General features: G+C 45.6%; 1 protein-coding gene across 1 annotated transcript; it reads right to left on the bottom strand.

The window, feature by feature from the left end:
• Window positions 1–96,986: 96,986 nt before the first annotated feature.
• Window positions 96,987–259,193, bottom strand: PTH1R (parathyroid hormone 1 receptor). Its single transcript, XM_061586051.1, has 13 exons — window positions 256,265–259,193; window positions 164,401–164,506; window positions 138,720–138,830; window positions 134,794–134,912; window positions 129,328–129,422; window positions 127,675–127,861; window positions 123,422–123,575; window positions 116,301–116,361; window positions 114,402–114,468; window positions 105,897–105,991; window positions 102,566–102,707; window positions 99,588–99,629; window positions 96,987–97,541 (listed from the first exon to the last, which is right to left on the bottom strand). Exons 1-13 carry the CDS (start codon window positions 256,340–256,342, stop codon window positions 97,179–97,181), a joined length of 1,620 nt encoding a protein of 539 aa, XP_061442035.1. The 5' UTR covers window positions 256,343–259,193; the 3' UTR covers window positions 96,987–97,178.
• Between the last annotated feature and the right edge of the window lie 29,165 nt (window positions 259,194–288,358).

Below are 288,358 nucleotides of genomic sequence, written 5' to 3'. Positions count from 1 at the left end.
CTGCACTATCTTTCTACTACACCATACTCCTACTACACCATTCCTTGCCCACTAAGTCCCCAGCTTGCTTGTATCCCAGCTATGAGGAATCAATGTTGGACAAGTTGTCACCCTACTCACCTGAGAAGTCAAGGTCACTGGAATAAGACCTTGGAAAGATAATCTATGCATTCAGGGAGGTTTGTGTGGCAAATATTCTGCCCTCCCTTTGACTCTGCCCTGTTCTGTGGAATAGCATCCCTATTGGGATATGACAGGTGCCCGCTATCGGTGCTTTGCAGAAACAACTGAAGGCAGTTTTGTTCCCACAAGTTTTTTCCAGCTGGATGACAAGGCCTTTTAATCTGTGACTTTTGTAAAAAAAATATTGCATGAAAAAAATTATTTTAATAATAATAATAATAATAATTTAATTTATGTGTCGCCTATCTGGCCAGTGGCCACTCTAGGCGACGTACATCAATGTTACAATAAAATACATCATAATAATACAAAACAATAAAACTATAAAACTATAAACAATGACAGTTCAGAGTAAAAGGCAATTTGTCATAGAGATTAACCCTTCCCGGAAGTCCCAAAGGCCTGTCTGAAAAGCCAGGTCTTCAAGGCCTGGCGGAATACATTCAGGGAAGGGGCATGCTGAAGATCATACGGGAGGGAGTTCCAGAGAGTGGGGGCCACCACTGAGAATGCCCTCTCTCTAGTCCCCACCAACCTAGCTGTTTTAGTTGGCGGGACTGAGAGAAGGCCCTGCGTGGCTGATCTTGTCAGGCGGCATAATTTTACCTCAATGTAAACATTTCTAAATGTATTTTACCCTAAATGCATATTTTTAATGCATTTTGGTACTTTTTTGAGCTGGTCTGTATTGCAAAATTAGAGGAAGCCTGAAATCTGAAGGATAATTACATTCTGATTAGGGGAAGAAATTTGATTCAGTTCACATTTGAAGGCAAATCTCTCTAATTCACACTTTCCCAAACACTATGAATCCTGAAACACAGCCATCCTTCAAAATTTGCACTTCTCTGAATTTTGTAACACACTTCTCTAGCCCAGTAACATGTACAAAAATGCATATAATGAAAATGACGTAGAAAAATAAGTAGTATCAGGGATAATATAAATATTAAGGGAAATGTGCTTTGCAAAAAATGTGTATATAGGCAAAAATGCAAATTGTGTAGATTGGGAGAAATCCACCCAAAAATGCTGATGAATTTTCATGAGGACTTTAAAAAAGTATCTCTCACAAACTGATGTGGAAATGTGGAGATCTGAACTTAAGATTGGGAATGTGAGAAAGTGAGAGAAACCAAAACTGATAATTTGCCCATTCCTAGTCCTGACCCAGGTATTAGCCCAGGAGATGCAAATGAAGTCGGTTTGCTTAAACATGTGGACTGCACAAATTTTTCCTCTGTCCCTAACTATGGACTGTCCACAGCCAGATCTGTTTGTGGGCAGCAAAGACAGCAACAAAGAATCTCTGTAGCGTTGGTTCCCATCCCACGTAGGCCTTCAGGCCGTATATATTTACAGTCCTTGTGTACGCTTGGCACTCCTTGCATCAAGCCATCTTTACTTTAGCACAGTTGGAGGTTGCAGCGTTGGGCCTCGGCACATGAACAGAGCTTGCTTCGTCTTCTTCCAGCTCGGCGGACAATTACACAGATGCTTTGCACAGCCTCGCTTGAGATTCTTGGCAGACTTGGGTTGAGTGCCTTTGGCAGAGAGTCCGCATTCTGTTCCCCTATCATCCCAGGCGAAAGGGTTCCAAGGTAAAGTCGAAACCAGCAGGAAGTATGGTGGTTTGCAGCCAAAGAGTAGCCAGTCAGTTTGGAGGGAAACAAGGGCCTTGTATAGCGAACGGACTTCGGTCCTGGCACAAATTCCTACAAACACTTGATAGTCTCTCGCCCTTGGACATCCAGTAAACATTTCTGTGAAATTAGCAAAAGGTAGCAGCAGGGAGGAAGCACCTTCCAAGAGCCCTGCGATCGAGATTTTACTGCAGTTCTGGGACAAGCAGTAGTGTTAGTTGTTGCAAATCTTGGCCATGCCTTTGTGGAATCTTTTTCCTCCACTCTTTGCTCAACACAGAACATCTCAAACTTCCTTGCTCGCCAGTATGTCATCGTGTCCCCTTTCATAAGAACATAAGAAGAGCCTGCTGGATCAGGCCAGTGGCCCATCTAGTCCAGCATCCCGTTCTCACAGTGGCCAACCAGGTGCCTGGGGGAAGCCCGCAAGCAGGACCCGAGTGCAAGAACACTCTCCCCTCCTGAGGCTTCCGGCAACTGGTTTTCAGAAACATGCTGCCTCTGACTAGGGTGGCAGAGCACAGCCATCATGGCTAGTAGCCATTGATAGCCCTGTCCTCCATGAATTTGTCTAATCTTCTTTTAAAGCCATCCAAGCTGGTGGCCATTACTGCGTCTTCTGGGAGCAAATTCCATAGTTTAACCATGCGCTGAGTAAAGAAGTACTTCCTTTTGTCTGTCCTGAATCTTCCAACGTTCAGCTTCTTTGAATGTCCACGAGTTCTTGTATTATGAGAGAGGGAGAAGAACTTTTCTCTATCCACTTTCTCAATGCCATGCATAATTTTATACACTTCTATCATGTCTCCTCTGACCCGCCTTTTCTCTAAACTAAAAAGCCCCAAATGCTGCAACCTTTCCTCGTAAGGGAGTCGCTCCATCCCCTTGATCATTCTGGTTGCCCTCTTCTGAACCTTTTCCAACTCTATAATATCCTTTTTGAGATGAGGCGACCAGAACTGTACACAGTATTCCAAATGCGGCCACACCATAGATGTATACAACGGCATTATGATATCGGCTGTTTTATTTTAAATGCCTTTCCTAATTATCCTAATTTCTTGTGACTCAAGCTACTACAGCCCTCATTTTTCGATATCTTCCAGCATTTCATGGATAAACATAGGAATATGTTTGGGATGTTCTTACTCTGATACCTAGGATGAGCCTCATCTGGCCTGCTTCATCCCCTGGAGCAATCCTATACTCCCCAGGGCCGACATATTTATTTCAACCATTTTTATTTTGCTTAACATCCTAGTCTCCAAGCGTAGTACAATAAGGTTGCAAAGAAGACAAAAGTTAAAATTAACCATAAAATAAAAAGCAACAAAACTGAAAGTTATAAAATCAGAATTCATTTAGAAGTTCTTCTGCTGAAATAAAAAGGCCTTTACTAAGAATGAGAAGCTCAACAGAGAGGGGGCTTGTTTGATCTCAGCAGGGAGGAAGTTCCACAGAGCTGGGCCCACATTACTGAATGCACAGCTCATGGTGAATGCAAACTGTGCATTGGAGCCATAGGGAAGCGTTAATAATGACTCCCCTGAAGACCTCAGTGATCGGGCAGGGATCGAAAGAATCAGGCTGCTCTTAAGTTATCCTTGATCAGGTTTGTAAAGGACCTTGTAAATGAATCAAAGAACTTTGAACTTGACTTGGCAACATATGGGCAGCCAGTGCAAGCTTTTCAGCATCAGAGTTATGGGCTGGCGGTATCAATAGTCTAGCTGCAGCATTTTGCATCAGCTGGAGCTTCCAGACCAGGCCCAAAGACAGCCCCACGTAGAGCATGTTGCAATGATTGCTTCTTGAGGTTACCAATGCATGAATAACCATGGCCAACCTATCCAAGAATGTACTCGCCACTGAAGCTACGTGAGCCCTCAGCAACAAATCCTCAAGTGACAGAGATGGATCCAGGAGCAACTCCAGACTATTAACCTGTTCATTCAGAGAGTGCAATGCCATCTAGCGCAAGCCCAGTTCCAATGGAGAGGGTGCTTGAGAGCGACTGGGTCAATGGCACTTCTCGTCTCACGATTCCACAGTGAGGTCAGAGCCTCGAAAAGGGCACCAGCTTTGCCAGGCAGAAAATCCCCCAGAGCATTCAGGAATCCTTTGGATTCCATACCACTCTGAGGATAGAGCACCCTAATGGATCCTCCACCCTTGCAGGCAATCCAAACCTTACCAGGAAGTGATTGGTCCATGATATTGGGGTAGTTTCATCCTGGTCCCCTTGAACCATCAACCAAATGCCTACTGGAGAGGAAAAAAAACGAGGCTGAGGCTATGGTGCGCCTCATGAGCTTGGCCAGCAATGTGCTGAGATACCCCTGAGCAGTGGGGAGATGATTAGAAAGATGATGCCCTCTTCTGCAGATTGACCATCATGCAGACTTGTGGGGTACTTTTCAACCCCAGATGCATTTTTCATTGTGTAATTTACAAATAAGTATAGCTTGGGACCAGGATACCTGAAAGACCCCTTATATACCGAGTTGATCACGCGCTTTGCAGGCGACGGCCTCCTGCAGATACCATTTTATCAGGAGGTCCATTCTGCACCATGTAGGAAGCTGACCTTTAGCATTGTTGCACTGACCCTTTGGAATTCTCTCCCCTTAAATATTAGGAAGGCGCCATCTGTGTTATCGTTTCGGCACCTACTGAAGATCTTCCTCTTTCAACAAGCCTCTTAAGTACAGACCTCATCCCAGTTGCCGTCTTGTGTTGGAACTGCTTTTTAAGTTGTTTTAAAAAATCTTTTTTTAAAATCTTTTTAAAAGATGTTTTGTTTTAACAAATTTTAAAGTCTGTTTTTAAGATGTTTTAGAGTGTTTTTAGTGCTTTTGTTTGCTGCTCTGAGCTCCTGCCAGGGGAAGGGTGGGATAGGAATTTAATATAAATAAATAAGTAAGTAGACCTACAGGGATGTCCTTCTAGGACATTGTCGCAAATTTAAATCTGTACAATGTACCCAAATTTCGGCCAGTTACCACTTAGTGTTTTCTGTCTGGAAACAAAAAACATTGGAGGCCACAAATACCCTAGAAACCCTGAGGGGGGATTTCTGCCTTTTATTGTGTAACCTACACATGAGTAGACCTACAGGGTTGTTCTTCTAGGACGTTGTCACAAACTATCACCTGTACAATGTCCCCAAATTTCAGCCAGATACCATTTACCATTTTCCCTCTGGAAACAAAAAACAACCAACTTCCCACTGGGGTCCAAAAACACTCCAGTTAACTCAGTACGCATGGAGAGGAGGCCAATGTAAACTGCTCAGAACAAACACCTCCTTTGCATAAGTGTTTTTTGGTAGTGTCGAGCATCCTTGTGGTGACCCCCCCAAAGGTCTCTAAGGTACAAAGTGACTCCATCCTTTCATTGGAAATCTCATTGGGGTCCAAATATATCTCCTAGTCAGTCAGTGTGATTTTTTTTTTTGGCCAGGTCTGCAAGTGGGTTAAAGAGGGACGCTCCACAATCCTGCTGTTTACATCTGATTAATGCAAGACTAGGCAACACGGTACCCTCCGTATGTTGCTGGACTTCCACTAGCCCCAGCCAGGGTAGCCAATGGCCAGGGATGATGGGAATTGTAGTCAGTAGTGTAGTGGCAAATTCAGAAGTACAGCGGCCCTTCATGATAGTCACAGCCACGTTCCCTTCCCCCTTTTCCCTGCAGGGTTGAGAATTAGATCCTTGTTAATACCTTCTCTCATAACAACAGATGTTCCTAGGAGCCAAAAAGCATGAAAGGGGAGTGTTGGCTACTGAGAAGAGTCTTCTCACCTCCTGACTCACCTCCTTTCACTCCGATTGGAGGGAAAAGACAAGGAAGCATGTTAGAAAACTCCTCTCAGTGGCTTGTAGGATGCTGGAGACAGGGACCCTGCTGGGACCCTGTTCCCCAAAAAGTAAGGGGACTTACACCCCTTGAGACCCCAGACGACTACACCCGATTGTAGTCTAACAGCATCTGTAGGGACCACCATGGTTACCCCTACGACGGCTCTTTTGCACTGAAATTAACATGGACCTTGTGAGGCCATTCTGGAGCAGGCACACGTTTTCTCACCCAACAGAACTGGCTGAATTGCTGCACATTGTATTTCATTCATAGATAGTGTGTGTGTTCTTAGCTGAACTGGTGGCAATCAGAAAGCTGCGGCTAAAGAAATTAATTATTTTTGAGGGGCGGAAAAGGGGATCTAACGAGAGGCAGCAAAATGTGAAACGGCAAGATGCAATTGTTGAGTCTGAAAATTAGCTTTTCCTAGCCGCTGTGCCTGCTGTGACAAGGGTTCTTGGCAAAGGGATGATGAGGTTTTCCTCCTGAAGAGAGTGACAATGGGGAGCCAAGTTCTTTTGGCATCTATGCCCTTCCAATGCTTCCTCTGGAGCGTCCACACCTTCCCCCCAGAAACTGCTTGCTATTAGTTGTCAATAGTTTCAACAAGCCCTTTAAGTTGAGACCTATCCCAGTCTGCGTCTGTGTTAGAATTGCTTTTAATACATTTTCTTTAATAATGTTTTTTCTTAAAAAAAGATGTTTTTAAAGCTTTTTAAAAATGTTTTTGACGTTGTTTTGTTTTAATGTAGTTTAAGGTCTTTTTATGATGTTTTAGAGTGTTTTTGGCGTTTCTGTTTGCTGCCCTGGGCTCCTGCTGGGAGGAAGGGTGGGATATAAATCAAATAATTAAATAAATAGTTCCTGCCAAAGGAAAAATGGATTTATGAGCTGGTGTGTGTGTGTGTATGTGTGTGTGTGTTGCTAATGGGTGGTGGAAGGGGTCAGCACCTACATTTCTCAATCATGCATCATGTCACCCCCTCCTCTCTTTGCTTTACAGTGAATTGGCATTACTTGAGTTTCACTGCACCCTAATTGTGCCCACCCTTGGAAATAAAGGCCTTTGAAACAGATAGGATTGACTTCTGATTAATTTTTTTAAAAAAATATATACCCCGCCCTTTCTCCCAAAGGGAGCCCAGGGCAGCAAACAACAGTCATAAAACACGTAAGCATCTTTTAAAAAAGCAAAACATCTGAAAAGCAATTACAACTGGGATAAGTTATCTACAGATGAATCCGGGAAGCTGCCTTTTACCGAGTTGATGCATCTAGCTCAGTATTGTCTACACTGATTGGCAGCAGCTCTCCAAGGTTTCAGATAGGACTCTCTCCTAGTCCTATCTGGAGATGAGAGATCAAGGAAAACGAACAGGGTCGCATTGCCCCTGTCTTTCTCCCAATAGAGGTCATCAATCGGGGTCACTAAGGCTCTTTCTGTGCTGAAACCGGACTGGATCTAGATAATCTGATTCCTCCAGGCACACCTGCAGCTGGCTGGCCACCACCCTCCCAAATATTTTGTCCAGAAAGGAAATATTAGAGACTGGATGGTCATTTTCTAAAACCTCTGAATCCAAGGTAGACCTCTTCAAGAGGGGTCACACCATCATCTCTTGGAAGGCAGTGGGCATACCTCCCGCTCGTAGTGAGGCATTGACCACTCCCTGGACCCACCCAGTCAATCCTCTCCTATTTGATTTTACCAATCATGAGGGGCAGTGATCAAGAGGGCATGTAGTCAGCCTCACTGCCGCTAGTGTCCTGTCCGTGTCTTCGGGTTGCAACAACTGAATATGCACGTTGGTGTGTAATTTTGTATAATATGTACATTTTTGCAAAGCAATATTCCCAGGTATGATGCATTTTTTGTTATTTTCATTTATATACACTTTATACGGTTTGGGCCCAGTATATCTGACGGAGCGCCTCCACCGTCATAAATTGTGCCACCCTACGAGATCTGCCACACAGGACCTGCTGTCAGTCCCGCCAACTAAAGCGGCTAGGTTGGTGAAGACTCGGGAGAGAGCTTTCTCTGTGGCGGCCCCCTCGATCTGGAACTCCCTCCCAATAGATCTTCGACATGCCCCTTCCCTAGAAATATTTTGCCGGGGCCTGAAGACTTGGCTCTTTAACCAGGCCTTTACAACCTCTGAGACTTCTAGGGTAAATTAGCCTGGTATTGAAATGCTGATAATTTGTTATACTGAACTGTATGTAATGTATTGACTATATCTTACTTATTGTATTTTATCATATTTTACTGTAAGCCGCCTAGAGTGGCCATTGGCCAGATAGGCGGCCTATAAATTAAAGTTTATTATTATTATTATTATTATTATTATATGCATTTTTGTACACATCACTTTGCTGGACATCTGCATTACAAAATTTGGAGATGTGTGAATTGCGAAGGATGGCTGTGTTTCAGTTCACGTATTGTTTTGGAAAGTGCGAATTTGGTAGGTTTGCCTTCGAATGCAAACAGGATCCAATTCCTTCCCTAATCCTAAGTGCCGCTGAGCTCAAGAGCACAAGCCTCCTTTTCTATGCACTACTTTGAAAGCCATGTTGAGATGTTTTGAAACCGTGCATCACCAAGCAAATAATCCCAGAAGGAAAATTCTGCCTCCGAAATACTCATGTATTGTCCTGTACAAAACACATGCGAGTGGGACTGAAGATAAACAGCCGATATCATAATGCCGTTGTATAAATCTATGGTGCGGCCGCATTTGGAATACTGTGTACAGTTCTGGTCGCCTCATCTCAAAAAGGATATTGTAGAGTTGGAAAAGGTTCAGAAGAGGGCAACCAGAATGATCAAGGGGATGGAGCGACTCCCTTACGAGGAAAGGTTGCAGCATTTGGGGCTTTTTACTTTAGAGAAAAGGCGGGTCAGAGGAGACATGATAGAAGTGTATAAAATTATGCATGGCATTGAGAAAGTGGATAGAGAAAAGTTCTTCTCCCTCTCTCATAATACTAGAACTCGTGGACATTCAAAGAAGCTGAATGTTGGAAGATTCAGGACAGACAAAAGGAAGTACTTCTTTACTCAGCGCATGGTTAAACTATGCAATTTGCTCCCACAAGATGCAGTAATGGCCACCAGCTTGGACGGCTTTAAAAGAAGATTAGACAAATTCATGGAGGACAGGGCTATCAATGGCTACTAGCCATGATGGCTGTGCTCTGCCACCCTAGTCAGAGGCAGCATGCTTCTGAAAACCAGTTGCCGGAAGCCTCAGGAGGGGAGAGTGTTCTTGCACTCGGGTCCTGCTTGCGGGCTTCCCCCAGGCACCTGGTTGGCCACTGTGAGAACAGGATGCTGGACTAGATGGGCCACTGGCCTGATCCAGCAGGCTCTTCTTATGTTCTTATAAAGTCTCAACCAAATTTTGCACTACTGTTAGTGCCTCTCTTGAGCTAGACTTGCCTCCTCTGGAGGTTGCCTGAAGGCATTGGATTGGACTGCAAGACTGGCCATTTCACTGGCTTTTGCAGACAGGGCTGCAAAAGGCAGACAGCACTTGAAAATCCAAGATGAAAGATTTGGAAAGGGAATATCTGAAATACAAATCAAAGAATATTGGATGCAAGAACTTAAAGGGCATGGTAAAACTCGAAAATCCAAGATAAAAGCAGAAGCCTAAGAAAAAACAGCATCTAAAATGAAATCGATAAGAACATAACAAGAGCCATGCTGGATCAGGCCAAAAGCCAAGCTAGTGCCTGCTTAAAATGTATTTATCCACCCAGGCTTTCCTTGAGGGGTGAGCCAGTTAAGTTGAGTTATGAATCTGATCAATATTGGTTATTTGCTTTTTGTAACTGATGTTATTTCACTGATGATTTTATGTCGTTCACCACCTTGATGTTCTTTAAATGTTTGGCACTATAGAAATATTTACAATCGAACATATCTGGGGTGCCACCACTGAGGAGGCTCTCTCAGTAGGCCTCAGATAAAGATAGTAAAGCCAAGAAGAGCCTCCCCAGTAGATCTTAACATATGGGTAGGTCTACATGGGGGGAAGGCGTTTTTCGGGTATCCTGTCCCCATGTCGTATAGGGCTTTGTAAGTCAGCACAAGTACCTTGAAGTGGGCATGGTAATTGGTGTCATATGTTTGTGGTTGGCCACTGTGATGTTCCTGTATTAATGTATATATGGTAAGTGTTGGTTGTTTAGAAGATACATGGTAAGTGGAGTGAAAGAGGGGGAGTGAATGGGCAGTAGAATGCGAGATGATTGGCTGAGTGTTTAAAATGGCTGAATGTATAAAAGGAAGAGTGAGAGTGGAATCGGGGGGGGGGGGAGAAGAGAACTGAGTGGGTTGCTTGGTGGGGTTTAGAGAGTTGTTTGCCAGGAGGGAGGTGGAGTTCGGATTAATATTGAGTAAAACCATATGCTTATGTGCCTTAAGAAGAAATCTTGTTAATCTTGTTAGCTTTGTTATCTGTAATAAATACTTAATTTGGTTTACCAAAGGCCTGATCCTTGGCTGGGGTTTCACAGACCAGAAGGGAGGGTAAGGTAATGACCAAGGCTGAAGGGGAACTGTAACAAATGGTGGCAGCGGTGAAGAGAATAACAATACCAGTATTCAGAGTCTGTGGGAATACTAGTATTGGGACGTTACTGGTGGTTGCCTAGCAGGGGGATCTGTTGAGATCTGTGCTAGAGCGGGGAGAGAAACCATAAGAGAGAGCGGTCTGGACTGGTGGAGTCCCTGGTGGTGCCTAGTGACAGGCAGTAGCCACGCGCAGGTAGGAACCTGACAGGGAGAGCCAGGGAAGGACGCCTCACAGCCACTCCAGAGGAAAGCCTAGCTGCCACATTCTGCACTAGCTGCAGCTTCCAAACCAATGTCAAGGGCATCCCCGCACAGAGCATATTACACTTGTCCAGTCTTGAGGCAAGCCTATCCCTGTCCAAGAATGGCCGTAACAGGTGAACCAGCCAGATCTGGTAAAAGGTACACCTTGCTGTAGAGGGGATTGCATTTCATTTTTTCATTTCATTTTTAATTCATATACCGCCTTTCTACATCAAGGCGGTTTACACTCCAGGCAGTTTACAACCATAAAAATGTCAAAAATATACAGAAATAATCATCCTACCATCCTATAATGCTGCAAAATACAAAATAATAATAATAAAAACTTAAATAACAAATGTTACAAAAATACATAATGTTACATATACAAATGTTGCACCAATACAAATGACTAATAAATAGAACCCATATCAGTTCCTTCTACTTCTAACATACACACCCTGTCAAGCTCCTGGCTCTTACCCAGGCTTGAGCCTTCAGAGACAATGCCAGATCTAGGAGCCCTGCAAGACTAGGCACCTGCTTCTTCAGAGGGCGTGCAGCCCCATCCAGAACGGGTAGCCTAACCAATTCCTGGACCTGGGAACTATCTACCCACAGGATCTCCACCTTGTCAGGATTCAGCACCAACTTTCATCAGGCTGCCCCAGCGGGGGAGATGGGAAGCAGGGCTCATGGGATCAGCGTTGGACCGGCTCCACCAGGCACCTCCTCCCCTTGAAACTGTTTCTATGACCGTTGGTCATTATAAGAAGGACTACTTCAGAATTTGGCGCCTGAGTTTGTTGTTCTGCTCTTCTCTCCCGGTTCTTTTCCCCTTGTGTGTTGTGTTTATCCAAAAATTGTAAGCCCGCAGGCAGGGATTGCCGTTGTTTTAATTTATTGCATTTAAGCCACTGTGGGAGCATTTTTGGCTAAAGAGCAGGGTACAAATACTCATCACAACGTAATAAACAAACAACAACAACTTAGGTTTCTAATAAATCCTTTTATTTATTTATTACATTCATATCCAACCTCTGCTCCAAGGAGCTGGAGGTGGCACACATGGTTCTCCCCCTCTCCTTCATATCTTCACAACAACCCTTTGAGGTAGGTTACACTGAGAGGCAATGACAGGCCTATGAGATTCGTGGCCGAATGGGGATTGGAACCATGGTCTCCCATATCCTAGTCCAACACTCTGCCCATTATACCAAACTGGTTCTTATTGGCACTCATCCAAATTATTGGCCCTCATCTAGCCCACCACTGCGTCCAAGCACCAGCCCGACCCCAACTCGGTTGATACACAGTACTTTCTGTTTCTGGCCTATGGGCGACCCAAGACAGACTGTGGATTTATGATCTCCCAATGTCATTGTTTTTAATCACACAGTAGAGCTGAACGTTTATAGCATGATGTATTTTGCTGCAGCAGTTTGTGAGATGGGCCTTCTCTATCCACTTGGCCGAGAGCGAAAGCTCTTGTCTGAGCCCCCGAGGTGCAACGCCTCATTTCCATTTTGTCGCCAGCTGATTGTGGGCCAAGGAGGATGGCGTGTAGACACCACCCTGGAGGCAGCAGAGGATTCCTGCGCAATGATGCAATAGCACCTCTCTGCCTCAGGGAGGAGGGTGTCGACATCTTGCTGGGTGAGGTCATATCCAGAGAGAGATTTTTAAAAAATAAACTTGGCCCTCAGATTTGTTTTGACTTCTAGGCTCAGTGTGTTCCAGCACTCTTGTAACACACAAGTAAACTTGTGAATGGAATGACGCGAACGGGGAGAATCCACGGGCATCCTGGGAATTAACTACGTAAATTAAATATAGAGAATCTCTGTTGGGTGTGTACCTTGGGGCCCCAATCTGTAAACACCACAGACTCCAGAATGGAGCTGAAAAGATCTACAAAGCCCTTTACAGGGCGTAGAGCCAGGAGCGGGTAGTGGGCAGCGGCATCAGCAGGGCAGCGTTGCACACCTGGCTTCCCAATGCCAAATGTCATTGCCACTTACCTAGATGGGGGGGGCGAGGCACAGATGTCAGCACGGTGCGGGTAGGCAGAGGAGCCAATCTAATGCTCTTGCTGTGTTGGGGAAGCCAGGGCCTGCCAGCCCTGCCCCGCCCCACTGAGGGCTGCACATGCCCTTCCTGGTGTGGATTTGGCCTTCCTCTTGCCTTTGCCTTCTTGGCTAATGCTGTAGGGGTCCTGGGGCAGCAAGAAGGGCCTGTCTGTGCCAAATGTTTTAGTGTTTTATCACTGTTGTTTGCAGCCCTGGGCTCCCTTTGGGAGGAAGGGTGGGATATAACAACAACAACAGTAATGTTTATTTATTTATTAAATTTATTTCACACTTTCAAACACCTTAAAAGAAACAAAACATCTTAAAAACATCTTTTTAAAAAATGTTTAAAACATCTTAAAAAGCAATTCCAACACATACACTGATAATAGTACAAACTAAAAACTGCTGGGTAGTCTCAACGCCAACATGAGCTTTCCCCTCCAGGGAAGGGCCATAGCTCAGTGGTAGAGCATCTGCTTTACATGAAAAGGGTGTCAGGTTCAATCCCCATCATCTCCGGCTGGGACTTAGAGAGTGCAATCTGAAATCTTGGACGGTGTTACACAACACTGAACTAGATAGACCAATGGTATACGTCAGCTTGTAGTATTCCTAAATTGTCTTATCATCAGGTGGGTATAGGTTCCTCGAGACCTTTGCGAGAGGTGGCACGAGTAGATTCTACCTGGGCCCAAGCTGAAATAATCTGATTTGGTCCTAAATTAACTCGGTTGAGCTGGCTCTTTTCTGAATCAACCCATTGAGAGTTGGTCCATCACAAGTGTTGCTTCCTTCTCCTGCCCTCACTCTGATGGTGTCATTTTGAAATCAAAATAGAGTGATGACAGAGCTGGGAAGCAATACTTCATGTCAAGGTAAGAGGAGGAACAGAGGGATTGTTAAGAAAAGAAATGACAGCAGCAATGGGGAGAATGACTGCTGCTACCAGTAAGTGGAGTGAACAGGGATGCAAGAAGGAATCATTTTCAGTTCCTCCCTGTATTCATCACATGCTGCACTGTTTCTGTTGTGCTGCAGTTCATCTTCCACCAAAACCTATGTTTTCATTGTGGCAAAATTATGTAACTATTATGTGATTAATTACATAAATTAAGGAAATTGCCGCCCTAGGCTCTTACTGGGAGGAAGGGCGGGATATATATATATATATATATAAATGTAAGTTATGTTTTCATTACATTATTCCACCCCAAAGGAAATGCAATGCAAATAGGGATAAAAACGGACTTCCGGGAAGGGTGACTTAGCCTGTGCCTGCTTTTGAGACGGGCTCCTGCCTCAAAAGAAGCTTATTCAGATATATCAGTCAGTTTTTTCTTTTTTTTTTGACTGATTAAACTTCTCCCGGGTAGGGAGAAACGAAGAGATTAACCTCAAAGCCTATTTTTGTTGGGACGACCAGATCTCATTAATTTATGGGACGAGGTCCAGCCGACGAAGGTGGGACGGATTTTCAACAGCAAGCTCTATCTGATAAAGCGAACGTTCACCTTATCTTCTAAGAGAGAACGCACTAACAGGCAAGCACCCTTCTTTCTATATTTTTCTTTTACTTGACTTAAATTGTTGCTGTTTAAAAGAGATTTGCCAGATTGATCGGTTTTTGACATCTCACTGGGGAGCCGTAACTTCTCTCTGCTACGCACTAATTAATAGCTTATCTCTGTTTTTGTTGCAAAAAGCTGTCCTGGATTTGCATTCTAAAGATACACACAGAAGAGGGATTTCTATTCCAGATTTTTATTTTGAAAAATATTATACTGTTTTGAGACTACTCTCTTTTTGGTCTATTTTATTTTGACGAATCTGTTTCTTGACGATTGCCATTAATTGCTTCGATCCTGGGAACTGCATTTTGTTTACTTAACTATTGGAGAGATAAGGCTGTCTGCTCTGTTTATACTGTGATGTCACCAAGTTTGGAGTATTAACCCAATTGTTGCTGAAATAAGAAGTGGTTTTCCTATATTTTTCTTTTAAAATGGCAATTAAGAAAGTGGCTGAGAATCTGGAAATAACTATGTTTCAGAGAATAATGAATGAGATTGAGATAACGAAAATTGAATTGAGTAAAATGAAGCAGGAGATTAAAGATATAAGGGTCCCTGTGAGAGAGGTGACCCTGGAAGGGGTCCCTGTGAGAGAGGAGACCCCGGAGATTGGAATAGGGGTCCCTGTGAGAGAGGAGACCCTGGAGACTGGAATAGGGGTCCCTGTGAGAGAGGAGATCCCGGAGATTGGAACAAACGTGGAACAGGAACAAGATTTGGAGTCTATGGACTTTAGAAATAAAATCTATTGTTTGGAACTCAATGTTATCTCTGAAGAAATTAATGAAGATTCTAGAGATAAAGTTATCAATGGCATGGATTATCTTCTGGACTGGAATGATGTGATGGAGCCCAATATAGAGAAAATCTATGGAATTAACTGCAGCCATGTGACAATGGAAAAACTTTTAAGAGATGACCCAGTGTATTTTGAAAAAAAGAACAGAGATATGATTTTACAGCAGTATTTCAGCAACTTATTCAGAATGGATGGCAAGAAAATATTTGGGATAGAGGTAATTCCCATCAGACTCTTATTATATGACTATGGCTTTGACAGCAAGATTATTATGGAATACTGATAATGGAAGATTGGATATTGAAATTACTGGACTTAACAAGACTACTCAAGATGGAAGATGGAAAATGGAACTAATAGAGATAATAGAACAATGGCTACTGAAATTACTGAACCTAACAGATTCTGATGTGATGGATTAATTGAAATGTTTATTTTGACTATGGTTATGACAATAAGATTATCATAATTAGTAATGAGATGGATTAATCGATATGCTTATCTGGAAAAAAAAAATTGATAGATATATTTCTTAAAGAATTGAAACCTCTCTTTGACTTTTTGTGGAAAGAATAAAGTAATGTTTATGAGATTTGATGATTAAGTAAGATAACTACTGGAGGAAAGTGATTTTATAATATGACTTAAGAGACAGGATTGCTATATATTATAGACTTATAACTGATTTGATCTTTGACAAATGGGAAGTCAATATTTTACTCTTTATTTTTTTTTTTTTTCTTCTTTTCTTTTTTTCTTTTTGTTTAACTATTTTTGATTTTGTTTTTTGTCTTTGAATGTTTTATGATTTTGTCTTGTATGTTTTATGAAAATCTGAATAAAAATTATTGAAAAAAAAAAGCAAATAGGGATAAAAACATGATCAATTTCATAGTGTTTGCAGACTGAAAGCAACAGCAGCAGCAAATACCGATCACATTCACTGGGTTGATTTCCATTCCAGACATGGGATGAAGAAGCAAATGCCAGCAATTTCTGCCTCCGTTTCTCCTTTTGTCTGAATTCTCCGACATCCGACAATAAAAAGGAAAGGAAGGAGTAATTTTTAAAAAGCTCTTCTCCACCACCACTGTAAGCCTCCAAAATCATTTGGGGGCTTGAACGGTAGCCTGTGAAACAGCACCAAAAAAACTGCCCTAGTTTGCCACCTGCATGCAGTTCTTGTTCTTGTTCATTGCATTTCTAATCCACCCTTCACCAGAAAGTCCCAGGTCAGATGCCTGCATATCAAAGCACAGTTAGAAAATTAAAACCAACCCCGTCCATAACCCCTAAATCATGATCCATACAAGACATTGCAGGGAGGACACTAAAACCAGTTCTTCCATTTTCAAAGGCCAGGATGAAGAGCTGCATCTTCAGCAACTGACCAATGCTGCAAACAGAGGGTGCCAGAGGGAATTCCATATTCTTGGGGCCATCACTGAAAAGGCTCTCTCATGAGCCGCTGTCTCTGAACCTCGAACAGCAGCAAAAGTACCATGAGGGCCTGATCTTAATCCCTGGTCTGGTCTGTAGGGAAGGAGGCACTCTTTCAGATATATGGGGAGGCATATTGGGGGCGCCTGTTTCAGTGCATCCCAAGTTTTGGACTTTCCCCTCTCAGCATTCCCAGGCCTCTTGCTTGACCAATATTCTTGGGTTTGCATAGTTCAGGGTTAGAGCATCTGTTTTGCATGAAGAGGGTCCCAGGTTCAATTCTCCCTGGCATCTCCGGGTAGGACTGGGAAAGGAAGACACCCGCCTAAAACCCTCAAGAGAGGCTGGTAAGTCTAAGGCAGCTTCCAGTGTAACGTCCTATGCATCACTTCATTCCTCCGGTATGCAGAGTAGTAACAATCCAAGGGCTAATTAAGTCAAATTGGACAGATGATAAATTCCAGTCTGGGTTTTAGCTTGGTTTTATTGCCTGCTTTTGTAGAGAAGCCATTAGAACCAAGAATAAGTGCTTGATTCTAGGGATAATTATTCCCACTTAGCATTTGGCATGAGGAATGCGGATAGTGTCCTTGCATCATCACCTTGAGCTGCAGAGAGCTACCTTGAAAAGACAAATGAACCACATTCAGGCTAGGATGTATACAGTGGAGACTGGCCCATGAGGGCTACTAGGGCACTGCTCCATCAACCTCAGTTTGTCCCCCGGCCAGTCCCCACCTGCCTGCCTTCTTACTTACATCCTCCAGGCTTGTAGCATCGGCTGTCAGCCTCCATCGCCTCCGTGTTGCCCTTTGTAGAACTCAGCAGGGAGGAAGATGGGGGAAAACCTAGAATGAGTTGGCTCTGCCTGTTATTCGCTCTGGCGCCACCTACTGTTGGCCTCCCTGCCTTCTGCCCCACCCATCGCAAATGGGCACCAGCCACCACTGGATATATCTGATGCTCTCTAAACACATACTCTGTGCATCTCTCCACCCTCCTTCCAGATAGGCGAGAGGCACAATTGCAGTTCGAGGGCACATTCCAGCCTGGAAAGAGCACTCAAGGGAAGAATGGCGGCAGGAGGTGTGACTTGGGGAAGAGTCCTGAGGGCCACACAGAGAGCTCTGGATGGCTGCATTTGGCTCTGGGATTGAGGTTCCCCACCCCTGGGCTAGCCTAGCAACACCCTTAAGCCTGGGGTGGGGTGGGGAGAAGAGAAACTGTGCAGCCCCTGAGCTTGTCTGATCAGGCTTTGAGGAGGTTCTCAGCCCCAAAAGCCGAGAGCATCTGGTGTTTTGTTACAGGTTACAAAGCTATCCCCTGGCTTGCGGTATGTTTTCATGACCTCTTCAGAATAAAAACAAGCTCACGCCTTGCAGATGCCTTGGGGATCAATGCAGCATGCTGTCCACTGGAGCTGTAGTCTTTGAGCCCCGGGAGCAGAGCTTGGAAAAGTTACTTTTTTGAACTACAACTCCCATCAGCCCAATCCAGTGGCCATGCTGGCTGGGGCTGATGGGAGTTGTAGTTCAAAAAAGTAACTTTTCCAAGCTCTGCCCGGGAGCAATAATTGGCATTGGGGACGTGGCCTAGCAATCGCATCACTACATCTTGTAGGAGTGAGTGTTTTGTGCAAATATGATATGGCAGTGGGATTGCACTGTCATCTATATTCATTCCTTGTCTTCCAGACTATCCACTTGAGGAGAGAGTCTCAAGAATAGTGCACCCACAGTCGCAATAGTTCAGTGCTAAGGGGCCACCAGAAGCTAAAATTAAAAGCAAATTGTATGCTTTAATTTGGATTCCTGCATTGAGCAGGGGGTTGGATTTGATGGCCTTATAGGACCCAACTCTATGATCCTAAGCTTTATGAATGCTTTGTCGAGGCTGCTAAAGCTTCTGCCAGATTTTTCAAAATGATCCATTGCTAATTCCCTCCCTCAACCCCTCCTCTTGCTTGCAAGCAAGAAAATAAAAAGCTTCATGAAAGCTTTCAGTGTCAAACAAGATGGTTTTGTAAGAAAAGAAGCCCAGCTTAATAGGAGTTTACAATGGCAGGAGGGGGGAACCTTGCCCACCTGCTGTTTAGCAATTGCCTGGCAGGAGGGATGGGGGAAGTGTGAAATTTAGATCAAATCTGGGTGGGGGTAACTCCGGCTGAGAACACACCAGTCGCCTGCAGCAAAGCATTTGCATTAGCCACACCTGGAGGGAGAATGGGTTGATCTGCCGATCCGTTGCAAAATCTGTCTGGAGTTGGGGTGGGGTCCGCTATCTGATTCCATTCCGGAATGGGCTGCCAGTTCCTATTAGCTATAAATTGTGTTCACTAATTATCGCGATTCCCAGCTTTTTCCCCTCATTATTTTTTCTGAAAAATTACTCAATTTTCTCAGTTATTCCTTATGCTGATGTATATTTATATAATGTATAGAGCAGCAGCAGATTACAAAAATAATTAAATAATCACGTAAATTTTGCTGTGGATTAAAAAAAAAAATTATGGTGACTCTAACACCCATGAATGCACGCAAAGAGTGGGAGGAGCCTGTTCGATGATGAGACGAAATTGCAGATTGCCCCAGAATTCAATACCAAATACATAAGAACATAAGAAGAGCCTGCTGGATCAGGCCAGTGGCCCATCTAGTCCAGCATCCTGTTCTCACAGTGGCCAACCAGGTGCCTGGGGGAAGCCCGCAAGCAGGACCCGAGTGCAAGAACACTCTCCCCTCCTGAGGCTTCCGGCAACTGGTTTTCAGAAGCATGCTGCCTCTGACTAGGGTGGCAGAGCACAGCCATCATGGCTAGTAGCCATTGATAGCCCTGTCCTCCATGAATTTGTCTAATCTTCTTTTAAAGCCATCCAAGCTGGTGGCCATTACTGCATCTTGTGGGAGCAAATTCCATAGTTTAACTATGCGCTGAGTAAAGAAGTACTTCCTTTTGTCTGTCCTGAATCTTCCAACATTCAGCTTCTTTGAATGTCCACGAGTTCTAGTATTATGAGAGAGGGAGAAGAACTTTTCTCTATCCACTTTCTCAATGCCATGCATAATTTTATACACTTCTATCATGTCTCCTCTGACCCGCCTTTTCTCTAAAGTAAAAAGCCCCAAATGCTGCAACCTTTCCTCATAAGGGAGTCGCTCCATCCCCTTGATCATTCTGGTTGCCCTCTTCTGAACCTTTTCCAACTCTATAATATCCTTTTTGAGATGAGGCGACCACATACAATACAATTTTGCGAATATTGTACGCAATCCCTAGTCTGAAGGATTTTTTTTTAAAAAAAGATGCACACAAGCTGCTCCCACCAGATTTTACAGTAACAAGGAGCCGAGTTTGACAAGCATCGTATGCCCCCGTTTTCACAAAACAGAGGTGGAGACACACTGGAACCGGCAGAACAGGGAGTGTGTCTCTGCCCTCCTCCATCTCAGAGTTTGACCTGAAATTTCAGGGTTTTTCCTTAGGATTTCCAAGAGTAGCTCAATGGCAGGCGCAAGAGCCAGAAGTAAAGGGGAAGAAGCTGTTTTACTGAGAAAGGTCATAGCTAAGGGGTTCAACCCCTGGCATCTTTGGGTAGGGCAGAATGTCCCATGCCTGAAACCCTGAAGAACCGCTGCCAGCCAGTGTAGACATTACTGAGCTAGATGGACTGGTGGGTAAGGCAGCCTCCTATGTTTAACAGGGCCCAGCCTAAAGTCTGAAGTCTAAAGTTTAAGCTACCCCTTTTTACCAAGAATATTGGTAGAATCTGAGTGTCTTTCTTGAGTCACTTCCAAAGCAGAGTCACAGGCACTTGCATAACCCATTTTTTTGCGGGGGGGGGAGGAAAGGGGAATCTTGGGAGGTGTACCTAAAACAAGATCCTGAAAAACCTTGTTTTCCTTTAAAAATTGCACAACCTCTTTGTCATTTGTTTTTGTTCCCATCATGAGGCCCATCATTTCAAACCACAACAATTTAATAACTGCTATTTAACGAATGTCTCAGTATTGGCGTTTTTTCCAGCTGCAACCAAAAACCACCCATGTAGGCCGTACATATTTCTCGTAAACCCCACAAAGTATTGATCGGTGGAGCCCATATAAACATTGCTCTCCATCACAGAAGGGAGTGATGTTATTTCATTTAGAGCTTTGCTGAAAGGCAGAGAGCTTTCACGGTTTTGTTTGGCAGGACCGAAAAGTGCCCTTCTAGTTCTTTTGCAAGGGTTGCTCCATAAGGGAGGGAAAGTATATGCCAGTTCAGAGGGAGGTCAATGCTAACTGAGGATGTACCACCCTCACTCTCACTTGGCTTTGTGATACTGTCATATAGACAGTTCTGATTGGCTACCTAGTGTTGTAATGTCATTCACTACAGGATCCCTGATTGGATGAGATCACCCATGTGATTATTTGAAAGAAATCTATGCAGAAACAAATGGTGGTGAAGTAGCAGCAGAGAGGGGACGTTATTGGGGGAACACACTGGCGAAACAGCACCAGCAGGACTGAATGCTGGATCTGCTGCTTCCCCCAACCCCATCCTGACTGCATATTTAAACACGCGGTCAGGTGGGGAAATGCAGACACAGCACCTCTTCCTGCATGCATGTTTAATTAGGGTTTAGAACTCTGATTAAACTTTAGGGCTGCTCCCCCCAAATCCATTCGCAGCCCAGGTCTGGGTCGAGTAAGACCCAGATTGTCTCGGGTCAGATTGGGCTGATCCAAAGTGTTGGATGGGGCCTGGATTGGATTGGGATGTGTGCACAGCCCTACACAAAACCCCTTGTGGGGGCCTCCCTAGATGACTATACATCCTGCTCAGCTATAAAGTTTTTATTTACTTTATTATTACATTTATATCCCACCTTTCCTCCAAAGAACTCAAGGTGGCGTACAGGGTTCTCCCCCTCCTCATTTTAGCCCTTACAACAACCCTGTGAGGAAGGTTAGGCTGTGAGACCACTACTGGCCCAAGGTTGTCCAGTGAGCTTCAGGGCTGAGTGGGGATTTGAACCCCTGGCCTCCCAGGCCCTAGTCTGACACTCTAACCACTGCACCACACCAGTGTCCCTCCCCTGCCACGAGAGGCAGGTGGCCTAGCTGACCGGGTTGCTGAAATGGTCACAAAGTTTATCCAGCCAAGGAGTCCTGCAAGGAGCTGAGGAGAAGGGAATGTTGCACCAGCAAGTGACGAGCGGAGGAGGCTGGTCCTTTAGAGTGAATGGGGCACTGCCCCTCCAACCTGTCTGCCCTCAATCAGCTGCCACCTGCCTGCCCTCTCACAACCAGTCAGGGGGTGGCTCCGCCTACCATTGGCTCTGCCTCCACCTATGGTGGGTGTCCCTGACTTCTACCACCCAGCACTCCCTGCTACACCTTCCTGGAAGTGCAGTGACGCCCCGATTCAGAGCCACGCGTGGCTTCATGGTGCTTCCTTTCAAGGAAGGCTACCCAGGCTATCAACGGCTACTAGCCACGATGGCTGTGCTCTGCCTCCATAGTCAGAGGCAGGATGCTTCCAAATGCCAGTTGCTGGTAACCGCAGGAGGGGAGAGTGCTCTTTGCACTCAGGTCCTGCTTGCGGGTTTCCCATAATGGGCACCTGGTTGGCCACTGTAAACTAGACGGACCACTGACCTGATCCTGTAACCAGGCTCTTCTGATGTTATTATGTTCTTATGCTACGGACTCTTCTGACTTTGACACATCACTGTCTGTACTCTTGGGGCCCAAGAGGTGGTTGTGAAGGGTCAGGAGCACAGATGTGTGACCAGTCAGGATACATCAGGTCCTTTTGAGCCTGCAGATTCCTTGAGTGGGGCTTCTTCTATGGTGGTAGCCCTTTGGTATTCTCAGTGCCTCCCCTTGATCCCTGCATGAGCTGGAACGGGTGCTAGCACCCTAATCCAGGGAGAAAGTCCCATGGAGTTCTGATTCCAGGGTGGTTATGAGAAAGAAGTGGGAGATGTTGTCTTGGGCCCTACAATATTCAGTAGATGTAAATGTACTGCCTTCAAGTCGATTCCGACTTATGGCGACCCTATGAATAGGGCTTTCGTGAGGCTGAGAGGCAGTAACTGGCCCAAGGTCACCCAGTGAGCTTCATGGCTATGTGGGGATTCGAACCCTGGTCTCCCAGGTCGTAGTCCGACACTCTAACCACTACACCACACTGGCTCTCACAATATTCAGTATCTATCCTCAAAAGGGATACTGAAGAATTGAAAAGGGCAACCAAACTGATCAAAGGGATGGAACAACTCCCAAAGGTTGCAACCTTTGAGGCTTTTTACTTTGAGGCAAGGAGAATAAGACGAGGCATGACGGAAGTGTATAAGATGATGCACAGTGTGGAGGAAGTGGACAGAGAAAAGTTTCTCTCCCTCTCTCATAACCCTAGAAATTGGGGGCATCCACGGAAGATGAATGGTGGAGGGTTCAGGACAGACAAAAGAACGCACTTCATGCTGCACATAGTTAAACTAAGGTATTTGCTCCCACAAGAAGCTGTGATGGCCACAAACTCAGGTGGATTCAAGAGGATTAGACAAATTTGGAGGCAGTCTGCTTCCAAATGCCTGTGGCTTCCAGGGAGAACTGCTCTTGTGCTCAGGTCCTGCTTGTAGATATCCCACAGGCAACTGGTTGGCCAGTGTGAGAACAGGATGCTGGACTAGATGGGTCCAGCAGGCTTTTCTTATGCACAAACATCTCTGCAGTGTCTTGCAGAGACATCAAAATAAAGCCGAGATCTCCCAGGCTGGAGACAGATGTAGCATCTTTCATTTGTTAATCAAATTAAGTAATTTTTACAAAAGGGCCTTTAGTCTTTCATTGGTTTCATCGCGGGCTGCTGTTTTTACCCTGCTGTTCTTACAGTGCAGTCTGACACGTGTCTCCTCAAAAGTAAGCCCCACTGAGTTCACTGGGAATTACTCTCTGCTAAGCGTGCATAGGGTTGCAGCCTTAATTTATTTGCACCTGCTGGTTTTATCTGCTGCTCGTTGTTTGATGGTGGCTGTTTTAGTGCATTTATATTTTCCTTGAAAGGTGGGATGTGAAAGGAAATGGGCTGCCTTCCCGTCGATCCTGATTTATGGCGACCCTCTGAATAGGGTTTTCATGGTAAGCGGTATTCAGAGGGGGTTTACCATTGCCTCCCTCTGAGGCTGAGAGGCATTGACTGGCCCAGGGTCACCCAGGGAGCTTCATGGCTGTGTGGGGATTCTGCCACTGGTTATTTTCATCAAGCCTGAAAGCCTGGAACAAGGATGGGCAGTAGCAGGAGTTAAGTTTCCTGAAGGTCCTTGGAGAGCCTTGGCAAGAGGCCTGGCACGGCCTCAAGGCTAAGCACCTGCTACCAAGGCAACCGATCAGATAAAGGCTGAAGAAGCTTTTGCCAGCTTGGTGTGGGGGTTTTGGTTTTGGAGAGAGAAGTTCTATCTAGGAGGAGTCGTGGAGGAAAGCGAAACTGCTTTGTAAGCGTGCTTGCCTTAATGTCCAAGTAAAGGACTCTTAAACTATCTCTTGCCTCTGGAGTTTCTTGACCATCTCAATCTCAAGTGTAAGCTGTGCTGATCATGCAAACATCCGCAAACATCAACACCCTGGTCTCCCAGGTTGGAGTCCAACACCTTAACCACTACGCCACACTGGCTCTCATGTTTTAAAATAAAAGTTATATGTCCAGCCATTTAAGCCTTCCATCCATCTATTAATTAAATGTGTATGGCACAGAGCTTGGAAAAGTTACTTTTTTGAACTACAGCTCCCATCAGACCCAGCCAACATGGCCACTGGATTGGGCTGATGGGAGTTGTAGTTCAAAAAAGTAACATTTCCAAGCTCTGGTATGGCACCACAGAGCCCTTAAGACAGTTTACAAGCTGAAGCAACTAACAAATGTGTTAAGAAAATAACAGCAACTCTGGTGGATTGGGCCAAAGGTTCATCTAGAACAGCCTCCTGCTCTCACAGTGGCCAACCAGATGCCCCAATAGGAAGCCCACAAGCAGGACCTGAGCGTAACAGCACTCTCCCCTCCTGTGGTTTCCAGTAACTGGTGTTCAGAAGCATACAGCCTCCAATAGCCTTCATGGCTAATAGTAGCCACTGATATCCTTTTCCTCCATGAATTTGCCTAATCCTCTTTTAAAGCCATCCAGGTTGGTGGCCATCACTGCCTCTTGTGGGAGTAAATTCCATAGCTTAACTATGCGCTGTGTGAAGAACTTTCATTTGTCTGTCCCGAGTCTTCCAACCTTCATGAGAACATAAGAAGAGGCTGCTGGATCAGGCCAATGGCCCATCTGGTCTAGCATCCTGTTCTCACAGTGGCCAACCAGATGCCTATGGAAAGCCCACAAGCAGGACCTCAGGGCAACCCCTGGCATCTCCAGGTAAGACCTACGGCCAGCCAATGCTGACAGATGAACAGATGCCATTTGTGAGATCGAGAAAAAGCTGCCTCTCTGGTTTCTTCAGATGTCAGCTACATGGTGGTGGGCCACCATTAGAGCGTTTTTCAAAAATGAAAGACAATGGAAGCGAGGGGAGGAGATCTGTCAACACTCTTCTAGGGAGGAAAACACACACACACAGATCTTGTCCGAAGAGAGATTTATTTTGGCAAATAATCGTTCTGAAAATTAAAGGAATAAAAATAAACAGAAAAGGGAGGAGGACGGTGGCAAGTCTACAGAGAATTGTTCTCCGTAAGTGACTTGCCACTTGACTGCCTTGGGGATGCCAACTTTTCAAATGACCCATGACAGCTGTGCTTTTAAGTGTAGCTCGATTGGTGGAGATTAGTAGGTGATAATTTGTGGGACCTGCATGAAATTGTTGTAGAGTGGAGTGTCCCTGTTCAGGGTTCCAGCCAGCCACATCCTTACCCAAGATACTCCATTCCATTGCCATCTCTCACAGTTTTGTTCCCCTGCAAACTGTCACTCAACATTCCATCGGTTGCTCAGCCTACTTAATCTTCACTGGGCTCTTTTGAACTTCCTGTCTTTCAGTTTTTATCCATGACTTTTTTTAAAAAAATGTATATATTCTTGCAAACTTTGGGCTTCCTCCTGTTGGTTTCTACATAGGGATGGGCCAATCAGTGAATTCTGATTTCTCTCAGTGTCTAATTTTTCCAGTCTTAAATTTAGTTCTGTACATTTCTGCATCAGTTTATTTTATTTTTTTACGTCATGAAAATTCATCTGCATTTTTAGGGCAAATTTCTCCAACATTTTTAGTGAATTTTTGCCTAATATACACATTTTTGCATGCAATTTCCCTGAATATAACACATTTTTCTATGTTTTTTTCCACTGGTATATGCATTGTATCCTCTTTCCACTCATGTACTTTCCTCTAATACACACATTCTTTTTTTGGGGGGGGGGGTGGAGAATGGCACCCCAAAATTCAGCAAAGTGTAAATTTCAAAGATTAGCTCTGTCTCTGTGTAGACTAGAGATGGAAGAATCTGTCAATTTTGGGTCACTCAGTTTCTCATTTTTCCCAGTCTTAAATTCGGTTCTCCATATTTCTGCAACAATTTGTGGTTTGTTTTTTTTAAAAAATCCTCATGAAAATTCTTCATCATTTTGGTGCAAATGTTTCCTACTAAACACATTCTTGTGTATGGTTTTGACTAATGTGCACATTTTTGCAAGCAATTTCTCCTAATGTGATGTTATTTTCATTAACATTCATTTTTATGTACACTTTCCCCTAATATAAGCATTGCTTAGTTGGAGAACTGCATTAACAATTTGGATAACTGCAAACTTTGAAGTGTTTTGGCTCTCATGTTGTTTTGGAAAGTGCGGATTTGATAAATGTCAGCCTTAAATGCACACTGAATCGGATTTCTCATCCACCCCTGGGCAGAGCTTGGAAAAGTTACTTTTTTGAACTACAACTCCCATCAGGCTGGGGCTGATGGGAGTTGTAGTTCAAAAAAGTAACTTTTCCAAGCTCTGCCCCTGGGGCAGACATTGTTTCTGGCATTGTGAACTAGATAGGCTTGAAGTGAGTTTGCATTAGTACACGCAATGTTGGAACTACATGGCGTGAGAACTGTCACCTGCCCATTTCTGACATTTGAACAGAGGGTGTGATATTTCTGCAGCTTTACTTTAGCTTACTTTGTTTTGGACAGCTCAAAGCCTCTGCCTAATTGCCATACAAATTAGAACTGTAAATCTCTCTCCCCCTTGTTGATGCCAAGCCAGTTGGTTTTGATGGGCTAAACTATTTGCTGATTGTTTTCTCAGACACTCTAGACAGAAAAGAATATTTAGCTTGGCAAAACCACATATAATTTTCTGGGTTCTGTTTGGTGTCAGATGTCAAGAATGATTATGTTTACGTAATTTATCTATAAAAACAGATTTTTACAGCATTCCCACTTCCAGAACCTGCTGAATTTGGAATTAATACGCAGCCTTGTTATGAGAATACATATTTTAAGTGCCCTTTAAAAATCTAATTAAAATATGGATCCTGTCTATTGGAATTGAAACTCTGGAATTCAGTTGAGAGCATTTGATCAAGTTTTGAATCTGTTTGAAATTTCAGTTTTGTTTTCACTGAAACTTGAGCCACAGTTGGGACATTACATATCTCTCTAGATGTGCTTCAAAATGTCAAGCATCCAAAACAAGAAACCATTGCATGGAAACTCCTGATTTTGAGAATTTGCATCCCTCCTCTCGTTATCTCAAAATGTGGCCCTGCACTTTACACTCAAGTGCATCTTAGACCAGGTTTTTCATGGGATAAAAGAACATAAGAACAGCCCTGCTCTTGGATCAGGCCAGCGGCCCATCTAGTCCAGCATCCTGTTCTCACAGTGGCCAACCAGATGCCCATGGTAAACTCACAGGCAGGATCTGAGCACAACAGCACTCTCCCCATCTGCAATTTCCAGCAACTGGTCTTCAGAGGCATGCTGTCCCCTACAGTGGAGATAGAACTCAGACAATGAAAGCCTTATCCTCCTATTAACTTGTCTTAACCTCTTTTAAAGGTACCCAAGGGCTCACCTACACAGTGGTTTAGCGTGCGTTTGGTGCTACTCACACCTCCTTTTAATTTGCATGGTTCACATGACGTTACTGGCAAAGAGAAGCTATCACGCAGTTTCCCCCTTGCAAATCTGTACTAACCCAATCTGGTGATAATACGAAAAGGGAAGGAAAAAAGTCTTCATTCCATATCTCTAGCGCTTGCAGATGCTGTGTCTGAAGCTTTTAGCTGGGTGTGTCAATCGTTCTCCATGCCCATTCCCTCCTCCTCCCTTCGTCCATTCCATTTCCTGAGGGCTGAAGAGCAACTTCCAGATGTTCTCTCCTGTTCTGCAAGCCTTTTTTATGTTGCTGCAAATGGTGCCTTATTTTTCTTTCCCCTCTAACTTGTGTGCAAAAGCACAACGCTGCTCAAACAAAGATTTGTATTTCAGCTGTATTGCACCAATGAAAATACAAATAATCACACTTCCGAGTTGTTCCTTTTTTTTAAATGAAACTAACTAGTTGAACAAACTGAGCATGCTCAATTGCCAAGGGAGTGGAAATGTTAAATTAGAGGGTGTGGCCACTGGGAAACTGTGTGATTGATCCTTCCCCTCAGTGTGAATAGAAAACACCGTGTTTGGAGCTGGCATTGAGCCCTTACTGTGGACGGTGCAAATAGAAAACAGAGGTAAAAACAGCAGCTTTACTACGAAGTAATGCTCCCATGTGGATAAGCCCCAAGTTGGTGGTCATCACTATTTCTTGTGAGAGTGAACTTCATAGTTTAACTATGCATAGTGTGAAGCAGTATTTCCTTTTGTCTGTCCTGAATCTTCCAACATTCCAACATTTGGGTGACCCCAAATAAAAACGGCTCCGTATCCATTTTCTCCACAACATGCATAATTTTATACACCTCCAGTTTTCTATACTAAAGAGGCAAACACTGCTCCTTCCATTTCCAAAACCTTCAGCAGACATTGCGTGTTATAAGATCAGTGTGTTTACCAAACCAGGACTGCCAGTGCCGATGGACCACAATCTTCCCTTCTCTGCCACTGTTTCTGTGGAAAGAGTTGCAGGGTGAGAACAAGGTGACCTGGAGGCTCCACTAAGGCACCCCATCATCTGACCTGCTGAGGTTACCCAGGAAACCAATCCAAGTCCATCTGGCTGCACATATTTCTAAGGGTTCTGAAAGAACACCTTCTCCCATTCAGGTAATTCACTATGATCTTGGGAGGAGGCCCTTCTGGTTATGCCACGGTCTGCAGAGGTTCATCTAATAGCAACTAGGAAGAAGGCCTTCTGTGTAGTGGCCCCCAACCTGTGAAACAGTCTCTCTGCTGAGAAATGGCAAGTATCAGCTGTGATGAGTTTCCACTAGTTATTGAAAACATATTTATTTGACCAGGCCTTGATATTAGTTTTAACAATCCTTTGTTACTGCATTTGAAGAATCTGTTGTTTTTATGTATTGTTTCTCTTATTTACTGTAAACTGCTTGTTGCTTGTACTTATTGATGGTGTGTGTGTGTGTGTGTGTGTAATTATGTTTTGATCTTGAAGATCCTCCACTGGGATTAGACCACCATTGCACCCTGTTGTCCCCAGGCAAGATGTTCTATTGGGCAAACACATATAATTACTAAGGATCGGGGGACATACAGTTTACCGCTAAATTTTGTTTTTAGCTCCAAGCTAAAAACATTATACATACACACAGACACCATCAAAACCATACAATTTTGGGATTAAAACTCACCGGCTCTGCTCTGTGATTGTGTCCGAAGATCCCAAACTAACCTTTAGCCTCCTCAATGCAGTGAGCGGAACTGGGAGAGAGGGGAGTGGAACCAGAGTGGATGTATCTGCCAAGAGTCTGGAGAAGACATGGGGAAGGTGCCCCCTTCTGTTGGCCTTCTAGCCATTAACTCCTTTGGCAACCAGACACCTGTACTTGACCAACTCTTTGCAATTGTTTGAAATGGTGGTGGTAGTGCAGTTCGCATCAAATTGAGATAAAGGAGAGAGATTGGAATTAGAAGAAAACCCATGCAGATTAGCCCAACATCGAGATGGTTAGAATGTTCCAGTCCTAAATCTAATTCATTACCATCACATGAATGATTGCTTCCCTGGACTCCATTGGAGGAAAGTGTGGGATATAAACTCAATCATCATCACACTGCAGATTTTCTGATGCCTTAAAGGTGGGATGTTTGTACAATCTCAGTTTTTTATGATAAGCATCCATGATCCTCAAATCAGCATTTTCCCCTGAATTTATAGAAGGATGGGGAACCTTTTTCAGTCTAAGGGCCACATTCCCTCATGATTAACCCTTCGGGGACCACATACCAACAGTGGACAAGACAAAACTGGACATGGCCAAGTGGATGTACCTATCTCCACACAAATCACCCCCCCAACCAGACCAATGCACATGCACACACTGCACACACATGCATAAAGACTCATTCTCCACTTCTTATCATTATCAGCTTAACCCTTCCTTCTTTCTCCTGGGAAGATTGCTCTGCCTCCTTTTCAAACAGTTAGGCTTAAAAAAATTTTTCCCCCCAAGCCAAATTTTTAGGGGGTGGTGGTGGTGGTGCAGAGTGAGTATGTACGCATTGGAGCCTGCATGCATATGTGCATGATGTATGTCTGTGTGTGTATGAAGCCTGTAGAAGGCTTTTTCAAGGACAATTGCAGCACTGGGGGCATTTTCAGGGGACAGACGCTGTGCTCAGCAAGGAGAGGGTGAACTCTTCCACCCCTCACTGTAACCTCCCTGAAAATGCCCCCTTGGTGCAATGAGGCTTATAAAAGCCTTCTGTTGGCTCCAAAATAAGCCTTTCCCCCCCAAGCAGTAGGGGAGGTGTGGGGAGAAGAGTGGGCAGGACCAATGGGGAGACACCAGGGGTCAAATCCAGACCATTATCCAGCAGTTTCCTACCCTTGCTATAGAGCCTGTTATATCATTTTAAAAACCCAGTTCAGCCGATAAATCTTATCTTTTCTCCCAAACCCTCTTGAATTACTTTCTGTGCTACCTGCCAAAACACTTAATTCTACTAATGTTCCACTAGACACGCATAAAGCCTGCCATCTTTGACCTACATCTCTAACATTGTTTCTGCTTTAAACCATCATTTTCTGGATCTGAGTTGTAGAATGCCATTGCTATATAATTTTTTTTAAAAAGCATACTCCTTAATAGCACTATTCAGGGAAAGAAAAGAACCTACAGTACACAAATATTCCCAGATATTTTCAGATGCATCCATTCTGTAAATTGCTCTCTTTCGTTTAACCTATACTTGTCTGAAGATGCCTCTTCATTTGTTAGTCTTGTTTAAAAGTTTGGGCATGGAACTGTAGGCCTTTTTTTTTCCTTTTTGGCCTTATTATATGAACAAATGAACTAAAATATTACATGCATGGAGGCTCAGGATCCAAAGGGCCTTGTAATTAGTTCCAGTGGAGCTGTTGATGCTTTACTCCCTCTACAGTGTAATGACCAATCCTGCCCAAGTCCAGCAAGATCTTCCCTAGGGGCCTTTTAATTTGGAGAAAGGTCTTGTTAAAACCTTCCCAAATACCTGCATTGATGCCTTGTTGGCCACGGCCCACGGCACTCGCTTACAGTTAGGAGTATGTCTGGTGGTGACTACACCTCTCTCTCTCTCTCTCCCTTCCAGTTCCTCCGTTGAAGTCAAGTCAGAATGTAGCATGTGGACCATCTCTGGGAGCAGAAGATGGTGGCCGGGAAGCTGAGCAAACTTCCCAAAGCGAGTTCCCTTTCAACAGGCCTAAGGAATCTGGGCAGGCAGAAGGGAATTGGGTCTCTCAGAAAAATGATGACTGAGTAAGAGGTGATATGTTTCAGGTTTATAAAATTATGGCTGGAGCGTTGAAAGCGGAGAGAACGAAATGCTTCTCTCATCAGAGTGGGACCAACCCTTTAGCCATCTTTCTCCCACTGGCCATGCTGACTGGGGGCTGATGGGAATTGTTGATCCTCATTAGGAAGGTGTTCCAACTCCATGGTCATCTTGATCTTTTCTGCACCTTTTTCCAGCTCTAACGTATTTTTTTTTTGAGTGAACAGACATATTGCGCACCATTCCAAATCCAACCATGCTATCAATATGTAAAAGGACATAAAGATACTGGAAGTGTCCATTTTAGTCCCTTTCCTAATAATGTTTCCCAATAGTGAGTTTCCTTTTTTTCACTGTCCCTGTACAGTGGTCCAACGTTTTCAATCAGAAAAATCCCCACTTCATATTTCGAAGAAAATCTCCAGGCGGTTTACAATTACAGCATCCTAAAAGTATCACATATAGAAAAATGCAGTAACACAAATAAACCAATCCATGTTCCAAAGCAGCACAGATAACAGATAAGATATCCTCTTAAAACATTGACACAAGTTGAAAGAACTAATGCACAATGACTACTAGCACAGTGGTTCCTAAACTTTCCTCCCCACGGCCCGCTTGAAAATTGCTGAGGATCTTGATAGACCTCTTAATTATTTTTACGCCTGGTGTAGCAACTGCAATGTGCTGTGCCAGATGTTGTATGATCTTTAATTGCATTTTTGCAGCTTTTATTGTGGAGAACTCAAATTGTAATAAAAAGCAGGACTACAGCTGAGTGCCAAGAAGACTAAAGAAATGACAACAGAAGATTTATGTAACTTCAAAGTTGACAATGAGGACATTGAATTTGTCAAGGATGATCAATACCTCGGCACAGTCATTAACCAAAACGGAGACAATAGTCAAGGAATCAGAAGAAGGCTAGGACTGGGGAGGGCAGCTGTGAGAGAACTAGAAAAGGTCCTCAAATGCAAAGATGTATCACTGAACACTAAAGTCAGGATCATTCAGACCATGGTATTCCCGGTCTCTATGTATGGATGTGAAAGTTGGAGAGTGAAAAAAGCTGATAAGAGAAAAATCAACTCCTTTGAAATGTGGTGTTGGTGGAGGGCTTTGCGCATATCATGGACTGCAAAAAAGACCAATAATTAGGTGTCAGAACAAATTACAAATTAAACCAGAACTGTCACTAGAAGCTAAAATGATGAAACTCAGGTTCTCATACTTTGGACACATCATGAGAAGACATGATTCACTCAAGAAGACAATAATGCTTGGAAAAACAGAAGGGAGTAGACAAAGAGGAAGGCCAAACAAGAGATGAATTGATTCCATAAAGGAAGCCACAGACCTGAATTTACAAGATCTGAACAGGGTGGTTCATGACAGATGCTCTTGGAGGTCGCTGATTCATAGGGTCGCCATAAGTCGTAATCGATTTGAAGGCACATAACAACATAAACAAAATTCAGTGTAAGAAATAAAAGAAGCAATTAAAATACAATTAACAATCAGTATGAATATTTAATGCAGACCTGCCATGGACCACTTGAATGGAGCTCTTGGACCATCGGTGGTTCGCTGACCACAGTTTGGAGACCCTTGTTCTAGCAGATCCAACATCCAGAAATACAGCAACCAGTCCCACCCACCAAATATGCAAGCATGTGTTTTCTAGGTAAGAGAAGCAGCTCCTCCCTTTTGATGCTCTCTTCCCAACTTAAGCTCACCCCAAAAGTTGGGGCAGAATGACACTTTCTCCATCCCTGGAGCTCCTTCCTCTCATCAGGGAGCACCCACAATAATTCATAGAAACATAGAACAGAACAGTAGAGTTGGAAAGGGCCTGTTTTTTTTAAATTGTTTTTATATTGTTTTAAATTTTAAAATTGTGTTTAAAATTGTGTTTAAAATATGTGTTTTAAATTGTATATATGTTGTAATGTTTTTGATTGCTGTAAACCACCCAGAGAGCTTCGGCTATGAGGTGGTATACAAGTGCAATAAATAAATAAATAAATAAATAAGGCCATTGAGTCCAACCCCCTGCTCAATGCAGGAATCCCAGGCTGTGGGCACACTAGTCACTTGAAAAGCAGCCAGGATGGTTTTTCTGGCTGTGTTTTGAAGTGACTCTGCCCTCAGCTGGCCACACCTCCCTTCCCCACTGCTGACTTCAGACCTTTCAGGACCGCCCACAGCAAAGAGTTAGGCCAATCGCTGTTTCTGCCCGAGCCTACAGCAAAGCTCAGCATTGCGCAGGGGGTTGAACTTGATGGCCTTATAGGCCCCTTCCAACTCTACTATTCTATGATTCTATGAAAGCGTTTGCATTGGCCACACCTGGAAGGCAAAGGGGTTGATCTACCAATCAGTTGCAAAACCTCCCTGAAGCTGAATTTAAAAGAAATACCCCACTGAAGCTGATCTGATGAGGTTTTAAGAGTAAGAAGGAGCAGAGTTTGACTAGTGCCATGTGTCCCCCATTTTGAGATAAGAGAGGTAGAGATGAACTGGAACTGGCACAACAGTAAGTGTGTCTCTACCCCTCCTTAAAACATACCCAACAGGTGACTGTCCAGCTGCCTCTTGAATGCCTTCATTCCATCACCTCCCTAGGTCATTCCTGCCCCCCATACTCATAAAGACAAAAGCAAAAGGGGTGGCACCTGGGTCCTTGGTATAACCCAATATGGTGACCCATAGCAGCTCTGGTTATGAAGTCCATGGGCTGGGAATGTCTGCAAAAAGCCCCCATCTCTCCAACCACCTCTCCCATCATGCTGCTCATACAGACCTTGCTTGGGAGAGCCTAAGAATGAATTGTTATTGTTTTAGGAGTGACCTTGGAAGGAAAATGTGATTTTATTTTTTTTAAAGATTAATATCATTAGGCAATCAAGGCACGATGGAACCCAGACACTGACCTATAGCCAAAGCTCCCGGAATCGGCCAGCTCTTGCATTTCCTTCCAGTGGTTATATCTGATAAAGTCTAAACTGTCTAAACCTGTATTGATTTTATGTTTTCTGCAGGACATTATTGATTCTGTTTCAGAACATGTGCGTGGTGACGCTGATTAGCTTAAGCTACTGGTAAGAAAACATCATCACAGGAAGTGAGAGTTAATTTATAAGGCTATTCTACCACGGGGTAGGGCCAAGGTTTAGAAAGGGAGGGGAAGGCAATTTGAGTCTTTGAAATGGCATACGCGCTCCCTCTAATGTACTGGCTGTGGTTTCTTCCAGTTCTTTTTCATCTGGCAGTGGTGGTGGTGTCTTACTGTTTCCCATAAGGTTGTCATATTTCTGTAGTGAAAGCGGGGAACTCTTCACCGTCTGCTCTCACCATCCCAGGAGTCAATCCCCAGGCTTGGGCAATTTTTCCCATAACAAAGCAAGGAGTTTTATGGCCTTGATGAAACCAGGCCCCTTCTACTGATAAGAAGGTGCAAAACTACTGTAAGCTGATGCAGCTGTGTTGTAAACATCACCAAGTCACAGTGATGAAAGAGAATCAAATGTTTAACTGCTTGCTAGCAAGTTAACAAAACGATGTCAAGGGGAAAAATCCCCCACAATGCTTTGGCGTTTAGCCATCTTACAGACAGGCCAGGGCAAGGCTGGCAAGCTGGCATGACAATTTCCTTTTGCCTTCACTTGCCCTCACTTATACAGACCTCATTGCCATCATTGCAAAATCAGTAGCCTCTAAATTCTGCTTTGGGATAAAGCAATTGAATAAGCTTGTGAAAACTGTAGCACCTTCTCTCCCTTTCGTGCTCCCCCCATTTTCTAATTCTGTCTTCCCTACATCTTTACTTGATTCAGCATCACTTTCCCCCTGAGAGCCAAATGAGGTATTATGGCTGCATACCATCCATTGAAAGCACATGGCTTCCCCGAGAGAATCCTAGGGACTGTAGTTTGTTATGGGTGGTGGGAATCCCAGTTCTTTGTTGCTTTATTGCAGGGATGGGGCTTACAGTCTAACAGACAGGATGCAGAAGGGAATTGGGAAGTGAGTATCTTCACATCCTCATTTGTCAGAGCGACAAAAACATGCCCATTTGCTACCGGGCCAAGTTCTTGAATGCTGCCCATTGGCTACCGGGCCAAGTTCAAGGTTCTAGTTTTGGTGTACAAAGCCCTATACAGCTCGGGACCAGGATACCTGAAAGACCGTCTTACCCCTTATATACCCAGTCGATCACTGTGCTCTGCAGGTGAGGGCCTCCTGCAGATACCATCTTATCAGGAGGTCCGATCTGCACAACATAGGAAACGGACCTTTAGTGTGGCGGCACCCACCTTGTGGAATTCCCTCCCCTTGAATATTAGGCAGGCACCGTCTTTGCTATCTTTTCGGTGCCTTTTGAAGACTTCCCTCTTTCAACAAGCCTTTTAAGTTGAGACCTATCCCAGCCTGCGTCTGTGTTAGAATTGCTTTTAATATGTTTTTTAATAATGTTTTTAACCCTTTTTTACAAGATGTTTTTAAAGCTTTTTAAAAATGTTTTTAACATTGTTTTGTTTTAATGTATTTTAAAGTCTGTTTTTATGATGTTTTAAAGTGTTTTTAGCGCTTCTGTTTGCCGCCCTGGGCTCCTGCTGGGAGGAAGGGCAGGATATAAATCAAATGATAAAATAAATAAATAAATAAAAACATGTCATGACCTGCTGGAGGGGCTGTGGATGGAGGCAGGGCTAGGAAGGGAAGAGTCCAAGGGCCGCTGGTCTCTGCTAAGCCAATGGAGTGGCCCTCACCACTTCACCTCTCCCTCCAATGAAGAGGTGGGGGACCCCGGGCACAGGGCCTGCATGCCACCCTCAGGCCTCTGCATATGGCCCTTGGAACTCCCTCCAGGCCACGAATCTACTTTCCCAAATGACACCCTTCACCCACCCTATTTTGCACCCCTGGTAAGTGCTTTTGCCTGGTTGGAAAGTGTTCTTGCACCCTGAGCTTGCCTCTTGCTCGCCTTGAAGGAGGACAGAGAGGTGTGTGTGAGAGTGTGTAGAAACGAGCCTACTGTTGGGAGGTGGCATTTATGTTCCTTGCTCTGCCCACCTCTGGCCCTCAGAAGGTTGCCCAGAAGGGGAATGTGGCCCTCGGCTTCAATAAAAGAAAAGGTTCCTGAGCCCTGCTCCACTGCAGCCAGGTGGAATGGCTATGAGAGGAGGAGTCAACGGCCAGGCGGTCCCAGCCCAGCTGATGGAGGAAGAGCTGTGCCGTTCCGCCTCTCCTGCTGGGACAACCAGGTGCAAGGGGTGCTCACTGACGAAGGCATTTAACGGCAGCATGGGCAGCTCTGAACCGAGCGTGCTCTGGCAGACTTCAAAATGCAGGATGCTGCCAGAGGGTGGCCATGTGCTTTCAATGGATGGTATGCAGCCATAATACCTCATTTGGCTCTCAGGGGGAAAGTGATGCTGAATCAAGTAAAGATGTAGGGAAGACAGAATTAGAAAATGGGGGGAGCACGAAAGGGAGAGAAGGTGCTACAGTTTTCACAAGCTTATTCAATTGCTTTATCCCAAAGCAGAATTTAGAGGCTACTGATTTTGCAATGATGGCAATGAGGTCTGTATAAGTGAGGGCAAGTGAAGGCAAAAGGAAATTGTCATGCCAGCTTGCCAGCCTTGCCCTGGCCTGTCTGTAAGATGGCTAAACGCCAAAGCATTGTGGGGGATTTTTCCCCTTGACATCGTTTTGTTAACTTGCTAGCAAGCAGTTAAACATTTGATTCTCTTTCATCACTGTGACTTGGTGATGTTTACAACACAGCTGCATCAGCTTACAGTAGTTTTGCACCTTCTTATCAGTAGAAGGGGCCTGGTTTCATCAAGGCCATAAAACTCCTTGCTTTGTTATGGGAAAAATTGCCCAAGCCTGGGGATTGACTCCTGGGATGGTGAGAGCAGACGGTGAAGAGTTCCCCGCTTTCACTACAGAAATATGACAACCTTATGGGAAACAGTAAGACACCACCACCACTGCCAGATGAAAAAGAACTGGAAGGAACCACAGCCAGTACATTAGAGGGAGCGCGTATGCCATTTCAAAGACTCAAATTGCCTTCCCCTCCCTTTCTAAACCTTGGCCCTACCCCGTGGTAGAATAGCCTTATAAATTAACTCTCACTTCCTGTGATGATAATAATAATAATAATAAATAATAAATTTAATTTCTTCGTCGCCTATCTGGCCAATGGCCACTCTAGGCGACTTACAAAATTGTTAAAATACAATTGATAAAATACAGTAATACAATATAAAAACAACACATCTGCAGCAACAATATTAAAACTGGGCAGGAGGCATTTCAGTTATAACAATTAACCCTCCCCAGATACCCCGAAGGCATGATATTTTCTTACCAGTAGCTTAAGCTAATCAGCGTCACCACGCACATGTTCTGAAACAGAATCAATAATGTCCTGCAGAAAACATAAAATCAATACAGGTTTAGACAGTTTAGACTTTATCAGATATAACCACTGGAAGGAAATGCAAGAGCTGGCCGATTCCGGGAGCTTTGGCTATAGGTCAGTGTCTGGGTTCCATCGTGCCTTGATTGCCTAATGATATTAATCTTTAAAAAAAATAAAATCACATTTTCCTTCCAAGGTCACTCCTAAAACAATAACAATTCATTCTTAGGCTCTCCCAAGCAAGGTTTGTATGAGCAGCATGATGGGAGAGGTGGTTGGAGAGATGGGGGCTTTTTGCAGACATTCCCAGCCCATGGACTTCATAACCAGAGCTGCTATGGGTCACCATATTGGGTTATGCCAAGGACCCAGGTGCCACCCCTTTTGCTTTTGTCTTTATGAGTATGGGGGGCAGGAATGACCTAGGGAGGTGATGGAATGGAGGCATTCAGGAGGCAGCTGGACAGTCACCTGTTGGGTATGTTTTAAGGAGGGGTAGAGACACACTTACTGTTGTGCCAGTTCCAGTTCATCTCTACCTCTCTTATCTCAAAATGAGGGACACATGGCACTAGTCAAACTCTGCTCCTTCTTACTCTTAAAACCTCATCAGATCAGCTTCAGTGGGGTATTTCTTTTAAATTCAGCTTCAGGGAGGTTTTGCAACTGATTGGTAGATCAACCCCTTTGCCTTCCAGGTGTGGCCAATGGAAACGCTTTCATAGAATCATAGAATAGTAGAGTTGGAAGGGGCCTATAAGGCCATCAAGTTCAACCTCCTGCGCAATGCTGAGCTTTGCTGTAGGCTCGGGCAGAAACAGCGATTGGCCTAACTCTTTGCTGTGGGCGGTCCTGAAAGGTCTGAAGTCAGCAGTGGGGAAGGGAGGTGTGGCCAGCTGAGGGCAGAGTCACTTCAAAACACAGCCAGAAAAACCATCCTGGCTGCTTTTCAAGTGACTAGTGTGCCCACAGCCTGGGATTCCTGCATTGAGCAGGGGGTTGGACTCAATGGCCTTATTTATTTATTTATTTATTTATTTATTGCACTTGTATACCACCTCATAGCCGAAGCTCTCTGGGTGGTTTACAGCAATCAAAAACATTACAACATATATACAATTTAAAACACATATTTTAAACACAATTTTAAACACAATTTTAAAATTTAAAACAATATAAAAACAATTTTAAAAAAACAGGCCCTTTCCAACTCTACTGTTCTGTTCTATGTTTCTATGAATTATTGTGGGTGCTCCCTGATGAGAGGAAGGAGCTCCAGGGATGGAGAAAGTGTCATTCTGCCCCAACTTTTGGGGTGAGCTTAAGTTGGGAAGAGAGCATCAAAAGGGAGGAGCTGCTTCTCTTACCTAGAAAACACATGCTTGCATATTTGGTGGGTGGGACTGGTTGCTGTATTTCTGGATGTTGGATCTGCTAGAACAAGGGTCTCCAAACTGTGGTCCGCAAACCACCAATGATCCATGAGCTCCATTCAAGTGGTCCATGGCATGTCTGCATTAAATATTCATACTGATTGTTAATTGTATTTTAATTGCTTCTTTTATTTCTTACACTGAATTTTGTTTATGTTGTTATGTGCCTTCAAATCGATTACGACTTATGGCGACCCTATGAATCAGCGACGTCCAAGAGCATCTGTCATGAACCACCCTGTTCAGATCTTGTAAATTCAGGTCTGTGGCTTCCTTTATGGAATCAATCCATCTCTTGTTTGGCCTTCCTCTTTGTCTACTCCCTTCTGTTTTTCCAAGCATTATTGTCTTCTTGAGTGAATCATGTCTTCTCATGATGCGTCCAAAGTATGAGAACCTGAGTTTCATCATTTTAGCTTCTAGTGACAGTTCTGGTTTAATTTGTTCTAACACCCAATAATTTGTCTTTTTTGCAGTCCATGGTATCCGCAAAACTCTTCTGTTGGCTAGGCCAGCCAATAATTGCTGTAAATAACTCAGATATTAAGCGAACAGTGGAACCATGCCAGAATAAATGGCTACTGGCTTGCACTGGTCCAGAAATCCATAATGTTTGCATGGCAAGATTTCTGTTAAGGCACAAAACTGAAGCCAACGGTTTGGTTGAATTTTGCCTTCCACAAGCCATAGGGGTCAAACTGTCCTTGCATCTCACACTATGCTCAAAAACCTCCCTATTTTTGCTGGAGCAAACTGCAGATGTTTCTTTGATCTCAGCAGGATTTGGATGGTGATCTGCATTTTAAACCTTGCCTTCCCAAGCCAAAGATGTCTTTTTTTGGATTCTGGGCCCCTATCATGCTTGGCTCCTTTGAGAAATTCATCTGGTCTGGGTCTCTTCCCTGCCCTTTCCTTCCCGTCCTCCTTCACAAACATTTATTTTTCTCACATACACGCATACATCAAAGGCCTCAGGTGACATTACGACAGCCACAAGAGGAAAACAGCTGCAACGTCCTCCCATCATTCTGAATCAAGCACTTCTATACGTTAATATGTTCAAAATGGGACGGATCCCACAGGTGATTTGTTGACTGCGATTCATTCTCTATTTTTCTTTTTGCTATGTTTATTTGTTTATGTACTGGTTTCACTTGGAACTAGTTCCTCCTCCAAGGATATCAGAACAAATGCGTGTGCCTTCTGTTTCTCCTCCTCCAGGCAAAACACCTGCTCAGGTTCAACTGGGTTATAACCACCTCCTGAATTTGCACGTGCTGATGAGAGTTGAAGTCCAACGTATCTGGAGAGTACCAGGTTGGAGACGTCTGCTCTAGAGGATATACAATGGGGCCAGGCTACTACCACAGATGGTGCTGTTGACGCTTGCTGCAAAAAACAACCAGCCGTAGGAAAGTAAAAAAAGTTGTGCAACTGCCACTGCTAATGGTCTTGAGAAACTGGTGGAGAATTTCTTCTCCTTCTGGAGAGACTTGTTGCAACGGTTCCCCAAATTTCTCTGTCCCCAAATAGGATGGAGAATTTCAAGGGGCCATTGACACACAATTCTGCTAGAAATCAAAAATCCTGGTAGGTGGGCATGGCCTTTATAGAACGGGCTAGGGTGGTAATCTTGGTGGTCTTGAGCCAGCCCTCCCAGCAGATGTGCTCCAACAAATCACCTCCTGAATCCCCAGTACTCTGTTTCTACTGCAAGCTTGGTAGACTGGGCTCTGGGCCTCAGGGGCATCATCTAGGCTGCAGTACCAGTAGCTTGCCTGAACATTTTATCAGCTGACCTCAAGTGCCAATCCCTGCCCACGAGGTTCTATAAATCTTCAGCCTTAGGGCCTGCTTCTCAGCTGAACAATGTGCCTCAAGTGTGAGAACACTGCCCCCCCCGTCATGACTGCTGCTTTGGAACAGGACCTCTACCTAGTTTTGATTATATATTTGTCTCTGGTTCATTTTGGACTCTCAGCCACTTTTTCCCTCCCCAGGTCAGAAAGGGACCCACTTCTCACTGAAATGGTAAACCTATGTCTGGACTATACAGCTTCAAGACTGGCAAAATGTGGGCAGGGCTGGCACCAACCGTGACTAGATCCTTGGGTGCCAGCCTGCCCCGGGCCCCCTGCTCCCAGCTCTCCCACCGCTCCACTTACCTCTTTCTGTGAATGTCCTGCACGCGTGCAGGTTGCTGCCATCAAGCAAGATGGCAATGGAGGGTTCTCTAAGGGGCTGATTTCCCTGCTGCCATCTTCGTTGATGGCACACATGTACGCTACGCTGCATGTGCGATGGTGGTAGGGGCATGAGCCCCTTAGAGAAGCCTCTGTTGCCATCTTGGTTGATGGCAGCTGCATGCAGAGCATGCAGGGCATTCACAAAAAGGGAGGAGCAGTAGGTGGAGCGGGCAGGCGCCATGGGCCCGCACAGTCTGAGGGGGGCCTGGGAGCTCCATCTCTGTGAGTTGACCTTGCCAAGGATTGTGGAAGGGAAGTGCTACACCCACACCCTAAGGAGGGGCCCTTCAGGGGCCCTCGGCCGGGGCCTGACCTGGCCATCCTTTGGCGCTGGCCCTGAATGTGGGTTTGTCCCAGCTGACTGGGAAGAATTTGGGCTAGTCTTCTTTCTTCTTCATTGCTCAGTTGACATAGACCATTTTCTGCCCATCACCTGACCATAGCCCAGAATTTCTACCTTCCTGCCTTCAACCTTAGAACCAGTCCTGGGGGTATCACTGCCCTATCAGCTTCCTCCTCCTCCTCCTCAGTAGTCCTTGTAGAACTCAGCAGAGAAGAGGATGGGGAGAAAACTAATTGGCTGTTCTTGGCATTGGCTGTAGCTCCTCCTACCGTTTGATCTCTCTGCCTTCCGCCCCACCAATCCCAATGTGCGCTGGCTGCCCGTAGGTATAAGGCAGGTTCCTATGTTCCTGTGTTCCAACGATCCTTTCCCCAGAATTACATGTATAGATCCAAAGATCTGGAAAGAATCTACAGCTCCCATCATCCCTGGCGTCTGGGGATGATGGGATTTGTAGTCCAACATCTGGGGACCCAAGGTTGAAGAACAGTGCCTGAGGTGCTGCACATGGTCATAAATCCTATATATGCAAGGTTCCTGCTTTTCAGACCTTTGGCCCTGCTGGATCAGAGCAAGGTTTCACCTACTTCAGTATCATGTTTCTAACCAGGGCCAACCAGATGCATCTTGGGAAGGCTGCAAGCAGGACATGAGGACAATTGCCTTTTCACTCTGTTGTTCCTCAGCAACTGTCATATAGAGGGTGCCAGGTTGGGCAAGGCTGCTGTATCATACCTTTGCCAAACCTGCCTTCTTTCTAAGCTAAATATCTCTGAACGTTTTACTAGAAGGGTTCAAAGGAGTATGTGTAGGAAGATTGAAAATTGCCTTACATTGAGTCAGATTGCTCTGTCCAGTTCAGTATTGTCTACACTAACTGGAAGTGGCTCTCCAGGGCTGCAGACAGGAAGTTTTTTAAAGCCCTACGTGGAGATCTTCTGCACGCAAAGCAGATCATGCACCACTGAGCTATGGACCTTCCCCAGATGCTTGGTCAGGTTGGATATGCTTGACAAAAAACAGGTGTTAGGAGCTTTGGATTAAACAAGCTGGTCCTTCCTACGTGGAGCTTGTGGGCATGGTGTGGATCCCGCAAAACCATGGCTCTGATCTAGATCTGATAATATGGTGTCTTGGTATGGTGTAGTGGTAGTTAGAGTGTTGGACTAGGACATGGGAGACCAGAGTTTGAATCCTCACTCAGCCATGAAGCTCACTGGGTGACCTTGGGCCAGTTACTGCCTCTCAGCCTAACCTACCTCACAGGGTGTTGTGGGGATTACAGGAGGGGGAGAACCATGTTTGTATGGAGAAAAGGTGGGATATAAATGCAACTAATGATGATGATGATGATGATAATAATAATGTAAACCATGTAGCCAGCGTTTTCCTCAAAGGGAGAGTAAAGGCTTTGATGCCAGCTCCGCTTGGTATTTCCAAAGCTTTCCATCAAAGAACCTCAGAGCGCTCCATAAACATCGAGTTGTTTTCAGCAGTTTGCAAGTTATGCTGTTGCTACTGCCTCTGAGACACCAGGGGTGGGGGGGATGGAGGAAGCCAAAGATGGTGACTGATGGAAAGTGTGAGGAAAACACTGTAGGAACAGAGGTTAAAAGCCTTCAGCAACCAGCTGGAGCAAAGCAAATATTGTGCACCTGCCTATGAACAACTCAAAAGTATCCTGATGCCACATCAGCTCAGGAGCTTGTTTGCAGAGTTAAATATCCTTGGTTAACACCTTCTGAACATTCTGATTAGCTAGCTAGCTGAATGTGGGCTGGATGGAACAACTATCAGGTGGATCCACAGTTGGCTACAGAATCGTACTCAAAGGGTGCTTATCAATGGTTCCTTCTGAAACTGGGGGGAGGTAACAAGCGGGGTACCGCAGGGCTCAGTCCTGGGTCCAGGGCTCTTCAACATTTTCATTAATGACTTGGATGAGGAGGTGCAGGGAATGCTTATCAAATTTGCGGATGATACAAAATTGGGAGGAGTAGCTAATATCCTGGAAGACAGAAACAAAATTCAAAGGGATCTTGATAGGCTGGAGCATCGGGCTGACAACAACAGAATTACATTTAACAGGGATAAGTGCAAAGTTCTACAACCCAGGAAAAAGAAACCAAATGCACAGTTATAAGATGGAGGATACCTGGCTCAGCAATACTACATGCGAGAATGATCTTGGGATTGTTGTTTATCACAAGCTGAATAGGAGCCAACAATGTGATGTGGCTGCAAAAAAGGCAAATGCTATTTTAGGCTGCATTAACAGAAGTATAGTTTCCAAATCACGTGAAGTATTGGTTCCCCTCTATTTGGTACTGGTTAGGCTTCATCTTGAGTACTGCATCCAGTTCTGGACACCACACTTTTAAGAAGGATGCGGACAAATTGGAACAGGTTCAGAGGAGGGCAATAAGGATGATCAAGGCATTGGAAACAAAGGCCTGTGAGGAGAGACTGAAAGAACTGGGCATGTTTCACCTTGAGAAGACTGAAGGGAGATAGGATAGCACTCTTCAAGCACTTGAAAGGTTGCCACACAGAGGTGGGCCAGGATCTCTTCTTGATCATCCCAGAGTGCAGAACATGAAATAATGGGCTCAAGTTGCAGGAAGCCAGATTTCAGCTGAACACCAGGAAAAGCTCTCTAACTGTTAGAGCAGTATGACCATGGAACCAATGACCTCAGGAGGTGGTGGGCTCTCCAACACTGGAGGCATTCAAGAGGCAACTGAACCACCACCTTTCAGGGATGCTTTAAGTTGGATTACTGTACTGAGCAGGGGGTTGGAGTTGATGGCCTTAAAGGCCCCTTCCAATTCTATGACTCTATGATTCACCTGCCTGAGCTGAACATTCCCAACTCTACCTGCAGACACCAGGGATTAGAGATGGAAAGATCTGTCAATTTTGGTTCTCTCCATTTCTCATTTTTCCAATCTTTAATTCAGTTCTCCACATTTCTGCAGTAATTTGTGGTGGTTTTTTAAAGAAAAAATTATGAAATATTCTTCAGCATTTTAGTACAAATTCTCTTAATAAACACATTTTGTATGCAGTTTTGACTAATGTACACATTATTGCAAGGAATGTAGCCTACTATAATGCATTTTTGTATGCTACTTTGGCTAATATATTCATTTTTATGCACACCTCCCCCTATTATATGCCTGTTTGTAAACATGCTTTGGTTGGAGAACTGCACTGCAAAATTCAGATAAGTGCAAATTCTGAAGGATGGCTGTGTTTTGGTTCTCACATCACTTTGGACAGTGCAAATCTGATAGATTTGGCTTGAAATGCAAACTGAATTGAATTTCTCCCCCATCCCTATTTAACTCCTTCTGAACTTCCTTCAAACCCTGATATGATTACAATAGAACCCAGTGATAGCCTTGGGGTCAAATACAGTCCCTAAGTGATGCCATCTGACTTCCACCAGTTGCCAACCTCAGAGGCAGAAGATGGATATAGATGCTGCTGTAATGGTACATTAGGTATCACACGGTGTTAGTCTTCCACTTCCCATGCTGCTATCAATTTGGTCCTCCAGGAAATCCAGCTGTTGGTCAGGGTTTATATCTTTAAGGGTTAAATCAGGTGTCAAGAAGGGGCACATTTGTGATGGTAAACCCAAAGCTGAGTTATATAACATCATATTGCTCTTCTAGACCAGAACTCCCCTCAATGTAGAGAACTAATTTTAGGGAGTAGAATTCTGGCCTAGCTTTTCTCCCCAAGATGATAGTATTATATCTATATCTTCCGATATACATAAAATTCTAAGGTTGTTGTCATGCAGCTGCAGTTTCCACGACTGCTGACAGGTGGTGCTGCAAACTACAGCACGATGACAGGCTTCTGAGACCTGTTGAGCCAGTGAAGGAGGGAGACAAAGATGGAGGCAAGCAGGAGTAAACAGAGGTGGCGAGGAGCTTTGGTGATATGCAAAGTGACCTGGGACCTTCTTCATGCAAGGCAGGTGCCCTGCCAACGAACTATGGTAGAGAATGGATACCATCTTCTAGCGCATTTGTGACCTTCTCTACGGCACCTGATTGGCTTGCCTTGGAAATGGGATACTATGCCAAACAACCACTGGTATCTCATGTCCATCTTGCTTACATCTCCAAAGAGCACTGGGTTGTTTAATTTGACAGCCGTTTAATTTTGCCCTGAGAAGAACAAAATGTCTTCCTAAATGTGCCTGGAGAAATGTAAAGGGATCTTATGACCTCTTTGATGCCTGCTTCAGTGTTTAAATGGTGAGATGTGATTCAGCTGCATGGTGTTCCCAAAAAGCCTAGAGATTTTGAATTGTTACATTGGCCCTGTAATAAGCAGATTCTTTTGCTTTAGCTGTTAGTGAAATGTCATTCATAATTAAATTAATGGCTCAAGCAGTGGGGCTTTCTTTAAAAGGAACCTATTTCCTCTTGGAAGGGTGTTAAGCACTCACAGATGATTGTAATGTCAAGTATCCTGTGGGCACGAGGCACTTTCTTCCGCTTTATCAATCCCTTTGGGAATCTCAATAACCGCAAGATTTTCAAACACCACATGGGGAAAAAAAAGTAAAATGTATCCCCTTCCTCTTGCTTTTATATTGCTCAAGGACCAAGAGCAGCCTACAAAAAAAAATGCAATGCAATAAAAGAAACAAAGGAAGGCTATGGCCAAAATTATAGGTTTAAAACTAAACTATTAAAAGGAAACAGTTATTTATAAACAGCAGCATAACCATGAAAAGCCTGCTTGAAAAACATTTCCCCCTTTCATCTAGAAGACAGCAAAGAGGGATCCAGGTGAATCTCTATGGGGACATCATTCAATATCCGGATTTGCCAGAATCCAAATGCTGTGCCACAAAAAGTCAATCTCATATTATATTTACAGTACTTTTATTGCATTTTTCTTTGTATTAATCTACTATTCACCACTTTGGGGACTTTTGAGCCAAAGAGCAGTGTATCAATAACAACATAATATTTTCGCAGATTTACCCTCCTCCTGCATCTCCCCCACTTCCAGTCTGCTCACACTGTTGTGCAATTCTTTAGGACAATGTGGAAAGTGGTGCAGGACAGATGGAGATGCAGGAGGAGAGCAAACAGGCGAAAAAAATAGCCTCCTTCCCCCTTCTGCTGACAAGTGCCTCTGCTAGATTAAAGAGGCTTCCATCAATGGATGGACACCACTGGATAGAGCCTAGTGCTTTCAGGAGGCAGAAATATTTTTTAAATAATCCTAAATTGTGAAAATACCTTTAATTTTTTAAAATAAATAAATAAACAAATACAAATAATATTTGTCACCATTGTTTACCCTATCTGCTGCTTCTTTGGGCTGCAACCATGTACCCATGCACCTGGAAGTAATGAAACTTACACCCAATGTAAGACATCTTTGGGCTTCCACTCTTAGCATCTTTTCCTGTTCTAATTTATGACAGCAATTACTACTGCTACCACTTTTGTTTCCCTGCAGCAGATTAGCCACATGGTGATCCTAGCCAATCAGAGATCCCATAATTAAACAGGATTATGTCACCATGCTATGCAGCCAGTCTAGTTTGGGTTCCTGATGACATCACTGAGGGCAAACAGAAGTCCAGTGAAAGGGCAAAGACAAGCAGAGAAATGTTTCCGAAACAGACGACTTTCAAGCCATTCACTGAAAAAGGCAACGGGTGTGGGAGAAATGCAACAGTACTCTCCCTGCTTGTGATTTCCAGTAATTGATATCCAGGAGCATACTGCCTCCAACAGTGGAGGTAGAACATAGTCATTGAGGCTAGTAGCCATTGATAGCCTTATCCTCTATGAAATCAGTATGCAATAAAAGCAAAGAAATAATTTGCCACCTTCTAATTTACAGTGCATATAAAACAGACAAACTAGGGATCCACAGGTAGTACCTGTACCCTTTTGGATTTGACTCACTGAAATATTTAGCCTATTTGAACTGACAACATTTTTCACTGGGTGTCCGAGTTAAAACGTTCAAGCTAAACACTCTAGCATCTGGGAGATTTAGTTTTATCACACTTTATCACTTACTAGTGATTTACTGATAGTCTTGAAAATAGTGATAAAATATGTAGGCTTTCTTTTTCTTATACGGTATCTTCAGCACGCTGTGACATTACCTGGAATAATTTTATTTTTCAAAAGTCACAAAACCAGTACAAAACCTTGGCATAGGTTTGGAAGGGCTCGAGCAATGTTGGGTTTGGCACCCGCACTAGGAGTTCCTAGGAAAGGGAGACAAATTCAATTCAGTTTGCTATCTAACTCACTTTCCAAAAGAATATGTGAACCGAAACACAGCCATCCTTTGAAATTTGTGCTTCTCTGAATTTTGCAATGCAGTTGTCCAGCCAGGTAATGTGTACTAAATGCATATATTAAGGTAAAGTGTACATAAAAAGGGACATATTAGCAAAGATAACATACATTAGGGAAAACTGCATTGCAAAAGTGGAGAAAGTGGATAGAGAAAAGTTCTTCTCCCTCTCTCATAATACTAGAACTTGTGGACATTCAAAGAAGCTGAATGTTGGAAGATTCAGGACAGACAAAAGGAAGCACTTCTTTACTCAGCGCATAGTTAAACTATGGAATTTGCTCCCACAAGATGCAGTAATGGCCACCAGCTTGGATGGCTTTAAAAGAAGATTAGACAAATTCATGGAGGACAGGGCTATCAATGGCTACTAGCCATGATGGCTGTGCTCTGCCACCCTAGTCAGAGGCAGCATGCTTCTGAAAACCAGTTGCCGGAAGCCTCAGGAGGGGAGAGTGTTCTTGCACTCAGGTCCTGCTTGCGGGCTTCCCCCAGGCACCTGGTTGGCCACTATGAGAACGGGATGCTGGACTACATGGGCCACTGGCCTGATCCAGCAGGCTCTTCTTATGTTCTTAAAAATGTATATATTAGGCCAGCGTTTCCCAACTAGTGGCCCACTGGATGTTGTTGGACCACAACTACCTTCTTTCCTAACCATTGACAATGCTGGCTGACGCTGATGGGAGTTGTGGTCCAACAACATCTGGTGGCCCACTAGTTGGGAAAGGCTGTATTAGGCAAAATTACATATAAAAATGTGTATATTTGGAGAAATCCACACTAGAATGCCGATTAATTTTCATGGGGACTTAAAAGAAATTGCAGCCTGATGTGGAAATGTAGAGAACTAGGATGGGAAAATGAGAAAAGGTGAGAAACTGGACAGATTTGCCTGTTCCTAGGAGCTCCACTGGGCATGTCAATTATATACTTGGAGGGCAGCATAAAACACAGAGGTTGTGGCACAAAACATTGGCATAGATTGGAGGAGTGTGGGAAGTTTTTATTTTGGATATCCTCTATTACTCCCTTCTGGGTGTGTCAGTTTCACACTTGGGGGGTGGCATAAAACATGGGGTCTGTGGCACAAAAAATTGGGGTAGGTTTGGAAAGGATATCACAATATTGGGTGAGTTTTTTGGTGTTTACTAGGACCTCTGATTGGCTATGTCAGTACTAGGGATGGAAGAGGTTTTTGTGGTGTTTTCTGGGACCTCTGATTGGGTATACCAGCGCTAAGAATGGATTTTTAAAGGAATTGAACTAATTTACACTTCTTTCTCTCTCTCTGGGATGGGGGTCATCCCAAGGGGGTTTATGTGGACCTCCAGACCTCTCTGTCTGGCCCTCAGGATATTCCATACCTCTCTCTGGCCTTGCTCTTGCACCCCCTCGACTGCTTTTGCTTGGCTAGAATGCATTATTGAACTGTGATAATAGCCCTTGTTCAATAAATTTCCTTCAAATGTTAAACCAATATCAGCCCAACGACTGGCATCTTCTCCTTCTGAACAGGCACGAGGCTCTAGCCACAAAACCCAAACTCCCTTATTGGTGGTTTGGCTGATGCCACAAAGAAGCCCAGAAATATGAGCTCACAAGTTTTGTTGTTGTTATGTGCCTTCAGGTTGATTATGACTTATGGCGACCCTATGAATCAGTGACCTCCAATAGCATCTGTTGTAAACCACGCTGTTCAGATCTTGTAAGTTCAGGTCTGTGGCTTCCTTTATGGAATCAATCCATCTTTTGTTTGGTCTTCCTCTTTTTCTACTCCCTTCTGTTTTTCCCAGCATTATGGTATTTTCTAGTGAATCATGTCTTCTCATTATGTGTCCAAAGTAGGATAACCTCTGTTACATCATTTTAGCTTCTACTGATAGTTCTGGTTTAATTTGTTCTGACACCCAGTTATTTGTCTTTTTCACAGTCCATGGTATCCTCAAAGCTCTCGTCCAGCACCACATTTCAAATGAATTGATTTTTCTCTTATCTGCCTTTTTCACTGTCCAACCTTCACATCCAAACATAGAGATCGGGAATACCATGGTCTGAATGATCTTGACTTTGGTGTTCAGTGATACATCTTTGCATTTGAGGACCTTTTCTAGTTCTCTCATAGCTGCCCTCCCCAGTCCTAGCCATCTTCTGATTTCTTGACTAGAGCTCACAGGTAAATGGCTACTATTTTTAAGCCCTTTCCAGAATGGCAACCCAAGGCAGTCTTTTTGGGGGGGCATGGGACAGGACGAGAATACTAACCATGCAAATCCATAAAGGGTGTAATCTTAGAAGACTGGATAAACTTAGAAGGGGTGCGGCTGTGACTATCGTGAAGGGATCCTGCACTTCTGAATTTGCCACTACACTACCCAGAGGAAGGTCCCTTTGAGTTCAATAGGGCTTACTCTGAGGTAAGTGGTGATAGGATTGTAGCCTAAATATCTTCTCTAATATCTCCACCAAAGGGGGAAAAAAAAGGATCTTAATTTTTCAGGAACAAAGGGCATTGTCCTTGGTGAATAAGGACTGTTGGAACACACACGGACATAGCTCAGTTTGTTCACACTGTTTAACGTGTGGGTAGACCTCAGTGCTGACTGAGGAAGCCCTCGTTGTGCAAGCCATTTATGCTCTCCTCTTCCTTGACAGATCAGGCTGCAGCGTTTGACATATTGCAGGGGTTTGTGTCAACAGCAATTCTGAGTAACGAGGGCATCTTCTGGGAACGATTCGCTGCCCTCCACATGGAGGAGACATCCTTGAAGTGATAAAAAGGTGGAAAACAAGTGCCCAAAGGTTAATCGCTTTTCCACGGCCCAGGGAGCATTAGGGAATACAAAATGGGTGGGTGGCTGAGCGGTGCCAGGAGTGATTTCGCCAGGCTGGAAACAAGAGTTGTGCTGAGTCAGGTAACACAGGAATGGCAAATAAACAGCCCGGCTAATTGACTGTGGACAGTTTAAATGTATCCGGCTCAGTCCAGAAAGCTAATAGAGTGGCCAGGGCAGTGACCAGCAAATCTGACTGCTTGCTGAGAAGATAGGAGTGGATGTGCTGGGGGTGTATCTGCCAACTTTTGGAAATCCAGCATTTGTAAAGGGTGGGGAATGCTTTTTCCTGTCAAAGATCACATTCCATCAAGGTGTATTCTGTTAGAGGCCATGTGGTGGCACTGGGTGGGGCTGGAAGTGATGTGTGGGTGGGGTGCACCCTTTTCTCACACACTTTCTGCCATCCCCTTTCTCTCTCGCTTTCTGCTACCCCCTTCTCTCTCTGACACCCCTTCCCCACTTTTATTGTCCTTTTTGGCACCTGTGTGAAATTAGGCTGAATGCTCCATTCAGCCCATGGAACACTAGGTTGCCACCCACCCCTAATTTAAGGGGTGGTTCCAAAACTCTCCTTGAGTTCTATGGCCCACGTGACATGGGACATCAACTGCATGAATGCCCAAGCAGCCTCAGGAGCTCAGGAAATAGAAAAGGGAGTTTAAGTCTTTCGCTGCCACGGCGCTCACAAAGATCTCCTCTCCGAAGCTGCTGTTTGCATTTCAAGGGAAGCACCCACTGACATCCATGGAGGCTTTGGAGAGGGGATTCTTGCCAGGACTGTGGCAGGGAGAGAATGACTTAAACTCCCCCTCCCCAAAGATCCTGAGGCTGCTCAGGTGTTCCTTGGCCTGTGATTTTCACACACACACAAAATGTGCTCGTAATTTATTTATAAACATTTGGATGCCGCCTTCCATATCAGTCCCAGGGCAGTTTATAAGCTTAAAAGACAATCCAATAAACAAAATGTAAAACCCAATAAAAACGTGTTTATTTCTGGCCTGGCACTGGTTGGAAGGAAGGAAATGAGGAAAAACACTTGGGAAGAAGTGCATCCCTCCTTCTCGCCTGGTGATTCTTCCTTGTCCATGCCCTTCACCCCTGAATCAGTGCTATGAGGCCATCACGGCATCAGGTACTTCACCTTTGCTTCTTATTCATTCCCAGTGCAGCAGTGCTAGCAGTGGGAGTGTCCAGACTGGGTACACAATTTTGCAGTCAGATCCTACTCAGGGTTCAAGGCTGCAGGAAGGTGGACCCAGCAGGGCACACACATAGAGGTAGCCCCCAATCCACCCTGTGGTCCTGCTCTGTGGCCCCGAGATTGGGCTGATCTGCCCTGTGCCGACCCAGCGACCACCCAGGGAGCTACAATTCCCAGAGTTGTACAACAATCAATCCCTTTTCCCAATCAATCCTTTTATGTCTTTTATTTATTGGATATATTCTGTAGTTGAACAGCTGGTATAGCACAGTGGGGAGGAGAGCCTAGCTGGGAGTCCAGAGTCTGTGAGTTCAAATCCCCACTCATGTGTCTCCTGGGTGTCAAGGGCCAGCTAAAGATCACCCCACAGTGAGTGGCTCAGGGATTATGTGCCCTGCCACCTGTGCAGCCGTGGGCAAGCGGCAGAGTCCCAAGGAGCCCAGTTGCCCCCCAGCTGGCAGTTGCGAACAAGGCAGGGGCTGTGCAGCTGTGGCAAGCTGAGCAGGCCCTGGCCAGCTGGGGAGGACTAGCCTCAGAGGGAGGCAATGGGAAACCCCTCTGAATGCCACTTACCATGAAAGTGGTTTTCTTTGCTTTTAAGGGCCACATTCCCTTGGAGGGGATAACCTGTCAGGGGCCACATGAGCAAAGCCAGACTTGTGGAACTTATTTCAAGGAACGGTTCATTGTTTAGTACTTATTTAATTCTGTTTCTTGAAATAAGCCGTATTGGAAAGACCTCTTGCCAGGATGAAGAAATCGCTTCGTTTCTTTTGCCTTTAGTGGATGGAAACAAGAACAGGGATGCAAGAATAGAGAAGACCAGGAATGGGAGAGTCACTTGTTTGTGAGGGCCACATAAAAGCATTCACATGTTTCTGAGGGCCAGTCATAGCCCCTGGGCCTCAGGTTGTCCTCCACGCCTTCCTTTTATTGTGATGTGCCTTCAAATCAATTACGACTTATGGCGACCCTATGAGTAAGTGACCTCCATAAGCATCTGTCATGAACCACCCTGTTCAGATCTTGTAAGTTCAGGTCTGTGGCTTCCTTTATGGAATCAATCCATCTCTTGCTTGGCCTTCCTCTTTTTCTACTCCCTTCTGTTTTTCCCAGCATTATTGTCTTTTCTAGTGAATCATGTCTTCTCATTATGTGTCCAAAGTAGGATAACCTCAGTTTCATCATTTTAATGCCTTCCTTAGAGGATGCTAATTTTGTAATCCTGCTAGTGCTGCTAAAACAATAGATTCTAAAAAAAGAAGTAATATTTCTGAGTAGTAGGATGGACCTACTTCCAGTCAAAATATAGTCATGTGACCATGTGCTTAATCATGTGACCAAAGCTAACATCACATGATCAGATATGACACCACCAGCTATCAAAACAAATGCTGTGTGCTTGGTCATGTGACCAAAACAAAGACACCCCCCTGGTAACGGAAAGTGATGTTTTGCACATGGCACATAGTTTTGTTGCAATGTGGCTGGAAGTGATGGAGTGCACCACATGACTGGACATGGCCCCATTAGGGGACTGTTTTTAGTTCTCCCCCCCCCCCGTGATTGCATGAAGAATATCATGTGCCCCCTTCTGTGAACACATCAGGCCAATGTGGACCAACAGGAAGAGGTTTTAGTCCTCTAATTCAAAACAGGGTGACGGAAATGGACTCCAAAGATTGTTGGGAGAACCCATATTTCCCTCAGAGAACTTCCTTGGGAAGAGGGATTGATTGTTAAACCACTCTGTGAGTGGAATAAGGGTCTCCTAACACCTCTCAGCACAAACTTCCCAGGGTTCTTTGGGGGGGGAGCCATGACCCTTTAAAGTGGTACAACACTGCTTTCAATATAAGGTGCAGATGAAGCCCTGGTGACAAGGAATGTTGGTTTGAATCTGGCCTACTCAGAAAGGACACTGAAATGATGAGCCCGTGATATAGTGCTTTAAATGTATAGTGCAGGTGGGGCCTTAATATGGGTCAAAATTCCCAGTGAGTATGTCAGAATACAAACTGTGTTGGTCGCTTTTATCTTATTTTTAGCTATCAGTTTGATCTTTAGTATTTTTTTTATACGTCTCTCCTTGTACAGTTTTTTTTTTGCAATGACTTTGAGGTAATGTAGACATGACTATTCTGCTCAGGCCTTTAAATACTTGTATGTTGCATTCTTAGGTAAAATAGAGAATACTATACATTAGGGGTGAGAACCTAAGGCTCTCCAAATGTTTTTGGACTCCCTTCCACCCCAGCCGGCACAGCCATTGGTCAGGGATGATGGACGTTGTAGTCTGAACAACGTCTTGAGGGCTACAGGTCTCCCACTTCTGTCATACAGGCTGACAACAACTTCTCCACTTCCTCCTTTTAATTTTCATACAACACATAATAAATGTTCCACACTTGTAAGACGCCGTTCTTTTAGTGCGGCAGAACCTACACTTTGGAACTCCCTGCCTATTGACATCCGGCAGGCCCCTTTGCTATATTCTTTTCAACACCTACTTAAAACATTTATTTTTAGGCAAGCAACCCTATCCAGACGCATACAGGGTGATGTGTTTCAATCCCTTTTTCGTTTACTGCTGTTTTAATAGTCTTTTAAATGGTTTTAATTACTTATCCTTTCTATTGATGATTCTAATGTTTCTTGTAAACCACTTAGAGGGTTTCTTACAATCAAGTGTCATATTAATTTTGTTAAACAAATCAAATACAACATCAGATGAAATAGGGTCTAGTGTATGGAACTTTAAGGTATAATAATTCTATCAAGATGCCACTAGACTGTACTCTTTTGTCAACATATGTGCCACTTTAGAATAAGGGAGGAGTGGGAAACAGGCTCAGGGGCTGAATGCAATCCTCTCTCTGGCCTATGGGACTGTCCAGGCCACGCCCCCTGTCCCCAGGCCACACCTCTTACTGGATTGCTCTGCACCCTCGAGCGCTGTTGCCTGGCTGAAATGTGTCGGTAAACTGTGACAATACCTGTCTGGATGGAGAGGTGGGTGCAAAGAGAAACCTCTGGCTTTTGCATGGCTGGAATGTACAAAGGCAGGAGTCGTATCTGTTGCTCGGCCCACTTTTTGTCTCTGACTTTGATCTCACCCACTTTTTGGCCAATTGGCACCCAGAAGATTCCTCACAAGCCTTTAGGCTGAAGGTGGTTCCTGGTCCTTGGAGTAAAGGGAAGGAAAATGCTAGACCTCTTCTTGCAGTCTAACTTAAGAACTTAAGTGGCCCATCTAATCCACCATCCTGTTCTCAGGAACCAGAGGCCCCAGTAGAAAGCAGGACCTGAAAGCAGGACCTGAGTACAATAGCACTCCCCCTACTTGTGCTTCTCAGTAGCTGTCACTCAGACCTGTTTTTCAAGTTTCCCCCCCTCTTGAAATACCCTTAGAATTCAAGGGCTTTCAACATCTTCCACACAATCAGATTGCAACCCCTTGGAGTGCCCAATTTGCAATTCAGGATAATCTTGTTTCACTCTTCCCCTCCCTCCTGTAGCCCTCTAGAATGGAACCCTAGGTGGCAAAGGAAAGCATGCCTATTTGAAATACTGAAATATCCCATGATGAAAAACTAAATAAAATGTGCATCACTTCAACAATTAGACCCATTACATTTTCCAGTAAGACCTCGAAAGGTTAGATGAGTCATTAGTAGGCTTTGTTGGATAATGCAAGATAATTAGCACCTCATCAGGACCTCATTTAAGCAGGCTCCTTGAAACCCCACTTTCCCACATGCTCACAACATGCAATTACTCATTATTATAATAATAATATTAATTAGTCAAACAGACATCAGGTGGCAATGTATTAAAAAAACTCTGTGGAAAAATCCCAGAGTCAAAAAGTTGGATGGTCGAAAGCAGATTCCAACAATTATCACTGGGTGATTCTTTCTTAGCCTGTCGTGCTTGGAAGCCTCTGTGCGGATGGTCAAACCTCTTGGAGAAATAAAGGAATTTTGCTGGAGCGGGGGGGGGGCAATGTCTTTAAGCGTATTCACCAGTGCTTTCATGGACACTCTTGAAAGAAGCCTTTGCCAACCTGGTGCCGTCCAGATGTTTTTGACTACGATTCCCATCAGCCCCATTCAATTGTAGTCCAAAACATCTGCAGGGCACCAGGTTGGCAAAGCCTGCTTTTAGATGTAGCATTATTTATTTATTTGATTTATATCCTGCCCTTTCTCCCAATAGGAGCCCAGGGCATCGTTAGGAGATTATTTCTGCAATCCTTGTAATCAAAGTAATGCTGAGTTACTTTTGCTGAGCTAAGAAAGAAAAAAAAAAGGAAAAGAGGCCATACTTCAAAATGGCACTGGAAAGAATATATATGAAATGTAATAAAATAATAAAATGCCCATTGTGTCTCAGGGAAGACCTTTGTCAGGGTCACTGAATGACCAACAACCGTATAAATAAACCACAATAGAGATGAAATATACTTTTCCACTCATTATACTTAAGCACCTCATTAAGAAACTTGTACCTTAATATAACAAACCATAAACTTCTACTAATCAAAATACAGAGGGCTACCAAGGATAGTCTGGGTCCCCAGGGATGGTTTGATTGCTCAGACAGGACTTGTTCCAAGTGGCCATTTTTGAAGAATGTGCAGGCTGACTCTCTCCAGCCATGATTGAGAGAGAGAGAGAGAGAGAGAGAGAGAGAGAGAGAGAGAGAGAACTCAGAAGATGTTTTGGCTTGAAGAATTGCAGTAGAAATCAGCAGGGAGCCCAGGATTCATGGCGCTCACTGATTCCTCATGCAGAAGAAATGTGTGCCAACAGCACCCATCTTTTCTTGTCCTCCTCTCTGGCTCAGCTTCGATGCAACCAGCCAGTCACTAAGAACAACCTCCTTGGCCTGGCTGCCTCTAGCTCTTAAGTGCTGCTTACTCACTTCCTGTTTCCTCCATTTGACACTCACTTCCTGTTTCCTCCCCAGCGGACTCTCGCTTCCTGCCTCTTCACCAGGAGACATTCTCTTTCTGTTTCCTTACCAGTGGACCCTTACCTCTTGTTTCCTTCCCAGGAGACTCCCTACTTCTTCAGTAGCCGGCATCCACTTCCTGTTTCCCTTCTAGCAAACACTTTCTGTTTCCTCCCCAGTGGACTCTCGCTTCCTGCCTCTTCACCAGCAGACATTCTCTTTCTGTTTCCTTACCAGTGGACCCTTACCTTTTGTTTCCTTGCCAGTGGACTCCCTCCTTCTTCAGTAGCCGATATCCACTTCCTGTTTCCCTTCTAGCAGACACTCACTTCCTGTTTCCTCCATTTGACACTCACTTCCTGTTTCCTTCCCAATGGACTCTCCCTTCCTCTTCACCAGTAGATATTTCCTTTCTGTTTCCTTACCTGTGGACCCTTACCTTTTGTTTCCTTGCCAGTGGACTCCCTACTTCTTCAGTAACTGGCATCCACTTCCTGTTTCCCTTCTAGCAGACACTCACTTCCTGTTTCCTCCATTTGACACTCACTTTCTGTTTCCTCTCCAGCGGACTTTCGCTTCCTGCCTCTTCACCAGCAGACATTCCCTTTCTGTTTCCTTACCAGTGGACCCTTACCTCTTGTTTCCTTGCCAGTGGACTCCCTCCTTCCTCAGTAGACGGCATCCACTTCCTGTTTCCCTTCTAGCAGACAGTCACTTTCTGTTTCCTCCCCAGCGGACTCTTGCTTCCTGCCTCTTCACCAGCAGACATTCTCTTTCTGTTTCCTTACCAGTGAACCCTTACTTCTTGTTTCCTTGCCAGTGGACTCCCTATTTCTTCAGTAGCCGGTATCCTCTTCCTGTTTCCTTTCTAAAAGATATTCACTTCCTGTTTCCTCCATTTGACACTCACTTCCTGTTTTCTTCCCAGCGGACTCTCACTTCCTTCCTCTTCACCAGCAGACATATCCTTTCTGTTTCCTTGCCAGTGGACTTCTTGCTTCTTCAGTAGCTGGCATCCACTTCCTGTTTCCCTTCTAGCAGACACTCACTTTCTGTTTCCTCCCCAGCGGACTTTCGCTTCCTGCCTCTTCACCAGCAGACATTCCCTTTCTGTTTCCTTACCAGTGGACCCTTGCTTCTTGTTTCCTTGCCAGTGGACTCCCTACTTCTTCAGTAGCCGATATCCACTTCCTGTTTCCTTTCTAAAATATATTCACTTCCTGTTTCCTCCATTTGACACTCACTTCCTGTTTCCTTCCCAGCAGACTCTCACTTCCTTCCTCTTCACCAGCAGACATATCCTTTCTGTTTCCTTACCAGTGGACCCTTACCTCTTGTTTCCTTGCCAGTGGACTTCTTGCTTCTTCAGTAGCTGGCATCCACTTCCTGTTTCCCTTCTAGCAGACACTCACTTCCTGTTTCCTCAGTTGCCTGCACCCACTTCTTATTTTCTTGCCAGCTGACACTCACTTCCTGTTCCTTCCCCAGCTGCCTGATGACTGCCATCTCCGGTGAGATGACAGAATGTGGCTCTGTGTGCATGAAGTTAGTTTTCCTCTGTCAGACTCAGCTTAGGCGCCACCCCAGCACTTCGGTGTTAGTATTACGACAATGAGACAAACAATGAGTTTGCGTTTCACACTGGGGGATTTGTTTAGGCAGCTGGAAAATCAGAAAATAAAAAAGCTAATGATATTGATGGGGAGATAAGCAGGGAAAGAACAGTAACGTGAACACGTTTGTTACCAGCGCCTTGGAGGAAGGAGGCCTTTTGATGAGGAAATGGATAATTCCAGAGGATGCAACTTAATCGGATCTGTCTGTGAAAGGAAGATGAGCACACAGTAATTGCCTTTGATCCGAAGATTAATCCAATCAAAACCCAGAGGAGACCAGCCTGGAACTTGCTGCCTGCTCTAAATAAGTCCCCTGTGCAGATCAAAAGCATATTTTTGTTTACCCACTTGGTAAATGGAGCTTTCTGCTGGTTCAGTTTCCCAGATGACAAAGGGCCATGTTTGTGTCCAATGTGCAGTGCAAATGAATGGGCTCCTGCTGGGAGGAAGGGCGGGATCTAAATGAAATAATAAAAAAATAAAAAAATAAAATGAAGAAAAGGACCCAAATTTGCACACATCCGCATAAGCAGCATATCTGCTTCCTCTTAACAATGAAGAGTGATAAAGAGTTATGCAAGGCCCAGAAGCCCTGTCCCTGACCTCTGCAGGGGGAGCCCATAGCTGAGCAAGAAAGCGCATGCTTTGCACATATAAAGACAACCCCCCAGTTCCATCTTTGTTATCTCCTCTGCAAAATGACATTCGGTAGCAGGGCTGAGGATGCATCTGCTGGAGATTGGCTACAAGCCAGAGCAGAGAAGAGGAAACTAGATGGGCCAGCACGCCATCCTCCAGGACTGTTTGCACATGTTAAGCACCATCTTCACAATCTTAAGGACCAGGAACTTGCTTTTGCACAATGAAAGCTGAGAGGCTAAGGCTGCTGAATTAGGAACAGAGGAGGCTGCCTTATTGGGAGTCAGATCACTGGTCCTTCTAGTATTGTCTACACTGACTGGCAGTGACTCTCTGGGGCTTTAGGCAGGGAACATTCCTAGCTCTACCTGGAGATTGAACCGGGGACCTTCTGCATGCAAGGCTGATGCTCTACCACTGAGCAGTAGCCCCACATAATAACCTGAGTTTTCTGCATACAAAGCAGACGTTATGCCCATGAACCGCAGCCCTTCCAAATCCTCCAAATCCTCAGCTCAGCATGTAAACCACTGCACAAAAATTAAAAAATTAAAAAGTGAGTTCATGGAACTCGCACAGCTTCCCTTGTTGCCAAGACCTTTTGTTTCTTTCTCCCACAGCTGCCTCAGAGACTTCCCATGCTCAGCTGAGCATCCCCCAGCCTGGCCATCAGCACGTTCCGGTCCTTCCTCGAGACCCATCTCTTTAGCGATGCCTTTTCTGAACGATCATAGCATCACGTTAGGGTGCGTTTCGGGCCACCGTCTTTTCTTGTTTGAAACAGCAAGGCTGGTTGCTGAGTACGGCAACAGGCAGAACCGAAAGGAGCAGACTCAAGCGGCAAGCACATTGTGGAGCGGCCAAGAGAGAACAGTAGCTGGCTCTGTTGGTTAGATGGGAGGAAGAGATTGTTTCCTTCTGTCCTCCTGGCTAGTGTGCTGCTGCACTGCAGTTTCTGCATTGTAGGGCAGAAGGTCACAGAACAGAATCATAGAATAGTAGAGTTGGAAGGGGCCTATAAGGCCATCAAGTCCAACCCCCTGCTCAATGCAGGAATCCAAATCAAAGCATTCCCCGTAGATGGCTGTCCAGCTGCCTCTTGAAGGCCTCCAGTGTCGGAGAGCCCACTACCTCTCCAGGTCATTGGTTCCATTGTCGTATGGCTCTGACAGTTAGGAAGTTTTTCCTGATGTCCAGTCGAAATCTGGCTTCCTGCAACTTAAGCACATTATTCCGTGTCCTGCACTCTGGGACGATCGAGAAAAGATCCCAGCCTTCATCTGTGTGGCAGAGGTCCCAGGCTCAGACCCAGACAACTCCAATTAAAAGATCCTGGGCAGCAGCACTGGGCGAACACGCTGGCTATGCTGTGCCTCCTTAGTCAGGGGCAGTATGCTTCTGAATACCAGCTGCTAGAAGCTGCAGAAAGGGAAAGTGCTCTTCTGCTTAGGCCTTGCTTATGGGCTTCCCATAATGGGCACCTGGTTGGCCACTGGACTAGGAGTGTAGTCATCCAGGGTCTCAGGGGGTCTTAGACCCTTGACTTTTTTTAGGAGTAGGGTCCCAGCAGGGTCCCTATGTCTCCAGCATCCTGTGAGCCAATCAGCATGAAAGGGGAGTGTGTTAGCCACTGAGAAGAATCTTCTAACATGCTTCCTTGTCCTTTTCTGCTGATTGGAGCTAACCAGAGTGAAAGGAGACGATTCAGTCACTGAGAAGAGTCTTCTCAGTAGCTAACATTCTCCCCTTTCATGCTGATTGGCTCCTAGGGAGGTCTGTTGTGAGAGAAGGCATTAACAAGGATCTCATTCTCAACCCTGCAGCAAAAAAAGGGGGAGAGGTGTGGCTATGGTATGACTAACGTGAAGGAACCCTGCACTTCTGAATTTGCCCCTCTACTACTGGACTAGATAGGCCATTGGCCTGATCCAGCAAGGCTGTTCTTATGTTCTCTGCCTTAGATTTGTGGAGAGCCACTGGCAGTTACAATATAGGCCATGTTAGAGCATCAGGTTCAATCCCCAGCATCTCCAGGTAGGCCTGGGGGGGATTCCTGCCTGAAACCTTGCATGGCCCCCGCCAGCCACTGCAGATAATACAGAGCTATGCAGCGATGGTCTGGTATAAGGCAGCCCCTTATGTCTCATGAGGGACAAGCTTCGGATCTGCTTGGCTTGGATTGAGCAGAGTTATGCCCCCCACAAAGCATATTCCCCCTCACCTATTCTGCAAACTAAAAAGCCCCCAACGCTGAAACCTTTCCACACAGGGGAGTTGTTCCAGCCCCTTGATCATTCTGGTTGCCCTTTGCTGAACCTTTTCTAGATGTGCAATATCGTTCTTTGGGGTGCAGCAACCAGAGCTATGCATAGGACTCCAAGTCTGGCTGCACCCTAGATTTGTAAGAAGAATCAAAGGATCCTAAATACATTTGAGCCCAGAAATCAGAGCTTGGAAAAGTTACTTTTTTGAACTACAACTCCCATCAGCCCAATCCAGTGGCCATGATGGCTGGGGCTGATGGGAGTTGTAGTTCAAAAAAGTAACTTTTCCAAGCTCTGCCAGAAATATTTATCTCATTGATGTCCATAGACTATTGGTGGGGAACCTCAGGCCTGGGATTTAAATGTGTCCTTCACTTTTCAGCCCTTGGGACTCTCCGGAAGAGGTGCCTTCTCTCCCTAGGCCACACACTCACACTGGCCCTGCCTCGCTCCCTCCTCGAGTACTGTTGACCAGTTGGAATGCCTCCTTATACTGTGATAGTGCCTCTATTTGCCTTGATGGAGGATGGAGAGATGGGGGTGGCAGGAGCAAGTAGAACTCTGAGTTTTGCATGGCTGGGAAGTTGCCTATTGGACAAATGGCAGAGCCGCATCTGTTTGCTCCACCCACTTTTGCCACTGGCTCCACCCACTATTTCCTCTGGCCCCACCCAACATTGGTGCCTGGCCCCCCAAAGAGTTGCCCATTGGGGGAATACAGCCCTCAGGCTGTGCAAGTCTCTCAACTTGGAGAACTAGATCACTGGTCAGACTCTGTAGCTTCATAAATCCATCACCTTGGCCTCTGCCCAGTCTGATGAGGATTACACTGTATGGACAATGATGGATGACTCTCAAGCCTGCCAAGTCAGAAATGAAAAGCATTTAATCCCAGAGAGGAACAGTCCCTTTTGTTTACTCAGCCAGGTTGCTTAAAGTGTATACGCAAAGGAGTAACTGCAAGGTGCAAGTGTGAAATTGTCCCGAAGCTGTGTTTTTAATCAACATCAACAATTCCATATGTCTCTGGGTGTTCTGTTGAATTGAAACAGAGCTCTCCCTCCCTCCCACTTTCTCATGGTTTGAAACTTGCAGTTATTCATGGAGGCCATAAAACGAGAATAATAAGAATAAATTGCAAAAGGTAAAGCTTCTGGCAAGGAGGATCAATATGGAAGAGGAGGAAGGGTGTTGAGGATATTATTGTGCTGCTGTCTGCCAGGACGTTCCAAGGTTTGGGAAGTGTTTGCTTATGGCCCCTCAGGGTGCTCTAAGGAGCTAGTAAAATTGGCAGGGTAGGAACAATTTGCAACGGAGGAACAAAGTATCCCTCCTGCACCAGCCCCAGTCATTATGGGGATCTGTGTGTGAAGCAGGGATGGAAGGATCTGTGCCTTTCGGTTCTTTCTGTTTATGATTTTTTCAATTTTAAATGCAGTTCTCCACATTTCTGAAGCAATTTGTGATTAAAAAAAAAAATCCGCAAGAAAATTCTTCAGCATTTAAGTCCAAATGTCTCCCAATGAACTCATTTTTGTATGCAGTTTTGTTCAACGTACACCTTTTTGCAAGCTGTTTCCCCTAATATAATGCATTTCTGTATATTACTGTCACAAATATATACATTTTTATGCACACTTTCCTTGAATATATGCATGTTTGTAAACATGGTTCAGTTGGAGAATGGCACCACAAAATCCAGATAAGTGCAACTTTTGAAGGATGGCTGTTTTAGTTCTCGTGTTGTTTCAGAAAGAGCACATTGGATAGATTCAGTTTTAAATGCAAACTGAACTGAATTTCAATCCCTAGTTAAAATCGTCTGAACATCCTTCAAACTCTGATTTGTTTGGTTGGAGGACTACATCACAAAATTCGGATAAGGGTGAATTTTGAAGGATGGCTGTGGTTTTCCCCTCACCTTATTTCAGAAAATGAAAGTTTGCTAAATTCACCTTTAAAGGTGATCTGAATTGAATTCCTCCCTCATCCCTAAGGTGAAGCTTCTGGATCCCAGCGTTGGCTATGCTCCAGAACACTCTCAATGGACTACTTGTTGAAACCATGTCTCAAACACAATAGATTCACCCTAGAAAGCCCATGCTCTGGGAAATGAGGTACAAGGTTCAACTGAGATGGATATGCATGAATATTCAAAATCTAGTAGCATTTTTCACTTGTGTTTATATATCTATTTATTTCCAATATTTTATTGTCAGTTTCTCACCATAGATGGCCACAAAGCAGCTTCAGCAACAGTCAGCAAAAACAATACATTTCTCAAATAACGCGATATTTAAAACAAACCAAAACCACAGGTAAAAACCTACATTCTGAAAAGAGGCATGTCTGCTGGAATAGAAAGGTCTTCGCCAAGTGGCTGAAGTTCCACAGGGAGGGAGCCTGTCTGATCTCAACTGCAAGGGGGTTCCACAGAATTGGAGCCACAATCTTGAACACATGGTTCCCAGTGGATATGAGCCATGTGTCTGAACCATGGGGGACCACGAACACAGACTCCACTAAAGGTCTTGGTGATCGCACAGGGATATAAGGAAGCAAGCTGTCCTTAAGATATTGTAGTCCCAAGTTGTTAAGGGCCTTGTAAATTAATAGAAGAACCTTGAACTTGGCTTGATAACATATAGGCAGCCAGTGCAAGCTTTTAAGCACCAGAGTTATGTGCCGGTGGAAATCTGCCTCCATCAACAGTCTAGCTAAAGCATTTTGCACCAGATGAAGCTTCTGGACCGAGTCCAAGGGTAGCCCCACACACAGCACATTGCAATAAAAGTCTTGAGGTTACCAGTGCATGAATCACTGGGGCCAGTCTATCCTTGTCCAAGAATGGCACGGCAAGCTGTTAAAGTTACCTGAGCCTCAAGTGGCAGAGATGGATCCAGGAGCATTGCCCAAACTATAACCCTGTTCTTTCAGAGGGAGTGCAAGCCCATCCAGAACAGGAAACTAGGCAAACTCCTGGACACAGGAACTGTCTCCACACAATGCCTCCATCTTCTGAGGGATCAAGTTCAGTTTATTGGCCTTTATCCAGTCCACCACTGCACCCAGACAGCAGCCATGAAAATCCTGAATCTCATGTTTCGATTTTGATTGTGAGATTTTATTTCAGTGTTTCAAAAGTTTCAGGCGAGGAAGACTAACTTTAGCCTTTTAGACTGGTTGACATCTTGGCCCCTTGGATCATTTGTGGGCAATGATGAAATTCTGTCAAGTGGGTACCATCGCAAGCAAATCACCACTACACATGAGCTGTCAAGTGCTGACATCAAATTGAGTGTGCTGGTGACAGTAAGGCTCATGTGCTTGTTCCATGAGATGTGGAAATGGATTCCATGCTGGATGAGTTTCTTTAATTGGCTTCTTTGAACTAACGACTCCCACTGTCCAGCTACCCTTGGATTCAGTGGGCAAAGTGTTTCTTCAGCCGGGTGCAGCTGTTGAATTGTAAATACTTGCCAGATTGGTAGCTCAACAAACAGAAGAGCCCTGTATGGCTGGGAGGGCACTGGCAACAGTCTCTCCAAGATTCCCCCTCCCCAAACATCATGCTGCAGTGATGTGAGAAGCAGCATCTCCCAAAATTCTCCTCATTTCAAAATGCAATAGGGCTCTGCCCCAAATGCAACACGGGAGAAACGTTTGCTTCCTCCAGAGTAGGGATGGGGGAGGAATTCAATTCAATTCACAATTACGCCAAATCTAACAAATTCACACTTTCTGAAACAATAAGAGAACTGAAAAAAGCCATCCCGTGAAATTTGTACATATCTGAATTTTGTGATGCAGTTCTCTGACCAAGCAACGTTTCCAAAAATGCATATTGTAGGGGAAAGCGTGCATTAAAATGAAGATATAGTGAAGATAACATATGAGAATTTATTATATTAGGAGAAACTGCTTGCAAAAATGTGTGCTTCAGTCAAAACTGCTTGTGGGCTTCCTCCAGGCACCTGGTTGGCCACTGTGAGAACAGGATGATGGACTAGATGGGCCGCTGGCCTGATCCAGCAGGCTCTTCTTTCGTTCTTAATAATGTGTGTGTTAGGAGAAATTTACACTAAAATGCTGAAGAATTTTCATGAGGATTGTTGGGCATCCATGGGTAGGGGAACGTCAAAAGGCCCAATGTCCATGGCGGGGGTCTCCCTCTTACTGTGGGAAAAGACTCACAACTCCCAGAGCAACCTTGCTGCATGCACCTTATTGGGGACAGGCAGTTACATCACTCCCCACTTCCCCCATGAGGGTCCCTTCCCAGTCCCAGGGGGGGGGCTAGGCTGAGGCCTCACTCCTCATCCTGTAGCCTTCCAGCCCCTCAAGGTCTCTGACAGCCCCTCTCCCTCTCAGGCTGAAGACTCCCTCCCCACCTGCTCCGTTCCAGCTTTCACTTCTATAGGCTTCCAAAGGCTCCCCACCAACAGCTGAGCTTCCTCCCAGCTGTTCCTCCTTTGGCTCGTCTCCCGGTCCTTCCTCAGCCAGTTCAGCTGACTGGGGACCTGATTCTGAATCCACATGGAGCTGAAGCCAAGGGGGCAGTGGGGCAGTCCCTGGTGGTCCTTCACAGGAAGGTTTTATTTTTATTTTTTCAAATTGCTGCTGAAATGTGGAGAGCTGAATTTAAGAGTGGAAAAATGAGAAACTGGGAGAACTGACACTGACAGATCCCTCCATCCTTATTTCAGATGTATTGCTTATGTGCTGTTGTGCCTGGTGCCCGTTGGGACGGGTGGGGTGGAATGCTGGGAGACCAACAGTAGGTGGCGCCAGAGCCAATGACAGGCAGAGCCGAAAAATTCTGGCTTTGTCCCCATCTTCCTCCCTGCTGAGTTTGAATGAAGGATCAACTTTTTTTAAGTGAGTCGAAGCCAAAGCTAAAGCTCTAATCATGAAGAGTTCAGCCCTTGTTCGATTTGAACCCAAGCCCTAGCTGGATACGCTGCCAGGCAGATGTGAGCTTTGGCAACTCTCGGTTTGAAATAACATTTATTACCCACCCTTCACCAGGAGGTCTCAGGACAGGTTACAACAGTTATAAAGTTCAGTATTAAAAAAACAAACTGCAGTCACAGGAATAGGGTGGTTCCTGAAAACACACATCTCAAGTGTCAAAGGCCAGGGTAATGCTATGAAGTGCTTACTTTATGACAGCCCAGATGAGCCGGATTAGGGGATCGGTGCAGGGACATCTCTAGAAAGAAAAATGCCACCAGTTTCTGAAACACGACAGCGGAGGTGGGAAGTATTACGAAGCATGGGAGAACTGCTGAATGTCAGACGCAGTGCAGATGGCTCTGTGAGAGGCTGCCTGCCTCCTGGCCTAGGAAGACGGGCTGTCAGTCATCCCAGCAGAAACAATATAATTAGTTTGCGTGCGCTTGAGCTACAGTGTTGGGTTTGTAGAGCGGCTTCCTGATCTGCACTGCAGAGTCCACAGTAGGATGTGCGATATCCCACACAGGCACTGGCAAGATTTTGTTCATGCACAGGGGCAATCTAGTCCAGCACAGAAGTTGGGAAAAGGATGAGTGTAATGGGAGATGCACTGGATCATCACAGCTAAATGAACATGTGCCTTGCCCACTTGTGTTTGCAACCTCTGGGTTCGAGAGAGCAGAATTGTCTTTTCTGCCTTCTGCAGCTCACTGAAAAAGAATGTGTGTTCTCAGCTATGAGCTTCAATTTATATAAGGGTTTTTTTTTGCCTACACGGGAAGTTGAGTTGACACAGGAGACATGCAGTGATGCTGCAGATTCTATTGGATTTCAGGCGTTCAGGGGCCAGTTTCATCTTACCAGGATGTCTCTGCTAATTGCACAGAAGGGCATAGTTAGTTAATTCCCAATTTCTTCCTGTGAGTGAGTCAGCTAAAAAACAAGTGATGAGATCTAAACTTGAAAACGTTGTGCTGTGTGAATCTTGCCATTGGTTGGCGAAAGCAAAGAATCCTCTTTCACTCTGTCCCCGAAAAGTTACTTTTTGGAACTACAAGTCCCATCAGCCCAATCCAGTGGCCATGCTGGCTGGGGCTGATGGCAGTCATAGTTCAAAAAAGCAACTTTTCCAAGCTCTGCCCCCTCCCCCTCTTGGCTTGGAAGAATCTGGCGGCTGATGGAGGCCGTTGAAGAACAAGGGCAGCCCTACCATTAGGCAGAGTGGGGCAGATTTTCCAACTGCACAAATTGCCTGTCAGATACCCCATGCTAAAACAACCCAGCAAGTCAAATTAACACAAAGTGTGCTTTGCTCCTTCCTTACACCCTGCGTCAGTGGCGGTTTCTCCATAGGTGCCAGGAGTTCTTATCTACTATCCAAGAGGATTCATCTATGATTCTGCCTTAGCTCAGTGACTAAACCAGGAGGACTTTAAGGAGGACTTGCAAGGATGTGATGAAGTGTTAGGCACATAAGAACATAAGAAGAGCTTGCTGGATCAGGCCAGTGGCCCATCTAGTCCAGCATCCTGTTCTCACAGTGGCCAACAAGAGGCTCCAATGGGAAGCCTGAGTGCAAGAGCACTCTTCTCTCCTGAGCTTTCCGGCAACTGATTTTCACCAGCACACTACCTCTAACTGTGGAGGCTGAGCACAGCCATTGTGGCTGGTAGCCACTGATAGCCTTATGTTCCATGAATTTGTCTAATAATATTTTAAAGCCATCCAAGCTGATGGCTATCACTGTTTCTTGTGGGAGCAAATTCCATAGTTTAACTACCCGAGTGTGGGTACAATTCCTTTCTTGTGTCTGTCCTGAATCTTCCAATATTCAGCTTCATTGGATGTTCATGAGTTCTAGTGTTAGGAGAGAGGGAGACAAACTTTATCTGCTTTCTCCATGTCATGCATAATTTCATACACTTCTGTTATCCACTTACCTGCCCAAAGATGGTGTAGAAAAAGACAGGTTCCGGCCCCAAAGAAGAAAGTGTTTTAATATGGTTCAGGCAGCTTGTTGCAAGCATGGAAAGTGGGAGCATTCTACCCTTATATCATTTCTGTACATGCTTTCCCTGACGTTGCCTGTAATTTAAGTGCTTAATAAATGCATAGTACCAAACATGACTAATCCCCCTACTTTTTCCAACTGAATGTTATCAGCTTTCCAACTGCACCAAATTTTTTCCAGCTCCACAGTCTGTGTCCAACTGCACACTGAAAAACAAGTTGGCGGGCGACTGCCTCAGAGAGCAAGATGTTGAGGACAGGGTGTGGCAATGAATATTGGAGGGCAGATCTCTCTCTCTCTCTTTCTTAAGCCTCTTACTGGCCTCAGGCGCACTTGAGGAATAAGTTTAAATTGCCGGCCCCGGCCAGCTTCTGTGCATAGTATGGGAGAGGATTGCACTATGTCCTTTGCACCAGACAGCAATATATCATATTCTGCCTCTGTCAAAGGGCATTTGGCAGTCCCGTGTGTCTGGCCTGTGAGTCACAGTTACCTTTCAGGATGAGATCTGAAACCAGAGTTCCCTGCTGCTGCAAAATTAAGAAGTTCTTAACGAGAAGATCCCGACAGGACACTGATGTTGCTTTGAGACCACCCCTGCCTACATCCATATGCTTGCTCCTCTGAACCCTTTGTGGACGCTCAGCCTGTGCAGAATGTTTCAAAGACCCCATAAGCCTTCTCAGAGCCAAAGGAAAGGGAGTCTGCTTTGTATTGCTCACTAACAACTCCTGGCACCCTTCACAAACTACACTTCCCAGGATTCTTTGGGGAAAGCCATGGCCATTTAAAGTGGAATGACAGTGGAAGAAATGTATGGTGCGAATGTGCCTTTAGTCTTCTCACCAGTGTGTAAATCAGTCTTTGCCAACTTGGTGCCATCTAGATAGGGTTGCCAGGTTCAAGGTCTGAGGCTGATCCTGTATCTTTAGGAGAAGAGAAAGTCAGCCAAGTGCAGGTGTTCTTGCAACTCTGTAATGGGAAAAACCACAAGGTGGAATTCTCTCTCCCCCCGGCACAACTTTTAAAGACACAGAAGGCCAGGCCCAGCCTCCAAGAGGTCTTTTGTGTCTTTAAAAGTTGTGTAGGGGGAAGGGAGAATTCCACCTTGTGGTTTTTCCCATTACAGGGTTGCAAGAACACCTGCACTTGGCTGACTTTCTCTTCTCCTAAAGATACAGGATCAGTCTCAGGCCTTGAACCTGGCAACCCTACATCCAGATGTTTTGGACTACAGCTCCCATCAACCCCAAAATATCTGGAAGGCACCAGGTTGGCGAGGGCTGGTAGAAAGTATGCATGTGTCAGTATCAGCTAAACAGCATTGCTAGGCTTGACTCCATACATAGCATTTGACTCCCAAGGGGCTGACTCTCTGCCACACTCCTTTTCCTGGCCCTGGTGTGGGATATATTCCTCCAGTACTGTCCTAAGTCATAATAGATGCACGTTCTTTCTCATTCCTGTAAAAGCATTTTACAGAGCAGAGGCTATAAAAAGTCCTCATTGTTGGGGACTGGCGTGCCACGCATTCCTCATAATAATGGCCTGCTTGAAATAAATTCAGGGGTGGATTTATTCCACAGCCCTGTTCTGCACATGCAGCAGAATGAGACGGTAGAGTCCTGAAGAGGCAGAGTGGATTGTACCACTTCCTACTGTACTACAGGTGGTGGGGCTGGGGATGCCATTTTTTAACTTCCTCCCCAATGCAAGTAAAAAATCTTTTACATCAGGGAGAAAGGTTCTGTTGCAATCCATGCTCTGAGTTTGGATTGGGGAGAAATTTGAGTCAGTCCACGTTTAAAGGCAAACAATATGCAAATCAGAACAGCCATCTTTTGAAACTCCCACTTCTCTGAATTTTGCAATTCGGTTCTTCAGCCAAGTAATGTGCACTAAAATCCATATATTAAGGTAAAGTGTGTTTATAAATGCATATATTAGTGAAAATAACATACAAAACTGCATTACATTAGGGGAAATTGCTTTGCAAAAATGTGTACATTAAGCAAAATTGCATACAAAAATGTGTCTATTAGGAGAAATGTGCCTAAAATGCTGAGGACTTTAAAACAAATCACAAACTGATGTGGAAATGTAGAGAACTGAACTTAAAATTGGAAAAATGAAAAACTGAGAAAAGTCAAAACCGATAGATTCACCTATCTCTACCCATAAGCTAAGATCCACATCTGAGGTCTTGGTTGTGCTGAAATCAGGGAAGTCTTCTTGGTGGTGGCCCCACAGTTGTTCAAGGAACTTTTTTTGGATGTTAACTGAGATGCAACTTTCTAATTGGAGAACATTTTTTATTTGCTTGGTTGTTTTGTATACATTGGAACATTCAAAAATATGACTCCCCCCACCCGCTTTACTGGTAGTCTGAAATGATGTGGTCCATTCAAACCATCTCAGGGCTCTTCCACTTAATTCTGCCATAAGTGTAGGCCAGGCCTGTGTAGTCTCTATTTAAGGGGAGGAAGTTGCTATGGGAGTAGGCCCTCCAAGAGGAGGGTACAGGAGGGCACTGTTGTACTAGGCCCAGAGCCAGCAGAACTGCCCAAGAACCACCCCTAGGGTTGCCAGGTCTCCGGTTTTCTGCCGGAGTCTCCGGCAAAAGGGGGCCATCTCCGGCCTCCGGCAATACTTTGTTTAAAAAGGTGGATCTCCGGCTTTTCATTGGCCCCCTCAGCCACGCATGCGTGATTGACACACGCATACGTTGGCTGTGGCTGGCCGCCTTCCCGCCCTTTTTCAGTCCTGTGCTTGAGGCCCATCATAGAGCACGTCTAGCCACCGCCCCTGCAGGGACCCCCCCCAGCAGCAGCCCCTGCCCGCTAGCGAGTGGCACGCAGCTACAGCACCAGCCAGCACCCACACACAACTGCAGGTGAGGTGCTGGCTGGACGTGGAGCCCGCAGCCGCCTGGGTGCGCGAGGGCAGCCTCCTGGCCCGCGTCTGCCACGACGTGGGCTCCGTCCAGCTGCCGCCCCTTCAGGGACCCCCCCAAGCAGCAGTCCCCGCAGGAGCGGTTGCTAGGTCCGAGCGGCCTGGCAGCCCCTGAGCCGTGAAGAGGCGGTGGCAGCGAGGCTGGGCCAGCTCCTTCTTAGGTGCCCGGAGCCAGTTCCCCTACTCCGGAAGGGCAGCTGGCGTCTTCTTCACGGTTCACCCCTCCTGCTGTGGGCGCCGCGGCTGGGCGGCAGCGGCCGCGATGGGGCTCAGCAGTCTCTGGCTGGGGGGGCCCATCGCGGCCGCTGCCGCCCAGCCGCTGCTGCCCAGCCGCGGCGCCCACAGCAGGAGGAGTGAAGAAGATGCCGGCCGCCCTTTCTGGAGCAGGGGAACCGGCTCCGGGGCTAACGTTCCTAGCTGACGGTTACAGAGGGAGGCAGAGTACCTAAGAATGGGGGGAGGGGGTTGGCAGAGCTGTAGTTCGGCAACATCAGGAGGGCCACAGGCTCCCCCCGCCCGCTCTGATGGTTAGACCGAGGCTGAGAGGGGAGGGAGAGGGGGTAGACTGAATCCTCCACCTGCCGCCCAGGATGGCAGCTGGGGCTGCATGCCTGCCAGCCTAAGCCCGCTGGCTGCAGGGCGCCTTGGCAACGCCCTCCCTCCTGCAGCTCTTCCCAGGGGACCCCTCCGGCTCTGGCCTGCACGCCTCCCACAACCTCCTGCCGGATCCCCCCCACACGCACACCTGCCTGCCCTTACCTGACTGATGCGCGCCCGCGCAGCTCTCCCGGCTGAGCCTCCGCGCAAGCCTTGCAAACAGCAGCAAAGGCGTGTCGAGCCAGCACGAGCTCCTCCCGGGGGAGCAGGAGCCTCGCCCTTTCCCCTCTGCCCGGGAGTCTCGGCACGTACGGGGCACTGAGGCGGCTCCTTCGCTTCGGGCGGCTCCGTCCGCCCTTCTGCCGCCTCCACCCACCCGGGCAGAGAGGGAGCCTGAAGCGTTGGGGAGGCGCTTCAAGCCTGGACACGCGAAGGCTCCTTTCAGACATTTGCGCTTGACACGCAGGCGGAAGCAGCCTTATCCCGAGTGAGACCGTTGGGCCATCCAGCCTTTGCCAACTTGGGGGCCCTCCGGGTGGTTTGGGCTACATCAGTGCAGCCAGCATGGCTGCATGTAGCTGGGGTAGATGGGAGTTGTAGTGCAAAACACCTAGAGGGCCCCAGGTTGGCCTACACACCAAGCAGCAGTGGCTCTGTGCAGCTTCAGACTGGCGATGCTCCTAGGCCTGCCTGGAGATGCTAGCAATTGATTTCCTGCCCTCTTCCTATCACTCAAGAATGTTGACTCCCAACACAAACAACACCCTTAAGCACACTTTACACCCATTTCCCAGGTCGAGAGGTGGATACAGAACCACAGACTTGCTCCTGTTCAAGACCTCCCTCCCCAGACTAGATTATCAATAGCTGTTGTGTGTCATTAGTTCCTGTAACATAATACAGGCCAAATTTTTCTCTTTTGAGCAGAGCTCAGAAATCCTGACTCCGAGCCTCTGATTCTGGAGATATCCTAACTGTTGTTCTGACTGCAAGGCGCTACTTCCATGAACTGAAAATAGGAGCCTGGCATCCATTTCCCCCTTCCTGTACACATTTTTTTCCTTTAGTGGTGGTTAGTGTGTGTTGGAATTAAGGGAGCTGCCTCATGGGGTACAGGAGAGGCAGAAATGTCTGAAGCTGCAGCATGTTTAAGCTCAGAAAAGGATTAGTTTGTTCTTTAATATGATTGGTGATGCTGTCAGAGTAGGATTTGGGGGTAGATGTCCAGGGCCTAGGGTTGCCAGGTCGGAACCATTCAAAACCTGAGAAAATGGGGGCGGGCCCTGTCTCCTAGCAACCGCCCATGTGAATTCTTCCCACCATATTTCATGAATTGCTCCCAAATGCTGATTCTCCCAGTGCCATTTGCATTAATGCACTACTGAACCTTGCATTTGCCAATGTATGATTGTGAGAGACACACTGATGCCATATAAACAAGGTAACGCTAATGTATCCTTTGCTAATTAACCAGAATTAAGCCCCTCCAGTTATGTCTTCACAATCACTATGGTGGCTTAGAATCCTACTTCCCCCTTAAGCATTAATTGAAAGGATGGAATAAATTTGACCGTTGTTTTCAACTCTTTAACCACCCCAATTCTGTGTACAATAAGATAGCTAATGGATGTTACGGAATAATTCTCTCATCTCCCTCTTTAGCAGTTGTGAGTATTTATCCGCTCTGGAATAACTGAAAGCTTATTTGAAGGGTGGTTCAAAAAAAGGCTCTGTAGATTCAGGGACTTTAGATTTAGCCTAAAGCATGCACTGTAGTTATTCTGAGGGCGTGTATACATGCAGCCTTTGAAATGCACATAGGTTGTTTTTCCCTGGAGCACTTTTGTACATAGTGCTTTGTAATTGTACACACCTTCCCACCACAACATTTTTGAAAGAGGCAGCAGCTTTCCATGCCATCTGGACACACTGGTGGGCTGGTTTACCAGCTAAAGTGCATTGGTCTTCTCTACTCTCCCCAGTGTGGTATAGTGGATAAGGCGTTGAACTGTGACCTGGCAGACCAGGGTTCGAATCCCCACACAGCCATAAAGCTCACTGGGTGACCTTGGGCCAGTCACTGCCTCTCAGACTCAGAGGAAGGCAATAGTAAACCACCTCTGTCTGAATACTGCTTACCATGAAGACCCTATCTGGGATCAACTTGAAGGCAGTCCATTTCCATTTTGCATCACCCTAAGCTTGTGAGAAAGAATGACCTTGTCACTTCAGATGGACCTAGGAACACCCTATTTTAGGTAAGATTTCTATTTTAATCTCCAGAGAATTTTTTTTGAATGGTATGCTCCAAGCAACTGTGGTTGATACAATGTATCATGTTTAATGATGTCACTAGGGCCCGCCCCTTGACATCACTAGGGCCCGCCCCCATTTTCTCAGGTTTTTGAATGGTTCCGACCTGGCAACCCTAACCACCCCTCCTCTTCCATTTGTCCCCCAAACAGTTTTTTGTCCTTCACCCGCTCCCCAATACACATGCCTGTCCCTTTCTTTAGCTGGAGGGTGTGTGCTTTATTTCCTTCCTCAAACTCTGATGCTTTTTCCCATTCCAAAGAGTCCAGAGATGTTTCTGTATCAAAGAAGCCTTCTTCTAACAATGAACTCACATAAAAAGGTCTCCACGGTCCATCCTGCGCCATGGAAAAAACATGAATATTCTTTTGCCATGCACGGGTTTCCTGCATGCAGAATGCTCTTCCTAGGGTGGCAGGCCTGGTGCCGTCATTGTCTGTTTTTAGTCGCTAGGCAATTTTAAAAAATTTGCCCAGGCTTTTGGCTCTCAGTTTGGGGGTATTTATTTATTTATACCCCGCCTTTCTTTTCATGCTAGAAACCCAAGGCGGCTTATATATGGTTCCCAGGAGATCTCCCATCCAAGCATTGACCAGACCTGACCCTGCTTAGCTTCCACAGGGTGCTGGCCTCATCTGCCTTCAGACCATAGTCTGGGACCAATTCAGTTCTCCACCTTTCTGCAGCAGTTCACAAAACATAGACCACAGCTTTAAATATTTGCAGTTTTTTCTTCTCTTTTTTAACGGCTTAAATAAATAAAGGAAAGGCTTCGGAGCCAATATCTTTGCTGGTGGAGGCCTCTCCAGTTTGTCCCATTCACCCACCCCTCTCCCATCTGCTTCACATGCATAACCTGAATTCATCTCTGCTGTCCAAAGCCTCAAGCGTATCCTTAGCTGCTACCTTTAACCAGATGACGGAGGTGAGGAGAAAGAGACTATTTAGGAATGGACCCTGTCACCAGGCTGAATTTGTTTAACTGTGGTGGGCGTCCTGTAAATCCCTGGAAGGCTTGCTATGTCCACCAAAAACTGCCTTGGCTTGTCCCAAAGGCCTCCTCTGTGCTTGTGACCACAGGCTGGTTGGCTTGAAATCTATTGTGGGAACAGATGACTTGCCATTTTGGATCCCGCCAATGGCGCATCTTACCCAGAGGTTGGCTGTCTTCTGACAGTGACCAGCCAGATACCACAGAGGGGTTCATAGACTCAGAGTTATGAAGGCAATGTGCACCAGGAAAGGGATGTCACTCAGTGGTAGAACACTTGTCCAATCTCCATCCTGGGTGGGACAAGGTCTCTAGTCTCTTCCAGTCAAAGCTAGGGATGGAAACACCTGTCAATTTCAGGTCTCTCACTTTGTCGTTTTTGCAATCTTAAATTCAGTTCTGCCGCGATTTGTGTCTATATGTTTTTAAATCCTCATGAAACTTCTTCAGCATTTTAAGGTGAATTTCTCATAATAAACACAGGTTAGCATGTAGTTTTGACTAACGCACAAACTTTCACAAGCATTTTCTCCTAATATAATGAATTTTGTATATGTTATTTTCACAAAAATATTCATTTTTATGCACACTTTTACCTAAATGTGCATTTTTGTAAACATTGTTTGGTTGGAGAACTGCATCTCAATATTCAGATAACTGCAAATTTTGAAGGATGGCTGTGGTTTGGTACTCATATTGTTTTGGAAAGTGTAAATTTGATAGATCTGGCTTTAAATGTGCACTAAATTTCTCCCACATCCCTAGTCAAAGATAGATACTGTTAGTTTCTTAAGTCTGGTAGAAAGAGGTAAAGTTATACTTGCTGAAGCAACTATGTGGCTTCCAGTCAGGGAGCCATTACTGAGAACAAAGGCAGGAAGAGAAGGGAGGAAGGGGAGGAGCAAAGCCTCTGAAAAGCAACAAACACTTTAGAGGAGGAATCAGCAGAGGGAAGAATAGATTACCTTTCTGTTTATCACCACCCCCACTGGTTCAGGTCCCTTGTAACATGTGCTGGTGCTTTACTCCCAACAGACACGACCCTATCCTAGAGGACGACATACAGGAGAAATGCCTCTTTTGTCCAATGGCAGTGCTGGCCTTGAGAAAGACTGATGCCGCAAAGCTGGTTAGAAGAAAGTGGGTGTTGATGTTTGTTGTCTAATCAGTCCAGCTATGTAAAGGCTGCACTCCTACAACCACTTACCTGGAAGTAAGCTAGCTTTATAAATAAGCTTACTCCAGTCAGTAGCCAGCAAATGTTTTACTAGCCTGCTGGGGGATGGCAGAGGGGGAATGGAGAACTTTTCTGACTGTGGGTACGCAGGAGGGGGCTTTCCTCCCCTCCTAGCCCACTTAGCTTCTATGCTGGGTGCAGAGAAGAGATGGAGCACTCCATCCCTCCTTCATCAGCCCACTCAACTCACCTGCACACAGTTTGTAGTCTCCTAAGGCTACTATTTAAATAGAAGGCTGAAGGAAGCCCCATCAAATTATATGCGAGTCACTTACTTCTTTGTGTGGCGTAGTGGTTAGAGTGCTGCACTACGACCTGGGAGACCAGGGTTCGAATCCCCACTCATCCATGAAGCTCATTGGGTGCCCTTGGGCCAGTCACTGCATCTCAGCCTCAGAGGAAGCCAATGGTAAACCCCCTCTGAATACCGCTTACCATGAAAACCCTATTCATAGTCGGGATCGACTTGAAGGCAGTCCATTTCCATTTTCACTTACTTCTGTCTAGGGTTGCATGCACAGAATTGCACTGTATGCTCCTATCTTTCAAGAGGAAAACTGAATTTGTAATCCATAGAGTGAGGAAGAATGTGTCTTCAGTGTCAAGCCATTTTTCCAGGCTGACAGAGAGGGGGAGAGAGGGGTCCGTTTTCTGCAAAAGCTCTCCTTTGCATCTGTGGTGTGTTTAGTGTGGGCCCGATGGAATGAAAACCTACTCTGCGCATGTCTCTGTCCCCGTAAGAAGAAATAAGAACATAAGCCTACTGGATCAGGCCAGTAACCCACCAAGTCCAACATCCTGTTCTTGCAGTGGCCAACCAGATGCCTATGGGAAGCCAGCAAGCAGGACCTGAGGGCAAGAGCAACACTCTCCCCTCCTGCGGTTTCCAGCAGCTCGTATTTGGAAGCATCCTGTCTCCGACTGCGGAGACAGAGCCTAGCCATCATGGCTAGTAGTCATTGATAGCCTAATCCTCCATGAATTTGTCTAGGTTTGTAGCCAGCCTATAGGTTGGGATCAAAAATATGGAGGGGGGGAGATTTTTTTTCTGTAATAAATTTAAAAGGGGGGACTTTTTAGTGGGGGCAGACCCTCGTAGACCCCTTGGCTATGGGCCTGAATTTGTCTAAGAGCTGTTGCAGAGCTCTGTCTGCCCCCTTTCTCTCCTTGCACTTGGGTTGAACTGTGGAAATGGCCAAATGGCGGGCTGGGTGGGCGCAGCCAGCATATGTGGATTGCCCCACAACACCCCTCCAGTGGTGGCTGATGGCTCCATGTCAGTGGGGGAGTGGAATCCACTCCGGGTTTTAGTCAGCACCTTGGAGAGCTCCTTGAAAGTTCAGACTAAAACCTGGAGTGGATTCCACTCCCCCACTGACAGGGAGCCACCAGCAGCCACTGGTGGTATCTCCTGATAGGGCTGGGAAAGGCTCCTGCTGGAACCTTGGAGAGCCTCTGCTGCCAGTCAGTGTAGACAATACTGAGCCAGATGGACTAATGGCCTGACTCAGGATGAGGCTGTCAGTGGTTACGAGCTTTTCTTTCCCATTTTTTCCTTTTCCTTAATTTTTTCCCCTTTGTTAAAGTTGACAATAAATGAATAAGTAAGTGAGTAAGTAAGCAGGCATACTGGAAACAGAGGGACTTCAAAGGGAGACTGCAATGTGAAACCCTTGAATTACAGTTCATGGAATCATAGAATAGTAGAGTTGGAAGGGGCCTATAAGGCCATCAAGTCCAACCCCCTTCATCAGAAGGTTCAAAGGCATCATGTGTGGACAAAGGATTTTTATCACACTTCATGTGCTGATGGGTTAAGCAACTCCAGGACGCCTCTGTTATTGAGTGCTTTTGAGAATGGCCTCTGATAACAATGTAATTCGCATCTTCTGGACTTTTCTGCATTTAATTTCCTTCTGACCTGACTGTTTATAGTCGCCCCCCACTGACCATGCGTGTACGTGTATAGACGCGCGCACGCGCGCACGCACGCACGCACGCGCACACGCACGCGCACACGCACCCCCCTGCAACTCAGAATGACCATCGTTTGATGAAGTGCAGTCCATGAAAGTTTATGCAATAAAAAATGTGTTTGTCTTTTAAGGTGCTTCAGGCCTGGCCCAAGACTCTTTGCCATCTGAGTCAAAGGAATTGATGGCAGCTTCCCCATTCCATGCACCAAAGCCAACCAGACTGGCTGTTGAATCTTACTTGGACTCTGGGAACAGGACATTCTCCTCCTCCTCTGCTCATGAAGGCAGCTGACTAGTGTAGCAGGTGCTGGGCAGACCACATGGCCTGCACTGCTCTGTCCGCTTGCCACCACTTAGCGTCTGCCACCTGAGGCCACTGCCTCCAAAGCCTCATGGTAGGGCTCAGGGCCAGCGCCAGGCATGCCGGGGTCCTTGGGCACCAGCCTCCTGCACGCACGCAGCCAACCTGCCCCGGGTGCATGGCTCCTGCTCCACCAACCTCTCTTCTGCTTCTTGCTGTTGCGTGTGCTGTGCGCACAGGGTGCCATTAACTAAGATGGTGGCAGAGGCTTCTCTAAGGGGCTGATACCCCCTCCCACCATCTTGGTTGATGGCATGCATGCACGGTACGCTCTGCGTGCGTGCAGGGCTGCCATCAACCAAGATGGCGGGAGGCGCAACAGCCCCTTAAAAAAGCCTCCGTCGCCATCTTGGGTGATGGCAGCCCTGCACTCACAGTGTGTCCAGCAGAAGAAGTTGCAGTTGAACCTAATGAGGTGTCCGGAGCACAGTCTTGTCCTGTTTTATTAGATGAATTTCAGTTGGTACAGTTCGAGGATGTGGACAAGGTGCTTGGACAGGTGCGGGCGACCACTTCTGCTCTGGACCCTTGCCCCTCATGGCTAATAAAAGCTAGCAGGAACGGAACAGCCAGATGGGCCAAGGAGGTGATTAACGCCTCTTTACGAGAGGGAGTGGTCCCACTCTGCCTAAAGCAGGCAGTGGTGAGACCGCTCCTAAAGAAACCCTCCTTAGACCCTGAAAATTTTAACAACTATAGACCGGTAGCAAATGTTCCATTTCTGGGCAAGGTTCTAGAGCGCGTGGTCGCTCGCCAGCTCCAGGCTCTCTTGGATGAAACTGATTATCTGGATCCATTTCAATCAGGCTTTCATCCGGGGTTTGGTACAGAAACGGCCTTGGTCGCCCTGTATGATGACCTCTGTCGGGAGAAGGACAGAGGGAGTGTAACTCTGTTGGTTCTCCTTGATCTCTCAGCGGCTTTTCATACCATCGACCATGGTATCCTTCTGGGGCGACTTGCGGATTTAGGAGTTGGAGGAACTGCTTGGCAGTGGCTGTGCTCCTACCTCAAGAATCGTCTCCAGAAGGTGGTGCTTGGGGAGCATTACTCGAGTCCCTGGGTACTCCAATATGGGGTCCCGCAGGGTTCAGTTCTGTCCCCCATGCTCTTTAATATCTATATGAAGCCACTGGGCGAGGTCATTAGGAGTTTTGGAGTGCGTTTCCAGCAATATGCTGATGATACGCAGCTCTACTTCTCCTTTTCATCCTCTTCAGGTGAGGCTGTCAGTGTACTAAACTGCTGCCTGGTCGCGATAATGGACTGGATGAGAGCTAATAAATTGAGACTCAATCCTGACAAGACTGAGATGCTGTTGCCCTCTGCCCAGATGGTTGATGTCCAACCTACCCTAGATGGGGTTACACTCCCCCTAAAGGAGCAGGTCCGTAGTTTGGGGGTCTTATTAGATCCGCTCCTGTCACTGGAGGCTCAGGTAGCCTCGGTAGCACGGAATGCGTTCTACCAGCTTCAGCTGGTAGCCCAACTACGACCCTATCTGGACAGGGAGAACCTTGCCTCAGTTATCCATGCTCTGGTAACCTCTAGATTGGACTACTGTAATGCACTCTACGTAGGGTTACGTTTGAAGATGGTTCGGAAACTTCAGCTGGTGCAGAATGCTGCGGCCAGAGTTCTTACTCGGACTAGAAGATCTGACCATATAACACCTATCCTGGCCCAACTGCACTGGCTACCAATACGTTTCCGGGCCAGATTCAAAGTGTTGGTTCTTACCTATAAAGCCCTTAACGGCATCGGACCGCAATACCTGATGGAACGCCTCTCCCGCTATGAACCTACCCGTTCGCTGCGCTCGACGTCGAAGGCCCTTCTCCGGGTCCCAACTCATAAGGAGGCCCGGAGAACAATAACGAGATCTAGGGCCTTCTCAGTGGTGGCCCCCGAATTATGGAATGCCCTTCCTGATGAGATACGCCTGGCGCCTTCTTTGATATCTTTTCAGTGCCAGGTAAAGACCTACCTCTTTGCCCAGGCATTTTAATCTTAATCTTAGTTTTAATTCTAATTCTATATTTAATTATAATTGTAATTTATATTAATTTTGTCTTAATCTTGTTTTTAAGTGTTTTGATAGTTATATATTGTAACCCCCACTCGCTCATATTTTAAATGTGGTTTTATTCTGTTGTACACCGCCCTGAGACCCTGTTGCTAAAGGGCGGTCTAAAAGTGCAATAAATAAATAAATAAATAAAAGAGACATAGGTTCCAGTGAGCGACTTATGGTGACCCTATGCAGAGGGTTTTCATGGTAAGTGGTATTCAGAGGGGGTTTCCCATTGCCTTCCTCTGAGGCTGAGAGGCGGTGAGTGGCCCAAGGTTACCCAGTGAGCTTCATGGCTGTGTGGGGATTCGAACCCTGGTCTCCCAAGTCATAGACCAACACCGTAACCACTACACCACACTGGATCTCTTTGTTAAACCTTAGGCTGCTCTATGTTCCTCCTGCCCTGGACATACTCTTTTCTATCTAGGAGGCACAGCTATATTCATTTTGGTTGTGGCTGACCAGTACAGTTCTACGCTTCTTCCCCATGCGACTTACAAACAGATATAAAAACAATCTAAAACACTCACAATACTATGCATAAAAGAACAGTCTTTACCGGGCATCAAATTTCAGTCAAATTATTTTTTGGTCTGGGGTGGAAACAGTGAACTCCTTTGCTTCCTGTGAGAGTCTTCCAGTGTTACATAGCACTGCTGGTGAAGACTAAGCAATCATATTCCATAAGCAGTCAGAATTTAATGTTTGCTGTGTGGGCCTTACCTGATGTATCCGACTCCATGAAGGATCATAGCTATGGGGAAAGGCCATAGATCATTGGCAGAGCATTTGCCGAAGCTTTAATTCCAGGCATCTTTAGGTCAGGCTGGGGATGTCCCTTTGTTTGAAACCCTGGATAACCAGCCAATCAATCAATCAATGTTTATTTGCATGTGGCCATAGGCCGTTGCATCATAAAATATACATATAACAATTTTAAAAACTGACAAACATGATTTGGTTCTATAAAAATACAGAGAATAATTTTTAAAACCAGGAAACTTAAAATTAAGAAACATTTCCAGTTTGGAGACGTAGCGAATTTACATAGATTGCTCTAAGCTTTTTGGCAGCAAGGGCGAAGTTAGCCACGGCGGTTGTAGTCTGTATGTTATTATCCATTAATAACTCGATTGCTAGTTTTTTGTGGGAGAGTTCCCTGGCAGAATGCAACATCTCTGGGATGTTGGTATAAGGGACATAGAAACATATAATGTACTAGGTCTTCAGGCATTTTACAACCAAAAATGCAGAGACGTTCTGCAAACGGGATTCCCTTGTATCTGCCCTCTAAATTGGCTGTGGGCATGGATTGAAACCGCAATTCTGTAAAAGCTCTGCGCAACGGGGCACAGGTCAAACTAGTAAAATATGCAGCCGGGGCATGGTTAAGTTTAAATTTTGGGAACCATGGGAAAAAGGAGGCTGCAACAATTGATGCTCTGTCTTGGTATGCATCATGATTGAAAATCCATTTTCGTAAATCAGAGGGATTAAGATTCAGTAGTTTGCTTAGGGAGAGATCATAGGTTGTTAATAGCTCTGTACATTTTGAGGCCCAATCATCCACCCTGTCAGCTCTACACTGCATCAGCAGTGTCAGGGGGGGCTGGAAATTCCTGGGTCTTTGGCAGGGAAGAAAAGTCCTTAGCCAGCAGTCGGGTTGTAAATCTGCCAGGCCTATCCGAAGCGTGCTTGCCAAGTCAGAAGTCCAGAAGTGAGGTCAGTGGAGGTCCGGGATCAATTGCCAAGGAGGTCAGTCAAAGAGATGCTGCGGGGAAACTAGGTCTACACAAAGCCACGCCTGACATTGCAGTCAGCAACAAGCTGCAGCCAAGGTGTGCCTTATAAAGAGCAGGATGGACAGCAGGTGTGAGCCCTCAGCGTTTGGGCCTTAAGGAGACAGGCCTGCCTCTCTTTTGCCTGACCTTCTGCTGTCTACATTCTGCAGGTGAGGGGGGAGTATCCTGTTCACTGTCTGTGTCTGGCTGCAGGGCCTCTGCTGTCCCTGGGGTGCTCTGCAGCTGAGGGGCAGAAGGAGCTGGATTTTCAGGAGGCTCCTCCGTGTCTCCTGCTGCTCCTGGGTCTGCTGCTGTTACTCCCGAGTCGTCCTCATCTGAGGAGTCCTCTGACGGGGCCATGACACTCCCTCAGATGATCTTGCCAGCAACATTTTACGAGGGAGGGTCCCTCTGTAAGAGATACCCTTTTCCAATAACACAGGAAGGCTAAATCAGTCCTGGCTGCCAGAGGGTAAACCAAGTTCCGCTCTTAGATGGGCTGAAGGAGTACCTTTGGGGAGACCAGTTATCTGTTTCATAAATAAATTTTGGAGGACTTCAATTCTGACTTTTTCTGAAAGTCCCCAAAGCTCTGAACCATATAAAATTTTGGGAAGAAGTTTGGCCACATAGATTTTTAACATTGGATTAATGAGTTGGCCTCCGCGGGAATAAAAAAATTTCCTTAATTGGCCGCTGGATCTTGCGGCCATCAGCTTAGTCATCTCTAAATGTGGACTCCAACGAAGCTGATTGTCAAAACATATACCCAGATACTTAAAGGTGTTGACCTGTGCAATTGGTTGACCATTTAAGGACCAAGTAGATTTTGATCTACAATATTTCCCGCATATCATTATTTTAGTTTTTGAATAATTGACATGTAGATGTTGGGCCTCACAATATTCTTCTAACCGTACTAACATTCTTTTCAACCCGATTTTGTTTAAGGACAGCAGAACCAGGTCGTCTGCATAAAGTAGGGAGACTATCTTCCTGGTACCCACTGTAGGGGGAAAGAAATTAGGGGAGGCCATTGAGGGGATAAGGTCATTAATAAAAAAATTAAACAAGAAAGGAGCCAATAGGCATCCTTGTTTCACACCTCTTCTAACTGGGATTTCACAGGAGAGAGCTCCATTCAAACCAAGGCGGACCCTTAGCCGGTTGTCTTGGTGGAGAGACTGGATCAGCCACAACAGTCTCTTGTCAATTCCTGCCTGGTGTAATTTGTGCCACAGTAAGTCCCTATCAATTAGATCGAAAGCTGAGGAGAAGTCAATGAATGCTAAATAAAGGGATTTATACACCCCGGATTTAGTCTTCTTTATGAGATGGTGTAAGACAAAGGCATGGTCTAGAGTGCTTCTGGCTTTTCTAAATCCTGCTTGCTCCACATGAATAAGGGAATGTTTAAGGTCCCAGTCTAACAATTTGTTTAGAAGAAAGCGTCCATAGAGTTTAGATACTACATCTAACAGGCTAATAGGCCTGTAGTTGGATGGATCACAAGGATCGCCTTTCTTATAAATGGGCACCACTATACTTGTGCGCCAGCCCGGGGGAATTTTACCAGTGGCATTTATATTGGAAAAGAGTATCGCTAGAATTGGACACCACCAGGAAAGATCAGAAAGAAACAATTCAGGGGGCAACATATCTTCCCCAGGAGCTTTACTGGGGCGGAGAGTGGATATTAATTCCCCTATGTCTGAACTATTAACTGGTGGCCAAGGAGGGAGGGAAGAGGGAGAATCACTAATGAATGGGGGTGTGGAACTTGAGGTCTCAAAAATAGAACGAAAATGCGAGACCCAAGATTCCGGTAAAACGGGGGGAACTTGGACGGAGAAATTCTGTGTAAGACCACCTTGAATCAAACTCCAAAACTTTGAGTCGTTACCTTGAAGTACAGCCAGCCCCAAGGAATGCCAACTATTTGCAAAGAAAGCGTGTTTTTTCTCGTTTAAGAGCTTCTTATATGACTTTTTGGATGAGAGCAGGCGAAGCATAGCTGCTTCTGAGTGTTCATATCTAGTAGCTCTGATCTGGTCACGTAGCTCTCTTTTCTTAATTTCACAATCCTTATCGTACCATAGTTTACTACCTTTACGGGGTCTATTTATGACTCTAGATGTCATTTGAGGTTTGAGAGCGGTAATAGTGTCCTCGTAGGTCCTGTGTATAGTCTCTGCGGATGCTAGGGCCGTGTTACGAAGATCGACCAGCACTGGCGAAGACAGCAATTGCCTTACATCAGATGCCATGATTTCGGACCATTTAAGTCGTCTACACCCTTGAAGGTCACTGTGCAGAGATGTTGTTGTACATGAATTTGCATGGTGAAAAGGATCCTGGAAAGATAGCCTCAGCGGAAGGTGGTCACTATCTGCTCTGTCTTCCACAGAAAACTCCTTGACGAGAGTAGCTAGGGAGGCGACCCCAGGATATAGTCCACCACGCTGGCTCCCCTATCTGAAATGAAAGTAAAATATCCCTTGGAGGAGTCTAAATAAGTGCCATTAAGGCAAAAAAGGTGAAATTTAATCAACAGTTGAAACAGGGCGTGGCCACTTTTGTTTATAGTTTTATCCCTCGATTGCTGAGATGGTATGGCTGGCTCACACAGCAGGCAGGCGAGACTGGGATAACCAGTCACTGCCAGCCAGTGTATTTAATACTGAGCTTGATGACAAATGATCTGACTCAATATAAGGCAACTTTTTATGTCCCTAGATTACATAGTGAATAGTCCCTTATCCAGTACATCCAAGGCTTGTCTGACAAAGAATGTATATGTCAGCAGACACTGAAAAGTCAAGCCACCGGCACATTTTCAACAGGTAAACCAAACCAGCTTGCCAAAGGTGATGTCATTTTGGGCAGTGGAGCTTTGCCTCTTTGATTGCTGTTGCTCTGGATTTTCCGTGGGTGTGAGAATATGCTCAGAGGGCTAGAGTTACTTGTTTGCCATTGCAGCATTTGGGCAAACCTAACAACCAGAAATGGAAAACTCCACATCAGTGGTGGCTGGTGCCCTTTGAGACTGGTGGGGTGGAAGGCAAGGAGGCCAACAGTAGGTGGCACCAGAGCCAATGGCAGGCAGAGTCAACTCATTCTTGTTTTGTCCACAAGTCTCCTCCAAGCCGGGGAGGGGGCAATACAAGGGGACAATACTGAGAGGAAGGAGGTAGAAGCTGACAGGCAGTCCCATAACCTGGACTTGTTGTTAGTAAGAAAGCAGGCAGGTGCGGGCTGGCTAAGGGCAGACTGAAGTTGGTGGGGCAGTGTCCCATTTGCCCAAATGGAGAAGCCTCCACTGCTCCCCATTTATTTATTTATTACATTTGTATACCGCCCCATAGCCAAAGTTCTCTGGGCAGTTTACAATTAAATCCATATCAAGAGATTCTTTGCACACACAAGCGATCTGATTTTCAGTCCTCAGCAATCTGCAATCGCTTTTCATTACTCAAAATCTGTTCCATTTTGCCAGTTTGGAGGGACCCTAGACATCTTCAGTGGGGTGTCTTGGTGGCCCTTAACTTGCAACAGCGGTTGCTCTCTTGCCTCCCTACCCAGCCCCTACTGAGGCCCGTGATTCTGTTTAAAACGAAGACGCTGCCTGACCAGCTTTTAGCTTTATCCATCCATGAGCAAAATAGTTTGTCAGAAGCTCTTCCAAGGCTCAGCTCTAATGCATTGGGATGCTTATGAATTTGATTTTTATGAATGAGATTTATGAACCAGTATAACTCCCAGGCACACCAATGAAGGGCTGGCTTTTCATCGGAGACTACAAATGCAAGTCTTTGACAATTTAATAGCTGGCTCGTTTTAGAAGAGGGTCAAGGAAGATCAGTTGGCTCTTGTTGGAAAAATGTGTTGGCCGCAGACCACTCGCAGATTCGAAAGGACCAGAATTTGCAAATGGGCACACTTCGTTCCACGGAACACAGCAGCTGCTCCACACTAAATGGAAGTGGTTCCAGGCCAAACCACGCACGCCAGTTTTCCGATTTTCTGGGACCTGTTTCTGATACATCAAAGTTCCTGTTTTGCCTTTGGGGAAGGACTTTTAAGAAATAGTTTGTGTGCGCACAATTGATATTCTTGGGTCTGCAACTCCATAACTGAAGTCAGAAGTTCAATTTCTGGTCAGGGATGGATGCATTTTGATTATAGCACACATGTATGCCAATGGACAGCAACTACAATTTCGCCAGCGGAGGCTCGTCTGTTGGGGCAAACAGGGAACTGCCCTCTGAACCTTAGTCTGCCCTCAGCCAGCCTCCACCTGCTGCCTTCCTCCTTACGTCCAGTCCAGGCAGTTGCGCTGCCTGTCCTCTTCCTCCTCCTCTGTCTAAGTGTTCCCCTTGCAGGGAGGAAGAAGGGGACACAAGTAGGAGGAGTTCTCGCTGCTTATCATTGGCTCTGGGCCTCTCTACTTTCTGCACCACGTGTCTCAAAGGGTGTCTCCAATGACTGCATTTTACAGGCTGCATTTGGAACTGTTACGTATGACAGCACGTGATTAAAAGCCAGAATTGGCCTACTCTTTATGCCTTTTGCAACAGTTTGATGAGCACAATTTACCTGGTGAAGCTTTCCATAGTGTGGAGATAAGCCCAAGCAGCTGCTAATGCCTACAGATCAGTGATATACTCCTCCAGGGTCCCAGGGGGTCATAGCCCCCTTACTTTTTTCAGAGCTTGGAAAAGTTACTTTTTTGAACTACAACTCCCATCAGCCCAATCCAGTGGCCATGCTGGCTGGGGCTGATGGGAGTTGTAGTTCAAAAAAAGTAACTTTTCCAAGCTCTGACTTTTTTGGGAGCAGGGTCCCAGCAGGGTCCCTATGTCTCCAGCATCCTATGAGCCAATCAGCATGAAAGGGGACTGTGTTAGCCACTGAGAAGAGTAACATGTTTCCTTGTCCTTTCCTGCTGATTTGAGCCAATCAGAGTGAAAGGAGTCAGCCACCGAGAAGACTCTTTTCAGTAGCTAACACTCTCCTCTTTTGTGCTTATTGGCTCCTAGGGATGTCTGTGGTTGTGGGAGAAGGCATTAACAAGAATGTCATTCTCAGCAAAAAAAGGAGTGGTGTGGCTGTGACTATCGTGGAGGGCCTTGCACTTCTGAATTTGCCACTGCGCTACTGCTGCAGATCAAACTGCTTTTAAAGGCACAGGAGCAGGGACTGCACAACATACTACAGGCCATTCCCTAATACTCTTTTAACCAAAGGAGCAAACAAACAGTTCACTTTTCAACCATGTCACCAGGACCCGGCTGTGGCAATGATGATTCTTTCTTGACTGTCATTCTGTGACTGCCTTATCCAGATAGTAAATGTTCCTGAATAGCTGTAGTTATTTTGTGAAAAGTACACCCAGATCCATTGTGAGACACTTAAACGTTCTATGCATTGTCCCCTGCGTCACAGAGGTCTGAGTGACCTCAGCTAGAAGTCGGGCATTTAGTGTCGCCGATCCCATGCTGTGGAACAGATCTCTAGCAGAGATGCAGCACGCATCCTTGGTACTAATTTTCAGGCATCTCATGAAGACCCTTTTATGCTGACAGGCCTGTGCAGCTGTTTACATGTTCTTGATTAGCCAATCATTTCTTGGATCGGCCAGTCATCTTAATGATTGTTTTTGCATTGTGGTTTGTGTTTCATTGTATATATCGTTGTGCACTGCCTTGATATTTTATATGAGTTGGCAGTATATATATATATACTGTAGTGCAATGTATGAAGGGCTGCCCTTGAAGACTGTTCAGAACTAACAATTAGGGCACAACAGTGGCTACACTTAGCACCAAATGGTATAAAATGCTGGCTACTAACTGGGGCCTGTCTTGCTGGTCTTAAAACAGCTGCACTGGGCTCAGTTCAGCATGTTGTTCTTGACCCATGCCAGTGTGTGTGTGGTGGAGTGGAGCCACATCAGCACTGATGTAACTGCTGGTTGTCTGGATGAGGTCAGGGATGAGTGTGGCTGCACTTGAAAAAAGTGTATAAAATCATGCATGGCAGCTTTAAAAGAGGATTAGACACATTAAAGCTATCAATGGCTACTGGCTCCAACAGCTGTGTTCTACCTCCACTGTTGAAGGCAGTATGCTTCTGAACAGGGCCAGTTCTAAAGGGTGGACAGGTGGGGCACTGGCCCGAGGGTCCCTGGGGCTACAGGGGCCTGAGGGCCCCCTCTGCTCCTCTGCCCCAGATCGCACAGTGAGAGCTTCGGAGTGCCCGCCATTCCCTTGCTTAACCTACCTTGTTCTGCGGTTGCACACGCAGCGCTGCCCTTAACAAAGATGGCGGCTGAGGTTTCCCTAAGGGCAAGCATGTGTGCTGTGCGCGTGCATCCCTGCCACGAACCCAGATGGCAGCAGAGGCTTCAGCCCCTTAGGGAAACCTCGGCTTCCATCTTTGTTAAGGGCAGCGCTGCATGTGCAACTGCAGAACAAGGTAGGTGAAGCAAGGGAACGGCGGGGCATGCAATGCACGGCAGTGATCCTGCCATGAATCACGGATGGGGAGTGTCGGGGCAGGCTCGTGTCCAAGGGCCCCATCATGTCTGGGGCCGGCCCTGCTTCTGAATACCAGTTGCTGGAAAGCACAGGAGAGTGCTCTTTGCATGCAGGCCCTGTTTGTGGGCTTCCCATGGACCTCTAGTTGCCCAGTGTGAGAACAGGATGCTGAACTAGATGGGCCACTGGCCTGATCCAGCAGGCTGTTCTGATGTTCTTATGCCAATCTGAGAAATCATGGACAGATCTCAGCACAGCACTCCTGGATGTCTCCTTCCCTCAATCCTTATGTCAAGACTCCTAATTTCAAGTGACAGCAGTTTCCCATTACAAAACCAGCAGACAAGACATCAGACTATTTCTCTTGTTTATTACGGATGGATGTCTTTAGTTTGTAAACAATTCTTGTGCATTTTGCTCAATCATCTCCAGCCATATGTTATAAATCACAAATCATCTGTGGTGAAAAAAAACAAAAAACAAACATGAAATCATTCTGTTTCTTTGGGAGGGGGGAGTGAGGGGAGAGGGTCTATGTGTTTGTAATGAAACATTAAGGGAATAATTCCTTTTGTTGAGGGATACTTCTGATTACTTCAACTTGCACCCCCTGCTTGTTCCTGTGACAAAAATGGAAAGCAGGAAAAGACAGCAGCACTCTCAATGGCAGGTCTCTAAAGTGTTGCTGCAGACAGTGGATTGAGAGGAGTCATGCTTTCAGGGCACATGTACTTAAGCACAGAGGAGTCATTACTAGAATTAACACCAATAAAGTAAAATTCAAAGGGCTCCTAGTTGTTATTGTTATGTGCCTTCAGATCGACTACGACTTATGGCGACCCTATGAGTCAGTGACCTCCAACAGCATCTGTCATGAACCACCCTGTTCAGATCTGGTAAGTTCAGGTCTGTGGCTTCCTTTATGGAATCAACCCATCTCTTGTTTGGCCTTCCTCTTTTTCTACTCCCTTCTGTTTTTCCCAGCATTATGGTCTTTCCTAGTGAATCCTGTCTTCCCATTATGTGTCCAAAGTATGATAACCTCAGTTTCATCATTTTTGCTTCTAATGATAGTTCTGGTTTAATTTGTTCCAACACCTAATTATTTGTCTTTTTCGCAGTCCATGGTATCTGCAAAGCTCTCCTCCAGCACCACTAACTCCTCCTAGTTAGGACCTCTTAAAGACCCGGAATTGTACTTGGAAACAAGCAGGAAGCCAGCGAGTATCTTTTGCCAATGTGATCAGAGCAATGATCACATTCTGTTCTGTTCTGGGGTTCCTTCTCAGGCGATTACATCCAAGGAATTTTGGGAGCGGAGTCTTACTACTTTGTCTTACTACTTTGGCAAGCAATTTTCTGGTCCTTTTGTGGGTAGTTTTTAAAAGCCACGTCTTTATTAAAGCTTATTAGGGCTGCCAGAGCACAGGGGGAGGGCAGTAGCGCAGTGGCAGAGCATCTTTTGTGCATGCAGAAGGTCCCAGTTCCAATCTCCAGCATTTCCAGACTGGGCTGGGAAAGGCCTCTCTCTGAAATGCCAGAGAATTGCTTCTAGTCAGTGTAGACCAGGCGCAGCCAATGTGATGCTCCCAGGATGTTGTTGGACTCCCATCAGCCCCAACCAGCATGACCAATGGCCAGAGATGATGGGAGTTGCAGCTCAACAGCATCTGGAGGGCACCATGTTGGCTGTCCCTGATGTAAGCAATACTGAGCTAGATGGACCAGATGGTCTGACTCAGTGCCATGCAGATTCCTATGTCTGTATGTCCTGAGGGACACAGGTTGGCCATCCTTGCCCTAAAGCCTGGTTCACATAATACCTGTAGCTGCTAGCAACCCCCATCCTGCATTGGGAGAAATGCTTATATTGAGAAATGTAATGTGTGAGCTGGGCAATAATGCTTCCAGTGCACAGCCATGGTGTGTGACCACACTAGTAGCTGTGGCAGTCACAGGAATTGCTGAAGATGCTGACCAACCAATTCATAGTTCATAATCAAACATTAGTATGTTTCTGTGCAGGACTACAGGTTTGAAGATGCTCAGGTATGCTTCAGTTTCCAGAGTTTGTAGGAGCCAACACTGCAAGTGTAATTTGCACCTGATTGCTGCCTACCCACCCCCACTTCTAGTGGTGGCTGGTGGCTCCATGTCAGTGGAACGCTGGAATCCGCTCTGGATTTTAGTCCAAACTTTCAAGGAGCTGTCCAAAGCAGGGCTTGGAAAAGTTACTTTTTTGAACTACAACTCCCATCAGCCCCAGCCAGCATGGCCACTGGATTGGGCTGATGGGAGGTGTAGTTCAAAAAAGTAACTTTTCCAAGCTCTGATTTAAGTACACCTTAGACAGCTCCTTGAAAGCTCGGACTAAACCCTGGAGTGGATTCCACTGCCTCCACTGACATGGAGCCATCATCTACCACTGCCTAGTTTTCTAAAGAGTTATTTTTATTTATTATTTGATTTATATCCCGCCCTTCCTCCCAGCAGGAGCCCATATAGTATGAACTAACGTCATGCAATGCCCCTTGATTTGATGCAAGCAAGGGCCTTTCAGACAACTGTTTCCCCATGGTTCATTCTCTCCTTCTCATTTTTGAGAACTCCTACCCTCCTTTAAAACATCAAATTATGCATCAATAATGCTTTGAACGCTGTATGAAATGAAACACATTACAAATGCTTGGACCGCACTTCCTTTTTCCTTTTCAGTTTTGATTGTGTCACACTGGCCCCTCTCCCACTACTTTGCAGTTCCACATTACGTCCAACGCTCTCTTCTTCACTACTAGAGATAGATGACACTATTAAGTTTGGCCTTTCTCACTTTTGCAATCTTCCGTTCAGTTCACCGCATTTCCAGACAAGCGTGCAGATTTTGATAAAGCAATTTCTTGCAGAAGTTTGCCAGCATTTTAGCGCTCCCTTCTCGTAATATATTCACATTTTTTGCAAACAATTTCCCCTAATATAATGTTTTCAGGATGTTATAGGTATTTTCACGCACATTATCTCGATATACACATTTTTGCACTCTTTTGTTGCAGTTGGAGAACTCTGTTGCAAAATTCAGAGATGTGCAGATTCCAAAGGTTAGTTGCATTTTGGTTTGTGTATTGTTTCAGAAGGGTGGGGGGGTTAGTCTGATTCTCCTTGAAATGTGAACTGAATCAAATTTCTTCCCCCATCCCTAGCTTGGACCTCATCTGAATTTGTCTTGTGGACATTAGAGACTTTGCAACAGTAAGGAGGGAGATTACGGAGGAGCTTAAAAATGAAGCCCATGGCTGAGGGCGTCGGACAACCAGATAGCAGAGAATAAGCTTACATTCATATCTGCAGCCATGGGCATTGCCATTTTCCTGTAAGCAACACAGGGCACCTACATTTGGCTCAAAGCTCATTCCAAATCCAAGTCTTTCTGCACTCTAAATTTTGCTACAGGAATAAGTCGAAGGTGCATTTCTATTCGGGAGGGGGGGAATGATAATACACTGAGTCATCAGAAGTGCCCTTCAGAGGTAGCACATTATCACGGTCGGGCTGAAGTCAAATGCCTGCCTGCCACACTTTGAAGCAAAAGTCAGTTGGGAATGCAATCTCTTGGATGTCTTGCTGCCTGCTCACACAGTTGTCTGAAGGGGATTCCTGGGCAAAGGGCCATGGCTCTCTAGGACTGGGCTCTTCCATTTGGGTTGCAATGGGCCTCCATGCCCCCATTTTGCTGGAGAACTGCCTAGGACCCCCTGATCTCCTTTGCCAGTGAGAGGCAAACACAGAGCGGAACTAGATTTCAATCTCTTTGCTCACTTCACATCAGGACGTTGCTACCGGATGCCCCTCCTCGTGAGGTTACACAGTTTCCCCACATGTGGTTAGCTGAGACGTGAGACATATCCTTTTCTAAAATGGGGCTTGGAGTGGGGAGGGCATATGTCATCTCCAAGCAAAGGAGGCTGAACAATATGTATGTCCCTTGGGATTCCTTCCAATCACCATTATAAGCTGCCTTGGTATAAACTCCCATGCTACTTGTGTATTGCATTTCTGTGGATATGCAGGGGTGGGTGGGAATCACAGGATGTGATACTAGATGGAGATTCAGTTTTTAAGATCAAGCTTCTAGCCCTTATGATTGTGACAATATGTTTGAGGCTGTGTGGGTTTCCAGCACTGTGCAGTTTCGTGTATGCGTGTGTGTGGGGGCTTCAGTGCCCTTCATAGCTCTGCCCCCTCCTCATGACTCGCACAGCCAACATAAATTTTGCAAAACAGAAAAAGTGTGGGATACATTTTGCAAAATAAGGTCAGCTGTACAAATCTGTGCAACTGACAGCGGTCACAAGATGCTGCTTCTCTTGGAGGACAGGATTAATATCTATATTTTAAACTGCAGAATGCCCACTAGCTCTGCTGGGTCTTCTGGCCCAGGAGAGGTTAAAGGAGAGAAACAGAGAGGAGATAAAAGCAAGGCACTTTTCAACCACTCATACTAGACCCTGAAATGGCTTCCCCTTTATAGAAGGCAATGCAATGCCTCTTAGTTCCAGGCATTCCAAATGTCTCCTCTTGGGGACGATTTCAACTAGTTGATTAGGGCATATTTACATGATGTATATAAGCCAGTTTTAAATGTACTTATTAACTGTTCCCCAAAGAACTGAGAACTGCAGATTGCTGGCAGGGTGGAGGAAGAATATAAACTGAACTAATTTTAATGGTTGTATTTGCAGATATGAGATTTCCTAATTGTTTATGCAAGATTACTATTACTATTATTATTGGAAAATTACTAAAATTTCACACCAATCACAGTTCAGCAAAAGGTTCTTGTGCTTCTGGGGTTTGGATTTATTGCAAAAGGGAAGACTGAATAGGCCAACTCTGGCAGAGAACTCTGAATAGGCCAACTCTGGAAACTGGTTTACTGACTCATCCCTCTGCCCAGAGAATTGTAGTTTCTGGAGAGGGCCTGGGGATCCCAAACAAACTATTTTCAGGCTCCTCAATAAACCACAGTTCCCTGGATTCCTTGCGGCAACTGATGACCATTTAAATATAAAATTAAGAGATATTTGCAGTGCAGATATGCCCACAGGAATCTAAAGCAGGGCCACGATCCTAAGCATATGTATTTGGAAGTAAATCCCATTGAAATCAGTGGGATTATCTCCTAGGACAGGTCTGTGGAACCTTTGGCCCTCTAGATGTTGTTGGACTCCAATTCCCATCAGTCCTTGCCAGCACAGCCAATTGTTGGGGATGATGGGAGCTGTAGTCCAGTAGCCTCTGGAGGGCCAAAGGTTCACCAGCTCTGTCCTAGGTAAATGTGATTGGAAATGGGCTGCAGGAGCAAGTCATCTGTGGAACTTAAAGAAGAGCTCAAGACACAATTCACACAACCACTTTTCACATGGTGGTTAGACAGCCAAGCAAGATCAGGTGGCTGCTGTGGCAAAGGCTATGGAGGCTGAGAACATTCTGTCTTCTGCCATCCACCCTTCTGCCACTCAGCAGGATCTGATAGGTTGCAAAGTGGAGATGCATCAGAGTATCATCCCCTGGTGTTGACTGGGGCCGGCCCTACCATTAGGAAGAGTGAGGCAGCTGGTTCAAGTGGCAGAAGATGGGAGGCAGGCAGCACCCCCCACCTTTGTTTGTTCCCTAAGCTATCCTGCCCCATGCCCCCTAAGATAGCCTGCTGCCCCCACGTGTGGTAGAGGACGCTGTCCCGTTGCCAATGTTTAAAAAAGATTCCAGTTGGATTCTGTATGTGGAAGGGGAGGGTACCACCTTGTCTTTTGCCTCAGACACCAAATGTCTTGGGCCGGCTCTGATGCTGACTGACCACAAAGCATCACATTCAAAATAGTCTTGTGAATCAGCTCTAAAAGGTGCTGTGACAGGAGAAATAGGCAGAGCTTGGAAAAGTAACTTTTTTGAACTACAACTCCCATCAGCCCAATCCAGTGGCCATGCTGGCTGGGGCTGATGGGAGTTGTAGTTTAAAAAAGTAACTTTTCCAAGCTCTGGAGATAGGATATTCAGGCTGCTGGCTTTTGAGTAGGTGGGAGTGGCCAACAGAACCTTTGGGCAACCTAGAGGGAGACTTTAGTCCTCCACCCCTTCTTTGCACCATAACCCATCCACTCCTTCCTGCAAGCCTTAGCAACTTCTCTTTTCCATTGGGCCTTGCATCACCCACTGGAGAGTATGGAGATCCCAGTGACTTGGCAGCAGTGGTGGCTGGTGGCTGACATAGTGGGGCAGAAGCCATGGGTTTCAGCACCTTGGACAGCTCCTTGAAAGTTCTGACCAAACCTGGAGTGGATTCCACTGCCCCACTGACATAGGGGCTACCAGCCGCCACTGCTAGGCAGTAGGGATTCTTGCTATAGCAGTGCTTAAAAATTCGATGGTCCAAAAGGTGTCACAGTATCTACTTACAGTGTGTGGGGAACCTGCAGATCTTCATATGTTGTCGAGCTACATCTCCCATCAGCCCTAGCCAGCTTGGCCAATGGTATGGAGAGATGATGGGAGCTGTAGTCCAGGAATACCTGGAAGGCCATAGGTGCCCTATCCCATATCTACTAGATGGGCTGGCCCAGCAGTAGTGCAAACAGCTGCAACTCCTTTATAGCATTTATGTAACACATATATAGCCACTATCAAACCCTGGCCCACTTCACCTCTCCCATTTATTCTCAGGGTGCATCTACACTACGGACTTAGACTGGCATCAAAGCCCTGGAAATTATCATTCTGTGAGAGGACATGAACGATCAGTGTATTTCCCAGACTACAATTCCCATGATTCTTTGGTGCTGGGGAAAAAAAAGATAGTTAAACGGACAAAAAAACCACCAATATAATTTTGTAGTGCAGATTATAACCCCCCCCCCTCCCCAAAGTAGGACAAATGAGGCTGATCTGAAATCTGGACAACCAGCTATCTGTTGCTTTGGATTTAGCTTCTTTCTTGCTGCATTTTGGCTCCACTCAAACAAAGGATCCTTTCCAAGTTTCCATTTGGTCATTGTGAAAGTGAGTTACCAGAAATGCTGTTTCGATGGGAGGTTTTCCATTCCTTGTAGGAATATGCAGCCAAGTCTTTAGAGAACTGGATCTTAATCAAAGAATGAACAAAGATTCAAGGCCTTCACAGAAGCCTACACCAATTATCTTCACCCAGCAAGGAGGTTTCCCTGGTCTGAGCCCACCCTGGGTGGATCTACCACATGGCGAAGCCCATTCCTTTGCGATAAAAAGGGAACCCATCATTGCCAGGAAGGCCTCTGAATACCTCAGGATAGCTTGCACCACCAAAGGACAATGATACCAAAGTGACAATGGTACCAAAGCATGACAACCAACAAATTCTCTTCCATTTCTCTGTGTGCGGCAGGTCAAGTCTAGGGTGCTGTTGATATATTTTGTAAACTCTTAAGTATCTCCTTCATTTTGAAACAGGTGTGATGAGCTCTGCTGGGTCTAGAGAACCCCTGCCTTCATTAACACCTTGAGAGCGAGCAAGCCATGGAACAAAAGTGTGTGTTGTATGGGATCAGACAACTGGCTTGCATTTCCCCATAGATCTTGATTTCTTGTTCCAAAGAATGGGGGGGGGAGAACTGTCTGAAGACCCTTGGCACTCAGTGATCCTCCAGGCATTCCTAATAGCACTCAGCACTTTCTGGGAACCTCTTGTTTGGATATTGAACCATTCCTTTCCCCCACGCAATTTACATCACTGTCTCCTTTTCTTCTTCAACAAGTACTGTTGGCCTGTCTCCATTGTAGAGTCCCGACCCGTTGAGATACTCCTCGTCTTTGTTATACTGTTCTGGTCCAGAAGAAGGCATGGAGTTCTCAGAAATGGAGCCATTTTTGACATATCCTGGCAAATTCCGGTGTCCGTTGAGGGCACCTGGAAGGAGCTTTGTGTTGAGGTGTAGGGCGATGCCCCCTCTTGTGGTGACGTTAGTGACGCTGGTGTGAGACACCATTGGCCCGTAGCTGTAGGTTGTGCTCCCACTGCGGGCTTTCCTTTTAAAGTCAAGTGCTAATGTCCATCTGCTCCACGATTTCTTTATTTCTGCTTGAACCTGATGACATTGAGAAAGAGAAGGTGCCTTAGTAGGGATGATATCAGTGGAAGGATTTGAGAGTGCTGCCATTTTGAAAGTCATGGTAGTCTGGAGAAACGGTTATATGTGAAGTGGGATGTCCAGTACAAAGTAGCAAACAGAAGCAAAATGTAGGACCAGGTAGAGGGAATCTTTGGCCCTCCCATTGCTGCTGAACTGCAGCTCCCATCAGCCCCAGTAAGTATGGCCAATGCCCAGGGATGATGGGAGTTGTAGTGCAGCAACATCTGGAGGGTCAAAGGTTCCTGATATAGAAGATAAGTTGGTCACCCGATCAATGGAACATATCACAAAATAGTGATGGCCACCAAGTTGGATGGCTTTAAAAGAGGATTAGACACACACGTGGAGGATAAGGCTATCAATGGCTACTTGTCACAATGGCTGTGTTCTCCCTCCACTCTCGGAGGCAGGATGCCTCTGAATATCAGTTGCTGGAAACCACAGGAGGGGAGAGTGCTCTGGCACTCAGATCCTGCTTTCAGTTATTCCGTAGTCATCTGGTGGCTACTCTGAGAACAGGATGCTGGACTAGATGGACTTTTGGCCTTAGTGCAGCCTTCCCCAACTTGGTGCCCTCCAGAGCTTTTGGATTGCAACTCCCATCTTCACCAGCCAGAATGGCTGTACTGGCTACGGCTGATGGGAACTGCAGTCCACAAGCTCTGGAAGGAATCAGTTTGGGAAAAGTTGAACTAGCGCCTAGCCATGATGGCTGTTTGTCTCCCTTTGGTATTGGAGGCAATATATATTTACTTAATTTAAAAATCTTTATGCTCACCTATATTAATAGATCTCTAAGCGATTTGCAGCAAAATATAATATGGAAATGTTTCTTAATGCCAGTTGCTGGGAATCACAATTGAAGAAAGGGCTATTGCTCTCAGGTCATGCTTGTGGGTTTCCCAAAAGAGGCATCTGGTTGGCTACTGGGAGAACAGGATACTGGACTAGATGGACCACTGGCCTGATCCAGCAGGCTCTTCTGATGTGCTATGTTCTTCCGAAATCTTAGTCAAGCAAGTGAGTTTTAATCACTTCATCAGTGAATGGATCAAGGAAATCTGCATACATTTGCATATGTAAAAGGATAGACTCATTCTTTTCATATGGGAAAACACTTTAAATGCTTTAGCTATGTATTTTAAGGCATTTATATACCATTTAACCATTAGCATTTCTAAGTGGCGTTTTAGGTGGAAAAGGCCTTTTCTCTGCAATAAATGGGACAAGCCCAAGTTCAGAAAGGCGCCATCTTGGAGAGCCATTCTTGCCTGCATGAGAGTGAAGGGATGGAACCTGCCATCTGCAGTATATTTACATTGAAAACAATAAACATTTTTGAGAAATGTGTTTCCCAATTAATTAAGGGTGATTTTTTTTAGTAGTCAATTTAAAAATTAATTAATTAATTAATTAATTAAGATTTATATATCACTTGATTGTAATAAAACCACAGTGGTTGACAAAAAAAATTAAAATTATCAATAAAAGTCAGTTAAAGATAGATATTTACAAACATTCAAAAACTAATTAAAATAAAGAAGCTGAAAACAGATTAAAAAGCATGTAGTTCTACATGTCTGGATAGACAAAAATCTAAGCAGGTGCCAGGAAGAATATATCAAAGGCCTGATGTCTGAAGTCATCAGACATGCCTGATGTCAAGAGGCAAGGAGTTCCAAAGTATAAGTACTGCCACACTAAAAGATCAATTTCTTGCTATTACAGAATGAGTATCATGTGGCACCCATAACAGTGTCAGTTCCATAAATGGAAGCAGTTGATCTAGGCTACAGTCTGTGGAACTGCCAGCCTAGGGTAGAACTTTCTCCTTAATATGGTGGTTTTATATATGCATGGAGATTTAAAAAAATAATAATAATGCGGGAACATTTGAAACATTCAACCTGCCCCTCCATTGGCAGTCTGAAGTGGAACAGTCCAGGGCCATGGGCATCATACAAGGCAGCTTATCATGCAGCTTGGCTCTAAGGTACTTACCTCCCCATTGCAAAAACAATAGATAATGGCGACAAAAAATCCCTAGGAAGAAGAAAAAGCAAAATGACAGATTAACATTGAGACAGAACTGATCCAAAGCTATTTGACAGCATCAGGCCTGGAACTACCATGCAAGATCTTTGAGCGACTGCTGAGGGCTCCAGAACCCCCGCCGGACTTGCCACTGACTCCTACTCTGGGCCCCACTTTTTAATTGTCTCCTGGCAACTGGTGCTCCTGCAAGCACTAGGCACTGCCATTTTCATTTCCCCCAATGTAGCATTGCGCAGGGGCATTGTGGGATATGGAAATGGCATTGCCTGGTGTCCAGTGCTAATTCAAGGCACTCCGCTTGCCCGCTGCTGGAATAGCCAGAATTAGAGATGGACAAATGTGTCAGTTTTGGTTTCCCTCGGTTTCTTATTTTTCCAACCTGAAATGCAGTTCACCCCATTTCCGCATCAGTTTGCTTTTTTCTTTCTTTCAAAAGGCTGCATGAAAATCTGCACGCATTTGGGGGTTATATTTCTCCTAATGTATGAATTTCTGTATACAATTTTGCCTATGAGGCACATTTTTACACACTGTTTTCCCTAATGTAAGGTAGTTTTATATGTTATTGTCACTAATATATGCTTTTTGGTGCACACGTTTTGGTGTAGTACTGCATTGCACAAGTCAGAGGTGCGGATTTTGAAGAACAGCTGTCTTTCAATTTTCTTATTGCTCCAGGAAATGCGAATTAGGAAAGGTTTGCATTAAATTGTGAATTGAATGAATTTTTCACTGATCCGAAGCCAGGGCCTCTTGAGGTAGGAGGGAGCCCTCAAGAGGACCCTCAGAAACCTGGAGCTGGCCCTTGAGAGAAAACAGCCGTGAGATAAAATATTGGAATCCCAGAAGGACAGACTTCCCTCCCTGCTGCGGTCATGAGATGCAAACGGGGACCCCCCCGTGCTGTTAATAGGTATGCAAAAGGGGTATTTATTTATTTATGTTTATTTATTATTTGATTTATATCCCACCCTTCCTCCAAGCAGGAGTCCAGGGCGGCAAACAAAAATGCTAAAAACACTTTAAAACATCATAAAACAGACCTTAAAATACATTAAAACAAAACAAATTAAAGAAAGCTTTAAAAACATCTTTAAAAAAGGGTTAAAACATATTGTTAATATATATATATATACACACACACACACATATATACATACACATATATATTAAAAAGCATTTCTAACACAGACGCAGACTGGGATAGGTCTCAAAAGGCTTGTTGAAAGGGGAAAGTCTTCAAAAGGCACCTGCAAGGTTGGGAAAAGCCTACCTGGATTCTCTTACATTCTGCTGCAATCCATTCATTCTGCTTAGGGTGCAAATTAAACAACACTGACAGGCTCTGACCTGGGAGACCAGGGTTTGAATCCCTACTCAGCCACGAAGCTCACTGGGTGACCTTTTGCAAGTCACAGCCTCTCTGCCTAACCTACCTCACTGGGTTGTTGTGAGGATAAAATAGGGAGGGGAGAACCATGTATACCACCTTGAGCTCCTTGGAGGAAAGGTGGGATATAAATGTAATAGACAGACAGACAAACAGAAGCTGAATGTCAGGCAACAAATGGGGTGATAGTAGAGTGAGAGGATGAGGAGGAACTGTTTTAGGGTTATTATAGCTTAGAGCAGGGTAGCCTTCCAGATATTGATGGACTACAGCTCCCTTTGTCCCTGAGCATTGACCAGACTTGCTGGGTCGGATGGGAGTTGGAGTCCAGAAATATCAGTATATTGGGCCCAAGCCTGTGGAACTCCCTCCCTAATGACATTAGACAGGCACCCTACTTGTTGAACTTCAGCCGCGTGACTATGACTTTCTCGTTCCAGCAGGCATGTTAAGGTAGTGTTTGGTTTTACGGCAATCTTATTGTTTCATGGTTTCATTTGATGCGTTGCTTGTTTTTTATGTACGCTGCAGAGAAATGCGGATGATTAAGCGGCACATAAATGTTGCAAATAAATAAATAAATAATTTAGAGGCACAATTTTATGGATAGATAATCTATATTATCTATACATAAGTGGGCTCTCCAACACTGGAGGCATTCAAGAGGCAGCTGGACAGCCATCTGTCGGGAATGCTTTGATTTGGATTCCTGCACTGTGCAGGGGGTTGGACTTGATGGCCTTATAGTCCCCTTCCAACTCTACTATTCTATGATTCTATATTTACCATGAATTTAATGAATGAATGAATGAATGACATTGATATCCCAACTTTCCTTCCAAGCAACAAGTGACAAAAAGTCTTCAAAATGATTCCAGTACAGATGCAGATTGATTTGATAAGGGGAGGAAGAAGGAGGCAGTTTGTGTGTGGGGGGGGGGAAATGGGGAAAGGGAAGGAAAGCCTTAAGAGGTCCCTGCAGCTCAGTGGACCATGTAATGTAGACAGCTGAAATTTATCACTTTTATCAGACGATGGGTAGAGAAAGAGAAAGGATTTATAGTCTATTTGCGTGTATTTGTATTCCAAATCAGGTCATTACAGGTTTCAGCAAAGTCATCCCACGTTATAATTTTATGAGGAAGGAGGAGGATGGCAAAACCACAAAAGCTGAAATTACTTTTACCAACAAAAGGTGATTAATCTAAGCCATCACCTCATTTTCTCTCTCCCATCCCTCCGAAGCTTTAGCTTCAAAGCCGAAAAGTGAAGAGTCGGGTTTGGGGGCAGATACTGCAGGACAACACAAACACCTACGTTAGGTTTGGGGGACTTTTGGCCATCCAGGTGTTGCTGAGCTACAACTCCCACCATCCCTGGCCATTGGCCATGCTTGCTGGGGCTGATGGGAGTTGTAGTTCAACAACATCCCCACAACTGACATATGCGAATGGCAGAGAAGGATGCCTTGCATTCGCTGCGTTTGGAACAGGGAAGTTGCCCTCCAAACAGAACCTCAGAGGACATACCGTACCTGGAAAGAGTTGAAGAGCATTTCATAGTGCATTTGAATTTGCCAGATGATCCCTGACACTTCGGTGTATGGCATAGCCATAAAAACGATATAATGAACTCCGAACAGAGGCATAAGGACCAGAGTAGACTTCAGCAGCTTCCTAAAGAAAATAGCAAATGAGGGAGAAATTAGGATGCTCAATTGCTTTCAACCCTGCAAACCACACTTCAAAGTTCTCATTTGAATATTTGCTACCACCACCAAGATCTGGGCCTGCATCCTAGGCTTCAAGGCCCACTGCAGCAGCCCTCCTACTTGTTGTGGGGTAGCCCCCAGGCCATGCATTGTCGGTGATGGCCAGGTATGGGTCCAATGCTCCAGCACTATCCATATTGACATCCAACCAGACCACTTTGCTATTCAGCTGTGCTCTTTTGCGTTTTTAGTGTGCAAAGGAGCTGAGCGGTGTTGCAAAGTGCTTTCCTTAGATCCGGAGGTCTAGGGATCTCAGAGAATTCTGATGAAAACAGAAATGGGAGTGGAAACTGCCAATGTTCCCTTTTTTGTTCCATTTCTGGAAGCGAAATAAATCCAGCGAATATGATTGGTATTTTACTGTTTTCAGTCTGCAAACAATATGCAACAATACATAATTGTCATGCCTGGCGCCAGTAGATGGCCAGGTTGGGCATGGGCCCAAGGGCCCCTGAGGTTCAAGAGGGCCCTTGCCAATATCTATAGGCTGGGGCTGGGAGGGTGGAGCTCCACAAGCCCCACCAGCATTGTGTTGCAGGTTGTGATTTGTGGCCTGGAGTAAGAGGTTGATGTGTGCTGCAAATCATGCCCCACAACCCGACGCTGGTGCGAATTGTGGAGTGGGAGCTTCACCCTCCCATATAACACCTCCTGATGCGGCCAGCATGGGCTTAAATAGGTCCAGCTGCCCCTACATTGCCACATCAGCGTGTGTGCACACAGCGTGCTAGTGCACTGATGTGACAGTGTGGGAGGTGGGGCATCTGAGCCTGTTTTAGCCCACACCAGTTGCATGGGGGGAAGTTGGTCCCCAAGGGCCTACTCATTCCTGACGTTGCCCTGATAACTGATGACCCCACTGCTTCCAATTTGCACTGCACTTCTTTTGAACTGAAATAAATGGTGGGGAATAACATAATGACAATATGATATAATATGTAATTAATTACATAACATTTCACCATAGCAGACAATGAGATGAATAACACAGTTTTGTCAGAAGCTGAACTGCAGTGGAATGGAAACAGTGCTGCATGCGCTGTATATCAGGTGGAACAGAAATCGATGCTTTCTTAAAACCCTATAGAGGCCTCAGTTCTGAGACAGGGTCATTGCTAATCATCACTTCATATGAAACTTAGAGAGCTGCCGTTGCAAAATAAAAATACATGCAAATAGCCCAACCTTTAAAGAAAGGTTTTCACGATATATAAAGTGAAAATGCCAATTACCAATCACGAACACACCACAAAATAACTGTTTATATCAAACCTATAGTTGTCTATATATTTTAGAAATCTTAATCTTTGGAGATCATAGTCTTTGCTTAAATGACAGAAAGGGATGTCGTTTGGTGCCTTTGCAGGTTCAGTCCCCAGCATCTCCAGGTAGGGTTGGAAGAAACCCCTGCCTGAAAATCTGAAAAACTACAGTTCCCAGTGTCCTCTGTTAAACCACTGTGGGAATTGTAGCTCTGTGAGGGGAAGAGGGGTCTCCTAACGACTCTCGGCACCCTTCACAAACTACACTTCCCAGGATTCTCAGGGGGAAGCCATGGCTCTTTAAAGTGGCATAACAGTAGAATAAATGTATGGTGTGAATGTGGCCTGTGAGTACGAAGGCAGGCAAGTGAGGGCTGGCTGAGGGCAGCCTGAGGCTGGTGGGGCACTGTCCCCCTAATGGGCCAGCCTTCACTGTAGCTGGGAGACAAACATAACAATGGCCTGTAAGCCCCGCAGACCGACAGAAAGTACCTCAGGAAATACGACTCGATGGGAACATCTGGTACCATTCAAGAGTGGTGCTCCCTGAGGGAACAGTCTCTGACTGGAAATGAAGCTGATGGGGGAGGCGGGAGAGGGAGGGAAGGCGATGCCCTGCCAACAGTTGCGGTGCTGCTGCACGGAGGCATTCACCAAGGGGCATCTACCGCCTTCTCTGGCGAATCATGACAGTTGCTGGGGTCAGGGATTGGAAAAACATCATAAAAATAAAATAGCCGAACACGTCCAAACCATAATTAATAACAAGCCTCAAAGAGCGTGAAATAAACCAATAGGTAAATGATAGGCCTTGAAGAGGCTGGAAAACAAACCCTGGCTTTTTTCAAGGCCAATTTCAGCCTCTACCCTCCCTCCTCCTGCTTTGAATTAAAAGCTTTCCTTCCAAATTCTCAAGGTTTTTCTTCCTCTCTTTTTCTTTTCTTCTAAGCAAACCAGGCCAATTTGTGAAAAATGTGAACTTTTACTTGCCAGCATTACTCAGATGTGGCTGAACAGTTAAGGCCGAACAGAGCGCTTGTATGTTGAATTCTGAAAAATGCCACATTCCTCACCCTTTTTAGACCAAGTGGTACTGCAACCTCAGCAGGGGAGGGTAGAAAGCTGGAAAGCTGAGAACGGGTGTCGTTAGACATTTTTGCAGCATTGCATGGAGCCCGTTTTTAAACTTGAAACTGCTCCTGACAAAATTAGCTTTCTATATGGATGAGGAAGGAGCTGTGAAGGATCGACATTTAGAATTTAGAAATTTAGAGGAGGGCAACAAGGATGGTCAGAGGACTGGAGACACAGCCCTATGAGGAGAGACTGAAAGAACTGGGCATGTTTAGCCTGGAGAAGAGAAGACTGAGGGGAGATAGGATAGCACTCTTCAAGTACATGAAAGGTTGTCACATAGAGGAGGGCCGGGATCTCTTCTCCATCGTCCCAGAGTGCAGGACACGGAATAATGGGCTCAAGTTGCAGGAAGCCAGATTTCGACTGGACATCAGGAAAAACTTCCTAACTGTTAGAGCCGTATGACAATGGAACCAATGACCTAGAGAGGTGGTGGGCTCTCCGACACTGGAGGCCTTCAAGAGGCAGCTGGACAGCCATCTGTTGGGAATGCTTTGATTTGGATTCCTGCATTGAGCAGGGGGCTGGACTTGATGGCCTTATAGGCCCCTTCCAACTCAACTATTCTATGATTCTATGATTCTATAAGTGCATCTTTCACTGCTAATTTGTGAAAAGCGGGCATTCCAGTTTTTCCTCCACAGGCGTCCTTCTCCCAAAACCCCTTGCAGAGCAGGAAGACCCCAACAACTTACCTATACTGTTGTCTTGTATCACATCTCCCTGCATTCGTCTCCCGGAGTTTGGTTGCAAGGACTCTGATAATTTTGATAAAAAGAATAAAATTTGCCTAGAAGACAAAGAGAGAGAGAGAGAGAGAAAGAGAAGTAAAAAGGATGTCGCGGGAAGAGACCTCTTGAAACCCCTTTTCCGTTTCTACTAAGATGAAGGCTTGGCTGTTCATCATTGGGTCCGTGGGGGAACGTTCTGATGGAAACCTCCGTCAACAGGTTGGAAAACAAAGGGTAGAGGGCGCTGTATGGTAGAGCCCACCGTAGCTCAGTGGGAGAGCATCTGATTTGCCTGCTGAAGGCTCCAGGTTCAATCTCCAATGGCACCTCTGTGTAGGGCTGGGAATGCATCCTGGAGATCTACTGTCAGTCAGTGTAGACAGATACTCAGCTGGATGGACCAATGGTCTGACTCAGTTTAAGGCAGTTTCCTGTGATCCCGAGACAGGAATTATGCAGTGGGCCATCTTCACCTTCTTAAATTCTCTACCCTGTTTTTATGGCTGTTAGTTCTGTTCTCTGTTTCCAGTATTAAGCTAAAACTAGTAAACAAGGGGTTGGGGCAACTCCTCTATGAGGAAAGGTTACAACACCGGGGGCTTTTTAGTTAGTAAAAAATAAAGTGAGCAAGGAGAGGACACGATTGAGTGCTATAAAACGATGCACGGTACAGAGAAAGTGGATGCTGCAAGGATGGGGGAGGATTTTGGTTCCGTCCACATTTATAACCAAATGCATTCATTTTTATGCGCACGTTCCAATATGCATTCTTGTAAACATTGTTTGTTTGGCGGACAGCATTGCAAAATCCGAATAAGTGCGAATTTCGAAGGATGGCTGCGTTTTCATTCTCATGTTGTCACGTGCGGTGGGAGTTTGATAGATTTGGCTTGAAATGCAAACTGTATTGAATTTCTCACCCATCTCTACACTAATTGAGGAGTGGAATCAGAAACCCACCCTCCGTGGTCAGCAGAATCAGGCACAAACCAAGGCCCACAGAGACTAGCACATGGCTCACCATGGACAGGGATGCCATGGAGAGGAGAGAGTCAATTGCAGCTCCCCACAAACCCAGCTAGCCCCTTGCAGCCACTGTGTCTGAGGCAGACATGGCTATGCTAGGGCTCCTCCTGGGATATCAGACCCAAAGCCTCCTGCAAAGATGAGTGAGCTGTCATTTCCTGATGGGGCGAGAAGCACCTCGGGGCAAAGGAATGTGGTCAGTAGCGGAAGGGCAGTAGGACAGGGGCAGAGCATCTGCCTTGCGTGCAGAATATCCCAGGTTCAATCCCTGGAATATCTAGGGAGGGCTGGGACTATTCTCTCTCTGAAATCCTGGAGAGCTGCTGCCAGTCAGTGTAGACAATGCTCAGCCAGATGAACAAATGATTTGACTCAGCATAAGGCAGCTTCCTATGTTCCTATGATTATGGGAGACCAGAAGGACCATGACAGCAGTGGAGGCTAGATATTTTTGGAATAGGTTTCACCACCTTGGACAGCTCCTTGACAGTTCAGACTAAAACCCGGAGTGAATTCACTGCCCCATCGACATCGGAGCCACCTGTCTCCACCGCATGAGGGACTTTGGTCCCTCTGCAGATGCCAGATGCTGCCTTCTGGTCAGTACATAGGAGGTAGGGTGTGGTGATCTCCCATATTTTGTTAGGCAAGGTGCCTGGCAGCTGAGTGCAAAGTAGCACTCACATTTTAAGAGAACCCACTGGGTTCATTTCATTGCTGTCCTGCCCTTTTGCTCCAAGAAGCTCACGGTAGCACACATGATCTCTCCTGCTCTGTGTATCTTCACAACGACCCTGGGAGGTAGGCAAGGCTGAGAGTTTTTGACTGGCCCAAGGACTTGTCCTCCCTAGTCCTATTGCGACAGTGCTGGGACTGTCGAGAAGAGAGAAAGGGATCCAGGGTCAGAATTAAACATCTTGCAGGTGGAAGGTGGAGACCATGGGCATCGGTGGTGGCTGGTGGCTTCATGTTGGTGGGGCAGCGGAATCCATTCTGTCTTTTAGTCAGCACTTTGGTAAGTTCAGACAAAACCCCAGAGCAGATTCTACTGCCCCACTGATATGGAGCCACTAGCTGTCATTGATGGGTAGACAGTCTTTGCTGATACTGAATTTAGTTCTCTGTCAGTCACTTTCCTTGCTGGAGGTTGACGGTTGCTGAGGTGGATTCTTCTTCTTCTTCTTCTTCTTCTTCTTCTTCTTCTTCTTCTTCTTCTTCTTCAATACTCTAAGATGCAAACAGTCAGGACAGCACAATAATCCTTAGAAATTTGGGAGGGGGTGGGGAATGAGAAGTGATGAAACATCTGAGAATTCTGGCAGGATTAGGAAGCTGAACTGCCAGGCCTCACAACCCTCTCATTTGTGGTCCAGTTCCTAGGAGACCATGAACTGGACTGGATGAAGGCCTGCTGTTGTGCAGAAATGACCTTCAAGCGGCGCGCGACGATGCTCACAGATGCTCCCATTCACTGTACGAGTGGGGCTGTGGCATGTCTCATGTTTAATCTCTGTGGGTGCATTGGCAGTTCATGCTTGGCTGCTTTCTTAAATCCACGTTGGGCTCGCAGCCTTTAACAGGGGCCCCTCCCTTAGTGCTCCAGTTTGAGGAGCTGAGGTGCTCCAAAGCCCTCCCGCACTTTGGTAGCCTTGAACTCTCTTCCGTTCCAAGGTTTGTTTGGGTTTTTTTGCTTTTGTTTTGGGGGTGGCTGTGGGGGGGGGAACGACAGAGGAGAATTCTTTTGCAGCAGAGCAGAGAAAACCGCGGCTGAGGTTTCTTTGTGCCAAAGCCGACAGGGCCTTCCTGGAGCGCGCGGGTGTTCTGCACTTGGAATAAATTATGCAAATGGATGCAAGATGTGCAGATTGCTGTTTGCGCATATGGTCTTAATTGCACTTTTGCTGTTTGAGCTTCTGTCAGATTCGGAGAGTAGGTGCTGGGAGCAGACCGGGGGAAAGTCTATACTTCTTTGGTGAAGCACAGGCTTTGCATGTAGGTAGTCACAGGTGCAAACCCCTTCAGCCAACAGGTAGCTGGGAATGGGAGAGACCCTGATTTAGTGCCTGAGACCCCAGAGAGATGCTCCCTGCTTGAATGGAAGATACTGGGCCAGATGGATAACCACCCTTCCCCCCCCCGACTCTGGTATAAGCACCTTTGCACGTGAGCTGGTGTAAGCCAAGAGGCTGAATTGCAAATCCCCAAAGCCTCATAAGAGCATAAAATTATAGGAGCCCTGCAGGATCAGGCCAGTGGCTCATCTAGTCTGGCATGCTGTTCTCACTATGGCCAACCAGATGCCCATGGGAAGCTCACAAGCAGGTCCTGAGCGCCACAGCAGCGTTCTCCTCTCTTGTGGTTCCCAGCATTCAGAGGGATACTGTCTCCATGGCCATCATGGTTAGTAGGTATTGATAGCCTTAGCCTCGGTGAGGTTGTCTAATTCTCTTTTAACGCCACGTTGGTGGCCATCATTATGTCCTGTGGGAGCCAGTTCCATAGTTTAACTATGCTGCACAAAGAACTTTTATTTTGTCTGTCCTGAATCTCCCAACATTCAGCTTCATTTATGTCTCCTGAGTTCCAGTGTTATCAGAAAGGGAGAAAAACTTTTCTCTATCCACTTTCTCCAGGCCATGCATAATTTTATATACCTCTGTCTTACTCACCTTTTCTCTAAATTAAAAAGCCTTAAATGTTGTAACCTTTCCTCTTAGGGGAGTTGCTCTATCCTCTTGAACATTTTGCTTGCCCTTTTATGAACTTTTTCCAGTTCTGCGACATCGTATTTGGGGTGAGGGAACCAGAGCTGTATACATCTGCAATATCAGGATATTAATCCTGAACTACCTTATAGGGCTGTTGTAAAGGTCACACCAAGATAACAAAGGCAAAGCACTTTACATGCTCAGCAACACTGTTCAAATGGCAATTGTTTGTGATTAGTGCCGTAGTTTAAATGCTGGTTCCATGCAAAGAGCTTTGGTGGGAGGGGCACGAAAATAATTGGTAAAAGCAATCAGAGATGATTAGGGCAAAGTGCACTCTGCTTAAATAGGAGAGGGAGGAATGCTGCAGCAATGGGAGCTTGATCTCTGTACCAGGGACAGCTGCATCCTAATGGGCAGATCAAACAAGTTAAGTCAATGTGCATAAGTGTGGGGGAATAACTCTGAAAGCCAGTGTGGGACAGTTGTCAAGAGTGCTGGACTAGGGCCTGGGAGACCAGAGTCCAAATCCACACTAAGCAATGAAGTTCACTGGGAGGTGGTGTTGGGCCAGTCACTGTCTCTCAGCCTAGCCTACCTCACAGTGTTGTTGTGAGGATAAAGGGGGGGGAGAGCCTTGCTACCATGAGCTTCTTGGAGGAAAAGTAGGATGCCCTCCAGGAGCTGAAGTTCAATTATTTATTTTAAATCCTGCTTTTATTCAATCCTAGGGTTTAAGGCAGCATACCCACGGTTCTCAGGTGGCCTCCCATCCAGGCTGTTAATTAGATCTACACCTGCTTGGCTCCAGCAAGACCATCTTAATCTCAATAATGAAGGTTGCTGACTGCATTTGAGGTGCACCAGTTTGAAATTTAGCCATAAGCAGATCCATGGTGAAATTGGAGATGGAGGAGGGACCCATTACAAATGGATTTATATATGGAATTTGGCAGGTTTTGATCATTTTAGACCTCCTTTTGCATTGGGTGAGTAAGGATGGAGGAGAAATTTGATTCAGTTTGCATTTAAAGCCAGATCAATCAAATTTGCACTTTCCGAAACAACATGAGTACCGAAACACGGCCATTATTCAAAGTTTGCACTTATCCGAATTTTGCGATGCACTTCTCCAACCAACCAACGTTTACAAAAATCCACACATCAGGGGAAAGTGTGCACGCAAATAAATATACTAGTGAAAATAACATACAAAAATGCATTATATTAGGAGAAATTGCTTGCAAAAATGTGTTTATTAGGAGAAATTTGCACTAAAATGCTGAATAATTTTCATGAGGGGTTTTAAATGCAATTGCAAATTGCTGCAAAAATGTGAACTGAATTTAATATTGGAAAAATGAGAAACCGAGAGGACCAAACGTGACAGATCTTTCCATCCCTATTTATGACCAAAACACTTGTGCATTGCCTTTTTTTTAAAAAGGACAACTAATTAAATGCAAAACTATAAGCAAAAATTATATATTATATATTTAATATGTTCTGAATGTCAAGAAGACTAAAGTAATGACAACAGAAGATTTATGTAACTTTAAAGTTGACAATGAGGACATTGAACTTGTCAAGGATTATCAATACCTCGGCACAGTCATTAACCAAAATGGAGACAATAGTCAAGAAATCAGAAGAAGGCTAGGACTGGGGAGGGCAGCTGTGAGAGAACTGGAAAAGGTCCTCAAATGCAAAGATGTATAACTGAACACCAAAGTCAGGATCATTGAGGCCATGGTATTCCTGATCTCTATGTACGGATATGAAAGTTGGACAGTGAAGAAAGCGGATAAGAGAAAAATCAACTCATTTGAAATGTGGTGTTGGAGAAGAGCTTTGCGTATACCATGGACTGTGAAAAAGACAAATAACTGGGTGTTAGAACAAATTAAACCAGAACTGTCACTAGAAGCTAAAATGATGAAACTGAGGTTATCATACTTTGGACACATCATGAGAAGACATGATTCATAGAATCATAGAATAGTAGAGTTGGAAGGGGGCCTATAAGGCCATTAAGTCCAACCCCCTGCTCAATGCAGGAATCCAAATCAAAGCATTCCCAACAGATGGCTGTCCAGCTGCCTCTTGAATGCCTCCCGTGTCAGAGAGCCCACTACCTCTCTAGGTAATTGGTTCCATTGTCGTATGACTCTAACAGGTAGGAAGTGTTTCCTGATGTCAGTAGAAAAGTGACATCAGTAGATTCACTAGAAAAGACAATAATGCTGGGGAAAACAGAAGGGAGTAGAAAAAGAGGAAGGCCAAACAAGAGATGGATTGATTCCATAAAGGAAGCCACAGGCCTGAACTTACAAGATCTAAAAAGGTTTACAACAAATGTTATTGGAGGTCGCTGACTCATAGAGTCGCCATAAGTCGAAAATGACTTGAAGGCACATAACAACAACAATATGTGCAAAACAGTCAAGCCCCATGTGGTGTTATATTTCTGCAGCAAATTTTTTAATGTATATTAAAAGTATTTTTATATACTTACATGCATTGTTGTATGTATCTGTTTTTGTGCTCGGTACTTTAGGAATGTATATGCTTTTTAAAAAATCTCAAGTCAACTTGCAAGGTACTTGGGTGTTTCTGACTGTTACCCTCAGAAGCAAGGCTTTCAGCACATTCCTCAAATTACTCCTGTTGTGGTCTCATGGACCAATTCAAAACGCACCACAGACCAATGAGTTTAGGGAGAATAATGCATATAATATGAAATAATTGTTTGTATTTTTAACAAAACCAGGGGGGTAATAACTTGGTTCTCACAGAGATCAAGGACAGAGATGGGAGTCTGAAAAATATCCATGAGGATCTGGTGGACCATCAAGATTTTCAGAACGTTCCATCCCTAGGTGAAAATACACATTCTGTAGGAAAACAAACTGCCAGGCACACATTTCAAAGCCTAGTGTGAGACAGGATAGTGAGATAGTGGAAACTAATATAGCTTCAGCTATGTGCAGATCGGCAGAGGAAGGATTTTAAATGAATTTTTTTTAATGAATGTACATTCACTCATCTGAGAGTCCTCGCCTGCAGCCTGAAGTGAGACAGCCCCCCCCCCACACACACACAGGTGGACCATCTCAGGGTGAACTACGCCTAAGATCTTGGCTGTGTGGTTAATGTTCCAATTAAATGCTCATTAGAAACTAACCCCGATGAGATGACCCCAGTGAAGATGTTTGTCTGGATAAACAGGCAAAAAGTAAAGACAAAAAAGCTCCTCCAAACAGTGCTCCTATGGTGAAAAATCATCCCTTCCACTTCTGACACCCAGAGGCGACTGCTGTCGCTAGCAGAGCCAAAATGGAGGGAGGGGTCAGAAGGCTTTGGGAAACTCCAAGGTTTGTAGAAGTAAAAAAAAAACCTTTAGGGGAGAAACTCTAAGGGAGGAACCCCAAAATGAGCTCAATGAGGAGGGAGCATATTCAGTAGCAATGAAATGCTGATTGCCTGCTTTTTTTGGGGGGGAGAGGGGGAAACAGATAACCAGGGAGGAAGGGGGAATGGAATGGAATGTCCTGGACAGGAACACTCCACGCTGTGACATTTTGCTGCAGGTACAGGTAGGAGAGACAGTTGGTGCAGTTCACATTTAAAGGCAAACCTAATTTGCATTTTGGATACTCTGTTCATAGGGTTTTCGTGGTAAGAGATATTCCGAGGTGGTTTACCATTGCCTTCCTCTGAGTTTGGATGCATTTTAGTCTGGTGTCTCAGCTTCGACCATTCCGCCTTGGGTGCCCCTGCTAGAAGTCTAGCCTCTTGGTCTAGACTCCTGACGGCATTGCTCTCAGCTTCTTCGACACTCTCAAACCCCCTCACTACGTTCATTAGAAAAGATAATAATGCTGGGAAAAACAGAAGGGAGTAGAAAAAGAGGAAGGCCAAGCAAGTGATGCATTGATTCCATCAAGGAAGCCACAGACCTGAACTTACAAGATCTGAACAGGGTGGTTCATGACAGATGCTCTTGGAGGTCACTGAATCATAGGGTCGCCATAAGTCATAGTTGACTTGGAGGCACACAACAACAACAAATCTAATTTGCGCTTTACAAAAAAATTGTGAACTGAATTGAAACACAACCACCCTTTGAAATTCACTTATTCAAATTTTGCAATGCAGTTCTATAGCCTAGTAATGTGTACCAAAAACAGTATATACTAGATTAAAGTGTGTTTATAAATGTATATATTAGAGAACAATAACATCCAAAATGCATTGTATTAGGGGAAATTGCTTTGCAAAAATATGTACATGAGGGAAAATTGCATATAAAAATGTGTACGGTAGGAGATATTTGCACAAAAATGCTGTCAAATTTTCATGAGAAAAAAAATCACAAACTCATGTGGAAATGTGAAGAACTGGACTTAAAACTGGAAAAATAAGAATCTGACAGAAACCATCATAGACATATTTGCCCATCCCCAGTTTCAGGGTCCCACTATTTACTAAATAGTATCACTAAGATAAAACTATTTCAGTTTATTAATATGTTCAGTATGAATAAACTAAAGAGGTAAAAATTTGCTCCTCTTTCACAACATCCATCCCACCTCTCCCTATCTAATGATGGGGCCAGCCCTGATTTTGCACCATTCCTAGTTGCAACTTGCCCCCAGATTCTCCCTTGTAACTTCCCCAGATCACAAGTTCCTTCTCCTCCTCCCTCTCTCCGCTCTTCTCTCCCACTACTCACCATAACAGCTATGAGGATAGGCACCTGAATAAACCATTTGAAGTAGCCAGCACTTAAATCCCAGCACCTGGAAAAAAAGATGGACGCTGTCAAAGCCACATTACAATAGATACTCATTTTTCTCCTGCTCAACAATGGGAAAGTTTGTTGATAGCATCTTTCTTTGCAACTTGGTGATTAGCTGCTGGGCCAAGTTCAAGGTTCTGGTTTTGGTGTACAAAGCCCCATATAGCTTGGGACCATGACACCTGAAAGACCGTCTTGCCCTTCATATACCCAGTCGATCGCTGCACTCTGCAGGCGAGGGCCTCCTGCAGAAACCATCTTATCAGGAGGTCTGTTCTGCACAACATAGGAAACGGACCTTTAGTGTTGTGGCACCTACTCTTTGGAATTACCTCCCCTTAAATATTAGACAGACACCACCTCTGTTGTCTTTTCAGCCCCTACTGAAGACATTCCTCTTTCAACAGAGACCTTATCCCAGTCTGTGTCTGTGTTCGCATTGCTTTTTAAGATGTTTTTAAAGTTTTTTTTTTAAAATATGGTTTTAAGATGTTTTGCTTTAACATGTTTTTCAAGATATTTTGTTTGAATATATTTTAAAGTCTTAAGTTTCTAAGATGTTTTAGAGTGCTTGTACTGCTTTTGTTCACTGCCCTGGGCTCCTTCTGGGAAAAAGGGCAGGATATAAATGTAATAAATAAATAAATACATAAATGTGGGGCATCATTTGCATGGGCGAATCAATCTATTTCTGGTCCATTATGTTAAGAAAATCTAGGCTGTGGGAAAGGTGGTGGATGAAATAATCCTAACCGTGTTTGTTCAGAAGTAAGAGCTATTGAATTCAATCAGGCTCACTCCTGGATAACTGGGATTAGGATTCTAATTCCACTTACCTTGGAGTAAGCTCCACTGAACCTGAGTCAATGGATTCAAATAACTGGAAAACGGATTTAGAGTAAATATTAGGGAGAACTTGCTGATGCTATAAGCTGTTTGACAGACTGCGTCAGAAGGTGGTGGACTTTCCTTCATTCTGGGTTTTTAGGAGGTTGCAGGAGGTTGGTCTAGATAAATTGCTTCAGTTGGTGGCCCAGGACCCACAATTGGGTCTTGGCCTGATCGAAGATGGGTCGCAACAGCAACAGCAGTACCATGCTTCAAATATATGGTAGAAAATGGAGAAATTCGTCCCCAAATGTGTGTCTGGGTTAAAGATGGGTCCCAGGTCTGAAAAAGGTGAAGACGATTGGTCTAAATAGCCTTTGGGTATCCTTCAACTCTATGATTCTAACTGAGTACGATCTTTTGGATATAGTTAATACATTCCAAAGGATATTAACATGCTCATCAGAAACTAGCCTGTCCAGACAACCCAAGAGAATTGTGACTGGATGAACGGGCAAAAATATAGCCTGTTATTCCTTTAATTGCCCAAACTATTGGTTTTCTCTTGTCATTTCTAATTTGGGGACAGTTCCACAGGAAATCAACTGTCTGATATGGTATTAAAGGGGGATTAGGCAAATTCATGGGAGGGGATGACAGTTGACCAATAGCCATTAGAACTAAATAGAGCCTCCAGATACAGGGACAGTGTACCTCTGGAAAACCAGAGGCTGAGAAGAAAAAATATCTTGGCAAGTTTGTGGGCTTCTAGAAGGCATCTGCTTGGGTCCTGTTGGAAACAAGATGCTACAATAGATGGACCTTTGGTTGAATCCACCAGGATTCTTATGTCTTATGAAATTGACTTTGTATTTGCTATTACATTGGCCATTCTTTTTGTTTTTATGATTTTTGATCAATATTAGAAGAAACCAAACAGAGCACAAGGCTTTGTTGGGGGGAGGGGTGTTTTTTTAAAAGCAAAATATTGGCTTCTAGACTTACTCTGTGTTTGCTAACGTTGCCCTTAAGGTAGCCCAGACTGTGACAAATACAGCAGGAAGACCTGGAAGACAAAGGGAAAGCAAGACATGTAAGAACAGCCCATTTTAGCATCATTTTGTTGTGCTACATAGGAACATAGACAGCTGCCTCATACAGACTCAGGTCCATCTAGATTCGTATTGTTGACACTGACTGACAGAGGCTCACCAGGGACATATCTTTCAGGATCTACAGCAGAGTTAGCCAACTTGGTGCCTTCCAGATGTTGTTGGATTCCAACTCCCAACACCCCCAACCAGCATGACCAGTGGTCAAGGATACTGGGAGCTGTAGTCCAACAACATGTAACTTGGCTTTCCCTATGGTGGAGATGGAAGGGCCTATCAATTTCAGTTCTGTCACTTTCTCATTTTTCCAGTCGTAAATTCAGTTTTCTTGGTTTCTGCAGCACTTTGAGAATTCTTCTTTTTTAACATCCTCATGAAAATTCTTCAGCGTGTTAGTGCTAATTTCTCCTAATAAACACGTTATTGTCTGCAGTTTTGACTTAGGCACACATTTTTGCAAGTAATTTCTCCTAATGCATTTTTGTATGTTATTTTCATGAACATATTCATTTTAATGCACACTTTCTCCTAATATATGCTTTTTTGTAAACCTTACTTAGCTGGAGAACGGCATCCCAAAATTCAGGTAAGTGTGAATTTCAAAGGATGGCTGTGTTTCAGTTCTCAGATTGTTTTGGAAAGAGCGAAGTTGATAAATTTGGCTTTAAGTGCAAACTGAATTGAATTTCACCCCCCCCCCATTCCTAACGTATGATAACCAAAATAAGCTGTGATGTTAAGGTTTTTCTTTGTAAAAAGACAGTGTCAAAACTTAAGCATAAAACTGCATACATTCATCTCCCTTTGCCCTTGCTTCTTCCAGCCCTGTGTTGCCCCTATCAACATTTACATTTGGAAGCTCCTTGAGGCAGAGAACTTGAGGAATATTGTTGCTATACACGGCAAAGAGCCACAGAACTGAAGATATTTTTACCTTCTTCATTACCCTCCCTCCCTCCCTCCCTCCCTTCCTCTCTCTCTCTCACACGTACTGCCATCTTTCCACAAAGCCTCAATTGTGGTGGCACCGCCGAAATTGACTTCTATAGTATCCACATTGTATGCGCTGTGCATCTCCAGTCCATCACACACAGTGTGTACAATGCAGGTCCTATAAGGTCAGGTCATCTCAGCTTTCACTGAGCTAAATGGAACTTCCATGGCCAGAGGCAGTATACCTCTGAGTGCCATTTCCTGGGAGGGGAGTACCAGCTGCTGGATGCTGGACTAAAATGGACCTCATCGTCATCCAGCAGAGCTCTTCATATCTTCCTGTGTGTGTGTTCCCTGTCCCAGAGTCCCTGAGGCCAGTTTTTGGAGCTGGGGGGAATGCGGCTAGAAAATAATAGAAAATAAAGCAACCAGAAGGCACCAGGAAAGGTGAGAATCCCTGGCTCCATGGACGTCCACCAAGGGGGGAGGGAAGGAGGGGTATGTCCCCCCATGATGAAACATAATCTCCAAATTCCCAGAGTAAGTTTCTAGCATTGATAGTGCCTGAGATACGAGACCAAATGAACAAGCATTGTTCTTTGTATTTTTATGCATGTGTGTGAAACTCTCCTGCTCCTCCCTTTCAGTTCTTTACTCCCCCCTCCAAATTCATGCAGACACCCATGCCTGGCTCTTGAGATTCGTTCCAGGCCGAGACAATCCAGAAGATTCATCCTGTCTGCCGATGTTGCCCGACCTCTTCCTTCCTATGTTTCAACAGGGCTCTGAAGTCCACAGGGCACCCAGTCCACAGCAGTCCACAAGCGTGACTCCCAGCCTGACACAACGAGGCATCTGGATCAAGCCCCAGGCTCCATGACACCATTTATTTATTTAGATGAGATTGGCTAGATTTAATTCGGTGAATTGAAAATGATTGTATTCTCTCCTGTTTTGGGAATGGTCAAGCTCTGGGCTGATAGAATTTGGGAGAATTCCGACAGTGACCTCCAGGGATCGACATCCATTTGTGCCTGCCTAGGACTTCCTCATCCACACGGCGATTTAGTGTGTGTCTGGTGCTACTTGCATCCCTTTGTCATTTGCATGGTTCACATGACATTGCAGGCAAGCAAAAGCTAGAACGCAGTTTCCCCCTTTAAATCCATATCACCCCAATCCGATTATAATGTGAAAAGGAAAGGAAAAATAGTCTCAGCTTCGCTGTGCTCCTCCATGTAGGTGCTTTGCTTAAATGTTTTTTTACTTATGCTCCACAGCAGCTGCCTACTTTGCCTTTCACTCACTCCCCCCTCTAATCAGTTTCATATACTTTTGTGTCAATTGCACCCCAAGGCTCTCCCCTAGCTGGAGAGGTGTGCAATTGACAAGAAACAATGAAACTGACAAAAAAATCCCTCCCCTTCTCTATTAGCAATATCTATACTCCAGAGGGAGTAAACATGTAAAATTGGGGCGGGGCCACAAGGAAACACCAACACTAAACCCTTCCAGAGGAATGCCTACTTATGTGAAAGGAAAACAGCGGATTGGAAGCTACCATTGAGCAAGAACTGTGGACTTTGAAAAGCTGTTGTGATGGTAAAAGCAGCTTCTTTAGTACGAAGTTAGGCTCCCGTGTGGATAAGCCCTAGATCTCTGGAGAAGACATCAGAAGAGAAAAAAGATCCCTCGGCCCCTTCAGCAACTGTGGCGGAAATGGTTTTCAGAGCAAAAACCTTTTCTAATCTCCCTCCTCGTTTCCAGACTAAGGCAGGTGCTCCCAGACTTCGTGGCCTGTAAATCGACAGTTGAGAAGGAACTGCATCTTCTACCTGTTCCATCTTCAAGTGTAAAAGTGACAAAGGCTCCTCCAGCTGGTAATGAGTACGGGCAACAAATTAATTAGTTCAGTGCTCAGTAGCAGAGCAAAAGTATCTCCTTTGCATGCAGAAAGTCCCGGGTTCAACCCCCAGCATCTCCAGGTAGGGCTAGGAACGTCCCCTGCCTGAAAACCTAGGAGAGCTGCTGCCAGTCGGTGTAGACAAGATGTGGGGAAGAGGATCCATTGGCAGGCTGGTTCCTGAACTCCCCAAGCCCTGTGGGCCATTTTGGGTGGGGTTGCTCACCTGTAAATTGCTTGGTGTCAGGTGTGTGCAGTTTGGGGAAAACAGCCTTGTGGGTCAAATTAGGATCTCCACCGAGCCTAGTTTGGCCCACGGGCTGCAGGTTCCTCACTTCTAGTGTGGAAAATATTGAGCTAGATGGACCAGTGGTCTGACTCAGTATAAAGCAACTTCCTAAGTATGTTCCTAAATAACCTTCCTGGGGAGCTAGGGTGGAAGAAGACCTCCTAAGTGGTTTTTCCAGTTTAAATGGCTTTTTCGTTCAGGATCCGTCATAAATGCATTGTGATTTGTTAAAGGGATTAGATCAATCCATGGAGGATAGGCCTAGCAATGGTTACGGATGTGCTAGAATTCTCCCCACTTCGGATTTGGAACCAAATTTCCCATTAATTCGCTTATTCTCTATCGTTGTGGATCGGATTTTTATGTAGCAATTTTCTGCTATTTGTAATTTTGTTTCTTAAAAAAAGCCTCTGAAATATTGATATTAAGAACAATAATTGTATAAATATTTCCTATCATATATTTTATTTATTTATTTATTTATATAATATTTATACCCCGCCCTACTTCCAGAGAACTCAGGGCAGCTTACAATTAAGAACCATAAACAATTAAAACAGTAATCATACAGATTAAGACGTTTAAAATGATTAAAAATCAAGAGAAAATAAAAATATTTGTCAATTTCAGTTAAAAGCTCATCTAAATAAAACAGTCTTCACCTGGGCACGAAAAGACAAAAGCGAAGGGGCCAATCGAACCTCATTGGGGAGGGAGTTCCACAATCTGGGGGCAGCCAGCGAAAAGGCCCTATTCTGTGTTTTCGCAAGAAGAACTTGCGGAAAAGATGGAATAGTGAGTAAGGTCTCACCAGATGATCTTAAAGTCCGGATAGGTTCATAGAGGGAGACACGATCTAACAGATAACCTGGACCTAAGCCGTATAAGGCTTTATAGTCAAAACCAGCACTTTGAATTGTGCCCGGAAACAAATTGGCAGCCAGTGGAGCTGGTATAACAGAGGAGTTGTATGTTCTCGGGGCCCAGCTCCAGTTAACATTCTGGCAGCAGCTCTTTGTACCAATTTAAGTTTCTGAGCAGTCTTCAAGGGCAGCCCCACATAGAGCGCGTTACAGTAATCTAATCGGGATGTAACTAAGGCATGTGTCACCGTAGTCAAGTCTAGCACGTCAAGGAACGGGCGCAACTGGCACTTTCAAAGCATTGATATACCCTGTATAATTATCAATATTTACTTTCAAAAATAGCAGTACTGATATCAGTATTTTTTAGGAGGGGAAAAAACGATAGGTAAAAGTGGCAAATAGCAGACAAAGAATTCAAATCGATACCGGCCACTTAAGTCGACAGAATGCTTTTGAAGCGGCACCAGCCAATGGATCCCATCCTTAGTGATGGTTAGCTAAGAATGGAACCTGCATGTCCAGAGGTAGTGTACCTTTGATGACCAGATGGTGGGGATCAACAAAGATGCTGATCAGTTGAAATGAGATTATCAAGTTCAAACTCCAACACAAGGGTTGGTAACTTTTTTTGAAAAAACCAAGGTTATATGCAACTGATTGTCAGGGATCCTAACCCCGAGCTGCAGCAGGGAAGAGTCTGGAGGATGGATTGTCCTTAAGGGAACAGGGCAGAATTAATTCATCGATCGTGAACACAATACAGTTGAGAGTAACCATCATGTCCTCTTGGGGGCATCTCAGAAACGTCTATTTTGAAACATTCTTGGTGACAGTACACTGGGTTAGATGGTCCTTTGGTCTGATCCAGAAAGGCAGTTGCTATGGGTGGAATTCAATGCTAGTCCTACCCAGAGGAGACTCGTTGAAGTCAATGAACATGACTAACTTATCTTCATTAATTTCTATGGGTTTTCTCTGAGTAGGACTTAGTTGACTACAATCCTATGCTCTTATGTTCTTAAGACACAGTTCCATCAAATGCGCAAAGCTGTACATTTGACTCAAATGTTGAATCCACTTCTCAGTGGTGGCCCCCAAATTATGGAAAGATCTTCCTGATGAGGTGCGCCTGGGGCCAACACTGTTATCTTTCCAGTGCCAGGTCAAGACTTTCCTCTTCTCCCAGGCATTTTAGCATGTGTTTTTAAATTGTTTTTTAAAAAAAATTAATTGTGTTTTTAAATTTTTTTGTGTGTTTTAAAATCTGTATATTTGTTTTTATTGTTTTTAGTTGCTGTAAACCGCCCAGAGAGCTTCGGCTATGGGGCGGTATATAAATGTAATAAATAAATAAATAAATAAAATAATGGACTGATGATTATCTATCTATCTATCTCTCTATCTCTCTATCTATCTAGTCCTTTTGCAATGTGAGATTATTTTCAAATATACAAGTTGTGAAGGAGGGGAACAGACAGCCATAGATGCAGAGCTTGACTGTTAAGTGGATGTGTGACATATCTCCTTCCTTGTTTTTGATGAGTTGATGCTATTTCCAGAGATTTCCCCCCCTTCCTTTGCACGCCTGTGTATGAAAACAGACAGACGTCAGCTAACTACCTGCCTACAGGCCATCCCCACATCCTGTTTTCAGCACCAACTCCACTTCCTGTGAAAATTGTAGGTTGCCATTATTGCATGCATCCACACATTCGAGGCAGCCCCTGCCTACTTTAAATAGCCATTTGGGGCACCTGAGGTTAGGGGAAGGAAGTGGGGAAAGGGTGAAAGAAAGCTGTATGAGGGACACCCCAGGAACCCCAAATCTGGTCGAGGCAGGCCTGCCCTGTGATGTTGGCCAACTGAAGAGAACATGTGGCAGAACCTTTCATTCCGGTTCCCCAGATGTTGGTCCTCCAAGTGCTGTTAGATTCCAACTCCCATCAGCCCCAGTAAGCATGGCCGATGGCCAGGGATGATGGGAGCTGTAGTTCAGTAACATTGGGAGGGGCAAAGGTTCAGCTTTAGTTGCTGCAAAATGGTAGCATCACCCAGTCTGGCTCTCTCTTCTACCTTGCCTTGTCACTGTTTTGGCCTGTCATGGACAGACGCAGGCCAAGTTCATAAAATTTTGCATCAGTCCAATGCCCTGAGCCAAAGAGCATGGCAGGGAGACCAGGAGCACAGACACTTCCAGAACAGCTTGCTTGTGACAAGGGACTAATTTTGTTCTTATTGCTTCTTTGCAATACAGGCTTATTTTCAAATGTACAGGTCGAGAAGGACTGGAGCAAGGAGGCATACAGGCAGCGTATGTTGTTTACATAGCATCAGTTTCCCCCAAAGCAAACAACTTAGACTTGGACCCCCCATTTCAGACACCTGCAAACTTTCATCTCCTTTACTGACTATATTCCAGGCCTAAAACATTCTTTTCTAGCCTCCACCCAGGCAGATAGGTGTGTTCTAGCAGCCACCAGCCATCAAAAGCCATTGAAGAATCATCAAGCTATTCGCGCCCACTGATGAAACATCTAGTCATCAGTGCCCATCTGAGGTGCCATGACCAGACAAGGTTACCTCTTCACTTTACACACAACAGTGTTTCTATTGCAACATATTCCAAAGGATTTGTTGTCGCTATTGAACAATGGCTTCCTTTTGGTCCAGTTCCACATTGGCTTGTAGACATACAGAAATTCTGTTCACATGGAATCGTCACAATAACGGATAGGTAGGCTCCCCTGGTTCAACTCATGAATTTATTTTTTTCTGTGCATTTTCACAAAGCTCTCAGAGGAAGATCAGAAAATCCAAACCCAGGAGCCTTCACTCACCCTGGGAAAGATGACAAATTTATTTCCCCCCCCCCAAATTCTGCTACTATTACTGAGGAGTCAATTTTCTGATATCCACAAGGCTGTGCAAACACACCCCACCCTTCTCCTCTACTAGCTCATCCCCTAAGCCACGAAGAATGCTCTGAGCTGTGGAATTAGGTGGGAAGGAGCACCAAGACTCACCCCAGCCAAATAATGTGAATCCCCAAAGGTACTTCTTCTCAGAGAAGAACGCCATGAAGATGAGGCTGTGAAGGTAGAGGCCTTCCACCAGAATCCAGTAGTAATTGGTGGCCAGGAAGTAGAGGAACAAGGTAACAGCTACCTTGCAACCCACCTGAGGGAGGCCAGAGAAGGAGAGGAAAAAAGGGGTTAACCAGTAGTGTAGTGGCAAATTCAGAAGTGCAGGGAGACTTCAGGATAGTCACGCCACACCCACTCACAGCCACCCCTCTTTTTCAACTTTCCCATGTCTCTCCATGTCAACTCACGAGTCCACACTCCACCACAACAGACATCCCTAGGAGCCAATCAGCATGAAAGGGGAGGCTATGTGTTAGCTACTGAGAAGAGTCTTCGCAGTGGCTGACTCAACTCCTTTCAGTCTGATTGGCCCCAATCAGCACAAAAGGACAAGGGGTTAAAACACTCCTTTTCATGCTGATTGGCTCATACATAGGGGCCTGGCTGGGACCCTGTTCCCAAAAAAGTAACAGCACTCAGGTCCTGTGTTTGGGCTTCCCATAACGGGGACCTGGTTGGCCACCATGAGAACAGAATGCTGGACTAGATGGGTCTTTGGCCTCATCCAGCAGGGCCCTTCTTATGTCTTTAATCCATGCAGAGTAGAATTTTTACAAGCTGTTTGGATTTTATTTTTATTTAATAAAGGCAGGGATCAACACAAACTGAGACCCATACCAATGGCACATGAGGTTACAAAAACACTCGTCCATTTCTCTTGGTATAGTCTAAAACCCAAACTCCCTTGGAGAGAGAAGTCAGCATGAACCATTGACCAGAGTCTGAATTCATAATCTGTCACCAGCCCTTGACCCAGTTGGATTAAAATCTGAAGGAGCACCTTGAACATCATCAGGGATGCCGCTCAACAAGATCAGCCTCAAAAGGTCTTCTCTCTATCCCACCAGTTAAAACAGCTAGACTGGTGAGGACTAGGGAGAGGGCTTTTACAATTGTGGCCCCCACCCTGTGGAATTCCCTCCCAAATGATCTCTGCCATGCCCCCTCTGTGATGAGCTTCCGCCGGGCCTTGAACACCCGGCTCTTCAGGCAGGCTTTTGAGGTGGGTTAGGTTTTATTATTATTGTTGAGATTTTTAATGTTTTAATGTATTTGTACGTTTTTATTTTGTACGTCGCCCAGAGTGGCTGGACAGCCAGCCAGATGGGCGACTAATAAATTTAATTAATAAATGAATAATAAATAAAAATAACAAGAGAAGCAGGGAAAAGATGTTGGGACTTGACTTAATTAACTGGAGGTGGGGTGGGGGTCTATAATGAGGCCATCTAGTGCCATCTAGTGGCTAAGGTAGAATAGCCACGATGCACATGAGATAATAATTTATTATTTACATAGCACCATCGCTGTGCATGACGGTTTATAGAATCCGGGTGGAAAGGTTCCCTGCTCCCTAGGAGGTCACAATCTACTGTATGATTTGACACAGAGGAAACAACTGAGGAAGCGGAGCAGGTGACCGCAGGGAACACATATGCAGTTATTTCAGTTCAAACGCCCTCCGGTTTATCTACCACAGGGCATGGGGGTGAGGGGGCTCTGCCAAAGGCATCCTGGCAAAGGTGGGTTGTTCTTTCTTTTTTTGAGGAGGGATTTGAAGGACGCAAGAGAGGTGGCACCACACAGGTGCTCTGGGGGAAAGGTCCAGGCTCGTGGGGCAGCGAGGGAGAAAGGGCGGAGTCATTCCAGGGCGCAGGAAGATCCTTTGGATGGTGGAGGGTCATGAAACTGGGGCAGCAAAGCATATAGGGAGAGAGGTGTTGGAGCAGAAGTCGGGGGACAAAGCCATGGAGGGCTTTGCAGGTAAGGAGAAAGGGCTTGTGCTGGATCTGGGGAAGGGCTGTAACTCAGTAGCAGAACATCTGCTTTGCATGCAGAAAGCCCCTGGTACAATCCCTGGCAACTTCAGGTACGCTTCCTTGCAGACAATATGGAGCTAGACGGAACAATGGTCTGTTTCAGGGTAAGGCCTGTGCCTCCAACACAGAACAGGGATGATGAACCTCATGCCTGGGGCCCATATGCCACCCTCCTGGCCTCTCTAGCTGAGCCCTGAGACCCCCCACCCGGGCCACAGCCTTCCCCAGCCATGCCCCCCTCTCTCCAGGGCTCTGCTTTGCATCCTCCTTGAGTGCCAGGTTGGAGAGTGTCTTTGATAATGCGTCTTGCTTGCGTGCACGGAGGACAGAGGGGGCTCCCAATTTTTTCTGTGTGTAGAAACTACCTTACTATATTAAGGTCAAACTCAAACGTGTTACTCTGTCAGCTTTTGCTTCTGGCCTTACTGAGCCACCACTGGCCTGTGGCCCCTATTAGGTTGCCCAGGAGGAAATGCTGCCCTGGGGGGATGCTGACGGCTCCCCACCCCTGACACTGACCATCCTTTCTGAAAGGAAGGAAAGAAGACAGACCTGCAGGAGCATCCCCAGCTGATACTCTGTCCAAAGCGACAGCTTGGATTTTAAAAGGTGGTTTCCGAATTCACATCTGTGACCTCCTACTGCTGAAGAATGAATCGAAGAGCAGCAAAGGGAGATTTCACAGCCCCCTGTTAAATTTCAGACGGAGGGTGTGTGTGCAGAGCTGCAGTGACAGTGAACATGCCTTCTGGTTCTTGAACGTCTTCTCTTGCGATGTGCCTTTTGACATTTTGAAAGCACTTGTCAAAGTGTCTTAGGGGCTCAGACACGATAAGTGAGAGGCACAAATCTAGAATCATAGAATAGTAGAGTTGGAAGGGGCCTATAAGGCCATCAAGTCCAACCCCCTGCTCAATGCAGGAATCCAAATCAAAGCATTCCCGACAGATGGCTGTCCAGCTGCCTCTCGAAGGCCTCCAGTGTCAGACAGCCCACTACTTCTCTAGGTAATTGGTTCCATTGTTGTATGGCTCTAACAGGAAGTTTTTCCTGATGTCCAGTCGAAATCTGGCTTCCTGAAACTTGAGCCCATCACTCTGTGTCCTGCACTCTGGGACGATCGAGGCCCTCCTCTATGTGACAACCTTTTATGTACTTGAAGAGTGCTGTCATATCTACCCTCAGTCTTCTCTTCTCCAGGCTAAACATGCCCAGTTCTTTCAGTCTCTCCTCATAGGGCTTTGTTTCCAGTCCCCTGATCATCCTTGTTGCCCTCCTCTGAACCTGTTCCAGTTTGTCTGCATCCTTCTTGAAGTGCGGAGACCAGAGTTGGATGCAGTATTCAAGATGAGGCCTAACCACTGCTGAATAGAGGGGAACTAATATTTCACGTGATTTGGAAACTATACTTCTGTTAATGCAGCCTAAAATAGCATTTGCCCTTTTTCCAGCCACTCCGCACTGTTGGCTCATATGAGCCAACACTGCGACATGTCTGCAAAAAAGGCAAATGCTATTTTAGGCTGCATTAACAGAAGTACAGTTTCCAAATTGCATGAATTTTCTTTAGTGTCTTCTCTTGCGATGTGCCTTTTGACATTTTGAAAGCGCTTGTCAAAGCGTCTTAGGGGCTCAGACACAAATGCAATACCCATGCTAGGAACATATGTTGCCCTGGGCTCCTGCTGGGAGGAAGGGCTGTATATAAATCAAATAATGAAAAAATGAAAATGGACTGCCTTCAAGTCGATCCCGACTTATGGCTGCCCTATGAATAGGGATTTCATGGTAAGCGGTATTCAGAGGGGGTTTCCCATTGCCTCCCTCTGAGGCTAGTCCTCCCCAGCTGGCTAGGGCCTGCTCAACTTGCCACAGCTGCACAAGCCAGCCCCTTCCTTGTCTGCAACTGCCAGCCGGGGGCAACTGGGCTCCTTGGGACTCTGCAGCTTGCCCACAGCTGCACAGGTGGCAGGGCACGTAACCCTGAGCCACTCACTGTGGGGTGATCTTTAGCTGGCCCTTGACACCCAGGAGACACGAGCAGGGACTGGAACTCACAGACTCTGGACTCCCAGCCAGGCTCTCCTAAATAAACAAACTGTCTTAGAGATTGGGGGAGGGGGCGCTAGGGTCAGCCAGCAAGCAGGCCATATGATCAAACAGGGATTTTGTGGTGCCCACAACAGTTTCTTAGATGCCCAAAGACGTCCCTAGGCTCCAAAAGTTGGGAACCCCTGTTCAAACCCATTCCTGCATGAATTGCTGAGTCTGGTTGATGGGTTTTGCAGAGACTGGCACCAACGGACTACTCACGAGCGGCGACTTGTCTGGTGGAGGCGCCTCAGTGATGGACCTGAAGTCTTCTTCCGAGATCCGCTCCATCTCCTCCAGCGCCGAGCCAGAGTACAGGACGGCGTCCTTCACAAAGATGCTGATGGCTCGAAGCATGAAGGAGACAAAGAGGTGCATGTGGATATAATTCCGGGTACAGTGCAAGCGCCTGGAATGGAAAAGAGAAGGAGGGTGACTCAGGGCGGGGACTACAAGTGAGGAGAGCCATCTTCTAAACCTGTCACAAGGATGTCCCACTGCTAACCCTTCCCAGGAGATGCAGCCGTCCAGACACCTCTTCATCGGACCCTACCCGCAGGAGAAATTTGAATGGGAGCGGGATGCGGACTCTGATTTTTGCAAGGATCTTTGCTTGGGGCACCTCCCTCCACATTCATGGACATTTACGTCGGCTCCGTTAGGCGGAAGAGCCATAGCCCAGTGGTAGAACATCTGCCTTGCATGCAGAAGGTCCCAGGTTCAATCCCAGACAGCATCTCAAGGTAGGGCCTGACAGAGCCTCCCTGTCTGAAACCCCAGAGGGCCACTGCCAGTCCGTGTAGATAATACTGAGCTAGGTTGGACCGATGGTCTGACTCAGTATAAAGCAGCCACCTGACAGCACCTTGCAGATGTGTTCAGTGGTCTATGAAATGGGGCAAAATGCGTAGACATAGTCTCCAACAAGCAGGTGGCTGACTTTCAGATCAGTCCATAAATGCACACCCCTCTCTCTTCCTGTTCTTCTTGCCCTTACAGAAGCCTCCCTGACCCTTCTTCTCCCCTTCATGCTTCTCAGACACCTCTTCTTTTTCTGCAGTCTCCCTAGGTGTCATGACCCTGGAGCTTAGCAGCGACCTGGACACTGAGTTGGAGGCTACGGTGTAACCAGCTGAGGATCTGGACTCAGTTCCTGGCTCTGAGCCTGATTCCAGTGAGCAGGGGACCACTGAACAAGATCCCACAGCCCCAGGTCCCATCTTTACCCTCCATCCAAGCAAACAAGAGTCATTATTAGAGTTGGGGGGGGCAAATGTGATGTGGTTCACATTTAAAGACCATTTTTTAAAATCAAATTTGCGCTTTCTGAAAACACTAGGAATACCGAAACACAGCCATCCTTCAGAATTTGTACCCATCCGAATTTTGTGATGCGGTTCTCCAACCAAACACTGTTCACAAAAATGCATGTCTTGCGGGAAAATGTGCATAAAAATGAATATATTAGTGAAAATAGCATTCCAAAAATACACTGTATTAGGAGAAGTTGCTTGCAAACATTGCTGCAGAAATGTGGAGAACTGAATTTAAGGCTGGAAAAATGAAGTACGAGCAAAATGAGCAGATCCTCCCATCCCAAGCTCAAGGAGGGTGCAAATCAGGACTGGTGAAGGGTGTAGCCGAGGGCCAGATGGAGGCCTTAAGGGCCATATTTGGCTCCTGGATCTGCTTCACACAAACACAGATACACTTCAAGGCTAACACAGATGACAGTATGGACAAGAACAGTGGACACTGGTGGCTGAAGCACCTTGGACAGCTCCTTGAAAGTTTGGACAAACCCGGAATGGATTCACTGCCCCACTGACATTGGAGCCAGCAGCCTCCACTGGACAAGGAACTGGAACTGCTTACCTGAAATATCCTAGGATAAGGACAGCGATGGTCAGGGACCCCAACGAAATGGAATAGCCAATTGTATAAATCACATAAAGGCGATAGAAGACTTCCTGTAGCGAAGACAAAGTGGATGTAGAAAAAGGAAAAAGAGCGTTAAGGGAATTGCATTGGAAAGCTGTCATTCATTGTCTTTCTCTGGCTGCAGGGCTTAAGTGGTGGTCAACATGAGGAAGAATGGACGGGCACTGTGAGAAAATACAGTGGAATTCTGGGACATTACTTCACTCATGTCCATCAAGAACCTTAAAGTCCTCGCAAAAACTCTTGATAACGGTTCAGACCATTTGGATCGCCGTGCTTAAAAGTCGTTGCTGCTTGTCAACTAAAACGAAATATGAAGTGAATTTGTGGATTTGTTCAGTGAGGGTTGGGCAGGAGAACGTCTTGTGAGCTTGGGCCTCGTATCTTGAAACTGCAGCCTTTGGAGCACAGCAGTTCAGATGCCGTTCCAGCATCTTTGATCGCTGCTGTCTTGACCACACCTTCCATGGATCTCTCTCTCCCATCCACACAGCAGGAGAGCATCTCTGAGACCAAGGCAACAGCTACGTAACTTGCCTAGTAGAAGGTAGCTGACTTCCTCAGGGCATATTAGTCAGGGATGGAGGCAGACAATTGTTTTCTTAAGGGAGCTTCAAAACTGGAACACCCAAGGCATCGTTGCCCTTGCTGTACACAAACATCTCTTTTGCCACAATTTCATCTGGTTGAACAGGTTTTTAGAAAGAAGAACCTGCAAAATCTGTTTTCAAGAGGGAATGGCAGGTTGAGTGTACAACAGGCCCACTGTCAAGGTCCACTAGAGACAGGGCATTTTCTGTGGTGGCTCCTTATCTCTGGAACCTTCTCCAAAGGATGTATGCATAGCTCCATCTTTTCTCGCTTTTAAGCAGGCATTTAAAACACAGTTGTCTCAGTCTGCGTTTTACTAAAAGTGATGTGCTGAGCTTTGAACTGTTGCTGGTTTTGATTTAGTATCTAGATTGTTTTACTTACTTGATTACTATGTTTTTATTCCACTTTTCAGGCAATTATTCTCTCCCAATAGATCTGAACTTACAAGATCTGAACAGGGTGGTTCACGACAGATGCTATTGGAGGTCGCTGATTCATAGGGTCGCCATAAGTCGTAATCGCATTGAAGGCACGTAACAACAAAATTGCCTCCCAAAGTCACTCAAATCAATTAAGAACTGAGAGGGAAAAAAAGAGAGATATTTAAAAGAGGTTTTATATTGTTTTAATGACGTTGGTAGGATTGTCTCCAGACTGTCAGTATTTTCCAGCAGGGAGTTTGTGCAGTTAGAGTGGATTAGAGTCCTCTTGTCACTTTAGCTCAACAAATCCATTTAAAGGACAACCATGGACTTTTTGCGGTTAGGAAAGTGACAATCACTGAAAAGTGTGAGACAATTAAATGATTAATGGGAAGACGTGTAAACACCACGATAGCAAGATGAAGGCTCATCACTAATCAGAACAAACGCTCAGTAAAGACTGGATATAGTCTAAGCTTTGTGCGAGCAAATCAGGATGAATGCTCAATAAACAGGTGGTCTGGAGGCACCGTAGGCCAATTTTGGAGGGCTTTGCCCTGAACGGTGGCATATGAATGTCTTAAATAAATAAACAAATTCAGATTCAGAAAATCTATGACCAATCTCTGGCCGAGATCAGTGGCTGGGTACACATCACACATTGAGAGCACATGATTTCCCCCGAAGAGTCCAGAAAACTGTAGCTTCCCCCCCCCACAGACCTACCCTTCCCAGCACCCTCAACAAACTACAGTTCCCTGCATTCTTGGGGGGGGGGAGTCATGTGCTACTGAGTTACAGCTGTATGTTGTGTACACAGCCAGTAACTTTCTATAGTTTCTGGACCCCTTTCCTCTCCGCCCGCTAGGAAACCTCCCTTCCCTTCCTCTAGCAAGTTTCAAATAACACAAGCAACCCAGGTTTTGAAATGACATCTCTGGTTTTCAGTCTGGGCTGCAGAGTAATGCTCCTCTGGAATGCTAACTTCAGCCCTATTACATCAGAATCCCCAAGACCTGGGAATGTTTTCCTGGCCGTATCCACCGCTGGAACGGTGTGTTTGCCAATGTTAATCTATTCAGAAACTAAATAAACAGAAAGGCAACAACTGTGGTTGAAGCGGCCGGTAGGCGTGGACCCAGCAAGGCCATGGATTTTCCATGTGCAGGCACAAGGCAAGTTTCCCACAGGGGAGTCAGGTAGCTCCGCTGCACCAGTGCGTTGCTTCTGCTGTGTGAGAGAGTGAACCAGCTCATCATTTGTAGCATTTGACGTCTGCAGCGTTCAGAGCAGGAGTGGGGAAACCTTTCCCTGAGGGCCACATGCCCTCTCTAGAGACCTTCTAGGAGCCACATTCTAGTGACGGGCAAGGCCAAAGGGAAAAGCAGGCAGAGCAATGGATGTGACTCATCTCTTTGTATAGGTTCAATTCCTGGCATCTCTAGTCAAAAGGGTCTCATGCAACAGGGAGGAAAGAGACCTTCTCCTGAGTGCTTGGAGGGTTGCTGCCCATCAGAGGAGACAACTCTGGCCTTGGTGGGCCATCAGAACCTAAAAGGAGCCCTACTGGATCAGAGCACATCAGAGTCCCACATCTTGGGTCCCACAGTGACCAACCAGGTGGGAAGCCTGCAAGGAGGATAACAGCGCCCTCTTGCTGGCATACAGTAGCTGCATATCTTAAGTATGGGGAAGCAGACTAGGCTTGATGGGTCTGATCTAGCAAGGTTCTTGTGTACTTATGAACCCAAACCATGCGCCATGGTCTGTGCGTGTGTAATATAAGTAAAGGAAGAGAAATTGGGTGGGATGCAGAGAAATGTGGAAAACCTAAGGAGAGCCCAAATCCTAACACTGAGACAGTTGTAAACAAATGAACAAAACAAACGGAGGAGAAAACTCCTTAAAGAAATGCAAAAGAAATGATCAGACTTTCCTTTGATTCTGCAGAACCATACGACAATGGAACCAATGACCTAGAGAGGTAGCGGGCTGTCTGACACTGGGCCAACAGTATGAGCCAACAGTTCGATGTGGCTGCAAAAAAGGCAAATGCTGGTTTAGGCTGCATTAACAGAAGTATTGTTTCCAACTCGTGTGAAGTATTCGGCACTGGTTAGGGCTCATCTTGAGTACTGCATCCAGTTCTGGAGACCGCATTTCAAGAAGGATGCAAACAAACTGGAACAGGTTCAGAGGAGGGCAACAAAGATGATCAGGGGACTGGAAACAAAGCCGTATGAGGAGAGATGGAAAGAACTGGGCATGTTTATCCTGGAGAAGAGAAGACTGAGGGGAGATATGATAGCTTTTTCAAGTTCATGAAAGGTCACATAGAGGAAGACTGGGATCTCTTCTCGATTGTCCCAGAGTGCAGGACACGGAATAATGGGCTCAATTTACAGGAAGCCAGATTTCGACTGGACATCAGGAAAAACTTTCTAACTGTTAGAGCCATACGACAATGGAACCAATGACCTAGAGAGGTAGTGGGCTCTCCGACACTGGAGGCCTTCAAGAGGCAGCTGGACAGCCATCTGTCAGGAATGCTTTAAGTTGGATTCCTGCATTAAGCAGGGGGTTGGACTTGATGGCCTTATAGGCCCCTTCCAACCCTACTATTCTATGATTCTATGAAGTCAGAGAGCCAGGAAATGACAAGGACATCACATTGCACAGAAACTCAAGATTAACCAGGATGTGGGGCTGCCTCAAAAACAGCCACTTTGCAGCTTCATGTCCGGGATGGTATCTAGTGCGTGATTTGATGTCATTGTGAGTTTCCCTGCTTCTTTCTATCAAGTGGTCAGTGAAGTGGATCAAGGTCAGGAAAACATGAAGCACGATAGGGATGGATCTGTCAGTTTCAGTTCTCTCTGTTCCTCATTTTTCAGATCTTCAGTTCTCCACATTTCTGCATCAGTTTGCAATTTTTTAAAGAAAAACAACAATCCTCATGAAATTCTTCAGTATTGTAGTATGAGTTTCTCCTAAGAAGGTTTTAAGTAATGTAGACATTTTTGCAAGCCATTTCTCCTACTATAATGCATTTTTGTATGCTTATTTTCACTAAAATATTCATTTTTATGCACACTTCCCCTAATGTATGCATGTATGTAAACATTCTTTGGTTGGAGGACTGCACTGCAAAAGTTGGATTAGTGTGAATTTTGAAGTGTGAATTTTGAAGGATGGCTGTGTTTTGGTTCTCATATTGTTTCAGAAAGTGTCAATTTGATAGTTGTTATGTGCCTTCAAGTCGATTTTGACTTATGGCGACCCTATGGATCAGCGACCTCCAAGAGCATCTGTCATGAACTGCCCTGTTCAGATCTTGTAAGTGCAGGTCTGTGGCTTCCTTTATGGAATCAATCCATCTCTTGTTTGGCCTTCCTCTTTTTCTACTCCCTTCTGTTTTTCCTGCATTATGGTCTTTTCTAGTGAATCAGGTCCTCTCATGATGTGTCCAAAGTATAGACTGGCTTTAAATGTGAGCTGAATCACATTTCTCCCCCACTTATAGAGCACAATGGCGTCAGATGCAATTTGTGTTACTGAACTTTACAAAAGTATAGTTTACATGTGGGGGAGGGAGCAGCCATGTATTTTCAATTCTACCCCGTTCTGGCCTCACTGGATGCATGGTTTAAGACAGGGGTCACCAACCTTTATGGGCACATTTGCACACCAGAGAAACTATGATGGGCACCATGCACACGCATACTGCAACCACACACTCCTTATTTAGTTTTATTTCAGCAATTTATATACCTCTTAATTACAGTTGTCTCTAAGTGGTGTACAGGAAACTCAGGCCAATAAAACTGAAAATGAGTTAAACCTATAAAATCAGAATTTAGTTAAAAAGCCTGCTGGAATAAAAAAAAGCCTTTAGTTCAACAGGGAGGGGGCCAGTCTAACCTCAACTTTGCCACCTTGATCTTTTAAATTTGTTCACTGCCCTCCACTGCATCATCATATGTGGTGTAGCTTTCTGACATCATCAACAAAACCACATGGCTCCCCCAGAGCTTGGAAAAGTTGCTACAACTCCCATCAGCCCCAGCCAGCATGGCCACTGCATTGGGCTGATGGGAGCTGTAGTTCAAAAAAAGTAACTTTTCCAAGCTCTGGGCTCCCCATACTAAACCAGATTAAGCGCCAGCGAAGGAAAATGAGGATGTGGAGATCAAGAACAAATAACGTCCCTTGAAATTCTGCTTTAGGTGGAAACTTTTGCAGGAGTTCTAATATGCGTTGAGACTGAGCCTAGGCAATGGAACATGTTCTGCAGCTGAGCTTTGCATGCGACAAGGCCAAGACCAAGCTTAGATTAAGCGATGCACACAACCCTGATGAAACAAAACAAAACAAAACAGCTCACCCTCTCCCGGGTATCAATGGTGAGGAACTTGGCACATTCAGTGTAGTTGGCCCAAGTGCGGTTGTTGCTGGTCACCAGTGCCCAGCTGCCGTTCACGTCACACCGTCGATAGGCATGGCCTAAAAAGGGGAAACGAGTTCAGACAAGTTAGGGGTGGACAAACTGGTTCATTTCCGTTTCTCATTTTTCAAGTCTTATGTTCAGTTCTCCACAATGCCACATCACTTTGTGAATTTTTAAAAAAATCCTCATCAGCATGTTGCTGTGTATTTATCCTAATATACACACTGTTTGCGAAGCAATTTCCCCCAATATTATGGATTTTTGTATGCTGTTTTCATTAATGTAGATTTTTTAAATGCAGACTTTGCCCTAGCATGTGCATTTGTATACACATCCCTTGACTGTGGCTCCAACTGCACTATACACTATGCGAGACAGGGCCTTTTTGGTGGCTGCCCCTAGGGTTTGGAATTCCCTTCCAAGGGAGGCAAGAATGGCCCCCTCTTTACTGTCCTTTCGTCAACAGGTGAAGACTTATTTATTCCAGCAGGCTTTTGGAGTAGAAGTTGTTTAAGACAGGACTTCTAGAGGTATCCCATATTGTTTTACTGTTTGATTACATTATTCTTAAATTGGTTTTAGGTATTTTTAGGTGATGTTTAATTGTTTTAATGCTATAAGGAGTTTAATTCTATTTTAAATGTAGATCTTTATATGTCCAAATTATATGTACCCATTTTTAGTTGTAAGCCGCCCTGAGTTCCAGTTTTGGAAAAAGGGTATAAATAAAGGTAATAATAATAATAATAATAGTAGTAGTAGTAGTAGTAGTAGTAGTAGTAGTAGTAGTAATAGTAATAGTAATAGTAATAGTAATAGTAATAGTAATAATAGTAATAGTAATAATAATAATACATTTAAAGCCGTACCATACCACTTTAAACAGCCATGGCTTCCCACAAAGCATCCTGGGAACTGTAGTTTGTTAAGGACGCTAAGAATTGTAAGGAGACTCCTGTTCCCCTTACAGAGCTATAATTCCTAGAGTTTCCTGGGAAGAGGGATTGGTTGTTAAACCACTCTGAGAATTTTAGCCCTGTGATAAGGGTCTCCTAACAACTTTCAGCACCCTGAGCAAACTACAGTTCCCAGGATTCTTTGGGGGAAGTCATGACTGCAAAAAGTGGTATAATACTGCTTTAAATATAAGGTGTAGATGGGACCTGAAGAATGCATTTCAAAATTCAGAGCAATGTGAATTTCAAAGGATGGTTGTGTTTTCAGTTTGCAAATTGTTTTGGAAAGTGCAAATTAAATGGATTCGCCTTTAAATCTGAACTGAACTGAATCCCCCCCCTCATTTAGTGGTGATGTGTGGCTTCTTGCTAAAGCCTGCTCTACACATGCAATAAAATAATTGAGGGGTGAGATGGGGTGAAGAACAAGGCAGCACAACACTGAGATGACAGAATGGGAAGAACCACCTTAGACTGAAGGCGTGGGGTCATATTTTTAAAAATTAAAATAATTAACATTAAATCAAAATGAAAAGAAAGGAAGTAACACATAAAGACAAAGTAGCATAACCTGATACAAAAATATTTATGCACACAAATAATTAAGTAAAACAATTTGAAAATTATTTTGATAGTAGATCCATCTATTGTATAGCTGTGTGAGTGCATAACCACAAAATTCCTAGCAAGGCATATGGTCCAACCTTGTTTTGCATCTCATTACACCCATACATAATAAAAACACTACATTTTCAATGGAACGATTGTTAAAGTATGAATGAATGAATGAATCTTTATTTTTACCCCGCCCTTTTTCCAAAACTGGAACTCAGGGCGGCTTACAAATAAAAACTACACATAGGTAAAAAAATATACAATTAAAATAGAATTAAACTATTCGCGACATTAAAACCATGAAACATACACTTAAGATACTAAGACACTTTAAAACATTAAGAATAGGACCATAGAACAATACAACAGACCTTATGAGGCCCTATCTTAAACATCTTCTAGTCCAAAAGCCTGTCGGAATAAAAAAATCTTTGCCTGCCGACGGAAGGATAGCAAGGAAGGATAGCAAGAAAGTACCTCCCTTCCCTTACTCTGACAATACTGGTTAATTTCATCATTTGCACCGCTTCCCGTACCATCGAAATCCAACCCTTTAGAACTTTTGCACTGAATCCCCACCACCACCATAGCAGATTGCCATAGGGCCAGCTATTAGAAGGTGTATACCTATTTCCTTGCATTTTAACATGAATAATTGTTCAACATTACCAAACAGTATAATTATTGGATCTGCTGGTAAATCATATCCGGTTATAAACTGTGGGATCATATTTTTTAAATGCTTCCCTATGGAAAATCTCCCTGCAAAGAGAAAAGTAGGACAACAGGGCTAGGCTAGAAGTTTTCTCCTTGATGACCGAGGTTTTTTGTTTTCTGTAAACATGCAGGGAGACTTGCTTTTTAACCGTGGGGGCCCTTCACAAATGGAATCTAGTGCCCGCCCCCCCCCAGCTTCAAATGGTATAGTCTTACTCTAGCAGCTCAGCATTCCACCACTTTATTCTCATGTATGCCTAGACCAGGCTGAAGCAGCAAAACTGGACCAGCTCACTGCGAGACTTTCACATGAGGTGAGAGGGGAGCTGCATCAAACCACCATTACCTCTATTTCCGATGTTCAGGTTGTGAGTGCCATTATTTAGGTAAGTAGAGCCACAGCACCCACACACAAGAGGGAGGCATCAGCAGGCTCAGGGGAACTCCAAAAGTAAAAGCCAAACTGTCTCATTTGGCAGTGGATGTGCAATGTGCAAGTCTCATCACTCCTCTTTTGGACAACCCGCATCTCGCACCTGGAAGGCTAGTTCTGATGTTGCAGGTGCCCATGGTGTCTCAGAGTTGGATCGCATGCCTCTCCGGCAATGGTTGGATAAGGGCAGAAGCGGCTTGCAAGGTGGGATGGAGCCACTTCGCTAGCTTGCTGGCAGATGGGTCGCTGTTACTTGCTGGGAGTGTGAGGGTGTCAGCACTTGAATATTGCAGATATTCAAGTCCAGGGAGAAAAGAAACTGATAATAATTTACTGGGTAAATTGAGCAGAACCAGTATGTAACATGAGGATAAACAGAGAGCTTTTGTCTTTCTTACAGGGTTCAGGCCTTGCTCATAGCAGGAAGACATACAACTATACAAACAGGGGAAAACTCCCTCAGAACTACACAGCCAAACAGAGCATGAATTCTCTCAGCAAGAATCATAACAAAAGTACTAGTTGCTAGGCAACACCTCCACCCCCCCTTGGTTGTCTGACTTATTGTAAACAGAATTAACCCTTCTGTTCCTAACTGAATGATCCCTGCTATTGTACTTCCAAAAAGGGGTGAATTGCTAAGCAGACGTACTGGCCAGAGTGCTGGATTTGCTTCGCTAGTGCATTTGCACTGTGCCAACCTCCCAGCTGCCTCACCCCACCTTCTGTCCCTCCCGGTAAGCAACAGCAACCCATCTGATTGGAAACTAGCATATTGACTCAGCCTCACCCAGTGAACAGCGTCTGGATTAGTGCAGGCAACGGATAGGATGGAGCATATGGGAAGATGTCAGGTCAGCTCTCATGACTCTAGGTGTTGTCAGAGTAGATTTGATGTGATCCATGCTTCCCAGTAAAGTTTCCAAACAGCAGAGAGTGGAAAACACGCCATTTTTCCCAACAGAAGCTCTAGCCCATAGACAAAAGCTGGGGCAAAGAGCAGATAATGCAACCCAGAAGCAAGAGAGGCTCACCAAGACCAGAAGTCCAGTTCTGGATCATACCCACTGCCCGTGCTCCTTACCGAAAGAGCTCATCTTATTAAACTGCGTGAAAAACCTGTGCCACAACAAGAGATTTACCTTCGTGGTTGAAGTCATAGATGTATTTTGGACAGGGCATGGCCACCACCTGTCCTGGGGCTCCTTCGGGCCAGCAGATGAGGTTGTCCCATTCGGGGACACAGAATCCATCTACAAGAGAAAAGCAAAAACGTAGAAGGGCTGCGTTAGAGACATAGATGTCAATTACGCCAGAGAAAATTCATAAGTCTGATGGAAACGTTTTGTCTGCATCCCTCAAAATTCCTTGGATGTTTTGCCCAGATAGGAAGCTTCAAATTCACCTCAACATTTCACCATCAGCCGAACACAGCAGCAGCTTAGTGATGCACAGAACCCTTCAGGGAGAAATGTTGCTCCCCAAGTGATTCGCACTGCAGAAATTTTGCAAGTCTGATCAAAAATCTTTGTTTGCACCCCTTGAAATTCCTTGGCCAGTTTGCCCAAATCAGAACCTCCCACTTGGCCTTGACATTTCACCCTCAGCTGAACACAATGGCAATTCAGCGACGCACAGGACCCAACCCTTGGCTTGCTGGGCAACGGAGATGAAACAAGCCCTCAGCCCAACATTTAGGCCTTAGTTTTAGGCAAGGGATTTGTGGAGTTTGGCTCATAAAATGCCCTGCTCAAAGAACATTTGCTTTGTTGGAGAGAAAAAAGGCCTTGTTTAGTTTTATTTCTTAGCCACAAGGCCCGGCTGCCTGGAAATGAGGCAGCGGAGTGCTCTGTGAGACCCTGATGAGAAATGGCATTGAGATGGAGCTTGCAGAAATGCTACAAACAGTCTTTAGCAAACAGCAAGCGACCAATTCCTGCTACCCACAGGGTACAGGGGGCTTGGCGTTCTTCACATCTTCCCATTTTGGGATGTGAAAGGGAAGGTGGTGTTTGGATTTGATGAGGGGGGGAGTTAAGGCAAATGTTGCCACCACGTTGCGCTGGTGTTTGCTTTTTCAGCTGCTCACTTCTCCCAGGCTGCTAAAGTCACTGATGAATGTTACAAGAATACCTTTACTAATGCAATCCATTAGAAAATAAGAGCATAAGAACCTGGCTGCAGGATCAGGTCAAAGGCCTGTCACAGTCCAGCATCCTGCTTGCACAGTGGCCAGCCAGCTGCTTGTGGGAAGCCCAGAGCTTGGAAAAGTTACTTTTTAAAAACTACAACTCCCATCAGCCCCAGCCAGCATGGCCAGTGGATTGGGCTGATGGGAGTTGTAGTTCAAAAAAAGTAACTTTTCCAAGCTCTGCTGAAGCCTGCAAGCAGACTCTGATCAGAATCTTGTGGCTTCCAGCAACTGATATTATTCAGAGGCATCCTGCCTGACAGTGGGGGTAGATCATAGCAATTATGGCCAGTAGCCACCAATAACCTTATCCTCCATGCATTTCTCTAGACCTCTTTTAAAGCCCCCCCAACTTGGTCGCTGCCATTCCTTCATGTGGGAGCGAATGGCATAGTTTATACACGGTGGTGTAAGCTTTGAATCTTTGTTTCTTGACATCTTTTTTAGAAGCCTTACCATCGGAGTATGGCAGGTGGGCAAAATGGAACAGCTTCCCACCCCTCCCTTGGTGAGACACTGGACTTCCTGCAGCTTTCACTCAGCTGAGGCTGAATGGGAGCCTCTCTGCCATCCTGACTCTCCAGCAAGGCATTCAGAATTTGGCGTCTGAATTTGCTTGTTTTCCTCTGCCCTCTCCAGCCTTTTCCTTTTGTGCTGTGTCTCTTCTTTTTAACAGCAAGCCTAAAGGGCAGTGAAGGCTGGTGGCTCTGATGTCACTTCAGCAGTGAATCCACTCAGGGTTTTAGTCTGAATTTTCAAGGAGCGGTTCAAGGTTCAAGGATGGCTCCTTGAAAGTTCAGACTAAAACCTGGAGTGGATTCGCTGACCCATTGACATCAGAGCCACTAGTTCCCACTGCTAAAGGGGAATGACTGTGCTGTTTTAATTGATCTGTAAGCTGCTCTAGAAGCTCTGCTGGCTGAAGAGAGAGGTATAAATGCTTCACATAAAGAAACTAACAAATAACTAAGCACAGGGCCAGATTAAGGCCAACTGATGCCCTAAGCTCAGCCCAATAATGGTGCCCCCCTCGGCCCTTCCATTGCTTAACTGACAAGAGATTAAGACTAATTAAGTGCTGAAGGTGAAATAAGAGATTGAAAATTCAGTTTTCTTCCAGGCCAGACCCCACAACCATATTAAATAAAAACTGTTTTTTTAAAAAAATATATTTAACACTAAATAGCAGTAAGCAATATAAGCAAATTATTTACTTATAACCAGGGCAAAAGAAAAATGCAATTTTTCAACACTGTTTTATGCATTTCTTAATAAAATTGTTATAAGGGACAAAATGCAAATACAAAAATTTATTGAAAATGATTTTTAATCACCCTCCCACAGATTATAAGGCAAACTAAGATCTGATATTATCTCTACTGAAATTACGTGATCTCGAGAGCATACTTTTCAATTCTGTAAATCCTCTTTCTACAGAAATCGATGTCGGTGGACAATTTTTTAAAAAGATATTCTAATGGAGAAATATCATTATTTTTACGAAACAAAACATCTTTTATTCCATTGCTTTCTAACCTTGAAGATACATAGCATTTCAGCATACATGGGTCCAAAGATGCAAAATAATGCTTATTGGCATTGTTGCCTACTTACAACTTTCTTTATACCTTAAAAAGTTTTCTCCTAGATTTTTTAATTGCAAAGTCTTTGATCAAGTCCTCAAAACTAATCTGGCGTAACAAATCTGCTTCTATACTTAGCAAAGACAAGGCATCCAGCCTGACTTGTCGCATAGTTGTTCTGTTGGGATTTTTAATATGCTTGAGCTGAGACAATGAACGCTCAGCCGTGCAATTTGTGACCATTTATGTTAAAAATATACGCAAGGCAGTGTCTACATTTGGAAACACACACTCCATTTTGTCTTCTAAAACTGTTTTATAAAGTTCAGCATGTGAATCTGGTTTTTACAATTTTTGCAGAGCTTGGAAAAGTTACTTTTTTGAACTACAACTCCCATCAGCCCCAGCCAGCATGGCCACTGGATTGGTCTGATGGGAGTTGTAGTTCAAAAAAGTAACTTTTCCAAGCTCTGAATTTTTGTTGCACTGAACTCATGGCGCACATATGAGTGAAACCGCTGAAGCTCAGCAGAGAGATTAGTGTCCAAGTCCTCTGGGTAAAGATCAATTAGCTTTTGAAAACACTGAGAGTACCGTTCAGTTTCAGTAGATGAAGTGACATTATTTGGCACATCACTTAGAAAAGAAAATCTGTCTGCTATGTCTTTCGTCACTCACCATACCAAAGAAAACTTTTTTTAAAACAATTCAGATTAAAGTCAAACACGGCAGATAAGGAGAATTACAAAAAACTTGTCTAAAGTCGAGTGTGGCAGTGAAAGAGTTGAGAGTTAAGGGCATGATAGCTAGGGGGGAAAACTCTGTGGTGCCCCCCTTCCCTTGGTGCCCTAAGCACGTGCTTATTTTGCTTAATGGTTAATCCAGTACTGACTAAGCAGCCTATCACTGGATGTTAGTTGCTGGGTGGTAGCCACAGGAGAGGGCTACTGACTCCCTGCCCTTCTTGTACCCAATGCCAGTGCCAGGCTATTTTGCACCCTAGGCAAGGCTAACTACTTGCACCCCCCCAAAAAAAATTGTTAACTTCAATTTTCCCAAAAAAAGATGTCTTGCAGAAAAAATGAAAAGCACAAAACTTGAAACTGCTAAATTTATTTTAGTTGCATTTTTTCCAAGGGTTAAAAAAACTAATTTGTAGAAAACTGTGCCCCTCAAAGGTCAGTACTGCGCCCCTCTGAGGTCTGCGCCCTAGGCGGCTGCCTAGCTGGCCTAATGATAGCACCGGCCCTGCTTGTACCTCAGTGGTAGAGCGCCTCCTTTGCATGCAAAAGGTCCCCAGTGCAGTCCTCGGCACCTCCAGGTAGGGTTAGGAGATAGTCCTGTCTGAAATCCTGCAGAGCTGCTGCCAGTCAGTGTAGACAACACTGAGCTAGGTCGACCAATGGTCTGAGTATAATGCAGCTCCCTGTACTGCCATGTTCCTATGCTGGCTTCCTTGGAGGCCTTTGGCTGGTCACTGCTGGAAATAGCATGTTGTTTTCAGCCCAAGGGCCGCATTGCCTTCCGGGCAACCTTTGAGGGCCACATACCAGTGGTGGCGGTGGGGGGAGGCAGAGGCAAAAGAGGGTGGACCAAGGAATTTAAATTTTACTTTTGTACAATAGGCTACTTTCTACACATGCTCAATTCCCACCCCCTGCAAGCAAGAGGTATGATTAGAGTCCAGGGACACATTTCAACCAGGCAAAAACATTCAAGGAGGGTGCAAAGCATGGCCAGAAGGGGGTGTGGCCTAGGGAGAGTCCCAAGGGCCAGATAAAGAGGATTGGAGGGCCACATTCTGGCCCCAGGCCTGAGGTGTCCCAGGCTTAGGGTTGCCAGGCTCAGGGCCTGAGAATGGTTCTGTATCTTTAGGAGAAGAGAAAATTCAGCCAAGTGCAGGTGTTCTTGCAACACTATAATAGGACAAACCACAAGGTGGAATTCTCCCTTTCCCCTGCACACCTTTTAAAGATACAGAAGACCTCTTGGTTGCCAGGCCCAGCCTCCAAGAGGTCTTCTGTATCTTTAAAAGTTGAGCAGGGGGAAGGGAGAATTCCACCTTGTGTTTTTTCCCATTACAGTGTTGCAAGAACACCGGCACTTGGCTGACTTTCCCTTCTCCTAAAGATACAGGATCAGTCTCAGGCCCTGAGCCTGGCAACCCTACCCAGGCTAGACGGTCTGATCTATCCAGAAGCGCTCTAGTTATGCCCTTATCACAGCAGCCTTAAAAGCTACATTAGGGTATATAATAAGACTCCGGAGTAGGATTTTCCTGTCTTGACTCCTTGGCTCTTTTCCTCTTTGCCCCGGCTTCATACTCAACACAGCTTCTCCCTCGGTACGAAGAGCACATTAAAACCATGTGCACAGAGTGTCTGGCCAGGAAACAAAATGCAAACAAGGCCCCAAGGTGTTTATCTAGCAGCGCAGAATATAAATCATCGCTGGGTTTCTCTGGCAGGGCAAACGAGGCAGGAGAGACCGCAGCTGGGATACAGTGAGCAGTTGCGGTCACACTGTTACGGGAAGGACAGCCAGTGGCTTGGAAAGAAACAAGGCAGAGCAACCCAGATTATTTTGGTGGGGCGTGGTGTGGGAGGAAGATGACCCATGGCTTTGGACATCAGTTAGAGCTGTGTAAAACTGCCCTGAAATTTTTTGCTAGTCTTCTCTCTCTGTCTCTGTCCCCTTCCCTGCACTTCCCTTGATGTTAGCAGTGGAGGTTAATCCATTAGGGAAAATGGGGCTCTGCCCCACCAACCTTAATCTGCCCTCTGTCGGGAGTAAAGCACCAGCACATGTTACAAGTGACCTGAACCACTGGGGGATGATAGACAGAAAGGTAAATGTTTTCTTTCCTCCGCTGATTCCTCCTCCAAAGTATTTGTTGTTTTTGCAGGCTTTGCTCCTCCCCTCCCTCCCTTCTCTTCCTGTCTTTGTTCTCTGTCAGTTAGTAATGGCTTGCTGAGTGCAGGCTGCATGACTGCTTCAGCATGTATGATTTTACCTCTTGCGCTGAAAACAACAGAATGAAATTTAACAGTGATAAGTGCAAAGTTCTACAACGTAGGAAAAAGAAACCAAATGCACAGTTATAAGATAGGGGATATTTGGCTCAGTAATACTACATGCAAGAAGGCTCTTGGGATTGTTGGTTAAAAGCTGAATATGAGCCAACAGTGTGATGTGGCTACAAAAAAGAGAAATGCTATTTTAGGCTGCTTTAACAAAAGTATAGTTTCCAAATCTCGTGAAGTATTGGGTCCCCTCAATTTGGCACTGCTTAGGCCTCATCTTGAGTTCTGCATACAGTTCTGGACACCACACTTTAAGAAGGATGCAGACAAACTGGAAGAGGTTCAGAGGAGGGCAACGAGAGAGAGCTATTGCTAGTCGGGCGGTATATAAATCTAATAAATAAATAAATAAATAACGAGGATGATCAGGGGACTGGGAAAAAAGCCCTATGAGAAGAGACTGAAAGAACTGGGCACGTTTAGTCTTGAGAAGAGAAGACTGAAGGGAAATAGGATAGTACTCTTCAAATACTTGAAAGGTTGGCACACAGAGAAGGGCCGGGATCTCTTCTCAATCATCCCAGAGTGCAGGACACGGAATGATGGGCTCAATTACAGGAATCCAGATTTCAACTGAACATCAGGAAAACCTTCCCAACTGTTAGAGCGGTATGACAATGGAGCCAATGACCTAGGGAGATGGTGGGCTCTCCAGCACTGGAGGCATTTAAGAGGCAGCTGGACAGCCACCTGTCGAGGATGCTTTAAGATGGATTCCTACACTGAGCAGGGGGTTGGACTCAATGGCCTTATAGGCCCCTGCCAACTCTACAGGCTGACAGAAGAGAAGGTCATCCATCACTCATGGAAGAGCCCGTGCCATGCATGCACAAGGTCCCAGCTTTCCTCCTTGGCATCTCCTGGTAGTAGGGTTGCCAGGTTCAATCCCTGAGACTAGGATTACCAACCGTACTCTTTTAAGAGTACATGTACTCTTTTTGAGATGGTGCGACAGCATACTCTTACTTTTCACTGATCAAAGCCAAATGTACTCTTTTTGAAATGACAAAATGATGGTAACCCTACCTGAGACTGATCCTGTATCTTTAGGAGAAGAGAAAGTCAGCCAAGTGCAGGTTTTCTTGCAACATTGTAATGGGAAAAAACACAAAGTGAAATTCTCCCTCCTGCACAACTTTTAAAGATACAGAAGACCTTTTAGGGGCTGGGCCTGGCAACCAAGAGGTCTTCTGTATCTTTAAAAGTTGTGCAGGGGGAAGGGAGAATTCCACCTTGTGGTTTTTCCCATTACAGTGTAGCAAGACCACCTGCACTTGGCTGACTTTCTCTTCTCCTAAAGATACAGGATCAGTCTCAGGGATTGAACCTGGCAACCCTACCTGGTAGTGTTGGGAATGTTCTCTGTCTACAATCCTGGAGAGCCACTGTGCATCAATGGAGCATGGTGTGTTCCTGTGCTTTAAGGAAAGAGCAGTAGTGCTCAGTGGCAGAGTATCGGCTTTGCATGGAGAAGGTCCCAGGTTCAGTCTTCAGCATCTCCTGCTAGGGCTGGGAATGCCCCCAGTCTGGACAACTGCTGCTAGTGTAGACAATACTGAGATGGACCAATGGTCTGGCAGGATAAAATAGCTTCCAGGGCTCCTAATCTGCTGGCTGATTGGCTGACTCATGTGGCCAATCAGATGCCTCCAGAAAGCCCACAGGCAGGGCATGAAGGCAACAGCCCTTCACCTGTTGCTCCCCAGGCAGACTCTATAAAAACAGTATTCACAGCTAGACATCCTTTAAACATGGAGGTTTCATTTATCCAGCACAGTGAATGAGCATTCGATAGGCTTCTCCTCTATAGATTTGTCTAATCCCCCTTTAAAAGCTGTCTGACAGTTCAGATGCCCCACCTAGGGCTGGAACCAGACTACTGGGGCCCTCGAAGGCCACAGTGACAATACCGTTACCAATGGGGGCTTAAATAGGCCCGGCTGCATCAGCAGATTAGTGCATTGCACATGCACACCTGCTATTATTAAAGATGGCAAACCTACGCACACAGCACGCTGATGCGGCAACACAACACCACAGGAAGTTGATGGTGTGTGTGTGTTGTAGCCTGGAAGGGTGGCTGCTACTCTGCGATCCGCGCCAGCATCGGGTTGCGAGATGCACACTCCATGATGCAATGCTAGTGTGGATCACAGAGCGGGAGCTACACCCAATCAGCCCCAGCAACAGGGGTCCCTCTCAGCGCCAGAGGCCCTTGGCCAGTGCCCAACTTGGCCAACCACTGGCCTCGTCAACTCAACCCCTTCTTTAATTTTAAACCAGCGCATTGCAGGCTTACCAAATATAGCAGGCAGAAAATAACTCTGAATAACACGAAATGATGTGCCTGGGTGTTCAGGGGCACCCAGACCATGATCCTCAGTGTGAGACTAGAGGTGTTGCAAGAACTCAAAACGTATTCCTATTTTCATCCCTCAAATGTTGTTTGCCCTGGCAAATCAAGACGTTTATTTACTGGGGCGGGGAGGAGCAGGAGGGCAACCTAGAGGGAAGGAGGCTGAAGAGCATCCAGAATAGCCAGGCTGGAAGACCCAATGTTTGCTGTTAATAACAGGCTTTTGTGAAACATCTCTCTCTCTCTCTCCCTTTGCCACAAAATGTCCCTTCTTCCTCTCCAAGCCACGGTGTCAACACAGGCTCCTAATTCTTAGAAGCCAAGGCAGGGAGGTGGAGCCCCGATGGCTCACACGGCTGGCAATTCCTCTTCATCCCCTTCGAGGCCTGGCTTTGGGGTAGCATCGGCTCCACCGCCGTTGCCGAAACGTCATGTTTACATACGTCTCAAAGAAAACGTTCGGGAGTTTCCTGTTCCTTCTGAATGCCTTTTCTCTGGAAGCTAAATTTAAAAGCAAGCAAGCAAACCGCAGGCTTGTGGGGACCGATTTTCTACTCTTTTCTCCCCACTCCCTTAAAAAAAAAACTTTTTTTCCCCCCTCCCTCAAAACCTGAGCCAAGAGCTGCATGTGGGAAATGTACAGAGCGAAGGCTGGAAAGTCAGCTGATGCTAAGACTTAAGGCAGAAATAGGGAAGCTCGGGCATGGGGGGGCTCTGTGTGGCCCTTGGGACTTTCCCAAGGCTACACCTCCTCCTCAGTCACACCCCTTTTTCCCAGGCCACACCCCTTGCCAGCCCTGCTTGGCATCCCCCTTGAATGACCTGGAGCTCTGATCATGACTCTTGCATGCCTGGATGGAGAGATGGGTCTGGGCCTGTGGGTAGAAACTAGTCCACTGTACAAAGGTAAAAGGTACATTCATTGCTCCATCCACCACAAGCATGTGGCCCCCAGAAGGTTGGCCAGAAGGGAATGTGGCCCCTGTGCTGAAAACGATTCTGCGTTAGATAGTGCAGTTCTTGGCAGGCTGCACTATTTCAGACTGTTGCAGGTGAGAAATTGCAAGTCGGAATCATATTCTCATCTAAAAAAATAGCTTATTATGGCTAGAATCATTCCTCCCTGACATGCAAACATTCGACGTTGATGGATTTTTGGTTTTTTACATGCAGCATGCAGTCTGTGACTTGTAGCGTGGGATAGGCAACGAGGATGATCAGGGGCCTGGAAACAGAGCCCTGTGAGGAGAGACTGAAAGAACTGGGCATGTTTAGTGTGGAGAAGAGAAGACTGAGGGGAGATAGGATAGCACTCTTCAAGGAATTGAGAGGTTGCCACTCAGAGGAGGGCCGGGATCTCTTCTCGATCATTCCAGAGTGCAGGACACGGAATAATGGGCTCAAGTTGCAGGAAGCCAGATTTCGACTGAATATTAAGAAAAATTTCCTAACTGTTGGATTAATTTGACAACGGAACTAATGACCTAGGGAGGTGGTGGGCTCTCCAACACTGGAGGCATTCAAGTGGTAGCTGGGGATGCTTTAAGTTGGATTCCTGCATTGAGCAAGGGGTTGGACTTGATGGCCTTACAGTTCCAACTTTATAATTCTATGATTTTATGGTGCAACTGGAGACGTGGCAAAATGGCCCTTTAAAAATATCCACCCTATTTGGGAGCAGACAAAGATGGGGACCATTTCACCCAATTTCTTTAGGAAAGAAGATATTTTTCAACATTTTCTTAGAGAAGGGGGTGACCATTAGTGATGGCAATGGCTAATTCTTCTCCTTAATCATCCTGGTAACATGATCCTAACCAGTCAGGGCTCATGATGTGGCAGCAGCTTAGGATCATAGGGTGCTGCCTTGTACTGGTCCATCTAACTCAGTATTGTCAACACTGACTGGCAGTGGCTGTCCAGACTTTCAGGCAGGGGACATTCCCAGCCCTACCCAGAAATGCTGGAGGCTAAACCTGGGACCTTCTGCAGGGAAAACATGAGCTGTTCCACTGAGCTATGGCTTCTTTCACTTTTCCCTGTTGTTCTGGGGGCATTGTGTGTGTGTGTGTGTGAAATAACAGTTGCCATACAACATGGCAGAGAATCTGAAATTTTTATTCCAACCTAGTCAAGGCCACACGATTTACCTGATGTTGTGTTTCACCTCTTTGAGATTAAAGTTTGGAGTGTTCATCAAAGATGATTTTTTAAAAGTAGCACAGAGCAGCAAGCTACCACGTACTCATATCATTTTGTGAGCTAAATGCCTGCACACAGACATCATTGACATGAAAGGGGAGCTTGGGGAGAGGAGGAACTATGGCCCTTTCTTCCTCAGCTTGCTTAGTTCATATTTGCAGCTGTTTGGTTCCCTGATCTTTTGCTTTGGCACCATTACCCCTCCTCAATTGTCCTGGCAGTGTGATCACAACCAATCAGGGATCATGTCATGAATATGATGATGCCACAGCACCATATACCCAAGCAGATTTTGCTATGGGATGATGGTGTCACAAAGACAGTCCAGAATGAGGGCAATGCTTCTTGCCCTCACTCTGAATAAGTGAACTTTTTCACCCTGCAAAAAAAACCCAAAGCCTTCCCCCCAATTGCTGGAACAATTTTTTCAAGTTGCAAAGGTATTCTGCAAATAACACTTCCTCTTGCTTTGTCTCAGCCCTAATCAGATTGTTTCCCTCTCTTTAGAGGGCAGTGGCGAGGAACCCTCAGACCATGGACCTAATTTCCCATTTGTCCTGTGAGGCCATTTCAGCGAAGCCAGATGCACCTGCCCTTACACCCTGATGTCATATATGAGATCAGATGTGGGGCAAGTAAAGATGCATCTGGGCTGATCAGCTGATGGGTGGCACCTGCAAAGGAAAATGGGTCACCTGGTGCCATTGTGACAACAATTGATTGACAGGTCAGCAACCCTGCCCACCTGACACACTTGGTCGATGAGGGCTTGCGGGAGATTAGGATCTGGCCTGCTGGCTGGATCCAGTTCCCCACCTCTGTTATAAACCTTGCCCAGGGAAACGAGGTTAACAACTGCACCACACTGTTGGATAAAGAAAGCTGCAAAGCATCAGCCTTTAATTGGTTTGCGGTCAGCAAGGAGCACTCCAGATGGAGTCAAAATTGTTTAGGTAGGCATCTTTGCCACGGAGGGAAAAATAAGTGGAATGCATTTCAAATGCCGTTTGCGGAAGCAGAAAGGTGGAGGGAGATCAAGAGGCAAAAAGACCCAGCAACTGGTTCCCCGGCAACCAGGTTGAAGGAAAAGCTGTGCCAATCCATCTGAAGAGGGATAAATCTTCATGGAAGAGCAGATGTCTGCAGATGTTACGAGTCCCATATTCTGTTCTTGACCCCATCTTTGATTATGTAATCTCACGTAGGCAGGCTAGCAGAGACCTAGCTCAGACCTGGGAGAATCTTGCCAGACAAGGTGTGTCTGGAATCAGAGCTTGGAAAAGTTACTTTTTTGAACTACAGCTCCCATCAGCCCCAGCCAGCACCATGCTGGCTGGGGCTGATGGGAGTTGTAGTTCAAAAAAGTAACTTTTCCAAGCTCTGGTCTGGATGGGCCAAACAGGGCTGGAACAGTCTACGACAGCTCTTCATATCAGTTGCAGCCCCCAATTTATGCCAGCCTCCAATGCATTAATAGTTCCTGGGCTGCACCATAGACTGCTGACAGAGGTCCCTATGAATTAATGTTCACCCATATAGAATCATTGAGGGGAGGGACCTCAAAGGCCATAGAGCCCAACCCACTGCCGATGTAGGAAATCCACTGCTACAGCATCCTCGATAGGTTGCAATCTAGCCTCTGCTTAAGAACCCATAATTAAGAAGAGTCCACTATCTTCCAAGGAAGTCTGTTCCAGGTTGTACCATCAGGTGGCCCTTGCTATATGTCAGGACTCAGGAGGAGGAGCCTAGTCTTGCTGACATGCTACTTTTCTACATGAGGTGACTTCCCCCAGCAAACAGGGGCATTCAAAAAGGAAGAGTTTTATAACATGTTAAGCTCTTTGCCCAGATGAGGTATTGGCTCTGTTGGTGTTCTCCGGCCTTCTATGATTGTGGCCTAGTTCTCACAAGAGCTGGTCAACTTGTGTCCAGACAATATCGGTGTAGCCTAGTTTGGGGAAAGGCCATTGCTCAGTCATAGAGCATCTGCTTTGCTTGCAGACAGCCTGAGTTTCAATCCCTGCCCTGTCACTGAGAATATTCATTTATCAAAATATTTGCATATCACTATTTATAAAAAAAAAATCAAAGCAGTTTACAACAATCATATCTTTATATACAATATATATAAAATAAAACCACATAAAAAATTAAAATCAGAAATCATTAACTAACTCTTGCAGAAAGATATCTCCTCAACTGCCTGCGTAAGACTGGCGGCCTAGAAAAGTTTTCAGCAAGCATTTAAAAGTCAAAATGGAAGGTGTGTGCTGAATCTCTATTGGCAGAGCATTCTGCAGAGCTGGACCAATGACACTGAAGGCTTGATTTTATGTTGCTGTCAAATGAGCCTATCAAGCTTAGGAGATGACCAATGATACCCTTGCAGATGATCTCCTGCTGATGATATTCCAGCCTGAAACTCTGGACAGCGCTGCTTGCAATGAGTGTAGACAACCCTGAGCATCACAGATGGACCAATGGTCTGCCTCAGTATATGGCAGCTCCCCATGTCCCAGTCATGCTACTTCTCTACTTGCAGGGAACTATATGATGGAGCCCACACCTACACTCTGAAGTGGTACGTCCCAGACACAATCAGTGTGGCATGGTGCTTTGTAGAGGACGATGGAACAGAACTCTGCCCTGACGAGCTTACAATCTAAAAACGCAAAGGCCTGTGACTTGGGGTAGTGTTGGTGTTCACATGTGTCTTTAATAAAATAACATCTGAGGTATTTGCTCTTTGCTTTCCCTGTGACATGCTATCTCATGCCACACATATAGGAGAATATTCAAGGGGGTAATTCCCAATCACTTTTAGTAGGACCTTTAGAAGAGAGAATTCCCCCGACTCTTACTCTTGTATGGCAAGTTGCACTCACTGAATTTTGTTCTTCTATACAATGATTAAAAACATTTTTTAAAAAAAGAAAAATACAGACGACTGGATCTAGATGAAGTTAGATGTACTTAGTTGCATCTTAGCTTTACAAGTGCCACATAACATTTGTTCTACACTTGCAAGGAAAAAATCCTTCAATGTGGCAGCACCTACAATCTTGAACTCCCTGTCCATCGGCATTAGGGAGCCACCTTCACTCTGTTGTTTTTCGTACCTGCTTAAAACTTTTTTTGTTTGGGCAAGCACCCCCCCGACCTATAATTCTGACATGCATTTTAATATGTAATTTTATTTTATCATGTAAATATTTTTTTAAATTGCTAATTTTACTTCTATTTTGAAAAAAATTAAGTCAACTTGTTTTTAACATCTGATTTTATCAGCATCTTTAATAATATATTTTGGATTGTTTTAGGCAAACCGCACAGCGGTTTTGGTGACTAAGCAGTATAGAAATCCTGTTAAACAAATAAAATTAAATAGTTTCTACTGACATCAGTGGTTCTTCAGTACCATTGGGACAACCCAAGCACAATTAACTTCACTTAGATCCAACCCAGTATTTTCATAGTTGGATTACTGTAATGCACTTTATATGGGGCTGCCCTTGAGGTTGGTCCGGAAGCTGCAGCTGGTGCAAAATGTGACAGTGCAACTGCTCACTGGGGCAGGATATCACCAACATGTCACCCTGCTGCTGAAAGAATTGCACTGGTTACTCATTAGCTACCAGGCCAAGTTCAAGCTTCTGGTTTTGGTGTACAAAGCCCTATACAGCTTGGGACCAGAATACCTGAAAGACCAGAATACCCCTTATATACCCAGCTGATCAGTGCACTCTGCCGGTGAGGGCGTCCTGCAGATACCATCTTATCAGGAGGTCGCTTCCACACACATAGGAAGCAGATCTTTAGAGTAGTGGCATCGACCCTTTAGAATTCCCTCCCCTCAAATATTAGACAGGCGCTATCTCTGTTATCTTTTCAGTGCCTACTGAAGACCTTCCTCTTTCAACAAGCCTTTTAAGTAGAGACCTTATCACAGTCTGTGCCTGTGCTAGAATTACTTTTTAAGATTTTTTCAAAGCTTTTTTTTTATTAAATGCTTTAAATCCCAGTGATTTATTCCACTTTTCAGGCATATTGTCTCCCAATAGACCTGAATTTACAAGATCTGAACAGGGTGGTTCACGACAGATGCTATTGGAGGTCACTGATTCGTTGGGTCGCCATAAGTTGTAATCGACTAGAAGGCACATAACAACAACATCCAGACACGTAGATGTTGATGAAGTTTAATCTCTTTTTATTTTACTACTGATTTAAATTGTTTTTAAATTGCTTGTTTTTAACTGTTTATATAGATCATTTTAATATTTCTTGTAAACTTAATAGAGGTTCTGTTACAATCAAGCTTTTATATACATTTTATTAAAATAAATATATGCATTTCTAACTGTATTTTATCTCAAAATGCACATCTTTTATGCATTTTGGTTCAATTTTTTTTCTGCGCTGAGAACTGTTTTGCAATGTTCGGAGAAGAACAAAATCCAAAGGATAATTATGTTCAAATCCATGTATGAGTCCAGGAGGTATGAATTAGGTTGGTCCATTTAAAAATGCCGACGGCCTATCCCTCTTTTCAAGCAGTTCCATTCCCAGCTATTGGGGCAAGAGTGACAGAAATTACTTTTGTTCTCCTCTTGCTTTCACAGTTGAAGAAATCACTGTCCCCAGATTTTGGACATATCCCCCAAGCACAGACCAGCTTGCTATTCCTTTATGTTCCAGGCTATAAATGTTATTTTGGAAGTGACTTCCAACGTGAGATTCCTCCTCTGGGAATCATTAATGTTCTTTGACCAACTTCATTTCCCTTTGGAACTGTTAATTTCCAAGCTAGGCTTTTGTCTAGTTACGTAAAAAGAGCACTTTCTGGTTTGTGGAAAGACATTAATAAGTCCATCGCTTGCCCTTCTTTCTTTTAAAGGATTAAATTCAGGACAGTGAGTGCTGTCCTACTGGAATCATTTTCCCCCCAGCTTCAACTTGGCCATGCCTTTCCTTTGAATATAAGCTTGCCTAGTCCCATTGACACCAATGGGTTTGTAGAAGGCATTCGTTAGGATCTCTTTGCTCAATTGGGGTGGATTAAAAGGCCTCCCTGCCAATCATATTTTCTTCAGCTCCAACTCTTTACTCACTTGTCTGCAGAATGGTGCCGTTGAAAGAAATACATTTGAGCAGACATGTTATGTTATGTTACGGTTTATTTCGATGCCGCCTTTTGGTCAAAAAGACCCTCAATGTGCAGGATTGCACTATAAGCCAGTCAACGGTAGGGATATTACAAATCTAGCTCTCTGATTCTTTGCAAGACTTTTAGAAGTGCTCCACCGGTTCAGCAGTGGGACTAGACAGAACTCTTTGTGGATTATACCATTTTAGACTTCCTGTGAAAGGGTTTAGTTAGTCCTCTCCCTGATGGCCTCATTTTTTAAAAGTTTAGGGAAGTGCTTGTTGTTGAAGCAAGGGCTAGTCAAAAACAAACTCCTATCTGCTGCCTGAAGTGGAACAACCGTTCAAAAATAGTTGTACAAAATTACATACGGCACGGAGACAAGTAGGTAGTTCTCTCGTAATACTTGAAGCTGAATGCTGGAAGATTCAGGACCATCCAGAGAAAGTCCTTCTTCAAGCAGCGCATAGTTGAATGGTGCAAGTGCTGCCCAGAGTGAGAGTTTGGTTGTGATTTTTTTGTATGCTTCAAAGATGCCCAGTACCACTCAGTATGAGGAACTGAACAGGTATTGAGTATGGCCCCACCTGGGTGAGAGACGGGGAGGGAGTGGTTGCATTGGATGCTATGTATTTTTGCAGGTTATGCATTTGTTCCTTATGGTGGTTTGGCTGCAGATAAGTTAGCTGTACCCTCTGTGGCGCAGAGTGGTAAGTGGCGGTAACGCAGCCGAGGCTCTGCTCACGGCCGGAGTTTGATTCCAACGGAAGGAGGAAGTCGAATCTCTGGTAAAAGGGGTCAAGGTCCACTCAGCCTTCCATCCATCCGTGGTCGGTAAAATGAGTACCTGGCATATGCTGGGGGGTAAAGAAAGACTGGGGAAGGAACTGGCAATCCCACCCCATATATATGGTCTGCCTAGTAAACGTCGCAAGACGTCACCCTAAGAGTCGGAAACAACTCGCACTACAAGTGTGGGGACATCTTTACCTTTTTATGGTTTGTAGGAATGAATCAGAGTGGGATTTAGACATGGAGGACTGTTAAGGACATACTTGGGAGGGATTCTTGGGGTGTGTAGTGTGCAGCTCCTAGTACAGTTGTTTTAATTAATTAACTAATGATGCTGTTTTGGGAGTTTGTGTTTGATTCTTAACCCATGATGTTTATGTTTAAGAGAACACTTTTATTTTCTGTTAATTATTCTGTTTTGAATGTGTGTTTTTTATATTTGGCTTGAATTTGTAATGTTTTCTTTTAATATTTTGTGACGTTTTGTTCAGTGTTTTAATCTAGGTTGTTTATCCGCTTTGAGATTCGTTTCCCAAATAATATAAAGCGGTATAGAAGTGACATGACATGACATGACTTGACTAAATAAATAAATAAATAAATAGTTAAACAATGGCATTCACTCCCACAAGAGGCATCAACACGCCACCAACTTGGACGGCTTTAAAAGAGGATTAGACAAATTCATGGAGGAAAAGGCTATCTGTGGCTACCGGCCATGATGGCTATGCTCTCCCTCCTCTGTATGTCTCTGAATTTCAATAGCTAAGACTAACAAATGGGGAGAGCACTATTGCGCTCAGCTAAGAACGTAAGAAGAGCTTGGCTGCTGGCTCAGGCCAGTGGCCCATCGAGTCCAGCAGCCAACCAGATGCCGACCGGAAGCTCGCAAGGACGACCTGAGCCTCACAGCACTCTCCCTTCCTGTGGTTTCCAGCAACTGATATTTACTTATTTAACAACATTTATATTCTGCTTGATCATAATAAAACCTGTAAATAGTTTACAAGGAACAGTATTCAGAAGCGTGCTGCCTGTGACAGTAGGGGTAGCCTTCTTGCGGATCCTGCTAGTGGCCTCCTCAGAGGCAACTGGTTGGCTACTGCAAGAACAGGATGTTGAACCAGCTGTGGCCTGATGTAGCTGCTGTGATTTTCTTGCGTTCTTATGGCTTCATGTTAGGGAACACTCCTGGTCTAGAGCTGAATCAAAAACAGCATGCTTCATTTTGGTAGCATTTTTTGGCAGCGCTCCCCAAAGCATCCCCTCCCTTCTCTGTCCTCAGCCATTTCACTCATTGCAATAATAGATGCTTATTCATTTAAGCCTGCCTCTGTTTGCCTGGACTGATGTCCAAATCATGTTTGTTTGTTTATTTATTTATTTATTTATTTAATTTGTATCCCTCCCTTCCTCCCAGCAGGAGCCCAGGGTGGCAAACAAAGCACTAAAACACTTTAAAACATCATAAAGTGCCTCCACTAAGTTGTACATAGAAGCGGTAAGGGCAGCAAAAAAGTGTTATTTTGCTGCCACTATTAGATCATCTTTATGCCGCCCAGCGGAGCTTTTTAAGGTAGTACGTGGGCTTTTACACTCTGGCCCTCAGGATACTACAGAGTCATCTGAAGCCTGCTGCAACAAGTTTGCGGGGCACTTCCAAAATAAAATCGCATGCATCCGTAGGGATCTCGACTCTAATGTTAGGACAGTTGAATCCATTGAGGTACCTAGATCACGGTCTTGTCCTCAGTTGTTGGATGAGTTTCAGTCAGTGCAGCTTGAGGAAGTTGACAAGATGCTTGGACTGGTGCGTGCAACCACGTCGGTACTCGACCCTTGCCCTTCTTGGCTAGTTAAAGCTAGCTGGGCTGGAACTGCAGGCTGGGCCAAGGAAGTGATCAATGCCTCCTTGAGTGAGGGAGTTGTCCCTCGTTGTCTCAAGGAGGCTGTAGTGAGACCTCTCTTGAAGAGCTCGTCCTTGGACCAAGATAATTTGAACAACTATCGACCGGTAGCGAATGTTCCATTTCTGGGCAAGGTCTTGGAACGGGTGGTTGCCAGCCAGCTCCAGGCGCTCTTGGATGAAACCGATTATCTAGATCCGTTTCAATCCGGTTTTAGGCCCGGTTTTGGCACAGAAACAGCCTTGGTCGCCCTGTACGATGACCTTTGTTGGGAGAGGGACAGGGGGAGTGTAACTCTGTTGATTCTCCTTGATCTCTCAGCTGCTTTTGATACCATCGACCATGGTATCCTTCTGGAGAGACTCGCGGAGTTGGGAGTTGGGGGTACTGCTTGGCAGTGGCTCCGCTCCTACTTGGCAGATCGTCTCCAGAAGGTAGTGCTTGGGGAACATTGCTCGATACCCTGGACTCTCCATTGTGGAGTCCTTCAGGGATCGGTTCTGTCCCCCATGCTTTTCAACATCTACATGAAGCCTCTGGGTGCGGTCATCCGGAGTTTTGGAGTACGTTGCCATCAGTATGCTGATGACACGCAACTCTATTACTCCTTTTCATCTGCTTCAGGTGAGGCTGTTGATGTGCTGAACCATTGCCTGGCCGCGATAATGGACTGGATGGGAGCTAATAAACTGAAACTCAATCCAGACAAGACTGAGACGCTGTTGGTGAGTGCCTTTTCCGCTCAGATGGAGGATGTTCATCCTGTTCTGGATGGGGTTACACTCCCCCTGAAGGAACAGGTTCATAGTCTGGGGGTTCTTTTCGACCCTTCCTTGTCACTCGAGGCTCAGGTAGCCTCGGTGGCTCGGAATGCGTTTTACCATCTTCGTTTGGTAGCCCAACTATGCCCCTGTCTTGGCGGTGACGACCTCGCCTCAGTTGTTCATGCTCTAGTGACCTCTAGATTGGATTACTGTAATGCACTCTACGTGGGGCTGCCCTTGAAGACGGTTCGGAAGCTGCAGCTAGTGCAAAACGCAGCAGCCAGACTACTGACGAGGACCACTCGGTCCTCACATATTACACCTGTTCTGGCCCGTTTGCACTGGTTGCCGATTTGTTTCCGGGCCAGATTCAAGGTGCTGGTATTGACCTATAAAGCCTTACACGGTGTGGGCCCGCAATATCTGATGGAACATCTCTCCCGCTATGAACCTACCCGTAGACTTCATTCGACATCTAAGGCCCTCCTCTGAGTACCGTCTCACCGAGAGGCTCGGAGGGTAATGACAAGATCTAGGGCCTTTTCGGTGGTTGCCCCCGAATTGTGGAACAGTCTCCCCGAGGAGGTACGCCTGGCGCCTATGCTGCTATCCTTTTGGCGCCAGGCTAAAACCTTCCTATTCTCCCAGGCATTTTAATATATTTCTATGTATTTTACTGTTTTAATGTTTTAGCTATGTTAATATCATTTAGTTTTATTATGAATTTGTATTTTTATCTGTGATTTTGTTCATTTATTGTATTATTGTATGTTGTACACTGCCCAGGGAGCCATTGGCTATGGGCGGTTTATAAATGAAATTAAATAAATAAATAAATAAAATAAAAACAGATCTTAAAATGCATTAAAACAAAAGAGCATTAAAAACATTTTTTAAAAAACAACCTTAAAAAAGGGTTAAAAACATTATTAAAAAACATATTCAACAATTCTGACACAGATGCAGACTGGGATAAGCTCTCAACTTAAAAGGCTTGTTGAAAGAGGAAAGTCTTCAAAAGGCGGCGAAAAGATAGCAGAGATGGCATGTTGTGGCATCATCTAGAGTTATGTTGTCATTGTTAAGCCACGAAGGGGAAAAACAAGTTGTCAAGTAGCAGGAGCAGTCAAGGCAAGCAATGGTGTGGAAAAATTTTTTTTAAAGGGCAAATATTTTCAAAAGCTAAGTGCTTTTCATGGGGTAAGATGGGGCAAACCTACCAAAATTGCTAGTATCTAGCCCCAAAACAATGCTGGTGGATATTTGGGACAACTCTACCTGAGATTCTTGTCCTACCTGGAGAACCCTTTTATGAACTTTATGATACGACATGGGCTGTATACACACCATACATTGAAAGCACATCCTAACCAGGAATTCTGGGAACTGTAGTTTGTTAAGGATGCTGAGAACTGTAGCGTTCCCAGGATTATTGGGGTGTATGGTATGTATGATCACAAGTGTTTTTATTTTTATGACTAGATGGGAAAAAAATAAGATCATAAGAAGAGCCAGTGGCTCATCTAGTCCAGCATCCTGTTCTCACAGTGGCCAACCAGATGCCCCAATGGGAAGCCTGCAAGCAGGACATGAGCACAAGAGCATCTCCCCACTTGGGATTCTCAGCATGCTGCCTCTGACAGGGGAGGGGGAACATAGCCATTGTGGCTAGTAGCCAATGATAGCTTTAGCCTCCATTAATTTGTCTAATCCTCTTTTAAAGCCTTCCAGGTCAGGGGCCATCAGGGGTCTCCTATGGGAGCAAATCCCACAGCTGAACTGCATGCTGTGTGAAAAAAATGGAAATGGACTGCCTTCAAGTTGATCCCAAATTATGGCAACCCTATGAATAGGGATTTCATGGTAAGGGGTATCCAGAGGGGTTTTTCCATTGCCTCCCTCTGAGGCTAGTCCTCCCCAGCTGGCTAGGGCCTGCTCAGCTTGCCACAGCTGCACAAGCCAGCCCCTTCCTTGTCCGCGACTGCCAGCTGGGGGGCAATTGGGCTCCTTGGGACTATGCCGCTTGCCCACGGCTGCACAGGGGGCAGGGCATGTAATCCCTGAGCCACTCCCTGTGGGGATGATCTTTAGCTGGCCCTTGACACCCAGGAGACATGAGCGGGGATTTGAACTCACAGACTCTGGACTCCCAGCCAGGCTCTCCTCCCCACTGTGCTATGAAGAAGGGCTTTATTTTGCCTGTCCTGCTCTATCATGAGTTCTAGTGAGGTGAGAGATGTAGAAAAACTTTTCTCCATCCATTTCCTTCATGCCATGCATAGCTTTGGAAGAAACTAGGGAATGGCCAACTGATGCAGGGCTGAGGAGCCTGTGGCCCTCTAGATGTTGGTGGCCTCCAATTCCCTTCATCCCTGACCTGTGGCCATGCGGGCTGCTGGGAGTTTGGAGTCTAATGATGCCTGGAGGGCCACAGGTTCCCCAACCCCGATATGCATGATCTCAGTGGTCCTTATAAGGTCTTTTTTAAAAGTCAAAGCCCGTAGGGTAGGCCAGTTAGGGAAATTGGAGCATTGGTTGCTGCTGGTTTCTAGAAGTGGGGAGAGCTGTTTTCAGGAGACTAAACTTACATGAGTGGGACTCATTCCCTGTGTTTACTCAAACATCCTCAAGGAGTCCTTTGGTTTCAAGGTCTTATGCAACTGCTGTTCTCACACATGTGCAGAAGTGCCTTGGTTGTGTTAATAACAAGCATTGGACTGCGTTTTTTGAAATGACAAAGCACTCCAAAACCACTTCTTAACATTCTTGTGGTCTGTATATTCTTTTAATTATCCATCTGTAGCATCTCACTCATTCAGGCTAACAGGGCACAGACCCCCAAATCCAGAGCTTACAAGTTTGGGAGGGTGGTCAGAGAGACATCCAGTTTTATGAATACTTTCTCCCTCTCCCTGTCCCTTTGCAAATCCCTCTCTCAGCATTGCTTGGGTTCCAGTCATTGTTCACCTTCGTTATGGGCATTAAGTGGGAATCCCTCCCCCCAAGAGCTGAACTGAGTTGTTCCAACTTGAAACGCCTTGCAGCTCAGTTGCCCTGGGATCTGAGCTCTGAAAACTTTGTGGCAAGCTAATTGGAACACCTTTACTAAACTAGACCTGGGGGATATCCTGGGTCTTGCAAGCAGCTCAGTTGCCATCCAAGCTCTGCAAACCTTGCAGCAAGCTCATTAGCACACGTTTACTAAATCAATTCCACTGGATAGCTCCAATCTAAGGTTATGCAAGCATCTAACTTGCCCTGTGATCTGAGCTCTGCCAAGTGTGCTGCAAGTTAATTAGAACTGGTTGACTTAATCAGACAGCTGGTATAGCACAGTGGGGAGGAGAGCCTGGCTGGGAGTCCAGAGTCTGTGGTTCAAATCCTCGCTCGTGTCTCCTGGGTGTCAAGGGCCAGCTAAAGATCACCCCACAGGGAGTGCCTCAGGGGTTACGTGCCCTGCCACCTGTGCAGCCGTGGGCAAGCTGCAGAGTCCCAAGGAGCCCAGTTGCCAGTTGTGGACAAGGAAGGGGCTGGCTTGTGCGGCTGTGGCAAACTGAGCAGGCCCTAGCCAGCTGGGAAGGACTAGCCTCAGAGGGAGGCAATGGTAAACCATATCTGAATACCACTTACCATGGAAACCCTATTCATAGGGTCGCCATAAGTCGGGATCGACTTGAAGTCAGTCCATTTTCACTAAATCAAACCTGCTGGATAGCTCCAATCTAAGGTCTTGCAAGCATCTAACTTGCCCTGTGATCTGAGCTCTGCCAAGTGTGCCACAAGTTAATTTGAACTGGTTGACTTAATCAGACCTACTAGATAGCTCAAACCTATGGTCTTGCAAGCAGATCTGGCAAGCACTGCTATTCTGAACTATCCACCTGCTCAGGAATCAAGGCATTCGCCCTGCTTATCTTTGCCTAGCCTCTTTCTAATTTAGCAGTAGTAGACCATCATGTCTACTCGAGGAAAGATTGCCAATTGTGGGTTGTACAGCGCCATTTCCCCCATGTAGGCACTGTTGTGTCTGCTGTAGCTCTATTCTGAGGTCAAAAGTACAGGAAGAGCCTCCTTGGTTAGTTAGTAGTGGGCCTCAATGAGGTGTTAATTGGCCAATGTGTAGACTTAAGGAAGATCCGCTGAGGATGCGGTTTGGGTGGGTGGGATTTTGCAGAGCAGGAGTCCTGAAGTAAGGAGAAAAACACACCAGAACTTTTGTTTTTAGAAAGGAAGTTTGCATAACAAGGAGAGCCAGGCTCCTTCAAGGCTGAGGCCAGAGCCCTCCATAGCTAGGATGCAACAGGGCAAAGCGTGCTGGGTGGCTTAAAGGGTCCTGGATGGTTTCAATAAAGAGCAGCTGCAAAATTGACAAGGGACTGAGAGTTTGTCACACACAGTCATCCACACCCTTTGCAAACTAACACACACAGACATAGTCGCTGTCTGCCTGCATCCGGCACCAATTAAAAGAAGCTTGAAATAGAAAATAAATGTGAGACATTGAACCAGCCCTTGGTGGAAGTAGGGGCCTGGTTATTTCTGTATATGGTGCCACACACCAACACACCATTGCCCCCCTAAATACTTCAGATTAATGACTCTGTCTTGGGGGAGGAGAAAGTCACTCTTCTGGTGCGGCCAACTGATCAAGTCTAGGCCTGCTCTCCTGCCATTTGCAGCATCTTATCTGTAGAAATGTGCAGATCAGGTTTTGTCACGGTGCAGAGACAGGCATGGTCACCTGCTAACATCTGTAGCTATGAAACACATGAGACTGAGGGGCCGTAAAAAAAGTTGGCAATCTGAACCACTCACGATTCCAAATTTTTCAGGATATTCTCTGTGTACTCCAGGGGACAATCCCGGTAGGATTGCTTGTGTGCAGTGTCCCCAGGAAGGAGGGAGGGAACAGACAGAAGAAACTGTATACTAACTAAGGATTAATGATACAGGTTTCCCTATGCTCATGAAGAACAGATGTGCTTACGGAGGCTATTTTTGCAAGTTATCCACTCATAAAATTGTGATCAAGTTATTGTCTGCCAAACACCTGTGTTTTTTTTTAAAAAATAAATCTTTAAATGGTGGGAGCAATCATCTCGGGATATTTCTGACCATAAAATCCATGATGTAATTTTTGCTGAGGATGCCCAAATGGTCTCTGAAAATTCTGATACTGGTATATTAAAATTAATAAAAGGGCTGCTTTTCCCTGGGAATTAACTCTCTCTCTCCCCCCCCCGTTAGACATGTGTTTACTCAGCTTACATTTTAAATTGCACATATTTGGTCATTTGGATGGCATATATTGAGTTATATGTGTAAATGAAAATGTATGCATTGATGTTTAAGTGTTGACAGGTTTTCTTTTCTTTCAGTTTTGGTTTCTTTCATTTTCTTTTTCCTTTCTTTTTCCTTTAATGAAATTGCATTTTTGAACAAAATCAAATCAAATTGATCGATCGATCAATTTTTTTCCCCTCCAAGTGATGGCCACTGCATATCTGACCGGTAAATTCTTTAACAAGCCAATAAATGTCTTTGTCCATGTGGTTCAGGTCAACAATGTCAGGCCAGACAGTGGGCATTGTATCTTGGATTGCCCTTTATGCAAGATTCCTTTTTCCATTCCATTCCAAAATTTTCCAGAAGGTCAATCAGATGGTTTCAGATGTGATGCTCGCTGGGTGATTTAGACAAGTCTGTTACCTGTCGGGTCACTTTACATGCATCAACAGCGAGAAAGTTATGGGCTACTTTCAGGGCTGGAGCCAGGCGTGACTAGGCCCTTGGATGCCAGCCTGCCCCAGGCCCCCTGCTCCCAGCCCCCCCTACAGACCGTGCAGGACTGCTCCACCTACCTCTTCTCTCTTTCTGTGAATGCCCTGCGCACTGGGCAGGCGGGTCACTGCCATCAACCAAGATGGTGGTGGAGGCTTCTCTAAGGGGCTGATACCCCCACTGCCATCTTCGTCGATGGCATGCATGTGTGCTACGCTGCATGCATGCACATGCCTGCCATCAATCAATATGACAGTAGGGTCATCAGCCCTGCTGCAATCTTGGTGGATACTAGCTGCGCGCACAGAAAGGGAGGAGAGGTAGGTGCAGCGGGCGGACATCATGGGGATCGTGGAAGGGGAGCGCTACCCCCACACCCTAAGGAGGGGCCCTTCAGGGGCCCCTCTGGGCTGCAGGGGCCCTCACCAGGGCCCAACCTGGCCGCCCTTTGGTGCTGGACCTGGCTACTTTTTTGACCCCAAACACTGTCAAATACCAAGGGGATTTTTAAATCACAATGATTCAGGGGAACTTTACATTGGCCCATCTGCATTATACATTTAAAGCCGCATCATACCATTTTAAACAGTCATGGCTTCTCCCAAAGAATCCTGGGAATTGTAGTTTGTTTAAAGTGTGTTGAGAGTTGTTGAGAGTCTTATTCCTCTCAGAGAGCTACAATTCCCAGAATTCCCTGAGAAGAGGGACTGACTGCTAAACCATTCTGGGAATTCAATGCAAGCGATAGCAAATTTAATGCAAGCGATAGCGAAATGAAAATTAGGCATCCCAAATCAGCTCAGTTTGGTCTTGTTGTGAAGCCTGGTGGCCAGCGTAGTCTGGAGTGGGAGGAGTGGCAGCTTTTGGCTCCATGTCAGTGGAACAGTGGAATCTGCTCCAGGTTTTAGTATGAAGTTTCAAGGAGCTGGCCAAGGTGCTGATGCATCTTGAACAGCTGCTTGAAAGTTCAGCCTAAAACTAGGAGCCACCACTGGTGGGGGAGAGACTTGCTCACCTTGCAGTGGGGGTTCATTTGTTGTCAAATGCCGTTTGCACTCAGCCTGGGCTTGCATTAGCAGGAAAATCTGCTCCTCCTTCGTCAAAACATCGTCCTCATTGACCTGCAAGAAGATGGAGCAAGCGAGGTTAAGATCACTGTCATCTTTCTGGCAGCAGAAAGTTATTATTCCTTATAAATAAGGAAGTGGGAGACCAGCAGGTGCAACAAAGGAACTTTACTTAACATTGCAATTATACAATTATAGACATTGATTGCACCCTGTTATTTAAAAGCGTGTCTGAACTGCTCAATGCTTGAAAATTCTCTAAGCGGCATACACAATATGTACAATATGAAAATATTATCCATTAAAACAAAAGTGCAAGCTAAAATGAACAAAACACAGTCTGTTGGGGGAAACTGATTTGCAAAAATGTGTAAATTAGGGGAAATTGCATACAAAAATATGTGTGTCAGGAGAATAAATGCTGATGAATTTTCATGAGGACTTTTTAAAAAAACAAAACAAATTGATGTGGAAATATTGGGAAGTGAACTTAAGATTGGATAAAAAATGAGAAACTGAAAGAAACAGAAATGGACAGATTTACCCAGGGCCGGGGCCAGGCATGCTGGGGCCCTTGGGCACCAGCCTGCCCTGGGCCCCAGCACCCACACCCCACCTACCTACCTTTCCCCTGAAATGAATGCTGCCCGCACTGTGCACACATGCCTGCCATCAACCAAGGTGGTGGCCGAGGCTTCCCTAAGGGGCTGATGCCTCTGCTGCCATCTTGCTTGATGGTATGCATGCATGCTACACGAGCGCATACCTGCCATCAACCAAGATGGCAGCAGGGGCATCAGTCCCTTAGGAAACCTTGGCCACCATCTTGGTTGATGGCAAGCTTGCGCCTGCCGCGCAGTCAGTATTTACTTCAAGGGAGAGGTAGGTGGGGCATGCAGGTGGGTGTTGTGGGCCTGCGTGGTAGTGGGGACGGGGTGCCTGGGATCTCTCTCTCTGAGATCTGAGGCAGGGTCCGAAGCCGACACTGCTGTGGATTGCAAAAGGGAGCGCTACTCACCCACAGTAAGGAGGGGCCCTGGCCCTTAGCCAAGGCCCAATCTGGTCGTCCTCTGGGACCAGTCCTGGATTTATCCATCCCTAGCTGGGTCACACCTCTGAAAGTCTGAATCACGGGGAATGGCATGCCCAACACAGTAGGAAGGTGGGATATTTTGAAGGGTGGAAGCAAAAAAAGGGAGAACTGGGATAGATTTCCAATCTACACAAGAACCACCGGGGAGGGAGGACTTACAGCCTTTGTGCAAAAGTGGATATGTGAATCTCGACAGGTAGGTGGCTATAGAATGGGAGGGGAAGCCATGGTGCTGATGGGCTGGATTTTAAAAATAGGCAGGCATTTTATTTTCAGGTCTTTCCCCACACTGAAAAGGAGTTGTCGTTTATTGAATTTATATCCCAGTCTTCCTCCCAAAGGAGCCCAATTTCCGTGTTTTCCTGGAGAGAACTATTCAGGGGTGGCTGGTGGCTTCGATGTCAGTGGGGAAGGAATCTGTTCTGGGTTTTAATCCAACCTTTCCAGGAACTATTCCAAGGTGCTTTCAGCAGCTCCTTGAAAGTTCAGACTAAGGCCCAAAGCAGATTCACTGCCTGTCTGACACTGGAGCCACCAGCCTCCGTGGGAACTATTAAAACAACTTACTGTTTTAAACAGGGTTAGCCTTTCCTTATTACGAAAAAAGGCTTCGGTTTCTAGTCTAGGCAGTGCAGAGGTCTGGGCCTAGAACTCTCATCGGCCTCATAACTCCCGTTGGGCCCCTGGGGTTGACGCGAGTTGTAGTACAAAACATCTGGAAGGCACCAAGTTGGGGAGGGCCGGCAGAGAGAGTGTAGATATGTCTGCTTAGCCCAAAGTTGACAGAAATAATGCAAGTGGAAAGAGATGCGGGATCACGTTGCATCTGGGTAAACGGCTCATTGCACGGTTCATAGGAATGTAGGAAGCCGCCTTCTACTGAGGGGATATTTCCAGCTCTAGCTGGACATGGCAAGGACAGGCGCTAGGACCTTCTGCATGCAAAACAGATGCTGCACCATGGAGCTATGGCCCTTTCCCATAAGTATAGGTAAAATCATGACTGAGCAGTGGTGCCGTGGTAAAGTCGGAAGCGCAGGAGCTCATCATAATAGCCATACTCCAAATGTGAGTCCAAAAAATGCCGGCAGCAATGTGGATCTGTCCACACACATGCATATGCAATATACACCCCCAAAGAGCATCAATACACAGCACAGTATCTAATTTATTAGGATCTGCTGACAGTCATAGATTGTGAGCTGGCAAAGGGTGGTGTCATGGGTCGCACGTCGTACTTTGACTGGGGAGAACTAGGTTCACATCCCTGATCAGTCATGTTTCACACCTGCAATTCTATGTAATGTTTCCTGAGAGAAGGCTCCATGGAACACCTTAGTGTTGTTTCCGCCTCCACAGGCCCAACCTTTAAAATATATTGAACTTCAACATAAGATCTTTCACCAGCAACCTTTAGCTTTTAATTAGAAATGCAAGCCTTCTTGCAAAGAAGTGTTGCCATTTGAGTGGCTAGCGTGAATTGGGAACCTCGTAAAAGAAAAGGGAAGATGTATCCAGTCTCTGCTTGATTATTTTCCTCCTTCTCTGATTTCCTCTATGGTATGCTAATCTGTCACAAACAATAGTTAATCTTGAAAGCATTGTTGTCATCTAATTCATTTATCAGAGCAAGGAGGGTCCATTAATTACTCTGTTGCTCCATCATTCCTCTCCACTATACCACTGGTTGTACCACTTTAGGGGTTACCTACCTACCTACCTACCTACCTACCTACATATCTATAAAATCCTTTGTGAGGATTACCAGGGTGGCTTCCAACATGCACTCTCAGAAGTACAGTGGAACCATAAAAAAACAAAGAAATTAGCAAGTAAAAGCAGGAGGTGATTGAATTTTAGTCAACAGAAGAATCACAAAGAGTAGTTACTTTATGGAACTGAAAGTTAATTATACCCCCCACGACATTTCCAAAAGGCACCTATATAAAGGATTGGGTCATATGCAAATGTATTTCAATTCAGTTGATTTAATTAATCAGTTAAAGGGCAGGTGCACAAGCAACTCAAAATTCTTTAATCGGTTGACAGCCTCTAAAGGCTAATTATGAATAACGAGAATTAAGAGAGGGTCTGTGCCTGATCTTGCACCTGGTCACCCTTTACCTTGTGCTGAGCTGTAGGCAGGCAACAAAAAGAGACACAACTTCTCTGTCTAGATGTGACCAGAGGGAAGCTCAAATGGAGGGGGGGGGAGGTGTTTCATGAACCTTCCAACCTCTGCGAAACCCCCCCCCCCGTATGAGAGAACTTTTGGAGTGCCCACTGGAGAGCGGATGCAAGTGTTGGCCTCTTTTAAAAGGAGGAACATAGGAACACTGCAAGCTACCTTATACTGAGCCAGATCAGTATTGTTTACACTGACTGGCAGTGGCCCTCTAGGGTTTCACACAGGGGCAGCAGCATAGTCACAAATTCAGAAGTGTAGGGCACCTTCATTATAGTCACAACCTCTCCCCCCATTTTGCTGCTGGGTTGAGAACGAGGTCCTTGGAGACGTCCCTAGGAGTCAATCAGCATGAAAGAGGGAAGTGTTAGCTACTGGGAAGAGTCTTCTCAGTGGCTGACTCACCTCCAGTCACTCCAATCAGCAGGAAAGGATAAGAAAGCGTGTTAGATGACTTTTCTCACTTGCTATTACACCCTTCCATGCTGACTGGCTCACAGAATGCTGGAGAGAATGCTCCCAAAAAAGTAAGGGGTCTAAGACCCCCCTGAGACCTTGGACGATGACACCCCTGCACAGGAGACATTCTGAGCCCTACCTGGAGCTTCCAGGAACTGAACCTGAGACCTTCTGCATGCAGAGCAGCTGCTCTGCCACGGACCTACGGCCTTTTCCCTACAAGAGCATAAGAAGCGACCTTCTGAAAAGTCAGAGCGCTGGTCCACATAGCTTATTATTGTCTACACTGACTGGCAGCAGCTCTCTAGGGTTTCAGAGCAGGATCTTTCCCAGCCCTGCTGGGGATCCAAGTGGGGACCTCCTCACTCTAACGGGGGTGATCCCCGGAGTGATACATTGACCCATTTTCCCTCCGTTTTGCAAAGCGAGATTGCCAAGAAAAGGGGAGGGAAAGTGTCAGTTAAAAAAGTCACCCCCCTTTAAGAAGTGGTTCGTCTTTCCGCATAAGTTCTGCCCCATCAACCCCAACTTTTGCAATGAAAATCAGCCTTCACAAAAATTCAGTGCAGCCCTAGTAACAGGAATCTCCCCAGGCCACCCTAGTTTGTTGGCTCAGCCTACTTTTGGCCTCTGTGCCGTCCACCTTACCAGTCCCAGTAGGCAGCAGCTATTGCTCACAACAACATTGTAAGGTAGGTTATGCTGAAGTATAGTGAGGAACTAAGCAAAGGAGTGAACCCCTGGGTCCCTTTTGCCCTAGCCCAACACTCTATCCATTATACTACAGTTCCTCCGAATTTACATTTTTCAGCAAAATGGGAAGTGAATTTAGACGCCTGGGCATGGATGTCTGCACATTTATAGATATACAACACCGCTGGTATCTGCAGCCCTCCATGCTATTCTAAGCTTCTCATTAAGCAGTCCTCTCCTGAACATCTTTCAGTACTGGCAGTGGGGCCCATTTATTTATTTATTTATTTATTTTCTTTGAACAACAAATCATACATTCACTGAGAGGAAGAGGGGTACATCATATGTAAAATAGATTTTCCTGCACGCACTTAAACATACAAATAAATGGAAACAGAAATGGCCTGCCTTCAAGTCGATCCTGACTTATGGTGACCCTCTGAATAGGGTTTTCATGGTAAGCGGTATTCAGAGGGGGTTTACCGTTGCCTCCCTCTGAGGCTGAGAGGCAGTGACTGGCCCAAGGTCCCCCAGTGAGCTTCATGGCTGTGTGGGGATTCAAACCCTGGTCTTCCAGGTCGGAGTCCAACACCTTAACCACTACACCACACTGGCTCTAATCTGTTGTTATCATTTGGTCACCTTTATGAAATCCATAGGTTTTTGAAAAGCCTTGGGAAGCTTGTTTTTGTCATCCGCTGCACTGGTGTACAAAGGCAGGAATTTAGGAATTTATCACTAAATGAACAAATGCACTTTTGCGTTTCTGTCATTTTGCAATCTCCAGCTTCTGCAACAATTTCTTTGTTCATGCTAGTTGCCAAACTGGGCTATGCCATGATGAAACAGTGGGGCCCTTTTAATAGCCACCCCAGTAAATATAGTGCAAGACAACAGCTGAGCCTGGTGGTTTCCGAATGTACATCTCTTCCCTGCCGCCTTGGAAATACCAGCAGGGTTAAAAATAGGAGCCTCCCCCCCCCCAGCCCATCCCTTTAAATCGCCCTGTCTGCCTCCAGGAATTTTACCTTCCAGATGGCCCTTTCCCTCCATCAACAACATTACTGTAATGCGCTCTACGTAGGGCTGCCCTTGAAGACAGTTCGGAAGCTTCAGCTGGTGCAGAACGCGGCTGCCAGACTATTGACGAGGACCAGTCGGTCTTTGCATATAACACCTATTCTGGCGCGTCTGCACTGGCTCCCTATTTGCTTCCGGGCGAGATTCAAGGTGCTGTTTTTGACCTATAAACCTTACACGGCGTGGGACCTCAATACCTTGTGGAACGCCTCTCTCGCTATGAACCTACCCGTTCACTTCGTTCAGAATCTAAGGCCCTCCTCCGGGTACCAGCTCATCGGGAAGCCCGGAGGGTGGTTACTAGATCTAGGGCCTTTTCTGTGGTGGCCCCTGAGTTGTGGAACAGCCTCCCCGAAGAGGTACGCCTGGCGCCTACACTTCTATCTTTCCGGCGCCAGGTAAAGACCTTTTTATGCTCCCAGGCATTTTAATCTTTTAATTTTCTTAATCTTTCTACTTTTAACATGTATCCTTCTTAATTTGTGTTGTATTTCATTTTTGTTGTGCTTTCTGTTGTTTGTTTGTACATGTTTTTGTGATTTTTTACTATGATATATTGTATTTTATCTTGTTTGTTCACCGCCCTGAGAGCTATTCTGCTAAGGGCGGTATATAAATTGAAATAATAAATAAAATTGAAATCCTAGCTAAACCCCCAAACAACCAGCGACACTTGGTGATGTAGTAGGATGCCATGCGCCTGGTTTCTCGCCCTCCCAGTTCTGCAGAAGGGCATCCTGCTTGCTTGAGACAGGCTGGAGATTGCATTTCCACAGGGTGTCTCTGCAGGAACCTGGAACGTAGAACTCTGCCTTACACCAAGTCAGCCCACTGGTCTATCCAGTTCAATGGTGTTGACACTGATCAGCCGCGACTCTCCAGGGTTTCGGGCAAGGAGATGCGAAAGACTGAACCAGGGGCCAATGAGGGCTCTGTTCTTCCCCTATAGAAACGTAGGAAGCTGATTTATACCGAGTCGACACTGGTCTTAATTGAGCTGTGTTTATACTGACTGGCTTGAGTGTTAGGACAAACTAAACCAGAACTGTCACTAGAAGCTAAAATGATGAAACTGAGGTTCTCATACTTTGGACACATCATGAGAAGACAGGATGCACTAGAAAAGACAATAATGCTGGAGAAAACAGAAATGGGTAGAAAAAGAGGAAGACCAAGCAAAAGATGGATTGATTCCATCAAGGAAGCCACAGACCTGAACTTACAAGATCTGAACAGGGTGGTTCATGACAGGTGCTCTTGGAGGTCACTGATTCATAGGGTCGCCATAAGTTGTAATCGACTTGGAGGCACATAACAACAACAACACACTGATTGGCAGAGTTGCTAGGGATTGAACCAGGGCCCTTCTGCAAGTAAAGCAGGCGCTCTACCTTGGAGCTACGGCCCTTCAACCGTTCCTCTCTGGCAACAAGAGGGAGGGATCCTTACTGTCAGCGCTGGTGGTCTGGACGCCGTAGCAGCCTCTGGGAGGGCAGCGCAGTCCTTCACAGGCAACAAGTTGCTCAATCACATTGAGGAGCCAAGCCCTGCAGCACTGCCAGACAAATGTAAGCATGCCAGGCGTTAAAGAGATCCAGACGGCACAGCCCATAAACAAAAGAGCAGGTGGAGGCCACAAGATATAAACATATTTGGTTACATAAGGCAGGCCCCCTTCCCGCCCCCTCTGGTTGATTCCATCCTCTCTCAAAGAAGCACGTCCCCCATCAAGCTGCAGCTGTTCAACCTGCCCTGATTTTTGTTGGAGATGCCAAGAACTGGCAACATTCTGCACCTGCAAAGCATGTGCTTTGACTGAGACGCTTGGCCTAAACTGCAGGAGGGTAACCAGGTTTGAGAAGTGCCTGAGTATGGTGCCGTCTGGCCACAACTCTGCTCTGGCCGCTCTCTCTCTTTCCCACCAGTTTCTCCTGCACCCCACCACTTTACTAGCAACTGCGCCCACCAGCTTCCATAGCAGCCCCACTCTCTTCCAGGGCTCGGGTTGCTGGCCAGGTTGCCCCCCCCCCACTGCTGATTTAGACATGGAGCTGAAGGGTAGTAGGGTTCCCTTCCAACTTTCTCTCCTCTCCCTTTTCAAAATGGCAGCAGATAGTGTTGCTTGCTATTGCTTGGAGACATGTGCAGGTCCGGCTCCAGCAGCAGGTCAGGTGGGGCACTGGCTGAGGGTCCAGGAGCTCAGAGGGGCCCCTCACTGGCCCCAGCCCAGCCCTGCAGGCAGACCCAGCTTATGGATGTTGCTATGGTATCAAATCTGATTTATTTACGTACTTTGCCTGTACAAAAATGTTTTTATTTCCATAAAAGGAAGTGTGAAATGAGATCATAGTAGAGAGATCCAAATGTTAATTTTAATGAGCAGGAGTGGTGTATTCACTCAGTGATGAAGAAATGGCGCTCATCATTTCAAAAGTTCAAAATGCTGTTTTGTTTTTCTCTGGCAAAAAGGGGGTTGCCTTATTGGCCAAGATTTGTTTTATTTATTTATTTATCCCCCACCTTTCATCCAAGGAGCTCCATAGTTACACTCCTCCCCTTTTAATCTTCACAACATCCCTGTGAAGCAGGTTAGGCTGAGAGACGGAGACTGGCCCAAGGTCACTCAGGGAGCTTCATGGCTTTGTGGGGATTCGAACCCAGGCCTCCTGGGTCTCGGCCCAACACTCAGTGGTGGCTGGTGGCTCCATGTCAGTGTCAAAATGGCTTGGACAGCTCCTTGGAAGTTTGGACTAAATCCGGAGCAGATTCCACTGCCCCACTGACAAGGAGCCAGCGGCTGCCACTGCCAGCACTTTAACCGCTATGCCACGTTGGCTGTCATGGGGTGGGGCCAAGAGGGAGGAGGAGTGTGGTTTGAGGAGGAAAGTAAGAGGACAAGGGGTCCACTGACAGCTTGTGCCCAAGCGCTCTCAGAAAACTGGAACCAGCCCTTGGCCATATGCCTGGATTTTTAAATGCTACAACAACGACTACAGCATCATCATCTGTGTCCTGCAGATAATATCTCATCAGGAGGTCCTTTCTGTACAATGCAGGGATTGGCCATTTAGCATGGTGGCACCTCCCTTTTGGAACTCTTTGCTCTAACACACCAAGCAGGTGCACCTCTGTTATCTTTTCAGCATTAAAGACCTCCCTTTTCCATCAAGGCTTTGAAGGGGAGATTGGTTTCCCTGCCTCCCCGCTTTGGATTTTAAAATTGTTTTTAAACATGAAGTGGTTGTGAAAGCATTTCATAAATGGAAGGAAATAAGTAGGAAGAAATGGATCACACACCAAAACTATATGTGCTGATAATCATGGGGGACTGGAATGCAAAAGCAGGGAACAGAGAAGAACTAGGAATTGTGGCGAAATGGGGCTTAGGAGATAGAAATGAAGCAGGAGACTTATTGAATTCTGTGAAGCCAATAATTTGTTTCTTGCAAACACATTTTTTGAGCTACCGAAAAGATGACTGTACACGTGGACATCACCAAATGGTCAATATAGGAATCAAATTGATTATATAGTTGATAGCAGAAGATGGAGAAGTTCCATACTTTCTGCAAAAACAAGACCAGGAGCAGACTGCAGTACAGATCATGAACTGCTAATATCGAAAATCAGAGTAAAGCTAAAGAAGAACAACAAAGCAATCATAATGCCAAAATACAATTCAAATAACATCCCAGAAAAAATATAAAGATCAAATAAGGAACAGGTTTGAGGCTTTAAACTTAGTTGACAGAGAACCAGAAGAACTATGGAGTGAAGTCACAGACATTATCAGGGAAGAATGCAAAAAGACAAAAGATGGAGCGACTCCCTTACGAGGAAAGGTTGCAGCATTTGGGGCTTTTTAGTTTAGAGAAAAGGCGGGTCAGAGGAGACATGATAGAAGTGTATAAAATTATGCATGGCATTGAGAAAGTGGATAGAGAAAAGTTCTTCTCCCTCTCTCATAATACTAGAACTCATGGACATTCAAAGAAGCTGAATGTTGGAAGATTCAGGACAGACAAAAGGAAGTACTTCTTTACTCAGCGGATAGTTAAACTATGGAATTTGCTCCCACAAGATGCAGTAATGGCCACCAGCTTGGATGGCTTTAAAAGAAGATTAGACAAATTCATGGAGGACAGGGCTATCAATGGCTACTAGCCGTGATGGCTGTGCTGTGCCACTCTAGTCAGAGGCAGCATGCTTCTGAAAACCAGTTGCCGGAAGCCTCAGGAGGGGAGAGTGTTCTTGCACTCGGGTCCTGCTTGCGGGCTTCCCCCAGGCACCTGGTTGGCCACTGTGAGAACAGGATGCTGGACTAGATGGGCCACTGGCCTGATCCAGCAGGCTCTTCTTATGTTCTTATGTTCTTAATACCTCTAAGTAAAAAGAGAGAAAGACCTCAGTGGATGACTGACAAAACTCTTTAAATGGTTCAAGAGAGAAGGAAAGCAAAGCAAGAGGAGATAGAAACACGGTCAGAACCCTAAATGCAATAATACAGCAACTAGTACATAGGGACAAAGAGAACTATTACAATAGTTATTGTATAGAAATAGAAGAGGACAACAAAAAGGCAGAACAAGAGCCCTATCCAAAATATAAGAGAAATTAAAGGGAAATTTAAATCAAGATTAGGGATGTTGAATAACCAACAGGAGAACACACTGACTGACTGAAATGAAATAAAAGGAAGATGGAAGCAATACACTGAAGAACTCTATAAAAGAGATGCAAGGGTGACAGATTCATTCATGGAGGAACCGTATGATGAAGAACCAGAAATTTTAGAATATGAGGTGAAAGCTGCTCTTAAAATACTTGGAAGAAACAAATCACCAGGAATAAATGGCATACCAATAGAGTTGCTACAAGTGACTGAGACTGAATCTGTCCAAATTTTGACAAAAATTTGTCAACAAACATGGAAAACTAAAGAATGACCCACAGACTGGAATAGTTCAATATATATCCCAATTCCAAAGAAAGGGAATCCCAGGGAATGCAGTAATTATCAAACTATTGCCTTAATATCCCATGCAAGTAAAGTAATGCTCAAGATTCTACAACAAAGGCTCTTGTCATATATGGAGCGAGAAATGCCAGACGTCCAAGCTGGATTTAAAAAGGGAAGAGGTACCAGGGATCATATCGCAAACATACGTTGAATAATGAAACGGACCAAGGCATTTCAGAAGAAATTTACCCTGTGGTTTACAGATTACAGCAAAGCCTTTGATTGTGTAGATCACAAAAAACTACTGAATGCTTTAAAAGAAATGGGGGTGCCACAGCATCTGATTGTCCTGATGCGCAACCTATACTCTGGACAAGAGGCCACTGTAAGGACAGAATATGGAGAAATTGATTGGTTCCCAGTTGGAAAGGGTGTGAGACTGGGGTGTATTTTATCACCCTGTTTGTTTAATCTATATGCAGAACATATCATACGGAAAGCAGGATTGGACCAAGATGAAGGAGCTGTGAAAATTGGAGGGAGAAATATCAATAATTTAAGATATGCAGACAATACCATACTCTTAGCAGAAACCCTAATGATTTGAAACAAATGCTGTTGAAAGTTAAAGAGCAAATCACAAAAGCAGGACTACAGCTGAATGTCAAGAAGACTGAAGTATCGACAACAGGAGATTTATGTAACTTTAAAGGTGACAATGAGGACATTGAACTTGTCAAGAATTATCAATACCTTGGCAGAGTCATTAACCAAAAGGGAGACAATAGTCAAGAAATCAGAAGAAGGCTGGGACTGGGGAAGGTACCTATGAGAGAACTAGAAAAGGTCCTCAAATGCAAAGATGTATCACTGAACGCTAAAGTCAGGATCATTCAGACCATGGTATTCCCAATCTCTATGTATGGATGTGAAAGTTGGACAGTGAAAAAGGTGGAGAAGAGGAAAATCAACTGGTTTGAAATGTGGTGCGCATACCATGGATTGTGAAAAAGACAAATAATTGGGTGTTAGAACAAATTAAACCAGAACTATCACTAGAAGCTAAAATGATGAAACTGAGGTTATCATACTTTGGATACATAATGAGAAGACATGATTCACTAGAAAAGACAATACTGGTGGGAAAAACAGAAGGGAGTAGAAAAAGAGGAAGGCCAAACAAGAGATGGGTTGATTCCATCAAGGAAGCCACAGACCTGAACTTACAAGATCTGAACAGGGTGGTTCACAACAGATGCTCTTGGGGGTCGCTGATTCATAGGGTCGCCATAAGTCATGATCGACTTGAAGGCACATAACAACAACAAAGTAGGCATTTCTTCCCGCCCTGTTCTCCCCGCCCCTTGCGCTTTGAAATCTAAGCAGTGTGATTGCTGACCCGGGCAGCCAACCCTGGTCTCCGTCCAGGGATATGGGGGATCCCCATTTTGTTTGATCTCCCCCTGAGTGTGAGGCCTGCAGGGCCCAGCCTTGGATGGCTCAGCCTAGAGAGTGTGTGACCGAAGGAAAATTAGAATCTGGACCAACATGATTTTTACTGTTTGGTCTCTTAGGAATTTAGGAAGGTGCCTTATACCGAGTGAGACCATTGATCCATCTGGCTCAGTACTGTCTACACTGACTGGCAGTGGCTGTCCAGGGTTGCAGGCAGGAGATTCTCCGAGCCCTAACCTGGAGAAGCCATTGGGGATGCTCTGCCACTGAGCTATGGCCCTTCCTCAAAGGCGGCTTCACTACGCTAACTCTAGGACTGAGTTGCACACCTCCTCCTCTTGTGAGGATCTGCAAATCCACAGGTGGTTTGCTACTTCTGCCTTTGGGCAAGGGCATTACAGCAGACAGCTGAATGCTCTTTTCTAACTCAGGCTTCGAAGAAGCAAATGTTCTTGGGGCTTTACACACTCCAGCACGTAGCTTGCCGTCACAATGACATCTGGAGCTCTAAGTGGTTTCTCTTCTCTTCTCTTCTCTTCCCCTCCCCTCGGTGGTTTTCAAACCTCTCCACTGTTCCTGCCAAAATGCTTTTTCAATTTTTTTTAAAAACAAACCCTCAAAAATCGATTCTCTGTTTTTTAACAGCAAGGCTGGGTTGAGGATCTGAGTGTGGCGCTTCTGTCCAAAGTCTGTGAAATGTGTTGCGCTGGCTTCCTCTTCTCCAGAAAGCCCAAAGCCCTCGAGAAGAAGTACCTGGGATAATTATGATAATGGTTTTCGGTATTTCAATTTGGCTGGCTGATCTCCCAGCCACGAAATTCAACCCCTAGTCTCAGAGGACAGCTCAGATTCGTCCTTGTTTATGGGACTCATGTTGAGGAAAAACATTGCATTGATGCTGGTTTTTTTTGTCAGGACTCTTTGGTGATGCGTCGAACATAGGAAACAGCAATTGTGGTCTGTTTTGCAATTGCTCAAAGCATCAGGATCAGGACTGGCAGGGATTTTGCCAGAGAGAGAGAGACATACACACAGAGACAGAGACAGAGAGTGAGCGAATGAGATTGTTCCAATTCGGAGAAGTTTGTGGATCACTTGGAAATTGCTTCTCTGAATGAGACTGCATGCCCCAATGATTAAAGAAAATGGTTTAAAGTGTCTTAAATTGTGGGTTCCTGTCCAAAATGACCTCATGTAGAGCTACAGAGATGCCCACTCTTTGATTTGACCTGACGTCGAATCTGAACATTTTAGGGCAGTGGTGCAGAATCTGTGGCCCATGCGCCAAATTAGGCCCAGCTTGTAAACACCTAGTTGCAAAGGAACAATTGGGAGCCTTGAAGTGTGCTTTCAACTGTTCCTTGACAAGCAAGGCTCGCTGTCAGTGCCGATCGGCTGATCAATGCTGACAGCAAGCCCTGCTGGGATTGGCTGCACTATGGGAACTCCATGGTGCAGTTGATCCCTACCAAAAGCAGGGCTTGTTGTCAGTGGTGGTCAGCTGACCACTGCTTTCAGCAAGACCCATTGGAATCGACGGCATTACAGAGTTCCCAGTTGGGAGCTCTGCACTGCAGACAATCCCTGCCCATAGTGGAGTTTGCTGTAAAGGCCGAACAGCTGGCCACCGCTGACAACAAGCTGTGCAGGGAAAGGCAAAAGAACACTTCCCCTGAAATAACGGTGATATCATATGACTGACAGATGGGCAGCCCTACCCACCTGGCAAAGTAATCCGCAGGGGTTGGGGAATCAGGTTCTGGCTGGCCACCTGGATCTGGATCCCTACCCCATTTTAGGGGTTCATCCTCCTCTTTAGGGTCCCCAGATCCCTCAGAAACAAAGGAGGGATCAGGATGATGCCCACCACCCCTAACACAAACATTCCCCTCCCTGCTATCTCTGCCCCCGCCCTCTGCACATCCTCCATGTGGTCTGGAGCCATGATCATGCAGGGCACATTCATGCGGAGGAGCCGACATGCATAGAGCTGGACACACATTGGGTTCCTTCTTCAGATGTTCCACAAAATGTGGAGTTCAGACAGCAGGGACTGCAAGTGGCATCAGAGGGCGGTCTTCTTTTGGTTTTATTTTTCTCCAGTGTTCCGTTTGCCACATTATCTGTATCAATTTGCAACTTTTTTCAGTCTTCCCCAATATTCATCAGCATTTTAGTGTGCATTTCTTCTAATTGGGAATGGAGAAATCTGTCAATTTCTCTTTTTTTTCCATTTTAAATTAAGTTCCCCACATTTCTGAAGCAATCTGTGATTTTTAAAAATCCTCATGAAAGTTCCCCAGCATGTTCGTGCAAATTTATCCTCATAAACACATTTTTGTAGGCAGTTTCGACTTACACTTATTTGCAAGACATTTCTTGTCATATAATGCATGTTTGCGTGTTATTTTCACTTATATTTTCATTTTTATGCACACTTTCCCCTAATATATGCATTTTTGTAAACATTATTTGGTTGGTGAACTGCGCTGCAAAATTCAAATAAATGTGAATTTCAAAGGATGGCTATGTATCAATTCTCATATCGTTTCAAAAAGGGCGAATTTGATAGATTTGGCTTGAAATGCAAACTGAATTGAAATTCTCACCCATTCCTACTTCTAACACAGGAGTTCCCAAACTGTGGTTCGTGGGCCACCGATGGTCCGTGAGCTTCATGCAGGTGGTCCATGGCATGTCTGCATTAAATATCCATATGGATTTTTAATGGTATTTTTATTGCATCTTTTACTCCTTACATTGAATTTTGTTGTATTACAGTTGGAATTCTACGGAATGCAAATAGTCATACATCAAACCACAATCTATAAGATATGAAAGAAGCAGTAAAAATACAGTTAAAATCATACAGCATCTAACACAGGGCATGACAATTGCTACATAAGGCAGGAAAATCATTAAGGCTGCAATCCAACACACATGTACCTGGGGAGTAAGTCCCATTGAACCCAATGGAGCTTACTTCTGAGTAGATATGTATTGGATGGCAGCCTAAGCGGTCCACCAAGGCCATCAGCGATTTTCAAGTGCTCCATGGGAAGAAAAAAATATGGGAACCACTCTCCTAATATATGCATTTTTGCAAGACATTCCCCCTGATATACGCACGTTTGCAAGCTGCTTTGCCTAACATAATGCCTTTCTGTACGACATTTTCACTCATTGATGCATTTCTGTACCCCTTTTCGGGTCAGAGGACTGCATAGCACAACTGAAGGATCAATCCATTTTGGTTCACGTATTGTTCCAGGAACCGCAAATGAGGTCGGTCTGCATTAAAATGTGCACCAAACCAAACCCCAGCCCCCCCCAGTTCCTCTCAGCAGGTGCAGCCACACTCCATGTCACCACCGTGTTGAGTCCGTCTCTTTGCAAGTCTGGTGCCCGCACTGCTGAGGACTCCTCTCTTTGAAGGGTTGTTCAGTCCACGTCCAGCTTAAAGTTAAAGAACCATATGGAAGGAGACAAGGGGGAGGGGCTTACAGCTGCCCATCAAAAGGGAGCACCCAGAGAGTAGGCTGAGCATGCAGCCGGTCTAGTCACAGTCTTTCTGTTTCAGTTTCAGTAACAATTTCTAAATTTGCAGCTGTACCTGCAAATGAGCGCATGGTGCACACTTTATGCGCATCTGCCTGTTCTTTTTCTCTTGGCAAGCTGAAGTGGAACCTTTTTGCTTTTGTTGTTTTTAAGGAGTATTGTAAGGGGGAGGGATTGTTGCAGGTGCTGCCTGGCGACAACGGAAAACTTCAGGGAGGCGTTTTGTCATTTTGCCCCACCTTTTAGGGTGAGCGTAAGCAGGGAAGATAGCAGCAGAAGTGAGAGGGCTTCTCTGTTTGTTGGGGGAGGCTGGTCAACCCTGCTGTATCTCTGCATTTTGGATCCGCTAGGACAGGGACAGCCAACATGGTGCCCTCCAGATGCTGTGGAAGACGCATCAGCTTCATCCAGCATGGTAATAGTCAAGGATGATGGGAGTTGGAGTCCAGCAACATCCAGAGGGGTACCACATTGGCTATCCCTGTGCGAGTTATTATGGCCCCTATATGTTGTTGTTGTGTCAATTAATTAAGGTGATGTTCAATGCTAGTCCTACTCAGAGTGGAAGACCTACTGAAGTTAACATGACTAAATTAGGTTCCTTCATTTCAATGGCTCAGCTCTGAGTAGGATATCACCCTTAATACATTGCTTAATTGTCAAAGTGGCTTCTTAGAGGTTTACAGGTATAAAACCAATTGCAAGCAATTCATGTTAGTGGATTTAGTTTGTATGAGGATATCGTTCAGTCCTGCTTTGAAATGTGGATTTTTTTTAAAAAACCTGTATTGTTTCTCTGTTTATTTGTGATACTTTTATGAAGTAGTAAACCACTCAAAGATTTCTTTGGAATATGAAGCGGTATATATAAATTGCTTAAATAAAATAACACTAGAATAAAAACCTTGCTTGGGTCACGAGATGGATGATCCTCTTGCCCCAGTGGAGACCGGTGGCTCTGATGTCAGTGGGGCAGTGAATCCGTTCCAGGTTTTAAATCCAGACTAAAACCCGGAATGGATTCACTGCCCCACTGACATTGGAGCCATTTGTCTCCACTGACTTGCCCCTTTCCAGCCCACATAATTCTCTTTCTCAGACCCCCTGGCTTGCTTGCTCCCTCTCCCACTCTGGCTTCTCTCTTGGCATCCCAAACCCTTCCCTGGGAGCCCTCAGTGATTCCTGGATTGGCCCTCCTGCCAGCTCACCTTCTTATTCCTGGCAAGCAGGCATGCAGCCACCGCTGTCTGTTTTGCTACTGTGTCCACAGCTGGTCCAGCTGGCTCACAGAGATTTATTTATTTTAAAATCTTTCCAGCCTTAATCGTACAGGAAATTTGGTTACAAACCACATTTTTTTAAAATGACAAAAATAATGTCTATTATTTTCTTTTTAAAAATAGCTAATAATCAAAACAGGCAAATACAGAATCTGTTGTGTGGATCCCGACAAAAACAGTAAGTTGGGTAATGATAAAAACGGAAACTTAACTGCTGCTAAATATCGCAGAGATGAATGTACACACTTTCATTCCACAATGGATAAAATGTGTTCAAATGCCATAAGATAAAATAATGAATAATAAATAATACAATAATATAGCCAAATGAATGCCTCATCGACAAACTAGTGTGACAAACGATAAGGTATGCCTAAGACCAAATGCCCTTTGACCCTGTGGGTCTTCCTCGGTGGTCCCAATTTGTTTTTTTCATACAATTTGTCACAGAAAGGCTAACTCCTTGCTTAGCTAATCTGTCCAGATGAAATGGTGAGCTAACCGCTCATCATAAAATTACTATGCACAAGTAATAGACCACATTCACACCACTATTATTCCATTTTAAACAGTCATGGCTTCCTGGGAAGTGAAGTTTGTGAGGGGTGCTGAGAATTCTGAGGAAGCTTAGCAGTCATGGAATAAGAGGAGAGGTCCTCTTGCGGATAAGGAATTGGTTAAGAAGCAGAAAGCAGAGAGTAGGAATAAATGGACACTTCTCCCAATGGAGGGCTGTAGAAAGTGGAGTCCCTCAAGGATCGGTATTGGGATCTGTACTTTTCAACTTATTCATTAATCACCTAGAATTAGGAGTGATCAGTGAAGTGGCCAAGTTTGCTGACGACACTAAATTGTTCAGGGTTGTTAAAACAAAAAGGGATTGCGAAGAGCTCCAAAAAGACCTCTCCAAACTGAGTGAATGGGCGGAAAAATGGCAAATGCAATTCAACATAAACAAGTGTAAAATTATGCATATTGGAGCAAAAAAATCTTAATTTCACATAATTTCACCAGGATAGAGACCTCGGGGTTGTAGTGGACAGCACAATGAAAATGTCGACCCAGTGTGTGGCAGCTGTGAAAAAGGCAAATTCCATGCTAGGGATAATTAGGAAAGGTATTGAAAATAAAACAGCCGATATCATAATGCCATTGTATAAATCTATGGTGCGGCCGCATTTGGAATACTGTGTACAGTTCTGGTCGCCTCATCTCAAAAAGGATATTATAGAGTTGGAAAAGGTTCAGAAGAGGGCAACCAGAATGATCAAGGGGATGGAGCAACTCCCTTACGAGGAAAGGTTGCAGCATTTGGGGCTTTTTAGTTTAGAGAAAAGGCAGGTCAGAGGAGACATGATAGAAGTGTATAAAATTATGCATGGCATTGAGAAAGTGGACAGAGAAAAGTTCTTCTCCCTCTCTCATAATACTAGAACTCGTGGACATTCAAAGAAGCTGAATGTTGGAAGATTCAGGACAGACAAAAGGAAGTACTTCTTTACTCAGCGCATAGTTAAACTATGGAATTTGCTCCCACAAGATGCAGGAATGGCCACCAGCTTGGATGGCTTTAAAAGAAGATTAGACAAATTCATGGAGGACAGGGCTATCAATGGCTACTAGCCATGATGGCTGTGCTCTGCCACCCTAGTCAGAGGCAGCATGCTTCTGAAAACCAGTTGCCGGAAGCCTCAGGAGGGGAGAGTGTTCTTGCACTCGGGTCCTGCTTGCGGGCTTCCCCCAGGCACCTGGTAGGCCACTGTGAGAACAGGATGCTGGACTAGATGGGCCAGTGGCCTGATCCAGCAAGCTCTTCTTATGTTCTTATGTTCTTAATTGTTAGGAGACCCCTCTTCCCCCCACAGAGCTACAATTTTCGGTGTACTCTGGGAAGAGGGACTGGCTGTTAAACCACTGTGGGAATTGTAGCTCTGTGAGGGGAATAGGGCCACAATTTTTAGGGTGGAGGAGAAACTGTTTAGCCTTGAGAAGAGAAGACTGGAGGAGGATATGATCACACTCTTCAAGTCCTTGAAAGGTTGTCACACAGAGGAGGACCAGGATCTCTTCTCGATCGTCCCAGAGTGTAGGACACAGAATAGTGGTCCCAACTGACAGGAAGACAGATTTTGGCTGAACATCAGAAAAAACTTCCTAGCCGTTAGAGTGCTATCTCCAACACTGGAGGCCTTCAAGAGGCAGCTGGACAGCCATCTGTTGGATTAAGTTGGATTCCTGCATTGAGGAGGGGGCTGGACTCGATGGCCTTATAGGCCCCTTCCAACTCTACTCTTCTATGATTCTATGTCCTGCTTCTTTCTTTCTTTCTTTCTTTCTTTCTTTCTTTCTTTCTTTCTTTCTTTCTTTCTTTCTTTCTTTCTTTCTTTCTTTCTTTCTTAACTCTGATGCAATGGATTTCAACATAAGCTGTGGCTATACTCTCCTTGTTACTGTGGCAGTAGTTTTTAAGATCATTCAATCAAGAAATAAGCAAGCCAAGATTAACTATCAATTGGGGGGGGCACTCTAAAACAATGGGAAATGGGAAAGCCTGAGGGTGTGTCCAGATACACACTCTGGTTAATCCAGGACTAGACGAAGGAAATCCCAAAATAAGCAAAATGTGGGACTGTTTAAAGAGGGTTCATATCTACTTACGCGGATAATGCAAGCATCTGGATCTCATTGATTTTTTACAACTAAGGTGTGATTGAATTTCAGCCAGCGAACTTCTCTGAAAATGATATGTCGCTTGTGCTGTCATTCACCAGCATTGCCCGGCTTTATAGATTGGTTTTCTCTGGGGAGGATTCGAAAATCCCTTTCCACTCTAACTCCAACTTTATATCCAAACATCTGGAGATGCTTTCTTCTAAGAAAGATTATTGTTTTGCTGTTGGCAAGGGGATGTAAACTCCAGAGGCCTTGAGAAGAAAACAAGCTATGTTTTCTTAGTCCTCTGTCTCTTTTTCCCTAGGAGTCTTCCCTCCCCCACCTCTCCCCTCCAGCCATCCCATCCCGAGAATCTGATCTGAAGATCGTGGAAAAGAGCTAGGTTGAAACAAATCATTTGAATGCTGCAAAGAAAGTTTTGGAGATGTCGGTGGTGAGTTACACTTCAACATTTCCATAGGAAGTCATACACGAGTTGGAGGATGCAATACATATGGTTGAAAAGATGACTCTAGGAATCATTAGCTGACAATTGGGGCTTTCAAGAACAGAGATACACACACCTCCCAGTCTTTCTCCCTTGACTTATCTCTGAAATTGTAAAAGACCTTCCTCTTTCAACAAGCCTTTTAAGTAGAGACCTAGTCTGCGTCTGTGTTCGAATTGCTTTCTAAGGTGTTTTTAAAGCTTTTTAAAAATATGTTTTTAAAGATGTTTTAGAGTGTTTTTAGTGTTTTTGTTTGCCACCCTGGGCTCCTGCTGGGAGGAAGGGCGGGATATAGATCAAACAAACCAACAAACAAAATCCTGTCCATTTGGTTGCTTGAAATTAAAGGCACCCAGCAGTGGTGGCACAGTGGAATGATGGGTGTGTGTATGTGTGTGTACAAGCAAGCACTGGTCCAGGGCTTTTGTTTTTCAGAGCCAGAGCGATGATGTCTGCCAGAGGACTAGGATAACCGATGGACTCTCCTGGCTCTTGTAAATGAATGAGGTGATGAAGAAGCCTTCATGTTTGTGACAGATTAGCACAGAGGAAGTCAGAGAATGAGGAAAAGGATGAAGCAGAGGCTGGGCACTTCTTTTCTTTTCTGTGGTTCCTACTTCACACTAGCAGTTTACATGGCAAGACTTCTTTGCAAGAGGGTTTGCTTTTCTAATTGATTGCCTTTCAGCTGGCTGAAAATCCTTTGTTAACGTTCAATGTGCTTTACAAGCTGAACCAGTGCAGCCAGAAGAAAAGTATCCCCGAGTTCAATGGAGCTTACTTCCAGCACGCTGTGCTTAGGATGTAATCAAGCTGATCCAAATATACTGGGCATTATACTGTTTACTACGGCTCTGTGGTGATTTACCTGTCTGTATCAGGCATGGGGAACCTCTGGGCTGGGGGCCAAATGCAGTCCTCCAGACCTCTCTCTCTGGCCCTTGGGACATTCCCCAGGCCACACCCCTTACTGACTCTGCTTGCAGCCTCCTTGGGTGGTTTTGCCTGCTGGAATGTGTACTTGAATTCTGGTCACACCTCTTGCTTGCCTTGATGAAAGTTAGATAGGGGTGTGCGAGTGTGTGTAGAAACTGGCTTACTACACAAAGGCAGAATTCACATTTGTTGCTCTGACCGCTTTTGCCTCTGGCCCTGCCCACCACTGGCATGGAAGACGTTGCCGTTTATGGGATAAAACAATTATGCAGTTCTATCTCTAGCAGAGTAAACATGGCAAAAACGGAATGAGCAACAACCAGTCCCTCTTCCACCCTCACACAGTCTAGCAGAATAAAGCAAACAAGCTTTCTCCAGTAAAGTATATCAAAGCAGTGTACTCATGACCTTCATGTATACAGTGAGACAGACACAGCTTAGGAAATCAGAAAGAAGAAATGTAGGTTATTTCAGCCTATAGTTTTAGCTTCTGGCAGGCAGCCCCACTCTGCTTGCTCACGTGGTAATGGAGAATTCAAAAGGCAGCGCTGCAAGAAGAAAGAGGAAGCGGAAGGCAAAGCAATGATCAAACAGGAAGCTACATCACAGCAAACTATAGAATTTCCCCTCTCCCTTAATGGTACTAAAACATGTATAAACCTGCCCCCTAGTGGCAGCATGTGAGATTGCCTGTTTCCAATAGAAGCTTGCCCGGAAGGGAATACTGTACAGAGCCTTGGTCTATAAGTTTCAACACAGTTGCCTGCAGTTTTGGACTCTCGGGGGGGCATGGCTGGGAGGGCTGTCCTGTTGAGCTCCTGTCCTTCAAAACTTTGTTTTTGCTGATATTTCTACCTTCTTGCATGCCATCATCACATTTTGAGGGCTCCTTTGCAAAAGTGGAAGCTCACACAGGGTGCACCAACATCATGTGCCCTGCTATATAACACCGACAGTCCTAATCTTCTAGCCCTTTCCCCTATCTTGTCCCTAGTTCGACCTTTTCAGGAAGGATGCCTTCTCCCCATCCAGTTTGTGTGCGCGTTGCTAGAGTTGTCAATCTTCAGGGTCCAATGCCCTCCCTGCTAAAATTAAATCTCCAAATGAGAGGTCAGTGCATCTTGATCCTAGTTGTAGGAGAAGGGCCGCAGTTTGGTGGCATGCCAAAGGCCCCAGGTTCGACCCCTGGCATCTCAAGCATGGCTTGGAATGTCGCTTGCCTGAAACCTTGGAGAGCTGTGCCAGTCAGAGTAGACAAGTCTGACTAGGTGGACCAATGGTCTGACTTGGCACGAGTCAGCTTCCTATGTCCTATCACATAAATGCTCCAAAGCATGAATGTGGGCACTAATAATATAATCCTATGTATACTTCCTTGGAATTAGTTTTCATTGAACTGAATGAGGCTTGCTTCCAAATAAACAAATGCATAACACAGGATTACGCTGTAAGGTATTGCCCCTTCCTTGATGCAGAAAGATGAAGATGGGGGGAGTGCACGTGGAAAGAGGAACGGAGCCTTCGGGAATAACAGGGATGGCACCTCTGGCTGTGACCCTTGATGTGAAAAATAGGCAGTGAGCACGTGTGGTCCCCTTTTATAGTATGTGGATTATGAGAGTGTACGCAATGGGCTGCTATGGTTGCAGCTTCAAGCGGAATTTAATAGCCTGACACCCCCTAAAGGCAAAACCATGGCATTGCTAGCCTAAACCAGAGAGGTTACTCTTTTGAATTCCTTCAAGATGTCAGACAAGTTCCATTTTAGGGCTCAGGTCTAGGAAGCCAGAAATGGAGCTGAACTCCAGCTGAGCAGCTGTGAGATAACAATGGCTTTTGGTCATCCCTCAAAGCTGGAACTGAACCAGTGACCTAGAGGTGAACATTCCCCAGCGCTCCTGTCTGGCCCCGGCTGCGCTGATCTCCTTTCCACCCTACAGCCATTATACAGCCATGCACAAATCCCACAGGCCCTCCTAAATTGTCTGCAGCCAGCCAGCATTTCCTTTTTGGCATGAGAGACGGCAGTCACCTGCCTATTATAGCAACAGTGTCAGAGAGCCATGCTCAACAGAGCCGAGAAATACAAGGACCTTTCGGAATTTGCTCCTCAAACAAACGTCTCACCGAAAAGACACCAGAGTCACAGCTGCTGTCACACTTTCTGACCTCCCCACTTCAGGGGGATGTTAGTCTAGTTGTCTCTGGCCTAGCCCCAGGGGGTGCAGTCGGGGAAGAAGGAAAGGAAGGATGGAGATTGCCTTGAAAATCTACCTGTACTCAGTGGAGACTGGTGGCTCCAATGTCAGCGGGGCAGTGAATCCGCTCTGGGTTTTAGTCCAAACTTTCAAGGAGCTGTCCAAGGTGCTGCACAGTGCAACAGCCAACCAGTCTGTCCTCATTTGCGCCAGTTAAGAAGTGAAACTGACCTGCCTCAATTCAGGATGGATGAATGTGTCAATGTCACATTTTTCTCATGGCCTCATTTTTCCCATCTCAAGTTCAGTTTGCTGCATTTCTTAATTAGTTTGTGATTTTTTTAAGTCCTCACAAAAATTAGTCTGCATTTTCAATGCACATTCTCTTAACATACACAATGCAAGCCATTTCCACTAATATATTCCTTCCTTCCTTCCTTCCTTCCTTCCTTCCTTCCTTCCTTCTGCATTTCTCCCATCTGTAAACTGGCCTACATCCCATTAATGTGGGCAATTTCCAACAATGCACAAAATGCAACCATACAGAAAAAGAACTATTATTAAAAACATCATAGTACTTAATGGTTGTCCTGCTCAGAGTAGACCCACTGAAGTTGATAGACATGGCTAACTTAGGTCCATTCATTTCAATGACTCTGCCATGAGCTGGACTTGGCTGAGCCGAACCCAACCCAATTAATAAAAAAGGGCAATAAAACAAGAGCACAAACAATAAAACCAAGGAGAGATTACTCGAGGAGATCCATTTGCAATGGTGTGTGCTATTTTCGTACAAAATGGAAGCAGTTTTATGAACACTTCCCCCCAGTAGACACATTTTTGGGGGCTAGAGAAATGCATCGCAAAATTCAGAGAAGTGTGAATTTTGAAGGACAGCTGCGTTTCAGTTCTAAAGCCTTCCAAGCCAGTACCAGTCATCACATCTAGTAGCACATAGTCCCGTAAGTGAAATTATACATGATGTGAAGTATTTCTTTTCCCTATCTGGAATTGACTACTAATTCTGCCCAACAGGCCCTGCGAGAAGTTGTTCCTCAGCCTTCTTTTCTCTTGACCCTCTTCCCCAGTCTTTCTCCGGATATCTTTGACGACATCCGCCATCAGCTCCAAGGGGGCGCTTTGGTGAAGAACAGTGCTTTTGTTGAAAATGGACTCCAAATTAAGCAGGCTGGGTAGATGCACGAGAGTAAAATAGATACGATTCAATCATGTCTTTGCCTGGGCTGTAACAATGTGTTTGATTAGAGTCCTCCCAATTACTGATGAGCATCACAGTTGAAAGCAATTCACTGTTCACCCTAAAATGAGAAATTGGTGTTTGCTTTGGATTCTCATTATCTCAAATCATTGTAGGGTGTTTTTTTTCTCCCAGTGGTAAAGGGCTGTTCTGGAGCTGCAAAAATGCTTTGTTCCCTCCAGAGTTACAGCTTGCTTGCATGCTTCTTTAGTTTAATTATCAGACTGTATATCTGTGTATCAAGAGGCAGTGTTGTGTAGTGGTTAGAGTGTCAGACTGGAAGCTGGGAGACCAGGGTTCAAATCCCCACTCAGCCATGAAGCTCACCGGGTGACCTTGGGCCAGTCACTCTCTCTCAGCCTGATCTACCTCACAGGGTTGTTTTGAAGAAAAAAAATCAGGAGGGGGAGAACCATGCCACCTTGAGCTCCTTGGAGGAAAGGTGGGATACAAATGCAATAAATAAATAATGAAAATTAATATCCCACCTTATCTGGAAGGCTTAGAGTGGATAAGGCCTTAAGTAGGAGAAGAGACCTTTCCTGGTCCCCAGAGGGCCCCCACACAAATGCAGCATCACAATCAAAACAAAAATATCCTCAATATAGATGACCAACATCCTGTTCAAACCTACTTCTCTCTTTTCCTTTCCCTCTGATGCCACGTCCTGTCGCTTCTCCCAAAGCATCATCCTGAAAATCTGTCCCCCACTCCAGCTAAATCTCTGATATTCTTCCACCTTGTCTGCTCAGTCCATTCCTTTCTGTCGTATCTCGCGGTCATGTCTCGGTCTGGAACTTTGCTGCCAAAATCCTGGAGGGCCAGGAGCTCTTCTCGATCACCCCAGAGTACAGGACACGGAATAATGGGCTCAACTTACAGGAAACCAGATTTCGGCTGAACATCAGGAAAAACGTCCTAACTGTTAGAGTGGTACGACAATGGAACCAATGACCTAAGGGGGTGGTGGACTCTCCAACACTGGAGGAATCCAAGAGGCACCTGGACAGCCACCTGTCGGGGGTACTTTAAGTTGGATTTCTGCATTGAGCAGGGGGGTGGACTTGATGGCCTTAAAGACCCATTCCAACTCTACGATTCAATGATTCTATTAAATCTCTCACTTTTTATCCTCCCCATCACACGAACATACAAAGCAGTTTTTGATTTCATCATGCCTTCCCCAAAAGTATCTGGCTGGCTGCTGTTGGCAAAAAAGATGCAAGACTAGATGGTCCCATGGTCTGATCCAGCAGAGCTCTCATTATGTTCTCTTTAAAAAATAAAACTCTCTGCTCATAAAAATGAGTTTGGGGTATTCTTGGGACAGGAGGCAAGGGGAAGCTGGCCATGACAAACAACGTGAAATATATATCTTGGTCTTCCCGTAAATCCTCCTGCTCATCTCTCCAAAGCTTCCTGTTTGCAGTATTTGCAGGATATTTTTCCCCCTTACAAAAATCAATGTCAGGAACTCTCAAGCTGGTTATTTGTCAAAGGAGGAGCTTGCTTTTCTTAACAGAGGCTTAATAAATGTTGGCTGTCACCACCAATTCTAATGGCTTTTCTCTCCTCCGTGAACAAATGCCACCATTCATTTGTTTCAGCACAGCCTTCTCCCATGGGGTATTGGGCATTTTCCCACTCTGGCTGGATATGGAATAATCTGTCATTACACTTTATGCCAGGAAAAATTCCCAGGATGGGGCAGGTAGGGAGGCAGAACTCAGCCAAGGAAGCTGCACTGGGAAGATTTGGCAGCCCTGGGAAGATCCTTGCAGTCTGACAAACTGGATTTACAGGCGGATACAGGAAGGACAGATCAGCATGGAAAGACTCCTATCTGCAGACAGCTGTGCCCATAGGTGCTTACAGGTGGTTTTCGTTTTGAAAAAAAGAGATCACTTGATATTTCTGCCCATTTAGGGCTCTAGTGAATGTGATTCAGAACAAAGTAGGCCTGGCATCTGCACTCGGAGTGGTGGGGCAGATGTCTGGGGCACCGCCACAGAGGGCCCACTGCAGTTGTTAATCTAGAATGTTTGCTTTGCCAATGCTACCTTTAATTGTAATTCTAATGTTGCTTGTTCGTATGTTCATTATTGTGTTCTTAGTTCATCTTCTCATTAACTGTTAGTCGGCTTATTGCACATACATACACTATTAAGTTCTGTTAGCTTTTTGTACAATTCTTTCTTTCTTTCTTTCTTTCTTTCTTTCTTTCTTTCTTTCTTTCTTTCTTTCTTTCTTTCTTTCTTTCTTTCTTTCTTTCTTTCTTTCTTTCTCTCCCTATTATATATATATTTGCAAGCGTCACACTCGCCATGAATGCTTCTGCACGGGTGCGCAACGGCTGATGCTGCTGAAGTGTTCACGGCAAGCAGAGTGGGCAGGCGAGGCGGGCGGCTGAAGTGAGCAAACTGCGGCGTGAACGTTTCAGCGGCTTGCCTTTGTGGTGGTGGCGGCAACAGCAGCAGCAAGCAAAGGGGAACAGGAGGCAAACTGCAGCAGCGCTGGGCTCAAGACTGGAGGCAGGGGGCGAGGGAGCAAGGGGGGAAGGAAGGAAGTGGGGTGGAAGAAGCAAGGTCGAGCCGTGCCAGGCTCTAGGCTGGGGGCGCAGGGTGGGAAGGCTGGTAAGCAGCTCACGCGGCAGCAGTGACAACGGCAGCCTCAGCGGGAGGCTGCCAAGTGGCCTTAGTGGGGCAGTGGCAGTGGCCTGGGCAGGTGGTAGGCCGGTAAGGTTTGTGAGTGCCTATGTGGTGTGTGTGTATGAGAGAGAGAGGGGGGGGGAGAGAGAGAGAGAGAGAGAGAGAGAGAGAGAGAGAGAGTGAGTCTCCATGTGTGTGTTTTGGGGGTGCCTGGGCTGCATGTCTCCCTGAGTGTATATGTGTGAGAGAGTCCTTCTGTGCTTGTGTGTGTGTGTGTGTTTGGGGGTGCTTGGGGGTGCCATGTGTGTGTGTTTGGGGTGTCTGGTGTGTGTGTGTTGGGGAGGTTGGGCAAGTAAAGTGAGCAACAGGACTCTGCTCCCTAGTATGTGTGTGTGTGTGTTTGTATAGATAGATAGATAGAGATTCTATTTTTTTTTAAGATTCTGTTCTGTCAGCAGTTCTATAACCCCATTAAGCTTTGTACATCAATAAACCAGTATATTTGTTTCAGTTTTGAGTTTTGTGGTTTCTCTGTGGTCCTTTGCTCCTCATTCCCCTGGGTTTGCTGAGCAAGTTGAACCAGGATTGAAGGATCCAAGGAAGGTTGATGTGTAGGCCAGAGTTTGGCATGGTGTCTATGAGCCCTGATTGCATTTCCTGATTAACACTACTTTTTTCTTTCAGGGCCCAGCACTAGGAAGGGAAGCAGGGGGCTAGACAATTGCAGACGCAAGTAGGCATGGGGGAGGGTTTTGGTTTGCTCCCCAATTTGGAACAAACCTCCCTGGTGTACCTCTGACTGATCATGCTCAGATCGGCATGTAGACATTTGGATTAGATCACACGTCTATGGCCACTTGTGAGTATGGGCTGCCCCAAAGGGAAGGGATGCAGCTCCAGAAGGTTCCATGTTCAATTCCTGACATCTCCAGGTAAGGCCAGGAATATTCCCTGCCTGAACCCTTGGGGAGCTGCTGCTAGCCAGTTTAGACAATACTAAGCTATATTGACCAGTGATCTGACGCTGTATAAGGCACCTCTTGCTGTTCCTACTTTTTTTAGGGTTCTCTGATTCTTTGTTGTTTTAACAGGGACATTATATGGGGGAAAAAATGGCTGACTCCACAGGTACCTGAGGGTCAGTGGAGACTGGTGGCTCCAATGTCAGTGGGACCTTGGACAGCTTCTTGAAAGTTTGGACTAAAACTCGGAGCGGATTCACTGCCCCACTGACAATGGAGCCACCAGTCTCCGCTGATGAGGGCAGCCATCTCTTTCTCCATACCCTGGATGTGATGGCACATCATAACACGTTGCCGCTTCCAGGGGCTCTTGACTAAATACGTTATCAGCAAAACTGGCAAGCAGCTAAAAATGTTTTCTTTACAAAAAGAGCCAGAAAACCTTCAAGCCACCTCATTTTTAAATGTGCGTTTGTGTTTCCAGATTTTATTTATTTATTTATTACATTTATACCCCACCTTTCTTTCCATGCTAGAAACCCAAGGCAGCTTCCATATGGTTCCCAGGCGGTCTCCCATCCAGGCACTGACCAGACCTGACCCTGCTTAGCTCCAGCAGAGAGGTGGCCTTAGGTGCCTTCAGACTGTAGCCTGGTAGATTTCCCCTTAAAAATCTGCCTGGAAATGAGATGGGATGGTCTAGAAAAGGGCAACCAGAATGATCAAGGGGATGGAGCAGCTTCCCCTATGAGGAAAGGTTGCAGCATTTGGGGCTTTTTAGTTTTGAGAAAAGGCGAGTCAGAGGCGACGTGACAGAAGTGTATAAAATTGTGCATGGCATGGAGAAAGCAGGCAGAGAAAAGTTTTTCTCCCTCATAACACTAGAACTCGTGGACATCCAATGAAGCTGAAGGATGGGAGATTCAGGACTGACAAAAGAAAGTCCTTCTTCACTCAGCGAATAGTTAAACTGTGGAATCTGTTCACAGAAGAGGCGGTGATGGCTGTCAATTTTGATGGTGTGAAAAGATGAGTAGATAAATTGATGGAGGACAAAGCTATCAATGGCTACTAGCTGTGATGGCAGTGTGCTTCGAAGAATACCAGTTGCTAGAAAGCGCAGGAGGGGAGAGAACTCTTGCATTCAGATCCTGCTTGCAGGCTTCCCATAATCAGCATCTGGTTGGCCACTGTGAGAACAGGATGCTGGACTAGATGGGCCACTGGCCTGACCCAGCAGGCTCTTCTGATGTTCTTCAGTCCCATCCCCACTGAGAACTGGGATGGACCGTGCCTCGGTGGGTCCACCCATCCCTGGGTATAGCCACCATTATCTTCATCATCCCCAATGCCTCCTGGACCAACATAGGCGGCTACATTGGGGCCCTGGGGCATGCTGGGGAAATGGAGATGGTGGTGGCTGGAGCCACTTCACGGTGCTGGGCTGCATGCCTCCCACTGCTGGTCCTCCTTGATCCCCTCCAACCAGCCCTCTGCCCCTTGCTAAGCTTTGGGGGCTGCCCAACAGGGTGATACAGGCTGGGTCCCCTATAGGCACCTTGTCCAGAGCCCCTTCAAATCCTGCACCAGTGGAGGGTAGGATTCCCACCTGCTTCCTTCCAGTTTCAAGGAACAGACCCTTTATTTAGTAGCACAAAAAAGTAACCCTAAATAAGGAAGAACTGTTTGGAATAAGAAGCAGGCAGCTAGCCTCTTTGCCAGAAGCGGCTTGCCTGGTAGATCAGAGTTGCTAAGCTCGCTTCCAGGCCGGCGGAGTACTGTTGCTTACCTGATGAGAAGGGAAGGGGGTGACATGGCACGGAGGTTGGCGCAGTGCAAACATGCAGGCAGGAGCACTGGATTGGCTCTGCTGTGGCATTTGGACTGTGCCAACCTCCCCGCCACCAGCTCCTTCCCATCTCCCTCCCTCCCGGTAAGCGACAGAGCACCACCTGCTGGGAATCAAATGGAGTGACCTCCCCCCCCCCCCAGCAAACTGCTTCTGAAAAATGAAATGGACTGCCTTCAAGTCGATTCTGACTTATGCCAACCCTATGAATAGGGTTTTCATGGTAAGCGGCATTCAAAGGGGGGTTACCATTGCCTTCCTCTGAGGCTGAGAGGCAGTGACTGGCCCAAGGTCACCCAGTGAGCTTCATGGCTATGTGGGGATTCGAACCCTGGTCTCCCAGGTTGTAGTCCAACGCCTTAACCACTACACCACACTGGCTTCTAGCTGTTGCTATATTGTTTTAGATACCTGCTGAAAACCTTTTTTTAAAATTACATTATTACAAACATTTGTTTTTAAAAAAGAACACACACACACACAATGAATCCACATTTTCTTATCTTTACACCAAAGCAAATAACAAATATGGGATTCTATCACCCCTCCTTCCTCATTCCAAAATAAGTTGCCCATTTTTGGGGGAAAAAAAGTTTCCCACGTAACACGTTTTCTCTTGCTGTAAAGTGAGTTCATACATTGTAGCTAAGTTCCAAAAATGTTTGTTTTATTTCACCAAGCCTACCCTGACATATCATTTCATTACTTACATTCGTTTAAAAAGTTTTACGGATTTTATCTGTGTTTTTCATGTATATTTGTGGGTTTTTCAAAACATTCTTTTCTGGCTTGTAGCTGTGTTTTTTATCTGTATTTTTATTTGTGCTCTACTTGGAGAGCCCTTGGATTAAGTAGTTTATAAATCTTCTAAACAAACTAAGCTTCGCTAAGTCTAGTGGAGGCAGTCTGCAATGCGTCTACAAGGGGTACCAATTAAGGAGAAGCGAGAGGGGAAGTGGCAGCCAACCCCACACAGGGCAGGAACTCTGCATTTAAATATCCACCCACATGTTCAAAACCAGAAAACTAGGTCTCCTCCTCTACTGACAAGGATGACATCTGAAGCCACATTATCCAGTTATCTTTGGAAAGAAGCGAGGTCACAACCAGAGCAGGAAGATGCGAGGGAAAGAGGCTCCAGGTGCCAGTGAGGAAGAGGATTCTAGAGAACAGGAAAGGACGAAGAAAGGTGTTGGAAGTGGGGCAAGAGCAAGTCATGTTTTGTTCTTTTGTTTGTGCTCCAGAAGGAAGACACAGCTAGGGTTCTCCAGATGGATAGGCTTGTTTACCTTTTTACCTGTGATGCTCCGATTGATGTCCTTCTGTCACTAGACTGTGACGCCTTTAGGGAAGCTTACCTGCCCCTCCTCCTTCCGCCCTTTCTCCTCCGGCTGTCCAGGAGAGAGGAGACTCCCTTTGTCTCTGCTCTCTCTTCACGCATGGGGCTGACTCCTACACCTGGGAGTTATGCCTCCAACTTAGCTAGTTAGTTAGAACTAGGTATGCCTTTCTATCTACTATGTATTTCTATAAATAAGGTAGCTTTTCTTATTTTACTAAGTCTCCAGTCTCAGTGATGCTGATGCAGGGTAAAAGCCTGCTTTCTTAGGCAAACGCACGCACATGCTGGCACACTCGCATTTCAACATCTGCTGTTACTCTCTGCTGCTGTGGTGCTGCTTTTAAACGAAATTAAGCAACACAACTACACACAGCGCAACAATGAGAGCCAACACCTTGCTGCACAGCAGGGGTAGCTAACCGGGCTGTAGTAGCTCAGAGCTCGGAGGATTACTTTTAAAAAGTAATAAATTACAGTTACAATTACATGGCCCAAAAAGTAGTAATTACCGTTCCAGCTACAATTGCTCTGAAAGTCACTTTTGAGAAAAAGTAATCACTACAATTACATTTCAGTTACTTTTTTAAAAAAGCGCCTGCAAGGTGCTGGCCTTGGCTGCTGCACATCTAAGTAACGTAAAACAACATTAAAAATAAACACACACAAACAGAGGTAGAAGAATAATTCTTTTTATCCATAAGATAGCAATGGTGGTAAGGGAGGCCACTACTCAGACCTTTGCACGTCAAACCAAGTGCAACCCCCCCACTCAGCCAGCAAGCATAATCTTTCTCACTTAACCCCCTCCCGCACCCTGCCCTGCCACCAACTAAAGGACACTCAGCCAAGCAAACATTTTCCCCTGAGATGCAAAAAAGTTAAAATACTGCAAATACAGCTCAGTAGCCAGACAGGCTGGTGGAGGCCACTTTGTGCGCCAAGTGCAAACACAGTATTCACACGTGCACACACACACGTTGTCATCTTTCACCTCCACAGTTCTTTATCTCCATTCTGCTGCTGCCTCCTTCTCCTCCTTTATCCATGTTCTTGCCCTCCGGCTCCTTTTTGCCTCCGCTCCATTCTTCACCACCATCCATTTTTTTAAACAATTGTTTTCTCCACCCTGTCTCACTCTTCACCTCCTCCCTCGTCGCCTCCTACCCACCCACAGAACACAAAGGAAGAGCGACACGGCACAGAAGCCTAGTTTGAGGCACATGATTTTCATCCACAAATCAGAGGAGCAGAAGACTTCCCCTGCTTTCCCCCCCCCCCGAGGTAATGCCCAAAGTAATCTTGGAAACATTACAATTACTCCACAAAAGTAACAAAATTACTCCTCGTTCTATTACAATCAAAATGTAAAGGAATTACCTGCTTGTTCCTCAAAAAACTAATGAATTACAAGTAATTTGTGACTTGTAATGGATTACTTCCAAGCTCTGTAGTAGCTCAGGGGCAGAGCATCTGTTTTGCATACAAAAGGCCCCCACGTCAACCCCGCATGGCATCTCCCAGGCTGGGAATATCTGACTAGATGCAAGGCAGCTTCCTCTGTTCTAAACCTTCTGGTCTGAGGGCCACATTCCCCCTTAGCCAACCTTTCAGGGGCCACATGGCAGCAGCAGGTGGGGTAGAAAGGAGGGGCAGTCACCCAATACTATTATGTACACACACACATATAGAGCACAGGCACAGGACACTCCAGCCCCACAGATCAGCTGAGGAGGTTACTGGCCTTCTCTGCTCACCAAAGGATCAATCTGATGACCAGGAAAGGAGCAATCTCCATCCCCCTCAGGGTGCTGGCCTCCACCCACCCCAGTGCTATGCCTTAGCTTTAGCTTTCCCCTCCATCCCCCTCCTCCCACAAATTAGCAGAGCTTTGGGGGGGGCAACTTGAGAGGGGAAATCAGGCCCCCAAATGGAAGGTTAGCCATCCTTGTTGGGGACGGGCTGCTGCTTGGCGTTGGAGTATCTGCTTTGCATGAAGAAGGTCCCAGTTTCAATCCCTGGCAGTGACGGGTAAGGCTGGGAATGTCCCCGGAGTGAAACCCTGGAGAGCTGCTGCCAGTCATTGTTGACAATAATGAGCTAAATGACCCAATGGTCTGACTCCATGTAAGGCAGCTTGTTTTGTGGATGGAAAAATGTGGATTATGGAGGTATGCCTCTCTCCCCATTTTGTGTAACCCAAGAGCAGGCTTCACATAGGGCTGAAATGCTAGGGATGAAGCCTGAGATCTTCTGCATGCAATGGTGGTGCTCTGCCCATGAGTCATTGTCCATCCCCACAGAGACTTTCAGAGTTTCCAGCCAGCCTAAATGGGATGGAGGGGGCAGGGGGATTCCACAGCCAAATTATTATTATTATTATTATTATTATTATTATTAGTAGTAGTAGTAGTAGTATTTATATTTGTATTCGTATTCATATTATTTGATTTATATCCCGCCCTTCCTCCCAGCAGGAGCCCAGGGCGGCAAACAAAAGCACTTAAAAAATTAAATCATAAAGACAAACTTTAAAACACATTAAAACAAAACATCTTCAAAAACGTTACTTAAAAAAAGCTTCTAAGATTAAAAACAGTTTAAAAAAGAAAGTTTAAGAACATATTAAACAGCAATTCCAACACAGATGCCTACTGGGATAGGTCTCAACTTAAAAGGCTTGTTGAAAGAGGAAAGTATAGCATTTGGAAAGATATAGCATTTGGAAAATCAGTTAGACCTTGTATAAGTCCTAGTCACCATATTTTGCAAAGTCAAATTTACTGGGATGCAGTAATGCTGTCCTAGATGCGGCCGTCCATGGTGCCTCAGAGGAAGGCATCCAATAAGGTCAGCTTTCAAACAATTGTCAAATAGTAACCACCGTTGCATGCCATCTGTCAAATGCTGCCAGACACCATTACATGTCAATTACAAAACACTTTTAAAAAATCAAGCATTAAATGTCAGAAGATACTCAGTCAAACAGTTCAATAAAGCTCTGGGCTAAAAATACTTTTGCAAGCCAAGCGTCAAATACCATCAACAACCATTGTGCACCAGCTAATCAATTATCATGAGATATTCAAGAGATTATGTCAACATAAACATGTTCAGAGAAGAATTTTTGGAAGCAATCTTGTTTCAGCTCAAAATCCCATGACATCCGTAAATTAAGCCAAAATGCATCTTGTCTCTTGTCATGTTCTGTTTCCCAAGGATTGCCGGAGAAACAGCAAACCTTGTTACAGAGGGAATGAAGGAGGCAAACTGATAGCTCAGCCACATGTGCCTCCACTCAGCTTGGGCTCGGCTCCAAGGGCATATTAACGTTCTCCCGGCCAAATGCTTTGGCAATTAGCTCTGCAATTGTGGCATGTGGAATGGTCCATTTCTCTCTCTTTCAAAAACGATTGTGCTGGATGATGTGCACGGCACATCTCAGCATCATGAGCCACATCAAGAAGAATGCTGGCTGCATGCAAACATCTTTGCTAAACCACTAGCTGCCGTCTCCTTCAGAGGTTGTTGGACTACAACTCCCATCAACCATGACCATTGGCTGTGCTGGCTGGGGCTGATGGGAGTTGGACTCCAACAACATCTGAAGGGCCGCAGGCTTCCCCACCACGGCATTAGAAATTCTAGCTGTAGGCTGTAGCCAAAAATTCCTCTTATATTGACCAATCCTCTTGTTGTTACTGTAAAATGGCATAGCAGAGGAGGCCGGTCCCTTAGGATGAGAGGTGCACTGGCAGAGCTTGGAAAAGTTACTTTTTTGAACTACAACTCCCATCAGCCCAATCCAGTGGCCATGCTGGCTGGGGCTGATGGGAGTCATAGTTCAAAAAAGTAACTTTTCCAAGCTGTTTGCCCCACCAAACTCAGCCTGCCCTCAGCCAGCCCCCAACTGCCTGCTTTCTTATTCCTCCTCCTCCTCAGTCTCAGTGCTGCCCTTGTGGAACTCAGCAGGGAGGAGGATGGGGACAAAATTAGAATTAGCTAGTTCTGCCTGTCATTGACTCTGGCGCCATCTACTGCCGGCCTCCCTGCCTTCTGCCTTACCATTCCCAATTGGCACCAAATACCACTGTGCCAGGTTCATTGAGGGCATCATCATTAGCACCCCCCTCAATTTCAAATTCAGCTCAATTGGAAATCGCCTGTTATTGACTGTCTTTCTCACCAAGTGTTCAGAAAAGGCTCGCCTGTTTTCTGAGTGCTGTCTCAGAGTCAGCACTAATTTGTGTGCGTGTTTGCAGGACATCACTGAGAAATCTGCTTCAGACAGTACATTTAGCTAAAATAGCCTTTTGAAGTGTCTTTTCTGGCCCCTTCAATTTCTATTACATTTTATATGGATAAACGTATATTCATACAATGAAAGAACAGTAAACAGTAACAGCATGCCAAGGAAAAAGTGTTACTTACAACATTCAACTTTGTGCCCGCACCATTATTTCTGATTGTTACCAAATGTTTCTTACATAAGTTGGTTTATTTGTTTTTCTTTCACTCCAGTCCAAAAAAAGTTTGTGAAGTTGGCGGCTGGAATTCATATACACACAGAGCGGAGGCCATTTATCCATGAAATTATCTCTCTTAGTCCACCCTCTGTTCAAATGACTACATGATATTCAGAACATAAGAACCACCTGGCTGCTGGATCCGGCCAGAGGCACATCTAGTCCACAGTGGGCCAACAAATCCCCCTGGGAAGCTCATAAGCAAAAGCTAGAAGCAACAGCGCTCTTCCCATTTGAGATTCCCAACAACTGACATTCAGTGGCCAAGGGAGAACATAGCCATTGTGGCTAGTAGCCACTGTTAGCATTATCCTCATGTTCATGTTTGGCTTGCTGATCCAACCATTTGTCATGCTGCCTGATCCTGACTTCCACTTTTTTGGCTATCTCCGTCCTTGCTGCTGCAAGCGCGAAGATGGCTGTTTCTTTTATGCAGGGCCTGATTTTGATGATCTGTATATAAAGACTCTAATGCTAATTGAGGCTCTGGAACAGTTATTTGTTTGGTTATGTCTGATATTAGGCCAAACACTTGAGACCAAATGGTTTTCGCTTAAAACAACTCTCTTTCCAGTGACTTGTCAACTGCCCCTCAACATTTTGACTGGCTTTCTCTCTCTGTGTTGCCAAGTTTGCAATTGTGACAATCCCCATGAGAGCTGATTTCTAAAGGTGCAGGGAACTGTACAGTCCCTGAGCTATCAACCCACACCACACTGCTCAGGGAAGGTCAGGAGCTGTGCAGCCCTTGCAACTATCTGTCCAAACTCCTTGACCCAAATGAGCTGCAGTTGAGGCACCTTCCCTTTATACATTCTCTGGAAGCCAGTGGTAGGAAACCTCAGTAGGCCTGCCAAGGGTCCTAATTTGGCCTGCAAAACCATTTCCCCCAAACCATGGCCACCGGCCCCCTCACCTCTTTTCATCTGTGGTGTCAGGTGTGGGATAAGTAAAGACATGGCTGCAAAAAAGCAGTCAGAAGCTTATGGTGCACTCCAGCTTGTTCCTTTGGAAGTGGGGCTCACTGACAGCGAGCTCTGCTGGGATTGGCTGCACGAGAGAATTCCCCACCAGGAACTCCCTAATGCAGTTGACTGGTGCTGAGAACAGGCCACTTTGAAGGTGTGCTGTCCCTGCCAAATAGCTGAATGGGGCTGAGAGCGTGCCTTCAAAGGAACTTGCTGTCACAGCCAATCAGCTCATTACAATGCCAGGTGACTGACAGGTGGGTGGTCAAAGCTGGCCTGCAGGGGTTGGGAGAGGCAAGGGTTTGGCCTGTTGCCCAGATCTAGTGGTAAGCTCACCTTAGCCCATGTGATTGGTGAGATCTTCCCTGTAAGTCTGCCCTAGCTCCATCCCTAGCTCTCCTCCAGTCCACATGGGCTAGCGGAAGGCTTGTGATAACAGATTCCGTTATATTCAAGTGCTGTGGTGAAGAGCAACTTCTATCTTGCCCGCCTGAATTTGCAGTCCATCACATTTCACTGGGTGACCCTGGTGAATGAAGAGAGCTATGCAGGATTTGAAACCCTGTCTTCTGAGCCAAATCTCGTCTGACCCCATTGCTGTAATCATAAGAGCTTGAAGCTTGCTTTTTAAAATAAACGTAGATGTCCTGCTGGCACACTCCGCACTCGTGGCCCGGTACTAACTTCTATACCATTTCTCCACTTGTTGGGAATCACAGGATGCGACGATGCACACCTGAACCTACGAAATCCAACTTCTTGTCCTGTCCTTTATTTCAGGAGCGGGGAATGTTTTTCAGCCCAAGGGCCACCTTCCGTTCTGGGCATTCTTCCAAGGGCCACATCCTTGTGTGGGCAGGGACAAATGCAAAAGTGGGTGGGATTGTGAATGCAAATGTCACCTTTGCTCCATGTAGGCTCCTTCCTGCTTCCTCTCTGTCCTCCCTCCAGACAAGGAAGAGGCATTATCAGAGTCTGAGGACAGATTCCAGCCAGCCAGAAACACTCAAGGATGGTGCGGAGAAGGACAAGTGAGGGGTGTGGCCTAGGGAGAATGTTGAGGGCCAGATAGAGAAGCTTAGAGGGCCATATTTGGCCCCTAGGCCTGAGGCTCCCCACTAGGGATGGAAAGATCTGTCAATTTCCATTCTCTCAGTTTCTCATTTTTCCAAATTTCTGCAACAATTTGTGATTTTTTTAAAAAAAAATCCTCTTGAAAATTCTCCAGCATTTTAGTGTGAATTCTCCTAATAAACACATTTTTGCAGGCAGTTTTGACTACTGTACCCATTTCTGCAAGCCATTTCTCACCACATCATGCCTTTTTGCATGTTATTTTCACCCATGTGTTCATTTTGATGCACACTTTCCCCTAATATATGCATGTTTGTAAACATGGTTTGGTTGGCGAACTTCACCGCAAAATTCAGCTGAGTGTGAATTCCGAAGGATGGCTGCGTTTCAATTCTCATGTCGTTTCAGACGGTGCAGCTCTGATCGATTCGGCTTGAAATGCGAACTGAAATGACATTCTCGCCCCTCCTTCCTCCCCAGACACGCTCTATATTCTCTCTGCCCTGCATACGCTTCGTTGGCTGGTGAGAAAATCAGAAAGACGGAGGAAGGGGCAGGTGGTGCTCAGGCTGTGGCTGCCTGTAACCCTGCACTTTTCTTAATTGGAACCAAATGTCCACTCTTGCTTTCCCCCCTGCCTGGTTTTATTGTATCTTGCAATTAGCCGTACAAGGCCTTTCCCTTCCAGCACCAACTCTCTCTGCCTAATTACTGAGGGAGACACAAATAGGGAACCACAAAACATTCTTAACGCAGTAATGAAGGAGAAGCAGAGGCGAATGGGTAGTTCGGGAGCGGATCCCTTTTCCCTCCCACCCACCCTCCACACGCAACCTCGCCCTTCTCAGGTCATGATTTTGCTGAAACAATAATTAGAGGCCTGAGTCAAATCGGGAGACGAGTGAGGCCGGGCTGGGAAAATGTACAAAACCCAGAGATGGAGGTTGAGAGAGAGAGAGAGAGAGAGAGAGAGAGAGAATGAGACCAAAATAAATGCGTGGGACAGGGCAGAAAGGAAGGAGCTATCAGAAGAAGACTGGAAACAAAGCCCTATGAGGAGAGATGGAAAGAACTGGGCATGTTTAGCCTTGAGAAGAGAAAACTGAGGGGAGATAGGATAGCACTCTTTAAGTACTTGAAAGGTTGCCACACACAAAGGAGGGCCAGGATCTCTTCTCGGTCGTCCCAGAGTGCAGAACACGGAATAATGGGCTCAAGTTGCAGGAAGACAGATTTCGACTGAACACTGGGAAAAACTAACTGTTAGATAGTGGTGTAGTTGTCCAGGGTCTCAGGGGGTCTTAGATACCTTACTTTTTTGGGAGCAGGGTCCCAGCAGGGTCCCTATGTCTCCAGCATCCTATGAGCCAATCAGCATGAAAGGGGAGTGTGTTAGCCATTGAGAAGAGTCTTCTAACATGCTTCCTTGTCCTTTCCTGCTGATTGGAGCCAATCAGAGTGAAAGGAGGTGAGTGAGCCACTGAGAAGACTCTTCTCGGTAGCTAACACTCTCCCCTTTCATGTTTACTGGCTGCTAGGGACATCTGTTGTAGCAGGAGAAGGCATTAACAAGGATCTCATTTTCAACCCAGTAGCAAAAAGAGAGGGAGGAATGTGGCTGTGACTATTGTGAAGGGCCCCTGCACTTCTGAATTTGCCACTACATTGCTGTGGTACAACAATGGAAGCAGTGACCTAGGGAGGTGGTGGGCTCTCCATCACTGGAGGCCTTCAAGAGGCAGCTGGACAGCCACCTGTTGGGGATGCTTTAAGTTGGAGTCCTGCATTGAGCAGGGGGTTGGACTTGATGGCCTTGTAGGCCCCTTCCAACTCTTCTATGATTCTATATGTCTCCTTCAAGACTCCTGCTTTCACCTTGCAGCACTAAAACTGCGAGGAGAAAATTAGGTTTGGAGGAGCCTCACACGAGGCAACTTTCATGGCCCCCGTCCCTCCTTATTGCCCCTTTTCCTTGTCATTACCATCACCTGCATGCTGGCCAGGCAGAGCGCCCATGATCAAGCAGGCAGTGGCATCTAATGCTCCTTGTCCTCTGTCGGCTGCTCCAACATTGTCAGGGACAGAGTTAGAGGGAGGTGAGCAAGCAGGTTGCAATGGTGAAGAGGAGGTCCAGGGGGCTTTTGCTGGGGCGTCAGCCTTCAGCCGGTGCCTGGCCATGCAGACCCTTAACCCCAGCCTTGGAGGAAGCCCTCCTGTGGCAGTGTCTGCAACACAGGCTGCTGCCTTACACCTGGGTCACTCTGTGGGCGAGTCTAGCTCAGCACTGTCCACTGTGAGTTAGGGGGTGCTCGGTGGCAGAGCATCTGCCTTGCATGCAGAAGGCCCCGAGTTCAATCCCTGGCATCTCCAGGCAGGGCTGGGGGAGGCCCCTGCCTGAAACCCCGGAGAGCTGCTGCCTGTCAGCGCAGTCAATATTTATTTATTTATTTAATTAATTTAATTTATATACTGCCCTAAGCCCGGAGGCTCTCTGGGCGGTGTACAAAAAGACAAAAACCAGCACAATATATAAATACAATAAATCAAGAAACAAAACAAACAAACAACAAAAGAACCAAACAACGTCCAAAATATAAAAATGCTGTTAAAATACACTTTAAAATGCCTGGGAGTATAAAAAGGTTTTCACCTGGCGCCGAAAAGATAGTAGCATCGGCGCCAGGCGCACCTCATTGGGAAGACTGTTCCACAGTTCGGGGGCCACCACTGAAAAGGCCCTGGTTCTAGTCATCACCCTCCGAGCCTCTCGATGGGATGGTACTCGGAGGAGGGCCTTAGATGTTGAGCGTAGTGTACGGGCAGGTTCATATTGGGAGAGGCGTTCCACCAGGTATTGCGGTCCCATGCCGTGTAGGGCTTTATAGGTCAAAACCAGCACTTTGAATCTAGCCCGGAAACAAATAGGAAGCCAGTGCAGATGGGCCAGAACAGGTGTTATATGAGCGGACCTTCTGGTCCGCGTCAGCAATCTGGCTGATACTGAACGAGATGGACCAACGGTCTGACTCAGTAGACAGCAGCTCTTCATGTTCCCAGATGAGTTCCACCAGAGTGTCTAGACGCACACGCAAAGGACCCTCATCAGTGCGGCACCCTTCCCATGGAAGGAGCTTTCCTCTCCGGGCATTGCATTAGATTTGTGCCACTCGCTTATCGTGACTGAGCCCCTTTGACAAAACGTGAACAGGCACGTCGCAAGAAAGACATTAAAGAACCAGGAGTTATAATTTGCTGTCACTGCAGCTCTCTCTCCACCTCCGTCTGAAATTTAACAGGGGGCCGTGAAATCTCCCTTTACTGATCTGCCAGAGCTCTTAGACTCTCTCTTCAACTGCGGGCAGTGATAGCTGTAAATTCAGAAACCACCTTTTAAAATCCACGCTGTCACTTTGGAAACAGATGCTGCTATAAATCTGTTGTTTTTTCTTTTTAAGAAAGGATGGTCCGTACCAGGGGTGGGGAACCTTCAGCAGCCCTGAGGATCACACTTCCTTCTGGACAACCTAGCAAGGTCCAACGGCTCAGTGGGACCATTGGCCTCCCTTGATATAAGTCCCTAGCTGTCTGGAGTGGCTGGCATGAAGGGGCAGTGCGGTAGACCTTTCCTCCCAGCAATGACATCACTGCTGCACACCAAGATGGCAAGGAGGTGGGTGACGATGAGGCTGGGGCAGTGTGAGCACAGCAGGAGGACAATCCGGTAGTCCTGCCAGGATGCCCGGGCTACCCTGACCCCGCCACCCCCTGTCCAGCCCCCTCACCATCCCAGTCCGTGGCACATGCACCAGCACCAGGAGGTTGCCCCTTCCCGCTGGCCACTCCTGCTATGAGTAGCAGAAGCAATCCTGGGTCTCAGGGGAAGGTCTTTCCAACCTCTCGCTATCTGGGCTTTTTTTAAAAAAGAAAACTGGAGGCGTCAGGGTTGAATCTGGAACCTTCCTGTGTGTGCGCAAAGCAGGTGCTGTGCCACTGAGCTACGGCCCTTCCAGGCCACCATAGTGCTTTAACACCACTGGCACAAAAGGTAAAAGGGTGCATTTTGGTGTGCAACCCCCCGCACCTGCACTTCGTGAATGAGGCCATACAATTTAAGGGCTATTTCGGGACAGCCCCAGTTTGTATGCATCCTGAAATTCTGTACCACTTTTCCACAGAGTTTAATTTTCTTTATGACAGTAATCCTCCTCTAGGATGCACACCTTAATGTGGTGAGGGGTTTGAGAGTGTCGAAGAAGCTGAGAGCAATGCTGTCAGGGGTCTAGACCAAGAGGCTAGCCCAGCCTTTCCCAACCAGTGTGCCTCCAGATGTTGTTGGACCACAACTCCCATCAGCCTCAGCCAGCATTGCCAATGGCTGAGGCTGATGGGAGTTGTGGTCCAACAACATCTGGAGGCACACCGGTTGGGAAAGGCTGGGCTAGACTCCTAGCAGGGGCACCCAAGGCGGAATGGTCAAAGCTGAGACACCAGACCAAGATGCATCCAGACTCAGAGGAAGGCAATGGTAAACCACCTCTGAATACCTCTTACCACAAAAACCCTATGAACAGAGTATCCAAAATGCAACACGAGATAGTGCTGGAAGATAACAGATGCTATCGGAGGTCACTGATTCATAGGGTCGTCATAAGCTGAAATCATCCTGAAGGCACATAACAACAACAAAGGACAGTAATATCCCTTCTTTCCCCCAAAGAGCTCTAGGTGACATACACGGCTCTCCTTCCTGATTTGATCCTCACAACAACCCTGTGAGGTAGGTTAGGCTGAGAGACCGTGACTGGCCCGAGGTCACCTAGTGAGCTTCATGGCCAAGTGGGGATTTGAATCCTGGTCTTCAAGGTCCTAGTCCAGCACTCTAATCACTATGCCACATTGTTCACCCGTTCAGCTATGAATCATCAGGAGCAGAGTAATGATGGGAGAGAGAGATTACCTTCAGAGAGGCTTAGATGGGCCTCAGGTCTGATTCAGCAGAGCTTGTCTTTCATCCCTACTGATGCAGGGAGCAACCATATGACCCCGCTAATTGCAACTGGCGCAGATCATTAATGTCCAAAGCTGTTCAAAGCCAAATGTTACAGGATAGTCATTTGATTTAAGTGAGGCTCCCAAAAGCCTCCCAGGTCCATGTTAGTGCATGCTAGGTGATTCATAAGCCTCCTCTCTCTCTCTCTCTCTCTTTTGCAATCCGAAGCAGTCAACAGACCAAATGGTTTGCAAATGTCTGGTGCAGGCAGGATGCACACCAGCCCTTAAATGTGACCTTAATTAAGATAGTAGAGCCTGATGAAAAAGAAAGCAGCATCCTGCTATTACAAACTGCGGATCAAGCTGGACCCTGAAGAGTATGGAGCTGCCTCTCTGATGCAGAGTGTCACTATTTCCCCTCCAGGCCCATTGACATCACAATGGCTGTGCAAAAGGAGACAATGACCTTTCCCCAGTCTTTTGTGTGTCGCTAATAACTACAGTTGTTTTCCTTAATGGGAAATGGACTGCTAAAAGATCCATGCTTAAGTGAGCCTTGGCGGCTGGCAGCCACTGGGCACAGCTCACCTGCTTGGGAGGGGGCTGCAGAGAAATGCTTCAGCACTTAGCATGGTACCAAAATAGAAAGCTGCCTTATACTCAGTCTGGTTCTGTATTGTTTACTCTGACTGGCAGGGCCGGCACCAGGCATGGCTAGTCCCCTGGGCACCAGCCTGGCCTGGGGCCGCAGTGCCATAATGCCAAACACCCCAACCTGATACAGGCGGCGGAGGGCTGAAATACGTCTACCTGCCCGACCTACCTGTTGCAACAGTGCATCTGTGCACGTGCATTGCGTGCATACGCCTGTCATCGCCCAAGATGGCAGCGGAGGTGTTGAACCCTTAGGGACACCCCTGCTGCCATCTGTAGTGATGACAAACCTGACCACACAGTGCATGGGGTGTTCACACTGACTTTCTGATGCAATGGGTAGATGGGGCGGGTGGACTTATTTAAGCCCTGTGCCACCTGTGTTGGGGGGTGGAGGTCCATGGATGTTCACACTTACGTGATTCATGGCAGTGTCAGGTTGTTGAGCCCTACAACCCAACGCTGCTCCATCCAGCACTGCCGTGGATTGCCAGGCAGGAGTTTCACTATCCAACACTAAGGAGGAGCCCCTCAGGGGCCCTCAGCCAGGGCCCAACCTGGCCACCCGCTGGTGCCGGCCCTGTTGACTGGCAGCGGCTCTCCAGGGTTTCAGATAGGTAGTGTCTCCCAGCTGTACCAGGAGATTCCAAGAATTGAACCTGGGGCCTTCTGCATGCCAGGCAGATGCTCTACCGCTAAGCTACGGCCCTTTCCCTAATGCGGCACCTGATGGACCAGGGACGCAAGCTTGGCTTGCTTTTTGGGAAAGTGGTGTCGCTTTACCAGCCTTTGCCAGCCTGGTGCCATTCAGATGTTTTGACTTCCACTCCCATAATCTGCAGTCAGCACCGCTGATTTTGTTTTCTTTGTTCGAGAATCTTATAGCCGGCCTTTCGACAAATATTTCACGGTGGCTGATGATAAAGTCAAGACAGTTAAATCAACAGCACTCAGGCTCCTACTGGGAGGAAGGGCGGAATATAAATCAAAATCAATCAATCAATAAGTGGCACCTCCTCTATTGGGGATAAACATTTTGTAGATGTGATGTCATTTTTCAACGCGAGGGAGTAACAGAGAGCCTTCGGGCTTAGGGCGGTATATAAATTAAATAAAATAAATAAATAAATAAATAAATAAATATGGGCCTTTCGTTTTTTTCCACATAGCAGGGTTTTCTTCCGAACAGACAGATGCCTTTGGAAGATCAAAGCTGCCCTGGGACTGCAGATCTGGCCCAGGCACCTAGGAAGCTGCCTTTCACCGAATCAGACCCTTGGGCCATCTACCTCAGTACTGCCTACCCTGACCAGCAGCAACACTTCAGGGTTTCAGACATGGAGTCTCTCACAACCCTCCCTGGAGATGCCATTGGGGAATGAACCCAGGACCTTCTACATGCATTCTCTGCCACACTGAGCTTCACCCAAGGAAGCGGCGGTGAGGTCAAGGCTGTGTGGGCAGAAAGGCAGAGCCACCACCAGTGCACCCACTCAGCCCTGACCTCACAGCTGCCTCCCCCCTCTCCCCTCCAGTAAGTGGCAGTGTGACACATGCCCCCGGCCAGGATGCTATTGCTGCAGCTCTGCCTGACTTGCCACACCACTCCCGCTCTGGCCTCTGCAAATCCTGGGCGTCCTGCTCAAAGGAGGTGGCTCCTTCTGCCTCCCAGGAAGAACATCGTGGCAAGGAGGAGACCAAGCTGGCCCCATCCATCAGCTAGAGAAGGAGGAGCTGTAGAGACCTTGCTTCCCTGCTCCCTGCAAGAGCAACAACAACAAAATTACAGCAGCTCTGGTACTGAAAACTAGTGCCTGAGTTTGCTCTTTTCCTCCTCCCTCGCAGACCTTTTTCCTTTTGTGTCATGTCTTTTAGACGGTGAGGCCGAGGGCAGGGTCCGTTTTATCACTGATGGCTGCAAGCTGTGGCGAGAAGCCTTTTCGTGGCTGAAGAACGGGGTAAAAATAACTCCAATCAATACAGACAGTGTGCCGGACGGAAAAGGGTTAACAGGAGCCAAACCCTCAGAGGCAGAAGGTAAGGCCGACAGAAAAAAAAAGGAGACTGTATGAGTGTACGGCAGGCATTTTCTCCAGCGGAGTCAGAAAGCAAAGAGAGACAGGTTTGGGGAGAGAGCGTGAGGAAGCTGTCTGCCTCCAACAGAAAGATGATTAAATTTAGCTCTGGCTGCTGTTTTTCAAGAGCTACAAAAGGCACAGAAAAGAACAATCGAAACAAGCAAGGGAGACCTCAGCCTCATCCGACACAGCGGTGCTCTCAGAGTAGGATTTTGAGTCAGAAGCCCAGATCCCATTCAGGAGAATGATGGTGAAGCAATGAGTGAGGAGGAGCTGTCCATTAGCACCTAAAGAAGGGCCCCTCTATGGGGCCATTTAAAGCAGGGGTGGAGAACCTTAGACCCAAGGGCCAAATGTGCCCCCCTAGGGCTTTCTATCTGGCTCTCAGAACTCTCAAGTCATGCCTCCTCTTCTTCCTCCCTAGGCCACACCCCTTTCTGACCCTGATCCACACCTTCCTCAAGTGTGCTTGCATGGGCCTTTGTAGGTGGGTCACCCTACCTAGACCAGGATGGCTTTATAAGGCACCACCAGCGTCAAACTGCAAGATCTGGAAGCAGATGCCCAGTACTTCCCTCCCTGAGCCACCAGGGAACAACACAGGAGGAAGAAATTGTGGGTCTGATCCTTGCTGCTCTACAGCGCCCCCCTGTTAATGGTTGGAAGGTGAACTGCAGCTTCTCAGCCCAGCCAGAACAAGTGGCCTCTGGAGCCTATTCAAGGGCCTTGTAGGCAGTGCCGGCTGGTGTCCCCATGTCAGTGGGGCAGTGGAATCCGCTCCGGTTTTAGTCCAAACTTTACAGATGCAAAGCACCTAAGTCAGCTCCTTGAAAGTTTGGATGAAAACCTGAAGCAGATTCCACTGCCCCACTGACATGGAGCTGCCTGTAGGCAGGAGTAGCCAGTGTGGTGTCCTCCAATATATTTTTGGGCTACAAAACTTCCACCATCTCTGGCCAAAATGGCTGGGGATGATGGGAGTTGGTGTCCAGCAACATCTGGAGGGCAACCACATTGGCTACCTCTGGCCTAATATAAAACTTGCTGACTCAGGCGTGACTCCCTAGTTTGAGCAGATCATAAAAACCTAAGATGAGCCTTGCTGGATAAGGCCAAGGCCCCACCTGGCCCTCCATCGTGACCTCACAGCGGCCAGGCAGAAGCCCATGAAACACCCACAAGCAGGGCATGGGTGCAACTGGCATTCAGAGACACACCGCTTCAACTGTAGAGATGAAACATAACCATCGTGGCTAGTTTCCATTGATAGCCTTACCCTCCCTGAATTTGTCTAATCCTCTTTTAAATCAGTCAGAGTTCATCAACTAGAAGAGGTGTTGGAAGGGCTCCTGAGGGCCCACCTAGAGTTCTGCCTCACTGGAAGCTGTGCTGAGCTGTGACTGGAGCCCTGACTGACTGTGCTCCGTGTTATGTGTCACTTTAGCTAGCCAGCCGGTTGCCAGCCCTGACTAGCTTATATTTTGGTATCCGATCTCACAGTGTTGCTATTGCATACCAGATTGCAACTTTTTTTTAAAGTATTTTGGGACACTGATGGCGGGTGATGTCATACACAGATGTTTTGGAGTACAGAGAAGATAAAAATAAATAATAATGTGCTTTCAACGTTGCAGTCGAGTGCATAGTTTGAAGCTAACGTTTCAGAATCCCTCGGGGAAGCGGTCTCTTGCCAGACACAGACAGACTCACACATGCTGGGTCCAGAGCCATCTCTAAGTCCCCTCATTCACTCATTCCTGCTGCATGAGCCACGAGTTTGCTGAACACAAAAGTTAATGCTTTTCATGTGTCCAGTGATGGGAGTCATGCATTAGGCCTGGTTGCAACACACCACATTGATAAACACAGACTTAAAGTGACTTCACGGTGGTCATGCAAGACACTGAAAGCCAGCAAGGCCAAGAATTGGGGGAAGGGTGGCTGCGCCTTGCGTTGTCTCCCTGGCCACTCAGTCAACTTCATTTTGTTACTCGTGGCTCTATGGAGAAATGAAAAGGTTGGTGCCCGTTTAAGGATTTTTTTAGTGTGCCAATCTGAATGGGGAATGGGTTCGCTCGGTGCCGGAGCGTCTGCTTTGCATGCAGAAGGTCTGGAATTCAATCTCTGGCATCTCCAGGTATAGCCAGAGCTTGGAAAAGTTACTTTTTTGAACTTCAATCCAGTGGCCATGCTGGCTGGGGCTGATGCGAGTTGTAGTTCAAAAAAGTAACTTTTCCAAGCTCTGGCTATAGCTGGGACAGATTCCCTGCCTGAAACCCTGGACAGCTGCTGCCAGTCAGTGAAGACAAGCTTGAGCAAGGAGGACCAATGGTCTGACTCAGTATAAGGCCGTCTCCTGTGTTCCCGTGAGAGCTACAGATGTTTTCATTGAACATCAAAGAACATCGAAGACAGAACAGGCACTCTCCTCTGCTCCAGGGGCTCCCACCTGGCCTCATGTCTTCTCACTTCTAACATTAACTTTTGCACCATGTTGGAAAGCCATCCCCCAATGTCAGGGGACCTTCTGGAGGGCCGTCTGATAGAGGGATGATGGGAGTTGAAGTCCAGCATCACTTGGAGGCAGGGATGGGTGAGCAATTTGATTGAGTTTGAGTTTAAAGGCAACTCATTTGAAATGTGGTGTTGGAGGAGAGCTTTGCGGATACCATGGACTGCAAAAAAGACCAATAATTGTCAGGCTTAGGTGGGCAACACAGCCAGTTCCAGACAAGACTGTTAGGAGTTAAAGACACAGTGAAGCCGGTAATTGACAGCACTTGGCAGAAACGCCCAAGGTCAGGCTGCAGCTGTAACTGATGAGTGAAGCAGCGATAAAAAGGCTTCAATGAGCACACAGAGGTGTGGGGGGTAATAGGAAAGCATTATAGAGTTGGTTGGTGAGCAAGAGACGGAGCACGGTGTGAAAACAGTAAAGTTTTGTTTTCTTAAAGACTTGGCTGATGGTCTGTTATTACGGTCGGCGACTGGCACTGATAAGCAAGCTAAAATGCTACTGGACTCTACTGGTTATACTGGTTAATAGGTGCTGCACTCTACAAGGGTTATGGGCCCAGTTCCAAACCAGTAACACCCAGTTAAAACCAGTGAGCAAGCTTGAGCTATGCCGGAAAACCGAAGGAAGCCGAGCCAGAGAGCTGGTGAGCTGTGGGAGAGCGGCAAAGCAGAGATAGAGAACCGTGTTGCCTGGAAACCAAAGTGATAAGAGGTCTGCAAGAATGACTGGAGTAACTTTGGCTGGCATTCCACTGGAACGTCTCTCTGAACGAAATTACTCATGCTGGTGGCTGCAGATGCAAGCCTATCTAAACAGAGAAGAATTATGGAAAGTAATTGACCAACAACCCCCCTCCGTTCCACCACCTGCTGAATGGCTACGCTTGGATGAAAGAGCGAAGTCACTAATTATCTTGGCTGTTGGAGACTCGCAACTACTGCTTCTAAGAGGTAAAGAGACTGCTAACGAAATGTGGACTGCTTTAAGAGCATATTATGTTCAAGAAACAGCTAGCAGTAGAATAAGTCTTGCGAGAAAACTATACAGAATGCAGCTAACTGACGAAGTAACTATGTCAGAACACTTAATGAACATTACAAGCCTGTTTGTAGAATTACAAGAAAGGGGAGTGGAACACTCTGAAACGCAGCAGATCTATATCACTCTTTCAACACTTAATGACTCTTGGAATCCTGTTATCAGCGCACTTGAAGCGATGCCCGATTCTGGACTTTCGTTTCGATATGTTGCAGACAAACTAAAGCAAGAGTGGGAGAGAAGAAAAGAAACAAAACAAAGGCAAGAGGGACGGAACGAAAGGAGTGAAAGAAAAGAAAAGACTGAGATAAAGGCTTTTGGGACTAAAGCTTGTTACAACTGCGGCTCCTTGCATCATTTAAGGCGGGACTGTGACTTACTGAGAAGGAGGAGGGATGGAAGAAAACCCTCACACGTGCAGTTGGTGAGTGCAAAGACAAAGAATGAAAAAGACTTTGTTAACAGAGACAATAGTTTGTGGGTCCTGGACTCAGGTTCCACCCATTCACTGATAAAAGATAAAAGTCTATTTAAAACAATGGTGCCAGCTAATGAAGACGTGAGTTTAGCTGATGGCACTAAACAACAGGTGATGGGTAAGGGTACTGTACAGTTAGGTGCTTTACAAACAATAATGACAAATGTTTTATTTGTGCCTAATTGAACTAACAACATTCTGTCAGTTTCAAAACTATTGCAAATGAATTATAGTGTGTTATTTAGTAACAAGAAATGTGAAATAATGAAAAGGGGAAAGGTGTGCCTAAAAGGATATTGTGAGGAAGGCATGTTCTATGTAAATGTAAACCTTGCAGTACAAGCCTCACTAGTAACGCATAAGAAAACACATGATAGATGTATCCATGAATGGCACCGAAGGCTGGGGCATGTAAATTATGAGACTGTGAAAAAGGCAGAGCAATTCAGTGCTGATGTACAACTAAAAGACTGCAAGCAATACATGCAGTGTGAAGTATGTCAGCAGACAAAGGCCACTGTAGCTCCAATTAACAAAGTAGCTGAAAGAAATACAGATAAGCCTTATCAGACAATACATGTTGATTTAGCGGGACCATTTCCCAAAACAAAAGGTGGTGCTAAATATTTTCTCGTGATTGTTGACGATTTTGCAAGATTTTGTCATGTAAAGTTATTGAAAACAAAAGATGAGGCTGCAGAGCAATTAAAACGTTTTCTAAACAGAGTAGAAGTGCAGCATGGTACGCAGGTGCAACAGATTAGATCTGACCAGGGCGGGGAGTTCACAGGAAAGTCCCTGGAAGAATATTTTGAAAAGAAAGGAATAAATCATGCTGTAACCGCCCCGTTTTCTCCACATCAGAACGGGACAGCAGAAAGGAAAAACAAAACATTGCAGGATGCAATGAGAGCCATGTTAAAGGATTCAGGCCTTGATCAATCTTTCTGGGGAGAAAGTTTAATGTATGCTGCTTATATTCAAAACAGAGTACTGCATAGAACTATTGCCATGTCACCATATGAACTGTTGTACAAAAGAAAGCCCAGACTACTACACATACTGAGATTTGGTTCCCCATGCTGGGTGCATGTTCCCAAGGGAAAGAGAAAGGGAAAATTGGCTCCCAGAGCGAAAAAGGGATATGTGTTGGGGTTTCAACATGTGAATTACCGCGTGTGGGTTCCACAGGATGGTAGTGTAACACTCAGCAGGAGTGTTAGAACACAAGAACAAGACTCAGAGAACCACAAAACATATGTAAATCTAGATTGCAGTGACACAAATGGCATAAATGCAACAGAGCCTGCTCAACAAATAAAACAGGAAAGGGAAGAAACAAAACAGGAGATAGACAAGCAGCTCTGCTTCCAGTAGCAGTGCATCAAGCACAGACATAGATACAGAACAGGAACAAGAAACAGAAACATTAAGGAGGTCAACAAGACAAAACGAAGGGAAACCGCCAGAACGTTTCCAAATATCAGCCGTACAGGGTGAGACGAACAAAGAGGAAAACAAACAGTGCAAAGTAATAACAGACAGTGATACTCTGTTCATCAATAGCATAAGAGAACGAATGGCAAAGTATGCTCAAGAAGGTGACAGTGACTGTGCATATATATGTTAAATGTGTAAAGAATGTAGAAAAGTGAAAAATGCCTGAAGACTGTACAAAGTAAAAAGCAAATGTATGTAACAAAGGAAATGTATAATTGTACTGTGAAAAAAAAATGTAAAATTGTAACTTGAAACGTCTGTCTGGAAGGTGGGGGCTGTCAGGCTTAGGTGGGCAACACAGCCAGTTCCAGACAAGACTGTTAGGAGTTAAAGACACAGTGAAGCCGGTAATTGACAGCACTTGGCAGAAACGCCCAAGGTCAGGCTGCAGCTGTAACTGATGAGTGAAGCAGCGATAAAAAGGCTTCAATGAGCACACAGAGGTGTGGGGGTAATAGGAAAGCATTATAGAGTTGGTTGGTGAGCAAGAGACGGAGCACGGTGTGAAAACAGTAAAGTTTTGTTTTCTTAAAGACTTGGCTGATGGTCTATTATTTCGGTCGGCAACTGGCACTGATAAGCAAGCTAAAACGCTACTGGACTCTACTGGTTATACTGGTAAATTGGTGCTGCACTCTACAATAATTGGGTGTTAGAACAAATTAAACCAGAACTATCACTAGAAGCTGAAATGATGAAACTGAGGTTATCCTACTTTGGACACATCATGAGAAGCCATGATTCACTAGAAAAGACAATAATGCTGGAAAAAACAGAAGGAAGTAGAAAAAGAGGAAGGCCAAACAAGAGATGAATTGATTCCATAAAGGAAGCCACAGACCTGAACTTATAAGATCTGAACAGGGTGGTTCATGACAGATGCTCTTGGTGGTCGCTGATTCATAGGGTCGCCATAAGTTGTAATCAACTTGAAGGCACAACAACAACAACCTAATTCACACTTTCTGAAACAACATGAGAAGCACAGTGCAGCAACCCTTCAAAATCCGCACTTTTCAGAATTTTGCCGTGCAGTTCTCCGGCCAAGTAACGTGTACAAAAATGCATGTACTAAGGTAAAGTATGCATAAAAATGCACATATAGGTGGAAATAACGTGCATTATTTTAGGGGAAATTGCTCTGCAAGATGAATACATTAGGCAAAATTCCTTTCATACATGTGTATATGAGGATAAATTTGCACTGATGCAATTTCACTTTTAATCCCACCCCCGCAACCCCGCAAGCTGACGAGAAAATGTGGATAACTGAATTTAAGATTGGGAAAATGAGTAGCTGAAATTGACAGATTTGCCCATCCCCTCTTGGTCCCCTATTCTTGATTTAACAAATGCATGGAACGTCTTGCAGGGCCATAGAGGCATCTCAGCTTCTCGCAGAACTCCCAGGATTGGCAGATTTATTTTATTTTGTTTTGTTTTCTTTTATTTCAGAAAATTTCTGTACCGTCCTTCATTATACAACTGATCACAGGGCAGTTTCCAGCATTATATGAAAACATCATGAAACAACTAAAGCATCATCATTACCAGCCATAGTAAAATGCAGCAGTGTAAAATAAGGCAAGGGCCATAAGCCGTCTCTACTAATTTCCTCCGAAGGCCCAGCAATGGAACACCAACAAAGATGTTACCACCTGCGCTTCTGTACAGAAAGACTTGTATGGTAAGAGTGCCACAACAGAAAAGGCCCTGCTCTTGCTGGCAGGTGAATGAGCAATCTCCATCCCCTCCCCCCTGACCAGGATGTGCTAATAGCTGGATCCCGGGCCATTTAAGACTTTAAAAATTAACACTGACACATTAAATTGGGCCTAGTTACATATAAGCAGCCAATGCAAACCCCTCAAAATACGTATAATATGACTCTGTGACAAAACATCTCTCAATACTCTGTCAGACACATGCTGCACTGGACGACATAAACTTCAGCTAAGGCACGTTCCATCAGACGAGTGTGGAGAGCCAGCTGTGCGGAGCCTGGCCTGTGTGGCTACCTGGCTTTCCTGGGACTGCAGCCCAGGGACAAAGCTAGAGAACAAACAGGAAAGGTGTCTGGGGCAGGCTGGGGGACGAATGTTCCTAGAAGCAACCACAGGCTGGTAGGGCCGGCCCTACTGTTAGGCAGAGCAAAGTGGCTGCCTGAAGCAGCTGATTTTGCGTGTCATGAAAAAGGATGGCAAATTGTTACTTTTTAATTATATATCACCATCTTCATCCCAGAAAGAGCCACTTGTGGGATTTTCATTTCATTTTATTTTTTTGCCCCAGGTGCCAAAATAAATTGGCTACTCTTGGGTCCTGTCCACCCCTTGACTTGGTGTCTGTGTGTGATACTTGCATCATTTGCTGTTCAACTTAAGGTGACAAAATGTCTTGTCCTGGCCCTGGGTGCCAGCGAGCTCCTGGTTTGATTACAGCAGAGGTGGGCAACCTTTTTCAACCTGAGGGCAGCATTCCCTCATGGGGAACCTTCTGAGGGCCACGTGGCAGTGTGGGCATGGGCAGAAGGAAAAGTAAGGCAGAGCAATAGACATGAGTCTTACCTTTGTACCATAGGATAAATTCCAGCCATACAGAACTACACGCATGTGCATGCACACATGCATGCACAAACACCCCTTCTATCCTGCTCAGCAAGAATCTTAGCAATGGGACTGTGACCTCCACAGCACCTGAAGGCATCAAACTAACTTAGATGCACAGGGGAGGCACACAGAGGTCTCTTGTCCAGTACTTTGGTGATGCTCTCTGTCCCCCAGCGTATTCTGCCTAACGGTAGGGCCGGCTCTACAAGGTGCTGACTTCGCTATTGCTCACCAGGGTTCCAAAGCCTTCAGTTCTTTTTTTGCCACTCCAATTCAGGCATAGTGCAACCCCCTGGCCCAACTCAGACTTAAGAGGAGTCTGAATTAATTTCCAAAATGTCAAGAGTTCTGCCTTAGTTGTTCCCCACTTTACTTTTCTCTCTGGCACCCAGAATCTCCCAACCGACGCCACGGACTTTGAAGAATTTCTTTTTCTTCCTGGTCTTTGAGAGACAGAGTAGCCTAACAGCATCATAACTGTCTGCTTCAGGCTGAGATTTAGAAGTCTGCTGAATTGGAGCCAACTGCAAGCAGGAGAGGGGGGAATGCAATCGCACAGTTAAACATGGAGTTTAGCAAATGCAGAGTGACCTGCCATAAAGTGGATTATTCTGCTCACAAAAGGGAGATTCATAGATGACAGAGCTGTGTTATTGTAGAACAGAGTAGGGAATCTCAGGTCCAGGGGCCAAATGTGGACCTCCAGGGCTCTCTACTTGGCCCAAGGAATTTTCCCCAGGCCACACCCTCTCTCCCAAGGCCACACCTCTCATTGACCTTGGTTTGCACCCAAAGTATTTTTCCCTGGCTGGAAGGCGTCCTTCAACTCTGATAATGCCTCTTTGCTTGCTTAGATGGGGGAGAGAGAGCAGGATGTGGAGTGTACACCCTACTGTACAAACTGACATATCCCTCTGGCCCTGTCTGCCACTGACATGTGGCCCTCAGAAGATTGCCCAGAAGGGAATGTGGCCCTTGAGTTGAAAAACGTAACCCACCCTTGTTTGTAAATGGCGATACTTGTGAAAGATGGAAACCTCATTCACAAAACTTTTTCACAGTATGTTCAGAGGGGAAGATAAAATTCTTCCTCCACAACTGCACCACACACACAAACACACTTGACCCCAGCTGCGATTATGCTGCAAAAAGGTTTCCATTGGCAAGAATCAGTGGTGACTGGTGGCTCCATGTCAGTGGGGCAGTGGGATCCGCTCCGGGTTTAAGTGAACTTTCAAGGAGCTGTCCAAGGTTCAGGCCAAACCACAGAGAGGATTTCACTGCCACTGACATGGAACCACCAGCCACGGCAAGAATGGAAACTTTTACAAAAAGCCCAACGGCTGTGCAGAACTAAAATGGGGTGAGAAGGGGAGGATGAGTGCTAGATGTGGAGACCACCCTCAGCTAGGGATAGAGAAGAAATTCAGTTTGCATTTAAAGGAAAATCTACCTAATTTGCCCTTTCCGAAACAATATAACCAACATACAGCCAGCCTTCCAAATCCACACTTCTCTGAATTTTGCAATGCAGTTTTCTAGCCAGGTAAACTCTCAAAAATATGAATACATATGGTGCTTCGCTTTACGGCACTTCGCTAATGCAGTGGTCTCAATTAGAGGCAATTAGACTAAAGCCCCACTCATACGGCGCTTGTTCCGCTTTTCAGCATTTTTTGCTTTTCAGCGGGTGTCCGGAACGTCACCCACCATTTGAGTGGGGCCCTACTGTATACTGAGGTAAAACATGCATAAGAATACATATATGTCTGAAAGTAATGTACCAAAATGCATTGCACGCTGTGCAAAAATGCATAGATTAGGCAAAATTGCATACAAACGTGCATATTAGGAGCAATTCATGCCAAAGCAACGTGGCAATGTGGAGAACTGGATTTAAGACTGGAAAAATGATAAACGGAGATAAACCAGAATGGACAGATTCAGCTGGCTCTAGCTGAATATTCCTGGCCTAGCGAGCGTAAGTGGGGTAATGACACAAGCCTGGTTATGTGCCCATTTGTTGCCCATGATGTTAATTTCAGAACAACTGAAAACTGAACCGCACAAACCCTGTTTGATCTGCAAAGAAGGCCCAACTAGTTTCACCAGTGTGTCCCCTCCCATTTGCCCCAGAGCAATGAAGAGATGCATAATGTTGCCCCTCTTCACTTTTCTCCCTCAGCCCCTGATTCCCTATTGCCCTGTGCTGTGCTTTGAAGACATCTTACGCACTTTGCTGCCAGACATTTTGCAAAGCAGATTCTCCGGGGTGCACAGGAGGAGGAAGGGGAGGGCGGGAAGCCCCAGGGTCACTGCACACCCCAGCTCCATCATTAGCCCCCGTCGGCAGGGCAGGAAAAGAGGCATCTCGCCTCTGTCCTCGGGAGCTGATGCGTAACCCCTTCACTTGGCCCCCTGGAAATAGAGGCAAGCGGAACTTTAATCAGCAGTGTTGGGTTTTATGACCCGCGTGATATTTCACTCTGCTGGCATGCCCTGAAACCACAGGTATCTGACCCCAGTCTCAAGGCCCATAACTTTGATTAATGTCTTCATTCACAGCCCACGTTCTGTAAACATGCCCAATCCAGCCAGAGGGGTTCAGGCACAACCATCGGATGTGGAAGAATTTCTACATTCCCTGCATTTTATCTCCTTGCTGTCCTGTCATAGATCACCCCCCCCTTTATCACTGCCACCCTTGCCCTATAACTATTCCAAAAATTTCAGCTGCATCGAGGAGAAAGGAAAGAGACTGTAACAGCAGAGACTGAGGAGGAGGAAGGTGGTGGCAGCGGCATGTGTGTGTGTAAGCTTCAAACTCTGCTCAGAACAACAAGGCGATCACTGTGTGAATGGTGCATGAAACCCACAGTATAATTCAGAGGCTGGGCAATGACGTCTCCACTCATGGCTTCGTTGCTGATGCTTCTCAAAGCAAGGAGGAAAGAGGAGAGCAAAAGCGTGAGCAAGAGAGAGCAGTGACATAGATTTGTGCATTGTCTGATCAGATGGAAACAAAATGCAGGGGGCTGATCATTGCAAGAGCCCACCTTAAAAAGACTCTTACGGCACATCCTCTGGATTGGCCGAAGCTCCTGGGAGAAACGATTCACTAGATCATTGGCACATCATGCCAGTGTCCTTCCTGGGTGGGCCAGACTCAGACGAACATTCCTTGTCACCAGGTCCTCAGCTGCACATTACATTTAAAGCAGTGTTATGAAAACCCTATTTATAGGGTAGCCATACGTCGGGATTGACTTGAAGGCAGTCCATGTTCATGCCACTCTAAAGGGTCATGGCTTCCCCCAAAGAATCCTGGGAACAGTAGTTTGTGAAGGGTGCTGAGAGTTGTTAGGAGACCCCTAAACCCCTCACAATTCCCAGAAGAACTTAACAATCCATCCCTCTTCCCAGGGAACACTGGGAACTGCAACCCTGTGAGGGGAATAGGGGCCTTCTAAGAACTCTCAGCACCTTTTCACAAACTACAGGTCCCAGGATTCTTTGGGAGAAGCACTGACTGTTTTAAAGTGGTATGATACCCCTTTAAATGTAGAGTTCAGATGGGGCCAGTTTCATGGAGGATAAGTTCATAAATGGCTCGCTGACCCTTGCACCACCATCTTCAAAGGCTATGTCTCATTGAGAAATTGCGGCCATTGAGGGAGGGCCACTTTCAGGCTGGCCTTGTGACCTTCACAGAGTACATTTGTTAGAGGCAGGGAGCAAATCATTTATTTGCTCCCCATGATCCCCAGTTGCACTAGGTAAAGACACTAGGCAACCAAGCATTCCCAGGATTCTTTTGGGAAGCCATGACTATTAAAGTGCTACGATACTATTTTAAATGTAAGGTGCAGATGTGGCCCAGTTCTCTTCTTTCTCTCCTAGGGAGTGATATGATTACCTTAGGAACCTTACCATCTTCCATGCCCCATTGCTGATCCTTTCTGGGTCATCACTCGGTGGTAGAACGCTTAGAGAAGGTTCCAGGGTTGATCTTTGGAATCTCCATTTTAAAAAGGATCAGCTAACCAGATCCTTCATCCCTGACCATTGGCCACGCTGCTTTAGGCTAGGGAAAGTTGCAGTCCTTCAGCATCTGGAGGGCATCTCATTGGCTACCCCCATGCCTTGCTCTTTTTTAAAATAAATGAAAGCTGGGGATTTGAGCCAGTAAATGGCACTGGGTGGCATGGCTAGAATCCAGGTTAAAAGCACAGTCAACTGAGCAATGGCGACAGGGCCGGCACCAGGCATGACTGGGCCCTTGGGCACCAGCCTGCCCCGGCCCAGCAGCATCACAGTCCCGACACCCCCTCCCGATGCAGGTGGCCCCACCTACCTCCCGCATCAGCACATACACCCCCACGCTGCGTGCTCATGCCTGCCATCACCCAAGATGGCAGTGGAGGATAGAATCATAGAATAGTAGAGTTGGAAGGGACCTATAAGGCCATCCAGTCCATCCCCCTGCTCAATGCAGGAATCAAAATCAAAGCATTCCCGACAGATGGCTGTCCAGCTGCCTCTTGAATGCCTCCAGTGTCGGAGAGCCCACTGCCTCTCCAGGTAATTGGTTCCATTGTTTTTCCTGATGTCCAGTCGAAATCTGGCTTTCTGCAACTTGAGCCCATTATTCCGTGTCCTGAACTCTGGGATGATCGAGAAGAGATCCCGGCCCTCCTCTATAATGTGACAACCTTTCATGTACTTGAAGAGTGCTATCATATCTCCCCTCAGTCTTCTCTTCTCCAGGCTAAACATGCCCAGTTCTTTCAGTCTCTCCTCATAGGGCTTGGTTCCCTTAGGGATGCCCCTGCCACCATATTGAGTGATGGCAGGCATGAGCACTCAGAGCTTGGAAAAGTTACTTTTTTGAACTACAACTCCTATCAGCCCCAGCCAGCATGGCCACTGGATTGGGCTGACGGGAGTTGTAGTTCAAAAAAGTAACTTTTCCAAGCTCTGCACTGACGCAGCAGGTAGGTGGGACAGGTGGGCTTATTTAAGCCCATGCTGCCTGCAGGGGGGGTGTTGCTTGGGAACTCCTGCTCCGTGATCCACAGCAGCGTTGGGTCCCAACCTGCCCACCAGCTGGCGATGGGCCTGAATGGCTAGTAGTCATGATGACTGTTCTACCTCCACTGTCAGAGGCAAGTGGGGTCAACGCTGCTGCATGCAGGTCCTGCTTCTGGGCTTCCCGTATGCCCCAGGTTGCATGAGATGATCCAGCCACAAGGCTCTTCTTCTTAACCAGTCAGTGTGGGGGGCCTACTTAACAGGGCTGTTCTGAGGCTCCTCCTGCTGGTTCATCCTGTGTAACTACCGGGTATCTGTGAGAAGATTCCCCAAGGACTTTCCCAGTTCACTCACTGACATGGAGACACACTTGGTCCAAGGCCCTGGCCCAGTGCCACAGCAGCGGTATCAGCGCTAGCGAGAGATTTAAAAGCTGCTACCTCACGGGCTGATCTTGCTCGGAACGCTTGCAATACCATCGTTCACATTGCGTGCAGCTGCTACGCTTAGCTGGAGAAGCTGATACAGGGAGGGCAGCAACTGCAAACGACTCAAGATCGTTTGTTAAGTTTCCCTCCTTCCTTGCAATCGCTGTTAACCCAAGAACCACTAGAGGGCAGAGTTTTCAGCAGCCATCCCATGCAGAAGCTTTGCACATGCAAAGCCCTAAGTTCAGTCCCTGGAATCTCCAGTTAAAAGGCTAAGTTAGTGCCTGATGGGAGCCAGGTAGATCCTGGGGAGTTTCTGGCTATCAGAGTAAAAGACCCAGATAGCACCTGCCTGTGACCCTGTAGAGTGACAGCCTGGCACAGTGGGGCAGAGGGGCTTTCCTGACCTCCCGGCTGCTGAGTTACTGCTGTGTACCATGAGGAAGAGAGAGACAGAGAGAGGCAAGATGGCAGGGAGGATGGCACTGTGCAACCACACCAGCAGGAGCACTGGATTGGCTCAACCAGTGCGTTTGCACCACGCCAACCACCTAGGAGGTAGCAGTGAGTCACCTGCTGGGAAGTCAGGTAAGCACTTCCGCCCCACCATGCCATCTGCTGCCACCTGTCAGAGTAGACAGAAGAGGGCTAGTTGCAGACACCACCCAGTGAATTCCACTGCGTTTTGCTATAATTGGAATTCGATGGCAGCTCACAGGCTTTATCTCTTTATTGAAACATTGCATACCTCTCTTAAGTTGGCTCTCAGAGCTGCTTACAGCAAAAATCACAAATGCTCAGAAATGCCACAATTTATGCATTTTTTAAAAAAATTCCAGCTAAGATGACAAACAATCCCTCTTAAAAGGCAATGGCCCAAATGACAAGTTTTATCACCCCTCTGAAATCCCAAAGGCTTCCTTAAATTGGAACGTCTTTAGATACCTTTGGGATACCAGGAGAGATTAATCCAGAAAGGTCTCCTTGGGGACGGAATTACTGACGTGGCCCATGCCTTTGTCACTGGGAAAGTTCCCAGAGCAAAGTTTTACAACACCGTTATCACACAGCCAGTCAGATCTGGCTCTGTGAGGACATCAGTCAGGGCAAAAACAAAGCCAGTTCTGAGCAAGGGCAATGCCTACTCAAAAAGCTCTGCTTGCACTCTGAATACTTTGAATCTGATTCGGTGGGGATGATATCACTGTTACTAGGATGAAGGGCTGTTTTTCATATAATGTTGGCCACTGAGACTACAAGCACTTGGGGTTGCAAACACCCAAGGGAAAACTTCAATGGGGAGCTGAGCTAATCCTAGCAGCACAGTTTTTACTTCCCTTGAAATTCCTACAGCTGCAGGATCACTCATTCTGGCATTCCAAATTCGCCTCAAATGTTGCTTGGGGCAAAATGTTAGCAGCTATTTTAATGCAAGGAATTTCAGGGTCCTTATCGGCATCCTTGGAGGCTGGTCCATTAGCATGAACGAGACAGCGCCCCCTTTCTTAGCCTCAGTGTTGCCCTTGTAGAACTCAGCAAGGAGGAGGACATGGAGGTCACTAGAATTAGTTGGCTCCCCCTACTCGTTGGCCTCCTGCCTTTCACGCTACCAATCCCCACTGGCGGGCAGGGATCCTGCTTATACCAAGAAGCATTCAGCACAAATGCAAGGCATGATGGGAATGCATCAGACCAATGGCCTTTCAGACCCAGGAAGTCTTCACTGGCAGGTTTCTTTCCCAGATGGCAGTGGGCAGAAGAGTCCAGACAACATTACTGTGCAATACCCTCCCCCTCCCTCTCTAATTGTCTTCCATCTTTCCACTCCTCAGATCAGAGCTTGCATTTATGACCCAAGGTTGGCAAAAAGCCAGAGAGCGGCCGGTTGTTTGGTTATTTGGCCTACGTTTTGCTGACTTGGCTGTTCTAGGCGTCTTTTATCTTGCAGGTGTCTGGAAAGTGCTGATTCAGCCCACGGATGAATAAGGTATACTTGCCCTCTCTGATCCCCTCCTTGAACCTGGATCTTGATTCTGTACAAAGAGCTGGAGATAAGCCATGAATAGATCTGGAGACCAACAGTCAAAGTTCTGGCTGCTTTCTGCCCCGCAATCGATATGAGAAATTCAGCACTCTAGTGCAGGAGGCTAGTGACAGAGCACACAACTGGCACGCAGAAAGGTCTCCCGTGCAATCCCCAATGCCTGCAGCGGAAGGATTCTTGAGTAGTGGGTCTGGCAAAGACTTTCGCCCAGGGGTGGCTACGTTGTGGCTCTCCAGACGATGCTGGACTCCAACTCCTGTCATCCATCCCCAGACAGCATGGCCAAGGGCCAGGGATGATGGGAAATGTAGTCCAACAACATCTAGACGCCACATCTGGAGGGCCACAGGTTAGCCACCTTCACTTTATCCCTTTTCAGGTACCTTTCCCTAATGCGATTGCAATTGTGCGAGGGGCAGCGTAGGGCCACGGTCGCTGCCCCATGCCTGTCATTGCATCCCCAATGGCTCATCTTCCTCCTGTCCATGCATTGGGGCAGGAGGTACAAAGTGGGGAGCCTGCTGTACGCCCATCAGCTCCCTATGCAACTAGAACGCTGCACAATCATGGTTCAAAACTGTGTGGGAAGCTTCACTGTGTACAGCAGCCTTCATCCAGCTGCAATGCATAGACAAACAGTGGGACCGGGGTCTTCTGGGATGCAACATCAAGGGTGGGTTTGTGAGCATGGGCCCACTCCCGCACTCCACACATTTGCAATCGTGTGGACCACTTCACATCTGAAGAGGGCTGGATGGGCCAATGGTCTGACTCAGTATGAGGCTCTGTCCTGCATTCACATCAGGAACACAAAGGATCTCCCCACAGCCACCTTCAATCTCCTTTCCATCACCTCTTAACCCTTGGCAATATGACCTCCTCTTCCCTCTCAGGCCTTTTGAAAATACATCACCCCCTCCCTCAGTGAAACTGTCCTGGTCCTGTCCGAAAACACGACAACAGAGGCTCTTACTTGTAACAGGTTGAGCAGCAGGCGTAGGGTACAGGGGCCCCGGTACGATAGTCCAAGAGCTGGAACAGGACTAGACAAAAGCAAAGAAGATGCTCCAACAGGTAGTACAGTGGCAAATTCAGACATGCAGGGCCCCTTCATGCCCCACAGCCATGCCCCTCCCCCATTTCTGCGGCAGGCTTGAAAATGATCCTTGTTAATGCCTTCTCCCACAATAGACCTCCCTAGGAGCCAATAAGCATGAAAGGAGAAAGTGTTAGCTACTGAGAAGACTCTTCTCAGTGGCTGACTCATCTCCTTTCACTCTGATGGGCTCCAATCAGGAGGAAAGATCAAGCATGTTAGAAGACTCTTCGCAGTGGCTAAGACATTTCCCTTTCATGCTGATTGGCTCTTAGGATGCTGGAGACACAGGGGCCCTGCTGGGACCCTGCTCCCAAAAAAGGAAAGAGTCTAAGACCCCCGAGACCCTGGGCGGCTACACCCCTGGTTCCGACAAGCTGTCACACCCCTCCTGCCAAGCTTTGAAAGGCGAGGCATGGTGAGCTCACTCGCAAGACTCCCTCCCCTTGCGGGAATGGTGCGCTTGCAGGCGCATGTGTCCCCAGAGCGGATGCACTGTTCCCATCGACAAATGTGGCACCGGGTTTCGGAGGGATGGGATGGAGTCCTGCCCCCTGGCTCCGCCTCTGACTCTACCTCCTGCTTCCCGTCCCTCCTGGCTGATCAAAGTCTTCCCTCTTCCCAATGGGGCTGCTTGCTCCACGGGAGAGAAGAGGGGGCCACTCAGAGTCTGGGGCAGCAGGTGCAGCCAAGCGATGACGCAGCAGCGTTCGAGCACATGCGGAAATAGCCTCAGCACAGCCGGATTGTGCTCCCCCTTCCCTATCAGCTGGAGTCAAAAGAACGGACCCTGCACCCTCCATCCTGGTTGCCCATGACTCAGCCCCGTCCTCTGTTCCCTCCCTCCTCGTCTGTCTGAGACTGCCACTCCAGGCCAGACCCTGTCGGTACCATGGGGCTCATGGCAGAAACCCTCCTCCCACTTGCCCGACTTCATGGTCAACCTTTCCTTCCCAGCTCTTAGAACAGGGGTCGGGAATCTCAGGCCCGGGGGCCAAATGTGGCCCTCCAGTCCTCTCTTTCTGGCCCTTGCAGCTCTCCCCAGGCTGGCTTCACCCTCTCCTTGTGTGTTCTTGCCTGGCTGAAATGGGCCCTTGCACTCTCCGTATAAGGCAGCCTCCCATGGATCTATGAAGAGAGAGAGGGAGCTCTCCTGGTTGCCAGCATCCAGGCCCTCTTGGCTCAGCTGTGGTTTCTGCAGGGCGGCTAAAGTCAAAGCCCTAGAGCGGAAAACGATCTGAGGAATGGAAAGGAGAAACAGACACAAACAGACTTAATTGTGGCGAGCGGGGAAAGACCAACAAGAGAGGCAAAATAATGACTGGAAATGAGGCAGATAGCATACCGAGGAGTCATATGATGGGATAATTGCTGTTTATTCATGCACCACATCATGTGACCCGGGGCAGCAGGAAAGGATAGGGATATGAACCAGTGCAGGGAGATGCTTCTGCGGCGCCGTTGATGCATGGGTGGAGGGAAGGCAGACCATGAAATGAATTGCCGAAGATCAGCGAGGGGTGTCTGGCTCCCAAACATTTACCAGTGGCAACAACAAACAAAGTGGTACATTTCCCTCCACTCCCTGAATGAGGCTCTTAAAATCCTTGACCTGTAGAAACTCAGACGTGGATTCATATTTGCATCGGGGGTAGCCAATGCAGCGCTCTCCAGATGTTGCTGGTCTACAACTTCCACCATCCTTGGCCATTGGGCCTTGCTGGCTGGGACTGATGAGAACTGGGGTCAACAACATCTGGACAGCATCACGGTGGCTGCCATATTTGCAGGCTATCGAGGTCCATGGCTCATGGAATGCAGCAGATAATTCCCCAGACCCCTCAGACCCCAGTTTGCACTTGGTTCTGGAAGGTGGACCTTGGGGCTCTTGCAAAAAAAGCAAAGGAAAACACCAAAGTAGATCCTGGAAGCCAGAAGCTTGTCCCCTCCTCTTAGGAACGCAGGACGTTGCGTTCAGCCGTTGGACCAATTAGCTTAGTATTGTCTGCACTGACTGGCAGGGGCTGTTCAGGGTCTCAGGCAGGGAGTGTCTCTCAGCCTAGAGATGCCGGCAGTTGAACCTGGGACCTTCTGCGTGCAAAGCGGGTGCTGCTCTGCCGTTGTGCCACAACCCTTCCTTGAAGCACTATGCAGGAGACTGGTCCCCATTCTTTTTTTTTTTATACCCATAGGGATCTTACATATCATACCTCAAGATCTGGGCCAGTTTAAGTTGTTTCTGTTAAAGTTTGTTTTAAGATGGTTTTAGAAGTTATTTTTTAGTGTTTTGGTGCTTGCTGTTTGCCACCCTAGTCTCCTTCTAGCAGGCAGGGAGGGATATGAATTTAATAAATAAATATTAGGAACATAAGACTGACTATTTGTCCATCTAGCTCAGTATTATCTACTCTGACGGACAGCAGCTCTCCAGGATCTCAGGGAGAGGCCTTCTTCATCACAGGCTGCCTGACCCTTTTTTAAGAGGAAGAACTGGAGATTGAACCTGGGACCTTCAGTATACAAAGCAGTTCCTCTACCACTAAGCTAGGAGGACCTTTCCCTTAGTGCTTTGGGGACTGTCAGATGCATACAAATCTCATGCAATTCTCCCTAGGATTTCCTAATATTGGGAAGAGCAAACAGCAGATATTTTGCAGACATTTTCCTTCTTCAACATTCTCCCTTTTGGTGATCTTTCATGGGGGGGTTTTTTGGCCATTTTGTAAGGGGGAGGGTCTCTGCGGCAGAAGGCAGGCCACCTTTCCCCCATACCTAGAATTCTGTCAGCAGCCAGCAGTGGTAACCTCTTCACGATCCCAGCTATTTCACTTTTTTTGTTGTAGTTTGGTGGTGGTGGTGAAACTTAGAGTAACATCACCCAGTCAGTCAGATTTGGCTATGTAGTGACATCACTCAGAGCAAAATAAAACCAGTTCTGAGCAAGGGCAAAGCCTATTCAAAAATTGCTGTCTGCGCTCTGAACACTTTGAGTCTGATTGGCCGGCTGATGACATCACTATTACTAGGAAGAAGGGCTAATCTTTTGAGGCAGGGGTGTCAGGATAAATATTTTGATTCTCCTAAAGCTTGTCCATTTTTTGTGCCAAATATGTTTACTGGAAAATATGTGACTTATTTATTTAACAAAATGTATATTCCGCTTGATTGTAAAAAAACCTCTAATCAGTTTACGAGGGTAGACTTGACCCTAGGTCTACCTCTACTTAACTAGGGTATCACCAATACCTTTAGCAGTCAGCTAAAGGTTGGGTTTGGCTATTGGTTTATTTTTTAATGCCGTTTGACACCATTCCCCCCTAGAGCAGTTGTTCCTTTCTCCTTCATGTACATGAGAGATCCCAACCAATCAGGGTTCACATAAGCACCAGGAGGATGTCACAGTATTACCTCTGATTTTACCAGACATCAGTCCATAAAATCATGTGGGTCAACACTACGAATCAGATTTGGATACATAATTATTGGTGAGGGTAACAGAACATTGCTAAGAACATAAAAACCAACAACAAAAAAATCTATAAATACATTCAAAGCAGGAGACCATCTAGGGAGGCGATTGGACCCTTGGATGATAAGGGAGTCAAAGGTGTCCTAAAGAACGATAAGGAGATTGCAGAGAAGCTAAATGAATTCTTTGCATCTGTCTTCACAGTGGAAGATATAGGGCAGATCCCTGAACCTGAACTAACATTTGCAGGAAGGGATTCTGAGGAACTGAGACAAATAGTGGTAACGAGAGAGGAAGTTCTAGGCTTAATGGACAATATAAAAACTGACAAATCACCGGGCCCGGATGGCATCCACCCGAGAGTTCTCAAAGAACTCAAAGGTGAAATTGCTGATCTGCTAACTAAAATATGTAACTTGTCCCTCGGGTCCTCCTCCGTGCCTGAGGACTGGAAAGTGGCAAATGTAACGCCAATATTCAAAAAGGGATCCAGAGGGGATCCCGGAAATTACAGGCCAGTTAGCTTAACTTCTGTCCCTGGAAAACTGGTAGAAAGTATTATTAAAGCTAGATTAACTAAGCACATAGAAGAACAAGCCTTGCTGAAGCAGAGCCAGCATGGCTTCTGCAAGGGAAAGTCCTGTCTCAGTAATCTACTAGAATTCTTTGAGAGTGTCAACAAGCATATAGATAGAGGTGATCCAGTGGACATAGTGTACATAGACTTTCAAAAAGCGTTTGACAAGGTACCTCACCAAAGACTTCTGAGGAAGCTTAGCAGTCATGGAATAAGAGGAGAGGTCCTCTTGTGGATAAGGAATTGGTTAAGAAGCAGAAAGCAGAGAGTAGGAATAAACGGACAGTTCTCCCAATGGAGGGCAGTAGAAAGTGGAGTCCCTCAAGGATCGGTATTGGGACCTGTACTTTTCAACTTGTTCATTAATGACCTAGAATTAGGAGTGAGCAATGAAGTGGCCAAGTTTGCTGACGACACTAAATTGTTCAGGGTTGTTAAAACAAAAAGGGATTGCGAAGAGCTCCAAAAAGACCTCTCCAAACTGAGTGAATGGGCGGAAAAATGGCAAATGCCATTCAATATAAACAAGTGTAAAATTATGCATATTGGAGCAAAAAATCTGAATTTCACATATACCCTCATGGGGTCTGAACTGGCGGTGACCGACCAGGAGAGAGACCTTGGGGTTGTAGTGGACAGCATGATGAAAATGTCGACCCAGTGTGCGGCAGCTGTGAAAAAGGCAAATTCCATGCTAGGGATAATTAGGAAAGGTATTGAAAATAAAACAGCCAACATCATAATGCCATTGTATAAATCTATGGTGCGGCCACATTTGGAATACTGTGTACAGTTCTGGTTGCCTCATCTCAAAAAGGATATTATAGAGTTGGAAAAGGTTCAGAAGAGGGCAACCAGAATGATCAAGGGGATGGAGTGACTCCCTTACGAGGAAAGGTTGCAGCATTTGGGGCTTTTTAGTTTAGAGAAAAGGCGGGTCAGAGGAGACACGATAGAAGTGTATAAAATTATGCATGGCATGGAGAAAGTGGATAGAGAAAAGTTCTTCTCCCTCTCTCATAATAATAGAACTCGTGGACATTCAAAGAAGCTGAATGTTGGAAGATTCAGGACAGACAAAAGGAAGTACTTCTTTACTCAGCGCATAGTTAAACTATGGAATTTGCTCCCACAAGATGCAGTAATGGCCACCAGCTTGGATGGCTTTAAAAGAAGATTAGACAAATTCATGGAGGACAGGGCTATCAATGGCTACTAGCCATGATGGCTGTGCTCTGCCACCCTAGTCAGAGGCAGCATGCTTCTGAAAACCAGTTGCCGGAAGCCTCAGGAGGGAAGAGTGTTCTTGCACTCGGGTCCTACTTGCGGGCTTCCCCCAGGCACCTGGTTGGCCACTGTGAGAACAGGATGCTGGACTAGATGGGCCACTGGCCTGATCCAGCAGGCTCTTCTTATGTTCTTATGTTCTTAAACAAATTCACTAACAGGCAAAAAAACTTGCAGTTTAAGAACCTACCTATAGCCAGCAGATATTTCTATCAAACTTTTAAAAGCAGGAAAATTGGGCAGCTATAGTGAATACACCAGGGGAGCAAGAGACCTGACCTCCTCTTTGAGATATTGTACTAGCCTACACATTTGTAAAAATGCAAACATAATTTGGGTTGGTCTTTCACAATCCAATCCACTTCTTGTGTAGGTTGGAAGAATTTGGTAACATGTGCCTCCAGTTACCAGGCAGCAGAAAGAAGAATACGGTACTGTGGAGTTTATTCTAAGCTTTTTTTCCTACTGCACAAGCAACCAGCACTGCCTGTCCCCAAACCATAAGTCTGATAATATGCTATTAGCAGCGCTTTTTGTGACGGTACTCACCAGCACTGAGTACTGGCACCTCTTTTTTTTGCTAGGCACAGTCATTAACCAAAATGGAGACAATAGTCAAGAAATCAGAAGAAGGCTAGGACTGGGGAGGGCAGCTGTGAGAGAACTAGAAAAGGTCCTCAAATGCAAAGAAGTATCACTGAAGACTAAAGTCAGGATCATTCAGACCATGGTATTCCCGATCTCTATGTATGGATGTGGAAGTTGGATGGTGAAAAAAGAGGATAAGAGAAAAATCAGCTCATTTGAAATGTGGTGCTGGAGGAGAGTTTTGAGCATACCATGGACTGTGAAAAAGACAAATAATTGGGTGTTAGAACAAATTAAACCAGAACTATAATTAGAAGCTAAAATGATGAAATTGAGGTTATCATACTTTGGATATATCATGAGAAGACATGATTCACTAGATAAAGACAATAATGCTGGGAAAAACAGAAGTGAGTAGAAAAAGAGGAAGGCCAAACAAGAGATGGATTGATTCCATAAAGGAAGCCACAGACCTGAACTTACAAGATCTGAACACGGTGGTTCATGACAGATGCTCTCGGAAGTCGCTGATTCATAAGGTCGCCATAAGTCATACTCAACTTGAAGGCACATAACAACAACAACAACAACAGTACTTTTATCAAGATATGAGTACCGGAACCTCATTTTATTTTATTTTTACCAGAAAAGCACTAACTAGTAATATAAGGTTATAAAGATTTGAAAGGAACCAGTATTTATCTTCATTTTCTATTTCTTTTTAATCTTTTCTCATCTGTTTCTTTTTTAGAAACTGCTGCGCTCTTTATTAAATCCCACTGCACAAAATATTTTAACACTGCACAAAATGTGTCTAGCTGCACATTAGAATGAACCCTGCGGCACTGTGTAAACAATCCAATCTTTGGAGTCAACCAGTTCAGAAGGTATCAAGGAAAGGGTGCTGCTTTATCAACTAGTACTGAAGGGCTAAAATTGGCTCTCAAAAGCTCCTTTGGTGCCTGATATCTTTTATTGTATTGAAGGGTCCCTTAAGTGTGAAACAGATGACTGTCTTTATTGATCCTGCCTTCGGAGGCCAGCTTGATAAAAACAAGCTCAGTTTTAAACCTTGGCAACGGAGTCTCAATGGTTGGTATCCAAAGTCTCAAGTCTTCAGAACAGTTCTCCAAGGAGGAAAACTACTAATATGGGAGTTTCACTCCATAGATAAAGTAAGCCAAGCGGTACCCATCTCCTGTGGTTCTGGAGCCTATGATTGGATTTGGGGATTTTACAGACTACTGAGGCTAATAATAGTTTCCCAGTCCCACCCGCCTTGAGATTTATAGCCCTTCTTACGCATCCTCCCAGCTGACTTCAAAGATTAACATCTACATTATTGGAAGCATGCTTTTGGGTTAGACAGAACAGGGAGGTGATATAACTCAGTGATCCGCATTTCTCCACCCTCACAGGAAGCTGACTTCTACTGAGTCAGCTCAATTCTAGCTGCATACTGTCTGCACTGACTGGCAGCAACTCTCCAGGATTTCACAGGGGTTTCTCCCTGCTCCCCCGTTGAGCTATAGAACCCTTATGGACCCCTGACTGGCCTTCTGAACTTTGACCTTCCTGACCCCTCTCTACATGCTTCAAAGGAAGACAACAGGAAGTGCACAGTCATCTCTACGCGGGACTCAGTTAGTTCCTTCTCCGAAAGAGGCAAGGCCGCTATTACACAGGGTGGCATAAAACAAGGGTTGCCAACGTGGTACCCTCCAGGTGATGCCAAACTGTAACTCCTGTGAGACTGAGCTGGGGGTGGGCAAATATCAAATTTGGTTTCTCTCAGTTCCTCATTTATCCAGTCTTAAAATTGTCCAGCATTTTACTGTGGATTTCTTCAAATAAACACATTTTTACAGTTCTGCAACAGCATGTGAATTCTTTTTTAAAAAGTCCTCATGAAAATTCATCAGTATTTTAGTGCGAATTTTTGTATGCAGTTTTGCCTAATATACACAATCTTGCAAAGCCATTCTCCCTACTACAAAGCAGCGTCATGCATGATTTGCACTAATTGTGCAGTTTCATGTGCACCTTACCCCAGTACGTGCATTTTTGTACACACTGGTTGGCTGGAGACCTGCACTGAAAAATTCAGAAAAGTGTGAATTTTGAAGGATGGCTGTGTTTCATTTTGTGTATTATTTATTAATTATTTGATTTATATCCCACCCCTCCTCCCAGTAGGAGCCCAGGGTGGCAAACAAAAGCACTAAAAACACTTTAAAACATCATAAAAACAGACATTAAAATACATTAAAACAAAACAATTTTAAAAACTTTTTTTCTAAAGCTTTGAAGATTTTTTTTAAAAAAAAAGGTTAAAAAACATATTTTTGAAACATATTGTTTCGGGAAGTGGAAATTAGCTAGGTTCTCCTTTAAATGCAAACTGCATCAAATTCATCCCTGATCCTTAGCCCCAGCCAGTATGCCCAATGGTCAGGGATGATGGAGAGCACTACATTGGCTACCACTGGCCTGCTTCATCAGAGACCTGCTAGCTGAGCACTGGGGTGCTACTGCTGCTGCTGTGATCCAGAAAAGATGGGGGGTAGCAAGGTCTGGGATGGTTGACCCCAGTACTGAAGCCCCTCGGGCAGGATATCTTCCACTACCTCTGTCTCAGGAGGTACTGACCAAGTCTCCAGGATCGCCATTTGTTGAGGGCCTCCTACAGAATCCTGCAGGTCTCATTGGGGATATGAGCTGAGCCCAGGCATCCTGCAATGGAGCACGCTTGCCCCAGCCAAGGTTCATCAATATGTTTTAGTTTCACAAAGCTGGTGTGGAAGGATTAAGACTCCACACACACTAGGGATTGAAAGCTCTGTCAATTTTGGTTCTCTGTTTCTCATTTTTCCAATCTTTTTTTTTAAATCCTTGTGAAAATTCTCCAGCATTTTAGTGCGAATTTCTCCAAATATGTACATTTTTGCATGCAGTTTTGCCTAATGTACACATTTTTTTGCAAGAATTTTTTTAACACAATGCATTTTTGCATGTTGCTTTCACTCATATATTCATTTTTATGCACACTTTTCTCCTAATAAATGCATTTTTGTAAATGTTGTTTGGTTGGCAAATTGCATCGCAAAATTCAAATACGTGCAAATTTCAAAGGATGGCTGCGTTTCGGTTTTCATATTGTTTCGGAAAGTGCAAATTTGATAAATCAGCTTCAGATGTGAACTGAATTGGAATTCTCACCCATCCCTAATACCTCTCTCTCTCTCTCTCTCTCTATCCTGAAGTCACTCCTTCTGTTTCATTTTAGGAACACAGTGGCTCCCCAGGGTTTCAGACCAGAGTCTTTTCCGAGCCCTACCTAGAGATGTCAGGAATTGAACCTGAGACCTTTTGCATACAAAGCAGATGCTGTGTCACTGAGCTACAGCCCTTCCTACTATTTAAAAGAGCAGATGGGGAGGTCCCCAAATAGCCTTTGCTACCGACGGTGTTCTTTTCCCCTAAAAAGCAACTTGTGTAATCTCTCTTTCTCTCTCTCACACATACACTCTCACTCTCTCTCACACAAGCTCCTCTGACATCTGTGCTTGTTAACTTCGGATTCAAGGTTTTAGTATTTACAGTCCACGAATCTCTGTTAATCCCCAAACACGGTAACAAAAAGAGGGCTTATCTTCCATAAATAGAAAGTGTTTGAATAAGCAGCCTGCAGCAACAAAGAAGCTGGATTTCTCCTGCACACAGGGTTGGCAATTTAATGATCCTGAGCAGATAAAGAAGAGATTTGTGGGAGTTCTCTCCGTTCCATTTTCTTATGTTCACAATAGAAGGTGGCCAAGGCCCAGTATCCAATCCCTTAGTGAGCTGGGTCACACTGGAAGTTGAAACAGGAGCAGAATTTGGGAAACTGGATTGAGAAAGAAGAGGGAGGAAGGCAGGCAACCATGTGAGAGACTCATTATCTCTTCCTCCAACCCAAGGACTGCTTTTCCTGAAACCGGATGGTGGCATCAATTTGTCAGGCTGGAATGAATCACAGAACTGGAGAGAGGCCATCTAGTCTAAGCTGTGGCCAATGCAGCTAATCTAGAACAAGGCTAGCCAATGTGGTGGCCTCCAGATGTTGATGGACCACAACTCCCATCAGCCCTGGTGAGCATGGCCCAGTGGTCAAGGATGATGGAGTCCAACGACATCTGGAGGCTACCCCATTGCCCTGATCCAGAATTAACTACAGATCCAGAACCAGAACGTCTCCAACAGATGGGTGCCCAGCCTTTGGCTGAAAACCTCCAGGTGCACAGGAAGCTGCCTCTCCAGCCCAGCATTGTCCACTCTGACTGGCATCAGCTCACCAGGTTTCTCAAGCAGAGGTCTTCCCTATTGCCTACGACCTGGGTCCTTTTGGCTGCAGATGCCAGGACTGAGCCAAGGGACTTTCTGCATGCAAAACAGATGCTCTAGCGCTGAAGCTCCAGCTGTGGAGAAAAGGCAACAAGAGGAGAAGGCAACTGTGGTGATAGGAGTTCAGGATCTAGGAGAGAAGAATCTGGAATTGGGGAGGAGGGATTGTGATGGTGGGGGTAAAAGAGGGGGAGGGGGAGAGAGGAAGAGGAGGGAAGAGAGGAATGGAGAGAGGTGGAGGGATAGGGGCAGGCAGACGGTAACCATCCCCCCTTCCCCTCCCCCAATCAGCCCCCTGATCTGCCCAGGAGATTTCACAGTCAATGATCTAGTTTTGTTAAATTAGGAGCAGTAGTGTAGTGGCAACATAGCTGGTATAGCACAGTGGGGAGGAGTGATTTCTGCTAAAATACTAGTGGAACTTGTTTACCTCCTTGGCATACAAGTGTCCCATATAATGTGCAAATCTCTGTGGAAAGAGGGAAAATTCATGCATTCCTAACGCAGAATCCACTTCATTAGAAACAACATTGGACGTTCACCTCTCAATCATGCATATCAAAAACTTATCATAACAATGTAAGAAGCGTCTTGCTAGATCAGCTCATTCGGCTTCCAAAAGCAGTCAACCAGATCTTTCTGGAAGCTCAGTAGCCAGGCATGAAGCTGGGAGCAATGTCATTGCTTCTCTCCCGCCGGCACTGAGCAATGCTCAAGAGGGACACCATCTCTGAACACGGAAGTTCCATTTGTTACTTTACTGAACAAAATGTATATATCGCTTGATTGTAAGAAAACACTTATATGCCAAGAAACCATAAAATTATGAATTAAAAACAACTTAAAACATTTAAAAGAAAATTAAAATAAGCAGTAACCTAAAAAATATATTTTAAAAATTAACAGAAGTTTAACAGCCTATCTGGATAGGCTTGCCCAGGGCCAGTTCTAAAGGGCTGCCAGGTGGGGCACTGGCCCGAGGGCCCCTGGAGCTACAGAGGGCCCTCCACTCTCCTTCCGCAGTCCGCGGAAGCAGGACAGGAGCCGCGGATTGCAGGACAAGAGCTTCCAAACCGCCCGCCATCCCCCTGCTTCACTTACTTTTTTCTCCACTGTTTTTTGCAGTTTGCCATCAATTAAGATGGCGGCCGAGGTTTCCCTAAGGGGCTGAAGCCTCTGCCGCCATCTTGGTTGATGGCACGCATGTGTGCTACACGCGCAGTGCGCGCAGCCACAAAAAAAGCAGAAAGGTAGGTGAAGCGGGGGGGATGGGATGGGACGGTGGGCGGCTCAGAAGCTCCTGTCCTGCAATCCCTCCCGCGGCTTTTTCCGCGGATCACAGAAGGGGAGCGGAGGGGCCCAGGGCACACTGGTGCCCAAGGGCCCCGTCATGCCTGGAGCCGGCCCTGGGCTTGCCTAAACAGAAATGTTTTAAGCAGGTGCTGAAAGGAATACAGTGAAGGCGTCTGCCTGATGTCAACAGGCAATGAGTTCCAAAGTGTAGGTTCTGCTACACTAAAAGAACAGTTTCTTACAAGTGTGGAACATGTAGTAAGTGGTACCTGGAACAGTACCATTCCACATGGTGTAGCAAATAGCCACTGTGTCTCTGCTTGCCTGGATGGACAGAGATGTTTGTGTGGATGTGTGTGTAGATAAACCTCTGATTTTTTTCAGCACAGCTGGAATATAATAATAATAATAATAATAATAATAATAATAATAAATTTTTGTGTCGCCTATCTGGCCAAAGCCACTCTAGGCGACGTACAAACTAAAATTCAGTAAAACACAATGCAATACAGATAAAATACAATAAAGTCAGTACTATCATTAATCACAGCAGCATGAGATCAGTTAGGGCAATCAATAGATAATAAAATATCCCAAAAAAGTTAGCCCTCCCCGGAATTCCTGAAGGCCTGTCCAAAGAGCCAAGTTTTTAATGCCCGGCGAAATGTATCCAGGGAAGGGGCATGGCGAAGATCGGATGGGAGGGAGTTCCAGAGAGTGGGGGCCACCACTGAAAATGCCCTCTCTCTAGTCCCTACCAACCTAGCTGTTTTTGTTGGTGGGACTGAGAGAAGGCCCTGCGTGGCTGATCTGGTTGGGCGGCTTAATTTGTGGTATTGGAGGCGCTCCTTCAGATAAACTGGGCCGAGACCATATAGGGATTTAAAGGTTAATACCAACACCTTGAATTGGGCCCGGAAAACAACTGGAAGCCAACGTAGGCGAAATAATACTGGCATGATATGATCACGGCGGCGGCTGTTTGTAAGCAACCGAGCCGCCGCATTCTGCACCAGTTGTAGTTTCCGGACCGTTTTCAAGGGTAACCCCACGTAGAGCGCATTGCAGTAGTCTAATCAAGAGGTGACCAGGGCGTGTACCACCAGTGGGAGCTGATGAATATAACTTACTAGACAAAAGTAAGAATCATATCCATTGCTCCACCCACTTTTGCCTCTCACCACGTCCACCAGTGTCATTTGGCCCCTGAAAAATTGCCCATGAGGGAATGTGGCCCTTGGGCTGAAAAAGGTTCTCCAGCCCTGGGGCAGGGAATATTGAGCTACATGGGCAAATGCGCTGACACAATACAAAGATACCTTCCTGTATGTCCCATTGATTTCTCCCCAGACAATGACAGCAACCACTTTAGACCCACATGTGGACATAGTATATTTTATTCACTTTCCTAATATTTTTATCTTCTGCACCCACTGACCAAGCATTCTGTGTAACTGGAAAAGCTTGCACAGGTTGGGCATCCACACATTGTTGATGCTTTCTCTCCACCTCCTGTACAAGGCATTCATTTACTTTGCAGCAGGACTGAGTGAACAGGCCTCTTTTGGGTCTGTGCCAGTTTTAAATGTGCCATTCCATTGTGTCTCCATGCTAATTTGCAATTTCTCCCCCCTTTCAGATTGCGAGTGGACACAAATCACATTTAACTATGTGGTTTTAAAGAAATGTTTTTTTCTTTGAAATCATTTCTAATCCCATTTCAATGTGTTTTTGGAGCAACAACAACAACAACATAGGACAGCAAGAGCCCTGCTGGACAGGGAGTGTGTTAACTCTCAGCATGCTGTCCTGAACTCTGTGCAAGCACAGTTTCAGTATTCGCCTACAGACTGATTTCAGAAGTGACATCCTGCTATCTTACAGCCAATGTGCTTGAATTCATGGGTTCCCTAACCATGCAAGGCAGCAGTATGGGATGTCAAAGGGCAGGGAAAGGATGTTGCAAGGAAAGATAAGAACATAAGATGTGCTTGGCTGCTGGATCAGGCTAGTGGCCATGGAGACCTTGGGAAAGTTACTTTTTTGAACTACAACTCCCATCAGCCCAATCCAGTGGCCAGGCTGGCTGGGGCTGATGGGAGTTGTAGTTTTAAAAAGTAACTTTTCCAAGCTCTGCGGAGTCCAGCATCCTGTTCTCACAGTGGCCAACCAGATGCCCATTATGGGAAGCCTGCAAGATTGAGTTCAGCACAACAGCAGCTCTCTCCCCATTTATGATTCCCAGCAACTGGTATTCAGCAGGACTTAGTCTAAGCCCTTTTCCCCTATTGCACAAGCAGCCAGCATACTGCCTGCCCCCAAACTAGTCAAGTAATTAGTCCCATAATATACTATTAGCAGAGCTGTTTTTATGACCGTTCTCCTCAGTACTGATTACCAGCATCTCTTCATTTGCTGTCCATGCCAGACATTTTGTGCCTGCACCCACGGTGCTTTTATTATTTATTTATTATTTCAATTTATATACCGCCCTTAGCGAAATAGCTCTCAGGGCGGTGAACAAACAAAATAAAATACAATATATCATAATAAAAATACAAAACATATACAAAGAAACAATGAAAAGCACAGCAAAAACAAAATAAATACTACAAAAATTAAAATACAGATTAAAAGATTAAAAAAGTTAAGAAGATTAAAATGCCTGGGAACATAAAAAGGTCTTTACCTGGCGCCGAAAAGATGGAAGTGTAGGCGCCAGGCGTACCTCTTCGGGGAGGCTGTTCCACAACTCAGGGGCCACCACAGAAAAGGCCCTAGATCTCGTAACCACCCTCTGGGCTTCCCGATGGGTTGGTACCCGGAGGAGGGCCTTAGATTCTGAACGAAGTGAACGGGTAGGTTCATAGCGAGAGAGGCGTTCCACAAGGTATTGAGGTCCCACGCCGTGTAAGGTTTATAGGTCAAAACCAGCACCTTGAATCTCGCCCGGAAGCAAATAGGAAGCCAGTGCAGACGCGCCAGGACAGGTGTTATATGCGAAGACCAACTGGTCCTCGTCACTAATCTGGCAGCTGCGTTCTGCACCAGCTGAAGCTTCCGAACTGTCTTCAAGGGCAGCCCTACGTAGAGCGCATTACAGTAATCCAATCTTGAAGTTACCAGAGCGTGGACAACGGAGGCGAGGTCGTCCCTGTCCAGATAGGGGCGTAGTTGGGCTACCAGACGAAGATGGTAAAACGCATTCCGTGCCACCGAGGCCACTTGGGCCTCGAGAGACAAGGAAGAGTCGAGAAGAACCCCCAAACTACGTACCTGTTCTTTCAGGGGGAGTGTAACCCCATCCAGAACAGGATAAGCATCCACCATCTGAGCAGGGAAGTCGTTCACCAACAATGTCTCGGTCTTGTCTGGATTAAGTCTCAGTTTATTAGCTCTCATCCAGTCCATTATCACGGTCAGGCAACGGTTCAGCACATCAACAGACTCACCTGAGGAAGATGAAAAGGAGAAATAGAGCTGCATGTCATCAGCGTACTGATGGCAACGCACTCCAAAACTCCTGATGACCGCACCCAGTGGCTGCATGTAGATGTTGAAAAGCATGGGGGACAAGACCGATCCCTGGGGGACTCCACAATGGAGAGTCCATGGTGTCGAGTGATGTTCCCCAAGCACTACCTTCTGGTGACGATCCGCGAAGTAGGAGCGGAACCACTGCCAAGCAGTGCCCCCGACACCCAACTCCGCGAGTCTCCCCAGAAGGATACCATGGTCGATGGTATCAAACGCCGCTGAGAGATCAAGGAGAATCAACAGAGTCACACTCCCCCTGTCCCTCTCCCGACAAAGGTCATCATACAGGGCGACCAAGGCTGTTTCGGTGCCAAAACCGGGCCTGAAACCGGATTGAAACGGATCTAGATAATCGGTTTCATCCAAGAGCGCCTGGAGTTGGCTGGCAACCACCCGCTCCAAAACCTTGCCCAAAAAAGGGACATTCGCCACCGGTCTATAGTTATTCAGATTATCTGGGTCCAAGGAGGGTTTCTTTAAAAGAGGTCTCACTACTGCCTCCTTGAGGCTACCAGGGACTACTCCCTCCCTCAAGGAGGCGTTAACCACTTCCTTGGCCCAACCGGTGGTCCCAGCCCTGCTAGCTTTCACTAGCCAAGATGGGCAAGGATCCAGAACAGACGTGGTGGCCCGAACCATTCCAAGCACCTTGTCCACTTCCTCGAGCTTATCAAGATATGAGTACTGGCACCTTTCTTTTAACCCCCTAAAACCAAACACTAACTAATAGTATAAGGTTATGAAGATTTGAAAGGAACCAGTATTTGTCTTCATTTTCTATTTACTTATTTGTTTGTTTATTTATTATTTGATTTATATCCCACCCTTCCTCCCAACAGGATTCTTTTTATCTTTTCTCATCTATTCCTTTTTTAGAAACTACCGAGCTCCTTATTAAATCCCACATGCTCAACTGCACAAACAAAATGTATCTAGTTGCATATTAGAATACCATACAGCCTCCAACAGTGGAACATAGCCATAGTGCTTGGTTGCCAGCCACTGGTAGCCTTTTCCTCCATAAATTAGTTGAAATCCCTTTTAAAGCCATCCAAGTTAGTGGCTAAACCATTCAAGAAGTGTGAGAGCCAGGGGATAATTATATTCCCGTTCACACATTAGTCCAGGAGATGTGGATCAAGTCAGTTGTCACTGGAATTTGCAACGATTCAATTCTTCCGGCAACCCTACTCTGCATAGACCCAGCAACCTCCGCTGATGTAAAAGCCAAGAGGGTGATGATGACCCTTTTGGCTACGGACTGGCAGAAAAAGATGTTATGTTATCCTACAGATTGTTATTGGGATTTCAAAATACATCACCGTGCTGCAAGGCTGTAGACTGCATGCTGCCTTGTAGTGCAAACTAACATGCAGCTACTCAGAAGTAAGTTCCATCAAGCTCTGTGGAGCGTTTGCCCCAGAAAGCTGGGAGAGGATTGCAGCCTCAAGAGTTCATGCAGGTAAGCGTTCATGCAGAAAAAAATGCATTCACTCACTAGAGATTTAATTCTCCCCATGAGGGCCTTGAAGCCTGAAGAATGACAATTCTAATAACTCACAGAGTTAGGGACGAGGGAGGGGGATCTGATTCAGTTCACATTTAAAGACGGATGAGCTAATCTGCATTTTCCAAAACAATATGCAAACAGAAACACAGGCATTCTTCAAACTTCAGACTTGTCTGAATTGTGCAATACAAAGTAATATGTACAAAAATGCATTTACTAGGGTAACATGGCATACAAATGCATGTACCAGTGAAAATGACGTGCAAAAATGCATTATATTAGAGAAAACAGCTTTGCAGAAATGTATATAGCAGCCAAAATCGCATATGAACGTGTATAATAGGAGAAATTCACACTTAATTGCTAATGAATTTTCCTGTGGACTTACAAAAAAGAAGAAGAAGAATTCACATGTCAGTGTGGAAATGTGGCAAAGTGAGCTTAAGACTGGAAAAAATGAGAGAAACCAAAACTGACAGATTTGTCCATCCTTATCTCACACTAACAATATTTTCACAAAGGCAAAAAAATAATTAAAAAAAAAAAACAGGGACACCATTTATCGGAGAGAGGCATCAGAAAAGAAGGCCTGTCCCTGGTAAATAGAGATTGTTGAAGCATATGCAGATGAAGTCCCTGTTTCTAGTTTGTATCTCATGGAAATGGGACTCATCAGCTGATTGAGTCTGTGGTTCTCTACACCAAAGGGAGATTCTCTGTTTAATTTAAGCTCAAGGCAAACTCGAGTTTCATGATGAACTATCTAGGCACAGTTAAACCCATAATAACATCTGCTATAATTAGAAACCAGGAAAGGAATAAAACCAGCCCCAGTGAAGAATAATTGCATCAACATGTAGATTAAAAGGAATGCCAACCTTGTCTCCACGAGAGAAAAATCCAATGCAATTAATTTCAGGAAAATAAAGTGAAGCGCAAGCAGTCTTAAAGAAACACACACAAAAAAGCAAGGCAAATCTTTCTGCACAGTGGGAAAACTGGAGAAAATGTCAACTACACTTGATTAAAAGTAGTACACCTTGATCCTGCGCAGAAATTAAATCTGTAGCAAGTGGGACAGATGCTGTTACTTGCATCCAAATAGGAAAGGTAAGCTGGAAAAGATTCCCTGTACAACAGTAAATGGCAACAAATTATGGCATACAAATTATCAAAATCCGCAGCTCTTGTACAAAGGAAACAAAATCCACTTATAGTGCAATCATATAATGTCTGCAGCAAGTTTAAGAGGGCTTGCTTTCAGGGAACTAGTTATTGGGTGGCAAACTTGGAAAAACATGCATTACGATTAGGGTTGCCAGGTCCTTGGCCTGAGACTGATCCTGTATCTTTAGGAGAAGAGAAAATTCAGCCAAGTGCAGGTGTTCTTGCAACATTGTAATGGGAAAAACCACAAGGTGGAATTCTCCCTTCCTCCTGCACAACTTTTAAAGATACAGAAGACCTCTTGGAGGCTGGGCCTGGCAACCAAGAGGTCTTCTGTATCTTTAAAAGTTGTGCAGGGGGAAGGGAGAATTCCACCTTGTGGTTTTTCCCATTACAGGGTTGCAAGACCACCTGCACTTGGCTGACTTTCTCTTCTCCTAAAGATACAGTCACAGTCTCAGTCTCAGGGATTGAACGGGACAACCCTAATTAAGATAGCTGGGGATACGATGTAAGGTTTGTTTTGCGGGAAATATAATTTGCTATTGTGTGTCTGTGGCAAAGATACTTGCTGAAGATCTCATTACTGCAAGTGTGTACACACACACACACACACAAACTTTCAGCAACCCTTACATATAAATCCCTGATGGTGTAAGAGTGACTGCAGTTCCTTCTCAGTGTCCCCCCCCCAAAAAAAACTATTTGTATTGGAGAAAAAGAAGTGGAAAAAATGCTCTGCCAGACGACCTGTTTATTGAGCATTTATTTGCACAAAGCTTCAGCAGAGGTTAAATTATATCCTGTTTTTTTATTGAGCATTCATTTTGATTTGTTTGCTTTGCAGGGAGGTTATATGACAATGAGCATTCATCCTGATTTACTTGTGGGTTGTTTATATGTCTGTTAATCATTCATTCATCCCACACTTTTCAGACAAGTTTCCCTTCTGAGCTGCAAAAAACCCAGTTCTTTTTTTTTTTAAGTGGATTTGTTGCACTAGGACTGAGGTTCCCAAACTATGAACAAGCGGTCGGCAAGCTTCATTCAAGTGCTCCACGACACGTCTGTGTTAAATATTCATTTTGGTTCTTAATTGCATTTTTATTGCTTTTTCAATTTCTTAGATTGTATTTAATTGTATTACAATTTGAATTCTATGGAATGCAAATTGTAGTACAAAAAGATACAAGAAATAAAAGAAGCAATTAAAACAATTAAAAATCATAAACATATGCCACAGCACATTGCAATCAGGAATGTAATGGCAAATTCAGAAGTGCAGGGCCACTTCATGATAGCCACTGGTACACACCCTTCCCCTTTTTTTCTTTTGCTGCTGGGTTGAGAATCAGATCCTTGTTAATGCCTTCTCCCACAACAACAGGTGCCCCTGGGAGCCAATCAGCATGACAGGGGAGAATGTAAGCTACTGAGAAGAGTCTTCTCAGTGGCTGACTCACCTCCTTTCACTCTGATTGCTCCAATCAGCAGGAGGGGACAAGGAAGCATGTTAAAACTCTCCTCAGTGGCTAACACGCTCCCCTTTCATGCTGATTGGCTCATAGGATGCTGGAGACATAGGGATCCTGCTGGGACCCTGCTCCCAAAAAGGTAAAGGGTCTAAGACACCCCGCCCCGAGACCCTGGACCACTACACTCCTGATTACAATTGCTATAATAGGCAGTAAAATCATGAAATGGTCTGCCAAGACTGTCAACAATTTCTAAGTGGTCCATGGGGAAAAAACAGTTTGGGAACCAGTGGCCTAGGGCAACAAGAATGCTTTCGTTCCTTTGAAGTGTGCAACCCTAAATTTATAGCATGTGCTTGAATCCCTTCTGCAAAATAGTGATATTCTGCAGACACCCTCATATTTTTTTAAATGGGGGCAGTTAAAACTATTCTGCAAGCCACAGCCAGCGTGAGGGCTGCCAGTCATCGAGATGCAGGTTTCAGTGCATCTGATCCACAGAGTAGAAATCTCCGATGTGCTTGAATGCATTCTGGTTCTCCAGCAGCCTCAAGGGACTAGCAGAGCTGTGTGGTTTGCAAGGCAGATTTTCTACAGTTACTGTATAGGGATCCTGACTGAGAAATGAAGGGTGTAACTAGGGGGTGGGGGAGAAATTCAATTTAGTTGCATTTCAAGGTGAACCTACCTAATTGGCACTTTCCAAAACAATATGAGGACCAAAATACAGCCATCATTTGAAATTTGCACCTCTTTGAATTTTGCAGTGCAGTCCTCCAGGTAGGGTTAGGGCCTGAGACTGATCCTTTATCTTTAGGAGAAGAGAAAGTCAGCCAAATGCAGGTGTTCTTGCAACAGTGTAATGGGAAAAACCACAAGGTGGAATTCTCCCTTCCCCCTGCACAACTTTTAAAGATACAGAAGACCTCTTGGTTGCCAGGCCCAGCCTCCAAGAGGTCTTCTGTATCTTTAATAGTTGTGCAGGGGGAAGGGAGAATTCCACCTTGTGGTTTTTCTCATTACAATGTTGCAAGAACACCTGCACTTGGCTGAATTTTCTCTTCTCCTAAAGATACAGGATCAGTCTCAGGCCCTGAACCTGGCAACCCTAGGCAGGTAACGTGTACAGAAATGCATATAGCAGGGTAATATGTGCGTAAAAATACATATATTGGTGCATGTAGCATACAAAAGGTAGCAGCTAGCTGCTAGGCTGGTAAGTGCGGCAGCTCAATGGGACCATGTGTCACTGATACTGACAGCACTGCAGTGGCTATCAGTGAGCTCTTGGGCCCAATTCAAGGTGTTTGTACTAGCATATGAAGTCCTAAATGGCTTAGAACTAAAGTATCAAAAAGCACACCTTCCCTAGTAGCAGCCATGTCAGACCCTACGAGTGGCAGGTGAGGTCTTGTTGGTGGTGCCGCCACTGGGGGCTGCCTGATTGGTGCTGACCTGTGACAGGGCCTTTTCATTGGTGGCTCTCCATTTGTGGAATGCCCTCCCCAGTGAGGTGTGTCTGTCTCCATCATTGTTGACTGCTCCTGGTGACCTGAAGATCACTGAGGAAAGAATGGTTTTAACTGTGGCTGTGTTTTAAAATGTTTTTAGAATGTTGTTCTTTTCTTATTGTTCAGTTGTTTTTGTTGATATGTTTGGTGTCCTGCCTCCTTTGGGATCCGGGTGGGATATAAATTCAGTTAACGATAATAATAGGGAAAATTGCTTAGCAAAAATGTGTACTTTAGGCGAAATTCAGACTAAAATGCTGATAGTTTTCATGAGGGCTTTTACAAAAAATAAATCACAAACTGTTGTGGAAATGGAGATAACTGAATACTGAATGGGGAAAATGAGAAAAATTGGCAGATTCGCCCATCCCAGCTGTAATACTACCCCCCCGATTCTTCCCATTTATTCTTAACAGAGGACAACATCTCTCAATCTGCATCAGAAGCAATTGGTTTCTGGACATCCCCTTATACACAAAGTCTGCAAAAATCCTAAGCGCACACTTACTAGAAAGTGAGCCTCATTAAACAGAATGGGATTCCTTCCTGGGTAAACATGTTTAGGATTGCATTGGAAGTCTTCCATCAACAGGGGAGCTGGTAGTTCTAAGTTCAGTTTGTTACCATCCCCACCCCGGGAAGACTTCCTCCACTGACACTGAGAAAAACAGATGGAGAGCTTCCAGAAACAATGTGCGTAAGAAACCATGGCCAGAGCAGAATCCCAGTGCAGACAGTGAGTAGCTTAGTGGCAAATTCAGAAGTGCAAGGTGCAGAAGTACAATTCATGAGAGCCACACCACACCCCCTCACAGCCATTTCCCCCTTCTACAATTATACAACCTTGTAAGATTATACAATAAGATGAGCTTTCAGTCTCTTGCTTTCTTTGGAATGCTTTCTCTTGGTCATGCATTGCAACGATCACTGCAGATCTCTATGTGTTGCCTTTCAGCTACATCTACTGTTTTCTGTGCACGTACATGGGCAAATGTACTAAGTTGCTGTAAGGTAAGGAACTTTTTTTTTCTCGGTTTCCCTTCTTGATTGACATACTAAGTCTAAAGGGGAATGAGTTACCTACTGAGAAGAGTCTTCTCAGTGGGTGACTAGCCGCCTTTCACTCTTGTTGGTTCCAATCAGCAGGAACACTGAAGACATAGGGACTCTGTTCCCAAAAAGTAAAGAGTCTAAGACCTCCTAGGCCCCTGGACGACTATACTGCTGTTCAATACGGAGCTAAACTTCCCAGGTTCCTGTGACTACTTCTCAGGAGATAGTAGCTGACCAGTCTAACCAACACTGTACATATTTACTCAGAATGAAGTCCCATTGTGATCAGTGACCTTTACTTCGCAGAGCTTGGAAAAGTTACTTTTTTGAACTACAGCTCTCGTCAGCCCATTCCAGTGGCCATGCTGGCTGGGGCTGATGGGAGTTGTAGTTCAAAAAAGTAACTTTTCCAAGCTCTGCTTCTTAGTAGGAATGGGGGGGGGGAAGAGAAATTTGATTCAGTTTCCATTTAAAGCCAAATCTCTTGTGAATTTCTCCTGCTAAGTGTAGTTTTGTATGCAGTTTTGCCTAATTTACACAATCTGCAAGCCTTTTATCCTAACATAATGCACTGCTCTATGTTATTTTCACCAATATATTTATTTTTATCCCCACTTTCCCTGAATATATGCATTTTTCTAAACATTGTTTGGTTGGCGAACTGCATTGCAAAATTCAAATAAATGAGAATTTCAAAGGATGGCTGTGTTTCAGTTCTCCTACTGTTTCAAAAAGTGTGAATTGGATAATTTGCTTTAAATGAGAACTGAATTGAATTTCTCCTGCATCCCTGCCCCTGATCATCAGCCATGCTTAGAGATGTGAAGGTCTGGGGGGGTGGTGGTGGTAGTGAGACAGTAAAATAAGGAAAAAATATCCCCCCCCCAATTTTACAGAAAAAAACAAGGCTTTGGGGGAAAAAGAGAAAAATGGCATCCCCTCCCCATTCCCTCCCAGGCCTTCACATCTCTAGCCATGCTGACTGGAGCTAATGGGATGTGGTGTCCAGCCACATTTCATTATTTCTTTATTTTATTTATTATTTAATTTGTATCCCACCCTTCCTCCCAGCAGGAGCCCAGGGCTGCAAACAAAGCGAGAAAAACATTTTAAAACATCATAAAACATCCCTAGCTGAGAATGATGGGACTTGTAGTCCAACAACATCTGGAGAGTGAAAGGTTCTCCACCCCGACTTAACAACATACAGAACATGCATGCACGCACACACACAGAAACAATGAAAAAGTTGAGGCTAGATCAAGAGCTGGCTACGCAATCTTATGTAATTCCTCCCCCCCCCAAAAAAAAATGCTGTTGGGTTTCAGACTATTTTAGAAGAGGATTTGAATTAGTAACATGCTTGTTGACTTCTGCTGCATCAAGAATCAACAATTGTTCTATCCCTGTTAGCATAACAGGGAAACGACGTGGACTAGCAGCTTATTACTAAACTGAGATATTAAAAGAGAGAGAGAGAGAGAGAGAGAGAACATTGCGGGCTAGTGCTTTATTACTAAACTAACAGAGAGGTGGGTAGATAAATAAGTTTGAATAATGTCAGATTTTCTTTGCAGACCATTAGATTGTAAAGTTCTGAGACAATGTGAAGTTGCATGTATTTCTTTTTAAAAAATCTGAATGTAATTTTGCATATTTATTTAAAAAATCTGACTGCTACAGACGTGGATGTTCATTACTTGATGACTATACCTGCATGTATGAATGGACCATTGCAGTTCAAACCCTGCAGACAGAAGTTGGGGGGGGGGGTCAAATATTTTGCAGGTGGTGAGTCCCTTTCTGCATTCAGGGGATAAAAGAGTGTGTGCGCGCAGGTATGGTTGTGTGTGTGTGTGTGTGTGTGTGTGTGTGTGTGTGTGTGTGTGTGTGTGTGTGTGTGTGTGTGTGTGTGTGTGTGTGTGTGTGTGTGTGTGTGTGTGTGTGTGTGTGTGTGTGTGTGTGTGTGTGTGTGTGTGTGTGTGAGAGAGAGAGAGAGAGAGAGAGAGAGAGAGAGAGAGACTGGCTGGTTCTTACACATTGTACTAATCAGTGGCAGCTGTGGCTCCATGTGAATGGAGGCAGTGGAATCCGCTCCACGGTTTAGTCTGTACTTTCAAGGGGCTGTCCAAGACGAAGCACCTTGGACAGCTCCTTGAAAGTTCAGACTAAAACCCAGAGTGGATTTCACTGACCCCAATGACATGGAGCCACCAACTGCCACCAGTTCTCATGATCTGGAGTTTAACATGGCAAGTTACACTTGCGGAGGTTTTGCACATGCAGTTCAGCCTTGAATGATCCAAGTAAACAATTAGACACACACACACACACATTCTCTTGACACTGAATGGATAGCCACAATTTAGATGGAGCTGTTAAGTATGTTGGAGTGAGCTTCTGAGTGGACCATTAGTTTAAAAAGGTAAGCTCCTAGGAGCTTAAGTGGGATTTTCCTCTGAGTAATTGCAGCCTTTATCTTTGAGAACCTTCCAACACGCCTACTTGCCTGGAATCTCTCGGCAGGTCCTTGAAAACAAACAGCCAACGCCACCTTTTCTGGAGGAAGAGCAGCCCCCAGAAAGGATCTGTAACTATAACCAGTTCTCACAGAAACACTAAACGCGGACAAGAAGAATACCTGTGAACACCTGTAACTATCATTGCAAAATGTCAAGCATGCAGAACATCACAAGATGGTGCACAATGTGGGGCTGGGCGGGACAGACAGGAGAAAACTAGATATAATTCAGTGGGGCAACACATGTATTTGTGCCTCTACAATGGCTGGGTTTAAGGCCACAGGCCACAGTCCCACGATTGCTTCCATAACCATCAGATCCGCTGCAGGGCCCACCCACTACAAAAGCAGAGCGAAGCTGTTCCTCAGGGCACCAGGGGTTGCAGGAGCCTGCCAATGCAATCTACAGTCCAAGCACTGCAACCTGGCCTCTCCAAGGGATTGTGAAGGTAAGTGCCTCGGATTTGACAGCACAGCTGCTTTAAAAAGTAACAGCACAAGAAGAGCGTGGCTGCTGGATCAGGCCGAAGGCCCATCTGGGCAGCAATTCTGTCCACAGTGGCCCACTGGACACCTTGGAAAGACCTCAAGCAGTACCTGGGCACAACAGACCTGTCTCCCCTTGTATTCCAAGGCATATGGCTTCCTAGAATGGAAGTAGAACCTAGCCATCGTGACTAGTAGCCATGGATAGCCATGCCCTCCTCAAATTTGTCTAAACCTCTTTGAAAGCCATCCAAGTTGGTGGCCATCACTATATTTTAAGGGAGCAATTTCCATAATTTATCAAAATGGAAATGGATTGCCTTGAAGTCGATCCCGACTTATGGCGACCCTATGGATAGGGTTTTCATGGTAAGAGGTACTCAGAGGGGGTTGACCATTCCTTCCCTCTGAGGCTAGTCCTCCCCAGCTGGCCAGGGCCTGCTCAGCTTGCCACAGCTGCACAAGCCAGCCCCTGCCTTGTCCACAACTGCCAGCTGGGGGGCAACTAGGCTCCCTGGGACTATGCCTCTTGCCCATGGCTACACAGATGGCAGGGCACGTAACCCCTGAGCCACTCACTGTGGGGTGATCTTTAGCTGGCCCTTGACACCCAGGAGACATGAGTGGGGATTTGAACTCACAGACTCTGGACTCCTAGCCAGGCTCTCCTCTCCACTGTGCTATACACTGTCTGAAAAAGTGCTTTCTTTTGTCGGTCCAGAATCTCCCAACGTTCAACTACATCGACGCCGCACATGTTCTACTATGGCTAGAGAGGGAGAAAAATGTCACTCTGTCCACTTTCTCCACACCATGCATAATTTTACACACCTCTGTAGCATATTCCCCCCTTAACCTGTCCTTTTTTCTGAGCTCCAGAGACCAAGCGTTGCAACCTTTCCTCAGGGTAGAGTTGCTCCAGCCCCTTGGATCATTTTGGTCACCATTATGTGCACCTTTTCCAGGTCTAAAACAGTGCAACCGTTCCCTGCTGTTCTCTGTGCTTTCTCCATTTCCAAAAACCTTCTTCTCTCCAAAGACTGAGTTTATTCCTCAGGACCACTTCTTTAGCAGTCTGGTCTACCCTCCCCAGTCTCATCTTGCCTTCTGCTTGTCTCCTCAGACCGTCGCCCTTTCCTATCTAGTCTCTGCTGTTCCACAAGATGAACAACATCTTTTATGATTGTGTACATCTTCAGATTGGGATTTTGGAAGCCCCTATTCCATCTGAAAGAACATCTGTAGAAATTTAAAGAAAGTTTTAAAAGGATTTTGATAGGATTTGTGAACTTTTCCAGGGATAGTATATGTGTACTGAATTCTTAGCTTCTAAACAGGCAGAATCCCACTCCGGCAAAACACCTGTAGGATTTTATTTTTTTTGGCAGGTGGAAATTAAACAGATTGTTCTGCCAATAAACTGAAACATCGAAGAGGTTTTTCACATTTCTACAAGTAAAGGTACTTCTGCCAGTAATAAATCTAGATCTCCCTTTGGATGATAATTTGATAAATTTTGATTACACTCAGCACAAAGTTGTATCACTCAAAACACTGCATGCTCTTTCAAAAAAGGAAGTGAAAATATGATAAGTCTCTCTCTCTCTCACACACACACACCTATACCATTTATATACCATACATCAGGAAGAATTTTGCTAAGTTAATTATAAAATTGTATACATGCCTACTTAGAAAAAAGCAGCATTGAGCTCAGTGAAACCTAGTCCCATATTAAGTGTGCATCCGAATGCCGTATAAAAGATTTCAGATAAAAGATCCACACTCTCTGTATGTTCTAGTCGTGTGTGTATTATATGTGTGTACACACACACACACTTCTATATATGTTAGTAAAAGCCTGAAATGTGGTGAATGTTGACAAATATTGTCAATGTCTAGGAAAAAATAGGTATTTCCTATTCTTTGTTAAGATAAGCTATAAATAGACTAAATACAAGGATTTCATATATCACAAAGACTGGGTTTCCGATAGTACCAGAGGCTGTGGAATCTTTGGGGCGCAAATTTCTTTTAGGGATGCTTCATGAGGGTGGCAAGACTATCATTTTAAAGAGATTATCTATTTTTTATTCATAGGATTTCTAGTTTGCTGCCTGGCAATAGCCTTGAAGGCACTTGCAGACCATCAGCTGTGATATAAAATACAGCATCATTAAGTCAGTGATCCCAGAGTCCAACTTGTATCAGACTGCCTGAAGATGAAAACTCTCTTCAGAAAGGACAGTCTTTTCTAGTGTTCTGGAAGTGCCCAGGTGTGCTAACGTTTGCTGGGTGGGGGATTTCTAAATGTCAGGGCACAATCAAACATTATCCCCCCCAAGTATACACAGAGCCGTCATTGCCCTTGAGTATGAACTGATTTAATTTGCCTGACTGTCAACAGCTCTGGATCAAGCTGGCATTTAAACTGCAGTCCCATGCAATAACTGTTTGCCAGAGGTAGTATCCGGATGACCGTGCATGCTATGGGCAACACTTTATCTCCCCTGCGACCTTCAAACGCACCTTCAAAAACCCACCCATTACCTGTGTTCACATGCAGGAGTTCTACAGTGTCGTGCTTGGGTGTGTGTGTGTGTGATGACAGAAGATTGGATGAAGCACCCCAGAAGCGCTCAGCTCTATCCCTCTGATTGTTTGGGCCAAAACACCTCCAAAGCAGAGCTCCAGTTTAGCACTTGGGAGAGGAACTCTTCCTTGCAAAGGAACGCTCGGGTTTTTGTTCCGGTCTTTCAGTGGGATCCGCTCAGTGTAGTGCTTGACTCTAGTATAGACTTATCAAGGATTTGCAAGAAGGAGGTTTGCTTTGGGGAAGGGCCGTAGGTCAGCACTAGAGCACCTGCTTTGCATGCAGAAGGTCCCAGGATCAATGGTATCTCCAGGTAGGGCTGCAAGGGACTCCTGCCTGAAATCCAGGAGAGCTGTTGCCAGTCAGGGTAGACAATACTGAGTGATGGACCAGTGGTCTGGGTCAGCATCAGCTCCATGTGCCCCTACCAGGGGAACACTTCATCAAGTATTTGTAACTGATGTCATGTCCACGCCATTTAGGAGGCTGGCACAAGGGGAACATCTACAGGTGACTCTTTGCCAAGGGCTAGATAGCCATGGCTTGCAATTTGTAAGAGGAGAATTCTTATTCCCTCTCGTTTCCCCAGATTTCACATCTTGATGCAAACGTGTGGGAGAAATCTTTCCAGCTTGAGGAGCCTGTTGATCAACGTACCTGCTGCCTGAGGTCCTTTATTAACTAGAGATACTACGGTTTTCGCTTGCAGCTTGATCCTACATAGGAAGTTCCATTGGATCCCATGGGACTTCGCCCCCCCCCGCCTGAAGATTGCAGCTGTACTGCCCAATCTTATAAATGTTTGCTCAGAATGGACCCCTGTTGTGTTCAGGGAGGTCTACTGTACTAGCAAATGGGTTCTGGACTGCCGCCTTCATGGCAAGTCTCTTCCGTTTGTAAAGCAAATCCAGAAATGATCAGCCTTGCAGGGTGGTTGTGAAGGCTGATCATAAAGTTCTTTTAAAAAATATCACAGATACTAATGTTAATGAGAAAATTAAACCCTTTTGGCTATCAGGCACAGAAACAGCCAAATACATATTTACTTCGCATTGCTTATTCAAAACGCATTTTGCTCTGGTTGGTGGGCAAATCCTTGCAACCTTTCAGAAAACTGCAATGCCAGGCCAACCCCAGAGGTTTCCCACATCTTTCATCAGGGTTAGGGGTTTTAAAGGAATAACTGGCATAAAGCAAGGATGGACAACTGAAAGTTGGGGTTCAGCCCCAGATTCAGTCATCATCACTACCACAGTGACTTTTGAAATGGCAATGGAACTTGCTGCTGTTAATTGCTTCTAGAGGAAGAAACAGAAAATATTTACAGCCAGTGATTATTCAGACCATGGTATTCCCGATCTCTATGTATGGATGTGAAAGTTGGACAGTGAAACAAGCGGATAAGAGAAAAACCAACTTCTTTGAAATGTGGTGTTGAAGGAGAGCTTTGAGCATACCATGGACTGTGGAAAAGACAAATAATTGGGTGTTAGAACAAATTAAACCACAATTATCACTAGAAGCTAAAATGATGAAACTGAGGTTATCATACTTTGGACACATCATGAGAAGACATGATTCACTAGAAAAGACCATAATGCTGGGAAAACAGAAGTGAGTAGAAAAAGAGGAAGACCAAATAAGAGATGAGTTGATTCCATAAAGGAAGCCACAGACCTGAACTTACAAGATTTGAACAGGGTGGTTCACGACAGATGCTCTTGGAGGTCACCGATTCACAGGGTCGCCATAAGTCATGATCGACTTGAAGGCACAATAACAACAAAACCAACAGCTTCAGCTGTGCCCAAACTTTGAAGTGACACTAGACAAGAATGTAAAATTGCAGGTATTGAGAACCCAGAGTGGCTCTCTAAAGCTTATTCCCGAAGACTGAGGTTTTTAAAAATAAAAAAGGGGGAAAACATTTATATGAACGCAGATTGAGGAATAGAACAGCCCTGTTATTTCACAGCGGAAACCACCGACGCCAAGCAATTCAGCCACGCTTGTAAATATCAACCAACATAAATAGGAATATATATCACAGCATCGGGAGTTTGGGGTTGTTTGAAAGGCAGCACAAAAATCTTGACACAGCTCGGGTTGCTTCTCAGAAATCAGATCGCCCCGGTGGTAGGATGCGATTGCTCAAAGAGCATGTAGAAAGTGGGGAGGGGGGGCGCCAGAAAAAACGCACCCCTGTCCAACTTACCAGAGCGAAGACGGAACTCATCAGCACTGAGCAGCACATGGCCAGACCCAAGCTGTGATAGACCAAGTAGGATCCCATAGCCAAGTGAGGCTGGTCGGAAGCATCCAAGAAGTTTCAGCAGCGGGCTGGCGAGCGAGCTGTCCCGTAATCTTGTGGATCTCTTCCTTGGCTTTGGCTCCCCCAGTTTGTTGATGGGGTTGGGGTCCAGGGGAAGGGGAGGTGTTAGCCCCAAAGGCAGAAGGCGAGGAAGGTCAAATCTTTGCCTCGCTTCCTCATGGCTGAACGTCTGCGGAGTTTCAGAAGGGCAGCCCCCAAAGGGAGGGAGAAGAGCTGGAACGAGAAGTCCGCGGGAGGGGGATCCCAGGCACCCCAACCTAGACGGAGCCTCCGTCCCCGATGGCAGTGCCTGCCTTCTGCGCGCATCTGTGCCACGGCTGACAAATCGCACCCATATGTCAAAACTGCGCTCCTCTTTCCCTTGTTGTTTTTTGCTTAATGAGGCAGTGGGAAGTTCAAATCATTTCTTTGTCAAACACAAACACACTCGCAGAAGGGAAGGCGGGGGAAAGGGCAGAGGGGAGGGATCTGGGGGGGGGGTTGTGGCTGCGCTGGGGGGGGGGGAGAGAAAGAGAGCTTTAAACCACCAAATTTATTTTTGGCTCCAGTAATTGTATCGTTTAGGTCTCCGAGTCTGTTCGGGGGGGGGGGGAGAAGGGAATCTTTTCTTTTTGTGTGTTTGCAGAAAGCAGGCAAAATAGAAGCTAGGGGGTTTGGGGGGTGGGGGGCGTCTGAAGTCTTTTGCTTTTCCCGCTCGCAGTTCAGAGTTTCTGTTAAAAAGCAAACAAACACGAACTGCTGTGTGGAGAGAAACGGCAGCCGGCGGTGCTTCGATGGCTTCCTCAGTTCGTTCGCAGGAGATCAGTGCGGATGCTCGTCCCGGATTCGGAAAGCCTGCACGACAAATACCTTCTGTCCTCTCCGCTTTGCGCCGTTCCCAAAACTCCGACTGAGCGGAGCTGGCTGGGGTTTTCTCGAAAAAGGCGCCTCAAGGAACTCTTGCAGAGGGTTTTTGGATGGTTTGGGTTTTTTTGGAGGCGTGGGGGGGCAAGAGAAGAGGCAGAAATCGCGACAGACCTTCTCCGTCTGCAATCCACAAACACGAAACGCCGGTTTCTCGCGGTCCTCCCCAGCGTCCTCGAGAGGGAGGGGGACTGTTAACGTGGAGAAGGGAGAGAGAGAGAAAAGTGGTTAACGTCAGGGAGAGCGAAAAGTGGCTGCTTTCGCCTTGCTGCCGCTGCCGCTGCTGCTGCTGCCAGCTTCCTTCACGAAATGAACACGCCGACCGTCTGTTTACTTCCACATCGACCAAAGAAGGGGAGGGTTTTCCTCTCTCTCTCTCTCCCTCCAAAAGAGAGAGATCCCGTTTCCACTGGAATTTAAAAGGAGAGGACGGGCGAAGTCAAAATCGCGCCAGAGACTCCACGCCAGGCATCTTTGCTTCTCCGAGACTCGTTAGTCAGTGAAGCGTCTTCGGACGCCGCCGGGAACTCTTCCGAGGCCGCCCTGCTCTCCTCCCCCCTCCCGGGAAAGATCCCAGGCGGGCGCTCAGCTTAAGGTTTGCTCTCCACGCCCCTTCTCCCGTCGGTGAAATTGACTAGCTCCGTCCGCTCCCCCGGGCAGGAGTGCGTGTCAGTTTCAGCCGTGGACAGAGCGGATCAGCCAAACGCAAACCGCTGTCTCGATACAGGCCGAGAATAGCCCCGTGGGGTGGGGTGGGGAGGGGAGAAGGTCCCGATCCCAGGCGGGTTTACTCGGAAGTAAGCGCTCAGGTAAGTGTGCGTTGGGCTCGCCCAGCCGTGCAAAGCAGTGGGTATTCTCTCAGAAGGCAGTTGAATTCTCGCTAAAACTCGCGTGTTCCGGAGCTCTGTGCTGAACGCGGTGGGACTGACTCCCCGTGCGCATCGGATGCACTTTTATGGAAGGGGGTGTGCTCCAGTGGCCTGGTAGGGAGTCCGATGCTGTGCGCCGTTACTCGGGAGTAAGTCCTGCCGAATGCCATGGAATTTACTACCAAGTAAGGGTGCATAGGGTTGCAGCGTGGCGTCCAGATTCCTACGAGTGTTTCCTTGGAAGCTATTTACTCCAGTGGAGTTTCCTGACAAGTAATCGCATGTGTGTGTGGCAGCGTTGTAGCCACTGAGCCTTAGCGTGTTTACTCAGAAGTTCCACCGAGTTCAGTTGAGGTGGCTTGAACTGCAGTGCACATGACTGCAGAGTACAAGTCTAAGCGTGTTTACTCGGAAGCAAGCCCTCAGTGCGTTCCATGGGGCTTACCCCCAGGAAATGCGTGCACGGGATTTTGCAGCCTTAAAACACCTGCAAGGGCCAGGAGAGGAACTGCGGTGTGTGTGAGAGAGAGAGAGAGGCTCCGAGTGCTCCTCTCATACGTTTCCTCTTTTTTGCATTCCAGTTTTGAAAGTGTATATTGGGGGCCGGAGTGGCAATCCGAATCTCTGCGGTTTAGCTTTAGGGAGACAACCTCTCCGGAGCATCTTGGCTAAAGATGAAGCCCTAAGAAACCTCCGAGGGCCGTAGACCCACTGAAATGAACGGGCACGACTCATGAATTTCAGTGGGTCTACTCTGAGTAAAACGTGCCTGGCTACAACCCTAAGGCTCTTTTTTTGGCCTTTAATAAATTATTATTGCGCGTTTAAATAGCTACAGCAGATTCCTCCTCCCCCCAACATTGAATGGATGCCTTCAACAGATTTTATGAAAAGGGTCTCTTTCCACCCGAGGCTTCCAGGAAGAGAGCAGGCGGGGAGGGAAAGGAAGAGGGTTAAGGCAACCCTCTTCGCGGAGGCTCTCCGGGAACGAATGTGGAACTTGGAGCGAACGACGCCGCGGTGAAAACCCCAGGGGTGGAGATGGCCCCATTGGCTGGTTGCGCCCGGCACGTGACCCTCGGGCAGTCAACCGCCAGGCTGGGAGGGCCACACCTCTCACCCCGCCCCCCTAAGAAGCCCTCCCCTCCTCTGGGTGGGAGGGCAGTGCAGAGTCTGCCCTCGCTGGAAGAGGCCGTCCTTGTCAGTCCCTTCAGGGTTCCTGCAAAACCGACACATGTGCCCATTTATGCTGTGGGTCAACCTGGAATCCTTACGATGGGGGCCACAGATTGTATATTATGTGTCGGTGTTGCAAAACCGGGAGGAATTTCCCCCCTCTCTTTTTTGGCTTGGAAGGAAACCACCGAAGCCGATTCTTCCAGCTTCCCATCTTTTGGAACATTTGATGAGTGCTGGAAAGTATCGCTCCGTGGATTATGAAATGGTGATCTTTTTTTAAAGGCAGCATGCAAAAGAGAGTGGGAATTATATCTTTATATGCGTGTGGTTGCTGATTATTTTGTTTAAACCCGCTTGCTTTGAAATCGATAGCAGGGTATTTTTAAACTGACATATTTCTGCAGAGTTCTGAATCCGGGGGAGGGCGGCGGCTCCTGAACAACCGCAAATGTGTCTATTTTAGGCTGGGGCAACCTAAATAAATATGTACTTAAGAACCCAGTGCTCCGACAGATAAAGAGACCTGGGCAGAGTCTTCCAAACCACTTACTCTGGAGAAGTCCCATTGACGTCAGTGCTGTAGGCACATAATCAACCGTCCCCGAGATTCCTTTAGAAATGCTGCGGTAGGTTAGCCCGTGGCATAAGTACGGAAGGGAAGGGTAGGGATGGAAGCATATAACTTCTACAGCTTCATAACTCTTCCTCTGCAAGGAGAAGGGCTGTAGGTCAGTGGTAGAGAATCTGCTCTGCATGCAGAAGGTCCCAAGTTCAGGTCCCATTGTAAGGCTGCCTGCCTGAAAACCTGGAGAGCTGCTGCCAGTCAGTGCAGACAGTACTGCGCTAGATGGGCCAAAATGGTTTGACTTGGAATTAATGGATTGCATTTATAGCTCGCCTTTCCTCCAAGGAGAGCAAGGTGGCCTACAAACATGGTTCTCCCTCTCCTGATTTGATCCTTGCAACAGCCCTGTGAGGTAGGTTAGGCTGACAAGGCAGCGGCTGGCCCAAAGTCACCCAGTGAGATTCATGAGAAGTGGGGATTGGAACCCCTCTAACCAGTACACCACACTGCCTCTGTACAAAGCAGCTTCCTATGTTTGGGGTGGGGTGGGGAACAGCATCAGAGGCACAAGAATATGAAGAAGAGCCCTGCTGGATGAGATCAAAGGACTGAGTTCAGTATCCCATTCCCCACAGTGGAATATGTGAATGAAAAACACTTCTCCTTCAACAATTGCACTTCTCTACGTTTTGTGATGATGTTCTCCAACCAAAACAGTGTACAAGAAGGGGTACACTTTTAGGAGAGAGTATGCTTAATAATGCATATTTTGGTAGAATTTTCCCTGAAAGAATGCATGTTTGTACATTACTTTCACTAGGTTAAATACAAATATGCGTTGTTTCAGTGGAAATTGCAAAAAAGGTGGATATTAAGGGAAATTGCTTACAAAATAGGTATATCACGAGAGATTTGCACAAAAATACTGATGAATTTTTACGAGGACTTAAAAAAAGAGAAATGCATGAATTGATGCAGAAATGTGGGAAACAAGCTACAGTTCGCAAGATTCTTTTGGGGAAGCCAGAACTGTTCAAGTGGTATGGAAAATGAATTGGACTGCCTTCAAGTCTATCCCGACTTATGGCAACCCTATGGATAGGGTTTTCATGGTAAGCGGCATTCAGAGAGGGTTTCCCATTGCCTCCCTCTGAGGCTAGTCCTCCCCAGCTGGCTGGGGCCTCCTCAGCTTGCCTCAGCTGCACAAGCCAGCCCCTTCCTTGTCTACAACTGCCAACTGCCAACTGGGCTCCTTGGGATTATGCAGCTTGCCCATGGCTGCACAGGTGGCAGGGCATGTCACTCCTGAGCCACTCACTGTGAGGTGATCTTTAGCTGGCCCTTGACGCCCAGGAGACATGAGTGGGGATTTGAACTCACAGACTCTGGACTCCCAGCCAGGCTCTCTTCCCCATTGTGCTATACCAGCTGTCATAAGAGTGCTTTAAATGTATGGTGTGGGTGTGGACCATATATTGGTTACCAATGTGTTTTCTGGACCCAGTACAAAGTACTGTTCTTGACCTTTGAAGCCCTATACAGATTGGACCCAAACTGTTTGCTGGACTACCTGCACCCATACTAGCTTGCTCACACCTTAAGATCTGTTTCAGAGACTCTCCGGGTGTGTCTATGCCCCCCAGATTGGCAAAGTGAATGACCACAAGGGAGAGGGCCTTCTCTGTGGTGGCCCCACAACTATGGAATGCCCTCCTGTTGGACCTATGGCAAGTCTCTATGGCTTTCTGAAAGACCCTGAAGACATCTTTTTCTGAACTGGCCTTTCAAGCATGGCATTGGTTAGCTGGGTGACAGCGTGACTCAATTATATTGTCTCCATTTCTGTATTTTTTTATGCCAAGTGTTGATTTGCCAAATATTTTTATAAAGTTTTAAAAATGTTTACAGTTTAAAATTGTATCTGTTTGATTTATTTCTTAAAGGTCTTTATATATGCCCTGCTTTTCACAATTTATGTCTCAAAGCAGTTTACGGGTTGTGGGGTGGGTAATGAAACACGCAGAATGCAAAATGTGAAACTTAGATTGAAACTTTAGAAAATAGACTGAAGCATCAAAATGCAAATGGACGGACTTTATGGCGACCCTATGAATAGGGTTTTCATGGTAAGTGGTATTCAGAGGGGGGTTACCATTGCCTTCCTCTGAGGCCAGTCCTCCCCAGCTTGCTAGGGCCACTGAGCCACTCCCTATGGGGGTGATCTTTAGCTGCCCCTTTACACCCAGGAGACAGGAGTGGGGATTTGAACTCACGGACTCTGGACTCCCAGACAGGCTCTCCTCCCCACTGTGCTATACTAGCTGATAGACCATGTTTGCTCATGTATTTTTAGACAGTTAACTGCAAGGAACCTGAACTAGTGATAGGCTTCAAGGAACGAACCTTCAGATGGAGGCAGAGGGCAGGGGACAGGAAGGAGGGATGCTCTGTGGCGGACCTGTGCCCTTTGGAAGACTTTCCCAGTGTGTAATTATTAAAAGGCAGATACCTCCAAATTGATGGAGCTGCACATGTGCTGGGACCCCTCCCTCCTCCCTGTTTTCTGCTTTCCGAGTCAGAGTAAAAAGGCACCAAGAAAAACCACAGCGTGGAAAACTTTCCAAGGCTGCTAGCAGATTTGATTTGATTACATATTTCAGGCATTGTTTGGGACATCACACTTTGGCAGCTGGAGCTGCTGCACCTGTTCAAGATCAGAAACTTGCTCTGTGAGTTTCACGTCTCCCAAATTGTTCAGCTGCTGAAGCTCTGTAGTCAAGGCAGCTAAAGTGTGTTAGACACGAACATAGGGACCTGCCTTATGTAGAGTTGGAGGATTGGATTCAGTGTTATCTACACCAACTGGGAGCTTCAGTTGGTGCAACGTGCTGCAGCCAAAATGTTAACTGGGGCTGGTTACAGGGACCATACGACTCCCCTGTTACAAAAGCTCCACTGGTTGCCACTCTGTTTCCGGACACAATTCAAAGTGCTGGTGATGACCTATAAAGCCCTGTATGGCTTAGGTCCAGGCTATCTGTCAGACCGTATCTCCCTATATGAGCCTGCCCGGGCCCTGAGATCCTCAGGAGAGGCCCTTCTCTCAATACCTACGTCCTCACAAGCACGACTAGTGGGGACGCGAGATAGGGCCTTTTCGGTGGCTGCCCCGAGGCTTTGGAACTCCCTTCCTAGGGAAGCAAGAATGGCCCCCTCCTTGCAGTCCTTCCGTCGGCAAGCAAAGACTTTTTTATTCCAACAACCCTTTGGAACTGAAAGCTGTGAAGGACAGGACTTGAAGGGTGCTGCATTGCTATTGTCTAATTGTATTATTTTAAACGGAGTTTGAATTATTTTAACTGTATGTATGAATGGTTTTAATACTGTAAATAGTTTAATTCAATTTTAATCTAGACTTTTGTATGTTTTGAATTATATGTGTGCTTTTATCTGGAAGCCGCCGTGAGTTCCAGTTTTGGAAAAAGGGCGGAGTAAAAATAATGTTAATAAATAAATAAATAAAATTTCAAAGGAGACATTCCCAACACTGCCTGGAGAGGCTGGAGATTGAACTTGGGACCTTCTGTGTTCAAAGCAGATGCTCTACCATTGAGCTATGGCCCTTCCTTTAACAGGAACATGAGTAGATAAATGCAGGGTAAAAGCCTGCCACTCAGGTAAAAGCACACACTGGCACACACGCATCTCAGACCGTTGACAATCTCTGCTAACATCTATACAAATTTACATAACAAACATTCCGTGGAGCCCTAACAGATGGCAAAATCCTATGCATATTTATTTGTAAGAAAGTCTCATAATCAGTGGGCCTCACTCACAGATAAGGGTGCACAGGACTGGAGCCCAACAGCACAATCCAAACCCAAGATCTGCCAGGATGAGCTTGGAATAAATGGATCTTCAGCTGCTCCAGCTGAGCATAACTCCCTCAACCTGGCTGAGCTGGAACTACGCTGGCTCAGCTAGAGCTGAGCCAGCAGAACTTAAGCAGGTGTTAAGTCCCCAAAAAGGAGCATTGGGGTGTGTGGCAGGGGCAGGAAAGGTCAAGGAGAGACTTACATCTATTCCAAACCTCTTTCCGCTCAGTCATATCACCTGGCAACCCAGCAGACATTTCTCTGGCAAAGAGGGTGACGTAAGTCAAATTTTATAAAGGCTTGTTTTCCTGCGGTCAGGCTCAGCCCAGCTCAGCCAACAGTATCCCTGCTCCTAAATGGAGTTTGGAACAGGGGTAACTTATGCTGACTTAATTTAAGCTGATGTAAGTTCTGCCGGCTTCACATACAATTGAATACTGTCTGTAGAAAATCGAGAAAAGAAAGTCTCTGCTCTGCAAGGTATTAATATCCTCTAGAAGTCAACAAAAGACTTAATATCCTCTAGAAATCAACAAAAGATTGATTTCGCCTGTTTCTTCTTTTGACATTTATAAGATTGTTTGGGAGCAGATGGGTTGTTTGCATCTCTAGTTTATACAAAGCTCAACTAGAATTGCCTCTCTCTCTGTCTTTCTTTTGAACTGGTTTGAAATTCAACATGTCTCACCAATTTATCTCCATACTGGGAAGAAAGCTGTATGTATTGAGCTTCTGCAGAAGGAAGGCATTGCTAAAGAAACTGAAGTGGAGCAAGAACAAACAGGTAATGAAGAAGAGAAAGAATAGGACAGCCTGCTGGTTCAGGCCAGTGGCCCATCTTGTCCAACATCCTGTTCTCACAGTGGCCAACCAGCAGCCTCTTCTGGGAAGCCCGCAAGCAGGACCTGAGCTCAAGAGCAACTCTCCCCTCCTGCGGTTTCCAGTGACAGGTCTACAGAAGCATACTGCCTTCAACCAGGGAGGTAGAACATAGACATCAGGGCTCATGGCTGTTGACAGCATTATCCTCCATGAATTTGTCTAATCCCCTTTTAAAGCCATCCAAATTGGTGGCCGTCACTGCCTCATGTGAGAGTGAATTCCATAGTTTAACTATGTGCCAGGTAAAGAAGGACTTTGGTTTTGCCTGTCCTGTATGTTGGATGCCCCCAAGTTCTAGGGTTATGAGAGAGGGAGGAAAACTTTTCCCTATGCACTTTCTCCATGTCATGCATAATTTTACACACCTTTCATGTCACCTCCTACTCACCTTTTCTCTAAATTAAACAGCCCCAGATGCTGCAACCTTTCCTCATAGGGGAGTCACTCCATCTCTTTGATCAACCTGGTTGTCCTTTTCTGAACCTTTTCCGGCTTTACAGTATCTTATTTTAGATTAGGCAACCAGAACTATGCAAAGTATTCCAAATGTGGCTGCACCATAGATTTGTATAATGGCGTTATGATATCGGCAGTTTTATTTTCAGTTCCTTCCCTAACAATTCCTAGCATGGAATTTGCCTTTTTCACAGCTGCTGCACACTGGGTTGAACTATCCACGACTCTCCCAAGGACTCGTTCCTGGTCAGTCACTGCCAGTTCTGATACCATAAGCATTTATGCATATTATTAGAATTATTATCAACATTGGTGTAACACTTTCAAATGTTCAAAGGGCTTCTCATTCATTTACTAGATGTAATCAGTACACCAACCCTGTAAATAGAGGCAGGGAATAAATTTGATTCGGTTCCCCTTTAAAACCGGTTCGATCAAATCTGTACTTTCCGAAACAACACGAGGACCAAAAGATAGCAAAAGTTGGCAGACTGAATTTTGTGCCGCAGTTCTCCAACCAAAGAACGCTTATGAAAAATTTATATATTAGGGAACAGTGTGCAGTAAAAACAAGTACGTTAATGAAAATAACATACACAAATGTATTATATTAAAAGAGATTGCTTCAAAACACGTGTACATTAGTCAAAACTCCGTGCAAAAGTGTGTTCATTGAGAGAAATTTGCATTTACATGCTGAAGAATTTTCATGAGGACTTAAAAAAAATTGGTAAATTGCTGCAGAAAGGAGGAGAACTGAATTTAAGATCAGAGAAGTGAGCAATGGAGGGGACTGAATCTGACAGATTCTTTCATCCCTGCTTGTGAGTCAGGGCCAGGGAAGCTGTGATGTCGCTGGACTCTAGCTGCCATAATCCCCACCGACAGGCCACGCTGGCTGGAGCTAGTGGGAGTTGGAGTCCAGGAACATCTGGAGGACCAGTAGGTCCTCAGCTCTAATATGTCACAAACAACCTGGAAAACCTGATAACTGCTGTGGAAGTCAAAGACAAGAAAATAATCAGGGAATATAAAAAAATAAGAAGCTGGAGATTTCTTTCATTTCCCTTGATGGGGATCCTGTTTTATGCTAGCAGTTTAAATGGTTAACCGCTTTCCAAGAGGGTTTGCATTTCTAATTACATGCTAAAGTCGCAGGCTTATTGTCTCAAGGCATATGAGGCTAGCACCTTGCTGAAGCTAAGCAGGGTTAGGCAGAGCTTGGATAAGTTACTTTTTTGAACTACAACTCCCATCAGCCCAAACCAGTGGCCATGCTGGCTGGGGCTGATGGGAGTTGTAGTTCAAAAAAGTAACTTTTCCAAGCTCTGGAGTGCCTGGATGATGGGAGACTGCCTGGGAACCTTATGGAAGCCCCCTTGGGTTTCTATCATGAAAAGAAAGGCAGGGTAGAAATGAAATAAATAAATAAAGGCAACCTCCCAGCTGGTGGAAGATCTTTACTGAAGCTCAATGAGTTTTACAGGGTTGAACCTCTGCAAGTCTCTGCTGCCTTCATGGGCACTTCTTCCCAGGAAACACTGCACAGGATTTCAGTCATGCTACTTGGGTTGATCAGGGATGTGAACCCAGCTCTCCCCGGCTTTATTCTAACACGCTAACCTGCCCTTCCCCAAATGTCAGATGTTGCTGGGCTACAGCTCCCATCATCCCTGATCATTGGCCATGCTGGCTGGGAAAGATGGGAGTTGCGGTCCAACAACATCTGGATGGCACTAAGCTGAGCAAGGCTATGCTAAGGATGATATCAGCCTTTGCCCAGCTCATTGTGCTGTATTTGTCAGCTGATCCTAATCAATTGGGTATGATGTGATGTACTGATGCTCTTTTTTAGGGGGATGCATAATGTTATAGGATTGTGGGGGTGGGTTTGGATGATACCTGTGAGACCCTTTCTAGTTTATAATTGTGTGCCTGCAAGAGACACAACCTGCAAAGGAAGAAAACTGCCCCACTGGTCAGATTAGTTTCCTTTGTTAATCTAAAAGAGTGGCTAATGGGCAGAGCTTGGAAAAGTTACTTTTTTGAACTACAACTCCCATCAGCCCAAACCAGTGGCCATGCTGGCTGGGGCTGATGGGAGTTGTAGTTCAAAAAAGTAACTTTTCCAAGCTCTGCTAATGGGTCTGTCATGTACCCAATTAATGAGTGTAAGAATGTGCCAGAGAGGCAATGTGGGCCATTTAGAATTCTTTCAGCAGAGAGGCCCCATCACCTGGCTAGAGCCCCCACTCTTTTCTGGAGCCAAGGAGAAGCTTGTGTGGTTTTGGTCTAGTCTGGAGAAGCTGGGAACTAGGGAGACACACAGAGAGGCCTAATCTCTGCACCGTGGCTTTGGGGTGCCTCCCTGCAAGCCTGATAGAAAAGCAAGCTCTATGGGACTGCTAATGCTGTGAACCCCTCCATCTTAAGCTCAGGTTGCAAATATGTGTAAATAAAAAACGTATATCCTAGAAGACACCATAGTCACTCTCCACTGACCTTTCCAAGGAAACCAAAGCCTGGGTAAATGTAGGAAGCCCTGGAAGTCTCACACCGCATGGAGACTGGCATGGTGCACAACAATATTCTATGTGGGTGCATGCTGTGCGCTTGTGTCTGTGTCTATGCGTGTGCATATAAGGCAGGGTTGGGGAATCTGTCGCCCTCCAGATGTTGCTGAACTACAACTCCCATCAGCCTCAACCAGGGATGATGGGAGTTGTCATCAAGCAATATCTGGAGGGCCAAAGGTTCCCAAACCCTAGTATAATGGATTAAGATAGCTGGCTGCACTTGTTTTACCTCCTTGGCGGTGTGGCTGGGGGGCGGCTGTCATCATGAGCCTCCTGCACTTCAAAATTTACCACCACACTACAGATTATTAAGGCCTAATTAACGTTGCATCTCGTTTGACCCTTAGATCACATTGTGAGATGGTAAGAAAATGATGTGCTGCGTTTGTCAGAACATTAACAGTTCCTTATTAGAATATGTTGACCATATGCTGTAATAAATTTAAATTGCCTTTGGAAGTCAATGATGCATCTCACAAACAAATAAGCATCACAAGAACAGGTGGCAACCACAGTCAACAAACAGCTTCCATGTTCCAGTACTAATACTGCCCTGTCTTACCCTGCCGGCTGGAGTTTATCGGATTTGGAGTCCAACATCTGGAGGGCAGCAGATTCCGCAACCCTGACTTACATGCACACAGATCTAGAAGGCACCAGGCAGTGGTAGCTGGTGTCTCCAATGTCAGTGAGGCACTGGGATCTGCTCTGGGTTTTAATCCAGACTTTCAAGGAGAAAGCTTGGACTCACACCCAGAGCGGATTCCCTTGGCTATAGGTTCAGCACCTTAGACAGCTCCTCAAAAGTTTGGACTAAAACCTGGAGGGATTCCACTGCCCCACTGACATCGGAGTCACCACCCACCATGGGCACCACGTTGGCAAAGTCTGAGAGAAAGCAACCACAGCAAATGCACTTAAAAGAAACCAGTGCTTTGGAGTGGAATTTAAACTTGAATATATGTTTGTATCGAGAATCTAATCTTAACTCTGATCTTACTCCTTTCCCTTTGGGGTAGAGAGCATGTGGGGACTGCTTGTTCAGTGAAAGTACCAGCTCTGTCCTCTGGAGTAGTGTGGCCAGAGACTCTATCCTTGCAATCATGCAGAACACCACAAGCATTTTGAGTCAAAGTTCACGATTCCCCAAAGCGCAGTTGTTCCCTGATGTTCTACTGGTCTGAACAAGGTAGCCCTTGTGCTGTTGTAATTATTAACTTCTTAAAGACACTGTGCTAGACAACTTCTCCCCTTGCAAAAGGTGAAGAACGGGCCGTCTCTCTGGAGAACAAAGCTAAGGTGACAATTCTGTTTTAGGAAGAAACCAAAGATATGCTTCTTTATCATACTAACAACCCACACAGAGGTCAGCATTACTTAGCACCTACATGTAGGGACAGGGAAGATATTTGGTTCACATTTTCAGCCAAGCTTGCTTACTTTGCACTTTCTGAAGCAATACACAAATTGAAATGCATATTTCAGTTCACACTCAGAAATTCACACTCCTCTGAATTTTGTGATGCACTTCTCCAAGAGCAAGAAAAAAAGTGCATGGAATTGTATATATCGGAGGTGGTGTGGATAAACTGCACATGTTAGTGAAAGAACCATCCAAAAATGCATTTAGATTAGTTAAAATTGCCTACAAAAATGTGTACATTGAATGTGAAATGAACACTCAAAGACTGATACATTTTTGGGTGGCCTTTTTAATTTTTTTAAAAAAATTACAAACTGGTGCAAAAATATGGTGAACTGGGTTTAAGACTGGGAAACAGAAACTGAGAGAAACCAAAATTTGTCATCCCCCCCGAAGGAGCAGGTATATAGGCTTGGGGTACTCCTGGATCTAGTTTTGTCTCTTGAGCCTCGGGTTACCTCAGTGGCTAGGAGTGCCTTTTACCATCTTCAGCTGGTGTGTCAACTGTTCCTGGATCTTGAAAGTTTGCGTTTGTTGGTTCCTCGGTAATTGACCTTTATGATGTGCTCTGTGTAGGGCTACCACTGAAAATGGCTTGGAGGCTGCAGCTGGTGCAGAATTCTGGGATCCAGTTGTTAAGGAGTGTTGGCCAACCAGCAACATATAACACTTCTCCAGAGAGGGCTGCGCTGGCTGCCAGTATGCTACTGAGCTATCTTCAAAGCCTAAAGCCCCAAACAAACTGGAAATCACCATGCTCCCAATACCCCTGCCCAATCTTTGCAATTGGCCAGTGAGACACATCTGATGGTGACTGACAAGAAAGTTTGTTTTCCTTACTGAAGTTATAGAACTCTCTACACTGGCCAATGGTCGGGATGATGGGAGTTGTAGTCCAGCAACTTCTGGAGGGCACACGTTCTCTAGTCATGCCTACACTGGTGGGTGGCAGGTCTCCAAAGCTTCAGACAGAGGTCTTTTCCCAGCCCTACATTGGAGATTCAATGCAATACAGGTGCTCTAACATTAAGCTATGGCCCTTCCCATAAATGCACTTGCAACTCTTGGAGTTCCTCTGGCTCTCAGGGGTTGGGGTAAATTTGAGAGGTGGTGGCACCAGTAAGCTGGAGTGCTGTCAGCTGGCCTTGCATCCGAGGCACTGGGCACTCTGTCATGGGGAAGGCCCACATCTCCAGAGCCTCCTGCCCTCCTCTGCCTCTGTTGGAGATCAGAGCTACATTGTGTTATAGGCCTGCAGAGACAAAAAAGATTGGCACAAATTGTATTTGTGTGTGGGTTTGTTTTTTTTAAATCAACAATGAGTAGAATTTGCAAAAACAAAATGCTTAAAGCAAAATTCAGAGCAAATTTAGGTCTACCTCAGGAATTATTGTAGGAGATTTGAGGGGAAGCTAAATAGGAATGGGTGCGATCAGATGAGGTTGCATTGTTTTATTGCATTATATTTGCATTGCATTTTGGCATATTTATAGCATTTGACAGTTGGCTGTAACTGTTACTCACTGAGTGGTGAGTAAGCTCTGGGGGTATGCATTGACTCTGTGAGTACCCCATTAACGAGGTGAATCAGGGAGATGCAGGACAAGGCATGTCAGGGCAGATCTGGGAGTACCCAACCTTCTGAATTGCTTTGTTGCCTCAGTTTTTCCAAAAAGTTAAATGAACGGCCTTTCCTCCTGTTTTCTTTTCTGAGAAATGAAACCAAACTGACTGGAGAAGCAGCCAGAGTTTGAGAGGGGAGAAGGTGAGTATTTTCCTTTTGATGGACAAGTCTAGCTTCTAATCACAGTAAATTATTTTCACTCTAATCACAGTGATTTGTAGGTGGGATGTTGAAGTAAATTAACAAGTGGTGTTCTTCACATGAGTCATTTTCTGAGTTTTGGCTGTGAGAGAAAGGCATGAGTGACAAAGTTAGATGACTGGGGTGACCTTCTGCTTTACCACTTGTGCTTTTTTCCTAACAATATATATATATATATCCATTCTTCACAGAGGGTAGGTCCAGGAAAGGGAGTGGTAAGGAAAAATTGTGACTTTTCCAGTTTTTTGTAATAAAGGTGAAATCACTTAGCATGAGAGACCCTCAACCTATTTGTCTGAACTTTGGTGGGTTTCTTACCCAGGGGCACCTCCTTTGTGTTCTCAGTTTTCAAACTGATTGCCCCCCCAAATCTAGGGGAGGGAATATTAATTCAATTTCTCATCCCAAAATAGTAAAGTCTTTCCTTATGGGAGAATTGTGGCATCTATCTTTCTGAAGTTTGGCAGGCTTAATTCCCTTAAAAGGGACAACCATGCCCCCAATTTGTACCCAATTTTGTCATAAAATAAAAATGGTAGTAACTTTCTTAAAAAAATGTTTAAAGGTTCTCTTCAAAAGATTCTCTGGATGCAGCTTTCTGAAATTTTTCAGGCTTAATTCATTCTGAAAGTTCTCCTTTGCCTGCAAATTTTATCCACTTCTGTAAAAAGGTTTAAACAAATTATAGCTGCTTTTAGATTCCCCATTATAGTCAAAGAATTTCAGATTTAACAGATCACATTCAGATCCAAATAATGAATCAAATCAGAAAGGCACAACGTGGATCTGAAATAGAATGAGGTGCTTCCAGTTGCTACAGATAGAGATAGAAGGCAAATCTTGTGATTGTTGCCCATCCCTAGTAAGCACTAGGAGGGTGGGATCTAAATCCTTACACAAATAAATAAGTTAGGGGCTAACTACACATTACATAAGTTGCATTGCTTTCAGCCTGTCAGAAGATTTTAAAATCTTAATCCCAGGCACGCATACAGGGGATGAGGTTTACCATTGGGGCCACATCTGGGGATATGTGGTTTAACCTGTCCCTCCCCAGCTTTGACTCTGATGAAAATAAGTACAAAATTAAATGGGAGCTTTTTCTATTGCTAATTGCCTTATGGAAGGATTTTCACTGGGATCTCAGCTGTGGAGGGAAGGTTTAAATCTCCCCTCCCTGCATGATGTTATCTTGATGGACTCCTCCCATATACCTAGGATTATGATTTTTAGATCTTCTGACATGGTTGCAAACTGCACCATTTGCATAACATGTGGTTAGGCCCTTAGTTAAACTGTATGAGACAAATTAGTCTTGATGGGATTTCAATGGGAATGAAGTTCAGCTAACTTAGTTTGGATCTGTAATGCTGCTGCTGCTTTCCCCCATGCTTGTCTATCCAAGAAAGTACAAAGTAGGTACTGAGGGGAGTTTAAAATATTAAAACTGATTGGCTGCCCATCTCAAACAAGGGTGGTTCTTCCTAATCTGTATACTTTCTGTATTGGGGAGCTATCTCATGAACACTTGAGAACCTCCACACCATCACAGAATCAGTCTATGAATGTAAGCTTTTTGGGGGCAAGGACCTGCCTTTTCCTTATGTCACTCTGTAAAATGCCAGGCATATCATGTCAGTGAGCTTCTAGGCCGAATTCCTCTCCGGTCTATTTCAGTTACTCCTGCAACATTTCAGCTTCTCTGAACTGCAAGCCTCTATATGTTGTCATCCCTGTAAGTAAATGAAATCAATGATTAGACCTGCAACTGTGGTTTGGAGTGGTAAATATTAATTGTGTGCTGTCGCTTCAAAGAACTGCGTAGTCAGTTTCTGAGGCTCTGTATCAAGGGTCAGCTTTCATGATACCTGAGTTGGAACTAATAGACCTGATAGCAGCCACTGAGCCAACCTTTGCTTAGGCGACTCTGTTTTTCTTTTAAAAAAACAGAGAGGGGTCAGTTCAGTTTGTTTTATCTCCCTCTCCAGGAAAGCCCCCCTGGTGAGTCAGAAGTAAAGCCATGTGAGAAATCAATTCAGCCACTGAAACCAGTCATTCGATTGCAGATATCATAACCACCTGGCCTTGCCAAGTCTTATCTTCACCTCCACTGCTTCATTTCCATTGGGTTTGCACAAGGCAGGAAACTTGGGCATTGGGTGGTGGGCATTACCATGTCAGCTTCAGGTGTTATCAGTTGGCCACCACTCAGGGAGCAGGGAGGTGTTCACAGTTCAGCTAGGATATGGTCTTTCCAAGGCAAGTCCTAGACATGATGGTTGGAAAAGAAGCTGCAAAAAGAGATTATCCAGCCCTGTTTAGTAGCTGAGCAGGACAGGAGCCAAGCTGCACCACCAGGGAAGTCACATTGCAGGTATGTGTGTAGGATCACATGCCTGAAGGAGCTCTCCCGTTAAAAACAACCATTGCACATACTAAAATGGAACAGGTTAGAGAGATTAGGCTAGAAGCAATGGAGATGGGTGGCTTTTATGTTAGTGGGGCAGTGAATCTCCTCAGGGGTTTAGTCCAAACTTTCAAGGATCTGTCCAAGGTGCTGAAACAGATTAAAAATAGGACAGCTCCTTGAAAGGTCAGAGTAAAACCCAGAGTAGATTCACTGTTCCACTGACATCGGAGCCATCCATCTTCACTGGCTAGAAGGTTTCTCCCTGACATTCCAATTGGCTCCTTGATGTTGTCAATGGCTACTAGTCATGAGGGCTATGTTCTGACCCCTGACAGAAGCAGCATGCCTCTCAGTGCCAGCTGCTGGGAATCCCAAATGGGGGGAGTTGCCGTTGCACTCTGGGATGGCAGAGAATTCCAATGAAAACAGAAACAGGAGCAGAAATGGCCGATATCTGCTTATTCACTCCATGTGCAGAATGGAAACCAATCCAGCAAATATAGCTGGCATTCACTGTTGCTGCTGCTTTCAGTCTGCAAATGCTACGTCATTAGTTACATTTACCTCCCCATTTGCATGGCATTCCCTTTGCGTTGAAATGAACAGGGTGGAATAACATAATAACACTGTAATTTATATAATAAATATATGATTTATTATTATGTAGACTGTGCAAATTGCACAGTTTACATACTCTTGCCATAGTGGACAGAGAGACAAATAATGTGGTTTGTGGTGGAAGATGAACTGCAGCAGAGTGGAAGCAGTGCTGCATGTGGCAAATACAGGGTGGAACGGAAAATGATCTTATCTCCCAGTACTCAGGTCCTGCTTGCAAGCTTTCCATTGGGGCATCTGGCTGACCATTGGGAGAACAGGATGCTGGACTAGAGGAACCTTTGGCCTGATCCAGCTGGGCTCTTCTTCATTTTATGTCCTTAGTATCAGAGCTTGGAAAAGTTACTTTTTTTGAACTACAACTCCCATCAGCCCAGTCCAGTGGTCATGCTGGCTGGGGCTGATGGGAGTTGTAGTATAAAAAAGTAACTTTTCCAAGCTCTGCTTAGTATTTCTATGTGTTCTACCACTGAGCTACAGCTCATACTGGGAACCTAGAAAGCTTCCTTATACCAAGACAGACCACTGATCCATTTAACTCAGTATTGTCCACACTGATTGACAGAAGCTTTCCAGTGTTTCAGGTGGGAGATATTCTCAGTCCTACCTGGAGATGCTATCTGGGATTGAACCTGGGACCTTCTGCATGCAAAGCATGTTGCTCTACCATGGAATTAAAGATGTTTGTTGATGAACATGTTTAGCTCAGTTGTTTGTCACCAACTTGTGGAGGATGAAGATCTGAAGCGGGGAGTCCCCTGTACTCATAGAGGGTTCCTGGTTGATATAGAACCCTGAATAATTTCTACGAGTCCAAGAGGCTCCTGGCTTCAGATCTTCACCCTCCAGAAAGTGAAATTTGATGGGAACGGCAACAGGAGTGAAGCTTAATGTGCTTGTCACAATTGCCCTGCTTAAATGTAGGTTTAATACATGACCAGAATGCCAGAATATTTACTGCATTTTATTCATTAAATAGGGCAATAGATGCCCAGATTTTTTTTGGGGGGGGGAGGAGGATAAATAAAGCAAATAAATAAATAACCAAATGCTAAGTAGTAGTAGTATTATCAGTCTCCACCCCCCCAATATGAAAACCAGTAAATGTCACAGGAATGTTGAATCACAGGTGACTCGCTTGAACTGAAACAATAGATGCATCACTTGTCAATATAATGGCACATTAGTGACTCATCTTCTAACACCAATTTTAGATTATTCTAAAAGCCAGTTCCTACCATTCTGTCACACACTTGTGTGACCAAGATAGATAAATGTTGGGGTTAAGTATGAGAAACTTAATTGTCATTGACAAAAGCAGACAGAAAGAGGCAACAGGGAAGGATTGTAGCTTAGTGAATAGTAACAGAGCAACTGGTTTGCATGCAGAATGTCATAGATTCAGTCTTCGGCATCTCCAGATAGGGCTGGAAATGTCCCCTGTCTGAAACCTCAGAGAGCTGATGCCAGTCAGAGATGAATCAATGGTTTGACTCAGTATAAGGTATCTTCCTATATTCCTTTGTTCTAGGTTCCATCCCGGTCGTGTTCTTGAGGGCACCCATTTCAATAATAAAAAGGAGGAAAAAATAATGAAAGTAATCTAGGAACCTTACCATGTGTGGAACCATTGGGGGCTGGTGGCTCCAATGTCAGTGGGGCAGTGAATCCACTCCAGGTTTTAGTCAAGGAGCTGTCCAAGGTGCTGGACCTAATTTTTGGAACAGATTCCAGCATCTTGGACAGCTCCTTGAAAGTTCAGACTAAAACCTGGAGCGGATTCACTGCCCACTGATATCAGAGCCACCTGTCTCCACTGTGTGGACAGAAGCTGATTAATTCAGGGGCAATTCATCACTATTTTCCAACAACACTGAACAGGAAGTAATAAAATTTATGGAACTGAGAAACAGGAAATTGCTTATTAATACTGGAAAGGATTTTTGCTGAAGGAGCCTGGCAGTGCAATTCTGCACATGTTAACTATTTTTTAAGCCCCATTAGTTCTATGGGACTTACCCCCAGGTGTGTATAGGATTGCAGCCTTCCTTGTGAATAGAGATTGTACGAGGATCTTGGCCACAAGGATATATAGCACTATATTCAAGGGCCATGTCGAACCTCCATTTTAATCCCACTTCTGGCTCATTGTGAAATAGCAATGCCTCATGAGCACTATAAGGCTCTAGTGTGTGCAACACACACACACACACACACACACTTTTTATTTATTTATTTATTTATTAGATTTATATCCCACCCTTCCTCCCTATAGGAGCCCAGGGCGGCAAACAAAAGCACTAAAAACACTCTCAAACCACATTAAAAACGGGCTTTAAAATATATCACAACTAAATATTCTTAAAAACATATTAAAACAAAACATCTTTTAAAACTGTTTTTTTTTAAAAAAAAACCTTTAAAAACATATTAAAAAGCAATTGGCTCAGGATCAGTAATTCGAAACCTTCCTCGTTCTTCCTGGATGCTAGCTAATTATCTTTTGCTTACTCTGGCAAGCTGTGGTTTGTGATCATTTTGAGCAACATAAGATTAGAAGCCATTTCCTTCCCATTTGCCTACGTGTGCCCTGGAATGCAGTCATCGTACAGCAGGATGGAGCATATCCATCAATAAATGAATGCAGCTAACACTAATGGGCAACTATGATATTCAAACCAACTTCATCTGGCTAAGGGCCTGCAGGGATAAATCACTCTTCTCTTTCTGGGCATATCATTTCTTTGCTTCACTCTTACTGAATGCTAGAGATGCTGGTGAAACTGATCAGGCTTGGGGCTGGATGCAAACTTCAGGGGTTTACAGAAGGAAAGGGAACTGCCTTGTTCTGAATCAGATCATTTGTCCATCTAGCTCAGTCTTGCCTACACTGACTGGCAGTGGCTCTCTAGGGTTTCAGACAGGAATCTCTCTTGGCCCTCTCTGGAGGTGCTGGAGACTGCACATGGAGCCCTTTGCATGTGAAGTGGTGCTCTAGCAGGAGCTACAGTTGTTTTTGCTGGGCTTCTCCCCCCTCCAAAAAAACACATTGAGAGAAGCATTAGAACCCCAGATTCTTCTCCGACTTAGATTAAAATCAAAGCTGGAGAAGAATTCCCCAGCTTACCTCTTGCTCCAAGTGTCCTCCATGATATGTGATTTTTCCCTGTCAACGATTCTAGGGGTGCAGTCTTCTTACCATCACTTCCATGCAATCCAAATGAGATTTTAATGTCTCCATAAGACTGCATCACATCCCTGGTGAGAGAGGAACGCCCATGTCCCACAGAGGGCTGGACCTTCCCAAGCAGGGTGGTAATGGATGAGAGTTCTCTCTCCAGGAGGTCCTTTTTTGTGAGTGGTGTTGGTGTTGATGGTAAAGTCCAACCTATTTACTTCTTTTGGGAATAGGTTGTAGCACAATGGTAGAGCACATATTTTGCATGTTGAAGGTCCTAGGTCCAATCCCTGGCATTTGAATGGGCTACCACATCCAGACTGAAGGGCCCCACAGGAACATAGGACGCTACCTTATACCAGGTAAGACACTAGTCCATCTTGTTCACTACTGACCACACTGAATGGCAGCACCTCTCTAGCCTTGCCTGGATAAGCTGGGGGTTGTAACTGGAACATTCTGTATGCAAGACAGAATCTCTATCACTGAGTTGTGGCCCTTCCCCTAAGTGGGGAATTCTCACAGGCTTTAGGCAGGAGTCCTTCCCAGTCCTGCCTGAAAACACCAGGCTTTGAACCTGAGACCTTCCGCATGCAGGGCATATGTATTCATTTATTTAAGACATGTATACACTGCTTCATCATTAGTGTTTCATACGGGAGGCATTTCCGATGCTCTACCGCTGAGCTAAAGTCCTTCACCATCAGAGCTTTGGTTCACCTAGCTCAGTATTGTCTACACTGACTGGCAGTGACATGCCAGTGTTTCAGATGGGAGTCTTTCCCAGACCTACCTGGGGATGCTGGGAGTTGAACCTGGGACCTTTTGCATGCAAAGCAGATGCTCTACCCCTGAGCTACCATTGGAGGACCCCTGAGGGATCATAGCCCACCATGGGCGTCTGCTTCCAGTTCAAACCCCTGACCTCATGGACTGATGAATCCACCGTCCAGGTCTAGATCCAGCTATGGTCATTTTTGTTATTGTTATGAGTATCCCAGAGTGCCAAACAAATGATAAAACACTAAAAACATCTTATAAACAAAACGTCCTTTAAAAAAAACATTTTAAGAACACCTTACAAACAATTCCAATGCAGATGCAAACTAGGAAAAGGGTATCTACTTAAAAGGCTTGTTGAAAGAGGAAGGTAACCCACCCTGATGTCAACAGATTTACGGTGGGTTAGAAATAGAGCCAGTGTGCCGTAGTGGTTAGAGTGTTGGACTACGACCTGGGAGACCAGGGTTCGAATCCCCACACAGCCATGGAGCTCACTGGGTGACCTTGGGCCAGTCACTGCCTCTCAGCCTCAGAGGGAGGCAATGGTAAACCCCCTCTGAATACCGCTTACCATGAAAACCCTATTTCTAGGGTTGCCATAAGTTGGGATTGACTTGAAGGCAGTCCATTTCATTTTTCAGAAATAAAATGTATAATAATATATAGTAAATTACCAAGGTGCCAACTGATAAAACTCTGCAATTTTGATGTGCTTGTATCAAAGACAAACTAAAAAGTCTTCCCACAGTTTCATAGAAACTTATTCTCTTACAAAGATATGTATGTTGGGGGGGGGGGAGAATTTCGGTGCCCTCCAAAAAAGTCGCAGCAAATTTGGATGCAAGAGGAAGGGGTGTGCATTAGATCCAGATGAATCCTGAACTGAACCTGTCTCCTTCAGCAGATTTAGGGCTTGTCCCAGTCGAAGTGTGATCTCTCTTGCACACTGAACTGAAGCAGGGATCTCCAAAGCTCTTCAGGGTGCTTCAGGCATTTGGACACTGAAAAAACACTGCAGACCAAGAGCCTCTCCATATACAGTGTATAATCTGTGAATTTATAGCTTTGTGTCCTCATTAATTCACCGCTGTCCATATGATGTTACAAGTTAGTATGGAATTTTGTATTAACAAATCTGCATTAGAAATACCACTGAAAAACCGATATGCTTTCCTAAACCGATAATTGGTTGCAATAAGGTCTGTGGGCTCGGACGCAGTGCTGCAGATTGTCCTGCAATAGGGGGTCCATGGGTGTTCCTCCTTTGCATTCCAAGCCCCTTATCTCCCTCGTACCCAATAGCACATCCACAAACATGCACATGCGTGGAAATTAAAAAAAAAGACATAAAACGTGCGAAATGTGAATGACTGTTATGGACCAATCACTGAAAAGGGGTGGACTTAGGGGAGTGGCCAATGACCACATGTATGAATGCTTGGTAACTGGGTTTTCACAATAATCCAACCACAAATGGGACATGTCTGGAACTTGCGGCCACCAAATATGAAAATTGTGGTTAGGCATGGATGGGCCTCATGTGTCTGCTAAAAGTGAAACATCTCTGTTCAAGCTTTCAGTGTAAGAAAAAATCCAGGGAGTGGACAGAGCCCCAAAGGTCTAATAAGAGGGGATGGTTTCACCAGTGCTTTGAGGGAGAGATGTTGAAGCAATACATCACCTTGATTGTGTCAATTCTGTGCTCCTCACTAGTTCTGCTAGTTGTGCTTGATTTGACTTGAAGATTCTTCTGCATCTGCCACATCCCCATATCTCCACTCCTGTCAAATCAGCTTTGCACTTGCTTTCTGTGACTTTACATACCAATTCAGCAAAACACGAAGCTGTTTTCTCATTCCTTACAACTCTTGAGAACCTGCACACATTTTTCTGAAATTTTGCAGATTCCCCCCCCCAAGGTGCAGCTCTACAATGCATGCCATTTTCATACTAAAACCATTTCCCACAAACCCACAGGATGGGAGGTGAATCCCTTTTAGTTCTACTCCTCCCAAAATGAATTTCAAAGGTGTCTAGCACAAAAGACCTTGCAGAATAATGTCATTCTGAAATTTTGCAGGTTTTCTACCCAGGGGCACCTCTCTGCTGTGTGATATTTTCTTAGAAAGTTGCCAGCATAACAGTAGGGTGACTAAGTGACTCATTTCTAACCAGCTCAAATCACACCAGGATTGCTTTCTTTCTTTTTTATTACATGTAATAATCTTTTATTCTTTTTATTACATGTAATCAATGTGATGCATAATGAATAATAAGTGGCATCTATTTATATTATGCAAAAGTTGAACCTTAAATATCATGCTGTGGAAGCCACATATCTATATCATTGTCATACAAATCAAAACAAAACATAGGGTTGGCAGCATTCTTTATCTTAACATTCCAAGATGCAATGTTATTCCCGCTATTTCCAGTATTAAAAGGGAAAGTGCCACTGCACATTTGATTTGAAAGTGCCATTGCATTTCCATTATCAACCATCTCAGATCCTACGATCAGCAAGCGGAGCCTTGTTGGTAATGCTGTCACTGGGGCTGCACTATTGGTGCTGACCTGTGACAGGGCCTTTCCAGTTGTGGCTCCCCGTTTGTGGAATGCCCTCCCCAATGAGGCATGTCTGTTTCCATTGCTATAGACTTTCAGGATGAATTTGAAAACATTCTTGTTTGCCCAGCCATTTGATAGCTGAAGTGGACTGCCCTGGTGACCTGAAGACCACTGATGAAAAAATGTTTTTAACTGTGACTATGTTTTAAAATATTTTATCTGTGATTGTGTTTTAAAATGCTTTAAACTGTGTTTTTTTCCTCTTGTATATATATGAGATGGAGAACAGTCCTGGTTCGGAAGACCCTTGTAGGTCTTTGTCCTTATTTTCCCTTTGAGGAGATGAGGAGGAAGCCTTTGTTGATTATATTCATGTGGTCAAAGACTGTTCCTTCCAACACTATGTCTTCCATATCTGTGCACTGTTCCTGGATACACAATCCTGGAGCATTGGTTGCCTTCAAGTCTAATACTCCTGGTTGCCTATCCAGATAGCAACTCTTGCTCATTGAATTGTAGCCATCCTGCCTTATCCTGTCTGATTTTGTATTACAGTAGGGCCCCGCTTTTCGGTGTTCCGCTTTTTGGCTTTCCGCTAGTACAGCAGCTTTCAATTAGAGTAAGGTCCCACTCATAAGGTGCTTGTTCTGCTTTTATGGCGTTTTTGGGGCATTGGGTGCCATTTTATTGACAGAGTTCCGCTTTTAGGCGGGTTTTGCTTTTAGGCGGGGGTCTGGAACGTAACCTGCAGTTTGAGTGGGGCCCTACTGTATACATTTTGGATTTGTTGTGCTGAACCTCACTTGGATTTGATTTTCCTGTGCTAAATTTTCCTTGACTGCAGTGATGTTTGGTTTCAGGAATAAATTATTGACTGCCTCACTATTCTGTATAAGTACAACCAGATCCGATGTGAGATTAAGTGTGTGTGCATTTAAGTAAACTGTTGAGGTCAGTTTAATGTGCAGCAGATGGAGAAGTTGAACACATGCCTGCAACGTGCAGGGGTCCAAAACTTTAAAATGATGAAAAATGTATGATTGCCAGGACGCATCCACTTCCTCAATGGGAGGCAAGTGGGTCTCTTCCCTCGACATCAGGTTGAACATCAGAGGAAGTCCAGGTGCTTGTAAAGCAAAGATCCCCCACATCCTCCCCAGCTCTAAGCTCTAAGTTCAAGTGAAGGGCTAGAGTTCTATCTGTGCTGAGCTGGGTTTCCAAAGGTGCTTGGGGCATCTCCAAAGCAGAGTGATGGATGGGAAAGGACATAGCTCAGTGGTAGAGCATCTTCTTTGCATGAAGATGGTCCTGGGTTCAATCTCCAATATTTCCAGCTAAGGCCGGGATAGACCACTGTCTGAAACCCTGGAGAGCCACTTCCTGTCAGTGTAGACAATACTAAGCTAGATGGACCAATGCTATGACTCATATAAAGCATCTTCCTATGTCTGCATGCTTCCCATGATGAACCTTCCTGAATTTTCAGAAGTGGGGGGATTTCATCCATGCCAGGTTAGCAGGAAGTATGGTTATTGTGGTGAGCAAATTATTTTCTAGCCCTGGTAATACGTTATTGAGGGCAGACAAAAGAAAGTATGCTTTCAAACATATTGGTGTATGCTACCCTGGTATTTTATGAGATGGCAGTCTAGAAATACTTTATTAACTAACTAAATGAACATGGAGGGGCAGAGTCACTCCAGGGCCTGAAGGTGCTTCACTGAGAAAGCTACCCCCTGCAGTTCAAAGGTCTACCACATGGAGGAGCTGCACACAGATTCAGCAGCTCCTGACACATGCGGAATTTGCAGCCACGAGATGTGATGGCAGCCACTGGAATGGGTGGCTTAAAACCAGGAACGGCGAAATGGCAGCACTTCAGGTGTTCTTGGACCAACACTGGCCAGGATGGCCAATGGTCAGGGATCATGGGAGCTGTAGCCCGACCACTTATGGAGGACCGCAGGCTCTCCATCCTTGCCTTCGATTAGTGTTCCTCAAGGTGATGCCCTCCAGATGTGGCTGGACATCAACGCCCATCAGCTCCAGCCAGCATGGCCAATGGGTGATGGGAGTCCCGTAGCATCTAGAAGGCCACAGGTTCCCTTCTTGAAAAGATGGTTTGGACAAATTCATGGAGAGGTCTAGATGGAACCTCCACATTCATGAGCAGGATGCCTCTGAATATCAGTTGTGAGTAAACATGGAATCCGTGTGTGTGCATGGCTATTGCCTGCCTGCCCTTCCCATAGAACAGGTGTGGGGAACGTTTGGCTCTCCAGATGTTGCAGAACTACAACTCCCATCAGCCGTTGCCATTGCCCATGCTTGCTGGGGCGGATGGAAATTGTAGTTCAGCAACATCTGTAGGGCTGTAGCAGGAGGAGTCAGGCAGTGTATATATAAAAAATCAAGAGTTCTATGAACACCCACGACTGTCCCTGTTTTCACCTGTGAAATATCAGAGGATATTCACACCTTAAGAGAGGTATGCAAAAGTGCACATCAAATATATCTTGCAAAGTTTTCTCTGCTGTCATAAGATCACAATTATTATTCATTGTCTACATTCCTCCAAAAGAGGAGATTAGAAGATTAAAATGGAATGCCTACTCTCGTAAATCTGACATTCTGCGAGCCTCGGATGGCTCCACTACCGTATTCCTCAGTTGCATGGAGAATTACAATCCTGCTGTCCTCAGCACTGGTTAGAGCGCAATTTGATTTTGGATGCGATGGCTTAATGACAGATATAATAAAAACCTCTGTTTGGTTAATCACAATTACGTTCATATATATATATATATATATATATATATAGTTTTGAAAGCAACAAAGAACTTCACTTAAGCTTGCTCTGGATCCCTATAAGGATTCCGTTAATCACCTAAAATATATATAAACGTAATTGTGATTAACCAAACAGAGGATTTTATTGTATTAACAAAACGTTTCAGCTTCCGCCTTCATCAGCTGCTAACATACAAATGCTGTTCCCAAGGTGGCAGTTATAGAGCTTTGAGGATGGAATGCTCAGAGGGGCTTCATTTGCAGAAGCTAAGTAGTGGTGGTACTGTCCTCCAGGTTCAGGCCATCTGGTGCCAATGTGTCCAGGGAGTAAATCCAAAAGTTCTCCCTTTTGGTCAATGCTGCTGGATCTGCTGGCATCTCTATCGCTGTTATGGAAAAGTCCAACAGGCTGTGACCCTCGATGTTAAAATGTTTTGCAACTGGTTGCTCCACTTTTTTTGTCAAAATTGCCGACTTGTGGTTCCTGAAGCGCGTGCGTAGGTCAGTTGTGGTCTTTCCTACATATTGGATATGACATCCTGGTCTTTTGCACTCGATGATGTAAACTATATTGCAGGACCTGCAGGTGATGTTCTGTTTGATGTAATATGTCCTGCCTGTCCTAGTGCTTGTAAAAGTGGCTGTCTCCCTGAGGTACACACAGGTGATACAACATTTGGAGTGACAAGGATGAGACCCTGGATTGGTGATAGGTGGCTTAAGCACAGCTCTCACCAACAGTCTGAGCAAATTAGGAGGTTGGCGAAATGCTACAACAGGAGGCCTGCTGATGGCTCTAGCAAGATGTTCAGAGTTTGCCAGCAACGGGTAGCTCTCCCTGATTGCTCGGTGATAGTTAGGAGATGCTGGATGGAAATCTACCACAAGCGGAATCCGTAGCTCTCTGCTCTTTGACACCTCAGTATGATGGAGGAGGTTTTCTCTGGACAGAATGGAGGCTCGGTGGATATTGCAATCGATAATATGTGGAGAATATCCTCTTAGAAGAAGGTGTTCTTTAAGTTCACTGATCCTTCTCTGGTATTTATCTTCAGTGTTGCAAATAAGTTTGATTCTCAGAGCTAAGCTATACACAGTGTTCTTCTTTATATGCCTAGGATGGCAGGATTTCCAGTTTAAATAGGTGTGGGCATCAGTGGGTTTTCTGTAGAGATCAGTGGCTATTTTGTTGTTTTTCAATGATGAGAAAGACATCCAGAAAAGGGATGTGTAGATTGTCATTTGTACTATTAAATGTAAACTTAATAGACGGATGGATAGAGTTGATGTAATTTTTAAATTGTTCCAAACTCTCTTTACCATTCGTCCAGACCATAAAGATGTCGTCAATGTATTGCCACCATATAAGTGGTTTGTTGAGTGCCTTTTTGAGAATCTCCATCATATGCGAATCTCTTTATGGGTAAACTGGAACATAAAAAAACCAATTTCTGAAAAAGTTGCCCTTCTTAATCTTAGGAGCTGTTGTTGTTGTTATGTGCCTTCAGGTCAATTTTGACTTATGGCCACTCTATGAATCAGCGACCTCCAAAAGCATCTGTCACAAACCACCCTGTTCATATCTTGTAAGTTCAGGTCTGTGGCTTCCCTTATGGAATCAATCCATCTCTTGTTTGGCCTTCCTCTTTTTCTACTCCCTGCTGTTTTCCTCAGCATTATTGTCTTTTCTAGTGAATCTTGTCTTCTCATTATGTGTCCAAAGTATGATGACCTCAGTTTCATCATTTTAGCTTCTAGTGATAGTTCTGGTTTAATTTGTTCTAATGTGCAAAGCTCTCCTCTAACACTACATCATGTTCCTACTATCTACGCACAAATAAAGTTCTTACTGATTACTGCACACATCTCCATCCCGCCTTTCCTCCAAAGAGCTCAAGGCAGCTTACCTGAGGTTGCCCCTTCTCACAACAACCCTGCAAGGCAGGTTAGGCTGAATGTTAGTGATCTGTCCCAAGGTCACCAATCAGCTTCCTGGCTGAGCACGGTTTTGAAATGAGATGTTTCTGGTCTGAGCCCAACACTCTGTCTGCTATGCAGAGAGCCAAATTAATAAAGCCCATCTGCTGATAGGATGATGGGAACAAATGGAGCGGCCTTATCCCGAGTCAGACCAGTGGTCCATCTAGCTCAGTATTGTCCGCACTGACTGTACTCCCCTCTTCCAGTGGCTTCCTCACTGAGGGAACTCAGATGTGCAAAACAGAAAATAAGCAAAGGAAGAAGTTGCAGTGGAGAAGTAGCAGGTGCATCTGTGGGGGAAATATTAAGCATCCCTTCCCTGCTGGTTGCCTCTCCTGCTCCCAGGTATGTCCCCCACGGCCCCACCCCCTGCTTTTTAGATCTTTCCAGAGTCCCTTGACCCCACTTGTCACTGTTTTCCCCCCACTTTTTCCCTTTAAGATGGGAGAACATTCAGCCACGCATTCCCCCCCTCCCGTATTCTGAAGTGGTACAGTCCAAGGAAGGTTGTACTATACCAGGCACTTTCTGTCCTGACTTTTATATGCTTTTATTGTGTATTTTGTTGTAAACTTTCTCTCTCTTTTTTTTAATGAATAGCAGTATATAAATGCTTTTATAAAATAATCTTCTGAATGTGCCACTTGGCTCTCAGGCTGCATGCACACCACTCATTGAAAGCGTATTTAAAGCACCCCCCCCAAGAATTCTGGGAACTGTAGTTTGTTTGTAAGTGCTGAGAAGTGTAGCTCTGGGATGGATAAAACTACAGTTACTAGGATTCTTGGGTGGAGGGGAGAAATTGCTTTAAATGTGCTTTAAATGGGTGGTATTCAACCAGCATGTCTTGTAAGTGTGCAAGTATTACTGCTAGTTAGGGATGTGCTAGCATTGTGCCCAGTTCAGATTTGGTACCAAGTTTTCCATTGATTTGCTTATTCTCAATCGTTGAGCATCAGATTTTAATGCAGCGCATTTCCATGGCTATTTTTGAAAATAGACTTTTTCTTTAATTAAAGAAAGCCTCTAAAACATTGATTGCAAGAATGATAATTTATTGATATATCCTTTTAAAACATCAATATTCATATTGATATTTTTTCTGAGTGAAAATAAGCAGAAGCAGCAACTAGAGTATACAGAACACACTTGAATCAATGCCAGTCTGTGAGGTCAACGGAATGCTTTCGAACTGGCATCAGCCAATGGATTCCATTCCTCCTGCTGGTGCAACTGGACTTTCTCCCTCCCCCCCATTTGCTCTGGGGGGTTGGGGGAATCCCTAGAGCAGCTTTAGTGGGTGCACAGGGGGAAGAGAGGGGGAAAATCCCATTGTGCTAGTGTTAATCCTTGTCCTGGCGGGATGCTCACTTAGCACTTACCTGGATACCACTCAATGTATGGTGCATATGCAGTGTTCATGACAGTTTTGGGCTCATCACGTCACCCTCGACTTTATTTCCCCCATCTGTTAAATGGGAGGAATTGCCACTTGCTTCATAGGGCCATTTGAGAGAGAAGAACGATAAAAGACTGTACATATCGAGTGGATGGCCAAAGTCCGCTGCAATAAATGAACCCTAGTAAGAAGATAGGGGGCAACCTTTGGTCCGAGCTTTCAAAGTGATGGCAGGCTGTGATTTATGACTGTGTGGAGAAACTTGAGGGGTGGACGATTTGCCCTTGAGTTCAGAGTAAATCTCGAGGATTAATGAACCACGGCAGATATAATGGGGTTGAGAGGAAGGCGGTTAGTGCTTTAGAAAACATCGAGAACCTTCCCCTCCAAACATATTCAAAGCAGAACTGGCTCTGGATGGTGGGCAGATCAGGCACTGACTTGGGCCCACCAGGTTTGTGGGCTTCCCAGAAGCCTCTGAGTCACCACTGTGAAAACGGCATTAGTCTAGACGGCTTTTGGACTGATCCAACGGGGCTTTTCTTTTGTTCTTAAGTTAATTGCTAGGGGACGGTGCCTCCCGCTCGCTCTGCTCACTGACCCCCCTCCCATTATCACCCCTTACTCCCCTCCCTCATTCCCTCTCCCCCTCCCCTCCCCCTTCAGACCTTCCCCTTTCCCCTCATGCTGCCTCTACAGCCAGCCAGGATGAGCAGTTGGCCTGGGGAAAGTGGCAGCAGGGGGAGCAGCACAAGGAAGAGAAAGGCAGCCAGAAGCAGCGGCCAGGGGATCTGCTGCTGCTGTCGCTGTATCCTAGACTGACTCTTCAACCTGATCAGCAATGGCAGAAGTGGATCTGCAGGCCATTCGGAGAAGAGGAACGTGCTGGCTGGGCTGGGAATCTGGATCCTGGAGGCAGGGACCCTGAGGCTGGCAGGTGGAGGAGCAAGCTGAGCAGGGGGGCGCCTAGTGGGTTGCCGCAGCCTATTCTAGCTGTCCCTCCACAGCTCACTTGGGCTGCTCATCCACCTCCTCTCATCACACTGTAGTTCACAGTGCCATCTGTCTGTGGCAATGCGAACTACACTGTGATGACATTTAGCACAAATGTATTTAGTAGAAACTACTAAATCCACCTGTCCTGCCCATTGTCAAAGGACTCAGTCTGTGGTTTTTTCTCTTTTTATTAAGGTTATAGATACATCGAAAGCAGTGCACCTCATTAACATAACTAAGCTTGCTAGGAATTTTGGCCCTCAGCTAACACTGACTAAGCATGCTAACGCGGCACTAAGACATTGAGTCAGCAACTGGGTTCCCCCAAGTCAGCTTAAATAGGCTTGGATCGCACACGCACATGGAGGCTCCTCCTCAGTTCTGACTGTTGAATTTCCCAGGTCTGGCGCCTCTGCGCATGGGGCGAAGATGGTTTGATCTCCAACTCCCCCTCTGATGGAGGGGGCTCCTAACCATCAGTTCAGGGTGGGAAAGTGGGCAGCATTAGGTGGGGAAGTGTCTGTTGTGCCCAGCTGTATCTCAGAGGCAGGCAGCAGGGGTGTGTCCCACTGGAGGGTGTTCGAGGAGCTAGGTGGTGATTCAGTAGGGAAGATTCTGCAGGGAAGTCAGGAGTTGGGGAAACTGTATCATCTGAGATGGAGGTTGGGGTGTCCTGTGAGTTCACCCTGCTATCATCCC

Source organism: Rhineura floridana, chromosome 10 (genome assembly GCF_030035675.1).
Source record: "Rhineura floridana isolate rRhiFlo1 chromosome 10, rRhiFlo1.hap2, whole genome shotgun sequence".
Taxonomy (NCBI): domain Eukaryota; kingdom Metazoa; phylum Chordata; class Lepidosauria; order Squamata; family Rhineuridae; genus Rhineura; species Rhineura floridana.
The sequence above is the reverse complement of the archived record's forward strand: the minus strand, read 5'-3'. Positions and strand labels throughout refer to the sequence as shown.

Excerpts from the sequence above, each read along its gene's own strand:
- PTH1R (XM_061586051.1), bottom strand. The coding sequence starts at position 256,342 with ATGGGATCCTACTTGGTCTATCACAGCTTGGGTCTGGCCATGTGCTGC. Across the intron at positions 105,992-114,401 it reads CTATCCTCATAGCTGTTATG|GCAAATTTTATTCTTTTTAT; the intron begins GTGAGTAGTGGG and ends TTTGTCTTCTAG. Across the intron at positions 97,542-99,587 it reads ATTGTTTTTGCAATGGGGAG|GTTCAAGCAGAAATAAAGAA; the intron begins GTAAGTACCTTA and ends CAATGTCATCAG.